This window comes from Trematomus bernacchii, unplaced genomic scaffold (genome assembly GCF_902827165.1).
Source record: "Trematomus bernacchii unplaced genomic scaffold, fTreBer1.1, whole genome shotgun sequence".
Taxonomy (NCBI): domain Eukaryota; kingdom Metazoa; phylum Chordata; class Actinopteri; order Perciformes; family Nototheniidae; genus Trematomus; species Trematomus bernacchii.
The window spans coordinates 5596004-5845482 of record NW_022987739.1 but is presented as its reverse complement, the minus strand read 5'-3'; the positions used below and the strand labels follow the sequence as shown (position 1 = coordinate 5845482).

General features: G+C 40.9%; 4 protein-coding genes across 8 annotated transcripts; 2 read left to right on the top strand and 2 right to left on the bottom strand.

Annotated features, from left to right (window-relative positions):
* Nucleotides 1-8842: 8842 nt before the first annotated feature.
* Nucleotides 8843-70832, bottom strand: si:ch73-63e15.2 (protein strawberry notch homolog 2). 5 transcript variants are annotated; one of them, XM_034146412.1, is made up of 32 exons: nucleotides 70655-70832; nucleotides 58855-59081; nucleotides 57617-57705; nucleotides 49579-49702; nucleotides 32314-32490; nucleotides 30864-30950; nucleotides 30101-30206; nucleotides 29326-29486; nucleotides 29086-29219; nucleotides 28904-28994; nucleotides 28620-28763; nucleotides 28399-28516; nucleotides 28193-28298; nucleotides 27861-28014; nucleotides 27586-27762; nucleotides 27169-27266; nucleotides 26460-26542; nucleotides 25948-26130; nucleotides 25178-25299; nucleotides 24919-25050; nucleotides 22987-23122; nucleotides 21521-21633; nucleotides 19886-19957; nucleotides 19224-19332; nucleotides 19041-19112; nucleotides 18791-18934; nucleotides 18462-18556; nucleotides 16840-16932; nucleotides 16534-16665; nucleotides 15275-15351; nucleotides 14347-14537; nucleotides 8843-13287 (listed from the first exon to the last, which is right to left on the bottom strand). In XM_034146412.1, exons 2-32 carry the CDS (start codon nucleotides 58960-58962, stop codon nucleotides 12002-12004), a joined length of 4914 nt encoding a protein of 1637 aa, XP_034002303.1. In that variant the 5' UTR covers nucleotides 58963-59081; nucleotides 70655-70832; the 3' UTR covers nucleotides 8843-12001. The 5 variants fall into 5 exon arrangements, with proteins under 5 accessions (XP_034002303.1, XP_034002304.1, XP_034002305.1 ...); XM_034146413.1 differs by having other exon boundaries at nucleotides 30864-30947; XM_034146414.1 differs by lacking the exon at nucleotides 30864-30950.
* A 3973-nt stretch (nucleotides 70833-74805) lies between these two features.
* tm6sf2 (transmembrane 6 superfamily member 2) lies at nucleotides 74806-86558 on the top strand. The gene is made up of 10 exons (XM_034147822.1): nucleotides 74806-74885; nucleotides 77108-77211; nucleotides 79904-80001; nucleotides 80131-80234; nucleotides 80759-80841; nucleotides 81220-81344; nucleotides 82353-82454; nucleotides 83201-83293; nucleotides 85544-85663; nucleotides 86307-86558. Exons 1-10 carry the CDS (start codon nucleotides 74806-74808, stop codon nucleotides 86541-86543), a joined length of 1146 nt encoding a protein of 381 aa, XP_034003713.1. The 3' UTR covers nucleotides 86544-86558.
* A 6592-nt stretch (nucleotides 86559-93150) lies between these two features.
* Nucleotides 93151-101785, top strand: hapln4 (hyaluronan and proteoglycan link protein 4). The gene is made up of 7 exons (XM_034147526.1): nucleotides 93151-93249; nucleotides 94572-94704; nucleotides 96619-96808; nucleotides 97148-97320; nucleotides 97500-97615; nucleotides 98181-98367; nucleotides 100528-101785. Exons 1-7 carry the CDS (start codon nucleotides 93247-93249, stop codon nucleotides 100917-100919), a joined length of 1194 nt encoding a protein of 397 aa, XP_034003417.1. The 5' UTR covers nucleotides 93151-93246; the 3' UTR covers nucleotides 100920-101785.
* Nucleotides 101786-114924: 13139 nt separating this feature from the next.
* Nucleotides 114925-249189, bottom strand: ncanb (neurocan b). The gene is made up of 16 exons (XM_034147910.1): nucleotides 248902-249189; nucleotides 218511-218593; nucleotides 206181-206410; nucleotides 205927-206095; nucleotides 201593-201767; nucleotides 199300-199427; nucleotides 195858-196151; nucleotides 193529-194362; nucleotides 187995-189125; nucleotides 171270-171386; nucleotides 148722-148835; nucleotides 134112-134270; nucleotides 131445-131527; nucleotides 130789-130933; nucleotides 121857-122039; nucleotides 114925-120648 (listed from the first exon to the last, which is right to left on the bottom strand). The coding sequence occupies exons 2-16, from the start codon at nucleotides 218581-218583 to the stop codon at nucleotides 120518-120520; spliced, it is 3966 nt and encodes a 1321-aa protein (XP_034003801.1). The 5' UTR covers nucleotides 218584-218593; nucleotides 248902-249189; the 3' UTR covers nucleotides 114925-120517.
* Between the last annotated feature and the right edge of the window lie 290 nt (nucleotides 249190-249479).

Genomic DNA, 249479 nt, shown 5'->3' with positions numbered 1-249479 from the left:
AGTCGGATGGCAACTAACATGTCTTTTCAATATTTTCATTATTGGATGATTATGTGTATCATTTTGTCTATAAAATGTAGATACATAATAAAAAAACGATATCATTTACCAAAGGCTAAGGTGACGTCTTTTTCAGTGGTATGACAAAGAAAAGCAACAGATTCTGACATAAGATAAAAAATGTGCCATACAATCTTTTGATTGTAACATGTTGTAGAGCTCTACTGAATGTAGTTTTATTTGTATTTAATTATTGTCTTGCGATTTTTGAAATGTCAGAAGTCACTCAAATCAAAAACTAATCAAAACGAAACATATTCTCAATTTGAATAAAGTGAGCACATCTTCACCTGTGCATAAGTACAAGCTTAAAACAGCTGTGCAACGGTCAAATGTTGATCGCTCCAGCTCTAGACTAAATATGTGCTCTTAAAGTGACAGACACATTGTGGCTGTTCTACAAACACATCCCTGTAAACAGACCCTGTAAACGGTCACAGTCAAATCGCTTGGCCCTGGAGGCTGAAACTGTAGAGCGTTTGTAGATACTCAAGTGTCCAGTCACATGTGTGTTTGTTTAGGATATTGTGAATATTCTCTTAAGCAGCTGGTTATCTCTATGAAGACACTTTCGTCGTTTTGGTTACTGAAAGCTGTATTTCGAAGCAATAATTTAAACGTGCTGTTTAATCTCAGAGGTTTGAATCATTGTGGGTTGTTCATGCTTTCATCTCACATGGGAGTCGTTAACGTCATCCGAGAGTCACAAATAAAAGGTGCACATTGTTATGAAACCACCTGAGACACCGTCATTGTAACCCCTCCCTCTGTTACATAAATGCTCATCTTCTCTTTGTCTTCTTCTTTGAGCAAATCTCCAGTTTCTGTACAAAAAAGCATTCAGTTTTGACGACATACAAATCATTTACTTACAAACCAAACCACAGATTTTCACTCTGTGCACCAACATGACAACATGCCTCTCGTGTTTATCATTTTTCACATACCAGCACTTTTCAAAGGCAAACTAAAACAAAGTGCGGGGTGGCCTTTGGACAATAATTCATTCATGGCCGGGTTACAGTAAGAGAACGAGTAGAGCCAGCTCCTCTAGTCAGAGACAGAGAGATACTGTCGGGGGTGAAGACAGTTTGGAGCTTGTTCAAACACTTGTGTGGAAAATGCAGGTCAAACACCACGTACAAGACACAACAAGTGTCAACTGTCCTGATAGACTTGAACACATCACCGTAAAGTACAACATTAATGTATTGATCCTGCAAAGATATTGTCAGTAAAATGAAGTCAACCTTCCTTTGTCAAAGAAAATAAAGATAAAGGACTTTGATCACAGCTGTAACATGAGACAGTGATAAAGGCAGAATCCCCTCAAGGGTTAGAAATAAAGACAACGGTGAAAAAGATCCTTAACTAGAGCATCTAGTGAAAGAAAATGAATAACTGTTAATGGCACATGTTAACCCAGGTTGTTCTCACAAAGTAATGAATACAAATAAAATAATACTATACTGATGAAAAGGGGAGGAATGTCAAGTATGTTCACCACAACAATCTCTGCCAGTGGGTGTAACACAGGTGTTCAGTGAGTGACCTGTGAACAGCGGGACGTTTGTTTGCACAAGTTAATCATAAACCTAAAAGTAAAATCCAGGGCAACTGGCTGACATAACTGCCTGTGAATTTTCTCAACCTGACCTGACACTAAAAACTGTGTTTGATAATGTTGTTTCACAGCAGTTACAGCTACAACATGCAGGCCATCGTTAGCAAAGCAATGGATGAACCAATGAGAAACTTTCCTTTTAGAAATACAAGTTGGTAAAAGATTAAAAATAAGTCAGCTCATTTACACCGAGCCTTTGAACCTGGGAACAGCAGCTCATCCAGAGTAAACACGCCAAACCATTAACATAAACCAGAGCTAAATTAATCAAATGTTGAACAAAAAGCAAACATGTCGGTTTAACCACTTCATGCAGTCCCACTGGAGAGGAACTCTTTGCCATGATACTGATATATTGATCACAGCTGAAGGTAACTAAAGAAAATGCAAATTCAATCAAGCTATCAGTCCTAAGTGGAGGTAATTCCCTTAAAATAGGTTGAGATCGTCCAAAAAAATGTTTTTGAACAAAGGAGAGCAATGTCTGTCTGCACTGAAAATCATTTATACAATACTTTGAATCAGACAGTCATAAACTAATTCCTCTGACGACATAGGTATATTGCAAAAGCCCCTAAAAATCTGAAGTTTACCAAAATAATTTAACAAAAATAGTAAGAAAGGCCATTCAGGAAAGTAATGTACTGTTTGCTAAGGGAGCCAGGTTAGAGGCCACAACCTCCTGCATCTTCAACATGTCTGTAATAATTGATGTCCTTTGTTAATGTTTAACAGCTAGGTGTTAGGTATTTCCAGGCAGTGATACACTGTTAGACCATAAATGCTTTGTGTTCTTCCCTCTCCACTTACCACATGATCCTTGAACCTCACTTCCATTTCCCACTGGGTCTTCTAAGCTGAACGAAACACCTGTGGCCTCCGGTGCTCAACAGCCAGCTCTTTATATTCCATATGGCAAAAGCAAAACAATCCCAGATCCCACAGTTCTCCACCTCCACGTTCCTCCTCCTCAGATCAGCTCTGTGAGGATGGTGGCTGCCGTCCAGAGGAAACCTGACCTCCTCCTGCTGAAATTATTTGTAATTGGAGCGGCTGTGGTGTTTCTCTCTCAGCGGGCAGAAAAGAAAGAGACCTGGAGGAGAAACCTCACCTGGAGCGCTCCTCCCCCACCCAACCTTTGCCCACTCTCAGTCACTCTCCAGCGCCCTTCAATAAACGTGGATTCAGGGTGGAGCTGCACTGCAGGCAACCCCCGCCCAACACACAAACCAGACCAGCAGAGTATCTCAAATGTGACCGGTACTGAGGAGAGGAATAAGATCATATACAAGCAAAGTAACTTCAAAGAAATACCAGCAAGAGGCACGTTTGATCAATTATTGACCAACTTAACTGCCAACTCTAAATTGGCTGTTTTCAAACAAATGTTATATTACATTTTTTTGAATTGTCATTCACAATCCACCGCCGAATTTTGCAATGCAAAACTCATCATGTCCCATGCAAATCTGGCCATGTTTGTAGAGCTGCGAGGTGTATTGATTTCCAAGCATTCAATATAATGAATCATGTCAATCCTTATTTGGGGATTTCACAGTCTGATAAGCAAACCCCTAACCCTCTGCAGTATGCACGATGAGGCCCAGCTGACAGATGGGTGGGCCAGTTTAATGCAGATTGCTTTTCTGTCCATTACCTCTCTTTATGTTCACAGACAGGCTTTAATTCCACTAGATACATAAATGGTTGAATTTTTTATAAATTATATGTATTTTCTTTTGTAATTATACATTTATATCATCTTTAGATTCTTAGAAATCATTGAAAATCATATTTAAATCTTAGCATTAAGCTGTTACAAGCAGAGATGTGGTAGTTATATTATAACTAAACTACTGACCTTTAACATTACATCTGAGTAAACAATTTGTCTCAGGAGGACATGAATCAAAATAATTGGATTTTAGCTCAAATGTCATAATAAAAGATATATGGGCTTGACTAAAGCTTGGCCAACAAACATTCATTGTGACCAAGTTTAAAATATATGAAAGAATGATATCACTGCGCCGCTAACTATACGCTGCAATCCGATCAAGTGCAAGAAATTGAATTAGGATACACAACCATGCAAAATAATGGCAAAGACATTAAGAAAGACTTTGCTCCAGTACTATAAATCCACTTACAGGCACCACCAGCAGAGGAGGTGGAGGCCCCGGGGGCAGAGAGCCAAAGTGCTTCAGTAGTTTCATTCTCTGCGTCAGATTCATGATGATAACACTATCTTCTTTCAAAAAAATACACTAAGGTCTACGCATGGTCCTTGTTTTTAAAAAGGTCTTTAAAGTCTCCAAAACAAAAACAATCAAGAGAAAAAGGCAAACAAAAAACAAACCGGGCACTTTAAGTATTCAACTTTAGAAAAAAGCAAATAAAAAAAGCTTCCAACAGATACTTCGTGTATCCAATGATCTGTATCCTCAGTTATTCCCTTTCGGACGGGTTCATAAAGTCACGCAGGTCCACTTGCTCCCACTGTCAGAGGTGTGTGTGTTTCTTGGTTAACTGGCAGTGTTTCCCACAGGGCAGCGGCAGGCTGTTGGCTGTGTTTCAGTCTGCTGGGTGCTATGGTTACGTTGGGGAATGAGAGCACTGGGCTGTTAATAATTGAAGCGGTGTTTGCTACACTACACGTCTGCTTGCCCTGAGTAAAGTTTCCTGGGTTCCTGCACAGGCCCATGCACTGTTTCAGGAGGAGGACATGACAACAGAGGGCTTCAGAGGGATCTCTCATCCATGGGTCAAATCATGGGAGTGCTGCAATCTCTTTTTTTCCTGTTTGATAATCAGTGCCCTGCCTAGGGAAGAGTCACAGTGACTTTTACCTAACAGGAGCAGGAATAAAATGGGAGGAGAAGTTACCTGAAGGGTGTTCGGAAAGTGATATCAAACAGCTTATCAAATCTTAAACCAAAGAATGTCTGACGCAGATTGGTTTCTTTACGATGTTACAGTTTAAAAACAAGTGGGAGAATAACAAAACAGATGCCAGATCCCCGGCTAGAGTTCATCCAAGTGGAACAGTTTACCTCCGGGCTAAATTATTCATAAGTCTCAAGAAAACAGAGCATGACAAGCAACCACTACTGTTACTTGAAACAAACACTTAGCAAAGGTGTGCCCCCCCCCCCCAGTAGGTAAACACTCACTCATTCCTGTGTCACAGGCTCCACTGTGTTCATTTCATTGTAAGGCCACTCCTGTTGGCCTCGCAACATGCAAAGAAATCTACTTGTGTACCTTGTTCCACCAATACTAAATCCAGAATCGCTTTTACGATGATTCATAACTGGAATTCTTCAACAGTGCATCATGCAACAAGCTACTCTGATAGATATTGATGAGTGAGACAGACGTAAAGCCTTCAACATAAAGGGGTTAGCGGTTAATGAGCAATACCAAAGCTTCCTCTTGTAAGTGTAGCGATTGAAGGACAAATACTCCAGAGGTTTGCAGAGCCCACAGACTGGCTGTAATTACACAGTGGGGCTTTGTAGCTCCCACTCACAGTGGAGTTACTCATGGCATGTACTGTCAACAGTGTTTAAGTACTGCAAACACCACAGTTACAGTATAGCTACCTGGATTCACATACAGATGTCCTCACTTGGGTTATGGAGAAATTCACCCAAACACACCAAGGAAAAGTAACTCAAATGCATCTATAACAATCAATCAATGCAAAAAGAATGCCTCAAGGAATACACTTAAAAAAACAGTACAAAGAATGAATGCAAATAGTTATTTAGAGCTAGGTTCGATTAAAAATGTGATCAATTGTAATGTGAAATGTAGTGCAAACCAACTGTGTGACATAAAGGTACCTGAGGGTAAGTAAGTGAGCACGTTGTTTACTATGGCAAATGCTTGTTATGCTAAATAAACATAAATAAAGTAGATAAATAGTCTTTTTTTTTTTATTAGAACAGAGTAATATGTACTATGAGGCTGTTACACTTAGTTAAATGTTGTTATTTTCTGGATAAATTGATTCATTGTTTGGCCTATAAAATGTCAGAAATATTGACAAACGTCTATCCTAGTTTCTCAAAGTCCAAGGTGAGTTTTTAAAAGTCTAGTTGTGTCAGTCCAAAACCCAAATACATTCAGTTGATCATTATATTAAACAGAAAGCAGAAAACCTCCATATATGAAAGGCTAAAAACACAATTTATACCTAGACATCAGTGCCTCTAGTATCAATGAGAAGGTCTACTTTATAGCATTATTAGATATTTTAAGTTCATTTGATTTAATAGGGACATATTCTATATAATGTACATAGACAAACTGAACACAGCCATTAGATACAAGTATCACTGTGGGAAGAGCAGATGCTTATTTGCATACCCATCCCTAGAAGGGCTCTTATTTAAATGGCATAAATGTGATGAAGACATCTACTTAGATTCGCTTGTTCAGCCAAAAGCAGGCGTTTTAATACATTTACAGATTCTGAATTGATAGAGCTTGTTTTCCATGTCACCCACAAAAACACAGGAAATGAAACTAGGGCCTAAAACAGTGGCAAGCCGTACCAGTCTAAATGCTTTGGGTTAATGTTTAATCAGTGCATCAGTAAATGCACTGATTGTAGTGAAGGGAAATGAAGACGCAGATGTTTGGGAATGCAAAGACGAAACTATTGTGAAACTGTGACAGACAGGTAGAAACTTGCATGTGTGGCAGAACCAGTAAAGTGAGGATGAGGAAAGTGGGGCTTGCAGCTGACAGTCACCAACACACACACAAATACACAACAGGACATGTTTCGAAATATCCTGTTAACAATGGGTACATATGATATTCATACTAATATAAGTTGAAAGGCAGTACTCCGTCTTTCACTGAACTCACTATAATCACTACTACCTTGTTTGTTTATGCTTTTTGTTTGTTTACTTGATTGTGTCTCGTTTTTTTGTGTTGCTTAGTCTATTTTTTATTTCAATCCCCTTTCTTATGTCTTGACTTTAAGTAGAATTGTACCTCTATTGTTTATTGTTTGTGTATGTTTGAGGTTATAGCATCATCTCACCATTGTTGATTGAATTATGTCCTTCCTCTTTGTATTTTATTTCCCCTATGCTTCAGAAAAAGGAAATACCCAGTGAATAAGGTGAACCAAGGACAACTCTCACACCGTGATAGCCCAGGTGACACTCAGGCTTATGTCTATAACCAACAATAATTAGGAAGCCATTATGAATTGAGTTCTGTAAATATCAAGTCATAGGCCTGTAACTGCTCAAAGCTAGTCCTGTAGCTAATAGCTACATCGTAAGAGGTGAGATTAAAGCTTGCAAATTTACACAAAATATAATGTTTTCTTTCTTAAATTTGGTTAAGTAAAGCGTTTCTGTTTTTAAAATGTTTCTCTTACACTTCTCCTTCCCCTCGTCAGGCTGCTAACATGTCTGACAGCCACGCTTTATCCGTGTTTGTACAAGGAAACATTTGACAGCAGTGAAGCAAACTCACCTGTACACTTCCGCTCTGAAGGTTAAAACTGTGTGTGTCCGTCCCTCTCACACCACTCGTCGTGATGTTTAAAAAAATAAAATCGAAATCCTCTTAAAAGTTGACTTGCCTCAGGGACTGCTCGGGCAGTTTGAAACTTTCTCCTAAATCTTCCTGAAGACAGGTGAGCAGGAGTGGCGTCCACGGCAGGTGAGTTTCACGACGTCATCACGCAAGTGTAGCGTCACCGACCGGAAGTTGGTCCTCCCCATAAATAAATCCTCCACCCAGTTTTGGTTGAGACTTGAGATAAGCACAGGTGGAAGAAGTGTTTACAACTTTTACTAGTAAAAAGTAGCATTTTTGCTCTATAAAAATACTGTTACAAGTAAAAGTTTTGTCATCAAAACTGTTCTTAAGTAAAATGTTTGTATGTAGTTTAAACTATAATAACACATCAATTTGTTTGTTGAGGTAAGGAGGTAGCTGAAACTGTTAAATAATTGCGGGGTAAAAGTAGCCTACTTTATTTCCCTCCAAGGATGAAGTAGCATAACATGGAAATACTCAAGAACAGTTAAGTAGTATGGCAAATTTGTACTAATGTAAAGTACTTAAATCAATGTTTATACATGTTTGTAACTGTACAATATTTCTAATAGGTGTGTAGCAAGTGTATTGCATGCTCAGATTTTAAGATAAAAGGGGCTATTTCAGTAGTAGAATGAACTATATTTACAATTTAGTAAAATGAAGATAGTTGAGTGTTTTCTGGGGGAACTTCTGCTACCCAGCAGTATATAACTTATAAATTAGCACCACCAATACCAGATTCAACATTAACGTTATGGACACATTACTTCATAAATATTTATAATCCAAGAGAATTATGCAATAGGCCATTCACACACAGTTACACTACTATTGGTCGTTTGTGGTTGTCTGCTGAGTCCAGATGATTGTTGATGGAGTTCTTTACTTTTTTATTTCTGCCCTATTTCATTTAGGTGGTCCAATTCTTTATTTTGATTAAAGCATTCAAATACTTTTAATATTTATTTACAATTCATAAATATTTTTTAAATGGTCTGTAACTATATCCATTCATTTCTTAAAATGGAAACAACTATATGAATTAGTATTGATATAACCAATTGTGGACAGTCAGGTACTACACTTAAAAACTGAAAAATATTATATTCTGTATTGTTATAGGATAAAAACTGTATAGATCCCATGGTAAAATGCACAAATAACCCAGCAGTATATATATTTAAAAAAAATACACTCAGCTGCAACATTATAGTGATGAACACATCAGTAAATCATTAATTATAATTAAATCATGTAACTAATTATTCTAAGGCGGGCAGAATGAGTGCTTTCACTTTATGTATATTTGTATGCAAATACCTTAAATATTAATCATTTAAATAACTTTGAAAACAGGACTTTTAGTTGTACTCTTACTTGTTACAGAGCATTTCTACACTGTGGTTTAATTAATTTTACCGAATTCAAAAAACGTAAGTTCTTTGTCCACCACTGGATGTCCCCCATGTTTCCTCTCCCTAAAAGCGCCCACAGTAAACCTCTTGGATCGAGGACAGAGGATTTATAGTCGGTAGGGAAGAATGGGACAACCCCGATGAACAAAAGACTCCCGAGTTTCAGCAATCTTCAAGTTTTTATTTGTTTACAAAGTTAAGATTGCAATTTCATATAGTCCTTCCTTTAATGAGTAGAAAACCTTTTTAAAGAATTAGTCGAAAGGCACAAATTTTACAATATATACATTTGGATCTAAATTATAAATATATAGAAAACAAAAGCACAACCCAGAATAAAAGTGCTGAACACAGTTTCTTTTTTTACAGAAAAAATAGGCTTTGTTTAAAAATACATACAATCAGTAGCATGTTTTTTGTTTCATTTTTTGTTAGCAATAAATTATTTCGAGAGTGATAAGATGATGTAATATGCAAACGGTGGAGAAACAAGAACAGATGGTTACAGTATACACAGAGCTATCCATCAAAGATCAGGAAAACAACAAGCTTGCAACGCTCAATCATAACCCACAAGAGAACAGTAACTTGATTATGCCATTCTTAGTGCAAAATGATAATAAAACGATAAAAAGGCCTAAAAACACTAATAAACTTGAATAAAAACAACGCTTTTTCTTCCTAAAAACGCGGTCCAAATCCCTCAAATGCATAAAGCTTGATTTTTGTGACTATAAAAACAAAATTGAAGGCAAGTCTTTTGCAGACCGATGTCCGGGAATGTGCCTGATGAGGAATATTAAAAGTTAAATTGTTGCAATGTTGCAAATGAAAAGAAATGAAGCATTATCAAGAATCTGAGAAACTGGGAGTCTGAACCTAGAAATCCGTTTCACGCTGAGGCTTGGACAGATCAATTGCACGTATATAACCAAGATACGAATCGACTCTAAAACCCGTCAGCTTTAACATGAATTAAATGTCCAGCACAGATAAAACTGTCCACAGAAGAAGAAAAAAAAGTTCCTTAAAAAGAAACAGCCGTTGATCTTTGCCCTAAGAAGGCATAAACATTTATAATCACTGACATGTTCACAAGGACAACCAACAAACCCATCACATTAATTCTAAAACATAAATACAGCAAGAGTCACAGCACAGTTAAGAACAGAATAGCACATGAACTGGTTAGTTTCACCGCTGTTAAAAGGGGATATGATATATTTCTGCCAACGCCCGCCGTTACACCTCTTGGTTTCTTCCTGAGATTGATAAAGGTCTGATATCTTAGAGCCAGTAACTTTTCGGGGTGTCTGTGGAATACTTTGGTATCTCTCTGCAAATTGGAGGCCTGACAAAAGGTCTACGAGTTGGAGAAACAATTATTTTCGAGTGAAAGCAAAACTGAAATGAGCAGAAATAAATCCAGACACTGTACAGCAGTACAGAACAGTGCAATCGTATTTGGTTGCAGGTTATAATAGAATTTGTTTTATAGTAATCTTGAAAACTAGAAACTTCCCTGACCAAAAACATTTCCATGACTATTCTAATAAGCAGGATAACATATCTAAAATCTAAATATCCCTTAAATATAAATAACAATAACTTTTCATAATAACGAGGACTAAAACATCATCCCGTGAAAACTTACTATACAAAGGTGGTATGCATTTCAGAATCTGTTTAACTAAAAGACTATGAAGCACAACAGAAATAAAAGATTCATACCATGCAAAGGTAACCACAAAGCTTTGCCTGTTGAGCGTAAACAGTACTTAGGCATTTCTGTTTCACAATAAAATGTAGAATATGGTTTTATTGCTTTTTGATCACTTGAACTTATCCCGGCATTTTGTCATGAACCAACTACAGTGCATCGTTTTCACACAAACATGGCCAGATCTCACAGGTTTTTTAAATATGTACTACCATACACAGAGAACATCACAAGTCTGCACGTTTCAAATGTTTTTATGGTCTTGCTGGCTGAAATGGAAACAGATTTGAATGAGAAATGGATCTCAGATTTTTGCTAAAAACAACATGATTTTCTTTTTCAGACATCAAGACAATAAAAACTTGAAATTCTTTGTCACTGTACTTAAAAACAAAATGTTTGTTGGTAAAAATGACACAAAACAACAACAAAGACTTTCCTGAGAAATTCAAAATCAGATCAAACCAGGAGTCACATCACTAAATGTTATTGTCAGCTTTAAAAAAAAATGGGGGTGATAACATTTTTGGACATTTTTTGTTTATCCATGTTGCTCAATAATAATCCGTGCCGTACTGACGTCGCTGTCGCTCGCATCAACAGGGACAGAAGGACACAGAGAAGAAGATAAGTCCGCCGCTCTATTATTTTAGGAGCAGCTACATACGAGCACACACAGAGAGTAATGGAGGCTTCTTCCTGAAACCCACCACCAGCATAGTGTAACACAAACATCGACTGACGGACTCAGGGGGGGCTAAAAGATAAATACAAATATACCACGTTTAAATTAAAAAAATGAAAAACCAACGCTCAAGAGTACAAATCTATACATTAGGCTACATGGATTTTTAAAGACTGCATTTATAGATTTTTTCCAAAGGCACTGTTTGCAACAGCAGACTGCTCTTCCTCTCCCCTTTTCCTCACACTAGTGTTCATACAAGCAGGGAGGGAAACAAGAGGGAGCATGTGGGAGAAAAAAAGGAAAACTGAGGCATTTCATGGCTTATCAGCTAAAAGATTCCATCTGTTTGCTTTCCCCCTCCATCTTCCAGTTCAATGTATCTTTTGTTTCACTCAAACCAAGCCTTGCATACAGCCTTGTTTTAGTCAAGACAAAACGGCCATGAAGCGAAGTAACAGTAAAGCAAAGTCTAAAGATGTGGTTAAAACCGGTGAAAGGCATTGAGAGCTTCCAGCAACTTCACCAATCATACCTCGTCAAATCAGCAGCGGGAGGTTTATTAAAGATTTCTACACTTCTATGAATGAGCTTTTGTTTGGACAGCTCGTACGATCAATAAAATACAGTTATTACTTTTCACTTCTTTTATACAGCTGCCTTTCACTTTGGTGCAGAAATCTGATATTGATGGAGCCCGCTATGGCCTAAAGCAGGTGAACGCTACAGGTGGGTAAAGGGAAGGGTGAGCCGAGCGCAGGACAGGCAGTGACGTGACTATAGGCCCTGAGGGGGAGGGGAGAGGAGGGGAGGGGGGGGTAGGTCCGAGGAGGCGTTCATAGACAGCAGCAAACAAGACACAATCTGCTTTTAAAAGACAACAAAAGAAGAAGCAAAGTCCAGACGAGCCGTCGCTGTTCTCACTCTAACTCTGGTGGGCGGTACTTAATGACGGACTTGCGATCTGCCGCCTCTTGCAGCATGATGTTCAGAGCCTCGCGGGCGTCCAGGGTGCCGGGGTGTCCGTTGGGTAATGAAAGCGAGTCCGACTGAGGGAGGAGATAGTTTGACGAGAAGCGAGGCGACGAGTTGGAAAACAGAGAGGAGGAGGACGGGGACGGGCTGGAGAAGAGAGAAGACGGGGAGGGGGTGGGGAGGAGGCTGGAGGCGGGGGGGAGGCCGGCCGAGGCGTGAGGAACCAGGTTGTTGGAGGTGGAGGACGCCGAGGAAGAGCAGGAGGAGGTCGAGGAGGAAGGGCTGGCTTTCTGTGTGGGCATCTGGGGAGACAGGGGCAAGTCAAATAAATCTAACAAGTCTTGGTGGTTGCTGGCCAGCAGGTTCTGGCTCCTCTGCTGTAGCTGCTGCTGCTGCTGCTGCTGCTGCTGCTGCTGCTGCTGCTGCTGCTGCTGCTGCTGCTGCTGAATCTGCTGCTGCTGCTGTAAGAGAAGCGGCTGCTGGATCTGTGCAGCCTGCTGCTGAGCATTCGATGCAGTCTGAGAGATCAGAGACTCCAGATTAAAGTCGTCTGTGAATGCAGCGTGGCCTGCCAGACTTTCCAGATTCAGCCCGCCGTCCGTGGTGTCCGGGGAGGTGGCGGGGGAGCCCATAGTCAGATCCAAGATGTCATCCAGGGAATTCTTGGAGGACAAGCTGGGCGGCAGCGGGGTCTGCTGGAGTGAAGCGTTTTTCCTCTGTTGAAAAGGCGGTGCAAAGGACTGGGAGAAGAACTGGGAGAAATTGGAGCGGATGCTGGCCGTGTTGGACGCCTGGTTGGTGGAGGCGGAGGTGTTGGGCCAGCTGTTGTGGGTCCTCTGCTGGGATTGGCCGGGGTTTCTCTGTAAGGACAGCAGGGGGACGTTCTTGGAGGGCAGCTGTAAAGCCGACTTGGCTTGGGCTTGCAGTCTCTGAAGCTGAGAGCCGCTCAAGCTCTGCCTTCGCTGAGCGTTTTCGTTCAGTTTCTGTTTGAGGAGCTGGCTCTGGCTCTGGGCGAGAGTCTGAGCGAGGGACTGGTTGAGCATCGGCTTCTGGTTGAACAGATTGGCCAGGAGGTGTTTGTTGTCCTGCTCCATCTTACGATTGCGGTCCTGAGCCTGCCGCTGCTCCACGGCCTGCTGCTCCCGCTCCTTCCGCCTCCTCTTCACCTCGTCGTCCATCTGCAGCAGCTCCTCTCGCACGCGCGCCACACAGTTCTCCGGGATCTTGATACCTGCGTCAGATGAGAGGACAGTCAAGTCACAGCTTTCAGGGAGGGAAATGCAAAAGTAGTGTTTTTATAGATTAATGCAAGTTAGATTCAAGACTTTAATAATGCCACTAGGAATTTCGCACTTTACAATAACGAAATGTCTATTGTAACATAAAATAGACCCCTTTTTTGTTGCTAGCTTTTAGACTCAGCAGCAAAACATAAGCTATCCTGATCCGCAATCAGATGTTTGGTAAATTATTTAAATAATAGATAATTTGAGAATAATAGAATCATTTTAAATGGCACAGTCAATATTGCATATTTAGGACTTTTGAAAGATTGATTTAAGAAACTATCAAACCAATGACGGCCATATTTTTTGATTCATTAATACATTAATATAATTACTTTTGAAGGATCCATGAGAACCCTGTTAAAGACTCAATTTATTATTTTATTGATAAACACGGCTGTTGACGGCTGTTTTATTTTATGTATCACAGCACATGTATTAAATGCAACAGTAAACAGACTGGTAAGTTTAGCACTGATTATGACATGATATATGATATGTGCTCCAGTTTATGATTCTTAAAATAAATATTTACAATGTTTTTTTCTCCTATAAAACCAATATAAACTCCTATGTATAATATCTGTGTATAATGCACAGAGAAAACAGATCCAACACTGATTCTCTGGTGAGCGTCAACATGCTGTTGGGATTTCATGGATGTTCAATTGTGACATTTTCTGTGTGTCTGGCCTAATGATTTCATAACAGTCATCTTGCGTCAATTTAGTGCAACCAGGAGTCCATAGGGGACAAATATGTGAGTGAGCGACAATTTCATTTCCTCAATGTGTCATAAAGAGGCGTCAGCACTTTGACAGCATCAAAACAACTCACTGTCAGGACATTCAAATCCACATTTAAAACTGTTTCTTCTATTGTGTCAATGTTTACAGAATATCCCTGCTTATATAAAAGGTGGGACCTATTCTAAACACCTCGTAGAAATGTGTGCCATGTTAGGAAAGTGAATATGATTTTTTATAAAGGGGGGTTGTACTGACCGACTTGCTTGTTATGATGTTTGGTTTTTAGACGGACAATCTGCAGGATGCTGGAGCTGGTGATGTCCGACACCACGTCAGAAACACGCTTCCACACACGCAGCAGAGCTCCACACAGCATGTGGTACTGACGAAGCCGCATGCCCTGCAGACACTCTTGACCTTCCTCAATCTTCTTACACTTCCCATTCCTAGGGACAGGACAGGAAAGAAAAAGAATATTATTTTTAAGAAGCACTCACTTTTCTACCATACCACTGTTTCAAGAAAACTGTATGGAAGGATTAGAGACGAGGGTTTAACCCTTAGATGCACGAGTGACTGGACCCTACACTCTTCCATAAGTGGGTCAAAAAGGACCCGTAATTGTGTTTTTATGCCATTTTTGTTAAGAAAAATCACTTGTATAATATTTAGTATTATATTTTGGTTCACACTAGAAATATTTTATATTTAATCTTTCACTATTTATAATTTTTTTTACATTTTGAAAATAAAAACGAAATTCCATAGAAAATGCATGCAGGTCATTTTTGACCCACTTATGGAAGCTTGGGGTAGTAATACAAAAACTACAATTTCTTAAAATGTAAATGTAAAATTTGAATGGCATGATATCCAAAACATGTTTTTTGAGGAATAGCTGGAATATGAAATGATAAAAAAATGTAATTACAAAGATACTTCAAGAAAACCACCTCACCGGGTCAAAAAAGACCCACTTATGCATCTAAGGGTTAGAGTTCATTGTTCATCCGGTGACACGGGCACATGTGCGGGTTATTTCTTCATGACTAGTTCTCAGGTGATCAGCAAATCCTCAGGAATGGCATCTGACCTGTAAGCCACCCTGACTGCATTAGTAGTAGCAGCCTGATTGGATGGATTGAGCCATTAATCCCACGGGACAATGGGGATTGCTGCTTACCAGTTGGCATGGCTGCACTTCTTGAAGGAGAAGTTGAACTGGTTCTCCCAGCTGTCCCTCGCGTCCTCTGAAGTCACCTGGGAGAGAACATTTACAACATTTAAAATCAGCAAAAAAAATCAATTACCCAGCTTTAAAAAATATATGTTAGCCTAAATGGAAACTTAAAGGGAACCTATCATGCAAAATGCACTTTTGTACGTCTTTTATACATGAATATGTGTCCCCGGTGTTCCAGGGAACTCACCAAGTGTCAGAAAACACAACCCTCTCTATTTTCCTCCATACCCAAATCTCTAAAAAAGGGGCTGCAACGGATCTGATAAAAACTGATCCAGATTTGAACACTGTCCTGACGTCAGGACAGTGGCGCTACGGCTATTGGGCCAACTCCACCAATCAGGAGGAGACAGCCACGGCCATTGCCGTTTGAAAGCGCTGGAGACGCTGTAGTACATATGCCAGGCCAGTAGATGGTGCTGTTCTCACTGAATCAGCCCAGAGCTAGAAATTGTCAAATTGAGCAAAATGAGGCATAATCTGTTTGGTATTTTGAAAAAGAAAAAGTATAAATATGCCTTATATAGGTATGGTCCTACACTATATTATTCAAATATAGCATTAGGTCCACTTTAAGTAAAAAGAGGCTTCTTTAACTTCAGACTAAAAGTCATATTGTAGTTTTACCTTGTTTTTGATTATTGTCAAGATGAAAATAACTATTGTGTTTTTGGTTTAGGGGTAAAGAACATTAATAATAACTTTGTTTTTTTATGTATGGAAGAGAAACAGTTACAATATAAATAAACAACATTGGCATGAAGTTCATCCTCTTCATGTATATGTATTTCTAATTGTTACGCCAATCATGTTATTGTTAAGGAGTTTGTGTTACATTCACATATTGTTCTGTTCCAGAGTGCCTTGAATATTTCACAGTTCAGTACTCCTCCATGGCCACCAGGGGGCATCAGACTCCATATTTAAATTACATTTACTCCAAATAGCAAAGGGAACACTTCAAGCTTTTCTTATGTCAATCCTTCCAAAATATTTTTACAAATGTTTTTATTGTTATCTTAAAGAAACTCTGAAGAAAACACAACAAGCTTCAAAAAAAATATGACTTTTAAAATATTTAGATGAAAGAAAAACATTTTCTCTCCTCATTTTGGAGACATTTTACAGTACATAAACCTCCATATAGAGACAAAACTATAATCCTGACAGATTACAAAATCCACAATTTAGTTTATTACCTTTCTGTAGCGCAGCTGCAGGTTGTCCAGGCTCTCGGGGTGCGTCTGCTTGCCGATGTTGGGCTTGTAGACGATGAGGTTCTTGCCTCTTCCCTGCTCAGCTAGCAGCACACATGGGTGGTTCCCTCGCAGCTGTGGAGAGAGCAGAGGTTAAATATTTACTAATGTTTAAGGGACTAATAGCGTTTTCAGTGGACAACCATTGAGTCATCACATGCTAATCGGAGAGGTCTGTATTCAAATAGAGATATAATGCCTTTTATAGTAATCCTCAGGTTCAGTTTGCTTATTATAACATGGACTCACCTTCAGCGACAGGTAGAATCCGTCATCGGGCCCGCTGAGCTTCAGGGACCTGTTGAGGGCCTCGTCCCAGGGCATGCCTCGGTCCACGCTGATCTGCAGGGACACAAGAAATCAGAGACGTAAGCATGTGCTGGGAAAAAGAAAGATGGGGGACCATGCAGCTGCGAAACCACACACTGGAAGGTGAGACAGACTCTTGAATGGAAACACCAAAGCATGTCCTCCAGAAAATATACACAGTCGTGGGATGATGAGACAAATGGGCCCGTGGGCACAGACATTTAAACCCCACCACCTGTCTTATATTGGAGCACGACACGGTCTTTATAGTTGTTGAGTGTCTTTTTATTGTTGTGTGGTGTCCCTGTGTGGTCATTGGGCGTTTCTTTGTAGTCATTCTGCTTCTTATATGGTCGTTTTGTTTCGCTTTGTGGTCATTCTGTGTTCCTTTGTGGTTGTTTAGTGTCTTTTATGGTTGTTTTGTGTCTCTTTGTGGTAAATGCTTCTCAGTGTTTTGTGTTCAGACTTTTGGTAGCCATTTGGTGTCTCTTTGTATTTACATTGTGTCTATTCTTAGTTGTTTTATGTTCTGCTGTTGGCGATAACTGACTTCAGTTGCAGGTGAAGGCCAGAGGAGCCGTGACACTCTTGGCATCTGTGCCTGCAGGCCTGTTCTGTAACTCATTCATGCCAACAGACACTATTCCTCTATACTTGCATAACAGGTCCTAGCTGTGCAGCGTTCTGCTTGGCTACAACTTTGAAATGTCAAAGGCAAGTCAGCCTGCAGCCGAAAGCAGAAGATTTATCGTAATTATCCTGTTCTCATCTGCCACTCGTGTCTACATAGGCCCCCTTTAGCCATGGGCTAATCCTGCATGATAACAGCCTTACTTCTGGCAAAGTGACATCAATCGTCATTTAGTCTAGAGGTATCTTCTCGAGTTACCTCTTGGTCTGCAGGTAATGTGGAACACATTCTTTACCAACTTTCTTTGTATGCAAATCTTTTGTGCACTGTGCAAAAATTGTCAGGATATCTTGAATAAATGTATCCTCATTCATTGGATGTTCCGACTATCAGTGGATATTGCTTTGTTGGCATTTCACGTGAACTTTCATAGTTTTGGTCTGTTGGGAGCCTTCAAGCCCCGCTGGGTTTATTATAAAAGGAGAGAGGAGAAGATTTGCATATTTTTGGGGTCATGTTTATTCATAGAATTAACCTTTTTGTTTGGGATGTGTGATGCCTCAAGATCAGCCTGTTAATGTGCCTCTGCTCCTCACACTGTCTGAAGGGATTGATCCATACCCTCACAGCTTCTCTTCAACATCTAATTTGTTACTATTTACTAAATGTAAGAATTGCTGTTGATTGTAGCTGTTTATTTTAGCAGTTTTACATGATTTGACCAGTTTGCTCCACTCCAATACCGCTACAGGATTATTTAAGAGACAAGACACTAGATCATGTTGAAAATAAAGCAGATTTCAAGGAGTATCTCAAGAGAGTATCTCAAGAGACAATTATGATATTTTGAACATAGGATTTTAGTCTCACAACACATGTTTCACAAAAGCTATCTAACAATGTACTCGACATGAGATGATGAGGTGCTTACCTTATAGAGAACAACCTGTCCATCCTGAGGGTTTCCAACCGTCATGAACGTTTCCTGCTTCTCCTCATAGATCTCATCGTTACCTGGAGCAAGGTCTGCCAGAGAGAAAAGAGAGCAAGCAAACCAAGACGATTACTAACATTAAAAGATCAGGAACGGTCTGACAAATGTATGGTATGCACACAGACAATAGAAGAAAGGAACAGACACTATTGCCCGATTTAACAACCATTAAAAATAACGATGTTAGAATCCACACTGATGGAGGTTAATGTTCTGTAAACAGTGGCACCATGCAAGTGCTTAAACTCCACATTTGACCTCCATACCTAGGATTCCCATGTCATATTTGCCCTCCTTCTTATCCTTCTCGATCAGGTAGTCAAAGTTGTCGGTGAAGTACTGGAAGAGATGGTTCTGCTTGTGGACCTCCAGGCCCAGGATGCGGTTTAAGAACTTTGTGATGCTGCAGTCTGGGATAGAAAAACGCAGAACAATTAATGTGGCTCATTTTTTCATCACAAATAAACAAATAATAGAGTTAAGGAATTGTGTCTGCATGCATCTTGGACACTCTACCTTTCTCAGTATTGATCCCAAAGCGTGGCTCCCTACAAAAGATGCCTACATCCATCATCCCAATCTTCATCTCTGAAAAAAGAAAAAACAAACTAGTTTTAGTGATCAATCACAGTGAACATGCTTGGGAGTTGGTTCTCTGTTTACAGATGCTGACCGTAAACAACACCTCAAATAACTCACCTCTGAAGAACAGGGCTTCACCCCCAGGGTATCCTTTGGGAGGGGGCACCTTGTTCTCTATATGGCCAAGGATTGCTTTGGTGATTTTATCTAGAGCCTTGGTGCCATACTGCAAGAAATAGGGGCATGTAATCAGTATAGGAACATTATCTGAGAACAATCACTTAGGAATTTAGCAACACAAATGAACAGTGAGAAAAATAAATCCTCTTTAAAGGTAGGGTAGGTAAGTTTGAGAAACCGGCTCGAGATCGCGAGAATTAGAAAATACACAACCGGAGAAAATCTGCCACTTCCTTACAGAGCCCCTCCTCCAACACACACGAACGCGCACATGACCAATGAGGGCACGAGATAAGTTTGTGCCCCGATGGAAGGCTGACAGGCAGGTTGGCCATCCAGTTATTTTAGCCGGGCCGGCTAAAATGATTGGTCGTGCTTTTTACAGTACTACGGCTTCCACAGATGACATTTTTTTATGGATTTTTTGTCAAAGCACTTAAGATATTCATTGCTATCGGGATGTTAAGAGCATTCCATGGAATATAACAAAAAGTATATCTCGAGCCGGTTTCTCAAACTTACCTACTCTACCTTTAAAGCTTAAAAAGTTAAAAATAATCATGTTTTCACACTTAAAAAAGTCAGTTACATTCTCTTACCTTGTTCTCAAAATTGTACTTGCTCAGGTCTCTGGATTCTGTGGCTCTTCTGTCTCCGTGGGTTAATGCGCCCTGCAAAGTGGATTAGCACAAGTGGTATTATTAGTATTAGCAGTATTAGGTTTACAGCCTTCAGAGCTTCGTCACATTAATACAGATGGACAAAGTGACGTCGGATAAATCTGTGTTTGCCGTTCATCAATAGAACACAACCCGACTTCACTGCTTAGCATTGGTATGAGAGGATGAGCATTACCTACACGAATGGATAATGTGCAGCCGTTAGAGGATTACTTTGATTACAATGGCTAAGAGCGTGGACTTGTTGCCCTCTCGTTCATAGATCCTGCTCTTTTAATGATAAGAGAAACAGTATTTAACATAATTGAGGAGTGAGGATATTGAATTCAATATTCAGAAGTTGGCAAAGTACAGAAATCCCTTCAAAATAAGATAATAAGAATTTTGAGTTCCCTGGAAATGTTTAACTATGTTTAGCAAATATGTCTGATACAGCTGTTGTTTCCTAGTAATATGTATCTAAAGCAAAGTTAAATTCCAGTCACAGATCCAGGGATTGAACCTTCGATAGTAGTCTCACTTTGAAAAAGGTCACATTTGTATTGCAGGTACATTGACTCTGCATCAAACAGCAGCATTGTGATATAATGGAGAAACATCATTCAAACACAAGTTTATTTTTATGATGGGTATAATTAAAAGCCCAGCCTGCCTTTGTATTATCTTCCATACCCGTAAGATCTTAAGTGAACTGGAAAGGGAGCGGTGAGGGAAAACTTGAAGAAGAAGCAAAGTCAACAGAAGATCAGCAAGCTGCTGGCTCTGCCTACACAGAAAGATGTCTTGAGATACCAAAACAAAGAATATCTGAGCCAAATATGACTTCACTGCTGATCTGGAGTCTGCCCGTTTCTAGGGATCGTCAACAATCCAAGTATAAGCGACTGTGTGTGTGCGCGTGTGCATGTGTGTGTTGTATCGGGTTCAGGCATGCAGAGGACATGTGACCTATGCTTGATGCTGATTTACCGAACAAAGCTGGCAACCGCATGAACGACTTTCTGGAACCCTTCTTGCTGTTTTCCCAAAAGAAGTGTCATGCTGTGTCACTATGGAAATAAATTACTGCTTGCACTGAAATGCATTGATAATTATGGAAAGTAACCCCGAGAGTTATAAATTATTCAGACAAACATTTTAGCTTTTTCTGCTTATTCAGTTTTCCGTTATTGAGCCGGAGAAAGGGGAAGACCCAGAATCCCTTGAGGTTTGTGGAGAAAAGTTGATGTAACTTCAAGTGAACCGCTAATAAAAGAGACTCCATGGAGGAGCCTGGGAATACCCCGTGCCACAGGAAGGGCAAGGAGTGAGGCTGAGAGGGCAACGTTTTGGCAACCCATAACAATCAATAAATACTAACTCTCTCCATTTACAAAAGAAACACTCTTCTCACAATCCAAAGGACAACAAGATGAAAATGATTGTTTTCCCATGAGACAGGTTTCACTCAGTTAACAGGAAAATTACACATAAAAGTAGTACAAATTGTTCAAAATAAAAGGAAATGCAACACACCAACACCCACACATTCACATTTATAAAAGCTCTATTTACCAAGCTCTCTAGTCTCTTCGCCACAATGGAGGCAAAACGTCTCTCCCCGGCCAACTCGGAAATGAGGAAGATGTACTCTGGAGCCGTGACCTGATTGGACCGATGGGTGCGACCTGCAGAGACAAGACAAAAACAATGATAAGACATTATTGATAACATTTCAAGTCACTCCGAGTGCAACATTTTTCAACAGACAGTATCAAAATCCAGACAGACAAAAACAAGTTACAGATTTGATGACAACTTGTTTCTTCCTAAGAAAAGAGGAGTAAGAAAGGGGATCTTGATGACAACATAAGAAGTTTTGCAACATCAGATGAGATCTGTTCTTAAATCGACAGTTTCAGACCCTGAACAGTGCCTTATTCATTAACAACAAGTAACTGGAAGCTGAGAAGATTTCCTTAGAACCTCTATGAGGAAATGAATATAAGTGTAACAATGTGTGTGTGTGTGTGTGTGTGTGTGTGTGTGTGTGTGTGTGTGTGTGTGTGTGTGTGTGTCAACCTGCCAAACAAGAATTAAGATGAGAGTCTGACACTAAGAAAGAAGGCTGCTTACAAACTAATTATTACTAAGCAGTTTTATAATTACGTCAAACTATTTATTTATCCTGTCCTATACGATGGTGTGTGAGTGTGCTTGAGTGAGTATGAGAGAGTATGCTGAGATGCTATTTGACTAGATTATTGCCTTTGCCTGGCAGCAGACTCACACTTAACCATGTAGACTAACAGAAAGAAAACCGCACATTTCGAGGAGTGTTTCAGTGAGACAAAACCGCCTTTGTCCTAATTTGGTAATCCTGTTCTACACATGAGAGTGAGAGATAAACCCAGGCAGGGCTGCACGGAGAGACCCCGTCCTGACACATTTATCTTTTAACGTTCCTGATAGCCTTTGACCCTGAAACGGCTGCTTGTTTCAGGCTTATACACAGCCCAATGTTCAACATGTTACATCTTAAAGTGCAGCGGCAAAGAAATTGCAGCTCATTGATAAAAAAGTAGTAGTGGTAGTAGAGATATATTCAGACCTTGAAAAAAATAAATATGAAAAAAGGGAAAATAAATTGATGATTTTTATTCTGACTGAGCATATTTGTATTGGTAACCTTTTCACAATTTCCTACATAGTAACTTTAATGTATTCCTGTTTACTACCTTATTTAAAAAATGTGCAGATTGAACTAGTCACTATAACAACAATTAAACTATGTTAAATTGAAATTCTTCGCTATACTAAGTCATGCTTACTATGCAAATACTAACTCACATTTAACAAGCAGCAAACACCAGAAACACAGTTAGGCTAGCGCTAGCTTAAGATACCCAAGATTCAGACCACAAAAAAAGACCCTGGCTGGTTTCTGTGGGAAAGAAGGAATGTGTTTTTGTTGTCTTTTATTGCGGTCCATGTTCTCCTGTTCACTTTTGAAAGACTCATTGTTTGATTTCCTGACTCACCGAATTGCTGAATGGCCCTGTCTGCACTCCAAGGAAGCTCTAAGGTCATGTGGACCCTGCGCCGCTGGTTCTTCACTCGCTTGTCCGCCTGCAGGGAAATCCCAGAGCTGGCCGCCTCAGAGATGATGGCCACGTACTGAAGGAAAAGTTAGGATAGTTAGTAAAAAAATCTTATTGCACAATGTTCATAAAGCAGTACCTTCCTTTAACCTGCTAAATAAACCCTGAGCCTGTTTTTCAGGTCTCAGGCTTGAAAATGACATTCCCAGAACAAATGACTATATCTTCACTTCTAAAAGGGGTACATTAATAATATTTGTTCTCAAAGCAATGATAAACCTGTGAGTTGGATGTAGACAAGTCAGAATCAATATAGATTTTTTTTTATTTTAAAGTAAATTCAGATTGAACATAGTAAAAAAAATTAAATGATAGTGTCCGTCTAAAAGAAAAACCTTACTTCTAGTGAAAACCACCCTTGAATGATGGGATAGTAGACTAAAAGCTTTAGGAATCCACACTATAACATATAATAAGTACCCTGTATCAAGATTGATGCAAAACAAGTGAAATTTGACTTTTTTAGAGAGATTAAGAAATAAAAACCCACTTCTGGGGTCATTTGGGTGCATTTTCCATATCTCTGGAACCCATCGGTCGATTTTGATGATTGACATCTCTTTTGAACCGTTAGAGCCAATAGAATCGAGGGGAAGTTCCTAAAACTCCATCTAAACATTACTCATTGGTGAATAGAGTGATGCATAGCCAGAATGCCCAAAACCGGAAGCTGTCATACACTCTCGTAGCTATCATAGCAGCTATATATGAAAACTCAGTTTTTGCCATAAATATGAGGATGGATTATCAGTAATAATTTTAAAGTGACACAGACACATTGGATTAACCTATGGATTAACCTTCAGCAGCGTTTTTATCGTTTTAATACCATTGAACACAACTTTTGATCAGAACAACAGCAAAGGTAAGACTATTTGCCGTTTTTGCTCCGTAAAGCTACGTCGTGTGATTTCTGGGTTTGCTTCCCCTGCCGCGAGTTTTGATCACACAGTGATGAAACTAATACCCCTATAATCTGTGGAATCTCAGCTTGATATCTTGTTTGTGCAGATCCGATAAGTAATAAAGTATTTCTACTGTGAGTTCTGTGCTAAGTGCGTCAGCATTTTTTCGCTCAGGGCTCATTTAGACGCTTCTTGTGAGACTTGTTTCGGTAAAAATGGTTCGTATAGTCAGTTAGCTGAGTTTAGGGGGCATCCGGGCTTAACAGGTTAAAGGTCTCCTATTATACTGTTTTTCATCAATATATTATACACTTTGGATAAAAAAGTGTCTAACAAGTAACATGTAATATTATAGGTCTCAGATATATACAAAACATGTCTCTGAAGTGTTTGCCTCAAAATACCAAACAGATCAGATCATTGCAGCATCCCATAATCCCCTCTGTTTCAGCCCTGTTTCAAAAGTGCTGATTCTCTGTCTGTTACTTTAGATGAAAATAAGGAGCCACTCCCCACGCCCCTCTGAGAGATATTTGGTTAAAAAGAACACAATGGTGCTCTAGGAGGAGATTCAGGTGATAAGGTGGGGGGTGTTATCTTGGTTGGTGATTGGCTAATGGTTACACAAGCCAAAAAACTGTTATGACATCATAAAGTGGTCAAAATCTGATCAGCTCATTTTCAGACAGGTTTTTATATAAATGGATCAGGACAAAAAGAGAGTGAATCTTTTTTCCTGAAACTTTCAGAATCTCTTTACACAGAGGGGACACATATTTATGTACAAAATAAATGAAAAAGTGGATTTTGCATAATAGGTGACCTTTAAGATACAGAATGTTAGCAGCCAAGTCATGAAATGTCACATGCAGGACCTATTTCTCCTTGATTGATTGGGGTTTCTGACCTTCTCTGCACTCATGAAGCGATCTTTCTCCTTGATGTTGATGTGGTCGATGGTCAGACCCTGCTCAGCCCGAGACTCATAGCGGACGCTGCCATCAGGACGCCGCACCACACGACCCTTGCGACCAGTCATCTGCGGGAAAAAAAATTCATCACAATGTCAAGTAAATAAATAATACATTGATTTAAGTGGAGACAGTGACACCATTTAGGCTCATTAGAAACACATAGCGCGGTAGTTTATCGTTCTTTGCTCTTACCTCTGAGACTTGATCTGGTCCTCCAAACTTATCGATGAGCTCGTCCAAGGTATTGAGAGGTAGTTCTTTTCCCAGCACGGATATTTTACTGAGGAGCCCCTGCTTCATCTCCTCTATCCTGGCTGTGAACAGGAAGCAAAGAGGAAATGAACCATGTAACCCTGACCTCCAAAGGTTGTTATTGTGGTTATATTACATTACATGTCACTTGTTAGACACTTTTATCCAAAGCGACTTATATAAATTCAATACTGTGGGCAATTTGGGGTATAGTGTCTTTCACAGGGATACAACGACATGCTGACTCCTTATATACATTTCATTCATGGTTTTACTAAGTTACTACACTGTAAACAAAGGTGCATTCCTCCCGCTGTGTGCAGCTAAAAGGACAGCAAAACGTTTTCTGGCTCAAGTGAGAAGGCTGATGTGAATGGGAAACAATCTACTTAAAAGAAAAAAGACTTGTGGACTTGGCAACGTTTTAGAGTTATTTAAAATCTTATTCTACAAATAGTATAATACTCCTGACATTACTGTAGCCTAACCTTTATCCACAAATGTGCAGAAGAAATGTTTTTTACACAATGAACAAACAAGCAAAAATAAAAACTTTAAGCTAGATTAAGAATCTGAAGGTAAGAACTATTTGACCAAATAGTTGAGTGTCACAATAACAACAGGCTATAGAAGGCAGTTTCTCGGTCTAGACATGCAAGTATTTGATCAACACTGGACACACCTACCTAGAGAAAATAACATCTCCATACCTGTCTGGTGGCTAGTGTGGTTAACAAAAATGACATCATCATTGTCTAGCAGGGAGTCTGGTGAGGAGTTGGAGTCCGTGTCCATGCCATCGGAGTCACTGCTGCTGTCGTCGCTGATGTTGATCACACCCCCGCTGTCCACCGTGTGCTTGGGTACCTTGGGATGGCGACCCCTTGGCTTCCCTGATTGGAGGACACATCATGTTATTAAATGATAAAATTAGTATTACAGCTTAAGATATTTGACTTTTTGTATTCACACTCAATGAGAGGCCAAGAAATAAAAGCATAATGCAAGAAAATTGTGTTTCACAGACAATGAAAGCTGGCAGATGGTAATCAAACAGCCAGAAACACATAAATATATTTATATACAAACAAACAACACTCTGTTAACTGGTCAATTAGACTGCAGGGCAAATGCCTGACATGTCTGCTGAGTTCTGGCTATTCACAAGGTTAAAAAACATATTTTTTCTAATACTATGTAGAGTACAAATGCTGGCACTTACGTTTTCTCTTTGGGCCCGGGGCTTTCTCTCTCCTCTGTTTCTCTGACGGGAAATGTTTTGTTACAAGCGACTGGAATACTCCCCTAAAGGAAAGAGGAAAAGAGAAAAACATTTAATCTGACAGCAAAGCGGACAACACCGGACAGTTGTGACAGTTTGACACCGCATACATTTCTGATCTGGCCTAATTATACTGTCAGTTGTTGACAGGGTGACAAACATGTTGTGTGTGATTTAATATCCTCAAACCTTCAGGCATGTCTGCTTTGAGAGGTTCAGGTCAAACCAGTTCAGAGTGCTCATCACATGTATCCTCCCTCACTTGTTATTCTTGACTGACGTTGTTCGATAATTAAATAGCTGCTCAAATGTTCAGAGATTGTTTGGTTTTATTGAGGATAAATGGTGAGGACTTTAACTGCATTTATGTAACAAAGATGATCTGATGTGCCACCTAAAAGCAACCTTTTTAAAGCCTGAAACTGACTAGTTCTTATATAAAATGTATGTATCGAGGGTGTATTCGCCTCAATATTGGCAAATCACTTTGATGAAGCGACAAAATGAAATGTAAGAAACCCCCAGTTTGCTATCGCTTCCAAACAGACACACAAACACGCTCTTTCAAATAAACAACACTCTTTCAAACAACTTTATAACAACATTAATATTATAGAAACACACAAAGGAAATATTCCTTTTCACTCACTCTGCTGCAGACACAAATCTGTCGAGCTGGCCGTCGTTCTCATCCAGGACTTCTCTGGTGCGAGACTCTCCGGTCGACTGCAGCCCGATAACGATGCACTGTGGGGTTGAGGTGACACAAATACACATCAATAAACAGGTCTGCTGTGTCACTTGAAGTATTGAGGACTCGTTCCTGGCATTAGATGGGACATATTCTAACATCCTTTAAAGCATTCGACTCAGCATGTGTAAAAGGAAGTGTCAAATATGGTTAACAATACTTTAAAACAACTCTTATTTACTAGAAAGAAAACAATATTATTTCTATGAAGTTCTACATTTACAGACATTTATTTCCTGCTTGGACTTTCCATTGAAGAGTCTTCTAGATTATATATACTATATGACTCAGTGTGTGACAGTGTGTTGTGCTGACCTTTCCAGCCAGCAGCTCTTTCTTGGCCAGCTCCACCAGGCAGCGCACCTTGGCTGCAATACAGAGGTATTTGAAGAAGCGCTGGTGAGACGCCCAGAACTGCCCCCACAGAGACTTCCTGCTGACCAGGCCCAGCTCATCCGCTGCACGCATGAACACCTGCAGCGCCTCTGCCCACTGCACACAGATGTGAACCGTCACAATTGTTATTGTTTTATCTAGCAGAAAATACCAAAAGACTACAGATATGGAAGAGACTCGGGCATGATGCTCACCAGTCGGGCAGCTTTGTTATAGACTACTTTGAAGTCACTGTCCAGTCCGATCTCTTCAATGCGGAAAGACACCCCTGAGAAGCTCAGCTGCCTGGCAATGTACATCCCGCTCACTTTCATGTCCATGGCAACGATCTCCATGGCACCGACACCTCTGTTTATGAACAGCATATAAATGTTTCAACACAACAAAATCACGGATCAACCAGCTATAACCACAAACTGATTGCAAGTGATTTGCCAGTTGGCACAGCAATTTGAAGATATATGTCAACATGATTGAAAGGCAGACATAACACATAACACTTTCTGCAACATGTCACCCTACAAACCTTTTCTCGATGGCATGCAGGAAGTCTTCAAATGCTCTGAAGGGCGTGCCCTCACCCCAGATTCCCAGGCGGCTCATATAGATCATGTTCTTTGGCTCAGAGGCACCTGGGGTAGAGATTTAAAAAATATGTATTCTTAAATGCTTGTTCATATTGCATTACACATGCACATGTAAGATTGTGTGATTATTTATGAGTCTGCCTACCTGTGGCACTGGCATACACCACTCTGGCCCGCGGCAGCTTGTTTTGCAGGTCAAGCACTGCCTTGCCCATCTTTGTAGATGTGGCATTCTTGGCTTTGTGGCATTCATCAAAAATGATCTGTAATGGAGAAATGTCAAGGGCATAACAACAAAGACGTAGAATATCGTTTCGTGTTTGAAAACTGTCAGATGTCAGTGAGGTCTTTTGAATGAAAGGATACAACTCCGTCGAAGTCTGGCTTGCACCAGTCCAGGATCTGTTTGATTCTCGTCCGGTGCTGCCCTCCTGCCTGGCTCTCTCCGATCAGCGCAGAGTAAGTTGCAAATAGGACTCCTTCTGAGGTAGCTGTGTCTCCATACTTAATCTAAAATAACAAATCAAATGGATAGCATTTGTGAAATACAGAGCTAATTTACCCTGTTTACAAATACAGCTCGTTTCATTTGCTTGGATGCACGCATCATTTAAACAGTTGCCAAAAACAGATTAACTCATCACACTCACCTTGTTTAAGGCATGCACAGGAAGAAATGATGCATTTATGTCTTTGAGATCTCTCTCTGCATCAAATTTCAGGTCATTGGATATGCTGAACCTGAGGGCAGGAGCAGGAAAGTCATTCATTCAGTCGGGATCTGCTCCATTTATCCACTCTGGGGTCAATCAGAGTTGTAATTCTCTCTTACCATAGTGCTTTCTTCCTTCCCTTATTGTAGTTCTCCAGGATGATTCCTGCCACAGTGCGTCCCTTTCCAACCCCCGCCCCATCTCCGATCAGGAAGCCCGCCCTCTGGTTGTTCTGCAGGATAACTTCGTGTTGCTGAGGGTGCACAAAGAGCAAATATATAAACAAAGATGCATGGGCAATAAAATGTTAGCCATCACAGTTACAGAATGAATAATTGCTACATGCACGTTGTGTGTACCTGGCAGGCGTAGATAATAGCCTCAAGCTGCAGAGCGGACAGCAGGCCCCCGCTGACAGTTGGCTCAGGGATAGACAGAGTGTATGTGATGTCAGGAGGAGGGACACTGGACAGAGTGCTGGTCTCCACCACTATGTCAGGATGAGAAATTCCTATAGTGGCTAGAAAAAGGAAAACAGCAGTTTAAATAGGGGAACAGTTTACAAACATGAACGATACATCCATAATGTGAAAAGTGTCCTGTTTTTGTAAGGGGCCCTATCATGCTTATTTTCAGGTACACATGTTGTGCCTTTACTGGGACATGTCTCCATGCTTTAATGTTCAAAAAGCTCTTTATTGTTCTCATACTGCCTGTGCTGCAGCACCTCTTTTCACCCTCCGTCTGAAAGAGTCTGCTCTGATTGGTTATCTGGCTGGCTGTGTTGTGATTGGTGAACCGCCTAGAGAAGTGTCGGAAATGTACTGCCCCTAGCAAATCAATTCAATGTGTTGGATTGCTAGCCAATAAAAGCAGGAGTATTACACCGTGATGTCACTATGCTACGGAAGTAAATAAAAGGAGTCCAATGGAGACGTTCCCGGCAGTGGGGGAGTGTCTGGGAGAGATGAAACTTTAGGATTTTAGCCTTTGCACACCTCTTTCATTACCTTTATAACAAACTACAGGACATTGTACAAGTGAAAAAAACAAAAAAAGCATAATAGGGCCTCTTTAAGCAGAACACTGTAGATAAATTAAAACTTCATGTTGTAATTCAGTCTAGTAACCTACATTTGGAGGGTTTGTACTCAGCATATGTGTCTACATGTCCCAGTTCATCAGTCTCTTCTTCCTCAGCATCCTCTTCCTCCTCTGGGGGCGGCTGTGTTCTCTGAGGCTGGGCAAACAAATACAAAAGGTGAGTATGTATTTCACGTTAATGAAAACCACATATGGGAGTTATGCTTCTCGTTTCAGCGAGTAAGGAAAGACACAGTAGCTGAAAGATAGAGGCAGGTCAGCTGTTAGTAGAGAGGTTAGCGCAGCACATCTAAAACCCCTTATCAGGGTATGGTAACCAGGGCAACAGTGAAATAACAGATAAAGCTGAAAGGTGCAGAATGAATGAGAGCTTTGAAACATGTTTGTAGCTGCAGATAAAAGAATGCTTTACATATTCAGACAACATCCAGTAATGTTATCTGAGAAGCTGGAAATGCAAAAGGGTCCCATTTTGACAGGTTAATATTACACTGTCTCTTTGTATTGTCACATCAACTATTCAAAAAGACAATGCAGTATATGGAATAATCCATTCTCTAGGTGCATTGGCAGAATGTCCACACTATGCAATATGCAGCAATGCTTTCATCATCTGTGGTAATACAGAGAATACACAATTACACTATAACTCTTAACATGCTAGTAGCTTTATATACTGTCAAAATGTGACCCTCAGAGTTAGACTAGTGGCTTTTTATGTTGATATGAAAAACAATCTAAGCCTTAAACCCAGGTTAATAACAGATCAGATTAGAGGGGTTGGTGTGGCTACCTGGAATCCTCCTAAGGGTGGGGTGCTGATAATAGCATTTATATCATCCAAACTGGCCAAGCCATGAAACCTGCTGGTGCCATTCTGCTGTCAACAATGAAATGAAATGAAGAAACACAAATGAAAACAGAGCACAATGCATAAGAAAAGAGTAACACAAAAAACATGAATAATCCTTGAATATGGAGTGTGTGTGTATATGAATGTGCATAAGTGTATGTGGGCGCTTCATAGATGTCTGATGGAGCAGCACTCAAGAAAATGCAATTTGTTGTCAGGCGGTGAAAAGCCAACGACAACAACAACAAAAGGCAGATAAAGCCGTGTGTGTCTGGGAAACATAATGGATGAAATTAGGGCAGAATGAAAAGGAGAATATAAAAGGCTTTCAGAAGGCAGGAGGAATGAATGAGATCTGATTCATATCAAAAAGATATCCCTGAACCCTCTGAGTCAAAGAGGGCTCAACAGCAACCAAGCAGGGATAGAGAAATAACACTCAACAAAGTCGCTTTCCTCAAATCACTGACTCTAAGATCATGATATACTACACTGAGGGACAATCAATCCAAAACAAAGATGGCTATCATTTCAAGTCTCATACGAGTCTCTGTAGCGGGGGCTAATCTGGTGAACAGTTTCAAAATGTCTGTATAGTGTTTATGTGCCTGAAATCTCAATATAGCTTGGTACAAATGGTAACATTCATTCAATATAGTATAGTATTTACTTTTTGAGAATACTGGATGACTCAAACTTGAGTGTGTGCAATAACTGATCAAAGTAATACCTATTTACAGTCTAGTGACCTAATTCCGAGTCTCATTTTTGTCTATTGATCTGTTTGTGTGTGCAGAATTGTATTGATGCAGTAAGAATAATATTTTACACCTGCTGTTTAATTTTAAGATACTATGTTTCTTCTTCTTGTGTCTAATTTGCTGTGGAGAAGTCCAAATAGAAGTGTAGCACTAACATAAAAGCTAAATAAGGCTGCATTGGTTTAATAGTGTCTTTTTTTGTGTGGTCTAATGGCTAAATAGGTTATTTGAGGATGCAGAGCATTAGCCATGGTTAAAACATACATTAACTGATTATGGCAATTAATTACTTCCCAAGTAGATAATTGATACAAATTGGCTAAAATCGGCAACTAATGTCGATAACAAGCAGAACATCTGTTGTTCAGCGATGGTACCACGTGACTGCTGCACTGTGTGATACAAATATGTATTAAAGCAAACAGTTTTCTATGAAAAGACTGCACTGGTGCCGGGGTTTTGTGATGTGACTGGTGTTGGCCTATTTCGTTTTTTTCAAAAGAATGAACATGAACCCAGCTACACCATAAAAGTCCCACATGAGAGTGAAAGGTTGCAGAGAGCCAGAACAGCACGAATGTTTACAGAGGGTGTTTTGGGTGATGTGTGAGTGGGTGCTGGCTACTGACCTCTAGCTGGCTCTGTGCTGGTGTGGTGGTGGTACTAGTGTTGACGTCCCAGAGGGTGGGCACTGTGTTCAGGTTGTCTGGGCTGATGAAGGGCTGTGCATCAGCATACTCCGACAGCGAGTCAGCCGGAGAGGAGAACAGGGAGTTTGTAGAGAGGTCATCAATGCAGGACAGGTCCTGAAGGCAGAGAGGAAGAGAGAGGATGTTATGTTCAACTTCTAAAGAAAGGGCAACATCTGTAGCAGAGCAGCGAGACATACCGATTTCCTTCCAGCTGTGAAAGAGTTGAATATTGTGAAATGACATGTGGATTGCCAAAACAAAACCACAGCCAGAAACATTTCCAAGTACTCTCATTACCAAGTTTCATGGAGAAAAAAAAGTGAATAAATCCTAAATATATTTCCTAAAGCAGACACAAAACAGCAGAGGACTATTCGGTGCATACCTCAGAAGGGAAAAGTTGGGAGTGAACCACAGACAATAAAGGTGGCCCATTCATTCTGGAGTTCAGCCAACACAGCAATATTTTGGGAGTAACACGAGAAGCCTAAACAAAATCTAATCACACACAGATGTGTGAGGTTGAGCACATAAAATAGAAAGCGAGTGGCGGCCATAATGAAAGTGCTTGTGTCTTCGTCTGTATGTGTGTGTCATTTCAGCCATGGCTGCCTTCCAGACGCCCCTCTATTCATATCCTTTTCCAAACCATTAGCATGCCATGTTCTTTAACTAGCCCCTCACAGGCACCCCTTGGCCCCCTGAGACTTGTAAACATGGATGAGGGGAGATAGGATGTGGAGGCGAGGAGGGGGGAGAGAATATGGAAGACACAACAGGCTGAACAGAGGAGAGAAATGTTTTGGGAAATGGGAACATGGGTCTACATTGTTGTGTATGTGTATTCCTGTGTGTAGTCTTCAGTTTGTGTGCATGTATATTTATACTACATGGGCCATGTGTGAAAGTTCCCACACCCCCTTTTCCAACTACACCCTACAAAGGACCATGAGGCAGCATGAATACTTCCAGAATATAATACTACAGTTTAACTCACTTTTAAGGGACAGTTCCACATTTGAGAAAACTAGCTAACATAAAGAAGAAAAGTGTCATCTTGATTGATAAGTCTGTGCTGCATATATGGAGTTACTACAGGTTAAGTTAGCTTAGTATAAACAGTTGACAGTTAACCAGCAGAGACTCCATGAAAGTAGTGCCAAAAAATAGGCATGTAAAACAGAAAATTGTCTTTGATTTGCAAACGTAAGTCTGCTTCAGTGCCTCCATTTTCAGGGACATATATTGAGACATCTGAGTTGTATTAACATGTACTGGCAAGAGAGCAGATAAGCCTATTTCTCAAAATGTTGAACTGTTCCTTTAAGGCCTGATTGTCTGCGCTACAAACTACTGTGTTATATAATATTTAAAAAAAGAAAATGTGTATTAGATATCTCTGTAACCGTCCTGCACTTAAACATGGTTAAATGGTTTTTCTTACAGAGTAATACTTTCTCACCTAAGAATACTGTACAGCAACAAGCAGTGATAATAAGTGGGTTTGACGCACAACATGGTGTTATGACTGAAGATGACTATTAAACAAAGGGAAAATACATGCTGTGCGAACCCAAAGTAAAACTGTTAGGCAACAGAAATGCACGACACTTTGTGTTGCTGCCACCTCAACAATATGCTGCTTCTGATTAATGAGAGAAGCCGTGCTCACTTGTCATAGCTGCCTGCTAGCTGTTGCTCACAGTTCAGCTGAAAATGTTTCATAGGCATGAGAAGACAAGAAGCAGAGCGCTTATGTTAACATGAGTGAATCATGTGGGAATGGGGCCCAGTGAGGGTGGTAAACAGCAGGAAGACCAACAGAGGCTCAACCCTCACAGATATGTGTATATTTTTGCCCTCTGACGTTAGAGAAACAACTTGCTCACCGTAACGTAGGGATGTTTGTGTCTTGGAAAGAGCTCTTCCAAGGGTACAGCCTGAGCTTATCAGTGTTTACTGGAAGCTATAAGAGAAGGCCTCTTGTTAACTATTTCACTCCGCCTCTCTCTTTCTATTTCTCCCTCTGTGTATGTGTATGTGTATATGTCTGTGTGTGTGTGTGTGTGTGTGTGTGTGTGTGTGTGTGTGTGTGTGTGTGTGTGTGTACTTCCTGAGGGCAAGATCAGACATGAGCTCAGAAAGCAGGCTCTCAGAAATTGTTCTGCACTGTCGACAGCTGAGTGGAACAACTGTCTTTTCTAGGGTGTCAGAGGGGTGTGTTTAGAGAGGGTTCCTGTAAAATATCACTACCACTCCCTAACACATAACCTTACTTTCTACCATACTTCCTTCCTCCATATTCTGTGTTTATTCTATCAGCTGTGTGTCTTGCTATCCCAGGAAAACGGTGTTGTTTCTTTCCAGCAGCAGAATAAATCATAAACAATTGATAAATACATTTAGAAAAATAACTAAAAACTCAGATTTGATATGAAATACAGCTAGATTAAATGTATGGGCTGTCATATATAGCTTCGCTTGTAAATAATGTGTAATTAAATGAATGACTGTAATTATAAGCATCCCTCTGGATTAATTCAAGCTCAAGTTGTAGGTCATTGCTCTGTGTTACGTTTGGATGTAACTTCTGGCTTTCCCACATAATGTACATTTATGTAAGGGCATACTGTGCTGCTGAAGCAGTGTTGTTATTAGAGTCCTGATATGAACGCATAACAGAGAACTGCAGCAGGTTGGTTTATGCTAACCAAGTCGGACCGACCTGAACACCATGCTAATCGAGTTGTTAAGCAGAGCGTAACAGAGGCAGCAGTGTTTGTCCCCTGGCGCTCCGTACCGAGGGCCAGCTCATCTTCTGTTCCTGAGAGAGGGTCCTGCCGAGCAGAGATAAGGCTTGAATTCCAACTGCTCTGATGCTAATCGGGCTCCCTCCGCAGCACACAGCCTCACAGCCGTAGAACTACTTATCCTGACTGTGAATCCAAAATCTGAATGTGTGTATTTTGATTCTTTTCAGGGAATAATATCTGCTTGAATTCTCTACAGCAATTTCTGAGAATAGGTAGGGAAAAAAGGAAATCACAGTATGGGTCCATCTGCACATGTTCAGAGGAGAACATGTGAAAGCCCATGTGAGTGTTATTTGTTCACTCTGCTGTTTGCCTTGCACGTGTTCCTCCTCTCCATTTCCATTTTCTTCTCTGCTATAAATGCTAAACCCAGCAGCATAATCTTCCCTTACGACCATCACAGTAAAGTAGAAACTACGCACAGTTACTGGCATCCTTCTGACTACTGGTGTATCACATGGTGACATTTTAACAACCTTGTATGCCAATTGAAGCGCTGTATAGAAGCATAACACGCATATGCATGTACTGTATGTCACATCATAAAGCCAAAGAGGCAGTAAATTGTATTTGAGTGCCTCGATAATGAAAGTTGTCTGCTTAGAGATGATTAATAGAGGCACAAAGCAATGGAAAAACAGGAGCAAATATTCTCTGTAGAGCGGAGCTGCATAGCGTGATGGTGGTGGTTGAAGGTGGGGGTTATTAACTCTAAGAATCAGAACTGGAAAAATACATTTTTCACACTAACCACCCACAGACAGCTTGGTTTCATCATCCGTTATGGTTGATGTATTTACAGTGTGATGAGTAATCTGTCACACAATAACCCCCTCCTTTAAAAGTAACACACAGTGAATCTGTTATCATGAGGTAAGTGCTACAAATTAAGTCAAAAATCTGTATTAGCAATTACAAAACAGTGAAAGGGCATTTATCTTTAGCTTCAACAGATGCTTTGGTTGAAATGAATAACAGCAACGTGTACAATGACACTGGTTGTGACACCGGTGATAAGCTCTGGCGCTACCATACAAGGAAGTCTGACCGCATTATCTTTTAGTGAGCTTTATAAAACAATACATTTCCATGCTTGTATTTGTCTCTAAATGTTACCAATAAAGGAAAAACAATCAAGTCTCCAATCATAAAACCTTCATCAGACAACATAGTTTAAAATATATGTTTGGTTTATTAGATAATAACCTTTCTTAATCAGAGGTCTGTAAAATAATACGTTCAGCAGCGTGTGTGTCCTGATAGCCTCCACTGTTACAATCATAGCCTCTCAAATCAATTTAGGAAAAGTTGATTACACTCGACAAATGTTCTTTTTATTTATTTTAATTCTGTATGCTAAACTCTTCTGTATTGTAGGTTCAGTCACTGCTTACTCAACGGGAATATATGGACAGCACATGCCTCCTGGGACACACATGGTGCTGCCAGCTGCTCCTTCTCACCAGAAGTTGCTTTGGCATGCTTAGAATGTCGACAACAGTTGACATGTCAACATGACGCTGGTTAAACGACAGGGACTAATTCCTTACCAACTTCCCACCTGTATCTAATTATTTGTGATGCAGTTCATGACCAAGATAAAGACAGGAGATTTATTGAACCATTATGAGAAATAAATCATGTTGTATGCCTTTAGTTTCCTCACTGAGACATATCGCAGTTTATATTTCCCCCTGCTATCAAAAAGCAAATATTAGGTAAAAAGTACTGACTATAGGCCACATCCTGTTAAACTCAATAACCTGCTTTAGGGCAGGGCCAGGGCCGGGCCAGGCCGCGGCCCCAGGCAGGCCAGGCCCTGGGCTTTCCCCTCCTATACACTGGGTGTTTCTCAATCGCGAGTACGCTTGCTTGGTAGCACATGTCTGCCGAGCATCTTGCTTCAGAAGCGAGGCAAGAATACTTCCTGCCATTCGGAAAACAAAGAGTGGAACAGGCTAGCAAGTGTGCAGGTGTGCGTCATATGAGAGGCCCCCGCCTTACATCTTCCGCCACAGATTTGGGGAAATTGGTCCGTGCGCAAAGCATTGTGGGGATTTTAAGACCGCGGAGTCTACTCATGTGCAGCCTCGATATTTCTCCAAACGGAGTACGCCGGGCTCGGTAGATTTCCAAGTATGCTGGAGATTGGAACAGTACTTCGGCGGCACTCGATGACGTAGTATGCTTGAAATAGTGGCTCTGAAGCAGCTTTACTCGCGATTGAGAAACACCCACTGCCAGCTTTTCCAAGGCCAGGAAACAACTCACCCTGTCCTCCCACCTACCCCACACACCCACATAGACAAACACACACCTCAAATAACCTCATGATATGTTTCTGTCAGCTCTTTCTTATTTTCCCTAGTGTTTTAAACTCCATCCCCCTTGTTTCCCACCCCTCTCTGTCCCCTTTCTCCCTGCACGTTCAGCCTCTCCTTTTGTGTTTACTGTAGTTTTGTTTTCCCACAGTATTCTGCAAGACCGGGAAGAGGATCTCTTTAACCCAACACTTATCTGTATCAACATCTTTTTTGGTAGATATTGTCAGTCACATAGATCAATCAGGACAAAAATGGCCTTATGTTAAAAGCACCATTATGCCACTAAGGATGAAGAGAAATGTAAATATGTGCCTTTTGTACAATGCAGTGTGTACTGATATAGGCAAACTAAAATCTAAAAGCAAACATGTTAGAAGTCCAGTGGCGTCTTAGGCGCTGTTTACACGAGGAGAAAACTGCTTGTATCTGCATAGTTTCGCGTGCGTATAGCCCTATTATTTACACGAGGCCGATAGAAACTGACCCCACAAACAATAACGGGTCCCAAGGTGGATAGATTTGCAAACAAAACTCTCTGGGGGGTCAACCGAGTCCGTGTAATCACCTCTATACAAATATTTCCTGAAAAAATAACGATAGCCCCGCCTCTCCCCACCTCTCCTGCTCACTGCTGTAGCAACTATCAAAAATAGCTGTGTTAATTAAACGCACAAGGGGTTCTTGAATGAAATAATATTATAAAAGGCAAACCAGAATTGTTAACGCCCAATATACTCCTTAAACAAAATAAACAGAGTCAGATTTCATGCATTGATCCATTATATTGACAAAGGAGGATCTCACCCGGTGTTTGTAGAGAATATCTCTCTCTTTCTGAGCCGCCCTCTCCACGGAGACGTGCTTCTTGGTCGGGATGCAATATCCACAGATTCAGTTTCTTTCAGTTTCGGGGCTTAAACAGAAGGGTAGCCATGGCAACATTGCAGCGGGGCTGCTCGGTTGCTCTTCTTCGCGGCTTTTGGTGTATTTTGGCGGAAGTTACAGCGCCACTTACAGTCCCAGCATATGTACTACAGCGTTTCCAGCGGCCTCGTTTGAACAGACACGTTAAATGAAACAAATGCATGTGAACGGAAGACTTTTTTGAATACGCATACTGTGCATAAACGCAAACGGTCCCGTTTGAGCGGGGCCTTAGAGCAGCAACTGCTTTCCCAATTGGCCTTTTTATGTCAATGTGCCCTTGTTCTTGACTATAATGTAGGTAGTCAAAATGACAGTGTATCCTAGTGTAACACAGCAAAATAAAGAAATAGAGTAGTATTAAACCACCCACCCCACACTTGATCAGCTGACTAAAACAACCCCCACCCCAGACCCTCCATTCTGGGGTCAGCTGTTAACCTTGTCCATGCAGTCAACAGAACCTGATTGATGTGTGTGTGTGTGTGTGTGTGTGTGTGTGTGTGTGTGTGTGTGTGTGTGTGTGTGTGTGTGTGTGTGTGTGTGTTTTATGTCAGGCTTTAAGTCAGGCTTCAACATAAAGGCCTCCACTGGTACCTCTCTGTCTGGGGTATGTTATGCTAAACTGTATGCATGTCCTTCAACTCTGATATATCTATTAGGCTGTGACTTTAATAGCACTGCTCTAAGCTTTTCTGTTTCCTTATAACATCTTGCAGTCTTGAAACAGACATGACATATTTCCCAAAGCACTTCTTTGATAGATGCGTTTTTGAGTAAACTGGTAGGAATTGCACTTCTTTCAAATTAGGTATTCAATCAATCTGCAATGGTGTTTTGTGAAAAGTATAAAACCTCTTTGTATCCCCAATTCACTCTAGAAGACATGCAGACATAAATCAGGATCAAGAGTCCAATTTGTCCAAAAGCCATTGTGTTTTTACGAGTACACCTGGAATGATTTAAATCTTGTTTTTGACCCTTTAGTCACATAGCCTATAGCCAAAAGACACATTTGAACACTTTTTAAAGTCCATCACAGATAATTAAAAGTCTCAGGTCTAGAGAACGGTCGTCACAGCTTCAGTTGTTTGACTAAGCACAAAGAGCTCCACTCAGGACCCCGCCAAGCCAAAGATGATTTTAAAAGGCCTCTGACAATATTATTTAATACCCAGGTTGACTTTTTTTGACATCTGTGCTGAAATGTTGGTCTAAGAAATAAAAGAGATTAACAATGTTCAATCTATTTACACTTTAATGGTTATAGGGTCAAAAGTAAATGATCATGTCATGTTTGTCTAGCCCACAGACAGCCAAGTCCCGCCTATCCCTGACCGACTATTCAATGCTAATCGAGGTAGCATTGCCCGTCCAGCAACCTCATGACAGGCAAGTCTTCATGTCCTGCCAAGTCTGAGTAAAGTGAGCCATGAACTGTTGCTGCTTACAAACGCCTGGAACTTTCCAGTGTTTTCATATGTTCTGGAAAATAAAAGGATGTCATGTCAATGTTCCCAGCTAGCAGCCGAATGACGGTGCTGGTTCAAAGAACTGTTATTTGTTCATGTGGAAGAGCTTTAAACTTCAACTGAGCCCACTACTAGAAACAAGGCAAACAGGCTCCAATATCCACAATGTGCTGCCAGCAAATAAAACGAAATAAAAGTCTGGCAAATTCAGATTCTTGTTCAAGTACAAAAAGTAGCACAAGATGGTAAATAACAAGAGAACAGAGGAAAGAGAGAGAGAAGCAGTGAGAGAGATTTCATGGGGTGGGTGCTAAGAGGAAGTCAACCACAGAACGGTGCCATGATGAAAAGCCAATAGACCAATAAGAATGAAAAAATATGGTGGGTTTTGGAGAAGAATTGCAATCGTCAATAAAAGGGCACAAAAGTACACAATCTCAATCTACGTGTGTGTATGTGTGATGACCTGCATGAGCTTGCGTGTTCAGTGCAGAGGAAAGTAGGTGTGAGGGGAGTCTTGACGCAAGATGACGTCTGAGTTATGAAGAAATGTCAACATACCACACAACCCTTGCAACAGGGGCTGTCATTTCCTACAGGCACATGGGACATCCCTAAAGAATAACTGAGAATGTTGTACATTCTGAGTGAGGTAATGACATTTTTGATAATTTCTCTAGGGAAACTGTATTATCTCTAGAGGACAAAAACATCTACCTATTAGGACTTGTATTCCTCTAAACCAAGCCCTTTTAATGTCTTGAGTTCATTATCTGATGTTGATATGTGTGTTAATTAGTAGTATACAGCCTGAACTGAAGATTCTCTTTGAAGTCTGAAATGACATTTGACTATATCCTATTGTTATGCTCTAGTGGGAAACCAATACTAAACAACAAGAAGGTTCAAAATTGTCTGAACGTCTAAAGTGTATATTCACAGCTTCTCGTATCACCCCAAATAACCTTGCTCTCTTTTGTCTCGTGTGTATGACACACACCCAGGTTTTCCCACACCTGCGGCCAGTGAACTACTATCACGCTGTGACTCATGACGGTGGGCTTGTTGCCCGTAAATTGCTGGTTTGGTTGTTAGCCAAGCATCTAACTTCTAGCAGGGGATTGTATTTACTTTCATAACCCCAGGCTCATTGGCTGGGACTATTACATCAAGTTCAACTTATCTTCACATTATGACGACTGCATGGTGGCTAGTAGACACGCTTATATTATACAACAGTTAAAACCAATATTTACTAAATGTATTTTCCACTTTTATGGAGAAAATTGGAAAGAGACACTCTGACCAAAATGTACTTAATTTTTTCGAGACCCAACAGTATAGGGACAGAACAAGGGTAGTTTGACGCATAACATAACATAACATAACATAACACCATTCAGCTACAGGTTAGTAGTTTGTTGGTGACACATATTAATACAAACTAGAATGCATTAAATTCTATCTCAAATCAAAGTTAAAAAAGGAAAACAAAAGGCATAAAGGAATGTTAAGTGAAATGCTAGCGTTTTGCCAAGACTACTCACTGGTGCAAAGAAACTGCAATTATTCATTACCAGTAAAACTAGATGATCCGTGAACCTGAAATGTAATATTCGTATCCTACTGCAGCCACCTGACAGATTTACTGCACCTTGTTTCCTGCATGAACTGTTTTAACAGTCGGGAATAATTATCCAGAATACCACCCTGTATTTTCACCTAGCACCCCCATGAATTATTCCACTGTTGCAATTACACATGCAAGATAAGCAAGACGGCAACATGTAATCTCTATTTTGAGCGTAGCAACCTGCATTACTGGCATCCACTCATCATCACTCCATCCCCCATGCTCTCACCCATCCTCACAATCATTTATTCACATCCCATAAACTGCACGCCTAGGTCATGCTTTAAGTTTAACGTATTACAAATAAGTTCCCACCAAGAGGCTTCCGTGCGGCACCCCTCGTTTTTCAAGCCAAAATTCACAAATGTTCAAGTTTGTCTTAAAACAGTGCTCAGGAAATTTGCCCTAAAAAGACTGTAGATCTGGAACAAACCATCTAACTCAGACGGCTGAAGACTCATATAAGCATCTGATCAACTTTGGAATAAATTACCACCCCATCTGTTGGTATCGCTTCAGAAAAGTATGTCTAGATTATTGGTATTAACATGAGAAATAAAACATCTTTCAATGTTCATGTGTGCCTTTTTATGTACAAACTGGGACAAGAGAAGAAAATGGTCTACGGGATAAAGGCAACGTAGCCTGCACAAATGGAAGAAACAATAAAAAAACTGTCCATCTTCAAGTTGCTGTGTACTAGACAAAACACATTGTTCAGGGAAAAACAGACGCCCCCGATTGTGTAATTTCACAGATTTCTGTGAGGAACATAAATGCTGACGTTGTGGGATTAGCCAAACAATTTAATCAGAGATTCAGTGGAAATGGGCAAGACTCACACCAATGAGCACATTGACTGACTAACATTGTGTAGTCTAATATAGGACAAATAGAAGAAAAAAACTGTGCAGTGCTCCTTACAGTGCAATGCAACCGTGGCCATATTTAATAGCCATCAAGTAAACAGACAAAAGTGCTATTTAGCCTGACATGATATCAGGTTCTCACACTTACTGGAAGACAGCAAGGAAGGAGTGAGACAGACAATCGTTTGTCACAGTTCCTGGCTGGGAAGGAGAGCATCAAAGACGTAATGTGTGACTGACTGGCAACTCTGGTGTGCTAGCATGGAAATGTACTGCCTGACTTGATGATGGACAAAAGCAAACTAGGAATAGAGAGCCCAAATCCCAACCATTGATTAGCTTTTTTAGCATACCTCTTGTTCATAAACAGCAGACAAGTAAGTGAAGTTTGCAGAAAAGGAAATGAGGAGAGTATATTTTGTTTCCTGTGACAAGAATTAAGTCTTATTCTTCCGTAAAAATACATCTAATGTAGATTTCTATTGAGCATTTTTCTTAGTCTATGACGTGGCTCAGTCTTTGTCCAGGAAACCCGCCTTTGTAAGCACTGCCGGGAAACAAATTCAAAACCTTTTTTGAAATAGATTTTTATATTGTTTACTGAAGGTGTGTAACCGGCTCCTGACAATTGAATCACGTGATTATCCTTTGTTTTGTCAGACAAATTAAAATGACAATACATAAATAAATAAATAACTTGCCTGCCTTTCTACCATAAGTGTTACGATAATAAGGAAGTATATTATATATTAAAAAAAATCATTCAAGGAAGTTAGAATAAAATAACATAAGTGGGTAGTGAACATTTTACTGGTCAAGTTCATTGATAAGGAGGGGGACAATAAAACTCTTCACACAAGCAAGTTTCGGTTTGACACAAAGACAGACAATGATTATAACAAATAGTTTTCAATAAAATAACAGCAACAACAGACTCGATTCAGCGTAATAAAGATTAAAAAAGAAGCAAACAATACCTTGGGAAGCGGTCGTCCCAGTTGTGAATACAATTTAGTCCAAAGCTGCATGAGAGACATGGGTCCAAATGCTGCAGTATGGTGGGGGTAAACACGCACACACACCCACACACACACACACTCACGCTTCACCTAGAGTCCCTGAAAGCGACAGCCTCTTCCATGTGTTGGTCAAAGTGTTGTTTTCACCTTACAACTGGTGCACTCCCACCACGCAGTTCACTCTCACCCTTTCACAGTTCCTCTCTGGTTCAACACACACATTCCCTCTACAGCAGGTACGCTCACACACACACAAACACAAACCCTGCTCCGCTCACAGACAGGGGGCAAGTCTAACACATGCTTCCTGCTTCAGCGGGACAATCAGGTATTTGCATAGAGGGCTTACTCATAGTGATTGTGGACTAGTTCCTCAGAGCTCTGAAGGTGGTTGGAGAGCGAGCGAGAGAGCAGCAGAGGGGAGGGGGAGAGGTGGGGAGGAGAGGGAGGGAGGAGGGAGGAGCTTTCAGGAAATGATGCTTTTGTTGGTAAGTGACTAGAGTTACTGGCAGTCGGGCCCATTTTACTGTACATGGTGTAACTCAACCGCATTTGTAGTGTAAACAGTATTGCACTGTGGACCTGGCCGTTCCTCACACCCCGCTGCTTACCGCTATGTTTAATGGGCCTGAGCTGCTATTTAATGATTATTATATTTAGAGACAGACTCCCTGCCAGGCTGCCTTTCTTACCTCATACTCTGCTTTTTGTCTTTCTATTTGTCTGAGCTGGCTCTATTTCCTTGTTGCTTTTTTTTAGTAATGATAAATTATTGATATTATGAGCTAGGGTGTAGCAATATACCGGGATTGACGAGAACACTCATATTTGAATGATGAAAAATGATGATAATGTATAATTAAATGTAAATAATTCAGTGCCTCTTGTATCATTTCCTTTTCTATGCATTTTCACTTTGTCTCCCTTCCCAAACGGGGAGAGACACTGATTAGTCTAAGTCGTTTTTGAGACAAAATGATAAATAAACAATGTTAAAGGATTACATTTTTTATTTTCTATAGATAATGTGATGAATACTGTTATCATTAATTAGCAGGTGTAGTTCCCAGGACACTTTTATTCAAAGTTAGCCGGTCAAAACATGCCCCTGTTCTGTTGTGTTAATGAACTTTTAAAGACATTTGGCAACAACATACATAGTTTCCCATCTACGTATTCTAAAAAAACACTTAAGTAAAAAGAAAGCAGCTGAAGTGTTCAACAATGTATTAAAAAGGTCAAGAGCAAGCTACAAATGAGCCTCTTCAAAAGGTCTTTAAGGAGTCAGCCACCACTTCTCTCTGTGCACACAAATACATCCTCATAAATGATAATTCCCGCTTACTGGAACTAGGGATGAATTGTTGAAAAAAGAACATTCTGGGAATCTGATGGCAAATGGGTTATTTTTAAAAATCCAAGATGCTGATCAAAGACAGTGTTGTAACACTTGTTTTTCTGATTGAACCCCAACATTAACTGTTTAAGGGGCATACATCAGGAAATTGTGGCATTTCAAAACAGAAATAATGTGATTTATCTCCTTCATGGATGGCATGGAGGGGTCAATTTGCACACCCAGCTTCCAGGAATATGTGATATCAAGCCAGCGTGGTAAGGTACTGTAATGTCCGTCTCTGCAGGACTGCAGGGGAGCCAGACTCTCAGAGACTGAGTGGCGCCTGTCCGTGGTGTCATCATGCTATGAGTGGGAATCCTCTGAATAATAGGTGTGTGTGTGTGTGTGTGTGTGTGTGTGTGTGTGTGTGTGTGTGTGTGTGTGTGTGTGTGTGTGTGTGTGTGTGTGTGTGTGTGTGTGTGCGTGTACACGGGTAGGGATGAATCATTTATGAGCTTCTTTTGAATACTTTAAAAACACCTCATTGTATCCCAGCCTAAAGAAGGCTGAATCCATGCATGTTTATTAAAAGACAAAACACAAAACCGTTTGCGTACAGACCATTAAACATGCAGCCTCATTGTCACATGCACATACCTAATCAAATACAGGCTAGTTATATGTTCAAGCACCCATGGCTTATTTAAAAATAAGGTGGATCAGGTGGGGCACTCCCAAAAGAAAACAGTGATCCTATCAACCCTTCAAAAATAATATTGACCTTCCTTGTTTAAACTAGGGCATTGAAATTAAAATATTATCCGTTTGAATGTTTCCTTGTTATTTAGCATGGCACGGTTCATATTTGGACTCTGAAGATATATGTAAGTCGGTTTGAACTGTGCTTGTACAAATAAGGATGTACTCATGGATCAGCTGCTAAAGGGTCTGTGGGGTCACAAAGGTTTAAAGTAAATGCATTATTAGAGCGCAACCCTGCGATCAGTGGACCTTATCCAGCATGCCTCAGCCGTTAGCATTTTTCAGGCCAGTTTAAGACTAATTGGAGTTTGCTGTTGAATTTCTCGCACTTTCAAAATACATATACAGTTTGTCAGGGGTATACAATTACAATGTGTTAAAAGCTGAAGACACATTTAGGTTTTGGGTATGACTTCAAATATTGCCAGTGCATTTCTAGATAAAGCAAAACTAAGCTGTAAAAGCAGACTGCAGTTCAGTTCTTCTAAAGGTTGCACTCTGGACATGAGTACAGTATGTGTGTGTAATAGTGAGAGGAACCGCAGAGAGACCGAATGAGAGTATGTAGCGAGAGAATATCACTGTGAATATTCCTAAACGTGCTCAGTGTGTGTACGTACAGTACTCGACGAGTGTACAGTATGTGTGTTAATCTGCATGCTTGCAATGTGCTGTTGACTCTTTGAGGTTAGCCTCATAGAGTGGTGAGTGAATGAGTTCTGTTTTTGGTGTCTTCCAGTAAATCTTGTTAAAACTCTGGTGTTCTGCATAAAGATCAAATACTCCACCATTGACCCAACCATAGACAGGTGTGCACGTGTCACTGCGGCAGATTGTTAAATTCACTTTCAAACCACAGTGATTTACTTTCAGAAGCACAGTCAATGTTTTTCTATGGTATTGGTATCATTTTGTGATGGCTACAGATATGTTTTGTATTAACTCTGGTGGTTAGTGAACCAGCACTGTTAGAGCCATCAGAGTTAATGTTACAAAATATAAAGCAGCTGCCATCTAATGTTTGAGAGACTTACGATTTATGTAGATCAGTAAATATGATGAAGCCTCAATTTGGTTTTGTCAAAGTTTCCACTGTTTATATAACTTCCACTGAGTTGTTTGATTGTGCTTTTTAAGGATGTCATTAGTTTCCAAGTACCTCCCAAGAGACTTAATGCATAAGGGGACTTTCATTGTTTACTTATGCATGAATCACTTGCAATTGAACCACATTATAAAAGAAATTGTAAAATAAGGAAACACAAGTTCCAGTAGAAGTATCTACATGTTCTGGTGAATTAGACAATAATTTACTTGTCTAAATCCAATAAATGTAACTTAAAATGTGAGAGGCCAAATTCATATACAGCATAGTACGGTGCCCATGAAATTATTTTCTCAGCTTGTGATAAAGTGTAATTGACTAATGATCCAGGAAGGAGATCAAGTCTGTAATGTGAGTCTATTAATTGTAAAACAAACAAATATTTAGCTTTACAGATCACAATAAGAGGATATTCCAACCGAGCTCTGGTGAACTGCATAAATAAACTGTTACACTGCGGGAAGTCAAACCAAAAGAGACTTCTCCAACAGCTGTACAGTGACTGAAACAAGCACATGGCTGTGATACACATGGCAGTCACCTGACAAACTAAACTAGGACATCCACTGACTGAGCGTTTTCTGTGCCGTCATGGTTCAGCAGTGTAAAAATCTACTTGCTGATTAAGGACATAGAAAAAAGGGCATGGTCAGCATAGTGTTCTGATGGTCGGAAGGAATGTGGAGGGCGAAAAATGGTCCGAGTGGTGAGGTGGTGGATTAGTCACGATGACCCCGTGACTTACATTTTCTCTGCATGCCTCACATGGTAGGGAGTGTCGAAAACCAGAGAGAACAGCTGAGAAAGCACAACACAAGCAGAAAACCTCTCTCTCTTTCTGAGGCTCAATAACATTCCACGTCGCAACTGCCGGGAACTTGCAGACCATGAATGCACCAATGATGAAAGAGCCCATTTCAATTAAACGTTAAAAAAAAGGCCAACTATAAAGAGATACTTTTCTAAATGTGTACATAAATATAGATCCTTGTAATTACTTGTAAGGAATACAGCTATAGCCAGAGGGGGTAAACAGACAACAGGAAAGCTAGGGAAACCCCATGTGAATCACAAAATCCTTGCCATCACTTGATCAGGATGACACATTACTTTCTTATATAGAAACGTCTCAATTCGTAGTCTTTGAATTCCCCTCGGTTTAAAAACTCAATTCAAACATTTTAATATAACTCCAAGCATTCTTCTTTTTTTCCACAGAACCACTATGCTCATGCAAACACCTGGACACAAACATGAAGTGAAACTTTTAACATTTTAACATTTCAATTCACTGACGCTTTTACCCATAGCGACTAAAAATAAGTTACGTTGTAGTTTCTGGTCTATTTGTGCTTTCCTATAAAACTGTTGCTTTTTCTGCCAACATCAATATATGTGAGATGTGAGAATTTTCTCGTGTGGGTTAATAAGGTATAACAAAACATGCATATAAGCCTTGAAAATGCCAGCAAACCACGAATATTAACTGGAAATATCCAATGCTTTTTCAACTAAAAAGGGACCAATGATGTAAAAATGAGTTAACACTCACTCCCAGGACTTGCCAGTGTTCCTGTGCCAGCCACAATAGAAAATGCGCCTGCAACAATCTCACTTATTTGGCAAAACCTTGATCAAGTTAAATGAATGTAAAACACAGCCATAAGATTTTATAAAACCCTCAGGCTGTTCGACTCTGTAGCCTCCAGAGAGACAAGAAAAAAAGCCTTGAACACAGCAGTTTAAGAAAAACCTATCCCTCTATGCCAATTTTGCTAATATTTAAATGTGTTGGTTTATCTAAGAAATTATATTCTCTTGTGTATTAGAATTTAATTAAATGTATTACATTATTTCACTGCATTTGAAATGCTTTTTTACATGTATTCAATAATAATATAGCAAACTTAAAGAAAAACATAATCAAACAAAAACAATTCTCAAAATTGAACAGGGCCTTCATTGTTGCTCCTGCTTCACTGGGCTGCATTATCTAGCGATGTGTGTAGTCATTTTATTTATAGAAAATACACATATCCCTGGGCTTTGAACACACCTCACCCGGCCCCCTTTTTTTACTGCTTTGCCCTTAATTTGAACCAAGAAAAACCCCGATGGCTGATGCCTATCCTTTGTGAGACATGTTAATCAGAATACTGCATGTCTGCTTTGTAACCCATGACTGCCCTTCTTTAAAACTCATCATGGCATATTTTTTTTATATAGTTGCATAATGGCACTCATCTGCTCAACCCAAGAGGCCTCAGATCAGAAACTCACTGGCCTGTGTTATTACAATGGGATAACTCCTATTCATATGATTGTGGCTATAAGGAATTAGCTGGACGGACACACAAGCAAACTCATAGAAAATGCAAATGACGAATAGTAATCATCTGGCATGGTGAGGTAATTGAAGCCGGCACCTTAACTTCACTGCCTACGTCTGTGCATCCTGAAACAATCGTCATAGTCTTATAGTTGTGTTTTCCCAGTTTAGGAATGAAATGACTCCAATTATTTACTTCAAAACGTTCACACTTTCAACAGATCTCTCTGTGTGGATTCCTGGTTTACCTAACAGTGGTTTCAGAAGACGTAGTGGGAATGCATGGAAGAACGTTAAATTACAGTGTCTTATTAATGACATGCCTCAGCAGGAATGGGGCAGGTACTGCTACGGTCGTCTAGACAACACTAGCCTTTAATCAGGCTGCTCTATGGTACATTAAGCAGAGTTGAATACACTTGAAAGACAGGATGAAAGAAGTGGGCGGGAGGCAAGGTCCTGCCCTCTGATAAAGGGAGTAAGACGGAAGGAAAGAAAAAAAAGAGTACTAGAATGCGTCCAACAGTGTATTCATGTAGGCACTACAATTGGTCAGTGTTACGTTAATTCACATTTAACTGGCTAACATGTAAGAGAGTTATGTGGAACAAACCTGGGGGAAGTCTCCATTCCTAGGAAGGTTGAGGCCGGAAAAGTCGACATCAGGGAATCCCGAGTACATGTCCATCTGCACATCCGGAGTGGTGGTGGTAGTGCTGCTGTCCAAGTGGTATTGCCTGGGGAAGGGGAGGGAAGGAATGATGTTTAGTTTGTTTAGCAGCTACTTCTCCAAGTAAAACTGACACATGCTGTTTTCTTCACTCTTATACAGATACCCTAATGTACACCTTGAACCATGCAATAAACAGCTCCAGTAGAGGAATGAAAGAAGTGTCAGGATCATTTCTGAAGACAGTGGACCAGTACAATAATACTTAAATACGATGATTCAACACTTTGCTTCTACATTACATCATGTTTTCAGCAAGTCCAACTCATTGCAAATATGTACACAACACTTTCATTTTTCCTTTGACAAAAACGGTCTGAAAATGTAATCACGGAATGTGGGACTGAAGCCAGTGAAGTGAAGCAATATGCTCTTGTATCTTATTAAATCCAAGTGTCTAACAATGCAAGTGTTCAAAGCCAAAAACGTAGTTGGTAAAGTAATCGTCAACTGCCAAAGATACATGAGAGATAATGAAAACACATATATCAAGTCAGACAGGCAGAAAGGGTTAGAGATTTAAATAAGGTGAACGACAGAGGGAGGGCGAGAGCAAGCACCTACTGAGTCAATGAATGAAGAACAGATCATACCCGCTTTGAGGATCAAAGGTCCAACTTTCAACAGTACCAACCATCCTCCTCCGAGACAGGTCCATATGCCTTGTATTCCAGATATGGAGGTATTTTCAGTTTCTTACTGAGTTTAAGTCGAGTCAAAACACAACAACCAATTTAGCCAACAGTAGTGGGCACACACTGAAAACGAAAGGAAAAGTAAACCTTTGTTAAGGTGGAACTGTAACCGTGACCTACCACGCTCCTCTGGTCCAATCATGCACCAGGGCTCCGGCTCAGAGGGATTGAGCTCGGCCAAAGCTATTCACAGGATTTGGCTCATGGCCGTCAACAAGAGGACAGAGATCAGTGAGACTGATTGATTTAAGATGATAACCCACCAAGAGGATAAAAGGGCAGACTTGAGCCGGTGTATAGAAGCAGCTCCATTTCAAATCATGTTCAATTAAGACTTTTGGTTGAGTTTGTGCTAGAAAATCTTCATCATCTTTTTTAGATAATCATAAATGCAACTGGGTTGTGGTGTCATAGATATAGATTCTTATATAGGATATTTGAATTGGGTATTTATTTGCTATGCTTCTGTCTTCTATAATGAACCAATGAAATAGGGAAGGAGGCAGATTAACTTTTCAATCATGATGAGTGGTGAACATAAATTAGGGAAAAAAAGAATGAGATCATACAGGTAAAAGTTGGTTTCAGTACTAAGAAAGATCAATCAATCATTCAGCCTGGAAACCCCCTACCTGGAATTTTAGCTAACGATACGTCAGTGGTATTATTAAGGCAGAAGTCTTGGCTAGCCGCAGTACCTGCTCTCCAACAACACAAAGCTGGTTCTGGACCTGTGCCAAACGACCTGGTTGACTTTCTGCTTGCATGTGTAAAGCCATCCTAACATACATACTCTGTAGCTCTTTCTCCATTGTTATTGTTTCAAGTGTATTTCATTTAAGGCTGAAAACATATTAGCCAGGCGTGAAACCTTTATATTTTTTTACATAGTCATTGTTTTTATTAACCTCATTCCTTAAAGGTAGGGTAGGTAAGAATGGAGAAACCAGCTCGAGTGTGCTAGACTTTGAAAGTACATATCCGGAAAAAATCTGCCTCTTCCTTCAGACTTCCTTACAGAGCCCCTCCTCCAACACACACAAACGCACATGACCAATGAGGGCACGAGATACGTTTGTGCACGAGATGGAAGGCTGACAGGCAGGTAGGCCATCCAGTTATTTTACCTGGGCCGGCTCAGATGATTGGTCGTGCTTTTACAGCGCCACGGCTTCCACAGATGACGTTTTTTTAATGTATTTATTGTCAAAGCATTTCATGTATTCATTGCTATCGGGATGTCAAGAGCATTCCATGGAATATAACAAAAAGTGTTTCTGAAGTGAATTACCTACCCCACCTTTAAAGGATAGTCTTCTTTATTTGTTGACAAGTCCACACTGAATCAGCTCTAAATGTACTGTACCTTTCAAACATTATAGACCAGACATAATGGCTGTTCTTCAAAACACACTTAACTAGCATCTAAGAAATATCCTTTAAAACACGCACAATACCTTAACTGCAGAACTTACAATAAGATAAGACACATGGGAAATAAGGAATAAAGGTAGATACTTAGGACTAGAACTATTCAAAGATACATTTAAAAAGTAGTTTAAACAAATACTCCACTTTGTTATTGATTTTGTTGGTTAAAGGTGGGGTAGGTAAGTTTGAGAAACCGGCTCGAGATACACTTTTTGTTATATTCCATGGAATGCTCTTAACATCCCGATAGCAATGAATATCTTAAGTGCTTTGACAAAAAATCCATAAAAAAATGTCATCTGTGGAAGCCGTGGTACTGTAAAAAGCATGACCAATCATTTTAGCCGGCCCGGCTAAAATAACTGGATGGCCTACCTGCCTGTCAGCCTTCCATCGGGGCACAAACTTATCTCGTGCCCTCATTGGTCATGTGCGCGTTCGTGTGTGTTGGAGGAGGGGCTCTGTAAGGAAGTGGCAGATTTTCTCCGGTTGTGTATTTTCAAATTCTAGCGATCTCGAGCCGGTTTCTCAAACTTACCTACCCCACCTTTAAGGAAAAGTGACAATTGCCCTGTTCCTGCAAGGCACAACATGCAGTTAAAAATGTCATGTACTCTGACTTCTAAGAAACTATTCTTCTTACAATTGAAACAAAGAACAACAGTAGTCAATTCAAGACAAATGGTCCATGAAACTCCCTGTGAGAAAGCAGAATCTCCATTGAAGTGATAATAAACAGGATAATGCTCTTGGCCATGGAAAAACATGTGTATCAATATTTAGTCAAATACCCAGAGACCATTCAGCTACAAAGGCACACCCATCAATAAACAAATGCTGAGATTCCTTGGAAGAGCTCTTCCTTACTGCCAAAATAATAATTAATTCTAACTCTCATGCTACCATCAGGGCGCATTGCAATAAGTGAACTTTGACCCAGCTCTGAAAGCACATCAGTTTGGCTGCAGGCTGTATAAAGAGTGAACAGCGGAGAGAAAGCAAGCAGAAGGAAAGGGCAAAGGACAAAGCCTCGGATGTTTCTTCTGCTAATCTATTTCAAATGTAGTCTATAGTGATAAAGGAATATACAGTATTAAGTAACTAAATGTAGTCGATAGTGATAAAGGAACATACAGTATTAAGTAACTAAATGTAGTCTATAGAGATAAAGGAATATACAGTATTAAGTAACTAAATGTAGTCGATAGTGATAAAGGAATATACAGTATTAAGTACCTAATGTAGTCTATAGTGATAAAGGAATATACAGTATTAAGTAACTAAATGTAGTCTATAGAGATAAAGGAATATACAGTATTAAGTACCTAATGTAGTCTATAGTGATAAAGGAATATACAGTATTAAGTAACTAAATGTAGTCTATAGAGATAAAGGAATATACAGTATTAAGTAACTAAATGTAGTCTATAGAGATAAAGGAATATACAGTATTAAGTACCTAATGTAGTCTATAGTGATAAAGGAATATACAGTATTAAGTAACTAAATGTAGTCTATAGAGATAAAGGAATATACAGTATTAAGTAACTAAATGTAGTCTATAGTGATAAAGGAATATACAGTATTAAGTAACTAAATGTAGTCTATAGAGATAAAGGAATATACAGTATTAAGTAACTAAATGTAGTCTATAGAGATAAAGGAATATACAGTATTAAGTACCTAATGTAGTCTATAGAGATAAAGGAATATACAGTATTAAGTACCTAATGTAGTCTATAGTGATAAAGGAATATACAGTATTAAGTAACTAAATGTAGTCTATAGAGATAAAGGAATATACAGTATTAAGTAACTAAATGTAGTCTATAGAGATAAAGGAATATACAGTATTAAGTACCTAATGTAGTCTATAGAGATAAAGGAATATACAGTATTAAGTAACTAAATGTAGTCTATAGTGATAAAGGAATATACAGTATTAAGTAACTAAATGTAGTCTATAGAGATAAAGGAATATACAGTATTAAGTACCTAATGTAGTCGATAGTGATAAAGGAATATACAGTATTAAGTACCTAAATGTAGTCTATAGTGATAAAGGAATATACAGTATTAAGTAACTAATGTAGTCTATAGAGATAAAGGAATATACAGTATTAAGTAACTAAATGTAGTCCTATTTCACAGAGCCATGTTAACCTAAGATGCACACAATATGAACCTTTGTGATTAATAACCTAGAGTTGGTCATAGACGATCAGTGACCAACAAAACATAAAAATAGAAGCGGATTTGTGGCCTGTTTCTTATTTCAATGCTGTAAACAAACACCCAGACTCAGCTGTGTGGAACGACCTAACCATCACAAACTGTCACTGATGTTCGCTAAAATTATTAAAAACCCCAGGCCTTATTTTCCTATTTAAATAGTTTTGCTTTTGTTTGTTTTTTTAAAAAGGCCATATTTGATAGGCCATCGAGGGCCTTTATTAGAGATACAGTGTTTAAAGGGTAAAATAGATGGGGGTGACATTGCCTGAAACGTTCTGAATATGGGCCAACAGCTGCCTGTAACCACCGAGCTATACAGTAGCCCTTAAATTGTTTTAAAATATTGCGATAATAATAACAGAACTGGAAAATTACACAACATTATTTCATAAGACATATAACATATGAAGAAACGGCTCCATTTTATTTTACAGAGCCTTATATGGATTTGCCATCGCCTAATTATGTAACTGTACTGTTGACCGGTTCTGTGCAGATGGGCAGGGGACCGTTTAAGACACTATACTAGTTGTCCTTAAAATCAAGTGTTCTCACCTTGAATGAACCTGTTATTGTTCTGCTAACTCAACATTGACTCACTGTGTCTGGGACATGTTTATCACCAAGCATGAGAATATTGAATGCTTTGCAGGTGAGTGAGCATTCCAGTGAGTGCAATCTAAGCGCTGGCCCATTCACATTTTCTCCTCACTGGTTCAATGTGTCTGATTCACTCCTCTGCTTGTTCTCAATGGCCCTGTGAGAAGAGAACTAGCATATGGGCTTTCAAGTTCAATCAATAAAAGCATGACTCTAATCGTCTTATGATCAGTGCACATAAAAGCATTTCATAGAGCTCGTGCCATGCAGGACTAAGGTGAGGCAAGAGGAGGCGGAGTCTGTGTGAACAGATGACGCTCGGTGCAAACAGGCAAAGTTCATAAACGAGGTTCCCCTGAGGCCAATGCCTTTATTTAGATACGCCTTTCATATCATTTGCCTATATAATTATTGTGTTGCTGAGTTTAACATTCCTCCTGATGCAGCCTTGTGTTGCATAATGACAAGGATCCTTGAATCCTCAGTGTTAGTCAGACAAACTTTAGCAGTAGTCTGTAGATTATAAAAGAACAGACGAGCGTAAAAGGGACAAATGATGAAGGGACCTTGCTGAATATCAGAAATACTGAAGAGAGGCAAAAGCTAGATTGTTCCAACTGACAAAAATGTCTATACCAGTTAAAAAAATGATTGCAAAGCATTTCTCCAGATTAGAATCCTGTTTATTTCTCAAAACATCATGTCCGGTAACTCTGGGCCAAAACATTTACTGACATCGAAAATGCTGAATTAACAACTTTTCAAACCACTTCTTGCTACATGATGGTATTTACAAGACAAGAATGAAGTCATGAGATGATATTTGATCACACATATTTCTTCTTTAAACCACAGGAACATGATTTTGATCCTGATGTTAGTACACTATGAGACAGAGAGTGAGATAAGGGTCTTGTAAAACCAACCTGATGTCAGAAAACTACTGTGAGCGAAATCAAAAACCACAGACCACGCACTCACACATCAACTGCTGCGTGAAATTTCAAAGAAACACTGCACAGACAGCAATAACAAAACACCACTCTGCGAACAAACACTTCCTGAGATGTGTTTGGTATGACACAGGTTTGACGATGACTGAATCTAAGTCATTTAAAAAGCTTTGACTAAAAGCACGAAATGTTGTCTTTAAAAAAAGAAGACTTTGCTACATGTTCATAAACAAACCCACACGCAATCTCAAATGAAATCCAAAATGTCCTGACATTTGCATTGGTTAAAAACAACACTATGCTAATGATGACCATTTTTAAAAACAGTGATAGCTATCATTCTGACATAAGAATAAAAACCTGTTTCACAAATGTGATATATGGTCCATAGTGAGTGCCAAGCTCTAATGCAAACACACCTTCATGAAGATGACCTAGATAAAGCCTGTACATACGAGACTGCTCACACAGTTAATACATGCTCTTCACACGCCAGACACACCAGAACTACATGATAGAAGTTTCAGTTTAACCCCTATTTTTTTACTAGTTGAAATGTTGTCTAAATATTAATAATGTTAAATGGAATTTCAATCCCTTTTAACAAAAGCCAGGGAAGTCAAACCCACATCCAAGCACCCCTTAACTGAATCTGCACAAGAAAAAGTATGTTGACTAATTCAGATAGACGTCTCAGATCCATTATTCCACCACAGTGATTGTCTATTGGACTGTGATTATTGTCAAAACGTATTTGTGCACAGCAATCATGTGGTTGGACGGGTGCCATGGAGACAAGACAAAGTCTGCATGCATCTGCTTCTGCTCTGGTGTGATGTGGTGCTGCTTCTGCTAAATGGCCGGTGTAGTCAAGAAATTGCACAGCCTTTGAATTACACATTCTCTCACGCACACACACTTCATGTGGGAAGAAAGACACAAACATCTCCCATTTAGTGGTGAGGTCATTAAAACACCAGAGCGTCAAGATGTTGAGATTTACCCACCCCCCCCCCTGTGACGCTGACACCGGGCCACCCGCTACAGGAAATGAAGGATGTGTGATAAGGAGACCCTCCCCTATGACGTGAGCGGGTGGTGTAGTGTCAGGTTTAAAGGAGGGCCTGATTGTGTTAGGTTAATTCCGGTGTCTTCAGGAAAGCAATAATAGGACCTTATAATACCTAATAATACAAAATCAATCGACACAAGAAGAGTCTGAATACCTTCAAGGCCCTGTTTTAACACGTCAGTTATTTCATAGGAAGGGTACAACTTTAACCTTTAGGGTAGGCACAGATTTAGGGTGCAACCGCATTTCTTTTCTTGCGAACCGTTGAAATGAATCACTAACCAGAACCACAGCTTCAAATAAACTCAATGAAGCAGCATCACTTACATTTATCATTTCAGTCACTGTCACACAGTAACATTTATATTGGAATATTTTTTTATATAAATACAACTAGGGACTTTTAGATCTTATGGTACTTTTGCAGAACACATACAGCTATAAATGTATGGTATCTGTGTCCTATATAATAATAATAATAACATAGCGCTTTGTATCTTTATGATTCAGACTCTGTGTCCTTTAAAGAAGGTTAGTATTATGCGGAAGTGTGTTTGTTTGCCATGTGGATGTGGCTGTCTCACGCAATAACGCATGAGTCAAATATAAACACTATTAGCTAAATATTCACAAGACGCTCAACACAAACACCACACTCATAACAACTACATGTAACTGTGTAATACTTGAGACTCCAGGGCATTAGGCATTTTTTAGCTCACGTGTGAAACCCTTGAGGTAGGTATTGCCTAATTTCAACAGCTTGCAGCCCTCAATGTGAAAGGCATTGCCTTGTTAGGAAAGACATAAAGTACAGAGCATGTGTGACTTCAAACTCACTGGGTCCTCACTGGTCATGCTATTCAGCTGATAAATATATTATGCCTAGCTCATGATAATACAAGGTATGGGTTTGTGAGTGTGTAGGAACTTACTGGTTTCCAGATTGCATAGGGCAGTGTATGTTGTATCCAGGCTGCTGAGAGTAAGATCCCCAGGAACCAGAGGAGGAATATATTGAACTCTGAAACAGACGAAGGACAAAATCTGTCATGTAAGGAAAAAACACATTGAAATAAAACAGTTAAGATCTTAAGAGCAATAGAGCTGTCTCTCATAATCTTAAAAATAGAGCAGCAGGTTTTTGCTATTTTACTTCAATGTAACTGTATAGGCTTTTAAATAGTCAGTTCAGCCATGTTTTTCCATCTTACTGGTAATGGGTTCTAGATGGTTTCAAAGTCCATTTGGATAATTTATTTGGTAGAGATCACTTACAGTAAAAACTAAAACAGACTTTCTCCAAATGTAATTTGAAAAACTGTGGGCAACAGAACAAACTATTGAACATTCTCCCAAATACTAGGGTGACAGAAGAAATCTCAGAGGGCTTAACCCTTCAAAGTAAAACCAAACCATGTGGACACCTAGAATTTAGGTGATATCCCATGCCCTCCCTCTACATGGAATCTCCCGAAAATTGTTGAGGAGATCTGGTTATTATTACCACAAGTAGGATCACTTCCTTTCTCCCACAAATCTAGATGAATCTCTGCATACTTCAAACATTACATACATTTGAGCTGAGATTAGGGCTGCGCTGCCTATTTGATATTGTTTATCTATTTGTGATTATCGAAATAGTTGCAAATGATTTACCTGCCTATAGGCTAATGAATGAGCTCAGATGTCCCACAGTCAATATTTGAGGTGTAGTGTTTGAGGTAGAGGTACAGCTAGAGTGTGTTTTAACATGATAGATATGAGATAGTGGGGAAAGTGAAAAGAAAAGGGGCAATACGCTGCAGTAGTTTCATTTTGTCAATATATCGTATTGTTAGAACTGATTTATCCAACAGTCCTATGTATAAATGCATTGCTCTATACTTATGCAATGAATACATTCAAGCAGTCTTTTGGGATTGATTCCTAACACTGTTTCAAAAATACCTGACGTTTTTCAACCAATTAATGCTATAACCAATAACAAAAAAAGGTGCATTAAAACCTTCCCAGGAATGTATCTGCTTTCTATAAAATAATTATGAATAAACTTAATACCACTTGCATTCATCATACAGGCACATGGACAGGACTACAAGAAAAAAACAACCCAAGTAAGAAGTAACATGCATCTAGCATCTAAATAAATGTACATAAGCTGTTAGCATACCTCTGTGCTAGGGGAGGCCACAGAGAACAAGTTGCTGTCCAGCTGAGGGCCTTCTGGATGCAGGTAGTTCTCCCCGTCCATGGCCAGCGCTGAGGGGAGGGTGGGCATCAGACCAGATCTTCACACATGACCACCAGCTGACTTAGGCTATGTTCCCTCCGACCACCACCCACGTGCTGGCTGTGTTCCAGATAGTTCTTCTAACAAGGGCAAAGGCTTTCCATGACCTGAGGAGGAGAGCGGATAAGGAGGGATGGAAAGGAGAGGGAGAAAGGGCCAGAGAGACATTAGAAGAGTTGTAGGGAATTTCTTCCAGCAAACATAGTGATAATAAATACAGCATCAACGAGGTGGGACTTAAAAATCATTAATAGAAAGTAGGAAAAACTAACAATATACATTTTTTATTTTTCTTCTTTTAATACATTCCACCTGCAATCCCCTCGTAAAAAACAGGGGGGAGTAAACTACAATTGAAAGAAGATAAAAAGTCAAATTAATTTAATTTAATAGGAGACAATCATTTAGACCTATACACTCTTGAAAAATTGAAATTAACGTATATTAAAAGAAAAAAAGGTGTACATGTTTTATTGTGTTAAATCAAAACTGTTACAATATGAAGGACATGACAAAAATAATTGTTCTTCTCCATCAACACTGCTTCTAGTAGACTACAAAAACTGAATTCAGATCTAAATCATAATATAGTGTGAGCTTATATATATTGATTGACAGCCCTTATTAGATGGTAATCACCCAAGGTTCAACGTTCATCAGAGGACCAATTAATATCCCCGCAGGAGGTCCACGGAGCAAACGGGCTGGGATGCAGAGGAGCAGGCCTTCTCTCGAGTATAGCAACTGATCATTGATGCATACGTCTATTCATATTTCCCATAATATACACTTCATAATTGTGCTGGTAGGTTTTCACTGTTTGCCTAGGACAGTCGTAGATACACAGGAATGGGGGAAGTCATGCAGAAATGAGCCGCAAGTCGGATTTGTGTGTGTGTGTGTGTGTGTGTGTGTGTGTGTGTGTGTGTGTGTGTGTGTGTGTGTGTGTGTGTGTGTGTGTGTGTGTGTGTGCATGCGTGACTGTGTGCATGCGTGACTGTGTGTTTTAGAACTCAAGCTGTTCGTCCCTGATACGATGACAGGTTGGACTGGATAGACCAGACCGTCTGGGCACAGGCCTGTGTGATGCTAACAAGCTCCACACTCTGGGCTCTCTTTCTAATACATACACACATGTTAGAAATCAAACCATATATTAAAATGTGCACAATACTATAACTTGCTAAAGATAGTATTGTTTACATTTAAAATTACAGACTTCTCTCTTGAATCTGTCAGAATGTATTAGGCAAACCAACCCTATAATTGGGAAACTAACCACAATGACCTACTTTCTTCAAATATGGTTAACTCTTGAGTAAAAGAACTGGCAGCTTTGTGCCTCTACTGCTTAATTCAAAGATTTTATGAAAGTGAAAATATAAAATAATGTGCATGAAGTCAGCATTAGCACACTTTCACCGTATGTGCTTTTATAATAGATCTGTTTCCCTGAAAATCAACTACTGATTCTAAATGGATATGCCAAATACATGTATAAAGAGAAAAGACCTCTCATCATTTTGACTTCTGAATCAATCCAATCACCTAGCTCTCCACAATGCATGTCTGTGTAGCGTCAGTAACACTCCTTGTCCCAAACTAATCAGACTGTTACCTTCCGTCCCCCCTCCCTTCCTCCCCCCCAATCTGCGACATAGACCTGACGTGTTCACTGGGGACAAAGCTGAGGTAATAAATCCTAACAGAGTTCATGAGGGTCCAAATAAGAGGGCCTTTGTGTGTCTGAGCGTGTGCGACAGAGAGACCGTACCCAATATATTCACATTGCCAAAACACACAAAGAAAGGCCGTTTTACCCTAAAGCTGCCGGTGTGATACTGTCTGGATAAGGGTATAAGAAAATGTGCAAAGGACCAACAGGCAAACCTTCTAGACAGGATAGATATGGGATCTGATCTGAACGTGTGTGGACAGCTTGCAGCCTCTGAGGTCCAGATGAATGCAGTGGAAAGGAAACAAGGGGCAGTCATGGAGTGTGTGTGTGAAGAGCCTGCGAGGCCCCTTTGGTGTTGCAGAATTGTACTCAATGCAACACCCTTTAAGGAAGCTTAAAGCTTGGATGCATCAAAGCTTCTTAAGCCTCTTGTAAGGTTATCTCGGTCAGAGGTCTTGCTAAATTACTATAACCCTTTTCAGCCCAACATGCACGCCACAGGTGGTGCAGTTCAATGGGCCAATAGTATACAAGCAGTTCACAACCATCCTTGAATTAGGCTTTACCTGGGTGTAAAACATTGTTTTATAATAGGGAAACTAGCTACTCTAAACAAAGACAATACAGAGAATAAGGGTGAAGAGAAACAGAAAGTGTGCATGGAAGTGGGTGATTGAGAGAGAAACTAAACTGAAACTTGATTTTGTTACTTTATCTGATGTAATTATGTGTTATTATATTGCATTACATGGTTCAGGGGTGATGTCTATAAAACTATAGTTAAGTTTCTGAATGATATAATCACAGGTTGCTCTGTGTGTAGGAATACAGTAGTAGTTGTACAAGTATTAATAGTAGTAGTACACATTCTACAGCAGACAGAATAAATTAGTCAGTATTTGTGACAGCTGAAAACACACTAGTTCTCCTGATAAGCCTGAGCAGACAGTCACTGTCATTCCATCCCCACGTCACCCACCACCATGGCAGTTACTGTCTCTTAGCAACAAAAGAATGTCCGTATTCTGCTGTCCCCTGTTAGCCAACCCCCCACTCCTCCAGCCAGCCTCTGAGGATAATCGATACTGATCATGGTCCCACATATCTGCTTCCTGTAAGGCCTCTCATTACCGGAAAACAGCAAACCCCCTACTACTCCTAAACACCATGGAGAGGCAGAGGGAGGTGATGAAGAAAGCTATCAGTGGAGGGAAAGAGGGTTGGAGATATGGGAAAATAAAACACAAGATAAGAACGAAGCATGTCCACTGCAGCACTGGGGACACAAGGAGTTCGTTCATCAAAAAAGCAGCAGATACACAGCTTTTTTTTTTTTTTTTTTAAACCCTGACTAGTTATTTAAAATGTGTCTCTTTTTGCCGATATCTGGATTTATAATGTGTATCAAGACTGTTAAATTAAAGAAAGAAAACTAAGAGAATGGCCATGGTATAAAGATGTACACACACACAACACCTTTGTTATAAAGCAGTAGAGAAAGAGACTATTTTGTAGGGTAATCTGTTAAATCTGTTAATTACTTCAAAGGTTACTGCTGGTTTTTGTACAACCCCCCTCCCATGTGTCTCCCTCAATCTCTCTCCGTGGGTGGCCTGGCGCAAAAGCTCACTGCAGGGAGATTAGGCCATTTCAGGTGCACCGATTGTGAAAATCTGAAAGAAATGAAGCTCAAACACTATGCGATGATCGTGGCAAAATACACTCATTGACCTGTGTGGGCAGAAGGACTGCAAACATGGAGATTTAGTGACGCTAGAGAGCGTATTTCGTGAGAAGTGGCCAGTTGGTTCCCTTCGTCTGTGTGAGTCACTGTGTCCGTCTGTCAGCCAGACAGAGGTTCACAAGCAGCATGCCACTGTCACATCAAAAACACAAGATGTTTGTTTTTATGTTCACAGCAACCAACATGTGCTGCAAGTACATTAGGTGAGAGATAAAATGTGGAGTGTGGCAGGAGGCTTTATGCTGTTGGCCTTTGGTGAGTATCAGTTGTGGCCAGAGCACATGGGGATCATCCAGGGAAGTGTGACTTCCTTAAGCTGCTAAATCACGATTAACGCTCACGAGGAGAACAACCTCCCTGCCTGGCGCGTGTGCCATTTCAATCACAAATGCACACTCGCATGTAGAGTGTTGAAATATAATCAACCCTCCACTCACACAACACAGTGCCAGATGATGGATAAAAGGTGTTTATTTGTACAATATTTTATTATTTTACCCTACGGTAAGGTGAAAAATTCCTAAAACAAAAAGGCAGTGAAGATGTAGTATGACTGTGAGAAAATACACCATTTTGCTAAGGTTTGGACAGAAGGATGGCCATTATCCCACTTTCTTTTGTGTCCCCTCAATTGTTGCTTCATCACCTCTCCCAAGTACTAAATCCTTCTCTAGGTACAGAGATAATCCTTCAACACACATCTGTGAGTTATCTTCATTACTACATGCTCATTGCCTACAGAGGAATCATTTTAGCCACATTTCTCACAGACATCTTAACAAAAGTACTAGTATACATTGGCTGTATGACGTTTGACACTCCACCCACGTGAAACTGAAACCATGTCAAGTCATTATGTCCTGTACGTTACATGTGTGATGTGATTTACATCTAACCTTTTCATTATATAATGACTTTTGGAAGTATTGAAAAAGTTTGGATCAGAAGAGTTGGAAACAATCCTACACAGACACAAATTGTACAAATAGTATTATACTAATAATATTAGTGTAGTCTAATTCTTATCTGCAACTGTACAGTTAGTGCATTGACAACTATCTCATTGTATATTTCACTCTTCTGTTGTATGTGCGTCTGTCTTAATGATGATTCATTTAATCCAATGCATGACACTCACTCATCACCAATCTGAGTCCATCAGCATCACCAGTAATCAGGTTAGAAATGATCAAGCAGCAGCTGCCTGACACCAGAGCAGCGAGGGGGCTGTTAGTTGGTTATGATTGCCTAGAATGGCTGGATTCATTAGCTACCGTGATAAAATATTCATAAAAAGGAACAAGTTACTTCCCAGGGAAACACAGGGCTTCGTCATTCAAAAACAGCCTACATTATTAATTAGCACCTTTGTCAACACCAAAGGCTTATCCCTGCCTCTGTGTGCACATGCACAAACACGCAGAAACACATTAATGACACAGAGTCCTGTCTTAAGCACAAGGATGGGAGGACAGACATTAGCTACCAATCTGTTCCCCTCCCCACATTCACACTCTCCATTCAGCTTTACAGTCATGTCCATGAAGGGCAGCGGACAGCCCAGTGACCTGGCAGGACACTGGATAGAGAAGAATGATCGACTGACTGCGTAACCTAATCTGCTGTCTTATCAAAAGCCGGGAAATGGAAACAATTTTGGTTTTAAGAGCCTGTTGTTATTGCATTTCCACCGTTCAAATATTTATCAAAGAGGCTCTCTGGACTGCGACAGGACAGAGGAACACATCGAACAAATAGAGAGTCCTTTCAATGATTTGGTCTGACTGAAAAGAAGGGCTCAAAGATTTAGATCCTTACAAAGCGATAACGATTAATCTTAATTAGATTCTTATTAACCCACTCTAAGTGGCTGTTCAGCACCAGTTTGCCTTGATGATAAATATCTTTGGGCCCACAAACACCAGCTGAATGAGACATTACATTGATTTGTCCATAAAGGGGGGGACTTAATCCAGCTCTTGTGGCTCAATGGATGCCTTTGTTGTGGTAAAGAAAGAAAGAGTAAAGAAAGGTGAGGCAGAAAAGAGTTTGAGAAAGAAGGCCAAAGCTGGGGCAGTGCAGAGAAGTAGAAACAGATCACACACACTCTGCTTTTGCAATGGCTTAATGACACTCTTTTTGAGGAGTACATCTACTTCTACCACCACCAGCCCCCACCAGAAATAGATCAAAGCATGTGTACATCAGAGAGAGAAGGATCCACTTAGCTGCCTCTTTGCCCCGTTTTCCTCTGACATCTAATTTCCTCAGAATAGAGGGATGATGACACATGCTAGCTGGGTGCAGCTCTCTACCCATTATTGCTCTTGCTCAACTAGTTTGGTGAACAGACAATAGCTTATTTTAAATAAATAAAGTTGAATAGAAAATACTCATTGAATACCATAGGCTGGACAGATTTGAACAATTGATTAGTTAGGGCATGTTATTCATGTGCAGGCTAGTGATTCTAGGTGCATTTTCTCACAGCTAAGTGTTTTTGTTGTTTTGGATTACTTAATGAACAGAAAACAACTCTCATTAAATACAATGTAGCCTTTTTCATTGACTTTCATCCGCCCAGGCACAACACAGCTCCTCCTTTTCCTGATGGTAAAGTATTATTATCCAACTTTATCTCTTGGCATCAGATGCTATAGTCTAATTATCTCGGCCTTTTGATTCTCAAAAAAAGTTTGAACCATCTTTGTCCCCATTTATTTCACCCTCCCACTCTATACTGTTGCCGCCCTTCACTGCCCCATATTCTCTTTGTGACTCCTTCCCCATTTCCATCACTATCCCTCTTTCCTCTTTCTAGTGAGAGCCTGTTGTTTTCCTATTTCCATCACAATCCCTCTCTTGCCTTGTGCTAGCCATGTCTACATTTTCTTTATGTTCATTTTGCTTTCTCCCCTCTCACCCAGCCTGACCCCCAGATGGATTCTGCTGATCGGAGGCATCTGGTTCCTTGACTCTCAACCTCCACCCCCACCCCCACCCTTCTTAGTCGTAGTTAATCAGAGGCAGTCAAAACACCAGGCGAAAGCTATCAGATGCACGTTTCACAAACAATTAACATAGCACAGGGAAGCAAAATGTGCACTGCTGCAATAGAGCGCGGGATAGAAGACAGGGTTTAAACATGCCTGTTGTGATGTTACGAAATATTATGTTGCATAGTACTAAAACAATTGTTTTGCTCTAAGTGCAGCTTATCCTGAAATGGCAACTGGAGCAAACCGGCGGCTCAGAATTGAAATAGCTTGAAGTACTTAAATAAATTAAAAATGACTCAATAAAGGTAAGTATGTGTTGTTGCCAATGTAGAGTAAGTGTTTCAGTTTAGTGAACTTAGCTGTGCTGCTGTTTACATCCAGATAGTACTCTGCTCCACTTCCAATGACCTCCATTCTCTGGGAGCATTCTTTATCTGTCCGTTAGCACCCTTTGCTTTGCTCAAATCATTTAAATTCAGGTCATCTGTCTGGTATCAACTGAGGCTCATACAGGTACAGGTAAAACTACTGTAAGCCAGTGAATTATAAAGATTAGCCAGAAACATGTATTTTCTCAAAAAATGTTACTGGCTTATTTGTGGAAGACAAAACTAAAAGTTACATTTCATCAAATTAAGAAATGCATTGAGTGTATGTGAATGTGTTAACAACATATATAAAATATTTGTTATATTGATATTTTAAGGAACAATAATCACTTAAAGTTAAATGTTTAACTATTAAGTACCCCACTTAGTAACTTGCCCACTAACACTCTTTATTGAAAAGGTTATTTGTTTTGTAAAGAAATTGATATCAGCCAACATAGTTATTGTTTTTTAGTAAAAGGTCATTCTTGACATCACCTCATCTTTTCATACTCTATTTCATTTAATCTTCTCAAAGGTACAATGTCCATAACTGAAGGATGTGACCAAAACAAGGACAAAAATAACTGCTGCTGCCTCACAAAAAAATTACCACACATTCAAATACGATTGGATCAAGATATGTGAGATTAATTGAACTGTTTTTTTAAGGACAAATGTTAGATCAGACAAGTTAATAACGTCGGCTGCCAGCAGTGTAAATACCTATAGGGTAGGACGAGGCAAGTCAAAATGTCTCATTGTTTAAATGAAACTGAAGTGGCTGGGAGGAAAGTCAGTAAAGGCTGTGTTTATCTCTCCCTAACTGACATCTTCAAAATAAATATCCTCAAACCTTGACAGTCTTCTAGTTAACAAGAATGGCAAACATTTACTCATTCTGTATTGTCAAATAACCTTAACCAAACCTCAGGGTGTCCTGTAACAAGTTTGTAAAAAGACATATTGCAATTCACATGGACTAAAAATATAATGAATGCAGTGTCTACAAACTGCTGTTCTGTTATTATAAAGGCACAGAGACCAGAAATTAAAAAATAATTAAAAAGAAAAGAGTTTATTCTCAATAAATATAGCATGCTAGGTCAGTGGTGAGGTGTAAAGTGTCTTATAAGTTGATATTGAACCTCCAGCCAAGCAGGGCGTAAAGTGGCCGGTGATAATATGGCTGTGGTCTGTGTATTACAGCAACTACCTCCACCCACAACTTAACTGTTGTTACAGTAAATTGATTTGTAGTCAAGCAGTGGGCTACAGATAATGCATTGCTTCAAAAAATATATAGTATAAAGTTATGCTCTGACTAGAGGAAGGTGCATGTATCAAATGGACATTTGGAAATAAAAAGTCTGCAGATTGGTGGAGATTTTCTTAAAAGAATTGACCTTATGCAAAATTGAATCAACTTACTGTATTTACAACAATGATGATCTACAGGCAAATAAAATGTTGTTTTGAGATTAATGGTGAAATTTGCAATCAAATTTGCATTCAGAAGATGAGATAATATGATATGATGAAAACTTGCTTAATAGCAAATAACTTCATATAAAACATATGTTCTAACATATTATGCAAATACACCAGTGCTTTCAGTGCAACATTCATCAAAACAATATGGGTCATCAACACTGCTATAAGACCCCCAAAGCAGGCAGGACAGCCATATGTTGGATAACGTTAGTTAATCACAAATCTTTTGATGTTAGATGTGGGAAAAAAGGCCAGTCTATTATGCTACTCCAAACATTTACAGTCCAGATTATGGTTATATGTCAGCCTTAAAAATAATGTTTGTTTTGTACTTCCCTGTTAATCACATGGTGCTGGATATAAATCTAGGCTGATAAGTGAAACAATGACACGCAAGGTATTCAGTAATCTATCAATGTGGACACTAATATTTCTCTCACATTTCCTTCCTGGATGAATCCCATTTTGGAATCATTGTTTGCTTTTCTAAGAAGGATGTTGACACACTTTTTCCACAGAAAAAAGGCAAAGCAGTGAGGAATGCTACAGTGTTGCATGCTATCCTGCATCTCAGTCAACTCGTACAGAGCTCTTATGTGGCTTGGGAGTATTCCACATAGCCTCCAGGTCTGGATACTAGTTGAGACATGGGATACTCAAATAGCCCATTGTAAAGGACCAGTTTGTCTCGTCACAATGTAGAAGTGAACACTTTGGCCACATATTCCCCAACAACAAAGCCTTGTTTTTCTTGCTTTCTTATGACCAAACATCCATGTTATGTTTAATACATGAACTATTATCTAATGAAGGCCAGATTCCGGGAAAGCAGGAACTGAATCAAACGTATTACCTAGCCCCGATTCCCCTCCTCCACTCCACATTTTTCACTCTCACTCTAATCAGCCCACGGGCCATAAATTAGATTTATCACTGGCACCAATTGGATAGGGGAGAAAAAAGGGACTAGCAAAGATGAAGGCAAAGGGAGAATGGAGGCCAAGTCACAAAGAGCAGGGGCCATGAGCCATGGTTGAGCCATGTATCACAGCTGTTTGAGTTCACACCACCAGTCAGTGTTTCAAAAACTAATATCCTAAGAGTATCATATTGACTTGTGATAATTAAACAAAAACCAGATCAATACAATTAAGAATATCCATGAAAATTAACATTTCGGAAAATAATTATGTCTTGAAACATTGTGGACCCATTGGCTAATACTGATTTGAAATACTCCATGTTCTGAGTAGCATCCTCACAATTCCTGTAGGTGTAGTATTAACACATCTGGTGTGTTGTTGTGACCATCAGAGTCCCTGCAGGGCATGCAGCCCTCAAATGTCTGACACAGGAAACTTGGAAAAGCAGGAGCTGTGCAGCACAAACATGCAACTAAACTGTCACACTGTTACAGAAGTAACCTTTAATAGGTCTACAATAAAGGGGCCAGGCAATTGCACATATCCTCAAAATAAACCACAGCACACTGGTTGCCAAAAGTAGCCAGTATTATATGTATGAAATATGTCCACTCACTTGGGAAGTACAATTATTCTGGTTACATCAAAAGACAGAGCAAATAAAAAAGAGCATAGGATACAGCCACCTTTCTGCCTGTATGTTTGTCTCTGAGAACAGCTATCTAATAAGTTTTGGTAGTCTAGATTGTGGACAGGAAAACAGTGAATTGTGTTTGTTAGCCCTTAATTTTGCTAGTCAATCAAAAAGCTGAACAGCCTGTCTGTTGCTATTACAACCTATATTATGAGGGAGACAGAGCTTGTTGCAAGAGGGATTTGACAACAAATGACACCAAGGCTGTTGGCCATGTCCTCGGGGTCAAGAGCATGTAGTAAAAGATGGGAACTTTTTTACTTAACAGTCACTAAAAAGTGTCCATCAGCAAAGGGGGATTTCTAATAATGAAAATTGGGATTTTAATAATTAGAAAAATAGCAAACCACTATGACGAGGCTTGACTAACCTTGGCTACAGGCAACAGGCCCACTGGAAACTGAAGAGTGAGAATTGCATGAAACAAAAAAAACTAGGGGGGACTTCTTTGTGGGAACTGTTTTCATTTCCTCTTGGTCACTCACTCCTCCAGTCTGAGTCAACCCCTAATATGCCAGTTTATGGTTTCAGTCTCACACTAAACAAATAATGTTAGATCAGATATCTCCACCCCTACTAAAACACAAGCTATGAAACAAAAACTGACATGTTTAGCCTAGCGTGTTGACTAAAGTGAGTAAAGTACAGCATTACACCATCTCCTTTATAAACGTTATGATAATACATGCCGGGCACAAACTGGGGCAATATTACCCAACGCTTTGTGAGATCCAACGTTACATTAATCCATCTTACTCAATGTACACTTCGATAATAACGTTAGTAAAACAAGACGTTGCCTTATGTGTAAATTAATAGGCATGAATAAATAACTCTTCCTATTTAACGTTACATTTTTATGAATTAAAGTGCGTGGACTTTGTGAAATGTTTAGCCACCAAAACCGTAAACGAAAAGTGGTTTATAAAGAAGGGTACCGGGGCACACTGGTCTTCGAGCAGCACAAAGAAAGGCAGCCAAGGCTCTTCATTACAGGCTTACTGCCACTGTTAGCTTGGCGATCGGCGAGCGAAACACTTTAGATGATAGAAATAAACCAAACGTTGGATACAACACATTTGTGAATTGCCCACTCCCGTTTTCTTGACACATTATCACAAATGTAGCAATATTTTAGACTAGTTTGATACACTACATACTTAGTGTAGCCAACTGTGCTAGCTAGGTTAGCATAGCTCACAGTCGTTTTCTGACTTTGGGTATGTTCGTTTTGAATGTTACCTCCGTCTGTTATTGGATTAGCCTCACTATCTTAACTAGTTAGTGTGTTGAAGAACATTTAAGATTATTGTATGACATGTCTGTGTAACAAGCACATAGGCAAGCATGTTTCACTTTAAAGTAACGTTATCACGTATTTGTGATGAGCCACATTACTTGGTGGTTACCGATTATCAGAGCAGTAGCTTATTACAAGCTAGCTAACGTTACGTAGTAACTAGCTAGCTTGGAATAAGCTAGTGGTTAGCTACCGGCCTTTCTTGACCGTTGAATCGTAATTGCGAATACCAACAACACGGCGTCTTATTCTGTGCTACAGATAATGCTAACCCAACTTCTCTTGATCTCCACTTTATCCAAGACTACCGATATCGTCGTCTATGATAACGCTAAACTCAGGGGAACCACTGAAGACCGGCGTAACCCGTCGTTAAAAACGTGCGCTCCTAGGAGAGGCTTCCCTGGACGCATCTTGTTGTATAAAGGCAACTGCCGATGTGTCGCCTGCCTTTTCACAATATCCTCGAATTACACTTACCATCAATATGTTTCTTATTCTCAATCCAAACCCCGACCACACGGGATGGTTTTCAACGAAGACTCGCGTCAAAGTAACAGCAAATAGCGATTTTATCCAACTTATTCTTCTTAGTTGTTTTCTCCACTTCCTGATTGAGACGGTGCCATTTTGAATAGCGAGAAAATATTTCCGCCGCTGTCGTCACACGTAGTGCCGCTTGGTGATCGCGAGCCGAGTGTAGCCCGACAGGCCATAAATAGTTCATCTCACACCTGAACCAATGCTTAACATGAGAATACATTCATTACAATTATCGTAAAGAAACTAAGTAGATTTCCTGTAGTACAATTTTGAGGCACTTGTACTATACTAGTATTTCAATGCTGTGCTACTTTGTAGCCTACTTCTTCCGCACTACATAACCCTACATATTTAATAGTACCTATTTAATACCTTTACTTGCTTTGCTGATTTGGATCAATGGTGTGAAATATAATCAACACTTAAATAAGACTTTACACAAGAAAAACCCTGAAGCATAAATAGTTAATATAAAATTAGCTGCACCTTTACCAGCTTTCATAAACACATTATTGCATCAATATTTATAATCAAAACATATGATATATTATTCTAAGATGTGCACATTTTTTCACGACTAAATTGTGGTACTTTAAGACGTATATTTTGATGCTGATCATTTTGTACTTTTAGTTGAGTATTCATTTTTAATGCAGGACTTGTAACAGTATTCTGTCACAACCTCAGGAGCAGTGAGTGACCACACACACCCACACCCAACCACAAACACACACACACACCCCCCCCCCCCACACACACACTTTTTATTTATATACTATTATGTATATATATTTTTATTTGCACGTTGTTGGCATATACAGTATGTTTTGTGTTATGCTGTTGTGCCACATTTGTTGACTTTATGTTTAGTGTTTCTTTTGGTCTTTGTTCTGTTATAACGCCTTGTATTGTATTGTATTCCTATACTCTGGTATTTCTACTTGTACTTGTCCATCTAAGATCTAAGTATTTCTCCCACCTCTGAAAATGATAGCCAATAAGTAAATACATTATCCAATTACTGCCCAATTATTGGCCTTAAACAACGATAAGTCCTAATAATAAGCTTCGGAAATTAATTGTATTAAATAGCCAAACATCAATTTGCCTGGTAAGATCTACAACTTGATGCTGCTTGATGTGACTTGCTTATAAATTGACATATCTAAAATACTAAAATGTTAATCAAACTGCAAAGGAATTTTACAGGCAAAGTGTGTTTGGGTTGGTTTTAAATTGTCCCTATACCCTATCAAATCAAATCAAATCAAGTTTTATTTATATAGCACATTTAAAAGCGATTTTTGGTCGAGCCAAAGTGCTGTACATGTAATAAAAACACATTACTACAATCACAATAAAAGACAATAATTTACAACAGAAATATAAAAAACAAAAACACAGGGAATAGTCAGGTGTCATCTTCTGACAAGAAGGCCAGGGAGAAGAAGTGTGTTTTTAGTGAGGATTTAAAAACCCTCACTCACCCTACATTCGGTGTAAGTTTGTATGACCTCAAACAGTTAAAAAGCTTTAGAAGTTAATTGAGCCAATAACTTCTATTAAAAAATGAAAATTTAGTGAGGCCTATTCAACCAAAATTATTCTAGGAAAGATGTCTATAAATACATGTTAATCCATGAGACGTTACCTATTACTGATATGCCTGTACTTCTTTATAGAGCATGTCATTTCTATGATTGAATTAGAACGTAATTTATTTTACTAATCGTAACTGGGATTGCAAGGTTTAGAATTCCTATTCTCTGTCCCTTTAAGAGGCCATAAGTCTAAATTTAGCCTGAAAATGACTATGAGCCACTAGTAATGATAGTAATAATCAAAGCTAATGAATAACCTAATGAATGTAAAAAGAGCTCATTGTGTAATATCAGAGAGGATTTTGGAGAAGAAACTGATATAAAAAAGCATCTTGCAAAAGTCAAAGTAACGCACGATAGAAGGGAAAAATATATAGAGAGAGCATAAATTGCATTATGTTTAAATTGAGGAAAAATGTAAAAATTGTTATCAAAAAAGCCTTTCTGTATTTTTTTAGTGTTGGATTTTCTCTGCAACTGACACCAAATGTGTTTTGTTACTGTTCTAGGTATTTTCATTCAAGCAAATCACCAGAATTGCTTCCCTGCAGACAGTTATTGTATACAAACCAATCTAATATTAGATGTTAAATAGGATAGATGTTCATCTATGCAGGTCGCTGTCTCATTTTGGCATCCATCTGTTCATTCTACGTTATTGAACCATCGAGCTGGAAGAGTTCCAGTTGTTTCCAGCAAACACACAGTGCCACGGCTTTCCTGGTAAAACAGTCCCCCCCTTTCCCAACATAGGAGGTTGGTGGGAATTAAAGGGCGTGTGCATGTGTGTGTGTGTTGTTTACATTTAAGCTACTGAAATTGTCCTCAAAGATAAAAGATACTGGCAGGGTTGTGCTTTGTCTTCCCTGTCTGATGTTGTTGTTTGGTCTTTTGTCAGACAGGTGGTGGTTGTTGATACAGGATTTAAAGGCAAGCTCCTGGCACATTTAAGTTACACCTTTATTATGCATGTTAGCTAATAATTGAAGACCATTTGAGTTAGGACTAACATTGCGTTTATCTGTTGTAGCGTCACTGTATAAGAATCAGAAGTACCTTTATTTGCCAGGTGTTTGTACACATACAAGAAATATGACTTATCTGTGCTATTATTAATGTACTTACACAGAATAGGAATAGATATTACACATGTATCTGAATTGATTCAACGCAATATCAAGCTGTGATAAACCAATTACCCACATTTTTGGAAACATGTCTGATGTTTCTGAATATTTTAAATCAAATCATTTCTAATTTAACAACCTCAAAATCAATAGGGGGGGGGGTCTTCTCTTTTAGCTTGGATCTGGTGCACCCTACTGGAAACATACTGCAAATACTTGGTTTGGAGTGAACTGGATTTTGAGTTCTTTAAGAAATAACTGAAATATTTAAGTTGCAAAAAGTACCCAAAGCAGAGCCCTTAAACATAGGCTCAATAAAGATTTGCAACCATTGATATTTTTTTGCAGATTGGAGAAATGGCCGCAGGAATAATTCCCACTTCCTGTTTATGTCTTCAATGCACATTTTCTGAAATAGGTCTGTAAAACTGTGTTCCTCAAACAACTACATTCATTCATATGGTTTGCCTATTCAGCATCTGTTCATTGTTATTCTTACGCCAGTTAGTGACTGTAAATAGACATGCACTCTGCATACAGTTGACGTCAACGACCTTCTTTGTGTTTTTAAAACCTTTGCAAAACCTGCAAAAAGTATTTGTTAAGAAATGTAAATCAGTGGTTACTTTTAAGGAACTTAATCTATCTCCATTTATTTTCCTTTTTCGACATACTGATATGCAACCATGTCTTGAAATGGATCAACATTTTTGATATATTTTACGTCACAGTGTCCACAATTTTTGCTGGATTGAAGAGCAGACAATTCAATTCTTATGATCCCTGAAAACTATCACATCCATACTCCTTAAACCATGTAGTATAGCTATATGAGTGAGTGAATCATAAACGGCACACAATCACACATTTCAAAACACACATTAAGTGGATCAGGATCAGGGTGACTTAAAGTGTGTTGCTACATGAAGTGGAATGTAGGCCTCCTCACTAATACGACTTATGTAAATCTCTGACCAAACTAAATTGCTTAACTTTCCCCCAAAAGCTTCTTTGTCTTCACTTCATTATTTTCCCAGCAAAGGCCATGTCTGCCTCAGGCCAGCCGTAATTTGATTAATCCACCGAGAGGGTAGCCAGACGGTAAGAGCCTGCTTCGCTTCTTTTCCATTCTATTCAAAATTGTAGATCTCATTTAAGGATATTATTCCATGACATTCATATTATTTAGTTGTACTTAAAGGATTTATTTCATTTGTTCCAGTTCTCTTTTTGAATATTGGTTTTTAAAATATCAGTGTTACTATAATGAGGATACTGTATTGACGTGAAAACCGATAACTGTGTTTTTCTTTTCTTTTACCAGTGCTGAGGGGTTCTGAAGGGAACAGCTTTTGAAGAGATGGAGACCTTTGTATTTCTATTTTCATTTTCTGCCCTCGGCATTCTCTATGCCATGAACAGCATTCCTGCATTTCAAGAGTAAGTCAAAACACGTATTGATTTATTGAAAAAAAATAGAGAGTGCTGAACGGAGTCAAGAAATGTGTGATATTGAAGAAAAAATGTGGTGCTCTTCATTGATAGTGCAAGTAAACTAAGGTCTTAGCTTACTTTTAATTGAGGCCCACAGTGTGGATTAGCAGTCTGAAAAGCATCCAAGGCATTTTTCATTTGATGTGCTTTAAATTGTTTATTATTACATTTGTGCTACAATTGTTATGGCAAGTTTCTACACTAATTGGTGGAAACTAGTCAATTTTGTCTGTAAAATTATAGCAACAATTGTATACAACCCCAACACCTAAAATCATTGAAATTACATTAATCCAACACAAATATAATCTTTAACAATTATAATACAATTAAAATAATATAAATGTTTATTTTTTAACAGGCAATTCCTCCTGTAAAATTAGATGAAAAGCAGTGTTTTTTTCCACCACTAGAGTACACTATAAGGTCAAGGTATTTCTTTCTGTGTTCAATGGTGACCAGGTCGTAAATCCATGACTATGTTGAGCACTACTAATTCCACGATTTTCAGATTGTATTTTCCAAGTACATTTCTAGTTGTGTAAACTCCTTAAAAGATTAAACTTGGCATTTCTTGGTGGGGCAACAGAAAAGGAAATGTGAATAGAATGTGTGGAGATAATCTGATGTTGGAGATAATTAATTTTCTCAGCTAACTCAATTATTATATTCTTTTCTTATTCAATTATGTTATGTTTTGTCTGTTTATTGGGATTCTGCTCTCATTATATTGTCTTAAGAATTGTGTACTGCCTTATGGGCTGAATAGCCAGTGAAACACACGTTCCACTCTGACACCCTTAAACCTTTTACAGCCAGATATTACTCATTTTTGACAGACCTTTACACTCCTCCTGTGTGAATATCTCTGCTGGCTCTTTTTTGAGTGTGTGGACATTGACAATCAATACATACTGCCCAAGAGTTTGATAAATTGCTCTTGACATACAATATGCCTTGTGCTCTTCCACTCTGCAAACAAACAGTATTGTGTGCATAAATCTTTCTGCACTTTTGAATTGGAGAGGTAGCAAGGAAGCTTCACAGCATTAGTTTTCCTTCTGTGAGCACACATTGTGAGTTTTTCTGAGGCTGTAATGTTGTTTACCCGGAGATACCTTCAGCACATTAATCTTTCCAGTGCGAGAAAACGGTACCTTTGACCAGTAAACATGGAGGGCAGTGCTGAACTAACATGGCCTTAGCTTGCTGCTTCCCACACTTCTGCCTATGATTGATTACACCTTTGTAAAGCTGGGCTTTAAAGCCACTGAAAGGCATACCACCACAGCAGTATGAGAGAGTATTTAAGTTTAACAAAGATAAGTTGTTGTACTGTATACTAACTGTACGACAATGTTCTGTTACTTTCTTTTAGAAAATAAAAATGCAAAACCTCATACAAAGAAAGATAATTGAAGGCAGTTCAAATATTCACTTCAACAAAAAATAAGCATGTAATAACATGACAGAGAGAAATCATTTTGAGGCTTTTTTTAATCAGAAATACCAGCCATTTTGATTCAGAAATTATTTTCTTTAAACACATTATATTTGTAAAACTGATACAAGGCTACTCCTTGTACCAACATCTCAAATAAAAGGAGTTAAGAAAAGTAGATCCAATGTGATCCTGCCATAATAAGATGACAGATAGTTTGACTTTTCTTAATTCTTAATTCTGATTAAGGATTGCTTAAACTTATTATATTTGTAAAACTTCAGATTACAATGAGGCGACACCTGTACTAAAAACAATCTAAGATTACAGGCGTTAAGAAAGAAAGGAGAATAATGTGATGCTGCCATCTCACCAGGAATCTGCAGGCACACAAAGCACCACACCAGCAGTGCCTTTGTTCCCTCTGGGTGCAGTGCATCCCTCACACATATTTCTCCTTACACTTCTGAATTATTTCTCCCTGTGCTGACTCTGGGTGTTGCGTGATTATCATTCTCCCTGACTTCCCATTCATCATCATTTACTAATATAGCACTGCCGAGCACACTGGCACAACTTCCATGTTAGAAACTAATTAGTGAAGAGAATGAAGCAGAAAATCAGAAGCAGATTGGTATCTAAAAATGCAGAGTATCAGCAGTGAGCCTGTGGACAATCTGTACCCTTATGTTTCTTAGATAACAGTTGGATTCCTCTTCTTTCACAGGCCTTATGTGATCTTGGAGATTGGCGTTGCTGTGTTGGTGGTTGTGTTTCTATTCTACTTCCTCATCACGCGTGGCAACCCCCCTAAAGATGTCCTATTCTTTGGTAATTAACACAACTATGTGCATTTCGCAACTCACATGCAATATATTTCCAAATCACTGAGTTTTACAAAGATTATATTGTATGGCTTGTGTTCAATGTGATTTCACCTGATATGTCGAAAGCAGCTTAGGCTCAGAGCAAAGCTTAAACACACTTTTCTGAGTCATGACCGACCCAAACCCCCTTCAAGCTGAGAACATTCACATCTCTTGTACATACTTAACCTATTAATTTTGTCTTTTGAGACTTGAACTTGACCTTGAAGCAAAATCACAGCTTTTGGAAAATGGGTCATACACGAAAAGACTCCACACTTCTGCTCCTGCATAAAACCATTGCTACTACACTATCAACTGACTCTAAATGCCATAAGGGTGTTTGGATTCAGTTGTAATCATATGACAGTTGGCCCCTTGTGCACAGTTTACACACTTTTAATTTAGCTTTTCACAAGTGATTTGTGTCACATTGTTCCTCGTTAAGTTATTGGTCAAATATGTTCTCCATTTCCAGTCATTATTTCCCTGCAAATTCTCCCCTGCAGCTGATACCAGGGGCTAGGCTTGTGGGTAAGAAACAATGTGATATATCGGTAGTTGGTGCCCAGGGCCAGGCTAGAGTTAGGCTGGAGAAACCACAACAATGAGGACAAAGCTGCGGCAGGCTCCTCTCAATGATAGAGAGCCATAATCCCCCTGCTATCTGACCTGTTAGATGTCAGAGATAAACCTTGTTGTCCTGAGGATTACAGAGGCCCTGGTACACAGTAGAGACAAAACGCATGTGTCTGTGTGCAAAGAGTGTGTGAAGGACAGATAGGAAGGATATGATACAGCGATTTTAAGCTGTGGTATCTGCAGCGATATGCTCGTGTCACAACACACTGTGATTCCCTTTATAATGACATTCTGACAAAGATTCCAGGCAGAAAATTATTGCAATGGCTTTTACAGCTGTTTTCTATGAACTGTATATCCAACTGCAAATCACTGATGCAGGCGTGCGATTTTCCACAAATTATGTGCACATTTTTTAGATGCTGTTTCAGTTCAGCTAAAGGGATTGCTAATTCTGATAAATACTTCACAGTGTCTATGTTCAGTTCTTGATGAAGTCAGTGTATGCATATCGGTTGCGCCATAACAGTCCCAACTGTTGTGTACAATTTTTTCCACGGATGAAGGGTCATTTGCCTCATATTGTTTACCCCACATGCTGAGTCTGCCATTGTGAATGTGAATTTTGTAGTTGATTACATCCAGGAAACATTTTCCCAGTCATTAACAATCCAATGAGCATGATTTACCAATGCCCATCTCCTTAATTATAATGTGAAGTTACATTTCATGCTGCACTGCACCCTGATGACTGAGGACTTTTTATGGTCCGAAGCATCCAGACGTCTTCTACGATCATCTGCTGAAAGTCTCCAACATGCTGTAGCCAGTGTTTTGGTGAGCCGACGTATGTTGTAGTCCATTGATTGTTAACCAGTGAGACTGATGCACTTTAAAAAGTCAGCCAATATCCTTCAGGTGCACGATCCTGCCCTCTTGGCACTCAAAATAACCCCCTTGTTACTTCATGTGTAAAGCCCATTTTTAGTGATCCAGTTTTTTTAAAAGAACGTTTGTTATTAGTGATTCATATACAAATAATATGGAAGCTGTTTCAGTTACTTTTCTAGCTCCCAAATCTCCTGAAGAAACCTCACAGGGAATAGAAGTGTTTAGTACACAGTCAATGACAGCCATTGTACTACTGGGGTCAGGGTTTCTTAGCATTTGTAAGACTCACATGCCACTCAGGTGTTTGTGCAGCTCTGCACTTTAAATTATGTCTTGTTGACATGGCCTTTCAGCCCTAACCTTAGGTTGGAAGCAGGGACTCAATATAAATATGCCTCCAGCATACCTTACTGCTCAAGACTTAATTTTCTCCTCCCGCTTTCCCATAAATCACTGACAAGCCAGTTGACGTCAAATGCCTTGAACATAAGAATGTGGAATTAAAAAAGCTGGAAAAGAGTTAAGAGTTTTATAAAGGTTTAGGAGACATGTGGTTTCTAAGCACTCTTACAACACTGTATGTATTTTCCGATTAGGTGGACAAAAGAAATTGAGTAATTTCATGAAACTTTCAAAATCATGGTGGCTTTTGAATGACGTTTGTTCAAAGCTGAAAAGCTGCTTCACATGTCACCGGCAGTGGCTCAGTCAGTAGGGGCTTGGACTGGGAGCTGTAGGGTCGCCGGTTCAAGTCCCCAACCAGACCTAAAATATGGAGTGTGGACTGCTACTTGGAGAGGTCCCAGTTCACCTCCTGCCCTGCCGTGGTGCCCTTGAGCAAGGCACCGGACACCACCCTTCCCCCCTCACTCCCATTGCTCCCCGGGCGCTGTACAATAGCTGCCCACTGCTCCTAGTACTAGGATGTGTTAAATGCAGAGGCCTAATGTCACTGTGTGTGCTGTGTGCTCTGCATGTGTGACCATTTAAAGAGGGTTTCATCCCTCCCAATTCTATTCTATGGTGTCCTGCAAGTTTTGGAGGGTCTGAAGCTAATACTGTTTAGTTGCATTTACACGGACCAACACACACTGAAACAATATGAATTTTAAAATTATGGATTCTTCACATGAATCTATCAGATAGATGTTTTTATTTACCTGTATTGTTCATTGCCTTTGCAGTTTTTGCTGTATTTTCCTTTACTTGTGTCATTGACCTGGTGAGTGCCTTGGAATATGACGGAATTATCTCCGGCTTTATGACATTCTACCAAAAGACAGTAGGTTTCTTATTCTCACCTCTAAAATGCTTTTGTTAATAATACAAAATACCCTGATTTAAAACGGCAGCCATATTTGAACCCACTGTTGGTCATTAACACTCTCTCCACGTACTGTCTGTGTTTCAGGGAGAGCCTTACCTGGGGACACCCTATGCCATCATGATGTGTTATTGGGATGGAATAGTGCACTTTATCATGTATCTGGTGATGATCAGCAGGATGACAGACAGGTGGGTGATGGTCGAGTCACATCAGGTCACATCAAGCTCATTCATCTTGCTGTCCATCACACAATGACTATACAGAAATCTACATTACCCTATCTAGCTGATGAAACAACAACTTAAGAGCTTGTGAAAGCACAGCTGTAACAGAATATTCTAGCACTAAGCCCATAGACTTGACTTGTTTTTTCATATATTAGACTTTCTTAAAGAAATAGAGACAGAGAGACAGAGAGATTCACAAGTTGCCTTAATCATATACAATTCACCAAATGGCCTGAATAAAACATTATTTTCAGGAAACAGGGTCCTCTAGAGTTAGTTAGTCATAAATTGGAATAAGTGGGTTCAAGAGTTCAGGTTGAGTGCTGCCTTGGTTTAGGTACTATCATATGATAAAAGGTTGCCAGTTTTTAACCACTAGGAGAGATTGCACTGTGCTATGTATTACACAGAACATGTATGATAGATGTGTAAGAAGATAACCATTAGAGGCATGTATCGACTGACTGGCATGTATTCCCATCCAGGAAAGGCTACCGATCCCTGGGTTTGATCTGGGCTGGCTCTCTGTGTGCCAACATGAGTGTGTTCATTGCCGGAATAGTGGCAGGTGAGTCACATCTCTTATTCCCCCTCACTTGTCCCGTGATGAAAAGCGTTGATCAAGTGAACATCTGCCCTGTCGTGTACCATCAGTGTCACAGTTCAGCCTGCCAACAGACACGCTCCATGCCTCGCCTGCCGTCACAAGCCACAGAACAAAGCAGGAAGCAGGCGTAAAGCATCTGTTGTTGATTTTTCAAACTTCATACATGAGTGTTGCAAGATCAGACTTGTCTAAAGTCTGCTGTGTTATCATAGACATACTGTACTGTATGCCTTAAGCGCACTGTACAGGTTTCATTTGGATGCTTTAATACAGATTTACACTGTATGTATATGGGTCAGTAAACAATGATAAAAGTCTCTTGCTTTTTCTTTGTGGCAGGTAAATATGGGTCAGAGATCCGTCCAGCTTTCTGGATCAACTTTCTTTTCCTCCTGATGCCTGTGTGGGGAGCCATTACACTATTCACACGGCCCAAGGACAGACCACTAATTGGTGGATACAATGTAAGTCTGATGCATGAATTGTTAGACCTTGGTATGAGAGGTTTAGAGCAGTGGTGTTTGCTGATTGTACTTTAATCAGGGTAACATATAGTGAAGTCCAGTTGAATATGATCCAGACCATGAAAGAAAACAAAGGTCAGCCAATTTGGTCATTTATATTTATGAGCTGCTGTCATTTTAGGTGGTGTAGTCATTGTGAGAATAGGTTACTGTGGTGTACTCAACCGAAATTAACAACCTAACAATGTTAGCAAGTGAAACTACAATGTTCCCAAATGAAAGTTAATACGTTAGCCAGCAGTGGAAGAAGCATTAAAATCCTTTACTTAAAAAAAATTGCATTTTGAAAACCACAATGGGAAAATACTCCAAATGTATGAAAAAGATCATGCAAACCTTAGTAAAAGTGGCCTATGTAACTATTACCAGCAAAATGAACTTAAAGTAGCAAAGATCAAAGTAAATAATTTGTATCAAAATTGCCCCTCAGTCAGGTGGAGACTCAGTCAGAGTTTTACTTGTATATATATCATGTGTTGGTTTAATATTACTGCTGCATTAACGTGTATACAGCTGCCCAAATGAAAGACAACATAAGTTAGCAACCTTCTAGTGAACTCAGTGAATCAGCCAGAGTTAGATATTTCCTAAAAGAGAACACGAGAACATAGCTAAAAAGTGTTGAATGTTGGACTTTTCATCAGATAGACACAAACACGACAAACAACAAATGAAGACTTATGTTATTCTGTAGCTGCTGGATCTGTAAAAACCCAACTGTTGTACCATACCAACTCAAATATTGATGGTATGCCAACACTAAATATGAATTCTAGTTCCCTCAAGTGGCCCAAAAAATGAATAGATTAGTTGCAGGGTTTAAAAACCTGTAGAGACACACATTCCACTCTGTAGAAACACAGGTGTCATTGAAGTGAGATTGAGGGTGTGCTCTGAAGCAACAACCTCCATCTCCATGCTCCACATCGTGTTGTCTTCTCCCCACAGGCCCAGCAGGCTCAGAGCATGAAGCTGATCTGGCGTCCCACAGATCTGATCCTGGTGGTGCTTCTGATCGCCGCCATGGCCTTCACTGCCATCAGAGGCCTGGTGAGTGTACATCACATCCATGTGTACAGAGTACGAGGCTGTGATGGAAGTTTTGAAAGTCATGCAGCGTGTAATCTTGTTCATGCGGATAGGTTTAGGGAGTCGCAAGGATTCAAAATAGTGTGTATTATTGTGTTCTATTAGACGGCTTTGTTGAATACTCCATTCTGTCAATCACGGCATTCTACCTACAGTTGATAATACTCTCATGTCTCTTGAGAGAGTAAGTTAAGCTAGCTCCTGCAGCTCTTAAGCTAAGCTCAGTGCAAAGACTAGAAACGAGGAGAAACAGCAAGAGGGGCTCTGTTGAGACGTACAAATCTGCCTTCCAGCACCTCTAAAGCTCACCAATGAATATGTCATTTGTGGTTTTGCAAAGTGTAAACAAATACATATTGTATTTAAGTAGTGAGTTTAGAGGTGGAGTAAAGCGGATCGTGATGTCTTTGGATACTTCAAGAGGTGTTTCCCCATGTTTCCTAGCTGTAGCTTCACATTTAGTGGACAGATATGTTTTACTCACACAACTATCAGGAAGCATAGTTCCCAAAATGTCAAACTATTAATTTAACCATGTGCAATGTGCCATTCTTTTAACCAATACTGATACTGAAAATACTAGTGTCTATGGGGACCATTATTTTTTATATAATATCAGGCCGAAGGAAACTTGCAGTTTGTGGATTTGTCTGATTAAATTGCATTACTTTGTGTGGTGTTGCTGTTATTTTGTCCACCCTTTGTAGGTGGCTCTGGACTCTCCACTTGAAGCCTGTTTGATTTACGTGAAGCACTATGAACCCTACCTGAAGGATCCAGTGGGCTACCCCAAAGTGATGGTGAGTGATTTTCTTTCTCTCTCCACACTATCTGCAGCAGCACCTGAACGCCCCTCTCCAGCCTGTTTTAAATAACCAGCCACATAATGGACCTCTGCCTGCTGGATATCACTCTGAGTGCGCTGGATGCTTGCCCTTATCTCCTCCACTCTTTCAGCTTGTAGCTGATTACAGAGGCATTTTTCATCATTACAGCAACAATGAGCAAGGGTTGAGAGGCCAGTGAATCTTTGTCTCTCGATTAATTTGAGTAAGATGGATATCAGATTATTACAGTGACTGGCTCTGGGTAAGCTTTCCTTTTATTTCTGTTCTCCTGACCCTCCTCGACTGTGGGTTTTGTTGTGTTTTGTTTGGCGTACACAACCCTGTCAATAGGTTATCCAAAGACCTTGTTGGGGCTGCAGTCCAGTCACAATTGAAAGTCATTGATCAGACAAACGAACCGCATGCTGAGAACTTGATAAGCTAATCCTGCTCCCAAAGCCCCCCATCAGCATCTCACTGGGTGGGAGGAGAGCGTGTGTGCAGCATGTGAAAGTATGTCTCGAGTAGCAGCCTTTGAAAAACGGTGTGTGTGTGTGTGTGTGTGTGTGTGTGTGTGTGTGTGTGTGTGTGTGTGTGTGTGTGTGTGTGTGTGTGTGTGTTTGTTTGTGTGTCTAGCATTCGCTCATTGGTGCTTCTGTGTACGTGTGAAGGAATCAGAAGTTCCGGTTTGTGCAGGGTTGCACTGTTTCTGCATTGACCAACCTCTAAATTCATTGTTGATGATGAACGATATGTGGCAGATTACCGTGGCAGCACTAAAAAGACATTTAAACAAAAGACTGAAGGGCATATATGATTGGCTTTCAGGCCTTGGGCTCAACTCATTAGAATTCATCAAGACCAAGAATGAAAAGAAAGCGTTCAGTGGTATAATTTGAGGGTTAAAGTGGGAAACTGGCTTTCATGCGCCAAATATTTTAAGTTGAAGGTCAAGGCGGTCTCTGTAATGACCGTTGTGTGGGAGTAGTAATTTGTGCTGAGGGTGCAAATTTGTGTTTGAGAGAAGTGGTGAGATACTCCAGCACTGCACTTAAGAACAAGTTTGAGAAAACTGAGACTTTATTTGAGTATTTGAGTAATTTCACATTTCAGTTATCTTATGACTGCGCTTAATGATCGTTTGATGACGTTTTACTCAACATGAGATCAGATAAAAGAGATCAAATGAACTTTTAGATCTACATAATTGGGCCCCTGAACCTCTGAACCATATACATCATAAAAATACATTAAAACATCTTGTAAACTTAAATGATTTAACGCTTTATAGCAAGGGTTTTCAAAGTCTGAGATTGTAAGCCTCCCCTCAGACAAGGCTTGGAAAAATGCACCCTTAGTTCACTTACTTAAATTCAATTCCTAGATGCATTAGATGGTTGTATCATTTATTATCCCATAGTCATCGAGCCAAGACACCGTAATATTGCTGTTAGTGACATTAATCTGACAACACTAAATACATAAAAAAGATAATTACTGGTGGTGCATTTATCAGTGTCTGTATATCACTGTACGAAAAACTCAACAATTCCCCCCAAATCCTGGATCTCAACTCCCTTTCTTACTTTATCACACATTTAAGCTCCTCGGTCTGATCCTCTCGTGTTAACAAATGTAATATTTCTCACTTCCATTCACCGAGCCACCCCTGAAATAGTTATAGGTCCGTCTCACACTTTGAAAACCTCTGCTGTAGAGGCTACAGAGCTGAGAACACATATTTTAAAATTGTACAGAGATTTCTTTAGTGATAGTACTCTTATTGAATACAGAAAGGTTCCAGTGTTCTTCCACACTGGTGGGGCTACTTGTATACGCTGTGAATTATTCTGTGGGTTTGTATTTGCACATTCAAAGCAGCCCTCTTCTGTATTCAGTGAGAGTAGTGCAGTGCAGGCCAGAGGAGAAGGAGGATGTTCTGTATTAATTGTCTGCTGGATTGTTGGTCAGGACCCAACAACAACACAGACTGACAGTGATGGAGAGGAAAGTACTTCTGCACAGTGAAGCACTTTTCACTGGATACAGAATTAGCTTGATTATAGACTATAATATACTCACCTACTGTATTTAATTTGAGTATGTTGTAATATAATGATCAGGGTGATTAAAATGGTGAGGGAAGACACTGGTAAATGTTAATTTTTGCAATAAATTATCGACCGGTCTGGTTCTCACAAGTAATATATCTTGTTTTTTCAGATGCTACACTTGTTCTTCTATGGACTACCTCTGTTGGGTGCCTTTGTTTACGGTCTCCTCAAGCCTGGGTGCACATGGATGTCAGACTGGACTTTGTTTTTAGCAGGAGCCATGATCCAGGTAACACCATGAAGACAACCAGTCAATAAATATAACTGGCTCGGAATACTTTATTTAGGATACAGGTGCTGCATATTGAAGCAGGTTGCGCTGACAGTCTTTTTTTGCATTGCATCAAGTCATTAGGGTAATTGCAGCCTCTGATTAATTAAAGTCAAATTAAAGTAAAGTTTACTTTCATCAATAAGAGTGTCACTTCAATTAAACTCTTTGTAGTGAGCTCATATCCTGCTAATATGACCTGGTCCACATCTTTCCTTTGAAGCATCTTTTTTCTGTAATTAACAAGCTGCTCGTGCTTCCTCTAAAAACCTGACAGGAAGATTGGAGCCATGAACCAACAGGAAGAACTTGATTAAAGCCTGGTTTTAATGTTTATAAAAGGTGGCATATTTTCAGTTTTTAATGAATAGCCAGCTTCTTAAGTCATCCCATGTGTTGGCCTGTATATTTTAACAGCAGACTAATGATAAGGGAATTGAAGTAAATATTTCCCCCCATTTCTCTCCAGGAACTGTGGAAGAAACATTCCATCAGTGTGAATATAAACCAACTAGTGGAGTAATCATTGCAGATAGATAATATTCAGTATAAGTGGATGACAATGCAGTCTAACCTCTGCCTTGTTTGTGTCTCCTTCCAGTGCCAGTGGGCTCACATCGGGGGTTCTCTCCACCCTCGTACTACGGCTCAATTTCGTATCCCAAATGGGGTTTTCTGGTCCGTGCTGGTAGCTAACCTGCTTTATGCAGTCACTCCCATCCTGGTGGCCTTGAGGGTTAGCAATAACCCCTACTTCTTCCTGAAGATCGCTCCGTTTCCTGGGCAGACCGGTTTGCCAAACAGTGAAGAGAAAGATACCAAGATCAAAGACAAATAGTTATTCTTAATCTTATCTGACCTTTGGAGGTAAATACCTGTGTGATTATTCATGGAGAGTTGTTTTATTTCAAATGTCAAAATACAAGATTATTTTGCTCAAAAATATTTGGGTTTTGTTTTTAATTGAATTGCTTGATTATAACACTTTGATTCCTTATGTAATACATTCTGTGAAACAGCTTATTGGTTGCAAATAAGTGAGAAAAAGGAGAGGGAACAGCATTACATCACGTCTGTTATTAAACTCTTACAACCTTGTGCCTCAAGGACTCTGAGAAACAGCAAATAGCTTGTTGATGGGTGAAAACACCATGCTGTTGAGGTTTTACACCGTGTATGTTCGATGGGTCCTTCAGACAGTGGGCAGATTGCCCCATAACAGAAACATCAAGGCCATTGAAAGAATATATATATACAGCAGCGTATGATGAATACAAGTCTAAAAATGTGCACACATAGTACAAGACTAATACAAGTCATATAAAAGCCAATGGCAGGAATTGTATTTCCAAGGTTAGTGCTCAATGTTCTAATATTATATAATAATGCGAGTGTAAATCAGGGGTTTCAGTTTTTACACTCTTTGCAAGTAAATCTGTTATTTTCTAATATATTTAGCACATCCAACCCAACATTGCAACCATTTCCGTTTATGATTTAGACCTTTTTTCAGAGACACTGTTCACAAACGCTAAGTTTCCTTTTTACACTTGTTCCTACACCTCAGCTCTATTCAGTTCCACAATAACACAAGCGAAATGCACATGATTGAGTTTGTACTTTGATGGGCAGTAGATGGGTATACTGTATGATATACAGCCATGAAGGTAACAGAATAAACCACAAAGCCTGAACGACATGAACTTGAGGTGAGCTGAAAAATAATACTGCAAATCATCCTTTGTGTGTTCAACCCAAAAGGAAAGCATGTTTCCTTTGCTGAAGTTTGTAAGCATTCAAAATGAGTAATTGGATGGGAATCTTTCTGTTACCTGCACTGAAATACTTCAACACAAAAGGAAATAACAAGGTCTTTATATTTCAGTGTGTGCAGCTGTAATAGAGAGGAAACCAAAACAGAAGAAGATTGAGCAATAGCAAAAAGTTATATGAAGTCTGGGAAAAAGTACATTACAGATCGAATATGTTTAACAGTAAACACGTAACAATTCATTTAAAAGCTAAACTAGGCTAGGTTAATGACTAATTGATCGTTTTCAATGTATCAATTTATTATAGCATCCTGACTTGGACAGCACTCTGACATGTTTCATCTTCACCATGCATTATTATACTCTTAGTTACTGACTAGTTTTCTTACAAAGTCAAGTTGTTGGCCCTTCACTCTAAGTTTGGATGGTTTGCCATGTTGTTTGGTGCAGAAATTATGAAAACGTGTGTATTGTTTATGTTTTGGATATATTGCAGAATGTCAGCCCACACACGCATGAAATAGAAATGATGGGGGTTTGAGTCTGTAGGAGGGGGACTTGATAAATACACAATATGCTTGTTATTTCTTATCTGGAGCCACTACAGATCATTACTCACAGCTGAGTGGCAACAAGGATATGCCAACATGTGCCACAGAAGGTAAGGTATACTTCAACAGCGGCTCTTGTCAGTCTCTCACTCTGTTGAACACATTGCCGCTGTCTGCTGCCAGCCTATCTCGCTTTAAAAATACAGCTTTATTTTCTCTAAGTGGGAAAATAAGATGTGCCTCTGCCATTCTTCATTCTGTCTGATGGTGTGTGCCTAAATTGTGTTTCATCCATTCACGTTTTACATTCCTTTATCCTGTTTGTTTATTTTCTGCTGAGTGAGGCTGCTTTGTGCTCGCTCTGTGTGGGTGGCCCAGTAAAGGAGGCTGCTGTGGCTCTCATCATTGACTTTCACAAAGACATCAAATGATTGAGGTTTTTGTTTGCTTAAACAAACACATTGAAACGACCAGCAGGCTTTTTGTACTAAGTTTTAGAAGCCATGTATAAATCAAACAGTTTAACTCAACATTTACTGGATAAATCCTCTTAAAGCAATACTCTTGAATGTTTCAACTGAGTGAATGTCTTTTCAAGTCACCATCAATTGCTGAATGAGAAAACACAATGGCGATTGAGCCTATGGCCGACTAATGAAAGGCTTTATTTTTGCAAAACACTGGAACCAAAAACCCACCTGCTAAAACGGCTTATCTGCAATGGTGGTGCAGAAAAGCACACAGAGATCTTTGAACTTCAACCTTTGACTAACGATGTAATATCATCATGTGAATCTTACAGGTTCCTACTGGTACTAAAATGAATAGTGGTTCAAAAAACAAGATAGTAACAATGTGGAATGATTGAGGAAAGGAGAAATAAGTTGCAAGCTTTTTAATAGGCAAAAGGACTGGGTCTCTAAAGGTTATTTGAAACAAAAGGAGAATTTGCTGAAACTGTAGGTGATTGGAGAGTGGTAATGAGTAATAACAGGGTCTTTTTTTAATGTAGTCAAATGATTCACATAGAGATTTTACCCCATAAGTTAAGAGGACATAATGCGGTAGTAGGGGAATTATACTATAAGTACCAGGATGTATTGTGAAGTGTTAACACGTTTTATTTTTAAATGGTTAAAGACAGCAGAGACAATTGTGAATACTGTGAGGACTCTTCCCAGTGTGAAACCTGACAATGACTGACAAAATAAAACAGCAGATTTTCAACAGACAATGTAATGTGATGGGCCGCCAAGCCTTTTCAATTACATGCTAATGCTTTGGATGCATTCTGGTCATTTAAATGAACACACAGTGTTTTCTTGACAGGGATAAAGGAGGTTATTTACACGGTTAGATAACGCTTTATAAAACAGCATTGTAACCATTGTCTCCATCCCTAGCCCATCAATAACAGCAGCCCACTCATAAGTAATTATCCAGCGCACTTCGCTGAGCAATAGGTCAACAGACAGGGAGAGGCAGACTCATCTAATTCACTCTCCCTCAGCAGCTTTTTCATGCTGAAGTGTGCCATTGCCCCTGCTTGCACATGCTAGTAATGCATTCTCCGTGTGTGACAGAGGCTTTAAATCAAATGTGGCCGCTCCGAACAGCTCTTTAAGCCCATGATGGGAGTCACAAGGGGATCTCTGCTGCAGATGTCTGCTCGGCTGTGCAGACGGGCTCCTGAGAGCTGTGGCTCTGAAAAATACAACTAAACAACTCACGCTGCAGTGAAGGGAGAGGTAGCATTTTATCATGAAATGTCTTTTGAATGAATGGTTTTATCACTGCATTACATTGTTTCATTTAAAGTATTAAGGCACTACATGTCATTAAGTCCTGTAGGTCCGGGCTAATAAATGGATAGTATATTTTAATCCATCTAGAAACCAATAGGTAATGTATGAGCTTCTTACATAGTGTAAGTCTAAAGATTAAGGCAGATGCTGTTTGCACCCGGGTGACTAGTGGATAATGGGCGCCGTACATAATGGCAGCCCACTGCTCCTAACACTAGGATGGGTCAAATGCAGAGAAACCGTTTAGTTACTACCTGTACTATGTAATGGCAATAAAGTTGAATCTTCTTCAATCTTCAATGCTAGTAGCACCCGGGGTGTACTGTTAAAAAAGCAATCTTTCAAGCCACTTTTGGGTGATATAGTCTCAAAACGGGTGATTCTGGTTGCTCACCAGTATTTGGCTCATTCTAATCCACATTCCTCTTTCACTGAACAAATGTGGCTGAAAGGCTGGATTAAAAACTGTGAGGGGTCCTAGAAAATTGTCCATTGCTGGATTTGAACCCCGCTCCTCCGCACATGGACCAGGCCCTAGTATATGGGTGTCCAGCTCAACCAAGTGAGTGGTCTTTGTTTGTTTTGTTTATTTAAAAAAACAACAACTGGAATGACAAGGCTCCTGATTTATGATTCAAGATTACATTTTTTTTTACAACATACTTTAATATTGAACTGAGTACAAAAGATGCATCTTGCTTAATACATTTGTTTAATTTGCTTACTTAAGGTTAGCAAAATGCATAGACAACACAAAGGGTGTGGTTGTGGTGGGGGTGTCAAAAGTGGCCATTTTAGCCCATTTTAGGACCCCTGACTCTTCAGCCATGTTTGGTAGCAGGTGGGTGTCATTTAAGTGTAAATGCACCAATCGGCTCTAGTTGTACAGGATTCAAGCTCTATGCAGCCAGTATATTTAATTGTTACACGCAAGGTAAATGCAGCGTTCCTTCAGTAGGCAGTGAACAAATGTTTCACACTGAACAACTTGAAGCTACATTCATTGATTTTTGCCTAACATTACCAGCTCTGCACATCCATGAATCTCCAGGGACAAACTGAACTCTAGCACATCTATACTGGACACTTGTATGCACCAATGCAACAACACTATTGATCCCTACCTTTAGCAATCCTTCTTCTTAATTTTGTTTGGACAACTGGGCTTTTAAATCCTCAAAATCCAGCCTTCTGAATCACTGCTGATGGACATCTCTGCCCTGTGGTTGTTCTCAGTTCAATTTCTGTGCATTTCATTAGACAAAATTATCTCCCTCTGAGGTAACAGGTAATCTTAGAAAAGCCTCAGTGCAACAACAATATTAGAAGGAAGTTGCCTGAAGGGTATTCCTCAACTAATAATAGATTTGCAGGAGGATAATCTTGCTCTGCTCTGAGGTCTCTTAACTGAAGCAACTCTTCTGCAAAAGCCTTGTCTAAATCCAATGAACACACTATACTAACACATCAATTCAACTGTTAAAGTCTTTGGAGGCATCCAGCTGCTGGTTATAGCCTGAAAGCAAGTTGTCAATACCGTTGACCTAGAATTTCTCACTTCGACAAAGCTTTGCCTAATTGTCAACAGTTTCCCTGCTCTTTATTCTGGTCTCATGCTGATAGGTCTGCGATGCTCTATGGGAGAACCCAGGAAGATATCTCAAACTCTGGGAGTCGTTCTCAAAGTGATGCCAAACAGGACTGCAGAAACATCGTTCTACAAGACACTGATAGTCAACTAATCACAGCAGCACAGTATGCAAATAATAAAATCCATCAGAGCAGTTTCATTAAAAGAAGTTCAACACACAGTGCAGCTGTCTCATGCTGTTTAGTGTCCTGTCTCTTCTCATTGTCAGCTGCTATCATCTCAAAGGCCTGTCTTATTTCGCCCTTATTCTCATAAAAGACTCATATAGAGTCTCCACCACATGCCCATATGTTGCTCGAGAGTGTCTTCAAAGTCAGACACAACAGTGATGCTTTGCATTTAGAGCAAAAGCATGTAGGGCTACAGAAACCAATAGTTTGACAGTCTTGCCAAAAATGCAATGAAAAGGCTGCAGGAGCAAAAAGCTTTCTAAATGCTGATTTCACACTGCTGAACATTAACTGATACATTCAAAGTGTTATACTAAAATTGTCACAACCACTGGAGAGGTCTCATCTTCAACTGGGATCATTCCAGCACTCACTATTGCTGGACCCAGTCTTTATTACAAATTCACAGATATCAATGAAGCCACTGAATGTATTGAGTATATTAACCAAATATGGTTCATATGTCTGTTTATTGTTGGAAACCATCTGCTTTTTTGGGCCAAATGAATTGATGCAATAGTGATTATTGCAATAAATGATGATCCTAATTATGTCATCATGAATTATCGCTGTATTACATTTGGTTTTTATTAAACATTGTATTAAGTTGTGAAGGAAGTAATGGCATTTACTGCTTGAGGAAAAGCAACAATACTGAAATATTTAAATATTAATTAATATTAAATATCACAATTAATATCACAAATAAAAGTAGCAACATTTACTTTTTGTCTGGTAAAAGAGACATACAGTAAACAGTGTCTACGTTTCTCTGGTTGTTCTGCTATCTGGGGATAGGATTGTTGTAAAATATTTGGTTAATGTTGGCTCTCAGCAACAAGCTCTCTGGTCAACATAGACACAGAGTGTATGTCTATAGGCTTTTATTGTGAAAGGGAGATCCCAACCTGGAGTCAGTCCAAAAATGTATCCTGAAAGTGAAGCTTATAGGGAGCCAATACATGTAAATGCTGATGGTGCAATACATCAGCCATCACATAGTGCAGTAAACTTTTACGACTGACATTTTTTGTCTTACAATGTCGTACAATTCTTATAATGTATTACAATGGGAACATTTGAGATAAAAAATCTATTCTTTATTACTGTTCCTCATAAAGATGTTTGAATGAATTTGATTTGTGTTGGCATAATGACATAATTCAGTTCTAATCTTCAAACACAAACAGCTTTCATTATTTCAATTTGTGTATGTTCTTCCTGAAAGTTAATGAGGTCTAACTGCATTAACTGCTACGAACTGTGTGACACTCATACCAATAAGTGATACTCTAATGGCTCTAACAACAACAGGAAATACACTCACAAATAAATCAGTGTGAAATCATTGCTGAGTGCTTGCCTTATCCACACAGCCTCACACTGAAATGTGTGCTGCGTCATCGGAGGACTGCGGGACCCACAAACCCCGGTGGTTCCCCTGCAGTGCGAGAGATCAGCGATGGGACAGGGAACAGAGAGAGAGAGAGGGAGGCAGAAGGGTGAGAGCTGCTGCAGAACAACGCTTAGCCCGGCTGAGGAGTAAAACGCCACATCTGCTGCATCCAGACATTCATCCTGTTGTGATAGCCATGGTAAGTTCACTTCTGTGCTCCATTACTACGGTTATGCTCTGCAGTTCTCTGTGCTGCGTGGGAACTGCAGGGATGTTCATTGGACTAACCTTGAGAAAATGATGCAGCAGGGCGGTTAATAGTTTTCAATGTGCATGTAATGTTGCTGCTTTAGTAACCCTGCTTCACTGGGGCCTGTTCAGATGTTACGTACTGCAGCAGTGCTGTTTACATACAAGTCATTATTCTCAGGTGACACTGACAATGCAGAGCAGTGCACACAGCTGCTGTATACCTACTTGACTCCTGTATTGTGCTGTTAGGATAATATTATTTCAGTACAAACTATGTGCGTAAGCATGTGTTGAAAGTTTGTTGCAATGCATCATGGATTTATGCAGTCCCTGAGTCAAAATACACACCAGTCTGCGGCTGTAGTGCTCTGAGCAACCACTGCACACTAATCCATAACCTAGAGAGTGTGTAAAGATAATGAGCTCTTGAGCAGAATAAGCAGCAGTAGCTTTCAGGAGTTTTTCAGCAAGGCGATCCTTCATGGTCACTGCCTGAGGGAGTTTGTTTCCATACTCTGGAGAGAGTTTCAGAATGTGTTGTGGTATTTTTCTGCTTTTCTCTACATTACATATGTACATGTTTTGCTATTTTACTTCTTCAGTATCTGTGAGGATTTCATGTCTGCATATATTCCTTTGTTTTCTATTGGCCCCTACTCTGCAAATCCTGTTTCCCCCTCAAAACTTTCCAAATACTTACTTTTCCCTTCAACTGTCACTTGGCAGAAAAGATAAAAAAGTGCCAAACAAGATACAAGTTTTGCCCATCCGGCGAGGACTATCTCCTCTTTTCATACGGTGACTGTGAGCTACACAGCTGGCAGCTTACAACTGCTCAGTGTAGCAGACTGTGACTTGAAAGCATGACTCTCAAACCAAAAATATTCAAGACACAGTTCGCTAACCTTATTTTCTTGTTTTGAGAGAACTGAACAAATCAATTATCTGCTGCTTTTTGTTTGGCTCACTTTTCTCAATGAACAGCTCAGCTATCTAACTTTTAAACACCTAAAGTTCTCTGTCAGAGTTGCAGCATGACAGAGGCAGGAGACATAGGTGGATTGTTCCCATGTTGCATGGAACATGTGGGGTTATAGTTTATTATTATTCCTTTCCTATAAAGTTTAGTCTTCTGTTTTGGACCCCTAATAAGTCAAGTGATTGTCCTTGGTACTCTTGATTGCTTCCCTGCAACGCTGCTGTCTGGTTTATCAATTTTTCCTTTTAACCTGTGATCACCATTATTCTCTGTTGTGTCCCTTCCGGCAGTTCTTGAAGCGTCTGCGGCCTCTGGCCTTCAGGAAAATGTCCTTTTTGGTTTTCATCCTGACTTCTGCACTCTCTGTGACTTGCCTGCCTGCTGACACAGACAAGGGAAGGAGAAAAGTGGTGCACGTGCTCGGTAAGGAAAATATATTTATTTTGCACCTCTTGCAGCTCACAGCAGCACAGAAAGGAGCTCCTATGCTGCACTGATCTGCATAGCTGTTACATCATGTACCAATAATTAAGGAGGATACACTGTCTGCAGAGGTCAAATTAGTTTTAGAGATGGCACCATGATGCTCATGTTAAGTCTTACCCAGGGTTTAACGATCCTAAGAAAGAAAGAAAGAAAGAAAACCGGCATGATAAAGCCTTAAAAATAATATTTCAAACATTATGCCTGACCCCAATACTATTAAGTCAAGAATATTGAAAGATGGTAATATTATATCACATCTGGCACTACCACCAAGTATCCAGTTGAGGACTGTAATACATTCCTAACATTTACCCACAAAGAATATTGATGACATCAGGGATTAAACTAATCGACTGCATCAGACCTGGCTGTCCCTTTTACTGCAATGTAGAAGTGAATGTACATAGACATTTGTTCTTTTGTTACAAGATATTCTCCAATGATTGAACTCCTCTTCCCGGCCACTATGTAGGCCTGTGCATTATATGTAATCTGTGTATACTTTCCAACTAGTTAGACATGTATATTTTCCTATTAAATGTAGAAGATGCAAGTATGGGGTTATAAAATGGAAAACATGAAGAAAAGTACCACAGAGTAGATGTTCTTTAACTTTACGGAAAAACAAGTTTGACATTGTTTTCAAGCTAGTCTTTAACTGTGTTTATCTGCTTTGTGTCTGGTGCTTTGTGTTTACGGCGTTGTTCAGAGCTTGTTTGCAGTAATTAACGAATGCCTTCTGCTTCTGAGCTGCCAGTTTTACGAAGACAGTTTAACACATGTAGAGTTGCATATTTTCCTATCTTCAGCCACCTTCTTGCACACATGCATTCTTAATACCAGTAGGAGTCGCTAGCAGCGTGATGTTGTTGGTCTTAACATCATTTTTTTGCTTTTGGGAAATAAAGTCTTAAGGTTTTGATTAATCACCACTTTGCTTTCATGGTTGCTGGTGATAAACAACTTTGAAGAGAGCCGAAATCAGTGACATTACTAATTGCCGGTTTGGAAGAAAAATGATTAGTGCCTTTATCTGGTCACAACATAGCAGAAAACCTCTTGCAGCCGCTCATTAAATGTTTACCCTGCACTTGTTGTCTGACACACACACACACACACACACACACACACACACACACACCACACACACACACACACACACCACACACACACACACACACACACACACCACACACACACACACACACACACACACACACACACACACACACACACACACACACACACACACACACACACACACACACACACACACACACACACACACACACACACACACACACACACACGTCTGAGCAAATGTCTGCCAAAAATGCAAACTAGGTCTTGTTATCGCCCATTAGGAGCTGAGGCCTATGGTAACCATTAGTCCCGGGTCATTTTGGCAAATTAGGTTGAGGACAAAATTTGGAGTGGGGTAATCTGATAATAGGTGGAGCAGTAAGCACTGTAGCTTCAAAGCAAGGAGGTTCCAGGTTTGGTTTTTCTGTGGGAAATGCATATTGTGAACGTGTTAGCATTGACTGCACATATTAGTATTGCAATTCAATTCAATAATGCTACATGCAACAATTCAACTGTACATACAACCAACAAGAAACAACACTATCATTCACAAGGGACAATGGACATACTGTACACACTGTAGAAACTATAAACAAATATTAACTTTGATAAGTTGCATTATTCAAAATATAGATTTCTAGCCAATGAAGTAGTTAAGTATCGATGAATAAAGAAAGTAAAAACATTGTAAGAAAGCAGAGAAGTAAGATTAAGGAAAATGTCATTTAACTATATTCCCCTCAAACAGAGTTTATCTTCCCACAGAGGATGACACCGGGGCAGTGATTGTGCAGACAGCTCCGGGTAAAGTGGTGACACACCGCGGCGGCTCCATCACTCTGCCCTGCAGATACCACCATGAGCCGGAGAACACCGACCCCGCTCGCATTCGGATCAAATGGACCAAAGTGACCGATGCTCTGCAGTTTGAGGACGTCTTTGTGGCACTTGGGAGGTTTTCAGTCAATCATTTTGTATATTTTGTTGCAATACATTTTTGTTTTCTCAGTTAAAGAACCCAAGAAATGTTTATTTGATTTAACTGATTTTCAATATATTTACTGCCACATACTATCGTGCCAAACACACCATGACAATGTAATATTTAATTTTCATGAACCCACTGTGTCAATAAAAAAACCATTGCTCTTTTCAGTAGGCGATAAAAGAAGAGTTGCCACATAAAATCAATCTATAGAGAATTTCTCATGTTAGAGTATTTCTCAATATGTTTGCTCACAGCAGTTTTTATGAGGGCAAAATTAATTCATAGATTTCTCTGAAATTCCTCCAGGGAGCAGCGTGTGTTTGGCTCGTACAAAGGCCGAGTGTTTCTGGAGCAGGCAGGACCCGGAGACGCCTCGGTGATCATCCAAAATGTCACACTGGAGGACTATGGACGCTTTGAGTGTGAAGTCACTAACGACATGGAGGACGATACAGGATTTGTCAACCTTGACCTTGAAGGTCAGGAATTAAAGATGCATTGAAAGAGATTTCGTCGAAGCTCTGACATTTCTAATGCTCTACTGGCTCTTGTATAAAATGTTGGCCGGAGAGATAGACCAGTTCACGTGAGATTCAAGTGAAATTCAAACAGTTTACACAAACACACTCAAGAGAAGGTCTGTTTCTGTCACCTGTAGGAGTGGTGTTTCCTTATTACCCCCGAGAGGGGCGCTATAAACTCAACTACCACCAGGGGGAGGATGCCTGCAAACAGCAGGACGCCATTCTGGCCTCTCACTCTCAACTGCACAAGGTGAGTTCATGCATTTCCTGTATTTCACATGCCCTGAATCATGTCGAAATCCCAAACCAATTCTATGGATTAAAATGTATAACACACATTAGAATCACAATTCAGGTTTGTTTTGATATGTTGGTTTTTGGTGCATTATGGTGCAAACATAAACAAAGTAAAATAAATGATAATGTAAAAAAATAGTCAGTATAGAAATAGTACGTATGTGGAAGGATCACAAAGATGTTCATACATTTAATGCTTATGTTAAAGTAATGCATTTTGTCAATGGGAGGAGATACGAGTATGTGTCAAAGACAGAACACATTCATTTACTGTCTACTCTTATACTTAATATTAATAATGCACTACTGGCTACAACCTTCAGTCATACACTACAATAGTAAGTCTAAAATTAGAAATATGCGTGACCAATCCAATAATTTTACCAAAGGCTTTAAAAGAAGAAACCCATATGAAGTCCAGAGTTATGTCAGAAGAGATAAATGAAATTCCTTCTCCTCTTAATAGTGTATTTAATCCTTCAGTATGACCCACTAATGTACATTATCTCCCGCCACAGGCCTGGCTGGAAGGGCTGGACTGGTGTAATGCTGGATGGCTGGAGGACGGCTCAGTGCAGTACCCTATCTCTCATCCCAGAGACCAGTGCGGCCGCAAGGACACCCCCGCTGGCGTCCGTAACTATGGCTACAGGCACAAGGAGGACGAGCGCTATGATGCTTTCTGCTTCACTTCCAAGCTCAATGGTGAGAAACAGAGAGAGAGAGAGAGAGAGAGAGAGAGAGAGAGAGAGAGAGAGAGAGAGAGAGAGAGAGAGAGAGAGAGAGAGAGAGAGATGTATGGTTGGAGGCCATAGTGGTGTTCACAGACATGTCTGTATCTGAAGATCAGAAACACTTTGTAGTCCATCTGCATGATCATACGACTAAATACAAACATTCAACTGAGTACTCAGAATGTCTGCTCATAATTGGAAGAAAACAAGAAACTGGTGGCACTGGATTTGTTGTGGTACTGTATAGGGAGAGGATCCACCATGACTGTTGGCCAGTGGGGAAATTAGGTCCATGCCTGTGATCTTTGCCTGTGATCTTGCCAGCCTCAGGCCATTGGATTTACATCAGGCTGTGTTCCTTCTGCCCATGCTCCGGCCACAGTGTCCTCTGGGTGCCAGCATCTTTCATCTCCAAGTTCTTTGATTTACATCACATCCCCACAGAGAGTCTGCTATAGTGTCTCCGTCACACATCTCCAGGTTTATAAGCTCAAACTTACTTTAGAAAGTCGGAGGCTGGATTCGTTTTTTTCATCATGAAAGTTATCCGTAAACTCGGGGTAGTCGAAACCTCTCAACGTGTATGATGAGAAAAAACTGTAATAAAAGGTTTTACAGCATTATGTGATTATTACTCCTTAACAGTGACAGAGACGCGAGAGCAGACTCTCTGTGGGGGTGTGATGTACATCAGAGATACCAGCAATCAAGGGTAAATATAAGTATTGATTATAAAATAAAGTTATCTTCTCCCTGTCTATCTTTCTTGTAGAGAGATTTTTTTTCGCCGTTGATTTGATTTTTGATTTCTACCTGGGATTAACAAATTATTTGTATTGATTTATTGATAATGAAAGGGACAGTTTGTTATTTTTGGTTATACATATACTAGCTATTTTGCCATCAGTCAGTTTGAGAAGATTGATAGCACACTCAGATCAGTATGCTAAAAAAGCCCACAGCAGGTTAGCTTAGCAACTAGAAGCTATCCCTGTGACCAAGAAAACAACACACAATAAAGAAAGTTGTGCACCGTATGCTTTCTCGTAGAAATGTGCTCAAACCATCCTTATATCCAACTAGATTTGTATTTACCTAACAAACAAGAGAATCCTAGTGATATTTTATTTCTTACTCCACAAGAAAGCAAATAAGTGTATTTCCAAAACTCTGTAACAACTGCTTTAAAACATTGGTTGATTAGTGAAACATAACAGGGTATTTTAAAAATGTGATTTGGACAAAACTTCAATCCTGCCAGCACCTCTTTGAAGTTTAAAAGAGAATTCTAAAAACCAAGAAGTTTTTTTTATTATTTAGACAAAACACAATGCTCTTCAATTAATCATGAACAATGTTGGGATAGTCCGAACTGAAACAAAGAAACAGTGCCATCAATTTTCCTTAGCGTGAAAACGGTAGTATGACAGTAAGCTTAAACGATTGCTCATGGCCTCCCCTGTGTGTTAATTACTGTGGACAGTCTGTTGTGGGGGGGAGGTCTCAGCAGTGGTCACTGTTGCTCCGTCCAGCTGGAAGGTATTTACAGAGCGTCCCCCGGGGAAATATGAGACAATATTCTGCCACTCTAATAGCCAGCAGGAACATAAACAAGCATAAAATCCATAGCTGAGCCAAGCGCAAACCTGAGGATACGAACATGATTTTCTTGTTGTGTCTGTTTGGAGAAACCATCAAACTCTTTGTTCTCGTTTTGGTTCTTTATCTTCTCTTTTCATTCTTAGGAGAATCCTTAGTTTTGATTCAGTTCAGTTGAATCAATTCAGCCAATTCCTTAAAACTGCCGGGCGAAAAAGTGTCCCAAGAGGTGAGATGAAAGCAAAAATGGAAGCGTTTTAAGAGTAATTTTGAGTCAGAGTAGTGCCTTTCGATTTTGAGCCGGTGCCCGGACGGCTTGTTGGAACGATTTCATATTCTGAACACAGACAGGCAGAGAAGCAAGGAGCGCTGAGGATATCTTCCCTCAGGGCTCGGCTTGTCTCTGGGGCTTCACTCTCTCTTTTTTTCCTTTTGCCTTCCTGATCAATGCACTTGCTCTGTTTACATTCACATTTGCAGTTGTTCTTACTGTACAACAAACACCTTCTCCTCTCCCTCTTTATCCCTTCAGGCAAAGTGTACTTTCTCAAACGCTTTAAGAAGGTGAACTATGCAGAGGCGGTGAAGGCTTGCATTCGAGAAGGCTCGGCTGTGGCCAAAGTGGGTCAACTGTACGCTGCGTGGAAGTTCCAGCTCCTGGACCGCTGTGAGGCCGGCTGGCTGGAGGACAGCAGCATCCGTTACCCCATTGTCAACCCTCGCTCTCGCTGTGGAGGATCCCAGCCAGGCGTCCGACACCTGGGCTTCCCTGATAAAAAATTCCGCCTCTACGGGGTCTTCTGTTTCCAAAAGAACAAGGATGAAACAGCAGGTGGTACTGTCATGACAAAAAGCCCCACAGATAGTTTGACAACGAAGAAAAGCAGTAGCAGCATGGCCACAAATGCTACAAGGGGGAATTAAAGTGGAAAGACTGAGAGCAGAAGGAGGAAGCAATTTTAGATTTGACAGCAACAACTGTCGCCTAGCAGGAAACTATCCATCGCTTACAAAGTAAAACACCATCCGACAAGATGCACTCATTTGCAGAAGTGAGGTTATGGCGACGTATTTATTAGGGTGAGTTTCCCTTTGTCTCAAGCCAGTCAATACCCTAAAGGAGTGAGTATTTTAGCACATCTTTCGCTGGATAGCTGTGAGATTTAACGGCAGCTTCATCACTCAGGCACACATCACATCAGAGAATCTGCAATAAATATCCTTGTTTACGATTGTGTGTGTGTGTGGATGATATTTTGGCCTTCGCTTTGGCTGCTGAGCTCCAGTCTGAGCCAGGGTCCCAGTCAGAGTCAAAACACTCATGACGTGCATGGTGAGACAGGATCATCTGCCAGATGGAAATATAATCCTTTTAGTTATAAATTGTAATTGGTCATTTGTAACTTGCCTGTATCTGGGTGCCATGCTTCGTTAGCAAGCGTCTGGCACAGCGCAAGTCATTTTCCTCATTAACTAAGACCAGGCAATCTTATCATCAGAGCTGAACAAGTAGTACATATTGTACTAGCTCTAAAAAATGTGCACTTTAAAATACATAGAGCTTTAATTTATGATAGCATCTTAGCTGAGACTAAAGCGAGCATGTACTGCTTGGCTGACAGTATATGCTGAGGCTGATTAGTCAGAAATATAAAGCTACAATAATTGCTGTTTACCTCACATACTTCTAAGCTACCTGGTCCACAAATTGCACTATAAATGTTTGCAGCAACCTTTATTACTGTGTATGTTTACGACGATGAATAAATGTATGTTCTGGGAAATAAAAAGGTAAAAGTTGTTTTGTTTGTGTGCAGTTATTTAATGAGAACTACCGATGAAAAAATGTAATGAGAGGAGAGATGTAGCAGATGCACTTCCATACGAAGGTACACTAAATGGTGCGATGAGTTTAATGAGTATGGACTGCATTTATACAATGCTTTTATACAGAGCACTAACAGTTTTCGCAGTAATGGCAGGCATGCAAGGCACAGGACTGACCTGATTGGTGTCTCCAACCCTGATTTAGGGTTGCAGAGACACAATACATACCAACAGTCTCTGGAGCAAAGACCATCTCAGTCAGTGTCAGGAGCATCAACACGAGGAGCTTTCCTCCGACTGGAACCAGCTGTACAAAACAAAAACCTTTACCATAAATACTATTTAAATGTCTTCATTACCCCTTAGATAGAATTAGATTTAGTCAAATAATCTGGTCAAGTGCTATAATCATGTCAGATTACCTTTCAAATGTAAAAATGTTTTGCCGTTGGTTTGATTGTTTTCCTTATACAACAATTAATGTAATGCTGTTGTTGTAATACTCATTAGATAGTAAACATTCTAGTTCTTCAACATATAGTGAAAATTAAATACTCACCCTGATTTGGCAGATTCCTGCTTGCTTTTGGTCTCTCAAAGATTTGGTTACCATCTACGTCTCTCTTTTTCCATTTCACAATTGGTTCAGGTGTCTTCACTGGTGCTGCTGCATCCTCATCCCGCTGCTTGGAAATCAAGTTATCAAGACCTTGGAGCTCATTATTGAGTTCTTCTTGTTCTGCATGTTCAATAAGATCATCTAGGCTCTTAAGGACATCTTGGAGCTCATTATTGAGTTCTTCTTGTTCTTCCTGTTCAATAACATAATCTAGGCTCTTAAGGACATCTTGGAGCTCTGAATCACTCATGGTGATGCCCAGAAAGACAAACAGACAGACAGAAACACTCACACAGACAGATAAGACAAAAAAAGGGGTAAGCACAGATAGGGAAAAAGCGAGAGAGGGAGAGTGAGAGAGAGAGATACACAGACAGCAACACAGGTAAGGACAAGGCACACTGAAAAGGACGGTTTGACAAAACAAATATGGCTCTTAAAAGTGCCTTTGGGTGGGTGATTGAATGGCAGATCACAGGGGTATATCAACTTCAAAAGACCTGTGTGGAAAGAAGATAAACAATATTTAGAAAATTTACCTTTTACACTATCTTTTGTGTTCAACCTGGATGTGTAGTTTCATAAATTGTCATTTATTTTTTTATCTTAAATGTATGCATGCCTCTTAATTAAAGTTAAATGTCTGTAAATGTCCCCTCTGTGGGATAAGTAAAGGTAAAGTATGATTATATTTGACAAATAAAAGTAACACTATATTTGAAGGGCTGTGCATAAGATACACATCTGTCATAAACATGTAGGAATAATCATTTGGACTGCTCTTATTGGGTGTCATTCAGTCAATTCACTCAGTTATACCCTATTAAAATGTAAGATTCTACGAGCTAATAGCTAATGAATAATAGCTAATGGCTAGTAGCCGTTAGCTAGCATAGTCCAGTAAGTTGTATTTTAATGTCTTAAAAGGATTCACAAACTCACAAAACGACTACCTTGCTCTTCTTAAGGTGCTTACAATACTTGCTGACTGGACTTAATAACAGTTTTGGTGTATATTTAATGGTTTTCATCGTCTCTGATTATACACAAATTATGAATGAAGCTCTTACCTTATTACTACATTCATCAATGGACTTTAAGTGCAACGCGACACACGCGTTGTTATAGAGTGGCGAAGTCACGCCCATCTACTTCCGGTCCATGGGACCTTATTTCGGAAAAATAATGTATTGAAGTCAATGGAGAGAGAAAAACGTATCTTTCGATCCCGTTTGAATTGTGCGAATTACACATATGATGTTTGTCAATCTTAAAAAATAATTTCCATGTAAAAAAAGTCACAGTTTGTCGTAAAACTGTTGAAATATAAGACTATGAAAAATACGCAACTAGAAAGACTACAAATCCCAGAGTCGCGTAAGTGATGTCACAATTGTTTTCCTCCACTAAGCGATAGCTAAGATCAGCGCCATATAGATAGAATCTATCTATATGGCGCTGGCTAAGATAAGATAACTTTAACAAGATGCCTGTGTGCTTAGTACCAGGTTGTTATCATACCAGCAATGGGTCTTGCTCGTTCTTTTGCTTCCCGTCTGATGAAAGGACCAGGAGTGGCTTGATCAAGTTAGGTACCTAGCTAGTAGCTAGCACGTTAGTTAGCATTACAGCCTTGTCATTTTTATTAGCCTTAACATGAAGTAACATTAAGTAACCCAAAATGTTAAACAGTAAGAGTAGTAGTCATATTTCGTGAACCCTTTGAAGAGTACTGTCACCGGTGTGATCATTCTATAATACACAATTTAAGCTCGGGGGAGAAATGCTAACGCTAACGCTAGCATCGGCGATCGGCGATCTTTTCTACTTCATGCTATCTGCACAAATGGTTGAAATTAAAAAGACCAGGCAGTTCAGAGAGAATCAAAGGAAGGCAGGCAGGCAGCTTTGCAAGACATTCTTCTGGACGTGTTTCATTGTGGTGATAGTGAGGGTAGTCAATCGTTTTGTTGACAAGACAGTAGTGACGGCCATCTTGGTGACGTGTGTTGTTGACCAGAGATGTAGTTCATTGAGCGTTTCACACAAACAAATGTGTTACTTCACAGTTTTACGACACATTTTATTTTTTTTGACTTGCAAAATTATATTTTAAATTGACAAACATCATATGTGTAATTCGTGGCACAATTCAAACGGGATCGAAAGATAATCTTTCTCTCTCCATTGACTTCAATACATATTTTCTCCGAAATAAGGTCCCATGGAGGTCCACCGGAAGGGAAGGGACTTCGCCACTCTATTAAAGAGAGGCGAAGTCCCTCCCCTTCCGGGGAATAGAGTGGTGAAGTCACGCCCATCTACTTCCGCCCCATGGGACCTTATTTCGGAAAAATAATGTATTGAAGTCAATGGAGAGAGAAAACTTATCTTTCGATCCCGTTTGAATTGTGCCATGAATTACACATATGATGTTTGTCAATCTTAAAAAATCATTTCCATGTCAAAAAAGTCACAGTTTGTCGTAAAACTGTTGAAATATAAGACTATGAAAAATACGCAACTAGAAAGACTACAAATCCCAGAGTCGCGTAAGTGATGTCACAATTGTTTTCCTCCACTAAGAGATAGCTAAGATCAGCTGGCTAAGATAAGATAACTTTAACAAGATGCCTATGTGCTTAGTACCAAGTTGTTATCATACCAGCGGGTCTTGCTCGTTCTTTCGCTTCCCGTCTGATGAAAGGACCAGGAGTGTCTGGATCAAGCTAGCTAGTAGCTAGCACGTTAGTTAGCATTACAGCCTTGTCATTTTTATTAGCCTTAACATGAAGTAACATGAAGTAACCCAACATGTTAAACAGTAAGAGTAGTAGTCATATTTCGTGAACCCTTTGAAGAGTACTGTCACACCGGTGTGATCATTATATAATACACAATTTAAGCCCGGGGGAGAAATGCTAACGCTAACGCTAGCGATCTTCTCTACTTCATGCTATCTGCACAAATGGTTGACATTAAACATTAAAAAGACCAGGCAGTTCAGAGAGAATCAAAGGAAGGCAGGCAGGCAGCTTTGCATGACTTTCTTCAGGACGTGTTTCATTGTGGTGATAGTGAGGGTAGTCAATCGTTTTGTAGACAGTAGTGACGGCCATCTTGTGTGTTGTTGTGCGAGACCAGAGATGTAGTTCATTGAGCGTTTCACACAAACAAATGTGTTACTTCACAGTTTTACGACACATTTATTTTTTTTTGACTTGCAAAATTATCTTTTAAATTGACAAACATCATATGTGTAATTCGTGGCACAATTCAAACGGGATCGAAAGATAAACTTTCTCTCTCCATTGACTTCAATACATAATTTTTCCGAAATAAGATCCCATGGAGGTCCACCGGAAGGGGAGGGACTTCGCCACTCTATACGGAGCTCGGGGTCTCCCTGCTCCCTGTGCGCAGATGCAACGCATCATATGACGTCACATGTTTGGCATGCGTCGATTGAAAAAGCTTTATTTAAAACAAAAACAAGGACAATAAACAAAGCAGTCTTCACAACGGCCGGACAAAATACTTTGAGCCGCCCTATAGCCAAAGCCCGAGACACTGTTTAAAGCATAATAAAGACAATATATAGAGAGCATAATGTTTTTAATGCAATGCAGTCTCGCAACGTATGCTTCGCTCGCGATCTCAAGTCGTTTACAACATATGTTTAGGGAGCTATATAGAAGCCTATGACATCCCGGAAAGTTGAAAATGTACGCTAAGGGCCGCCCCCCTTGCGTTGGAAAAAGCCGACACAGGGGACTTGACATAACGTCAACATAGGCCGACCTGGGAGTGAGGATGTGTTGGTGTCTCGCTACCGTAGGAAAGATCAGGCAACGACTCACTGACCTGGATGTTAATGGACAACTCGCTCTGTTGAGCCACAGCTGCCCAGTCAGTCGATCATCTCACTCACATGGTCTGAAAAGTTAATTTAGAGGATACGCAGTCCAGAGCCAGTCATGCTTTCTACATGGACATGAGCTGACACAGAATCGTGAAGTGGAAAGTTTGATCTTTTATAATGCCTTCAGCAAACTTTTTGATAACAAAAGAATATCAAACCTCATCAAATGTTTCAATGTTTTCCTTTCAGCGTAGTTATAGACCCTTGGATGTCCTTGGACAGGCCGAAACCTGCAACACCTAATTAGCGGATATAGCGTTTAGGCTGTGCATGCTAACATTAGCTTATTAGCACTTAAACAAAATACAGCTGAAGGCTGATGGGAATGTCATTAGTTTTGAAGGAATTTGCTTATTAAAGTACCGGACAAAATAACCTGAAGATGATGCTTCCATGGCAACCCAAAAAATAAATGTTGAGACATTTGCATCAAAATAACTAGATGTTATGATGCTGCAAGAGAACATCTCTGAGGATCAGGATACACCGTCTGGAAACCATGAATGTTATCCTGTCTTTTTTTTGTTTTCAGTCTGGACCAAAGTGGTTGAGCGAACGATCGACCAACTTATTGCCATGGAGTAAACTGCTGGAATGGCTAAAAATGATACCCGAGATTCATCATACGTAGTTATATTTTGACTGATTGGTTGGTTTATTTGAGTGTCCTTCACCAATGAGGACCAGCCAATACAGGCTTTCGGGACATTACACAACAACAAGCCGGATTGCCAAAAGACCAGTTGTTAAACAAAGGCCATGGTTCAACAAATTAAGGTAAAAATAAACAGAGATAATGTCAATACTTTCCATAACAAAGAGGCGATAGCATGATGGATGCACTGTTCTCCATCTTAGTTTCTATGAATTTTCCCCCAAAAAACTTGATATAAGGCAAAAATCTTATTTCAATTGTTCCCTTCTGGAGTATATGTGCCTTTCTCTGCCTTGTGTGCTTGAGTGTTTGCCGCTGAGAGAAACCGCTGAGTGGTGAACCCAGCTCCGAGTGGGAGCTTGTTGGTGTTGTGCCAACACAGCAGAACAAACCATGTCATCGTCATAGCAACTGGCAGGTTGTAATCAAAGTCATGTTTATCGCAGGTCCAACATCATGAAGTAATAGCTAGGAGTGACAACATTGACCTGTAGAAAACCCTCAGAAGCCCCATTAGTCTGTGAGGCTGTGTGAATTTAGAGCCACAGCCGCTAAATTAGCAAAGTCCTGCATGATGTACTATGACATCTATCATTTATGGAGGATTATGTATTCCGCATTTCGAAACCGAAGTAATTTAGATGTTTTTGACATGCTCAGGATTGCAATTGTAAGCCATTTAAAATTCACTTTGCATGGCACTGAGCATCAAGCTTCCTCTTATGTAAGAGCGAGGTCATCATGAATAGCAGCCACTTCACATTTTGACTGCCAACACTTTTGCAAACAAAAATGACAAATCGGTGTGCAGTATGCTTCTGTTAAGAAGTATAATAACAGTTATATTAGCTACATACTGTGTGCTCAAAGAAACCACACATTCCACAGATGGTGAGCTCAACAGGCCTTGCACATCTTCATGAAGAAGAACATTAGAGCGGCACTGGCTTTTACAAAAGCTTGTTCACACTCACTTTATTTGATGACAGGAGAAACATTCGGCAGAGAAAAGACAGACGGCTACGAGGATGATGCAATGACGAACTGCAGAAATGTGATTGAACCCTTTGAACTACTTTTGCTCAGAAGATGATAGTGCTGTCTTCATTTCATCAGGCCTGCTCGTTGCCTTTTCTGCCCGAGCATGAAATGAAATTAGGTGACCCTATAACAACAAAGTGCTGCCACACAGTAAACACAAAAGGAAGGGAATGCACTTATGTTCACTTGGTCACATTTATCAGCTTTTAATAGAGGTCAGGGCCTCCAAACAGGCCGAAAGTAAAAACAGAGACTGGGTGTAAAGAGGCCCTATGATGCTTTTTGGGTTTTTCTTTCCTGTAGTATGTTATATCGGTTGTTTTGCATGTACATGGTCTGCAAAGGCTCTTCCACACACTCCCCCCTGCCTGAAACTCCTCCATTGGATTCCTTTGTTTAATTCTGTAACATAATGACATCACTATCTAACAATTGCGGTTCTATTTGCTAGCGCTCCACACAACACATTGTATGTGATAGCTGAGGGGCGGGACATCTCCAAGCGCTTGACAGAGCCGTCTAGCTAACCAATCAGAGCAGACAGAGCTCTGGTTTCAGACAGAGGGTGAAAAGAGGTGCTGCAGCACAGTCAGTAGGAGAAAAATACAAATATGAACCTGAAAATGAACATTATAGGGCCCCTTTAAGGCAAAAAGTTTTACAAGAAGTGAAATGAAACAGGATGGTAGTCAGATACATTGATAAATTGAAATGCACTCACTGTCGCTGCACCTCACAGGTGTTTACACTTGAGCCTGATTAGACCTCTTCTCCACACTGATTGACATCTCCAAGTTTCTCCTGGTGGTTTTTCTTTTACAAATTATACCTTTGCCATCATTTTGGAGCTTTTTCACAGCAGATATCTTTGACTTGTCACAGCAGGGCAATTACAGGTGGAACTAATGGCATTAATTATGACTATTCCCCATTTTATTTTGTCAGATGGCAAATCCACTGAGCAAGTGTGCAGAAAACCAGGATCCTGGACTGCAGCCATCGATATTGTTAGTAGTTGCACCTGTGCTGCTTTGTACAATAAGTCATCAGACAATACGTGAATACACCTGTTTGGGTGTGTAGGGCTTTTCACATTATAAATATATTAGTAATAATACATTTAGCTTGTGCCCTGAATCACTCCCTTGTTTACTCATTCAGTTCAGTACTCAGACGATAACACACCCATTGCATTGAGGAATTGTTCCCAGAAAATAGTGACATTTTGTGGGAATTGTTTTAACACTGCCACTGATTTCTGTGTCCCCACATAAATCACAGCAAAGCTCAACTAAACCTAGTCCTTGATGTTGTGAAACAAGATTTTTAGAAGACACTCATCCTATATTCCCTAAATCCAACATCCCAAAGTGTAGATTCTAACATATAAGGGAAAAAGACCGTAATGCGCACATCTGACTTAACTTTATACAGATCTAAATGAGTTGTCTAAATCAATAAAGACACATATTTGTGAATAAAAGATTAAGAATTGATTTTCTCAACCCCCACAGATTAGTGCTGCTGCAGGTGTTTTTTAAATGAATTGCAGTAACTGGTGAAGGTGACCTACATGCAACACTTCACTCCCTACTTTGTATTAATCAAAGCCCAGTGTTGCAGCCCAGACCTGCATTGTGTGCAAACAGAAGGGATGTGTTAGGAACCACTTTATGTACATTTTAAAAAACACATACCAAGCTTCCAATAGGTTAATTGTATCATGCAGTCATCAATATATAATGTTTTGCACCTGTGTTTCCTTTTTATCTCCATATCAGCACCATCTTGTGGTCTACTTCACAGCCACACTGTGTTACACTCTTCTGGTGCATTTAAAAGTTAATCAAAGAGCATTACACCAAAATAAAATATATAGACTCATCGCAATTACCCAACACTTAGTTAATAAGAAAACGATCAAAAACTAGCTCTTTGTTTGTGCATCTAAAATGCTGAATGCTTCAAAAGCAATTACTCCAAACCCAACTCACTTACTGTGGCTTACCTTTTCTAAGCCGTGAAAATAAATTACAGATGGTTGGTTTTGTGCCTGAAAATGTTTCTATAAGCAAAGCTAGATCCGGAAATCTAATTTTCCAGCTGTGGTCTTGTTATTTCAAAATACATTAACCAAAGGCAGTTTTTAAATAGCCTGGCAGAATTAGGACTATAATAATGTAAACAAAACTAGAGACTTGTTACATCATTGCAAATAATTTATTGATTTATAGCCTATTTATGTTTTCATAAAGAATGACCTAATTTCGTTTCCCGCATTCGTCTCCACAAACGTCTTTACACATGATTAATTTGTTGACAGTGGGAATTGCAGCCTAACATGAGGAGAATGTAACTCTGTGAGATTATCCCCACAGGAATTAACTTTTACTTCCACATCAGACCTCAACACAAACAGAAGCCATATCCATACTGCATTAGCCCATGGGAAATAGCCTCTGAAATTACCCCATCTCAGTAAATGATCTCCCTTAATGCCTTATGCATTCTGTGTGTAATCTAGCCGGAGCATGCTGCTGCTGCTGATACATAGTATACATTGAAAGCATTGAGTTTGTGGAGACGGGTAATTGGCCAAATTGTGAGAGGTTTCCCCCAGAGTGCGGGCCGTATTAAACAGGAAGCAGGGTTGAGATAATTGAAAGTGTTAACCATCTAATGGAGTGCACTGCGGCTAATGAATGAGAGAGTCTGCCCTGTGTTGTATACATGCCTCTAAAGGAAAGTGCTCTTTAGTTTTCACCACAGGCCGGTCTGCGTGTTTCCATCAGCTCGCCTCTCTGGTAGCGAGCTGTCACTATGGTTTACTCACAGGGCTCTTACAACAATCACGGATTTTGGTCGAAAAGAGAATAGTGGGAGGTTAATGAAAGAGTTCAAATCATTTTGTCTGAGAATGAAGCTGTGTGTGTGTGTGTGTCAGGAAGAGATGAAGGAAAGGAAACAGCCTCAGCAGAAACGCAAAGTCACTGCGAAGGACAGATTGAAAGGCAGGCAGGGGGAGCCACACAGAGAATAAGAAGTGTGGAAGAGAGATAGGTGGGAGAAAGGGGTTTGAGGGAATAAAAGGAAGGCAGAAAGATAAGAGGAGAAAGGCAGAAAAAACATCTGGAATGAAGAGTGCTGGCTCAAGGGTATCTGGGCCTGCACCGGCATATGGAAATTGACTGGTCAGTGAGCTATTGTGGTCTGAAGGAGACAGAAAGGAACTGAGTGTCCTGAAGTACACAAACGGCTGAAGCTCATCTCACCTCGGTCACAAAACCCCCTCCCACAACACCTCCCACTCACCTTATGGCCTGCTGTGTGCACTTTTAATTTAATAAGGAACTTGGAGTGACGTCCCTGAGGAAGCTGCAGTAAAGAGGCAAACTTCTGACCTTAAAAACTGTTGAGATATTTCTGTGAGGAAAAAGGTGCCAGTTTAGCCACTATATCACACATCCTCCTGATTTAAAGAGGCCCCCTTACCTGTAGTGTGTTTTATAGAGTGTGCATCTAAATGGTCTGTTACGCGATAGACTAAGGGGTGGGACATCTCTACGCAGTTGACTAATCACAACAGATCCCGCCAGCTAACCAATCAGAGCAGACTGGGCTCTGGTTTCAGACAGAGGGTGAAAATATGTGCTGCAGCACAGGCAGTATGAGAAAAATAAAGAGCCTTTTGAACATTAAAGCATGGAGACATGTCGCAGCAGAGGCACTGAATACAAATATGAACCTGAAAATGAGCATTATTGAGCCCCTTTAAGGCAATATGTGATACAAGAAGTAAAATGAAACAGGACAGCCACTTTATTCTACATCTTCAACACATGTCACAGATACTGAGGTTTTACACCAATAAAGTATCTATAATATACATTTGCTGGCAACTTTGATGATAAAGATACAGTAGTTACCAAATGATTTGGTAACCCCATATAAATAAGAAGACTGAATTATAGCATTTTCCAATATTTCACAAAAGCAAAAACGAAAATAATATACATTTGTTAAGCAATTCCTTCTCCCCTGTCACCCAGCCCACCGCTGAGGGATGTGCTCAGAGCAGATGATTAAAGACATGATCTCCATATTGTCATTGGGGTCATGTAACAAAACCCTGCAGTGTGCCCACAGCTGGCAGAGCAGAACGTGAGGGCGACGCTGTATGAAGGACCTGGCTCAGAGTGATGTTTGTGCTGGCTTTGCTCCTCCAGCCTGACTCATGCGCTCACGCTCACACACACACACACACACACACACACACACACACACACACACACACACACACACACACACACACACACACACACACACACACACACACACACACACACACACACACACACACACACACACACCACACACACACACACACACACACACACACACACACACACACACACACACACACAATGATGACGGTAAAAGAAGCTGTTAGTGGGCCGAGGCGGCGCCATCTGCAGCCGTCATTAGGACGGGCATAAATGCAGATTCATGGCTGGAGCTATTCAACAACCTGGCTGCCATAAAGATGAGGAAGATAAACAGGGTTAAGATGCACATTAATCTGTTTTTGATTTGGATAAGCGGCTTGGTGTGCATGTGTGCAGACAGAATAAAAAACAAGTGCTATTTTGCCTGCAGCCTCTTATGTTTATGTGCGAGATAAAGACAGGAAGTCATTCTGGATGGAAAAGAGGCAGAACGGCTTTGGGGTTAAGTAAGAGACTGTCAGGCGTAAGAAGATGCTAAACCCCTTGTTGCTTTTTCATAATCTTCTTGAACTTTGGCAGTGTCATTAGGAGATAATGCAGGATAATACCAGAGATCCCCATCGATTGGCCATGCTTGCCAGATGAGCCTGATATCGACCCGAGAACAAGGTTATGATGAGCACTCTTTTCATGCGTCTAATTTATCTGCTAATCTCAAAGTTATACAAGAATCAGGACAGATCTGGAGTATTAATAGTATTTAAAGTAGTTTATAAGCCGTTTCATGAGAAAGTTTTGGAAGAAGGATGCTTACGTAAGCTTCATGGACTCTCTACTCCACTCAGAGGGCATGCTGGTCCTCGGAGCCAAACATTTAAGAGCGCAGGCCGTAATGAAATGTTGTTTTGGAGTGCTGCTGCAAGTAAAAAATCCGTAACTTCTGCACGGCAACAGAGGAGAGCTGAAGGTCATCCTCAGATGGGAATTTAAGAGAAGCTCCAGCAGCCTTAATGAGCAGCGTCCTTGAGAATCACCGAGCTGAGCGAAAAACATCACTCAGCCCGCGAGAACAGAAGAAGGAGAGGATGTAAAAGAGATGCTATATTCAGGGTGATTGATTGCAGATGGAAAACAGAACCCGGCACTGTGGCTTCTTCCGGTGTTTCGGAATAATAATGAAATGAGTGAGTCACATTTCAAAGGAGACGAGAGGAACGAGAAAGAGAGGCAAGGAGAGTGTGTGTGTGTGTTAGAGAGAGAGAGAGAGAGAGGAGGTTGTGTTTTACAGCAGACAGAGCTGTGAGGCAATGAAACCATCCATTGATAAGAGACTCTCATATTCAGCTCATCAGAGGAAGTTCATGAGAAGTGAAGGTCTCCGAGGTTAGACAGTACAACAGTAGGCGTATTCACAAACCTGTTTGCTGCCAAAACAGAATCTCTTTCCTCCCCTCTTGTGCCCTCTTCCCTTCTTTCCTCTTACCTTTGATCCCTCTCACTTACTCTCTCCTCTTTCCTATCTGCCTCCTACCAGTGCCACAGAGGGATTTGCCCCAGGCGACCTACCCTGTAGCTGAAACTCTATGCAGCACATTTTAAATATATAAAACAAACCAGGAAATGTGAGCTACATATTATTCATGTTATTGATATCTTGGCTGTAAAAAAATGTTTCCCCTAATCCAAAGAGCTTTGGAAATGCATCTCCTGGACCTGAACACTTGAAGGTCAGATTGTTTTCTGGCTGCAGATTCAGAAGCTTAGAGCGAAACTGTAAGGCGGAGGATCGGATGATAGAAAGAGGAGAGGACACTTTTAAACAAACTTTTAACAAACAACTCAGATATATGTGTGGACTGAGGATTACTGCCCTTGGTGTTTCCTTTCCAACACCTAATCATTTCAAATGGTTGGCCTTCAAGTGGCTCCAGGTTTGAAACTTGGATCGATTTGTTGTATAAGTTAGAAAACTTTCAAGGTTTTTTCTTACAAATAAAGTCACTACACTCATCGTTCATTGCACACTGGTACCTTAGCATTATCTAACTTTTCTACCTAAAAAAACCGATTGTAATTTAAAGTGGACCTATCATGCTATATTTGAATAATATAGTGTAGGACCATACCTATATAAGGCATATTTATACTTTTTTTTTTTTCAAAATACCAAACAGATCATGCATTTTAGCCATGCCTCATTTTGCTCAATTTGACATTTTTTAGCTCTGGGCAGATTCTGTGAGAACAGCACCATCTACAGGCCTGGCATATGTACTACAGCGTCTCCAGCGCTTTCGAACGGCAATGGCCGTGGCTGTCTCCTCCTGATTGGTGGAGTTGGCCCAAAAGCCGTAGCGCCACCGTCCTGACGTCAGGACAGTGTTCAAATCTGGATCAGTTTTTATCAGATCCGTTGCAGCCCCTTTTTTTAGAGATTTGGGTATGGAGGAAAATAGAGAGGGTTGTGTTTTCTGACACTTGGTGAGTTCCCTGGAACACCGGGGACACATATTCATGTATAAAAGACGTACAAAAGTGCATTTTGCATGATAGGTCCCCTTTAAAGGAAGACTTAATGACACACACACTTCTACACATACTGGCTTTACATGAACAGAAATAATCACTCCAACAAAGGGTTACAGATCCAAACAAGGGTTTCTTTAATGATCATTTGTCTTGTAAAGAATATAATACAATGACAGGACTGGAATTCATAAAGAACATACATCAATAAATATGGATAAATACTTGTGGACCACCTTCACACAGCCGTAGACGGGCTCAGTTGCTGTTATATTTGTCTGGGATCACAGTCGACATGAACACACAGGAAGCTACAGAATGTTGTGCGGGGAAAAGAGCCAAAGAAGTGAAATGTCTCTGCTGCGTGAAGCATCATCTCACTTCTGGATGTCCTGCAGTGTGTGTTGAATGTCTTTGTTTTGTCTTACTGATGCAGCGGTTAAAAACAGCAGGGTGTGTGAGCAGAAGGGAGAAACTAGAGGAGGGAGATGCCTCTTTTTGGATCCACTGAGGCTGTATGAATATGGTCCACAGAGGCTATATGCAAAAAACACACCCAGAGTCTAAATGGATTTTCTAAAAAAGGAAAACCTCAGAGTATTTACATCACAGAGGAGAAGGAGTGGGTCATTGATTTCTGCTCTGCGTTTGTCTCTTTCATTTCTCATTCTCTCACTGAAACATCTTCCCATTCATCCATCCCAGCAGAATGCAGAAGGTTTCCCGTCAATGATAAATCGTCTCGGCTCAATTTCAGACAGAGACGATGTCATAGAAACAGCACTAGTACCTGTGCTTTAGATGCTGAACAGTGAAGAGGCGATGTCAACAGGTTGAACATAATTTTGTTTAGTCTGATGGGATGAGGATATTGATGCAAATTAAGCAAAGGCAGCATTAGCAGTCGATGTCTTTTAGAAAACGTCCAGCGGTCAGTCGCCGCTATTGTGCCGTCAATGCCATCGACAGTCTTAATAGAAAGCCAAGACAGACAGCGTAATCACGAAATCAATAGTCTGTCTGTGTGCGACTGAGGACAGCAGCCCTCACCGCTCTTATCAGGTTGTCATTGGCGATGAGAGGAGCATTTGAATGCATCAGGTGTACAGTCACTGACAGTTGTTACAGTTCACGTGGGCAACAGAGATTCTCAAGTTTGATTTAACACTGTTTGCACAAAGGCCCGCACACATACACACAGAAATGTTTCAAAATGAAAGACACAATGTAAGGAATGGGGTCTCTTTGTTCACTCAAACTTCAGATGCATTCGTTAGCATGTTCAGCTAACTAGCTAAGTACAAACCGTTGTAACCTCACCTGACGTTACTTCAAACTGAGGGTTAGAGATTTCGCTAAAACAAAGAAGAACAATTAAAGAAGAAGAAAACCCTGTTCCCGACTGGCATATCCATTGATTTTGGATGCTTTCTCTCTATTCCGCTTTCCTACAATTTTGCATCCCAGCTACCTTAGTTTTACATTTGCCAAACACAAAGCCATTTCTCTTAAACTGAAACAATGTTTAAAAATGCCAATGGTAAAACAAGAAATTGATCTTTTGTCTTGTTTGTCCAAGTCTGTATGCTAAGCAGACAAAGAGTGTGGCGTTATAATTACAGCCACAGGAGCTAAGAGTAACGCCTGTCTGTAAGGCTTATTGTTTCAAAGTATACACACGTTTTCAGTGGTTCATCTTCCACTATTATCAAACAGATATTTTCCCATGAGAGAAACTCAAGTTGGAACTACATTGAAAACAATGAAGGGGACTTAACCATCGATCAATTTCTACTCGCTTGCATTTCATCTATTTAAAGATGTGAATCAGGCAAAGTATCCACACACCGCATCAAGAGCCCCGAGCTTTTTGCAGTGACCTAACAGAGAGCTTTGTCAGGCATTGTCAAATCACCATCACAAAGAAAATCAAGTGATATAAAAAAACACATTCATCACTCAGGTGATTGTGATCTTCTTCTCTCTTCATTTAGATGCCTGGAAGGTACTTGTTATTCACTTCGAGGAGGTCTAATTAGTTTTTTGTTGTTGTTCTCTATTATTTAATTTCATACTGAGGTTTTAAGTCAGAGTTGTATAACCCTCTTCCAGGTTTTTCCTCTCACTATGACATTTTGTATTTGTTGTGTTGTGTTTTTCAGTGAGTTATATTAATATTAATGAACGCTGCAAATACCTGCTGTTGAGACACAAGCGCACCCAAAGTAAATTCTGTCACAATGATGCAACCAGACACACATTTACTAACTCATTTAAACAAGCTGTGCTCCCGTCGGTGCTATCTAGAGGGTAAAACAGTCACACAGTTATCTCCTCTCTGCTGAATACTTGAGCTGTGAGTAAGAGGAATAACCCGTTCACAGTTAGGAGAGGTGGCAGAGCCTGAGAAGAGGCCTGCTGGCTGCAGAGGCGTCCAATGGTTGGCCTGCTGCTCCCCTCAGGCTGCAGAGCCGGGGTTCAGCTGGCAGAAGCCTCCGGTAAGTCACTCATCTTCACAATTAAGACTCACAATTAAAAAGCCCGGTCTCTGTGTATCTGCTGCCCTCAGGGCTTCCACGAGAGAGACCGAGAGGAGAGGAGAGGGGAGCGAGCCAAGGAGATGAAAAGGAGGAAAAGCAAAGACACTTCTGAGCGCGAGGGTCAGTGTGTTTGAAGTTTGAAGAGCAGAAATGAGTGTGTGGAAATGTGTGTTTTTTTTGCATTAATTCAATGAAAAGAGTGTTGGACAGAAGCTGTGAGGAAAAGGTTGGCATTTTTAAGAAAAGCAAGAGAAAGAGAAAACAACATAGCAGTCCCAGAGGATGGGCCAAAAGCAAACAACACAACACACACAGCCCACACACACATTTAGGCTCCTTTGTTGTAGAAGTCAAACTTTTTTAGAGTTTAACAAAAAAAAGAATGCATCATCTGAGGGAAATCCTTTCATAACAACTTATTAAGCATAAATCTGTGGTGTCTTTTTAGAAAGCTCGAAATCTTTGCAGAAGTAGAAGACAAGATATAACAGCAGATTCAACTTCAGTTGCTCACTTAAACATACACAAAGATTATGTTTTTATCTTAGCTTATTAGTTGTCCAATTCTATTCTATTTTCATCTCATTTCCTCATGCTCTCCGGCCACAATTCTGCTTTTCACTCCATAAAGTTTTGGAAAGTTTGAAACGTCACACAGCTGAATCTTTACACAGCAGTAATGACACTGTCTCTTGACATCTGCTCTGATTTGAATAACAGTGAGAGGGGCTTCTGTGTGCCCTTTCATTCAACTACCAGTGCTCCATCCATTTTTCATGACAGATAGAAAAAAAAAGGGGTCCGTTGCAGCCTGACATCTCAGACGACAGACGCTGGACGGCTGTGACAGTTCTCTGGGTCTCCTGTCCGTCACCCTAACCCTTCCCCCGTCACCACAGCTCTGCAGATAATGTAACTTGTTAATTAGGCATGCAGCAGATTAATTAACCTGATACGGAGGTGTAGGTTCACTCTTCTCCGTGAGGAGGAGTGTTGTCATTGCCAAGGTGAGGAGGGACAAACAAAGGCAGGGAATTCATGCGCACAGGGTGGAATCTCTTACCCGATCCTGTTCTCTTTATGAGATACATGAAACGAGGCTGAAAAACACCAACGTTAGTCTTACACCAATAAAGAGCTGGTAAAACTGGATGTAAGTCCTTCTGCTACTTTTCTATTGTAAAAACTCATCGACAGTGAAAAGAATGTGGAGTGGGGAAGATAAATGAAAAGCAGTAAAGTGAGACGAGGAGAAGCTGAAAGGATAAAAGTGCTGGAGTCAGTGTTTGGGACGTAATCCCAGCAGCCTTAACCTCAAGTGCTGGCTTTAAAAAACACCAATTTAACCCGCAGTCAAAAGGGAAAGAGGAGGAGAGCAAGGCGCTTGTTTTATCCGTCTGGATCCTCTCTGAAAAGCAGGACACGCAGAGGAGCGAGCACAGGTGTCGAAACCTTAATCTCTGCCGACCCTCTCTATCATCATCCTCTGGGACCTCAGCCACTGTCAACACGCTCAATCATAAACACGCACGCACGCACGCACGCACGCACGGCTCTAGTGCGCTTATATAAACAATAGATCATATGACAAATTGTAATGTAAAAGGTAATGCTTGTAGCAACTCAATCCCACAGACTGTAGTTCCCCTTAGCTTCATGGAGCGTTTTAGCCTCTTTCGTCCTATTGTTTTGGTTTTGTGGCTCCTAACTTGTTTTGATTCACCGCTCTCATCAGTGTAGTTTCTAGCCAAACAGGGAGCTGTATATATCAATATACATTGTAAATAACTGAATGTCGCTACATGAAGAGACAGAGACAGTTAGCCTGTGTACATGATGTAGCGTTTAGCAGGTACACTCTAAAACATTTCAAACACAATAGAAAAAGCACTAAAACAGGGAAGTATTACCTCACTTAATTTACAGAATCAGTTTTGTTTTAGGATATTTTTTAAGACAGCTAAACACAATAGTTATTTTAAAAGGACATGTGTTTGGGCATGTCATATCTTGTTCTTGACTTATGAGGCGGCTACTGAAATATAACCAGCTCTGTGTCTCTCATGCCGGGCTGGTAGCATCATTTTTTCCTTATCAGACCAAAGACGTGAAACTCTGTCAATGAGTTAGAGGAGCTTTGACCTGCCGCATCGACTTCATTAAGTCACAGCACATGTTCTTAGTGAGACACAAACTATCAGAAAAGGCAAAAGCAAACATAGGATTGCTGAGCTGGGTTGAGACAAACTGACATCAAAGGTTTCAATTAACCCTCGAACATGTCGGGGATGGATGTCTGACACAACAAGAGCTCTGTGAGATCGACACTTCTGAATGCGACTGATGTTTGATGAGACTGAATTGATACGCAATGTGTTTTCCATTTTCCTCTGGGGGTTTAAGCATCTGATCTAAAGTAACTGTCTCACACTGACAAGAAGATACAACGCTAACAATCAAATAATTCAATTACAACTGCCTCTGATTCAAAGAAAATCTATTACATCCGTTTCAGAAGAAGTCGCTTTAAGTCAAGTACAATGTCTTACAAAGAAGGAACCAAAAGCAGCAGAAATAAACACTGAGTATTTGTAAAAAATAACATGTGTTCAACAGACAAAAGGCTCAAAGTCAACAACACGGATGTCTCCCTTGACTCGTCTGATTCTGACACGGCATTTTCAGTGATGTCGTCCCTATTTATAGTTAAAACCATCTCTCCGAAGAATGTTCGGTGTGGATCTCAAAGGTTTTTTCCTTTTTTTCTCAAAAACAGGTCAGCGTAGCCCCGTGTTTCAGGTCGTCGTTGAGCTCGGGAGGGGGGGGAGTGTAACTGGGTCGAGTTGGAGGAAAGGTGGGGAGACGGAAAAGGTAAGACGAGAACAGAGAAAAGAAAGTAAAACGAGTACAAAGGGATTTGATATTGTCCCGGTGACACCTCACAGCATCTCTGCAGGCCTTAGAGCTGACTATGGTACAGGCTGACTCAGAAAGCCAGGGGTGGAGCTGAAGGGGGAGGAAGGGGCAGTGCAGTGTAGGGAGGGGGGCTTTGAGTTTTGAGCTGTAAGATGTAAAGTAGTGTTTGGGGGAATTGGGCAGGAGGAAAAGGACGACAGGCAAACCGCAGTTGGCAGCAGAGGAGAAAGTAGGAAAGCGGGTTTTTGGTTCAGACGTGGGCGTGGTTGTGGCCCTGCTCCCCCCCGTGGTGCCCCCCCTCTCTGTGGCCGTGCTTCTTGTGCTTCCTGCGCTCCCTCCTCCCCTTGTGGTGGTGGCGGCGGTAGCGGTGGGCTCGCCGGGCTGGTGGAGCAAAACAGAGAAAGACAGAAGGGATAAAAGAAAGGGGCGGATTTAGTGAAGAAGTCAGAACGGGAGGAGCACTGATGTAAGAGGGAGATACATCACTGACAAGCTTTCAGACAGATCAGGCGCGGGAAGGTGGAAGCAGGTATGACGAGGGGAAATGGATCAACAACAGGAAGGTCAGAACCGCTTGTTGTTTGCAGAAGGTTTAGCCGCTCACAAAACTCTGACACAATCGGTGTTATCTCACATTCAGTAAACTGGGCGCCTTTAGCGAGAGCGCACTGAGCTAGCCACCCACACAGCCTCAGCTAAGATCGATCCCCGGGTGTTCTGACAAATTAGGTTTCTCTGTCCCTTTCTGGATTTCCCCAACAAAGACAAGTCATCTGCAATGAATGATAACAGTAACTCTGGGCCATGAAAACAACTCCGTCCGGAGATAAAGAGTCCAAAGGAAAATCATTTTGTATCACTTTCAACAGAGGCTACATTATTTCAGTATTTCATCGTTACTGTCACATTGTGAGTGGAGTGAAATGAAACACAAGGCTCCATTTGTTGAATATTTATATATCTCAACCCTTTATATCTCCTCTGAAAGACTTAGAAAAGTGAAGACATTTATTCCCTTTATTCTGTCGAAATGATTGTGGGAATTTATTTTAAGGCACAAAGGAGCTAAGGTGTGTGAAAGTTGCATAATGAAGACTTTTTTTTAGACACTAAGCTAAAATAAGAGGTTGCTTCAAAAATGATTGAACACAAAAACCTGAAGAAAGTATGTCCTGCATTTCCTGCACAAAAGCTCATTTATGATTTGTTTCTATTTTTACCACGCTTCCTTTCTCAGTAGTAGACGGTCACCGGTTGCAAATAATTTGTGTAAAAGTTTGAAAAAAAAGAACCTACCTTAAGCATAAAGCACTTCAAAGAGAACGCTACCACTTCTAAGTAAGGCCAGGGGAAATTCATCCAGTCTGCAACCACATTCATCTTTTTGCAATTATTCATAATGAGGGAAGAAGAGCCTGAATTAGCAAGGTGACAGCAGCTCCCGAAGGCAGTGAACGTAGGAGGTTCGTCTACTCTACCTATGGTGGTGTTTATGCTAACAACTACAAATATAAATGCAAAAAGGACCCGACAAATGGAAATACTGCTCTAAGTGTTGCTGTGTGCCGTCCTGTCGTGTAAAAACGTACATTTTGTGCAGATGATTTTGGGCCGGTCCCACTTCCCGTTGGCGCGGCACTTGGCTGTGGGCACGTGGCGCTGCAGGAAGCCGTCGGCACACTGGTAACGCGCTACTGAGTGGATGTCATAGTGGGAGCGTTTCCGACCAATCAGGAAGGCATTATCCACACTGGGCGGGAGGCCACAAAGCACTGCAAGGGGAGAGGAAGGAAACGTCATAGAATGTTAATCAGATTGTCCACTTGTGTTTATCTTTACGACATCTTGTGTAATCAAATGGAATCTAATTATAATGATTTTCTCCTGGATTCAGCTCAGAGATCAGATTAGATTAAATACGCTTTATTAATCCCAAAAATAAAAGTATGTTATCAATAGAAAGTTGTATATCTATAGAGTATCTTCTGGGTTTACATTATACAAATACACAATATAAAAATATACAGAATAATTGAGAAATCCCTGTAACAGACTAGCCTATTACCAAATCAACTATAAACAGAATATGTATGTTATAAAGTGTGCAAAGTACACCAAATTGAACACAAAGAGGTCATGTTGAAGCACAATATGTACACATTTTCAGGGGTTATGGAAGGGAGGAAAACAAGAGTAACCTTTGGTTAAAATAAATTAAAGAAACTATGGAGCTGGGAGTTTTCTGCTCGCCAGAAGTGAGGTATTGTATAGGCTTATTGCTTTTGGAAGTCAATATTTTCGACCAGTGATCAAAACAGTTAAATGCATTTTCTGCAATCAGTGTGTAATCTTCCTCCTTCTTTTAGGGCGTGCCCATCTCTTGGTAAACCCCTCACACAAACATCACAGAGGGGATTTAGTGTCTGCAGGACAGCGTGTCTGTCTACATCTGTGAGTGAGTGGGCCGCTGTCAGAGTCACTGTCGGACACATGAAGAGCAGAATCAGAGAAATGTTTCACAAGCTGAGAGGAGAGAAGACTGACGGCCGGTGAGAGACTGACAGGGTGGACAAGCCTCGGGGATTCACTCAGACAACTTCACAGATATTGTAAGTCGGAGGGAGCCTGCGGGGGAGGCAGCAGGTGAATGTGTTTCTGTCATCTTTATCAACAGCTAACACCCCGTCATGGGGAAAACTTGTAGGAGGCAAGTTGAGTAGAAAAAACATTTAACACTGCAAGTTTCTTTTGATGTACTTTCCCCCCCCAAGTGCTATAGTTTTAGCACAAATACACCGGAGTCTTCTGCCATATCTACAAGGAGCTCGAGAAAAAAACGAGCGTGTTTATATTTTGGATTTGACTGATGTGTTTGTTTGATGAGCATCCCCAGGTTTATTTTCCTTCTTGTCAAAAATCCTAACTTATCTTGTACTTTACTTTTCTTTCTGAATACATTATGCCAACCTGAATCACCAACGCCTTGCAAAAGCAACAGAGCACTTTGATATTGTTCCAAATATTATTATAAATCATGAAATGTTTTTACTCCAGCAGATATTTTTGACTTATCATAGCAGGGAGCTCTAATCATGTTAACAATGGCTGGCCCTGTTCTACCTATTGCAGTGAAATACAACATTAAACAAGTTATTAGTTACACCTGTGGGGTTGCTGAACATCTGCTGTGAAAAAAGCTTTCACACATATTTCCCCCTGGAAGTATTCAATCTTTGTGTAATTAGAGAGTTTGTATTAGCCTGGGTATCACCTGGTAAAACTGGGCACCAATCAACTGTATGAGCTCCTGCAGAGCTGTTAATTCATTACACCATGGGTTAGAGTTCACATGCCTGTCATTCGTTAGTCCCTTTCTCACATTTGTTTTGGTAAAATAAACATTTAGCAACAAAGAAATTAGCAGCAACAAGTCCAGGTTTCTACGATGGCCGACAGATGCAAACGGATTACAATTTGACGAAATATGCGCAACGTTAACGAAATCCTGCAAATACAAAACGCTTCAACAATCCCAAAACACAAACAGGGACACTAAAAAGTGATGCACACAGCTGGGACTGTTGTGCTTTGGCACATTTGTGTTTTTATATCTGCATTGTTTTTGAAACTGCAGCGTGTTTCTCGTAATGGAAGTGTTTTGGGATCACCTTTGCAGCTGTCGGCCTTGGTAGCTTTTTGTTTGACATACTCTACATTTTATACACAAAATATCACAAGTGTTCACATTGATTATCACTCCTTACTATCTACTACATGTGTATCATCTCTATTTAAATAGTTGGGCCCCATGGCGTCCAATACAAATGTAGATATAGATTACTTTCCAATACAAATGTAGATATAGATTACTTTATTGTCCATTAAAATTACCTTAAAATTCTAATTAGTACACAAAGAGCACAACGTACAGTTTACACAGCATAGCATACAGTACAATTATGGATCTTAAAGTGTAAAAACGACGAAGTGGATTGTTTTTTCACTGGTGTGTAGTCCATTAAAATATCACGACAGAGCATGATACTCTGTAGTATTAAAAATAATAAAATCTTACGTTATTGTACGTTTCCAGGTTGAGCTTCTATCAGAGATGATATCTGGCTAACAGTCAGAAGGAATAAAGGTAGTGGAAATGAGTTTGAGGGAAAAACTTCTCTAATTTGCCGACACCAGAGCATTGAATGTGATTTACACACTTCAGTGCTACAAGCGGTGATAAGAGGACTTAATCAGCAATCAGAAAATGTTTACAAACCCTCTTAATTCCCTTGTCCTTGTCCTAATACCTCTTAAGTTCTTAATAGGAGAAACAATGTCATTAAATCTGATGAAAGTTGTAATGCCACATTTACAGTTGAATGCATTGTGGAAGAAAAGGGGGCGAAAAGCACTTTCCTTCTCACTTGAGACGATCACACACTCCACACAAATGAAAGGCTCAAAGGTAGTTTTCCATTAGCCCTCACCTATACACTGTTGAATGATTTTCTCGCAGCGGGGGCAGGCAAAGTCAGAAGGTATTGAAGTGGGGATATAAGAAAATGTCACTAAACTCAGGGAAAGCAAATGGAGCGGTCCGTTTCATTAGCTCCACTGCAATGGAGTTGTGTCACCTTTAGTGAATACAGCAGTATTTGCATACATGGATGTCAGAAGCTGTCATAAGTTGGGTTTTTATACAGTTTTCAGTCACATTTTTTAGATACATTCAACATGTATATTTTCTACTTTTTTGTTTATTTCTTGTCTTTAAATTTGTATGTGCAATGCCATGTCTTTTTATGCTACTGCAACACAAAAATGTCCTAAATTGGGATCAATAAAGTACTATCTTATCTTATACCCATAAGATCATGGTGGTCTTTCACTCTTTAGAGAAGAGAAAAGAGGACGCTGAAGAGGAGAGGTGACTTACTCGTGCAGAGGAAATAGGAGATGAGATTTTAGAGTTTCTTAATGTATGTATTCATAATGAAAATCTAGAAGAAATGCACTGTACGTTGCTGAATGTATTACTTACAGATGGCAAAGGTGGGTATCTTTTCATGCAGTTCATTTAAGGTGGTGTACAAGCTGAAACTCCTGCATGCAGGTTACATAAGGTGTGTGTTTTCTGTCTGCCTGTGTCTCCGTGGGTGTGTCACTGGGAGTTAGAGGCTGGTTCCTCTCAGCACTCCGCCATGGCCTCAAAGCATCCGGACACCTACTTAGGATTCTGCTACACTGAATCCGAGAGACTTGAAAGTGTGTGAGCATCTCGCTGAAACAGCTCTGGCAGCGAGGCTCACATGGAAACAGTAGATGTGGATAGATTCAGTGTTGTTTATTAAAAAAGAAAACTGCGGGAGATGTTTGTGTGGATGTTTGCTGAAGAGCCACACACAGCCCAGACCACCTGCCAGATCAAAAAGCGGAAAATGGTGATGATATGCGATAGGCCACAGCGTGTGTTTACCACGGGATATTTAACTTGTATCTGCAAACAAACGTAAGAAGTGCAACATTAAATTAAAAAAATATATCAAAGAGAAAAGCACGATTCCTATAAACTTTATTGAAATAACAGAGCAAACTAATAGGCTCCAAAGCCCCAACTTACCTCAAATTAACAAGATTTTTCAATATTTAAAAAAATGTTTTCTTCAATAATTCAAGGTAAATTTGTGTTAATAATGTATCTAGGAGTGACCATTTTCTGTTAAAGTATTTATTTACATATCTTCCTATGTACTGAATTATTAGATTATAAATACTTTATTGTTCCCAAATAGGTGAGTTGTTTTGTCACAGCAGCATTATGCGTTATATACGTCCTATCTGAAGAATGCACAATATAAAATATACAGAAGAAGTTACAATACTCTACAATTGTAGAACCTATCACTAAAAAAGAAAAGCAGAAGATACTATGGACATTATAAAAGTATGCAAATTAGTTTCAGTTCTCTAAATCTCCACAGATAGTGTTTGGTCAGAGATTGCTGTGAGCCAGTGAGCAGTGATAGCAGCTCTGTTGAGGTCGGGGGGAGGAGGGGGGGGGGGGGGGGGGGGGGGGGGGTCGTGGCCTGCATCTCCCTGTGGAGGATGTAACGATCTGTAGCAGCGATGAAAAGGATCCCTGAGGGGAAGACTGCTCAGGTGGGTTTGTTCAAGAGGATCTTTATCTCCTCCTTCCTGTCTGAGACTGGAGAGATTCATCTTCAGCACTGAACATAAATCAACACAAGGGCTTTTATATTACATTGGAATTATACGTGTATATTAGGTTTAATAGAGGTGCAGGAATGAGTCTTACAACCTGGAAATGTCCAACGTTTGGTTTCCTTGTCTCTAAGTCACGTTTATTTGCCACTGCCAATTGCATTTATGCTTCAAAAAACATACAAGTGGTGTTTATATGTGGAGAATATACTGCTGAACAAAACATGTACAAATCATAAACGTGTGCTTGCCAAAGATCTTATTTTCTGCCCTATATAAAGTTAGAATGGAAAAATCCAATTGACTTCTTGTCTAGGGAACCCTTGCAATGCTTACTTCTCGGTTCGCCTACAAAAATACATCATCACTGCACCACTCTATAGGAGTGTTTGTACAGTACACACACATACTCTCCCTCACCTGTGGCGTCCTCACACACAGGGGAACCTGTTTCCCCCCAAATCCCTTCTGAACTACAATGTCAATTGCTTTAAAGGCTGCTGCACTAGCTAAGACTGGTACAGCTCTATGCACACACACACACACACACACACACACACACACACACACACACACACACACACACACACACACACACACACACACACACACACACACACACACACACACACACACACACACACACACACACACACACACACACACACACACACACACACACACACACACACACACACACACACACACACACACACACACACACACACACACACACACACACACACACACACACACACACACACACACACACACACACACACACACACACACACACACACACAACTGGAAGCATTCACAGTAGCTGGTTGAGTAATTCCTATATAAATAAAAATTGGTTTTCCCCCTTACTTTCAAAATACATTTGAGCAATGACAGTTTTACACAACACAATGTCTATCCAACAATGATTACATTACACACCAACGGACACATCAACTGCTAAAGGCAGAGACGACAGCCGATCATCTCCCAGAGCACTGAGCGCAGAGTCTGTCATGCAAAATTTGATTTCCTGTCTCTGTATATAATGACCCATCAAAAATAATGGAACTATTTTGTAATACTTACATGTCCTCTTCTGGGCAAATTCCTTCTCCTCCTCCCTCAAAGAGCTCAGAGGCAGAAGTCTACGTGACTCTCGTTACTTGAATCCAAATGTAAGTGTAGAACTTGCTGTGTGCCTCTTTTCTTCCTTAAATCTTTTGTTCCTCTTTATAATTCTTTATACAATGTGGATTCAGCAATGAAACACTGCTGATTTTCATAGTAAAACACTGTATTCAAAACTACAAAATGTATCGCTCATCAATATAAAAGGTTAAAAGTCACTTCAATGCATAAAGTTTTCATGTATACATGTTGTGAGGTTTCTGTATTCAGAGGGCCTATAGACCTCAGGTTATGTCTTATTGATCTGGATTGTTTTTGTACAAAAGGAGACAAAGTCAGTTTACATTTTCTACATCATTAGCTGGCTAGATAGCTCAAGATAAAGACATCTGAAGAAATCAGAAGCAGGTTTGACAAGGTTTGCTACAATGTGTGAGTAATATTTGAGGCTTGTGAGAGCGAGTTGTGTACATTTTTCATTTCATTTCAAACCTTTATTTATTCAGGTTGTATCCCATTGAGATCATTGACCTCTTTTTCAAGGGAGACCTGCTCAAGTAGGTTCCACATGAAACATTAAAAACATAAACAGAACAACAAAGGGACATCATACAGTAGCATTATAGGGATTACAAATTACATACTATCCACATGCACAGGTACCAACAGCTTCCGATTCAGTAGCATCCAACCGAGCTTTAAAAACATTTAGTGGCACCAGATTGCTCAGTTTCCATTTTAATTGCAGACTATTCCAGGACAGTGGAGCTGCGTATCTAAATGCTATTTTCCCTAAGACAGTCCTAGCAGTTGGCACATTTAATAAAACCACAGCATGCGATCTCAGGCAATAGCCACTTACAATTCGCCGTGAGATCAGGGAGCAGATGTAGGATGGAAGTTTCCCTAACATGGCTTTATATATAAAAATATACCAGTGACTGAGCCTCCGTACAGTTAGTGAAGGCAGACCAGCCCTTGCATACAGGGTACAGTGATGAGTTAATGCTTTACAGTTTGTCACAAATCTCAGTGCACTGTGATACGCAGCATCTAACTTGACCAGGCAATTGGCAGGTGCATTCATATAAATCAGATCACCATAGTCCAGCACAGGTAAAAAGGTCACAGTGACTAGCCTTTTTCTGGCCTCGAGCGAGAAACAGGACTTGTTCCTAGTAAATACTATGTTTCATGAGTCTGGCTGTCTTTCCCTTAGATCTGACCATCGTCTCATCAGATGTCAGTCTCACCTCTTTTCACTTATATGACAAAAACATCTTCACAATCTGCATGACACATCATGCTGGGCGGCTGATTGAGGCGTCCGATAGGCTCACACGGTGCTGTTATCGCCTCATCAGGCTGATGAGCAGCAGACAAACACGTCACATGAGCTTTGAGAAGCAGAGAGAGCGCAGAGAACACTCAGCATGGAGCTCACAAACTCCACTGATAAGACAAGACATTACATGGGGTTACTTAGAGTGAAAGAAGAGGCTGATGGGAGGCGGGGGGAGATGAAAAGATGCTGGTGATTGTAACTGACTGATTAGGGTCAGAGGTGGGCCGGATGCTGGGGACTTGTGACAGTGTTCATCAGAGGTGATGCAACACTGTGTTTGTGAGGGAAATACCTTCCCTTTCATACGAGAAGAGAGGATCAGATGTGTTCGTCGCCTGAGGCTTCAGAAGTACGCTCTTACGCTTGTATCGTCTGAAGACAAACCATCTGTTAAAGCATGAGAAATTTGCCTAAATTAACATAATGACCATCAGTAAAGCCTTTAAGGCTTTTATGTTAAGGGCCATCAAATATAATAATAGAACAGGGACAATGAGGGAAGCAATTTTGTTCATTTCTACAAGTGAGTATAGATTCAACGCTGACGATAAGCCTGAATGACTATAATTTGAGTCTGGTTAGGGGCCTTTGTTACATCCATCTCTCCCTTATTCATTATAACCCATTACTACAGACTTCACCGGGAAAGATTTGATTAAGCTTATTATTACCTGAGCAGGTAGCACCTTGTATGGCAACCACTGCCTGCGCATGAATGTGTGTAAATGTGAATGACGACCGTATTATGTAAATGTTCTTTGATGGGTTGCAAAGACTGACAAAGCGCTAAATAAATGCAGTCCATTTACCATTTAGCCGACCAGAAATCTCATCTGTCATCCATTTTTTCCCAGATCATGATGGCATTATGTTGATGATGCCACATGCGTTTATCAAAGTGAAACTTAGAGCAACATTTTGTGTCAAAGCTTCAGGCAAAGTTGTGTTTTTACGTCCTGCTATTTCTCTAAACCTGCCTGCCTTACGCTTATATTATGTTTGTATTTTTGCCATCGGTCATTAGTCTGACCTATATGCAAATGTGTGTCAAACAGAAGCTGTAATAGGCTCTCAGAGGAGCATCAGGTGACCAACAGGGGACATGAAGCCGAGGTAGCAGCGTATAGAAACTTAACCATCCAATACGTTTGTTCCCTGGTTTTGCTGAGCTAAAGTTTCCTGAGCAGAAAGTACGTTCCGCCTCAAGACGTGCTTCACCTTAGTGAAACAGAACATTTGGCGGAGGAAATGGAGCCGTGATGAGAAGAACATGGAGAACTTTTCAAAGTCGTGCTGCAGGATTATGAGAGATATAAGAAGGGGCGCTGAGCTGGAGAGCAGTAATGAGTGTGAATCTGAAGCATGTGGACTGATTGAAGAGGTATGGTGCTAATCTGTTGCGCTGTGTATAATGGTAAGTATTTTATAGCCAGGGTGTTCAGAAGCCGTCGATGGAACATGTCGTCTCAGAAATAGGCTGCGACACTTGTAATCCCCTTCAGATAAAAACGGCTTTAAGAACATCCTGTCATCTTTTCTCATTATCCATCTCACGACTCCCCTTATAGGATTTCAGACTAAAGAACTGACAGCACAGTGAGGTTATTTCTCCTTTGCCCTTTTTTCTCCGTCTCACTGCCTCTTCTGTCCGATTCCTCGCCGTCTCACTGTTTAAATCCGATGTCTCCTCGCAGCCTTGTTACAGTTTTACATGCTGCTACTCTGCCTCCTCACCTCTCTGTCAGTCATCTTAATCAGCTGTTGAAGTCTCAGCGTACTTCATGCTCCTCTCACCTCTCCCTCCGTCCGCCCGTTGCTCTCACCTGTTCCCTTCTTGCAGACGTAGGGCAGATTGTAATTGCATGGCACGTCGTTCCATTTGCCGTTCTCATGAGCGATCATCACCACGCAGTCTTCTCCTCCAGCAAAGAAGTTGTCCGGCTGGTTCTCACGCCAGTTCTCATATTGCTGCACATACATGCACAAAAAGGAGACAAACATTTAAACAACTATATGTAGTTTTAAAACTTAAACTATTTTTTTCTCAACATCAGATACTCATCTCATGTCTACTTGTTTTATGGCAATAAACTCTTTGTGGAACATGATTTATGTATCACTCCTAAATTCATGGTTACTATATGACCTTGTGATGTTTTTGTATGTAATGATGGAAATCTAGAAAGGAATTAAACAAAAGCATCCTGTGCATACTGAATATGTGATGTCATAGGTAGATAAAGCTGTATTGCAAAATCTTTTTAATGAAATCTCAAGCTATAGGTAACAGTGAAAATGTTTTGTGTGACACAAAGGGAACATAAACTCATGGATTAGTTTCCCTTCAGTTAACTGCTGTTCAGGGTATTTACGGCTGTGTTACTGCGAGCAACTCCAAATGAATATACCTCCAATGGGATCTTAAACACTACTGGGATCATCAGCTGAGCACGAGAAAAAACAACACACAGTTCCTCACCAGATCCATCTTGTCGGTCCACTGAAAGTCGTCCTCCACTGTGCGATCATTTAACCCGATCCATGTGTTGTCATGGCTTAGACCTGAGAAGAAGGTAACAGGAAATGAATACAAAATAAATACATACAGTACACACAATAATACACACAGTACGTCAATATGATGGGTGTTGAGCGCATTGTTTTTATCGATACACCAACTTTTCCATCTTAGCCAGGTCTTTTTTTCTGTAAACAAAACGTGTGGATAGTAAATGGAAATACACTTTTTTAAATTGGAATAGATTGGTGTCCAACCTTTGGACTGCAATGTAGTGCTCCAGGGTACAAAACAAAAGCAAGTAGGTCTGTAAAAAGGGGTTTTAAGTCCCTTTAATGCATTATAAATGTATGTTATAATGTACAGTATGGTGCTCACATCATTCAAGTAGAATAGGTCATCATTATTGGGGTTGAGGTTAAAATACGGGTACAAAAAATAATAGTAAAGACGCCCTGAAATGTAGTTTCTCGTAAGGATAAAGCTCTAAAGATTCTCAAAGACTTCTCTGACATCTTCATGTTATCTTCTTCATGCGTCAAAAAGGTTTTATAGCGCAGCAGAAAATATAATACAACAGTCTCCGAAGGTTCAGCAATATCCCCCCGACTGGTAAGCTGTTCTTTACTATACCTATAAAGCCAATGTAGTGCTCATTAATGTTACATATTGTGCTGCAGGGTTATTCTTTGTGCAACAGGCTCCAAACACACAGTCCTGGAGCTAAACATCAGCAGGGACCCTCGCTTAGCTGAGAGAAGAACAATAATGGAGATTCACAGTTTCTGTCTGTGGTAAACTGGGGATGAGAGACTTTTTGTGTGAAAGAAAAAAATCACTAATGGTGTTTTGGGCTAATCTCATTTGTGTGTTTTGGGGGGTCTGTGTGCACGATTGCATTGGCGCGTGCACATGCTTGCACATATGTAATGGAATTTCAATCATGGCGTATCTGCTTAACATCATTAACAGGCCCATTAATCTTCCTAATGGCTCTGATCCTCTTATTGCAGGGGTGGAGACTTCCATTTTCGAGGCAATTAAACACACTTTTTTGGTAACCGTGCGTGTGTGGAAGAAAGATGGGTGCTAGATAGATGACACTGTCCTGGCATCTGTTCAAAACAGAAGGTGGATTCAATATTACAGGGGACTGGTGCTTGTGATCTGGCCATTTTACAACATGTGGATGAAGAGCACTGCCAGGGGCCAAAAGCTAAGAATAATAAATTAAAGGATTAAGAACAGCATTGAAAATAGGCAAAAAAATCGTATATTGCATTTGGAAATAATTCAGGATAACATGCTTGAAATAGCAGGTCTGTTGATTTCGCTACACATGACAACCATTTAATCAATGAGTCATAAAATCCTTTTTTCTTTTTAATACAAGCGTAGAAAAAATCTTCTTCTGGCATGTGACAATTTCACATCTTTCCCACACAAATCCACCTTAAACTAAATTAAATCAAGCTCTTTTTTTGTCCAATTACTGGTCTTATTTAGCTCAGTTTCAAATGAGGTTGCCTGCACTGTGTGGATTCTTCACCGGTTTCAAGACAAATCGCACCCTAAGAAGGAATATGATAGTATATTAAATGTTCTGTCACAGACAATGTATCAGAGCCTATAGCACCTTTTTATTGCAACAAATGGTGATACACATTTATTTGGTTGAGCAAACTGGGCTCCTGAGGGTGTTCTTCACAGTTTGTCTGCGCAATAAACCTCCTCAAAGGTCGTTTAGAGCAGAACAACACTGACATTTATCACTGGGTTATGGAATACACATAAGGCAAGAGCTGCCATTGCCAAGTTATGATAATAATAATGACGAAAAGTAGATATCACTGATGTGTTGCAGGCAGACAGCTGAAGGAGAGCTGGTTCGATTTGAAAGGATGTGTAAGTGCTATTATTTAAATTGATTGGTGGCTGTAAGAGAAGCCAGATATGTTATAGAGATGTGAAGCAACACAGTCAGACCATTTCAGGATTGTCTATGAGTATATCAGTTACAGAAATGTACTGTGACATAGTCATTACCCAACAGGACAAGCTGTAATTGCCTTGGCTATATGGTGACTTTTCATCCATCATCAACTCAAACAATTTGTATTTGTGTAATAATAAGGTTTTTAGACCAAATAGCTGAAAAAAAAATAACGTTGTTTGAGTTTAGTGCTAGTTTTCACATGTTACAATTGACAATTTGAAGCATGCTAACATGTTAAAATTAAGCTGTTAATCATAATTAACATTATACCTGCTAAACATGAATGTGCTACCATTGTCCTTGTGAGCATGTTGTCATGCTAGCATTAGCATTGTAGCGTTTGCTCACAGATATTGCAGCCGTTCAAAGCTCCTATAACATAGCTTGAGACTCTTTGCATTGATCACTAAAGATTCAATTAGGTGATTTCATTGTTTTGAGAAGATCTTTGTGAAAATCAAGTCTGGGAAACACTCTAACTAGAAATTCCTAGGTAACTCGGAACACTTCTATGACTTTGCAAAACATAAATTGGTCTGACGTCCTGCAGTGTAATGTATTCAGAAGAAAACATGTACACTTTCTGAGCCAATTTAGTTTTCGTTATTGCTTTATCCTTGACCTCCACCCACCTCGGATGAAGTTCTGCTCGGCCAGGCTGTGGACACTAGCCAGGTGTCCGCTGTGCTCCCTGCAGTCCTTCTCAGCGTCCTCCCAGGTGTGTCTCCGGCTGAAGTACCTGTAGCAGTGACCGTGGAACTTCCTCCATGTGTGCTCGCAGCCCTCAGTGTCTGGTGGAAAGGGCAATTTGCAAAAAGAAGGGGGAGGTAAATGAAAAAGACAGCGATTAGACAACGGTAAATCCATCGTAAGAGAAATGTGGGTTTTTTCAAATCGTTAAACACCCACAGAACAACTGCTTTGCACAGGGATGGAGGATTTAGGACTAAGAGGGCAACAACCATTATTCTTTTGTATTTGTTTTTGTATCACCACAGCAGATTCCTAATGTCCTGCAGCATGCAAAATCTATATATTGCCTTTCCCCCTCTTTCTGCTTCTCTCTTCAGCACCATCTTGCTTTTAGTGCCCTCTGTGACACTCCTCCCAGTCTCCATCTCTCTCTTCATCTCTTTGATTTGACTTGGACTTTTAATCCGCAGCAGAGGCAAGCCGGCAGTGAGACAGCTTAGACCAGTGAAAGGGCGTTTTAATCTATTCAAATGACAACAATCCTTAGAAATTGCTTCCAGTGCACAGCTCTCGCTTGGTAATTAAGCCCTGTCACAGTCCTGTCAGCACACACACTCTCCCTCCACCCATCCTCTCCTCCTCCCTTCATCTCTCTCAACTATCGCCCCTAATCTGTCAGGGGGGTTAGCTGTGTGTTATGAGCTGTACATTTTAAATGGGATGTGTGTGTGTGGCTTTCGGTTCAGCGCTGGATTGTGTATGTGTGCATACGTCTGTGTACCTGCAAATGTGGAAATTAATGGTGGATTGGAGGTGGTTCAGGCTTTATCCGTCAGCTAAGCAACCTCCGCTCTCCCCCTCCTCCTCTTGTGCCCCCCTTCCCCTCCCTGCAGTGTGCGGATCAGGGAAAAGGCCTCAGCTTTTCCTCCACCAAATGTGAAGCGACACCAGTAAATTGTGAGGTGCAAATTGGGCCGTATGGGGCCCTGCTTAGTATGCAGAGAGATGCAGAGAGGAGAGGAGTCCATTATGAAAGCCCTTCTACAATGTGATATAAAACAAGGACCTCGAAACCTTCATACTGCATTGAGAAGGTAAGTGCTTTTAAAACCTATACGCTCTGCTCCATTCACCATGTTGTTCAGGGCTGTCTGAGGTACAATGCTGAGAAGTGCAATGACACTCTTTCCCAACATGCAATGCATCGGCTCCCAGCAAATCTGCTTCCTCGGTTCAAGGTCTTGTTGGTTTTATGTTATGTTTTGCAAAACAAACTCAGTCGGACTCGGCATGCAACTTAAAGGGGACCTATCATGCAAAATGCACTTTTGTACGTCTTTTATACATGAATATGTGTCCCCGGTGTTCCAGGGAACTCACCAAGTGTCAGAAAACACAACCCTCTCTATTTTCCCAAATCTCTAAAAAAGGGGCTGCAACGGATCTGATAAAAACTGATCCAGATTTGAACACTGTCCTGACGTCAGGACAGTGGCGCTACGGCTATTGGGCCAACTCCACCAATCAGGAGGAGACAGCCACGGCCATTGCCGTTCTAAAGCGCTGGAGACGATGTAGTACATATGCCAGGCCAGTAGATGGTGCTGTTCTCACTGAATCTGCCCTTGCAAAAACAGATCTAAAAAAAGTGCAAATTGAGCAAAATGAGGCATGGCTAAAATGCATGATCTGTTTGGTATTTTGAAAAAAAAAAAGTATAAATATGCCTTATATAGGTATGGTCCTACACTATATTATTAAAATATAGCATGATAGGTCCACTTTAAATATTTGAACATATATTTATATATTCTTTCTCCCATCTCTTAATATTATCTTGCTCAGAAGATACAGTTAGTGTAAAAGTGATGAACACTGTAACTGAAAGTAATGATGATGAGCGATGTGTAAATAACCTACAGTTTATCCGACATGCAATAGCATGCCAAGATATACTTGACTCTCAGAAGTGTCATGTCTTCTTCATGTCTCATTCAGCTAACATACTGTGAAGCTGAAAGGCTCAAGATCAGACACAGATAAGTGTGTGATCATTCAAACATTCACATGTGCATGTTGGCTGCAGATAGAAAGAGAGCGATGAAGAATAGAGAGAGAAAGGTTATCTGGGAAATATATGGAGGCAAGTCTCTATCAATCATTCCTCCACTGGTCTGTCTGAAATGTGATTATTCAGTCCCATACAGTCCGTCTGGTGGAAACAGAGTCCTATGATGTAAAGAAATGTTCTATTACCACTGTTACATTGATTTATGGGCAGAGTAACTTCAATCAAAGCATCTGAAAACCGTCAAGTAACAAAAGCTTTAGTTGTAGTTTGATCACATAATAAGTTATTCAAATCAAAATGTCACAAACTTAAAAGTGTTTTTATGAAACCAAAGGTTTTGCATGGCTACTTGTTTTAATTTTTTTTTCTACTTAAATCATTTTTTGAATTATACAGGTTAAGCCGGGTGTTAAGTATTGTGGTGGTAAGAAATATGGTAATTTTTCTTTACGACGTGTATTTAAGAAATTCTATGCCCTAAGTAAAAATGTGATTGACAATGCTCGATGACTTCAAAAGAGGCGCCTGGATGTTCACCAAATCAACTAATACTCACTTAATAATTATTTGCATTTCTTTACATATAAAATGAGGTTCATCACAGACATTTTTGGATCATAAATCCATGTCAGTCACTCAGAAATATTAAAAAATGACACTAAGATGCATTCCTGTCATTCTAATCTGAATTTGAGTATTTACAAACAAGATTTAACATACACCATACATATCCATGTCATTTAACATAGACTGAAGTAGTGAGTCATCACCTCAGGGTTTTGCTCCAGTCGTACTACTTTTAGAAAATGCACGGTGGGTTCTCTTAAAGTAACAAGAACGTACATATTTGTTCTTCATGTTAATCAAAATCCAGCATGAAAGGTATGAGCTCTTATGTTCAACCTGCACATGAAAATGATTTAGTTTAATCATTCAATACAGACGTTTAGTGCTTGAGTTCCACTTTGGACTTCAGCTCAGTAATTGAGGAATTGTACAATTGCTACTTCTCCTACTGGATCTATTCATTTCTTCTGAGCAGTTATGCGAGTAGCTCTGACAACGATTATTGTAACTGTGGGTAATTTATCCATTACTTGGTCAGCTCAAGTTTCTCATGGCTGTCTGGGGACTGGATCTGATGACCTCAAAACACGCTAATGACATGAAATCCAATTAGCCACTATAACCTTTCAGCCTCCTCTGGGTGGCTCAGTGGCTTTCTGGTTAGCCCCATTTGTTATTGAAAGATGATCCTGGGATTACGTCCTGTTCAGATTGTGCTTGTGAATATGAGTACAGTGTCTGTCTATAGCGCTTGGGTCGAATCAATCCTTGGTGTCCTTCAAATATTTCCTTTGCTTTGACATGATTGAAACCCCTTTTATACAAGCTAACACGAGTAAACTCTAATGGATGTTTATGACTAGGTTAACATTGGGAATTTATCACAGCTTTACAGGACACTGGCTGCTTCAGAGTCAACATTTTGCAGCCAACATGTTCCCTGTAGCACAGACGGTTTGCTTCTGAGCAGAGAGCAGTAGATTAGCATTCGGTAGAACGATGTAACCACGGTAATCTCTGGTCTTATGAGACCAAAAATCAGACCCTGCTGCTGTGATTTGCTCTGCTGACTGCTAATTTACTCACTCCGTCATCTGACCTGGAAGCTACCTGCTCAAAATGTTTGCCCACATGGCAGATTGTACATTGTATTGGCATTGGGAGTGGGTCCAGTTTGGCTCATGAAGGTGGACGGTGGTTTATTATCTACAGGGACAGGAGAGTCAGGGTAGGTGTTGCTGAGACAAAACAAATTAAATATGCACACCTTCATTCGATCACACCGACTGCTGTGAATATCTGCAATGTAAGGCCAATGCTGACCACAAAAAAGCCCTTACTAATAGCTTAAAACAAGAACTATAAACGACACACATGCAAGCGTGGTGTGATTTCTACTTGGGATTTACATTCATATATAATATAATTTGGTGTAGAAGGAAGACAAAGTACATCAAACGCAGTGAAATGCACGGTGGGAGCACTGAGAGACAGAAAAAGACAGTAAAGGAGTCACGGAAACAGAGACCAAGAGACGCAGAGAGAAAGAAAATCAGAGGAAAAAAGTAAATAGGCATGTTTTCTCCGCCTCAGATCTTCAACCTAGTCTCTGCTGATTTCTTCTCCCACTCGCTGACAGTGAGGCTCAAAGCCCCACATCACATCAACCTCTTCAAATATTTAGACATTACTCAAGTCGTCTTCTCTTTCCTATTTTCCCTCTGTCAGGCAAAGAGAGAGGCAGGGGGTATGTTTCGGCGATTAATATTCCCACAGACTTTAGTGAGCGGCAGTTAGGAAATAAAAGTCTTATACTTCCAGATGACTGATTGGCTCGTTTATCCACATCACCAAGAGACATTTCCACTATTCCTCTTTTTCAGATCCCTGAATGACGAGAATGTGTGTACGTGTGTGTGTGTGTGTGTGTGTGTGTGTGTGTGTGTGTGCCATTCTGCCTCCTCCCTGTGTGAAGGCTGACAGCTCAGTGTGCCATTTGCAAGCATGCAGATGACAGCAGTCGACAGAGAGGAGTGAGAAGTGAGAGAGAGATAAATAACCAGCAACAAAAGGTGACAATTTAAGAAGAATGTAAAAAAACGGACTGTGGAATAATTAATGGTTGTCACAAGTGCAATATTGATTAATGGAACATCTTAATAGTGTGATTCTCACAACTAGGAGTTATGGATGATACAGTAATACAGCTACAAAGCACAACATGAAGGACCAATGCCAGTCCGAAGGCTCATGCTGCATAATGAGTCGATAGATGTGTCTATGCAGATTGATGCTGATGGGGGGGGGGCAGAGGTAAAAGTGAGGGCAGCGCGGGCGAAAGACAACAAGTAGCTTAATACGGACAGTGTTTGATTGGTGTAAGGTGAGGAGAGCACACACACTCGACATATTTGTGTATTTTTGAGATAATACTCTATCAGTGTGCAGCTAATCTAAAGCACACACAAGCGATCACACATTCTCAAAGGCAACGTGTTTAGTTATGAAATCACCAGGAGATCAGCACTAATGTTAAGCTAGCAACTGTTTTATTATATCCTTTTTCCAACCACAATTAGCATGTGCATTGGTTTGTTGGTGTCTTACATTTGGGAAAACCTGCTAAAATATTCTTCTAGCATAAATGTGGTGGCATCACAGAAAACCTTTTTATACTTGACCCGCTGCAGTTATGTAATTTACTGCAGTAGTTTAACCATTAACTCAGCTGACTACATACAGATATATACATTATTCAGTAAAAATTATAAATAAAATAATGCTTTTTTTTTCTGCTGAACTCTTTTCTAGTCATCTGTCTACAACTTATTTTTGTATTGCTTGCTGCATGAAGTCAAGCGACAAAACTAAAACATGTTCCTGTAGTGCAAAGTTCAGGTTCCTCCTAAGCTCCTAAAACGTTCTGTGGTGGAAATAACTGTGAGATGACAGTACATGTAAGCCAGGCTTTATACCTTGGCCATCAGAGTGCTTTTACAGTTTTCTTGGAAATATCAGAAAGCGGTAGAACAGAAGTGAACTGAACCTCCATCAGAAACCTTCATTACTGCACAGCAGAGGAACACTCACTGTTCTCACTGTTCTCTGTTCATCTATTGTAACACCTGCTTCTATGCTTCCTCCCTCTTTTCTACTAATTTCTTTCTTTTCTGCCTGAACTTCCCGCGACTCAGGAGAGAGAATGACAGTTGCTTCAGGGAAATTGTCTAATTAAGCACCTTGAATGAGAATAAAGTACTCCTAACTTGCTGCTAGGAGGAGAGTTGGCAAGTCTTGAACACAAAAGCATAAGGAGTGAGGGAGATGCCTCGCTGTTAGTCAATTTGAATAGTTTTTGCCAGATTTAGGCAAAACTTCAGGGATTTGTTGTGTGTGCATTTGCCTGAGTCAGTGTTTGTGCACCTGAGTTTCTGTCAGTGTTTGTTCTCTCTTCAGGAGACCCCCGTGTGCGAAGTAAACCAAGATGCTCCAGTTCCCTTTTCTTCTCATTCTTGGCACGAATCCTTCTCGACGGGTTATTAGAACGCATTAATCTTCATTAGCATTAATAGCCTCTAAAGACCCAGAGGACGCAAAAATAAATTTTGAGACAAGCTTTCTGCTGAGTCACCAGTTTACACGGTGGCACTACATTCAGAGACAGAAAAGAAAAGCTTAAGAAAGTCTGTGGACTCAAGCTGCCTTCCTCCTGAGCCTCTCTGTCAACTCTGAGAGCCGATACTTGATCACAAAAACACTCACTCTTACAACAATGATATACAAAACAAACAAACCAGTAAACAAAATAACTATAAAACATCACACAGCAGTTTGTAGATGACAAGTTCAGCCAAAGTACTCAGTGTAGTGAGGCTTAACAAGAGTGTAGAGCGTGTAGAGGGGAGATACACTTGGAGTGACATGCCTAATTGACCAATGGGATTCCAACAATAGAGACCTGTGGTCCAGAAGCAATGGCATGATGAGGGCTAAGTGACTGATACCTTTGAATGCTATATAAATCAAATAATACCTGTCTGATTCGATGTTAGCTAGTTTTTCTTATTCTCTTGGCTTTTTTAATAACTGTTTTTAAATGTTTTAAATGTCATTTTATAATGGGTTTCTCCTGCATAAGTTTAGCATTTTCTTGTAAAGCACTTTTAAATGCCGTGTGTTGAAATGTGCTACATGAATAAAGTAGTTTATGTAACACCGTTGGACCCAAGATTGTCAGTATAAAAAAATAATAAAACATTTATGAAGCTGAACAAGAGATATCATCTTTTTTTCATGCCATGGATTCTCTTTCATGTCAAAATCTGCCAACGTTACACATGAACGGTCGCCAGCAGTAAGCCTGGAGATCAGCTATTTGATGCTCCTATCAGCTAATGTATCCTGCAGCTATAGCATGAGCAGCAAGTTAGCGAGGTACGGTTAACTCACTTCTTTCTGACTCCACACCCTAGGATTTCTTTCATTATTACATTTAGCACTCAAGTGACATTACGTAAAGTTATTTATCTGACTTTGCACAGCACACACCGAAGCCTCAAAATACTTCTTTACAGCTATTTACACATTCAGCAGTACTCCCTGACACTTTGATGTGTAAAATCAGAGCTCCTTAGGGACAAATAATGTAGAGATAGAGTCAGGAATTTGAAACACTTGGGTAAACTGTGTGGTTACGGTGAAAAAGAGAATGTTTATGCAGGTCTGTGAGAGCAAGGAAACTCTGTTCCCCTGCAAATTCAGATATGCCCTCATTAAGATGCACTAAGTCACAGGGATATTGAATGTTAACAGGGAAGTTTGCAATATGGAAGTAGTTCCTGTGGATAAGCTTTTTAAATCAGAGGACAGTTAATATGCCTACAAGTTTGCAATGCAGTGCATCATCATATTTACAGCTAGTGACTTTACATAACAAAAACATTACCTTCACTGTAAGAACATGTATATGTGAGAGACAAGGTAGAATATGAGGTCAGATACAAGAGAGCACAATGATGAAGTGACAGAGCGTCTGGAGCTTTCTGAAGCGATTCCCCTCAGCCTGCTCTCCTGCTCATTAGTCTCAGAGTGTCGGCTACAGTTCATTGTCTGCTGGCTGCTTCCAATCTGCAGTTTCTGGTGTTGCTGTTGGCATCAACGTACTCAAAAGCCATCCTATCTGTCTGCCCCAGATTCACCCGCCGTCCTCTTTAGGGGAAGTTTTGCTCTACTTTTCTTTAGGTTTTCTGTAACTCGGTCTTGTTTTGTTTTTCTGTCAAATGACTACTGTGTGCATGCATTTGTATAGTGTGTGTTTGGAAGTGTGTATCCATTGCCAGAAGAATGAGTGAGTGACAGTGCCTGAAACCCTATTTTACACTGGATTATATTGGTTTCAGTGGAAAGTGGCGGTATATAATGGTCTCACTGCACTTTCTAAAGCCTGCAAACATAACAATTTTATTTCTAAGCAAAACTCGCTGATCACTGCACAACCTTATATAGTCACCTTAAAGGTGGGGTATGTCATTTTGGAGAAACCAGCTCGAGTGTGCTAGAATTTGAAAGTACACAACCGGAAAAAATCTGCCTCTTCCTTCAGACTTCCTTACAGAGCCCCTCCTCCAACACACACGAACGCGCACATGACCAATGAGGGCACGAGATAAGTTTGTGCACGAGATGGAAAGCTGACAGGCAGGTAGGCCATCCAGTTATTTTAGCCGGTCATGCTTTTTACAGCGCCACGGCTTCCACAGATTAATTTTTTTTATGTATTTATTGTCAAAGCATTTAATATATTCATTGCTATCGGGATGTTAAGAGCATTCCATGGAATATGACAAAAAGTGTTTCTGAAATAAATGACATACCCCACCTTTAATATAAATGATTTGACAAAACAAAAAAAAAGCGTCTAACAAATGACATGTAATAACTAATGGTAGCAGGGCAGGGAACAGAGTAGGGGGAGAAGAAGAAAAAATAAAGGGCTAGCATGCCTGCGAGATTTGGGTGAACAGCGTAAAACTTGGGATTAATTATCTAGACAATCCCTTTAACACAAGCTTTCTGTATTCAATTTGTAATTATTCGTTTTTTTAAAGGATTATTGTTTCATTTAGCTTTTGTTTATTTTGTAACCAAGAGTCATTAACACTGTAGTTTACTGCTCGGCGTCAAATGTGTTCGACTGCTGAATAAACAGCGAGAACATATTTTGATAATTGATGACGTATTGATTCGGACATTTGCGTTCTCACATACATGTCGTGCGGTTAATGTCTAGATAAGTTCAGGGTCGCAGTGCATGTGTGAAAGGGACTACAGTGTATGCGTAGCTGTCTGTTAGCTGCAAGATGTCAACTTCACAGCTCTAGGAAATGTTTAAGCATCACACAAACATTTCACACACAGTCACAGCAAAACAGCAGATGCGGCCTGCACAGACTACAGGCACACTCACACACAAACAGAAGCAAACACACTCACACACAGAGTGACAAAACCTCCTGCAGTGCACCAGAGATGAGAGGCAAAAAGATGCAAGGAGTGCAGGGAGTGACAGCAGAAAGGTAGGGAGAGAAAAGGAAAGGAAACAACATGAAACAGAGGTGTCTACAGGAGAGGAATGGCAAAGTATCAAATCCGCACTCTTACACATGCACGTTATGCTGGATTTCTCCCTGGAAAGTCTGAGCGAAACGAATTTCCGAGTGAACACAGGATGAAAAGCGAGAGTGCAGGAAAGGAGCTGATGAGAAGAAACCAGCTAATTCTTCCTCTGTCACTTTTCACTTCTATCAGGCTGCGAGAAATGTGGTTTCTGCTTCCACAGATTAGGCAGCGAGTCTAAAAAAAGGCAGGAAGGACTCGACAGTCAGTTTCAGGGCTGGGAGGAGAGGAGAGTTAAACAACTGAAAGATGTCTCTATTGGTCAAATATCCATTCATTACTGATACAGAACTGTTGAAAAAATAACTGCCAAAGGAGGGATTTTTTATTGTTTCCCACAGTTCCCACACATTCTCCCACTGCCTGAAACGGGTCCAAGGGACTCCTTTGTTTACTTCCGTAACATAATTTCATCACTTTGTAACCCTCACGCTTCTATTGGCCAGCGCTCTGAGGCCCCGTCCACACGGAGACGAAAACAAAAACGAACCTTAGTCGTTTTCAAAAAGGTCTTCCGTCGACACGGAAACGGCTCAAGAAACGTGTCCGTCCACACGAAAACGCTCGAAAACGCTGGAGACGCTGTAGTACATATGGCGGGCCTGTAAGTGGTGCTGTACTTCCGCCACAAAATACACCAAAAGCAGCGAATAAGACTTATTATTATTATATTATTATTGTTGCTGATGGTTGTGGTAGAGGAGCTGTACATGTTGCACTAAAATCTGTGTCATGGTCAGTAGCGTCTGGAGCACGAACGCAACCCTGTTATCCGCCATTGTTGTTGTTGGCGAAACGCATCAGCAATGACGCGGGTGACGCGGGGGTGAGCAGGAGAGGTGGGGAGAGGCGGGGCTATGGCGTCATCGTTTTCAGGAAATGATCGTATAGGGCGTACACACGGACAATTCGGGCTCCGAATCCGCGTTTCCGTTTCGGCCTCGTGTGGACGAACCGTCTATACGATAGAGAACGTTAGCGGATTCAACTGATATCGTCTCCGTGTGGACGGGGCCTAAGACATTGTACCTGATAGGCTAAGGGGCGGGACATCTCTTAACGGTTAACCAATCACAACAGAGCCGGCCAGCTAACCAATCAGAGTGAACTGGGCTGCAGCACAAAGTACAATTATGAAACCTAAAATGAGCATAATGGGCCCCTTTAAATATATCACCATCTCAAGGTCTCATGTTTCAAAGTGTCTGACAGAAAAAAACCTGTAACAAATCAGCCTTCTTTACTTGTAAAAATGTCAAACATAAGCCATTTCCTCTTCTCTTTCAGTGCATTAACTGGAGGACTTCAGCCCGTCAAATTACAATTATTGACTCCCTGATGGGATCACCATGGTAACAAACTAGAGGGAGCCAGCAGTGGTCCTGATCAACCCAGCAATCAAGGCTGTTAGCTCACAACGCTAACATCAGAGGGCTGGACCACAGAGCCAGTTCAATGGAGAAACGCTACTAAGTCCGACATAACAGCTTCCAATGTTTTATAGATGCAGACTGGAAACATGCAAAAAGTGACCATTATTGAATTATTGTGGCTGTTATATGTCATGTACTGTAAACAATTTTCTCCTAAGGCACATAATCAAATTGCTGTTGTGCCATCATTTCTATCCTCTATATATTTATTTTACCACTCAAAGCACCTTCAATGCCTATACGTCTTTATTTTAACGTCACAACGGCATTCTCTTAACCTTTGTTTTTTATTTATTTTTTAGACTAACAATGGTTTTGGTGTCCTTTATCTGCATTAAGAGCATTGTAAAAGATAATCTAGCAAATAAAGACCAAGCATAAAAACTCATATCATATGTGTTTTGAAGGAATTATATTGGGTGTAAACAACAGACTGATACAAAAACAAAGTGAACTATTAGTGTATTCTGCTACCTGCAATTTATTGAAGACTTCCTTTGAAGCCAGCATTGGCAAATGGCCAGGGAACATTACAAACATATTCAGTAGTTGAGTAGAACTAAGAAACACCTTGCACATAAAATGAAACAGTTTTCTCGCTCAGATTTTCTGCAGGAACAACTAAAATAATGCCAGCTGCAATGCAAATGATTTGAGTTACTGTAATCACATGGCTTTGTTTGATGGTCTTACTTGCGGACGTGTATGTTTACATCTTTATCCCTCAGGGGAGAATCTATATTACACACACAGTCAGTGAAGGCTGTCCTGGTAGCTAATAGGGCAGAGTGTGCGCCATTAAAGCCATTACCAAAGATGCCCCCTCTCTTTCATCCTTTCTCTCTCACTATTAAATAAAGCAGAAATGGCAAAAAATAAAAAAATAAATAGCCATCGAATCTATTCAGCCTCTAAACACTCTCCACCTCCGGAGAGAGCCGGACCACTTCACTGAGACAGGGACCAATTGGATGACATTTAAATAGATGGAGCCTCGGTGGAACGAATGAGTTCATTTCCAGCGTTCATGTCGCGGTTCAGACCCCCCTCTGGATATCTAACTGAGATCACAACGAACTGGCAGAGCAACGCCTAATGCAAATTGTACTTTTCACAGCTGTTTCCTATATTTCTGCAAGCGTCGAGCAGCGAGAGATAAAGCTATGGGAAAACAGAGAATTCCGATTTACACAATCAGACCTGCTGCTCCCAATCAGGCATTAAGGCAGCGGCGCCACAGGAGAGGAAACGTACCGCAGCTCCAGTGCATGTCAAATCAAAGGCACTCTGGATGGAGATGTACTTATGTACGTGCCTATTTGTGGGTTTGGAAAGGAGAGGAGAGGAGAGGAGGGGAGAATCAGTATATAGGGGTGTGCAATACTCGAGAATGAAAATCCAAACTTGTGAGACACAGCAGATAAAGTATTTAATGATCTGCCTTGATTTAAAGAAGCTGTATATTTATTATAACACGCCGTGAGGCACAGTTGTAAACAGCACAACATAAAAATCCATGTACTGTAAAGTCTCTGTGGCTTTTTCACTTTCTTGTTTGTGTATGATCTACACCACAGGAGGGGCATAAATATTAAAAAAGGAAGCCATGACCCCGGGGAAATTACAAGTAAGACTTACTGAAGTTACATTTCCACGATCAAAAAGGGCAACTACAGTAAGAGTTAACAAGTATGTGGAATACTGTTAGATTAGAGGGCCATTCGAGCTATTTACTTCATTAAAGTTGGTGGACTTTTCCTCTCTTCAACCACTTAATCCTCTTGTGACTTCTCATATTTATCTACCAACCTTTAGTGAGGTCCAGAGAAAGTTGCTAGTGCATTCATATAAACTGAAGGAGATTAAATAAACGAGAAAAAGCACAAGGGTGACATATCACCAGTCGGTAGCTGATGTTTGTGTGTGAATGCCTGTGTATGAATTACTAGAACATACCACACACTAAGGGTTGTGTTGAGGTGCTGAAAGTAGAATTGAAATGATTGATGGTTTGCCAACTACTACAATAAGCCTGCACAAACGAGGCAAAGTGAAAAGTTCATTTGTGGCCTGCCAAACACTACTGTAGTTTCTACAACATTTAGAAGGTCTGTCTGCCGCTTCTCTCTGGCTTAGCTCGGTTTACTCTCTCTTTTATTTCTTCTTTCTCCATCGATTGTTCTGCCCCGAGTCTCTCAGACCACAGAAGAGCCGTAAAAATCTGAGCCAGACACATATAAAGAAAGATATTCAAAGTTACAACTCTTCTGAGAGTCGAGGTCGGAGGTCACGCTAGACCAGTAGAGATACAGTTGCTTTTATATATCTCAGAGCAGATTCCTAAATGTCTATTCCCTGTTCTCTCAACCATCTATTAAACATTTCTCCTTTGCTATTCTCACACTCTCTTTGCCCCTCCGACTTTTCATTCATACATTTTTAATTGTGCTATTTTAATTCTTGTATTTCAAGAGATGTTGCGGTTTTGCATTATTCAGAATTGTTAGTTGGAAAGCAAGCTCCAAACTCACTTGTATTCAATTCCCAAAGTATCCCTTTACACTTATAATATAAATTAATTTGTATATCCTGCAATTCATTTGTATAATTAAAATCTAAAAAGGCCACAAATTATAGTAAAAAAAACAATAATTTGGATACAAATTGGATTGTTAATATACCTTATTTGCTATTGGTTGTTTGTAGATTAGCCATTTCCTCACATAATCTGGCACATACTGTAAAAGGCAGCTCATGTGCACTTCTTCCATATCTCTCCAATCTATTTTTCACATCAAATTGTGCAAAAACTTAAAGGGGACCTATCATGCAAAATGCACTTTTGTACGTCTTTTATACATGAATATGTGTCCCCCGGTGTTCCAGGGAAGTGTCAGAAAACACAACCCTCTCTATTTTCCTCCATACCCAAATCTCTAAAAAAGGGGCTGCAACGGATCTGATAAAAACTGATCCAGATTTGAACACTGTCCTGACGTCAGGACGGTGGCGCTACGGCTATTGGGCCAACTCCACCAATCAGGAGGAGACAGCCACGGCCATTGCCGTTCGAAAGTGCTGGAGACGCTGTAGTACATATGCCAGGCCAGTAGATGGTGCTGTTCTCACAGAATCAGCCCTTGCAAAAACAGAGCTAACATTTTTCAAATTGAGCAAAATGAGGCATGGCTAAAATGCATAATCTGTTTGGTATTTTGAAAAAAAAAAAGTATAAATATGCCTTATATAGGTATGGTCATACACTATATTTTTCAAATATAGCATGATAGGTCCACTTTAAATAATCAACCCTAATGTATACAGCAGCTGTTGGTTTCCCTCATTGATGTAACATGCAGTTTGTGAGCAGCTTCCCTGCTAGCGCCCGTCTCACAGGGGAGTTCCCGTAATGAGAAAAGACACCAGCTGGTCGCAGGTGTCGTGTACAGAAATTGATACATTATTCCAAAGGGCTTCCCTCCTCCTCTTCCTCCTCTTTGTCTACATTCAGATCCTCTTCCTCCCACCTCCACCGCCTACTCCGTCTCCATTAACCCTGTTGTTCTCTCTCTAACTCTGTCTCCACATCTTGCTCTTATAGCATCATCTTTCTCTTAATGTGTCACCTCCTCGTTCTTCTTTAACTGCTCATCACCCTCTTTATCTTCTGCCTGCTACTTCTATTATCACCTTGCTTCTTATCTACACCCATTTTTTCTATTTGCACAGTTGTCTGCTCTCACAAAACACACTCCCCTATGTTGTTATTGATGAGAGAGCAGAGTTTTAATGCAAATTGTTACCTTTCTCACAAGTCGCTCCACCGTAGCTGGGCAGACAAAGACACACAAAGGAGTTGATCTCATCGATGCAGGTTCCTCCATTCTGGCATGGGTTAGACTGGCAGTCATCAATGTCTGGAGGGAGAGAAAAGAGGGGGGAGGGGGGGGGGAGATACGGGTTGAGTCAGGTTGATGCAACACACATTCACACACAGCAAAAGCACTTTCCAACAGGTACTTTACAAACTACCTGCAACAGTTTTTACTGAACCCTGGGAGATCAAACTTCTGGACAGATTAGAGGTGTTTTTGAGAAAGGTATAATTAAAGGGAATTGATTGAACTTCATCAGTGAGAGGTTTGGGATGCACTGAAGCGCATGATGCTAATAGCAATGTGTTGGCAGGACGTGCTGCAGTTTTCTAAACCTGAGCTGAAAGAGCAAATTGACGGAGAGGGGTGGAGGGTAGAAAGACCGAGAGACATGGAGGTTAGAGAGACGTGATCCATCAGTTGGATCTTCTACCAACAACACATTCATGCACAACGAGTTGTGTGCAAACTGTGTGCAAATCCATTGTAATACGTGCATAAGCGACCAAACAATGCAAGCAGACAGATGACGTCTTCAAGCTTCGCAATGACCAAATCAAGTCTCAATGTCTGTGCGCATAATGTACACACTCACACAAACAATCACACACACATATTTTGCAGAGGCGTTGCAGGGGTGAGAGTTCTCATTCAGTTGAAAAATGGTAACTGTATTTCTCGAGCTGATCTGTGCCGAGGGGTAAAATCATTAAAACTGCAGCTGGCATCCCACAATCCTCTGCCATCACAACATCTCGGTGAGTCCCTGGGGCCTTGGCAAGAGGTCATTGGAGCAGAGGTGGAGTGAAACAAGACGGGGGTGGCAGGAGAAGGTCGGAAGTGACGAAAGATGCAGGGAAGGAAATGCTAAAAAAAACACAGAGTGAAGGAGATGTAATGAAAACAAGGGGAGAGGTGATGTAAAGACTTTGGGAAGCTGGCAAGTTTCAGGGTTGGATTACAGGGGCTTTGCAGGCACACAGTTTGGGGCGGAGGAGTCTGTTTGGATAAAACAGTGTGACAGCTCCATTGCTGCTGCTCTGCTTTGGGCTGGCTGATATTAAAAGGCTGGATTTGATGCAGGAGGTACAGACCCAGCCAGAGGAGTCACAACAAGATGGCATTTGTATTGGTTTAGTGTATCGTTGCAAATCCATGTTTAATTCTCTGTCTGACTCATATAAATAGGGAATATAACTACACAGCAGGGGCAGCAATTGAGTCACACACACTTCAAAAATCAGTTTGAAGGCAGATGATCTGACATCTAACAGGGGGCTGAGTTTAGGCTCCAGACTTTTTTACGACAGTCAGTCTGCATTACGAAGTAGAGGCAGAGAGGGTCTGATAAAAGATGCTGTTGGATTGCATTATGGGAATGTAATGATCCAACGTGATTTATCCTAGGGACAAAAATTCAGGATACTCATTTGATTTATTCTAAATCTGTCTCTTTTGAGTCCCTCAACTTTGAAAAAGTTAGATGTCAAATCGCTGGTGACGACCTTTAATCTTGCTGTGATGCGTGACTAAGGGATCTTTGTTAAGGGATCCAAAAGTTTGGAGATGAGTAAATGGTTGTTGACAGTCTGCAACATTAAAGGTGGGGTAGGTAAGTTTGAGAAACCGGCTCGAGATACACTTTTTGTTATATTCCATGGAATGCTCTTAACATCCCGATAGCAATGAATATCTTAAGTGCTTTGACAAAAAATCCATAAAAAAAAGTCATCTGTGGAAGCCGTAATACTGTAAAAAGTACGACCAATCATTTTAGCCGGCCCAGCTAAAGTAACTGGATGGCCTACCTGCCTGTCAGCCTTCCATCTGTGCACAAACTTATCTCGTGCCCTCATTGGTCATGTGCGCGTTCGTGTGTGTTGGAGGAGGGGCTCTGTAAGGAAGTGGCAGATTTTCTCCGGTTGTGTATTTTCAAATTCTAGCGATCTCGAGCCAGTTTCTCAAACTTACCTACCCTACCTTTAATGATAGGAGAATTGCCTAAAGATGAATATTTATAAGAAACTGCAATAGGTGTTCTATGCCAGTCACGTAAGCTGTTGAAATCATATTTTTTTTATTACAGCGTGACATAATGTTATTTTAGATCATTAACGTTTCAATTCACCACTGAGACCCAGCAGTCACCACTAAGTGAAGACATTACTCTACAGGATTATTAGCTAATTGTGACAGTTAACCGCCACAAAACAATTGGCCCCACTCTCTAAAAGGTGCTCTGCAGTGAAGAGAGGCCACGCTCGCTTAATGGTGTTAAATGGTGTGATGTTGAAGTTAAAGGACAAAAAGCTGTATTTTAGTCCAACCAGGCATCAAGTGATAGAAACCCGTCTGGGGTAATTAAACCGCCTGCTGGAGTCCAGGAGTGATGACATAACAAGTAGTTATAGCAGGGAGGGCAGGCATTTTCTTCTATGTTTTTTGTAGAAAATAATGTGTGGAATATAATGTTTAAGTACACAATACATTCAAAACCACATGTGTAGCTTTAAGTATTTCCAGTGCAGATCGAGAATGATATAACCCCAAAATATCCGTAATAAATATGATTATACAGATCCCTGAGTGAACGTTTGAGGAAATATCATTAATATAGCATGTATGATGAACGATAGATGCTGCAAATATCCCCCCCCTCCCTCTACACCAGGAACCAGATGAGCAGGTTGCCAGTACAGCTGTTCAGAAACAACTACAGGGGGTAATATGAGCCAGCATCTGGCCTCATTAAGCACTGCAGCACTATAAGGAGTGGTGGAAGCCCCTGGATTTTAGGAGCACTGGGGTCAATAAAGTACACCTCTGAACATCGGCTATTAGAGGGGCCACAGTGGGCATGTGGACATAATCTGTTATAGCAACCAATATAGTGAAACCATCTGTAGACAGTGGCAGCTGGGGTTCACAGACCTTCATCTCGTCAAATTGAGGAAAATTCAAGCACAAAGGTGGTCAATAAATACCAATCTTATCCTTAATGACCAAACACAAGTAGCTTGATAATAGCTCTTTTTACTCTCAACCAATTAGATGGCTGTCCTCGAAAAACATTATACTGTGGAAACAAGGGATAAACACATGAGGAACTAATAATAGCTTCAGATTTAGTCGCGGTAGGCTTACGGCCCGTCCACACAGCGGCTTTGGAAAAAGCTTGCCGGCGGGCGTGTCTGAAGCTCGACCAACAACAAATCACGTGAATCTCCCGCCCCTGAGACACAAGCAGCGGTTTGATTGGCTAGAGCTTGTACTGGCATATCATTTGATTGGCTGACGCTTCCACCGAAAGCTTCAGAAGCTTCAAAGGTTGAACATTGCTCAACTTTTGAAGCCTGAGATGCCTGGAAAGCTCCGCTCTGCTTCCCACAATGCAGTTTGGCGAAAAGTGAGGCAAAGTGACGTCACCCCATTCAAAGTGAATGGGCAGAAGCGTTGGAAGATTTTTTTAACGCAGCTGTGTGGACGCACCGTTACTGTATACTGTCTTAATGCAGATAGATATACAGATGATGAACACTTAAACTAGATCAGTCAATTGCCTGGGCTGATGCATCTGCAACAACATATATTATCTTATTGCAAACATATTCAAATGATGTGCATGTCAGTATTGAGGTAACAAGAAAATTGCAATACAGATATGCATAAGCAGCTTTTGAGCATATTTGAAACCATGTCTTGATTATAAATTGTGCCTTTCCAGCTGAGAGCTAATACCTGAAAGCTTTAATGATAACAAATGGCTAACTCTTTACATTTCTTGGTCCAAATTTGACAAACTTTAAGGATTAGCATCAGAAATGTTTACTCCTTGTGTGGATGTAGGTCTGAAAACAAAGTTGTTCTGGAATATTGTCATGGAGATGTCGTGATTTGACACAAGCATCAAACTTAAATAAGGATGAAGTTGCAGTAAAAAGTCCTGAGAAAATAAACCATATCCAAGTCAGACATGTTTGAAGATATAAAATAACAGTTTGGCTATTTTACAACATAAAGGTTTACATGTCATAAAGAATGTATATCCAAACATTGCTTATTTCATCAACCACTGAACTTCCAATGTCTCCTACAATAATAAAAAGTCCATTCACAGTGTATGTGCTCTAAAAGGTTTTACATTTCCACATCACACTTTGTTGTTTAACCTCCTTGTAAACTGTTGATGTTAGAGAATCCTGTTCACACATACACATGTACAAATCAGATTGAACCTGAGTACACTCTTCTGCAGGATATGTGTTGATCACTCCACAAACAGTATGCCGCTTATACATCCCAATAAAGTGACATCAAGCTTAACATTTTTGTGTGGAGTAGGAATTCATGTTCATGCTAAATCTACAGTAAATACCTGATGATATTGTTAAAACTGTGTACTATATGGCCGTGACAAAACACTGATTCTTGGTGTCTGTCGGTGTCAACCTCACCTCAACTCAAACAGAGCGAAGAGGGCCAGAGCGCAGCAGGCCTGTCCACTTAAAACCCTCTCAATGTTCAACCCGTCCAACTCGGCTTAATGAAAGAACCATCTAACAGCAGGTGGCAGAGTGTGTGTTTGCGTGACTGTACTTGTGCATTTCTATGTGTGTGTGTGTGTGTGGTTGTGAGTCTCTGGCCCGTTCCCCAGTACAACAAAATCAGGCCTGGGCACAAGGAAAGTCTCAAGAGAGTCGAGGAGAGCTGTGCTCCACTTATCTGCTGGCAGCTAAATGGATGGAGGGATAAACAGGTGCCAGCCACTGTGGTAATTGCTGGGCGCAGCTAAAACACAAGCGACGCTACCATCTTTTCTTTAAGCCAGCATTTTTCATTTCAATCTGTCAGGAGAGGCAGTAAATAAATGTGAGCAGTCGAGGTGACTAACATAATGGCAGAGTTGATACAAACATGAAATTGAGGATTAAATGTGGTTCACTGCTGATTGAAAAATGATGATGTTTTGATGGGAATGTTTGATTGCAGGATAAATATGGAACCAGCTCTAGTTGTTCATCCCCGCCTCTCTGTGTACTTCTGAGAATAGATGATGAGGGTGAGGTCGGAGGAGGGGGAAATTCAGATTGAGAAATACGAGGGAGGATAGTAAGACGGCAGCTAGACAAACGGAGGGTGGTGTCAGTAGACAGAATATCTGGAGGCTTACTGCAGGCATGTGTCGAAACCAGGGAATGAATAATTGAAAGGGGACAGAGAGAAAAAGATGGAGCAAACTACATTTTGGGAGAGAAAAAGCCCTGGGTCAGCCTCAACCCATTTCCATTTTAGGATTATTTGTCAGTTCAATATATCAGTTTAAAACGCCTTTTACCTGCTTAGTCTACCTCAAGATCAACTTCATCACCTTCCCGTCCTCCCTGACTCTCTCGTCCTTCTGTTCCTGGCTTTGCCACCTCTAGAGGCTCTTTTCACAGTGGGATTTATGCTTTCATTTTATGCCCCGGCCTCAGCGTTTGTAAATGCTCAGGCCAAATAAAAAGTAAACAGCTTCTTTAGCCGTTTTATAAATGAGACCTCAACTGCAATCAGCAATTTCATGGCTATGAATCCTTGCGGGTTTAGCCAGGGGGAGAGTCCACTCGGAGGGTAATAACGCCTTGGAGAGAGGAATCCATATTTCAGCCAAGGACCGGCGTGCATTAAAACATGGTATATTATTTTAGTGGTCTAGTAACTCTGCTATAAAAAGAATGGCATGGTTTATACAACCAGAAAAAGGTTAAAATCCCAGACTGTAACTTTCTGCTGGCAATGGGAAACAGATCTTGAAAAGGAGAAACTCTGCCAACAAGACAAAAACAATACCAACTACACATTATAAACAGTCGATTCTATTTTCCTTCCACCAATGAGGAAGTAAATAAATAATGAGGCTTGATCAACCAACAAAAAGCGTCTGATTTGTAAAGATTCAAAAGGCTGACATCAAATATCAGGGCTCTTAGTGAGATTAGAGAATCCTGAGAGGTCTATGGATTCATTAAAACCCCCCTTTAAACACAAACGACAACATAAAAGCACCACTCAAAGGATCTGAAGCCTTTCGGTCATTTCTCACAACACAAATTCCTCGTATTGAGGATTGCAACTGAGTAGAATCAGACTGGTTGAGATTTGAGATTCTGAGCCTTAGGTTGATCAAATGAAGACATTTTCTTTGAAGTTACACCAAGTTAAAGGTGGGGTAAGTAAGTTTGAGAAACCGGCTCGAGATATACTTTTTGTTATATTCCATGGAATGCTCTTAACATCCCGATAGCAATGAATATCTGAAGTGCTTTGACAAAAAATCCATACAAAAATGTCATCTGTGGAAGCCGTAGTACTGTAAAAAGCACGACCAATCATTTTAGCCGGCCAGGCTAAAATAACTGGATGGCCTACCTGCCTGTCAGCCTTCCATCGGGGCACAAACTTATCTCGTGCCCTCATTGGTCATTGGTCATTGGTCATGGCTCTGTAAGGAAGTGGCAGATTTTTTCCAGCTGTGTATTTTCAAATTCTAGTGCACTCGAGCTGGTTTCTTCAAAATTACCTACCCCACCTTTAAATAAACAAATCAATACATTCTGAAAATGTGATTTTCTTTATCGGATTCTACTATGAGTGATGGGGGAACACAAACACTCACTTTTTAGTTAACTTCAAACACTTCAAGAGAGTCATATTAATATATTAAATCATAACAACAGAAAGTGTTTAATATTTGATTGTGGTTAATTTTATTATTCAATGTTGTAGATATAACTGAGGACTTGGGGAACATTAGCCGCTGTTTATGTGGATGTCCAATCAGTTGTAAATGTTGATGACTGAAGATATCATTTGCTCAGTGCGGGCTTTATTGAACAACAAAGTGGAGTTGACAGCTGCAAAAATGTGTTGTTCTTCCTGCTCCCAACACCTTCATCGGATGTGACAGTGGCGTAGTTGGAGGGATTAAAGAACCACCGGCTGTTTCAGCTTGGATTTATCTAGGTAACCAGGGGATGCACATGAGATGCGGCTAAAAAACAGACCTTTTCTAAATGCTTGAATGGCATCCCAAAATGAGTGCAGAGATTGTTGTAGATGAGGATATATTTGACAGTGTTTTGGATATAAATGTGTCTGTTGATTGTGTATATAGGATATACATATTTTATACATATTTGTATACATATCTGTGTATTGTATAATTTTATTTTTGTATTCGGGATTGTTGGAAACGTCATTTCGATCTCTCTGTCTGTACACTTTCTCTGTTGACTTTGACTTTTGACTTTTATACAAGCCAGAGAATACTATAAAAGAGAGGATGTATATATGGCGGACGGGGACCCTCCAGGCGTCAGAAGCTAGAAGCAATGCATTCTGGTACATGTAGGCACTCTTTGAGCAGAAGAACCGGACTTTCTTAATCAAGATGGTACGCGTTGAGGAATGCATGCTACAGTAAACTACATTTACTTGCAACACTGATTGGACAGCCACATAAACAGTGGCAAATTCCCCCGTGAAGTGGTGTTAATGCTGACCTCCAGTGCTATAACATCTCATTTGCTGCAGATATGGAGAAGTTTACTCCAGGATGTGTCAGTACAGACATCTCTGTTGGGCGAGGTTAAACAAGCACCAAAGCACTTTTCTGATTATACCAAAACACCTATAAGTCTTGTAATGAGGACGAAATTCCACATGCGACCATCATTGGTAACTCTGCTTGATGTTGATCTTTAGCAGGTTGTAAGCTTTGTATTTATTGCTATATTCAAAATAATAGTTTTTTTGTGTTTTGATAACAGGAACATGGTGTTACTTAGTTGCACAGTTTACTGAAGACATTCACAGTCTGATATTTGTGTCTTCTTGTCTGTCCTTCAAGGCTTATATAAAATGAATTCTTTCAGACAGACTATTTAAATGCGAACCAGTGAGTTGTGTTGCAAATGTCTCTCCTCCAAACGCTCATAAATATTCACCAACAGCATCAAATAAAAGGATATGTCAAAGTGAGAAGCATTTGAGGTATTTTTTACTTAGCATTTGTTGCCTTTGACACAAAAATAGCAACAATTTCCTCTACAGTCTTAAGATGTTCATTCTGAATGTGATTTCAAGTGATTGTTGTTCCTGTGTTTAGGAGTTGGAGAGAAAGTAAAGAGTCCGGCGGCCCATTTCAAACGCCAAAAATACTACAAACATCCACATCGGAGGTCAAGATTGTAGCCATTTTGCTTGTCAACCTAATGACTGTTTTGTAAGAGTGCTGGGAGCAGAGAAATTCAGTGCCAAGTTTGATTTTTATTCTTAAGAGCCATTCAATATTTGAGGGAAAACTCCCTAAAAGACTGAAAGTATCTGTAAAATGTGTGATTGCAACTTCAAAATGGTAACAACTTTGAAAAAAAGTTATTTCTAGTGAAAAGATAAAGAAGGCAATGGACAAAGAAAACGGTTATAGAGAGAAATAAATGTGTTACAATACAGACAACTGTTTTGATTCATTAGGAGAGCACATGTGTACAGAAACACAAGTAGAAGGTGGACGGTGAGCAAAGGAAAATCTCATTACACGCTGTATATGATTCATCCAAACTTCTGTAGGTGGTAGGCAAAGGCATTTGAAAGCCAGCCAGTTTGTCCTAACAGAGCCGGAAAAGCACAGTTTTCTGTGTAGACTAAATGCCAGGCGTACAGATCAAACTGCAGTCTGATCAATTACACAGAGAACCTTTGAACCAGTAAATGCCACGTGGAGACTTCACATCTGACAGGGTCGTATGGGGGGCATGAAGGGACAACATTAATCCAATAGAAGACGTTTTTTCCATCTGTCACATGGAAGAAAATGGAAATTCATGCAAGAAAAATTCTAATCAGTCAATATGCGCAACACACACTGTAGCAAACACACTGGGTGGCAGTCTGCTCCATTATCAACCGGCAGCAGTGACAGATCTGGTCACTCTTTCTACATTTGCCTAATTGCCTCCAAACCACAGCCGACATTATGTCAAGATAAATTGACAAGGAGTCCTGTAAAATGGACGCTTTGAAATGGAAATGTTTGTCACACAAAGGCTTTTTGCTAAAAGGCTCTTTGTGTTTGTCATCATTCATTGTGCGAGACCCTGGATGATTGACTTCCTTTAGCTAGCTGAGGGGCATTGACATTTCCAAGCCCCTCTACAAAGATGGATACCTTTCTATTGAACCGCCTGCTCGTCCAGACAGCATGCACACTCAATGGAGCGTGTTGTGTTCTGTCAATAACTCTAATGCTGGTGTGCGTAAGGCAGCATTAGCGATTTTTTTAATGGATTTATATGAATATATGTTTATGTTAGGATTGTATGTGTGTGAAGAGTGCAGGAGAGAAAGAGTTTCTTAACCACACTCCACAAATGTTTGTATTATTTGTGCATGTGTGAGTGTGTGTTGGCACAACATGTTTATATTTGCAGAATGGATATCGACAGCTGCAAGCACACATTTAATGTATGCCTGTGAATGTTGAGGCACTACAGAGAGACACTTTTAGGTACAATGACAGATGATAGGTAGGATAAAGAAAAAAAGGAATCACAGGAAAAATAATGTTGGAACAGCCGAGCGCAGGGGGTTTGAGAATAAAGTCTAACAGGTGTTGATTTTAAGCTTTTCACTCTATTAAAAAAATTAAATGAAATACCTTCCATATTTTGTGCATTTCAAATCTTTGGTCGCAACACGTATGCTTTGGAAAGTGACTCACTGAAAAGATATGAAAGAGGGAGGACATGGGTTCCATAATGCCTGCAGGATAACTGTGTGGTTAGTTTAGAATAAGGAGAGGGATATTATATCTTTAGAGTATATAGCGTGTATTACGCCTTACAGAGTGTTGCTGTCCATGTTCCTCTTCATGGCAGAGATACATGAAGATGATGGCAGAATGTGGGTTGAATTCAGTGGCCATACAAAGAACATAATCCTACATAATGATACCATTTCACCATACGCAATGTGATATTTCTGCCTAAGAAATAGCAGAAACTGAATAGCAAACTATGATATGTATTGCAAAATGTTTGCAGAAAAACCTCACCTCGCTTTGAGGTCCATTTAGCAGCTGCTCCGGAGCTTGTGATTATTACATTATATTAGCAGATGGATTTTATGTAGGTGTGAAAGCTTGAACCTTGACGTGGGAGTGTCTTATCATCTGATGTTTCCAAGAACCAGAATACTCTTTCAGTCTTAACTTTTAAGGACAAGACGTACTTGAAGTCTTTAGAGAGGAATATCATTTTAATCCCTGATAGCTGGGAACAGAACTGGTTTCCACAAAAGATACTTAATGCAGTATTCAAAGAATCAACACATAAAGTAAGTGTTATTCTAAAATACAATACATAAAGCATACATCTGTGTTTCTGCTGGCACCTGTGAGTGTGTGTTTATCTGAATGGACAAGTGAGTTGTTTGTGTTTCTCTGTGTGTCTGTATTTAGATATGTGTTTGTCCTAGCAGTATTCAGTAGAGTCTCGGGCCCTCAGCTGTGTTCGGGTGGGGTTTGATTATAAAGGGATCAGGATCCGCGGGGAGGAGAGGAAACAGACACACTACAGAGCAGCTCTGGTACAGCCCAAGGCTCAGTGCAACGCTGATCAACCTATCCAAGGATCCAGCGTCTGGAGGAAAAATCACTCGGGGGTTTGTGGTAAATATTGAGAAAATGCTCCATCTATTCCACTTGCCAACATGTTAGAATGAACAGGGATATATAGTACCTGCGCGCTAGGCCCAGACGCAGTTACATATTCGAGCCCTGACGGTGTTTTGAGAGGCAACAATCCAAATTGTGTCTGGGTTTACCAGATTTCTTTGTGTGTCGAGGGGGAGCAAGCAAAGTGAGCCTTAAACCTGCCTTGTAGACATTTCCAAAATAAATCAGTGATATGACATACTGTACAACAACAGCAAAAGATTTGTCTTAATTCACGTATTGCAACATTGCTATGTGGGTATTCATGCATTGGAGGTGTGTGTGCGCCCAGTTTCAGACAGGTCCCAGCTTTGGTTGACAGCACTACTGCAACACTCATAACAGCCTGGGAAAATGTAATGAGACAAAGTGTCACAACATCTCACATCGCTCTGCTAGCCCTCCGTTCTGACAGTTTGACTCCAATCACTGTGTGTGTGTGTGTGTGTGTGTGTGTGTGTGTGTGTGTGTGTGCGTGTGTGTGTGTGTGTGTGTTTGCTCGTGTATTCACTGGCTCCATATTCAGTGTCTGTTTATATCTTGTGTGGGAAGAGGCCAGGAAAAAGAAGCCATGAGCAGGAGAAGCCAAGCAAGCTGCCACAGAGCCACCAGTATCATACTGCCTCAATCTCTATTTCTGTCTCCTCACAGAAAGGGGACAGAAAGAAACTGGAGATAGTGGAAGAATTACAAATAAAAGGAAATAACGAATACATTTGTAGACGTGCCCTTGCTTTTGAATGCTTTCCCTTTATTTCTCCTCTTCGTGTCTCCAGATATTTCCTCCTTACCTCTCTGCTTTGCACTCCTGAGCCTCTACACCTTCTATTTCCTTTTCCTCCCTCTGGAGATGTGTAAATGGTTGGTTTATCCTCCTTTGCCCCGTGGGTCCCACCAGGCTAATTTCCTTTGAGACAGGAGGGTTTGCAGGTGTCCCTTTAGGGCTCCTGGTGTTAGCAGTAGCACTTCCCTCTGGGCATTACATGGTTTGGCCTGTTCTTTGATAACTGTATCTGCCTGAGACACCCAGGGTGAGATCATTAACACACCTCGACTCAGCTTAAAGGAGCTAGACGTCTCCTAAAAGGGATTGTTAATGCTGCTTTTTAAAATGTCCTTCCTTCACTCTCTATTCCTTTCCACCTGGGTTCTTTCTTCGTGTCCTTTCTCCGTTACCTTTCCACCTTTCCTTAACTTTGACCATTAATCCTTCCATTCTCCCTACTCCATTTCCTTCTTTCTTATCTTTTGGTTCTTACTTCTGTGAGCGTACACACTTAAAAATACAATATCTTCTACTTTTAAAGTAGAGCAGTTCCCCAGAGGGGTGAATGACAGGCTATTCTCTGCCTGCTGTCGCTATTTCTGACATACATAAAGAGGAAATAGTAGAGTGGAATTATCTATTTTTTCCTTAGTGCTGTCAGAATCATTTAATCATTGACAGAGAAATTATATAAGGATGTGTTTCTGAGTTAAAGAAGCTCTGATGTTGAATCTTTATATCTATTTCTGAAAAGAACTGGTTCATGAACCAAACAAACGGCCTCTGGTATATCTAAGGAAAGATTTAGTTTTCTATTTTCTTTTAAGATAATTTGTGTTTGACAGTCAATCATACTCAGGCCTGGTCAAGGGCTTTATCCTTCTAGTCATCTTTTCTGTGTCTCTTTCTCGTTCATGCTTTATTGCATCATTTCTCTTTGTCACATTCTTGTCTCTTTTTTCAGAGTCTCTGTCCGGCACCGGAAAGGAAAAATATGAAATGACTTTGTACTGTTTTGGTATGGGTAGTTCACTTGAGTGTGTACAGTATGTGTACATGCTGTTGTAAATGTATCGACTGTGTACATGTGGTTAGACTTCTTTGAGTGTGGCGCAGTGGATAGAGCCTTGGTATGGGGATCAGGGGGTCACAGGTTCAAACCCCACTGCAGTCAGCATGTCGTTGTGTCCCTGGGCAAGACACTTCACCCCAAATTGCTCCTGTGGGGATTGCCCACAGTATTCAGTATTGAGTATGTATGTCGCTTTGGATAAAAGCGTCTAACAAGTGACATGTAATGTAATGTCCATTCATCCTTTAAGAGCATCATGCAAAAGGAAGAACATTTGGTCAATTTACGTTTCTGAAAGAGGACGTATTAGGCTTTCAAATAAATGGGATGATGTTTATTTGAGGGCTGATTCACTTGATGAAGACCTTTGATTGTTATAGCAATTATTAGACAATAATAGCATTTGTAGACTACAGATAACAAGTTCTGATATAATTATGTTAATTTTTTATTTAAGTGAGTGAGTCAGATACAAGTCAAACTCAAATTGAGTGTTATAATTGAATATTTATGGATAGATCTGCTAATTAAGATTGTTGTAACTGCTGGTAATTCATGTTATAAATGTTTTGACCCTTTTCGTTGAAAGCTCTGCACTGTAGCTGCTCGAGTTAATCTAAGCTAACTTTACATTCTCAGTGCATTTAAGCATCGTTTGAATCTATGTTTGCTAGCGAGCATTTTTCTTCTTCAGTGTCAAATGCAAATGGTTGTTGGCACGTTATCACAAATCAACTGTTGATGTGTGGAATGGGGTGAAAACAACAGCAAGACGTGAGTTGTGTTTGATAGCATGCAGAAAACAAAACATGGACACTTATAAAATAAAATACTGGTCATGCTAGCAGTGGTCCAAAACTCCACAGGATGCCTCTAAAGGGGCACAGGACCATTAGAGCTAGAACATGTGTGTGCATTGTTGCATGTGTTTTTATGCCACTCATGTGAATGTAGCATTATGTGATCCAGATTTATACCAGATGATATTTGTCCCAGTGTGCAGGTGTTAGTGTGTCTGTATGTGTGGTTTGTTGTGTGAGTGTTTCGAGAACACTGATAAGGCCCCCATGTGTAAAACCCTGTTCCCTCTCTTCATGGGAAATCAATTTGCTCTGCTTTCTACGTGGCCAGCCTTTTATATGCTTCACTTGTCACCCAGTGTATACACAGTCATTGCCTCAATCCATCCAGCACGATACACACACACACAGAAACACAGACACACACACACACACACACGGGCTGAGCTAAACCAAACACATATCAGACACACACATGCATATTCATTAACTGCAGCCAATACTTCAGCTGAAGACTCAATTACAAAGAAGAGAAGTAAAGATGAAGCAACTCAAGGTGGCAGGTGTGTGAATGTGTGTGTGTGTGTGGGAGATTGGGAAAACAAAGATGAAACATGTGTGTTAGCGAGAGAGAGAGAGAGGGAAAGATAAAGAGCGAGAGGTGAGTCCTGGCAACTTGGCCAGCAGCTCATTAATCTGCAGGTGTGTTTATACCAACAAGATACTGCATGCAACACACACACACACACACACACACACACACACACACACACACACACACACACACACACACACACACACACACACACACACACACACACACACACACACACACACACACACACCACACACACACACACACACACACACACACACACACACACACACACACACACACACACACACACACACACACACACACACACACACACACACACACACACACACACACACACACACACACACACACACACACACACACCCACCCTGCAGTGCATTCTCATTCAACTCTGCAGGCAGTATGTCCTTTGTTTCTCATTGTCCCCAGGATTTTGGAGAGGAAGGAGTAACCACGCTGATTAAGTACGGGGAAATGATACAGTCCACCCATTTCTTATACAGTGTTGTATAGAGTATAACTACACACTTGTACACAGCTGCAGGTACTTGAGGTTGCATCCATGTGTAGGTTAGCTGAATGTTACATCTTTGTGTTGTGTCTGAATTTGTATATTTCTATGAGTCCATTTGTCTATGTTGACCAGTTTTGACTATGTGGTTGTGTCTATGTATCACAGTTTGAGTTAGATTAAATTATCCTGCTAGTATTGGCAGCATTGCAGTAATGCTGGTGGTATCTTCTGTGGTGGGGGAGGGCACAGCCAATCATAATGTTGATTGAGGAATACGATGGCGTTGATGAATTAATGAGGCATGTGAATACGGGCTGAGCCAGCCAATCATCGCCCTTTAAGAGCTCCTCAGCTGCCGACAAACTGTGACAAACTGCTGGTCATCAATCTCACCAAAGACACATACTCCGCCTCAAAGCAGACCTCTTGCATGGGTTAACAGAGTCACTGCGCTATGTTGTTATATAATCATGTCGTTCTAATTGTTTAGAAAAGCAGAATATTACACAAAAAGTTACACTTAATTAAATATAAAATCTGCAACGTGGTGTTTCTACAAATCTGTGTTTGCATTGCTTAAACAAATGAGATACACCTTTGTTAATTGGGGCATATTTTGTACCATAGAGCTTTGTTGTTTTGTTATTGACAGAATTGTCTGACTAACAGAAAGAAAGTAAATAAGCACATTTTGGGAAAATTAAAAAATAACTATACGTTTATCTACATAACAAACATCTCATGTTTCTACATTTTTAAATTGGAATGAGCTGCTGCAGCTGAACATTTAAATGACTAGCAAAACAAAGTTTACACTTAAGTTAAATATATTCAAGATTATGAGGAGAAGTATTTTTTCACTACACAAACAAGAATATTTATATTGTCACAAAACCTCTGGGTCCCAGGAGGTTTATTACAGAGAAAAGGGAACAGATTATTTGCCAAAATATACCAGAATTGCTATTTCCTGTATTTACCCCCACTGTCTTTGTAGAGTATGTGCTGTTGTACCATATGTGAGCAGGTCTTCATCACATTATTCATCATTCTAAGGCTGCATTCTTTCACCTTGTGTCTAGCATTGAATCTCATATTGCAAATTAAAAGCCAAGAAAGAGCAGTAAAACTCTAGACTGTATTGACGTAAGCACTTGAACTTGGAGGACTTGGAGCCAAACTCATAAATCCATTCCATCATTAATGAAGGACTGAATGTGATGTCCTGTGTGGTGCAGCAAGGCAGCACTGGCCCTTTCCATCCGTCTTTCTCCACATATCCTTGCAACTCACTGCAAATTTATCATCTGCATCTTTTTTACAACTTGTTTGGCTATAAGTCTGTTTATTTGTACATAAATATGTCTAGCTCTCAGCATAGCATTTTCCCTTTCTGCCTAAAACGACATGATTTTGGAGGACAAATGTTCGAAAAGCACCATTATCCTCATCCATAATCTTGTCCTTCTCATTCTATCCCCTTGACCTCATCTCTCCGATCTGTGGACACACTGGTGAGGTGGGTTAGGGGCCAATGATATTAATAGCCGCAACCTCATGAATCTTTCAAGCTCAATCATGTGAGCTGATGTGAGGAGAGGGTCCCAGAGGATGAATTAGTTAATACAGAAGCCCAGCAGGAGCGTTTCTCTTGGCCTCTTCAAACATGAGTAATGCATTAGATCTTCATATGTTCTCGGGTAGATATTGGTTTTATATAAGACTGGCCCAGACAGGTGTGTGTGGGAGGCTGGATCTGTGTGAGAGGAAGAGTCAACACAAAAAAAAAAAGGTTAACGGAGAATATTTTTCGTGCACACCCTTGTGAGCCTATTTGGCAATTCGAGTATGCAGGTGAGTGAGCGTGTGAGCTTGAAAAAGTTTCATTTTATGCATGAGTACAGAGGCATTTCTGTATGAATAATTGTATTGGCCTTTGACAGGAAAATACAGAGCAAGAGGGAGATACAGAGGGAAGGAGGGAGCCGTGGAGAGAAAGTGAGGGAGAGAGGTTAGGGGTTGTGGGTGAGAGAGGAAGTGTGGCAGGAAATGAAATGTGTTATTTAGGAGAAATGCTGGGGGGCTACAGGCTTGTTTTCACCCCAATATCTGCACTGCGGAGCAATTTCACTACAGTGCTGTGCTGTCGGTCTTACCAAACAGGGTGAGGAGGGGGAGAGAGAAGGGCACGGAGATGGACTGAACATGAAAGGAGAATAAAAAAATGATTGAAGCGAGACAAAGAAAATGATAGAGAAAGGAAGACGTGGTCAGAGAAATAAATGCATACATTTTCCTATAAAAAATGTGTATCGCACGAGGAAGGAGAGAGGTGAGAAGTGGGAGAGAGAACTCAGATCTTATCACATGATTGGAAATGAGGCCAGAGAGAGGGGAGGTGCAAAATAATAATAATATAAAAAAGGCATCAGGTGTGCTCCGTGTCGAGCAGAAAATAAACTTGAGGACATTTCTGTGTGCACAGATAGGAGATGTTGCTATTCAATTTATTTGGCTGAAATTGACCTGGGAGTTATTCGAACCACCTGTGAATCTGCCTGAATGTAGTTTGTTACGTTCTGATAGGACAGAGTAGGTGTCTCTGCCTTTTTCAGATGTGTTGTGTTATGCCCACCTGCACTCTACAGTAAGTGTTGTTTATAAAGGCAATACATGTATGAGTAAGAGAACAACATGGAAAAAGAAATGGCAGCTCGGGTAGTTTTATGTCCTCTAACTCAAGATGATAACGACGTAGAAAATGGAGGAGAATCCACACAGGTCCCTGAGGAAGATAGATGGAGAGGACGAGGGACACGCGGTTGAAAGACAGGATGAGAGAGTGCGATAAGAGTAATTTCCTCCTGTGAAGAGGAGCACTTACCACCTTGACCTCACTACGTATTCTGCATTTTTAATAAAAAAAACACGTGTCTCCCAGCTATTTGTTTGGAATCTGTTGCGGATTGCCAAAAAGAAAACGATGCATTAATGTGTCTGTCTCTTCTTGTTGGTTGGTCCAGATGCATTTGAATGTCTCACAGAAAGTGATTTACCTGCCTGCTCACTCCCTCTCTCTCTGCTGAATGACTGATGGGGCTTCAGGTCGTTCTGAAGAACAATCAGCCGTCCAACAGAAATTATTTCCCTAACTTCTGCTCCGCTATGAATCACGGAGATTTGATGACCCGTCTTCAGCGACAGGTTAATGTATTTCCTCCACAACAAACTGCATTTGAACTAAACAAAAATAGCTGCTGCTGTCAACAAGAATGACATTTGATTTTTAAAGATCCACAAAAGAAAACAAGGCCGACAGAATTTAAACATGGCAGCTCATTTAAAATTCTGCTGCAGGCGAAAACCCAGAACCGAGAACAGAGGGCATGTCGGGCAGGATGTTGTGCTCGGGCTTCCTGTAACATTTACAATTGATTCTAAGGTTTTCCTTCTTATAAAAAAAAGGCCTTAATCTTTGGGACTAAGCTCTATTGCTCACTCCTTTGTTTTCACTGTTTGCCTTCAAGAACATTGCGATCATCTGCTTTGGGATTTTTTCAGCAACAGCCGAGCAAAAATCGGAGAAGCAGCCTTTGTCAATGATGTCCCAAAACTATAGAGCACAACACCCTACCTATAGATATCAGAAAAACCAGCTTCCTAAATATTTAAAGAGAAATTGAACTCTATTGACTTCACTATTCAACTAGCTGAGGCTTTTTCTTCTTTTTTTGCACTTTGCTTAGCATTGAAGCTCTGCTGCAATTACTTTTGTTATTTATTATTAATTATTAAGTTATAATCAGAGTTGGGTGTAACGCGTTACAAAGTAACTGTTATCCACTGCTGCAAACACCACGTCAAACCTCAACAAACACCTGCAAAGAACACATGCTAAGGTGAAGCTAATAGCTAAGGACCCCCGAACCCAGAGTGAGGATGTTGTGAGTGCGCCGCCGACGACTCCGAAGCAGCAACAATTACCGGTAACCAAAGCAGAGATGGACAGGCTTGTAGCATCCTTCATAGTAGAGAAAATGTTGCCCATTTACACAGTGGAATCACCATCGCATCGTTCAGAGATATACTGCGCAAAATACAGATAGCAGGAGACAGAGGACAGCCATAGTCAGAGCTATCTGGATCAGTCTTATGCGACTGAACTAAAGAGAACATTTGAAACTTTAGCAGTCTGCGTGATCTGCCTGTAGGGAGGGGTGGGCCGGCCCTGCGAGTAAAGTAACGAGTAAAGTAACAAGTTACTTTATGTAGAGAGCAACGAAGTAGTGTAATATATCACTTTTTTTTAAAGTAATATGTAATATGTAATCTATTACTTTTTTGTAGTAACGACCCCATCTCTGGTTATAATGTACCTGTTTTTATCATTACTATCACGATTTTCATACTGAGAATATTAATGTATTGTTACTTTCATTACCAAGTAGTTTTTCCCATAAATAAATGGCATTATATCCCTCATTTTAAGTTCATTTGGTCTATTTTAATGTAAAACAGTCATTTAAATTATGTAGTGCATGTGTATTTCTCATTCGAGAGTCAGAGATAAATGATACAGTCTATAAAATGCCTTTTTTCTTATGTTTACATGCCATTTGTACTTGTACACTGAACAGTATGATCTGTCTTATTTTGTAGAATACAACATCTGGTGGATTTGTTCAATGATGCATCACAGATAGTAAGTGTGTTGCATACTGTAGCTTGATTGATCTTCAGTACACTTGAAGGCCCAGGACTCCCACACAGGAAGTACATGACGTAACCAAACTCTATGTCCTTATTCAAATGATCACATTGTCAGTCGTCCCATTATAATGAGAGAATACATACCCATACAAATATATATTCCCATGGCAACAGGGCCGACTTTTGCTACTTCCTTTTTTGTTGGTGTAAACAACAAGAATGATCACAGACATTTAGATGTCTTTAGATTTGGTTATTTTATCTCAACATAATGACTAGAAGATAACAACCCCCCCAGAGGTGTTTACATCTCTATTCTGGGCTATACTTTATTCTCTCATATCTGTGAACAAATGTTCATTTCAGCTTCTGGGAAAAGAGAATATAATTCATTATTGTATCTCAGCACATGGCCATCAAACTGACAGGCTGTATAGTGCCTCATTAATCACACATCCTGCAGCACTATCTAGACTTTAACAAACAATTCTGCTGATTAATGATATATCAAAACCTAAAGCTTAGATTTCAAAGAATTGTGTTAGACGTTATTGTCTATGTGTCTTAACTGACATCCCTGAATCAATTTAGATCAGGTAAGGAATACAGATGAAGCAAAGGACTCTTAAGATGAGAATCTAGAGGATCTGTAGAGCCAACACTGAAACGTCCACAGCTTTTCTCCCGCGCTCTCTCTCTTTCCCTCATAAATATTAACCAGAGAACTGCAGTAGAAACACAGGCCATCAATAATGCAGCTCCCTAAAACGCTTCTACCCAAATAATTGCAGCTACAAGCGAAGTCCTGGAGACAGCCTTTTAGGTGTGTTGCATCGGTAGTGCCACTGCCTAATTTCTTACTAAATAACAATTTTATGTGAAGAGCAGAAGCAGAACAGAAGATATTACTTTATTTGCGTCTCTATAGGCTATAACGTGGCTGTGATGTATGCATCTACACTCGTTAGGCACCTAAGGAGAATGAATGTGACCTTCAATAAGATGGGTCAACCATGAATAATGACCAGGAGAAATAGAAGCTGTAGATGTACAATTAAACAAAAATAAATGAAGGCACCGTATCGCACAGCACTGTGTTAAGTTGGTTAAATTGTGGTCAAGCATTTTCTGTAATAAGCAATTAACCTTTTTGTCTATGGCCGTAGAAACATCAGATATGCAGCTGTTAGCAACATAATCAACTTCAACACTTTAGTAACACTGGGAAAGGCAATTAAACACTCCTAGGAGAAAAAGAGCTGGAGGACAGAGACGTAAGCAGAGACGTAAGCACAGAAGTAATGTGTAAATAACAAATATTTTATGAATGTGCTTTCCTCCCGACATTAACGGTGCGTCCACGCGGTTCCATCGCGTTGAAGCTTAGCGGTGGGCGTGTCTGGTGCGCGACCAACGACCAATCATATTCATCTCCCGCCCCCGGACACACAAGCACGCGGTTTGATTGGCTAGAGCTTGTACTGGCATATGATTTGATTGGCTGGCGCTTCCGTCGCCGCTTGAAAAGTTGAACTTTTCTCAACTTTCGAAGTGAGCAACGGAGGCAAAGCGACGCGACGGAACCACAATGCAGTTCGGCAAAGCTTGACGTCACCCCATTCAAAGTGAATGGGAAGCATCTCCGTTGAAGCACGCGACGGAACCGTGTGGACGTTATGTAAGGCTTAAATGTCCTAATTTATTCTCATCGCATTAGGTCTCAATAACAAACCCAAACCACATCGACTGCAGTGATTCATTAGAAACTACATGTGTGTGTAATTGATGCAGTTTACATACATTTGTCACAAGTTATTGATCCCCTGGCAGAATGTTGATTGATCGCCAATGGTTTAAATGCACAGGCACACCTTAATGCTGCATAAAATGTACTATTTGCTAAAATAATTGAAGGTTATTGATAATCAGACCCAGGACAAAATGTCCCATATGACCCCTGACCCCTGATCTATGACCTTTCTCCAAAAGCATTGACCCTTAAAACCTCAGCTTGGCCTTTGTTCTGCCTACACATGAATATGGATCTCGCAGAGTTCGAGAAGTCGGGACTAGCAAAAGGTATAACATTTATTCTGGTCATTTTTATTTCAAGACATCCAGGATATGGAATTCTGATGGTGCATCTGTATAATAACTGTTCACATTTAAAAACAGGAATGGCCTTTGATTTTCTGCAAGGCCTTAGATAGAGCAGATGGAGCTCAGTGCTCAAAACAAGCTTTGGAAAAAAGACAACTGCCGAAGAGAAGCTTTGAAAGCCAAAAATGTGAGACTACATTTCCAATGGTTCCAAATTACACCACAAAAGAGGGTCGCTTGAGCACGTCATCTAATATTTACTTCAATTCAACCCATGGTTCTTTGGCCTGGACAACGAATCAATGTTCCAGACTGAACGCCGTCAACAACAACAACAACAACAACTTTGAACCAACTGCGATGTGTTACAGCTCAATGACACCCTAGGGTTTATGTTGCTGAATTTCTTAAAGTCTCGTAACTAAGAAAGTCACTTTGATATGTTCTGCCAATGCCACATCTACTTTATTTTACAATTTTTCTTCAGCACTTTAATCAGCGGCAACATCCTTCACTGATCCTGATCATGGCTCCTTTGTGGCCAATGTGTCCTTGCGTCTCTTTGCCACACACACACACACACACACACACACACAGACACACGCACACAACAAAAACAGTGCACAGCCATTTTCTGACAGACCCATTCTCCCTTCACACAGCTGAGAGGAAAGATGAGCTGCCAACTACTCCTGGGGCAGAAGGGGAAAACATGCACACACACAGAAACACACACACACACACACACACACACACACACTCACACACTCTCACACACAGCTGAGCACATATAACAAGGATTCAGCAACCTCTGTCACAACTGGCTGACTTGACGCATACGGATATTCCCAGTTCACTTTCAGTCGGGGAGCTTCAACCAAAACCACTGGGCCTGACAGGAAAACTCATCTTGGCTTTGAGAGCATTGAATCCAGAGTTCAGCACAAACAAGGAAAGAAAACCCACAAAGGGAACTAGCTGTTGCTTTATCTAGAATTCACTGCACAGTCGAGTACATCTGGTAAATGTTATGCCAACATATGCATGTCTCGCTTCCCCTTATTCCACAGCGACACAGCATCTGTGTTCAGCTGCTGACCTCTGACCTCTCCCCGCTCAGCCCCGACCCCGCAGTGACTCACCGATCTCGCAGCTCTCTCCAGAGTAGCCCTGAGGACAGTAGCAGCTATAGCCATCCCCCTCCTGCAGGCAGCTCCCTCCATGGAGACACGGGTTGGTCTGGCATGGGTTATTCTCCACTGTAAAGACAGACAGAGTGGGACAAATGTGAATTTATAATTGATTTCGTACGGGGAAAGAGCATTACCAAAGTGCCTCAAATGTTGACAAACTATGACAGGCAGTGAGCCAGCATTATGCTCTTCAATATCCTGACTGAGCTCATCCTCGAACAGAAAAAGAGTAGAATGGGCAGACTGTACGTAGAGACACGTCCGGGACTCGATGACTTTCTAAAAGGTGACAGATTGGATGTTTTTACGTATGTTGTGCCAGTTTATCATGACGGATGCTCGCCAGGCGAAGGACAGGGTGCTGACTCGACAACCTCCAGCCTCTCATCCCAGGTCCCCCGATGAGCCAAGACTCTCATAAACTAGCTAGTCATCACCCAGCCGTGCATACTGGCATGGGCATCTATTTTTATGGCACATAACAGCGTTGCAAAAGAGGTAATAAACATATTTTACGTTGCTGGGCTATAACTCTATGCCTTGGTGGGAAACATTTTGCAGGATGAAGGCGGAGATTGAGGAGATTAAGTCGTAATTATTGCTCTTATATTTTAGGATGGGACGGAGGGAGGAAGAGAATTTGACAAGGACGGTTAGACCGCAGAGCGGACGTCAGGAATTTCTATTCTATGTGCAAAAAGGACTGTAGGGAACTGGCTAGATTAAGTGTCTTTTTATTATCCATCCTGATAGGATTGCAGCCCCTGACACAATCTGCCAGGCCATCTAATACACTGCATCTTCTCCATAATAACACCCAGACTCACTTAATGATGTATGAGCAGAGGTTTGCTTTGAAGAACACAGAGTGCAGTTCCCCTGAAAGTCTGGGAACATTTCTACTTGTACATTGTTTATGCATGTGTGGACATTTGCAATCATATGTGTGTACAATTGTGGATGTCTGTGTGACCCTGACTCATTGCAACGCTGGAGAGAAATACATTGACGTGGGTGTGTGCTCAATTTCCTGTGAGGCTGCCTTTGAAATGACATACTGTAAAAGGGATTCGCTGAATGAGAAAAGTCATTAGAGACAGGCTCTTTTCTAAAATCAACAGCAGAAAGGAGAAAGAAAAACACCCTGTGTGTGATTTGAAAACATCATAGCTTAAAGGGTAATCATGGAGATGGTAAAAAAGTGCTGAGTGGTGAATGACACACAAGATATGTTCAAAGGTTGGGTTTCGAAATGGAAGGTAATGGAGGGGGGGAAATGGAGGAAAGAGGTGAAGGAAAGAAGCTGCTTGAGTCATTATCCATCCATCCGTCCATCCATCCATCCATCCATCCATCTATCAATCCGTCCATCCATCCATCCATCTATCAATCCGTCCATCCATCCATCCATCTGTCCATCCATCCATCCATCCATCTATCAATCCGTCCATCCATCCATCCATCCATCCATCCATCCATCTATCAATCCATCTGTCCATCCATCAAGAGAGTAATTTATCATTTCAATAGCTAACATTTAAAAGTATTTTGCCCAACACTGTAAACAACGATAAATCAAAATGTTAATCTGTTTCCAGCAGTGTAGAAAATATTAAAAAAGACTAATATCGTTGCTTCAGATTGCTTGCTTTGCGTTGTTCTATCATGCTTAAATGATTAGTTTGCTGTTGCTACATGTTAACAACCCAACAATGTGCCATATTCAGTCCATGCATCAAGCAGGCAGGATGAAAGCATGTCACCGACAGCTCCTTCAGTGTGTTTTCATGAGGGAAAATAGGGTAATGTGGGAGTTTATCAGCTGAACCTGAATCTACTTTACTCTGCTGCTGTCAACAGCAACTGTTCAGTTAAGTTATGTGATATGAAAAGCTATTGTGTTGGCCTACGCTCACTCTCGATGACATATATAAAAATGTCAAAATGCAACCATTTTGGAAAATAAGCTTTTCAAGGTGGCTTCACGTTTACACAGAAATGGCTCACAGTACCTTCAATTTCATGCGGTCGCTTTCTCTAATCCACTGTGAAATGTAATGTCTTTGTGACATGAACTCGCGAAATTGCCATCATCAGGTGACATTTAATGGCATTTAAATAGTATATGATTGTGTTTGTGTGTGGCATTTAATACATTATAAGCCTAAAATACAGAATATCATTCTAGAAATTAGGCATGAGTATATGTAATGCAAGCAATGATGTAGGAAAAGGGGGAACTAGATAAAAGGTTAAGCCGATTAACATTACTGCTGTTTCTAAACCAGAAATAGACTACATTTTGATTATTCAGAATTAATTGTCTGAGTTTTAAGTATTTTCTTAAACAATAGATTTAAAAATATGACATAGTTTACGCAAAAAAAGTGGCCCTGATAGTAAAATAAGTCTGAAGTATTCATCCTCTGGGGATACAACATGTTAGGGCCATCCATCAGGTGGACATTAATGTTGAGATAATATTCGCACACTAAGTCTGACATGTGGGTATCTCTGCTTGCAGTTTTGGTTTTACATTTCAGCTCTGCCACAGCACAGGTGGATATGTATCTGCTGCAGTGGTGCACACAGTGTGACTGACAGCTGAGGGCGGGTCATCAAGTCGCCTTAGATAGGGGGGCTTCAGCAGCGAAAAGGCCAAACTTCTTAAGACCACTGCGAGTCAGTCACACCACAGAGGGTAATACTGCAGCTCGGGCTTAATGCTTTATAGTTTGTCGACGTGAAAAATGAGAGTGACATATCTTAAAACATAATCAATAAGCTCCTTAGGATTTAAGTGGATGGCATCACCATCTGATAGGACCATTAGAGCATAGCTAGTGTGTGACAACTGTGTTTACTTGTGTGTGTGGGCATGCATGTGTTTAACGCCATCTAATCCTTTAGGTCTATTTCTATTGGTCCACTTTCTTAACAAAATAAACAATTTATTTATATAAGTTAAACAGTTCCAGTAAATTGCCCTACTAAAGAGATAAAAAGGACTTTTCCTCCAGTAGAATCTGCTAGCGCTGATAAATTGTGGCTGTGCTGTCTGTGGTTATACAGACTGAGAGTGGCGCTGCAGCAGAATAGCACATTGATCCAATCTGCAGACAATTAGTTACGACTTATTACACACAAATGAGACTGTGTTCTTCACCATCTGTCCACAAACATGAGCCTGCAATCTTAGTGGTGTCCTCACATGTACAGTAGACGGAAACGTAATGCATGAATGGATCAAGACACGCTCGAATCAGCCCTGAACATGTAGCACGTAACTTAAAATGAAATGTGAGCGCTTTAGTGTTTAAATATTCACGTCAGGGCTTTAGATGACATTTTGCGTTTTCATAATTAGGAGGGTGCGTGTGTGTGCAAAGATGTGAAACAAAAAATGAATATGCAAGTGAAGAACAGATTAAAAATGCGACAGAGAGGAGGGAGGAAGAACAGAGAGACCCTGGTATTAGGCAGGGAGACAAATTAAAATGTAGTATAGAGTAGCACAAGAAAAATATCAGCTAGGGAGCTATCATACATTTCCTCCTCTCTTAATGCATGCTGCTAGCTTATGATTAATTACACACTGGTCTTAAAATAGGTCTCCTCTTCTATGCAGACTGTGTGTCTTTCTGTGAAAGACAGAAATGAAAAGAGAAAGAGAAGAAGGAGGGAAGAACAGTCTCTGTAGCGCTACAGTTTATTATAGACACAAAAGAGAGATATATTAGGTCTTACAATAGTTCAGCTGTCAGTTCCTTTGCAGGCATATCTATCAAATAGATCATATAAGGTCTTTTCCCCTGACATTGAACAGATACTACAACGTCTCTTCAATCCTGTGCACTATTTCTTAAAATATGTTCCTCCGTGTGACATTTCACAGCTCCATGGGATCAGCTGAAGTTTTCCTAAGCCTCTTTCCTAAGAGATTATCTTAGCCTTTTGCCACATTTGGGAAGATACTCCCTGATGTCAAACTCACACATGCACCCGGGATTTAGAACGGGCAATGAAAGAGGATTGGGGATAAGGAAAATGTTACGAATCCCATGAAGTACCAAGCTGAGTGGTTAGCAAATTCAACATAATGGAAGCCTGCAGAAAAGGTTATGCTGACAGAAACACTGAACTCTGCACAGATAAACGTGTTAAACACACACACGATTGGAGCAAAACTGCACTCGCACACACTTGCATTTACTGTATATACACCTGCTTATCAACCGCCGCGATGCTGTGCTTGGACTCACTGAACCTTGTAATAGCTTTGCCGAGAAAGAGATCATGCAATGGCCTGTTTAAGTGTTCCCCTCCATGAGCGTGATAAGACTTCACCTGTGCCCAGAGCTGCTCCGCTAAAATGTTTCCCTCTAAGGTGCTGAGGCACACAGCACGGTTAGAGCCATATGGATAGCTGTACTAAACTGCAAAGCATGGACTTAATACAGTCCCTGTCATCATCACTTTGACGTAGTGTGAAATATTCATATTGTCACTTGCATGATGACTGCAGTGAACATGTGTTTTATGCGTTGAGCAAGGCATACATAATACATCAGTGTAAGTGGCTCTGTCAATGCTGAATGTCACCTACGCCTGGTCCAACTACACATCTGGGGTAAGCCTAAATTAAAATGTTCTGCAGACAGTTCATAATTATGCATAATCATTATTCATCGTTTTGATGGTGATGTACTCGCGAAAGAAAATACAGAAAACAGCGACATTGCTACAGCAGGGTAGCAGATAGTATTCATGCAAACAGGAAATGATGGCGAGTGTACCAGAGATGTTACGGTAATGTGGCACTGTGTATGGTTAAAGAAATGATGATACAAGTACAACCAGTACCAGTACCCATAAAGTGATAATGCAAAACAATAGGGTATTATTTTAGATTTGATACCTGTCATGCCACTATACTATGCAATGCAGTCTTTACTTCCAACTCCATGCAATACACAGCACTCAACTAAACCACACAACAGCCTGCATTGGTTATAGCTGCTGTGGTTGCGGGTCGATCATGTGACTCATTAAATAGAATAACACTTGAGGTGATGGCTGAAAGTAAAACCCTCTTTTTAGATCTGGGTACAAATCAGATCAAGTGCAGGTATCTTTTTACTGGAGTAGTTTTGATACTCATGGGTTATCTTAGGTGATGCTTGACTCATTACCTTACAGTAACTATCTGATAAGTGACAACCATTGCAACCTGACCTTAATGAGTATGTCTGTCTTCTTGGTCCCAAACGCAATGACTGTTACCGTTCACCGTGTCATCTGCATGACCCGAGTGTCTCAAAGTTTCCATCCCTTCCCAGACAGGAAGGACTGATGCAGACTCACAGGAAGGAATATAATCCATGTATCAACGTGTCCCCTTGACAGACAAGTCACTCACTGCAGATGAGCTACAATTACTGCCATGGCAAGTTGAATACACACCAGGGGAAAATGAAACCTATTTCTGCTGAAATAGAGATAACACCTCTCTCTTGCACTAAGACGCAAACTCCAATGTGGTCTCAGATTACTTCAAAGTGATTGATTTGCGGAGGTGAGCTGCATGAGGGTTGAAATGGAGGGTGAGGAGGTGGCGGAGGAGAGAAGAAGAGACGGAGAGAGAGACACAGAGGTTAGGTTTTGTTGGTGGAGCTGCTCCGGTTGGTGCTGATGATGTCAGCGCCCCAGCAGTCAGTCTGCAGAGTCAGACAATCTAATGTGAGCAGAGCCTGAGCGTCTGCAGTGAGAGCATTACAACAAACTCAGTCCATGAGGTCGGAAAACACATCGGGGAGGTTCAGCGCGCCTCGCCTCCCTGAATCCAGGCATCCACCTCTCTCTTTAACCCACTGTTCCAACTGTCAGTCAAAACAAGCACGACAAAAACCTCTGTTTGGAAATGACAGGACAGAAAAGAACCAAACATGGCCTTTCACACTAAAAAAACAAATAAAGGACAGTCAGGTCATTTGAAGCCATATATGGTTGTTCTGTAAGTCTGTTTTAAGACACTGGTGCTGGCCTGCTGTGCATTGATATGATTCTTACTTCGTGACCTTGGTTAAACCCTACACTCCAGCATATGCACTTCACTCTGCATTGGCCAATCAGTTAGCTACTGTACTACCTCACTGTGGGGGGGACCCAGTTATCGCCTTAAAAAACCCTGTCTCTTTTCTATCTTGGCTCCCGAAATGGCAAAATAAGCTACCCTTATATCAGGAGTGCTGAAAATGTACAACTCTTTAATCTCAGACTAAAAAACCTGCCTGTTTTGACTGCACCTTGGCCATTAGAACTAACACTTATATTGCACTTATTATAAGTGGCTTTGGATGAAAGTGACAGCTAAATGTACTATAATGTACAGTAAGTATAGGTTTTATTTATACGCGGCGGCGTGTGGCACAATGGGTTGTACGTATGTGTTCGACAGGTTCAAACCCCACTGCAGTCAGCATGTCGTTGTGTCCCTGGGCAAGACACTTCACCCCAAATTGCTCCTGTGGGGGTTGTCCACAGTATTGAGTATGTAAGTCCCTTTGGATAAAAGCGTCTAACAAGTGACATGTAATGTAAAAAAATGTAAACATCTACAGTCACAGGCTGTCTTTACCAGTTTAAGCTCTATATTGGCAATGTTTCAGAATGTTTGACAACCTAAGATTTCACGTTTAGCACCTATCCTGACAATAAAAAACGGCTTAATGTTGGTGTTGAACATGTGGTCTTAAAGAAAACTACGGTTCTATTAGTCCAAGAGGTTGCATAGTGTTTGAAGTGTGTTGTTGTAAAGAATAATAAAGTATCACTCCATTGATCTCCTCTCCACAGGGAGATCAGAACACCCGGCTGAGCGTTCCCAGGCTGGCAGAAAGTCAGTGCTCAAGGACAACTGACAACTTAGATACTGAATCTGGGCTTGATCCCAGCTTGACCACTTGAAAGGCTGCAGTCGCCACCCTGCATCCTCTGGGAATGTGTTCCCGTAGAGCGAGGGTTGTGGATGGAGCAGGTGTAGCTGTGTGATTACTGTCCCGAGCCCAGGCTGAGCGGCCTCTGACAAACTAGGATTGATGAGCTCTGCAGAAGAGGGAGCAGCTATTTCTGTCCGTCTGAACATATGCAGCGCCCTGCGTATGGCTGCTTATAGACGCCTTTGTGTATCTGAGAGATGGGAGAGTGAAAACAACACTTGATGTAGACTGCAGTCTGTAAACACTCCATATGTAATCCATTACAGAAGCGCATCTATTATTACTGAGCACGCTGAAAGCTGCTATCAATACTGGATTACTCAAATAACTGAGAGTCGCTTGCCAGTATATTTAACCGTTCCATGTTATTATTTATTCACAAAGAGCTAGGATCAGTTTAATGGTGTAAATCAATCCTACAGGTGTATGTGACATAAGACATGAAAGAAAAAAACCATTTATAATATAGAAAATATAGTTTGTGTTTATATATAAAAACGAACTATATTTTTGTTACACACATGTATTTGTTTTTATATATAAAGACAAACTATTTCAAACTATTTCCAATACTTTTTTTCCGATTTAGAATCCTCAATATGTTGAGTTTCGCCTCTTTTTCACCTCGTATTAAATGTTTGCTTTGCCTCGCCAAGCAAGCTCACACAAATGCGCGAATAAGCGTACGTACACACACACACACACACACTGAAAAAGCATGACACTTGCAATTAGTTACTGTGCCAGAAGCCTGAGACAGCAGAAAGCAGCCGATGCGCTCCCGGTGAGTTCCTCAGAGCGTCACACTGGATCAGCCCGGAGAGGGGGGTAAACTGCCCGCAATTCAATACAACCCAATACAGCGTGCTTGTGCGGTGAGACTTACGCAGAAATTGAGGATCTATTGTTACAGGAGCGACACTTGTGGCGTCTCCATTCGTCCTAAATAAATTGCATTATCTCCGCTGTCAGAGTGGCGAGAAAATAATCCATCCCGGCTTATCATCACAAACACATTCTATCCACCTTTGATTTTTTTTTCCCCCTCTTCTTTTCAATGTCTCTTCACTCTCATATTCAGGGCTTTGTGAAAGGAGAATATTGAATCAACCGTATTCCACTTTAAAAAAAATTATCTAGCAATATTGTATACGTGCACAAGGCAGATAGTAACAATTACTGTCGGTGATGTGTCATGAATTATTCATATTCCGCCTTACATGATTACGGCATACAACATGTATTGTTACTCGTCAAGTGATGCCACAGCGCGTAATGAACAAACACACTCTTGATTAGTATGCATCAAATGAAGTGTGGGATGTGCACACAGATCAAGGCTGAGTTTCTATTTCCAGTACAATTAGACATGTAGATGTGTACTTCACATTTTTATAATGGTGAAAAAAGTGGTGCAAAAAAAAACGAATGGATATGTTCCTGACCTTGAAGTGCACTTTGCCCATCAGTTTGTGTTTTTCATGCCCTGCAAGGCCAGTGAGATGATCAAGTGGGAGATGAGGGGCGCATATAAGAGAGGGATGCAAATGTACACACTGAGGTGTTTGTATGCTGGCTAACATTGGGTCTGAGAGTCACAAAATACAAAATAATCCTGAAAAATAGACATAAACACCTTCATTAGTTACTCTCCAAACACTTTCCAGATAACGAACTAAAAAGTACAACTGTAGAGTGAGTAGGTGGGAACATCTTTTTGTCATCTGCTATCTCACAACAGCAAACTGAAGCCAACCAGATAGACTGCATCTGTTTATCTGCAGCTTGATGAATTGCCATGTCAAAATGCCCTAGGATCAACTGCGGGGACTGTAGCTTTATGACATCATACACAAGCTACGTCAGGCTGCTGAAAAACAAACTGCCTCAATCAGCACAGCGTTCATTCTGGATTTAAATCCAAATGTTTTAAGATTGTTACTTGTTTGCCCTTGGGTGACATGAAAGGCCCTCATCTTATAATGATTAACATTATCACAAAGGGAAAAACACACAGCACAAGGGAAAAAGTCTCCAAGGATTTTTAAACTGCAGATTAAATTGCAATATATTCCAATTACAACTCTGACTGTCTGACTGGTTTGGTTCAATCTCAATAGGATGGTGCAGGAATGAAGCAGTACTGTACATGCACAGAATATTAAGTATCGATCATTATGATTCAGACAAAGACCACGCATCACTATGGCAAAAATCTGACCAGACCTTCAATAACCCCACAAATATAAATGACACCCACGACAGTGCATCATCCGGTTTGGCAACACATCTGTGCCGCGGTGTATTATTTGTGTCTTGTAAGTCTGCAGCTCAAAGAAAACAACACTAGTTCCCTATTAGGAAAAGCTGTTTTGCACACTTCTCTTCTCCCTATTTTGGTGAGTCATTGTCATCATGCCCCCACTGTGATTGGCACAGCTGCTTGAAGAGGGATAAGACCACGGAAAAAACATGACTAACAGAGAAGACAATGATTAATCACCCAACCCTCCTATTTATATTCTACCTTTCTTGCACATATTATCATGCACAAATACAAACAACAAAAACAAGTATATTTTAACACAACTTTCCTGACCTTGAACACATGACCTTACACGTTGTTCAGCGTGTTGCCATTACACAAGAGCCCCAAGTCAGAAAGAAATAAGCCACACACATTGTGAATCTCATACTCATTTTTCCTGCATGTTTGTATTCCACTGTGGTTTCTATCAAGAAGTTGTTCTGACAGCAGAGCAGAGCTATTAAGAGACGCAAGCTGTTGAGGGTTTTTGCCTGGAGACCAGTTTTCAGCTCAACAAAGAAGAACTACTTTACATGACCTCACAGTGCCCCTGCCAGCAGAAACTATGAAAAGAAGCTTGCGAATCCTTGAAGCAACTATAACAAACGCACCCTTTTTATCTTTAGAACTCGCAAATTCTATAATTTACACCTTCATATCCACACATCCCACCACCCTAAAAAAAAAGAACATGCTCTGCTTTTTTCCAGGTCTTTGAATCCTCCCCGCAGGGACAGATCTGCTGGTGTGTCTGACATGCCCTACACGAGGAGACCCCCTCAACCCCTACACCCGCTGTGGGCTGGCTGCTGCATGATGCGTTGTGACTGACGCCAGGAGCCAAAGACCCCTGACTCCGCCTTCAGTGAGGGGGAGTAGACTCAGTCAGGCAATGTGGCAGCTCCAAACCCCAGCTGGGCGCACTCATCCACTCGCTGCCACTCCTCGGTAGCTAGAAAATACCTCAATTTAAAATCACACAATTCACTGTTGACCTTGATGGCAGGCGGCTACGTTTTTTTTGATGAGCGTGTGCATGCATGTGTGACCGGTTGTGTCTGACTGCAATTGGAGAATAAAAATGCAGAAAAATTGCATTTCAGGGACGCTGATGTTTAAATCTTGTCGGGTGAACAGGCATAAAAGCAGTTTCACATTATAAGAAGTATATATATCCAGATCCTTCTTGTTTAGAGGCAGAGAGAATCTGATCTGAAAGCAACATGGCTGTGTATTTCTAGCTTCCATTCTTTGACCTCTAAGAGGACAGATTTGTTTGATACAGACAGAGAAGTGAAATATCCTTTCCATAACAGGAAACAGATTCCTGACGTCTCATCTGATAGCGCCTGAATGCTCCATTGTAACGGTTACCCACACAAACACAAGCAGGTAAGTCTCTCCCACTCTGCAAAGCCACACAATGACTCCACACACAGGATTATATTCCTTCTGACAGCCTCCTGCCAAACTCTCTGTCTCCATCTATCCCTCCCATCATTTCCCAATTGGTGGCACACAGGGGTGATGTTGTTCGTGTCTTTATGAAACTCCATGCACCCTCAGGGGTCCTAAGGCTGTGACTGACAATAAAAGTCAGATAGGAATTCATTGTGGAAGAAGTAAGAAGAACAAAAACCTTCCTCAGTGATTCCCTGTCTGTGTTTTAATGGGGTGACATATGGCTCTGCACAGGACTTCTCTTATCTGGTTTACAGAGGCGGCTTAATGAAAATGACTACAATACAATCAGAGGAGATGAGGACGCCTGAATGCTCCAACAAGCAGTTGATGGTTATATTTGCTGTTTGGCTGAATGTTATACTGTGTAGTTATATTCCTCATTGAGCCTGTGGGTTTGACTGTGTCTTCTCTTAAAGCCAAGAGGAGTAAATATTCACTATGCTGGCAGGTTTGGAAAAAGCTACGATTATTGTAAACTTCCAATCCAAAAATGCAATATTATGGAAAGTAACACGTTAGAGACCAGAAATCCTCTCGGAACAACGCGTTGTTTATATGTGAGCATAAGGCACTGTGCTATCTAAACAAAGACATGATTATTACAAAGCATATGTTGTGCAGAGGGAAACAGAAATTAAAGCTAGCGTTCAAAGTTACTGTGTTGCTGAAGTCAACATGGTACAGTATCAGCCCCCAAGCTTATCTCTAGAGGGCTGGGATGTTAGAAAATATTCATAAAAACTACAATAAAACTTGTTTTGCAGTTCTGCTGTGGATCTGCCACCAGTGACAGTCAAGAGAGTCATTCATCTGCCATAATGGCAGCTATGGGTCATACATACAGAAAATAAAATACAGCTGTCTGTGATGGGGCTCCTATAGAGGCTGAATAATCACCAGGTTTTGTTGTGGCACCAAAGATAATAAACCATTTTTATCATGCCATAAAAATACCTGTTTAAGTCACCTGTTCTGTTTTTTTCAGGCTCACTGCAGAATATTAAACACAAATGTTGATGGTGCATTAGCTTTACAAACATAGCAGTTTGTTTCATTGACTTTGAATATATAAATCAACATTTTCTATTCCCCAGAATGTCAGTGAACACTGATATTTTTCTGCCGTGTTTTGCCTGCTAAAGAGACATTTCCTTACTGAATTATTTAGTCACTATCTTTAACTTCAACAGCTAAAAAACCAACAGCACTTTGCAAAGTGGCAAATATTTCCCTTTCATATCGCAGCTTGCTGTGATGTTCAGCGACCTTTTCAGGCACAGCACTTGACTTGGTCCATGGAGAGACTGGGTATCGTACACTGCTGTGCTCACACGCGTCTGTACACAACTTCTTGAATGCTGAAAACTGCTGTGAGAACAAATTAAACGCGCCAACTTCGACATTAGTGTACAACTTCTTAAAACACATTTACACTTCCTACAGATTAATAACTTGTGTGCAACTCTTTCTCTCATCCATATTCTTTAATTCTCTTCACAATCTTGATCGTCCCTCCTGTCCATGAAGGTTTCTTTCACCCTGGGCTTAAACTACTTTATATTAGCAAAGTTGCTTTGAATATTCAAAACAATCTTTTGTCTCAAAAGGATTGCCTATGTTGTTGCCATGTTAGCTTAGCTTTAAGCTTCTAGCCCAGCAAGATTAGCCTCAGTTTAAGAGAGAGAAGTGATGATAAAATATTCCAGCTCTTCTCTGCCTGTTAGCGCTACTGATAATTCTGCACATGGGAAGGCTGTAGGTATCATGTGGTCTGGTCTACAGTCACTCCCGCCTGCAACAGTTCTTTGATGCCAGCCCTGTTGCCCCAGGGTTAAACAACACACTCCATTTTTAGGGAACTCCATTATCCACAATATGAGATTAGCATCAGCCAGAGTACAATATTTATCAAGGACCAGGGCTTCCAATATAGAGGCTAATCCGGAGGTATTGGTTTTGCCCAGGGAGAAACAGAAAACACAACAATTCAAGCTTTAGCAACATCCAAGTTGGTACAGAAAACGTGAAGATTGAGGTGTGTGAGGTCACAAAGGTTAGTCTATCTAGCACATTTAGTTTCTCCAGTATAATTGGTTTCAAACTTGATATCTCTAACCTGTGAGATCATGATGTTTCGTGTTTTTCTGTGTTTAACTGGCCTTCTTTCTTGAGAAGCCCTGACCTAATGATAATGGACCCCCTTCACCCTACTGAGAAGGGACCACTACTTTACCCAGGAACTTAGACAGGTGATTAGAAGAGTCTGACGTAATTAACATAAAGCAAATTCATTGGATTTATTCTGGTGCCTTTCATTATGAACAATCACTGAATCTCTTCTTACCACAGTGTACTTAAGCTCATTTTCAACACTTAAGATTGCTTCCCTTGGTTGACAGGATACAAAGAGCCTGTGCTCAGTCAGCATGAGTATCGCCATTTCATCCCACACCACGATGAAGCCCAGTGTCCCTTAAGGCTCTTCTTTAACAAATCCCATTCATTTAATATGCAGCAGCCAATAGCACAGGATTATATTCAGCAGGAGTGTTTGATATGGAAAAATGGAGGCATTACACCATGAAAAGAAACTTGGAGACGAGAAGCAGATAGTAGGCTGACAGATTAGGCAGAGGATTTAAGGGAGGTGAGGCTTTTCTAAAAGGTACAGTAGTGACAAGGATCCTGCTGAGGCTGAGGATCGTACAGGGGACGGATACAGTTAGATGGCAATTGACTGCTCTGTGTTGTATCACATTGGAGTTCAAGAGGCTATCAGAACATTATGCCAGCGAGAGTCATAACAATGACCAGAGATGTAATAAAAGACATTAAGTCAAGGAGACGGGGAGCAAAGGAGAGCGAAAAAAAAAAAAAAAAAAAAAAAAAAGCCAGGAAGGGCGAGACACAGAAAAAGAAGGATGGAGAAAATAAAGGATGGGATACACTTGGAGGGAGAGGCAGAAAAATCAATAGACTTCTATATGCAGCATGAGAATGTCTTGCTGCTCCAGACAGCCTATCCAAGGACTCCAACAGCCAACAGACAAACTGAACATCTATCCAGAGACCCATGCTATGCCAACCCAGCCTGTCCCTGTCTCCATTCATCTCCTTCTTTCCCGCCTCCATCCCTGAATACACACACACACACACACACACTTGAGGATGCTGGCTGTTCTCCTCCAAATGTAACACTCTAATTTGGGTGAGCGCTGGCTGCTGTGTTATTGATGTTGCCAGAGGTCTGATCTATCTGGAGCCCGGGACAAGGCTTTAGTCAAGATGCCTCTAACTCAGAGACATCCTGTTCCCTGTTTGCCAGAGTCTCAAACGGGCGCTGGTCATTAAAAGGCCGGACAGACAGCGCGCCGTACCGTTTCCGCCTGCCTTGCTTCGTCACCCTGCGCGGCTGGGTACCCAGTGCTCTGAGGCATTCGGTGTATTTCCACTCCTGTTGGGATTCTCTGCAGTTGAAGCTGCTATTGTAACTTGTTTGTGCTATTCAAACGTGTATAAAAACTGTCTTTAGGATTATACAATATGGAAATGAAGATATGAGTAATTAAAAAACAAATAAAATGAAATGTGTTTACTTTCTGAAAGCGTTCGCAGTGAAGGATTAAGACGTATACTCTGTGTCTTTGTGTGTGTGTATGATGGTGAAGCATGCGGGGTGGATTATCGAGGTTTACTCCTGAGCAAGTTTGGCATGCTGCTGCTTTTTCCCATACATTTAGTTTTATGTGTGTTCGTGCATACATCCAACCATCTGTGTGGGTTTAGCTGGAGGCCAGAGCGATGGGGAATTGGAAAGCTGGATGTGCTGTTATACACCGATGTCTTATCACTCTGATATATGGCCAAATAGGACACATAGGGGCTGAGACTGGCCTGATAACAAACAATGAATGAAGATTGGATGAAGTGTAAAGAAAGGGAGGAGGAAAGGACGGAAGGAAGGAAGGGAAAATGAGGAGGAACAACGTGCTCCCTGGAGGCCCATGGGACTGTGTAGAGTAGTGTGTGATCATTGATTAAAGAGGTTTATGTACTCCCAACTACAGCCTAGTAGAGGACACGCTCACCCCTCTCTCTTTCTCCCCCATCCTTCCTCCCCAGAGCTGTCTATCCTTCTGCCCTTTCCCTCCTCTCTCTCCATCTCTCCACTGTAATGGGGAGAGAACAATTGTTGTAATTTTCCTTGCACTATAACTGACAACTACAAAAGGTCATTCAGAGGGAGGAGTCTGCTTGTAGTCGCTCAGTCCATTCAAATGTCACGAAATACTGATAAACATTCTGTTTTCTTTTAATTTCCTTCTGCAGTAAACATATTACAATTCAGCAAGTGTCACTGGGCTCCAATTACAGTACATAAACCAAATTATTTCTTTCTGAAAGAAATCGGAATAATTCTCTATGTTTACGACATTGAAAGACGATTTTAGTGTCACAGTCGTGCTCCACAGTAAGCGTTGTTTACTTTTTATTGGTTAGTGGCTGTCATTTATACCAAAACCACAGTTTTATGAGAAGATGCCCCTCCTGGTTTTAATGAACGGAAGAAGGTAACATTTCTACCCAAAATGGGGCACTTTTGGTAGAAATTACAAATCAATGGAGGTAACCAAGTGGTGATTCTTCCCAGGAGAAGATCTTTGACACAAATGTGAACGCAGGTAACAGAAAAGGAGTACAGATTTAGAAAAAGTAATTGTGAGTCGTTTTTACAGTGAACATATCAAGCTAACTTCTATTCAACATATTGCAAATTGTTCATTTCCCTTTGACAGAAGCACATTCCTGTCTGAATGTTTAAGGTGTTAACATGGCTCATTACTAGGGGAACAAAAGGCTTCATGTAAGTGCAGCGACTGAATCCCTACTAGCTCTGACCACTCCATGTATTGTCTCATAAATAAACGTTTTACAAATGCACTTTGCTGTGCATGATCCGAGTCAGAAGTTTGTAAATGGATTTTCAAAAAACCTGAAAATACCAGATGCACTGAGCCGAAAATGAAAGAATGACATTAGTTTGGCAGAAACATAAAAGAAATATCCCACTAATTGAAGACTGATACATAAAACATAAGCAAACACATTTTGTTCGTTGATATTACAAACATAGCGTTTGTTATGTTCATTTACTCTGTGGTTTTCTGCCACAGCAGCAGGTCCATTAACTACCAAAAGAAATCAATGTGAGCACACTCAATCAAACAGCACAGACACGGCTTGTACTGTGAACAACAAGTTTGGAGTGCGAGAAGTTGAACCGACCGCGGAAAAAAAGAACAGAGTGAACACGGACAGACTGTAATAATGAGAAAGGAGAAGAGACGGCAGTCAATTACAAGTCCCATCTTGTAGTTTGTGTCTACATTGATTTGATGGCGACTAGGACCTCCGCCTCTCCCCAGTTCACCTAATTGCACCCGCTCTGACCCGCTAATTACTTCACTGGACCCAGTTGGTCTCACGTCAGTGGACTGCCTCTCTGTCTCGAGCCGTCTCTCTAAACCAACGTGGGAGGATGAGAGAAGAGAGAACAAGCCCGGATTAAGAATGCATGATGCGTGTCAGAGTGGGAGAGAGAGGGGACATGTAGAATGAAACAACAAGAGACAGCACACGGTACAAATAAGAGAGGTGTGTATATTTCAGGTGGTTTGCAGAGGCTGTGAACTCAGGTGGAGGATTATTATTGGAGTCAACACACTGATGTTACTGAACTGTATGTCCCCTCAGAACAGAGAGGACGTGAGGGATGATCCTGGCTCTCGCTGAGCTGCATACATAATTCAATAAATCGCTACTGATTAGATAATCACTCATAATCACGAGGATAATGGTGACAGTGAAGCACATTCATCAGGAACACTGGGGAAGCTCACTTACCTGATGGGACGAGTCCGAAGGCCCAGTTGGGTATGAGCATGCCGAAAGGGTTGTTTGTGTCTTTGTTGTCTTTCGTCGTTTTATGGTCCTCTGACTTTGGGGTTTTGAAAGGTGTCCACCGACTTCCCACCACGAAGGACTCAGACACGGCAGACCTGGATTCCATTTGTGTGGCGCCAACGTTAGAGTCAGATGCAAAAGTGGTCAACTGAACGACGCCCGTAGTCGTTTGAGATCCGTCGCCGGTTGCGGGAGTCGCTGAGAGGTTGGGTGTTGTTTTCTCCCGGTCTTCCTGAACCCATGAGATGGATATAGACGACTCCTCGGTGGTGGCGCTCTCTGAGGAGTTTTCTGTGGTGGTTGCTGTGGTGGTAGGGTCCGTCCTCTGCGTGTCTCTGGTTGTCAGAAGCTCCACTGTGGTCACTTCAGAGGTTGTCAGCACCTCCATACGAGCTTCAGGTGTAGATGTCACCACTTCCTTTCCGCTGGTTTCTTCGCTGTTCTTTGTAGATAAAGCAGTGAAACCTGGATTTGAACTGCTTTCTCCTCTTCGAGAAGGAGCAGAGGAGAGGTGGTCGGTGGGCCTGTGGACGTACAGGATCTCTCCCCTGGCCTCCTCTGCTGTGTCTGAAGGTGTGGTGGTGGGCTGTGGCACCAGCTGCCAGTAGGAGAGAGTAGTGTGTTCTGCCACAGTCACAGCCTCAGTCTGGCTGAGTGAAGTCTTGTTGGCTTTCAATCCAAACCCATCAGGAAAGTTGCTCCCCTCACCGCTCCCCTCCATCTCCTTCTCCTCCCCTGATGCCACTCTGGCAGCATTAACATCTTCTCCATCCTGGTCCTTCCCCTGACCAGAATAGTTTTCAGGGATGTCCCGTCGAAGGGAGGTGGGCAGGGTCATCACCTCGACTGGCCCACTCTTTGCTTCCATAGGCTCCCAGGTGGGGCGTTTGCCTAAAAACGGCGCCTTTCCAGGAGGACCTAGTTTAGGGGCACGCATGGATTTGATGGCCCACCGAAAGTGGTTGTTGGGGTCTGAAGAGAAAGCAGGGCCACCTCTGGGACCCTGAGGCCCGGATACCATGACATGTTCAGTGGGTGGTGATCCCTCGTTGGGACCTGTGGCAGTGAATCCTTAAGGGAACAAAGATACAGAATAGATTAATTAAAACAATTCCATTACGGGGGTGGAGAGCACGGGGGTGGGTTTAATTTTATGGATGTGGAATTGGCAATTAAAACTAAAGCCTGGCTTACATGAGCCCCATATTACACTTACAGGGAGATCAGTTTCCAAATAATTAGGTGGGAGCATTGTCTGGTGATGAGTTTCTGTCATGTGAGGGCTATGTCACTGATTTGTTTTTAAACTTATTTTCTATTTTTTTAGACTTTGTAGAAATTGTGTAGAAACTTGGACCACATCCATTGGGTTTGAGTCCCATCTGTTCATAGAGCTTACCGTGAAACAGACAAATAAAGTACTACAGAAAATTAAATGCTTTTCTTTACAACAGCATGTATTCTTGACTAAATAGGCAACAACTACAGTTTACGTTTGTCAAAACACAAGACATCATTGAGTGTTATTTATAGTCATCAACAACTGCTCCTTACTGCAGGGGCTGAACCTGATCCAGTCCAACATCTGATTCCTACAATATTTCCTGTAAAATGTGTCAATCACTTCTGTTATGATCAAATTAAGAACAAATGATACCAGATCAAACTAAATTGATAATAAATCCAAACAATAAAACATTCTTGCAGAAACCTTACTACATGGGAAACTCTACTCTCCAAATTGTCTTTTATATATTAATACAACATTAACCAATAGCAATTTTCTCTAACATGTGCTTTTTGAAGTATGTTGAAGATATACTGTACATATGCAAATAGAGTTAAACCAAATAAATGTTTATTTTCCTTTTATCCTTCCATTTTTTAAAGGCTCAAGACGAACTGCACTTTCCCGTGAACTGAAAGCAGCCATTATAATTCACTGTAAAGTAGATCTCTTAGGCTTCTTTCCTCACCAGTGGAGCGGATCAGTGCGGCTACAAAAGTTCCTGGAGTTTGTAGAGAAAGATGGGAGCCATCCCTCAAACACACTTGTGCACGCACACACACTGACACAAACGCATCAAAAGCTTGGAAGGATGTATTCAAAGTCATTTCACACTTCTGTTCTCTGTCCCTGTTTTCTTATTCCCTGTGGATTCTTTTACCCCAAACCGTCTCCTGCAGGAACACACTTGCCTGTGGTGAGAGAAGCCAAGTGGAAAAACGCAGGAGCACTGGCAACACGATAAGCAAATGACTTTTTCCAAAACAAGCTCCATCTCGACATGTTTATTTAGATGAAGTGGCCCACTGTACCTTATCAGCTTACGGCTTTAAACCAGACACTGTCTACACACCATCAATAATTCATTCAGTCTGCATGTGTGACTCACGGTTGGTTTTTTTCGGGCCACAGTGCGTTCATGTCACCGAGAGGCCCGGCTAGTGTTGCTAACATCATCATCACCGTTTGGCTGTCCTCAGTTCAGTTAATATGTCGGAAAAGTACAGCAATACTGAAGGGCGTGTGCTACACAACCCAGCACAACAAATTACCATGAGAGGGAGAACATACACAAATACGTCCATGCATGAAATATTAAAATGTGCGTCAATTATTCAAGAGGTCCGCTGTTGCCTTATGCCCGAGCGAGGCTTACGAGTCTGAGGTTCATTTCCATAAGAGACGTGTGGAGAGGCGTAATTGTTCTATTAATAATACAAATAGCTAATTACATACTTTTACTACACACACTGCTGAAAGTAAGGATAATTAAACACATTCATTTGGTTTGATCATTCATGTAATGACCCATGTTATAAATAAAATGAAACAATTAGGCAATGGTTTGGATGGTTCGAGCACAGTTAAAGTTCAGATCTGATTCTGTTAATCTGTTGGTGGAAAAGCTACAGCTTTAACTGAAATGCAGCAAAACAAACTTATGATAAACCCTGTTCAGATGGTAATTTTGTGCTTCCGCTTTGAGTGGTTCTGCTGTGTTGATTCCACTTTACTGGAGTAAACAGGCTGAGAAAAATCCCTCGGGTCAGGCAGACATGATATTACATTGAGAGGATTGAGGCTGACAATGAGAGAGACACACAGAGAGAGCTGCCACCAATGGCACCTCATCCCACCTGCACTTACTGTATGGCATCCAATAAAACAAACACTGAGCTGAAGGTATTGCATGGCCATGGGAATAATGTCAGGAGCAGTGTCAGTGCACAGAACTCCCAGTCTTCTCTCACATAAATGCAGTCTCTGCTATTGAAGAAACTGGTTTCATGACAGAAAGTCGACTCTTAAGAGCTTATTCAAATTCTACATGCGCTCTTCGGAGGCAGATCACTCCACTAGGAGACCTACAAAATAAAACCTAATTCAATAAAATGTTCAAAATGTTTTGATTTGCATGGAAGATGATTTAAGTCATCGCTCATGCAGAGCCCTTTTCAAAGTAATTTGATTCAACACTTAAATTCTAATCTCTCTTGGACGGGCTTGTCTGCAGTGCGAAGCTTTGCACCCCCCTCAATCAAAAGAGGCAACATGGCACCATCAGTTACTGAGGAGTGTTGAGATCCAAGGGATAGCCCGAGGTGTGCAATAACCGAGTTTATTCAGCTCACTGATGCTGGTTTAAGAAGAGACATCAGTTGGGTAGCTTTCCATCATGGCAACATTAAAGACAGAAAGACTTATCCTCGCCCCCCCCTTTCCTCCATCTTCCCCCCTCTCCCCTCTTCCTCATCCCCCTCCTGTGATGCTCGTCCTTGCTGTAGTGATCATTACCGCCTACCTTCAGAGAGCCGGGGCCTAATTGGCAGAGACAAAGATGGAGGTGAGAGGGAACGGCGGTGCAGCCCAACCTCCACGTTAATTGGATACGCCTGTGAATAATGCATGTGGAATAAAGCTTGGATTTTCATTTATACCAAGGAGGTTAGTGTTGGATTTCAGGTAGCACAGCAGCATTTATATTAATAAAGCCTGCAATTGGTGAGAAGAGCCTATCACCTTTATTAAATCATTTTGTGGGAGATACTTGTTTTAAGCCTTCCCTATATCTGATGTTTTATTCATTTAAAGAAAAGCTTCCTTCTTTCAACGTGTTGGTAAACTTTATTTGGCTTCTGTTTGGTACATTTCTCCACTTTCAGCCCTAGGATTAGTTTGTCTGTGTTAAGGGCTCCAAAGCGTGACCATTTTGGTGAAGTGCAACAAAAAGACGTTGTTAGATGCACCATTGTGAGTCAAATGTATTGTCTGTTATTGTTTGTGTACATGTGCGTCATTATCCTTTTTTTTCTCCACCTGCATTCTGCGGACATCCACCTCTACTCTGCAGCTGATTGGATCTGGGCCCTGTGCTCCTCTCCTCAATGCAAAGAACCGCTTGACCAATTTCTGTGGCTCAGATACTATGATATTATGCATTGCTTTCATAGCAAGGAGTGCAATCCAAGGCATGGCTGGGATACATTTCGGAGCATCACCATTCCAAAATGAAATGTTAGAAAGCACTATGTCTAAAAAAGTAAGTCCTTGAGCCATTCCTCTAATCTTTAGTCGGACTTTACCCCTGCAGTTACACATTTAAAGAAGTGATCTTGGGTTTGGTGCAAGGCTGGATTCAAGAAGACATGAGAGGTGACCTGGTGACCTTTTCCTTCTTTGGGTGTGTTGCACTGCACTATTCCTGAGGCTAATTCACTCCACTGTAGATGTTTCATAGGGGCTTTCAGGCTCTTCTGCCCACACACATGGAGCAAAAACACAAACAATGAACCCCTTCACTTGTCAGGCGTTCTCCTAGTCCCCAGACCGTTTCTCTCTTTATGTCTGAACACAGACTTCTTAAACTTCCATCCATGTCTATTAACATTGCTTTGTTTAATACATTCTCCACACCTAATACCAATCAATTCTTAAGGAAATAAATAAGCTGTAATTTGTGATGCAGGTCTGCTATTCTGAACATACATTACATATGTGAGCAAACCTTTTATTGCAAATTACATTAATTCAAGTTTAGCATGTCCTCGCTATCACAGCCTGTACTATAAAGAAAGCACTCGATAAACATGAGAATAAGTGAAGAACGGTCTCCACTCCAACAATTTGAATTGCATGTGGTATGATGTGGTATGCCCCTTTTGTTTGTTTGCAATTACTGTTTGATCAAATCTACAGCGGTACTTCAAATTGCCCTGCGGAGGAATACATTATAGCATACTCCAGGGAAAAGAAGAGAGGGTGGAATAGAGAGTATGATACTGTTTAAAAACCACAACATAAACAGATCCTACATTCACCATCGACGTATTAATGCACCAGGCTTCTAATTGATATAAAACAGCTTACATTTACCCTCATTTATAATTCAATTTCATACTCAGTTATGAGTTCAAAAGGTTGAAAGGTGAAACAACAAACACACACAGATAAAATCCATTTTTCATACCGTTACTGCTGCTGGATGGAGGGCTGTTAGAAGACGTGCTGGAGGTTTTTTCTCCGGGCTGGGTAGTGTTGTCATCTTTTTGGACTGCAGGCACTAATGGAACCAGTGGCATCACCTCTTTCTCCTGCTCAGACAGACCTTCCTCTGGAGCCTGTAGTCCACTGGTGGGAGGCCTGGAGGATAAACTCCTGTCCTCCAGAATAGCATTGTCCATGCTGCCCTTGTTTCCACTTGGTCTCGGTCTACTCGGGTTGCTACTGGATGCTTCCCCCTGTGTCTGGTTCTCCCCTTGTTTTTCTTTAAGCACTGAAAGTCTCTTTTCCTCCACCTCCTTACCTGCTGTCAAATACCTAAAGGGCCTTACCAGAGTGTTCATAAACTCAGCCAACACACTGTTACTAGTCTGTGACTGGGGAGTGGACGAAGCTATGGAGGATAACGTTGGGGTGTCAGATGAACCATAATAGCCACCATCTTCTTCTTCATGAGCAGACCCCCCATGGTTCTCCTGGTCTGGAAGGCTCATGGTGCTGCTGCTCTTTGGGCCTTCAGACTCTTCCTGGCTCAGTTGACTCGCCTGTTTTTCATCCCAAACCTCCTCCGGTCTTAAATGGATGACTACGTGCTCTTCAGAGATCTCAGAGGAGTCGTTGTTCCCAGCAATGGAGCTGACTCCTGCGCTGTCCAAGTCAACCAGGCCAGTCCAGGTGGAGGTTTTGGATAAAGAAGCACTACGCTGGGCTTCAGTGACTGGAGAGATGGGCTCTGCTGCTGGGTCGGGTCCCTGGTACAAAGCCTGCGCCTCCACAGCCTGGACCCCCTCTGTGTGGTGGGCTGCAACACACAACAGTGGTAGTTATTCACCTGATGTACTGTATCTGCTCATCTTTACCTCTCACCTCCCTGGCATTGCTTCTCAAACAATATTAAATTCAGAGCATGCTGTACGACGTTCGGCTGATAAAGTTGTACCACATGTGGCTCCGTTTTTTCTTCCATAAAATCCAAACATTTTCAAATGAACAAACATGCATATATTGTGTTCAAAAGATTGTATCGACAATATTATTTGCATGAGCCATATTGATGCTATTAAGCAAAACATATTACCATTTTTATCTACTTTCAGCTTTCTGAAAGACAATTAGTTTTAAATATTAATGTAAATGTGCATAAAGCTTTGGTGCAATGTAGAGGTTCATCGATCAACGTTTTGTTTGGACAAATGCACTGTGGCTCCGCTCTCATGCTGTTATTGTGTATTTAAAATGATTGGGTTATGCAGATGTTTTTGTTCAGTGAAAATGTCATAAGCTGAATTTGTGAGAGATGGAATTGCCACCTTTATTTTCCTGTCTGTGAAAATACAAATGTCAAATATTAACTCTGTAATTTGCTTCAATCAATAGAAGCCAGAAAAGCAAAATCAAGCAAAATCACAGGCGTGATCATCTTCAAAATACCAGGAAGCCACATACTGATGCTTGGGCAGTTCAATGGGTTGGAGACCGCATTGGAGATACATGAAAGCCCATTTGCTCTCATACAGATGCTAACAGATGCTAACAGATGCCCTATTTGTCTGCTTAACTAACTCCAATACTAACCCATCTGTTTCTTCAACAGAGCCAAATCTGTAGTACTAAGAGCGCAGACTCTGCTCAGGATGGGAGGGGTCAGGTTGGTGTTAAAATAGTCTTTCAGGACTTTCTCCCCAGGAGAAACCATCAGTGTCCAGGGCCAACCAGAGTGACCTCAATATGTCATGTGACGCTACGAAACTTTTTCTAAAACTAACCAAGGTTTGTTTTTTGCCTACATTAACTAATCGCAAACATTCTATGTCAACGCAAAAGCCTGCCGCCCCGGAGGAACGATATCACTGTGGAAGAATGCTATAAATAAACAACAACAGTGAACAGAATGAGCCGTGAAGTCGATCCAAGGAGAGGATGAAACTAACTTAGTTCATTCTCAGTTGGCACATGATAAAAGACAAGGTCAGGCACAGAGTCACTGCAAACCCCTGTTGGACTCGTTCACATTCCTGCACTTTGTATCTCTCTCTTCCTCTCTGTCCTCTTTCTGTTGGTTTCCCCCTCTCTCAGGCTTCACTAAACACAACATACAGTACACGCCTTCAAATCCATCAGGGGGGGCTCCAAATGTCAGACAATCTCTTTGCAAGTACTTCATGTGTGACACAAACATGTCGTGCTAATTAAAAACCAGAATGGAAAGCAGGTCCCCAGACCCCTCTGTCGTTGCCATGGCAATTACCACAATGATGGTGCATCATCAATTTTATCAACACAGATTGCAGCGTTACCTCGGTAGCAGTAGGCGTCGTACAGAGCCGTGGTGTCAGGGAAGCCAGTGCGGTCGGGCTTGTTGTAGACGGTCCGCACGCCGGGCTCGTCTCCGCCGCAGTTCTTCCGCGGGACGTTGATGGGGTAGCGGGCGCTGCCGTCAGCGAGCCAGCCGGGGTCACACTGGTCCAGACCGGCCTGCCAGGAGAGGTACAGCTGACCCACGGTGGCCAGCTGGGCTCCCAGGGTGTGGCAGTGGGTGGAGGCTGTGGCCAGACTCAACTTCTCCGTCACAGTGGAGTGGAAGACTTCACCTGGGAGGAGAAGAAGGAGAAGAGAGAAATGTGTTAGTGTGAGACTGGAGGCATTTCAGCCCTCAGACTAACATCCAGTTTTAGTTTTGTGGTTTGTTTAGTTGTAAAACACTATGTAACAACATTCAAGTCTCTAGCTTTTTATATTATGTGTGTGCGCATGATTCAAAGTGTCTTCATAAGTTCCATCCATTTACTTTTCCTCCTTATACAACTTTTCCAATGTAATAAGAGTTGGGAACTTGATGTGCTGAGATAAAAATTGCATTTGCTCAGCATAAGAATGCACTATTGTTCGGGTAAAAATAATTTTAAAAAACCATCAGTTTTTCAATGAATAGACTATATAAAGAGAGTTCTTTGAATTCAAAGCAGTTGCAAAGAAGCATCTAAGAGAAAGGCAAGTAGACTGAAGGAGCAGAAGAAAGAAGAAGCTTAAGGGAAGGGTGGGGTTTGATGTGGATAAAATAGAGATGCAAAAATAAGGCCTGAAAGAGAGAACTCGAGAGGACCACGATGTCTGTGCAGCACACATTCAATTATATGATCAGAAGATCCACTGGCAGCTTGTGTTGAAAAATATATGAGCTGGAGGAGTGGACAGTGGGAATGAGGAGCGGAGAACTGATGAAGCTCGACGTGAGGATCCAGGAGATTTATGCCAAGAGTTAAAAGAAATGTGCGGCTGATGTGTTGAACTGAGATGGGGAGGTAAAGGGTGAAGAAGCGAACAACATGAAAGAGGCAGAAGCATATTATCTGAGAAGAGATGTTTGAGGAGGAAGGCTAGAAGATGACGGAGATATTTATTGGAAGGAGAAAAGTTGCTAATTTATACTCGGTCAACGGCCAGTCATGCATTTGGTTTACATCTATTTAATTGTTATCCCCACATATTTTATCCTTATTAGACATTTGTTTAAAATTGTCATATTTAACGTATTAATTTGTTTGTTATGGCAGATAATTCAGTTACATTTATTTGTGTGCATACTGTATTACTAAAACCCTCTTTTACTACATTAAAAGTCATCTCCTACAGAAAACCAAACCATGCTGAAATATAATGGGATGTAGAGATATGTAAAGTCTGCTGTAAATGGTGTGTATAGGAAAACAGAGCTTTTAAATTAAACTTCTAGTGTTGTTTTCTTTTTACAGAATAAGAGAGAAAACACCTGCTATGTATCATCTCGTAATTTGAGTTTGATTAAAGACAATTACGCGCTGATCGTTTCAATCAGGTTGTTTATCTCACTGAATTAAATTGTGAACTGCTGGATACAAAGTCAACAGGGGGTCATGCAATCTTCTTTGCTCAACATCTCAGTCACATACAGAACATTCATATCTAAAAATGTACCTCTTGAACCCCTAATAACAGTCCTGCTTTTACCACTTCATAAACACATGACACAGATAGACTGGTCCCTGCAGTGTGAGTTATTGGAGTTAAAAAGAACCTGCTGTACTTATGATTGTTCTTTTAAATATTGCAAATATGACAAATCATGTATTTCAGCCCCTCCACTGTTTTTATAAAAGAATATGTATATCTGAAGAGGAGCGAAAGCCAACCAGAAACTTCAGTTGCCTAATAGAATAACCCTAACGGATACATAGCTGAGTGAATGGGACAATACATGGAAAACACAGTCCTTATGTGGACAGTGATTACATTAAATATACATTGTCATCCTCCTTAACCAAAAGCGGGTTTCAATACATAACAAATCAAAATTGTTTAGATTTTGAACATTAAAGGTAGGGTAGGTAAGTTTGAGAAACCGGCTTGAGATACACTTTTTGTTATATTCCATGGAATGCTCTTAACATCCCGATAGCAATGAATATCTTAAGTGCTTTGACAAAATATCCATAAAAAAATGTCATCTGTGGAAGCCGTAGTACTGTAAAAAGTACGACCAGTCATTTTAGCCGGCCCGGCTAAAATAACTGGATGGCCTACCTGCCTGTCAGCCTTCCATCTGTGCACAAACTTATCTCGTGCCCTCATTGGTCATGTGCGCGTTCGTGTGTGTTGGAGGAGGGGCTCTATAAGGAAGTGGCAGATTTTCTCCGGTTGTGTATTTCAAATTCTAGCGATCTCGAGCCGGTTTCTCAAATGTACCTACCCCACCTTTAATAGATCTGATTTTCATAATGGCTGTGCTCACCACGGATTTATAGAGAACTGGATACAGCGTTCGAGGAGGGGGGCCAACAGACTTAGGCTAAAGCTACATGTGAAAGGTAAACCAGTTGGTGATCCATGATGTAGGACACGTGGAAATGAAGGACCAGCACTGTTCCTGATGTAAGAAAATATGCCACCCCTTTACCAATTAGCATACGAGCTAACCTTTGCGTCTTACTTTAAAACAACTGCCTTTGGTGCTGCAAAAGTAAAGTTTAAAGGTCACCTATTATGCAAAATCCACTTGTTCATGTCTTTTATACATCAACATGTGTCCCCTCTTTGTAAAGAGATTCTGAAAGTTTTAGGAAAAAAGATTAGCTCACTTTCTGTCCTGATCCATTTATATAAAAACCTGTCTGAAAATGAGCTGATCAGATGTTGGCCACTTTATGATGTCATAACGATTTTTTGGCTTGTGTAACCATTAGCCAATCACCAACCAAGGTACCCCCCCACCCCCTTATCACCTGAATCTCCTCCTAGAGCACCATTGTGTTCTTTTTAACCAAATATCTCTCAGAGGGGCGTGGGGAGTGGCTCCTTATTTTCATCTAAATTAACAGACAGAGAATCAGCACTTTTGAAACGGGGCTGAAACAGAGGGGATTATGGGATGCTGCAATGCATGATCTGTTTGGTATTTTGAGCAAAGCTTCATAGACAGGTTTTTTATATATCTGAGACCTATAATATATGCCTAAAAAAAGTATAATAGGGGACCTTTAAGGATAACACAACTGACACACTCGTTGCATGTTTTGCCTAAATAAGGTTGTAACATGTTTTCTGGATTCAGTGTTGTCTCTGTCTTACACAAACTCTTCTCTCACGCTGCCCTTTCTCTTCTCTGTGCTAACACAGTTGTGAGTCCTGGTCGCAGCGCTCTCCTGCTTTGTGCACTCCTGCATGACTAAACCCACATTTATGGATGAAGCTCCTGACCCCTACCGTGAAGCTGCTTAGCAAAGCAGTAGACATCAAACAGCTCATCGGGTGACCTATCACCGTAGTTACGGACTCCAGGTGAGTCCTCGCGATCGCCATAGCAACCGGGCCGTGGCGACTGGATGGGATACCTGCAGAGAAATCCAAGTGACGGGGACAGAGAGAGAGAGAGAGAATAATTTAGCTTGGCAAAGAAAGAGCAGCCACACACAAACTTGTCTCCCTGGGGACGAGTCTGTGTTCACACGCATACACAATAAGATAAAAACTGAACGGCACTTTCATCATCTCCTGCTCTAAATACAATGGGTTTAAGTATATCTTCCTCACAGAGATTACCAAAATATTTTACCCCTAAGAAAGAAAAGGAAAAATTTAATATCCTCCTGAAACTGGATGTAATGCCAGAGTGAGTTATACAGTAACATTCATTACTTGTCACAACAACCGCAGGACAACAATTGGAAAGCAATTCAATATATACAGTATCCTGCTTCCTTTAATTATTCTGCCTGCAGTGTGGGTTTCACAGGAAAATTACCCTACCATTTGACTTAAAATCGTTTTGAAATGTGTTTAATACTCTGGCAATTTCAGAATTCCAGTAACGCTACAGATAGAGAGAGAGGGAAAGGTAGGTAGAAGCTGGAAGTCAAGGAGAGGTTAAAATAATCCACCTTCAGTGGCTTGTGGGGCTGAGAAAACAGCGATCTATATTCAGGCTCCAACTGAGCAATTATTCCACAAGAACATTGATTCCGGCAGCACCAGGGCACAGGGAAAGAGGCTGATTAAAAGATTACACCGGGCATACAGGGTCTTATGAAGTATAAGGAACAGACATATACACAGATGCACAAACACACACACACATCGATAACACACACATGCCTGCACATAACCATAAAGCGACCTGTTTTCAGTAAAAACAAAAGAACTAAGTCTTGTAGTTTCTCGGGCCTCAGCCTCTTTCTTTCTGCTTGGTGGCTGATGAAGCGATGCCTGATGTCTGTATTTTCTCCACCGTATTAATTGGACACTTCCCTTTTGGCTGATGTGCAGTCAGAGCCTCCTGGATTTGGACCAATTAGATGACTCCCGAGTGAAAACAATGGGAGCGTAGGACGGAACGAGAGAAAGAAAGAAGGAAGCTGTGCCGCAGGAAGGTTGTGAAAAAAGTGTCAGGAAGACAACAGTCAATCTGCCTGGCGACTGGAGCAACAGAAATTAAAATGTAGAAGTGGAGAGCAGCTCTGACTGATGATGGTGAGGGACTTTACGGACACTGGCAGGCTGAGGCACACGCAGACGCCTGACTGACAGCTCAGAGGGGGCAGATGTAGTTAACTGCATTTACAGTGTGCAAACAAGCAATTAGAGCCAATTATTTTGCACAGCTTTGTGTTTATAGAAAAAGATCAAAATGGCATGCATGCTTTGTTCTCTGTTTTGAGACATATCTTGAGCAGCAGAGTGAATTTATTTTTGTTACAATGTTTGATCATGTGGCGAATTATCCAAAAATATAAGGCTGAAATGGAGATTTTAAAATAGCAGCCTGGTCGAATAAACAAGAGCTGCCAGCAAACCTTGTTACTTTGAGCCTAAGACGGCTAATTGCTATGTCGAGCAGGGTATTCAGATGCAGCTGCATTGTAAGTGATTATCAGGGACTATAGACGTTGGGTTCTGCCCACGGATCGCATCATTTGTTGTTGGCACTAAAGAAAGAAAGGAGTCATTTCACAGCATTTTGAAATTGTAGAGGCCAACATTTCTTCCGGACTTAAAATTGTTTTCAATGACGGCAGTATAGAGACACTGATCTGCATTGCAGTTGTAACCATAGTGACAGTAAAGTTTGTCCTCTCAGTTATTCCAACAAAATGAAGCTTTTAGACCTGACACTGTAGAGGAATGCAAAGTCAGTATATATATTATATTTATTTCCAGTTTTTATACTTTTTTCTCATTTTTCTCATTTTCTTATAACTTAATATTTCATCATTGCGTTTAAGAAGAAAAATACGAACCTTTATTCATCCCCAGTGGTTCACTCAGATGTTATTACACTAAGTACAATACACACACACACACACACAATACAGAACCTATACACAGTAGGTTTAAAAACATTGTTGTCTGGCGTGGCGACCCTTCGTTTCCAAGCTTCTCAAGGTTCCCTACAGACTGCGCCACTGCACCACCAATATGTAAGCACTATATATATTAAAGCAAATTCCTTGTACGTGTCAACTAACATGGCAAATACATCTGATTCTGATTCTGAACTCACCGCACAGTCTGGTCAGACAGCCAGCCTGCATCACAGTTGTCGTATCCGTCAGCAAAGGTAGCCTGCAGCTGGCCTGGTGTTGCGATGACTGCCGAGTTCTCCACGCACACTCTCTTGGCGTCAGCAAAGGACAGGGCGTAGCGGTCATGAGGGGCCCGGTAGTGAAATACAACACCTGTAACAAAGAGATACACAATGTGATAACAAGTAGGGAGGATGCTCCAGAAAAGTATTTGCGAGAATTTATGACCTGCAACCTCTGGGTCCCCGTAATATTTATGAACTACAACCTTGAAGCACTAAAACATGGCGATTGACACGCTCACATGGAGCCTTCCAGACATACACATCATGTACTGACAATGTTCCCTCTCTGTGTAGGAGGAAAAGAAGCATTCAAGGTTCAGCAACCTGTGTACGGGAGTCTCATTTGCATCTGACAGTCGGTCGGCTTATCATTAGAGAAAAGAGATGTTGCCCTTGGATACTGCGTATGAAAAACAGTGCTGATGTTTATTTTTCTGCTTTAATAGCACACACACAATGTCACCCTTCTGCCAGCAAAGCCAGCCACCGCACTCATGATGGGAAGACAAAGAAGGCAAAGATAGAAACAGAGAAACGCTGCATTCAATGACATGTATGTAGTGGATTCATCGCATATTGAACCACAGAGACATTATAAGAAGGTGAGAGGGAGACAGGAATACAAATAAGTGAGGGGAAAAGAAAATCAACTGGGAACAAAGTGAGATACGATTCCTTTAGCTGTGAAAGGGTCATATATTCCACTTAAATGGGAAGGGAATAGCTTTAGAAGTGTCCATCTAACGTTCCCTCACCTCCCACCTTTGCCTGTCATTCACACAGCTGTTCCCCCGAGGAACATCCAGTGACTTGAAAGCCAGAGGCCGTCTGGCTGCTAACACGGATCCTTTATCTTGGCTGGCTTTGTATGGGAGAGTGACAGAGATTCCTGCGAGATGGAGGCCTGCATGGCAATTTGAGCATTAGCACTCCAGGCTTTGGCCGTAAGAAAAGCAAGCAGGGCCATGTGTGTTTGTGACACACACAGCAGAAGACAGTTTCCTCAACGCCAAGAGTCTATCTAGCCATTGTGTTGTCTTGGTCTTATTCTTCTCTTCACAAAAATGTGGAGCATAAATCCTGTGTTTTTTTCCTCGGTTTCTTTTCTCATTTTCCATCCTTTCTCCTTGGAGGCTGCGTCCAAACAGAGATGCTAACTCGCTGGCTAATACGTACACAAGAGATAGACAAATTGGTTTGCTGTCGGCTAGGAAAAACCCAGACCTATTCCACATGAGGGTTGAATGCCCAATACTTCATGCCTCTATTTTTACCCTCTGCATTTTTACACATCCCCACACAGTCTCCAGAGAACAGGAAGGCACTACTTGTGGGTTGGCCCTGTGCTTTATGACTGCATGTTGCCCCATATTATAGCACCGTTGAACAGGTGTCCCTCGGTATATTATTTAGAACACTACACTGCATTATACAGCACAGCAATTACTTTGTTTGAATTCAAAATGTAATTCGAATAATTCTCACGTTTTGTGTGTGAAAGTAGCTAATTATTAACTTTAATGATACTATAGTATTTCTCAATTATTCAAAAGCAGATGAACCTGTTTTTGGACAGATTTGTAGTAACGTTGCCAAAACTCTGATAATGCGGCAGTGTTAGGACATCTGCTGTCAACTATTATGATGCATAGTTTCCTAAAACATGGTCTAACATTAAAGAGCCTACAAAAGGTAACATAAACACTAAGGGCAGACTTAAAATCGGTTCATATTTAAATCTGCATACACAGAGTATGATACGATTTTGTTTAAGTTGTGGTACTAATTACAGGTTTCTCTAAAGTATTAACAACAGTATGAATAGTCACACATGGTTAGGGATCTACACATGTGTATGCAAACTATAGACTGAATATACTGTATTCATGACATGAATGTCTCTGAAACAGTTTAGGTTTCAAAGATATACATTGCTATCTGATGAGGAAGTTGTTCAAACAATTAGAATATGCTTTGCACCATGCCCAGTGCTCATATTCTATCTATTGTCCTCACAGCAGGTAAAAGTGGGCATCCATATCCCACCTAAAACAACGGCTAACGCTATCAATAGCATTACTTTCTAATTGGTCGGGACACAGCCAATTGACCAGTCAATATGTGCCAAGAGAAAGAAAGAAAATGGAGACTAAACAAGGAATGAGTAAGAGCGAGGCAGCAGGGGAGAAATTAAGAAAAAAGATGGCAAGAGAGGAAGGACATCTCATCGAGGCTTAGGCAGGCACGCACAAATTACTCTGAGAAGAGCACTGTGGATTAATATGATATTGATATAGCTGAGCAGCATCAATACCTGCTAATTAATACGTTAAGCACTCAGTAGAATTAGAGTGAGGACGGCTGTGGTCTGCCATGTAGCGTGACTGCCAATTAAGACTAAGCCCTGGAGATGGCTACTCCTCGCCAGCTATGTAATTGGTTTCTCTCTGAAGGAGTGGTTTTCATACGGTGTTAATCGATTGGCTAAGATGGGGAGGATGCACTGGTCTCCCATGCATTGTGACCGGGGTCTTGCCCACTAAATGCAGACTGCTCCTATGGAGAAAGATGAAGTACTCTGCTAGCTTGCAAAAACAGGACAGCATCCTTGTTAATTATAAAGACATTGTGGCCTGTACACACACACACACACACACAGACATTCCCATACACATAAACATGTTTGCATATATTGGATATATAGTGGAAACTATCCTTGTTACTCTCAAAGACGGTAACAGAAAAGGGCTACTTGGCCTATGAGCAGATGTTAGCAACACTAGCATGGGTTTGAAGATGAGGAAGAAAAGTGCACCGTGGATAATGCATCGTGTGATTCCCTGTGGTCATTATGCTAAAAGATTATTATTAAAAATAGTGACCTGGAAAGAATCTGACGAAAGCTCAGCAGCTAATATACCCAGAAAAAAGTAATTATTGTTCTCCTCCAGTGAGCTACCGCGTGCCAGTCTGGTAATTCCACAAACGCCTGTGTCCTGGATACAGATATTACTGTGAATGGTCTATTTAGTTAAGACCAGCGAGAGTCATTCAGAGCGGTCAGAGTAACACTATTTCACAATAGCATACACTGCTGGGTTCCTAGCATTTGGCTTTCAGTGCATGAACAGCACCTGAGTGGCCAAGGTCAATGATGTTTAATGTGTTCGAGTTCCCTCACCTCTCCACATCATCATACATTGTATGCTGACAGTACACAACCCTGGGTGTAATGGCTGTATTAGCCTGACACGAAAAACAGGGTCATTATTATTCATAGTGGTAGACATTGAGAGCTATGGGGGGGCTGTGCTCCGCCAAAGAGAGGAGCGTTGATTTGAGACAATTATTCGTGTGGGTGAAAACATGGACAAAACTAAGAGGGACATAAACTCTGATAATGACTGTGTATATAACCACTCATCACTTGATGATACTATAACATTTGCAGAGAAATGATACTGAATCACAGAAATAATGAGGATTGTAAGGTAATTAGCAGATTCTTGCTTGCTTGCTCTTTCCCTCTAGTTATTCAAATAACAGTTTAGTGGTGAGACTGTCCAGTGTAGATTTAACAGAAAAACACATTATAATATGTTGAAACAAGACCAGCTATGGGTGCCTACTTGCTAAGTAATGATAGAAAGCTGATTACACTTTCATTAACCCAGAAACCATCGGCTCAAATGTTAAAGACTGGACTAGTGATAGCTTTCTCCCCATAGGAATATTTAACATTCTCTCTATTAAAAGGCACATTAAGTCTCCTAAATGTACTTCAAACTTGTAGCTGGGGTTTAATTTTAACAATATAATATATAGTCATGGTTATGCTGGTTTATTTGCAATGCACCTCTCTCCTTTCAGTAAAGTTTAAACCTTTAAATGATTTGGTATTTGGTAATTACCACAAGAGTTATTGAGCGCTGCAAATGTAACGCTTTATAACCTGTAGACGGATTTAATAGTTGTTTTGGCTTCTCTGATTCATGTAGCTAAAGAACACCTGCTGGGAAGTTAGCAAGAGTACTAGCTTGGAGCTAGGGCCCTTGACTACTTATTGCATGTTTCATGAGTTATCCAGGTCCTTGAGGTAGATTTGATATCATAACATTAGGTAGATATCCTGAAGTTTGTTAAATGTGACAAGCTTACAGCTAGGTTTTCTCTATCTTGACATAAACCACTCCATGTGTGACTTCCATTTAAAGCGGCTTCCTTTATCAGAAAGAAAATGTATTTACCTGTGACCTCCAGGGGAACTGTGTCCTGCTCATCGTTGATGCCCACCACGACCTCACAGCGGTACAGGCCCGAGTCGCTGGAGCGCAGCCCTGACAGAACAAGACTGGCATTGTAGCGGTTCTTATTGTAACCAGGCAACATCACACGACCCTGAAAGGCCTTCTTCACCTGCAGGGAGAGAGAGAGGGGAGTAAGAATGAGACCACTTCACACCAAATATTTCCCACATGCCCGCCTTGAGTGTTTACTTTACCTTGACCACATTGTCTTTAGCCACCAGGACCGACTGCTCCTTCTGCAGGCCGTCGGAGCCTCTCTGGCCCCAGACCTTGGTCCACTTGATCCGGGGGGGCTCATGGGATGAACTGGTCCCGGGGCGCAGGGTGAAGAGGCAGGGGAGGAGAACAGTTTTGGACATCTCCTCGCTAATGGTCTGATGGGTCACCTTCCGCATATTCACCATGGTGTCTGCGTCGGTTACGCCTGACAAGAGAAAAAACAGAAGAGTCAATCAATGCCGTCTTGTAAATTAAGCCACTTGACGTTGCTTCTCATTACACCGAGAAGTCGTGAGTTAATTGCTTTTTGTTGGAGAAAACATGCTCTCCTTCAAGGTTCCTTTGTTCTATCCGATCCTCCTGGTTGTGGAGTAAAGGGGACAGAACAGAGGCTCACTGCATGGCGCTCTGCTTATCGGACATTGATCCAACAAACCATTACTGGGCTACCTGAACAGTGGGAGGCAGGGCAGGACCGTGGAGGAGGATATCAAAAGTCCTTTCATAAGCCATATATCAAACCTGGATGTGCATTATGAGATGGATCAATACCAACCCCTTGTTTGCAGCTCAAAGCACCACCACCACCACCATAAAGATATAAATATGACTTTCATCAAAACAACTGATGACAGAGAGAAACGTCGTCATTATAAATACATTCAGAGTGCGGTTTTCGTTTAGAAAAGCTCTGGTATCAGACGTTTCTTTCAGTAAAATATTCCACTGCATTTTCCTTTGTTGTCATTTCTTCCAATTTACACTGACGGATTCACATTATACATTATCATCATCACCTACCCTAATCCTGTGTCACCTTGGCTGAAAAGACAGCGGTGGCTCATTTGCATTAGAGAGAGGGGGGGGGGGGGTAGTGAATTTCCCTCAGTAAAAACAGTGATACAGGTTATCATCTCTGAGCTCGATCTGCTTCAGTGTGCACAGTATGTGAATGAGGTTTACCTGTAAAGCCTGAATCTGATGCTTCTCCAACGCCCTTATCAGTTACTATACCCTTTCTAGTCACTACTGAAAATGCCGGCCAAAAATGTCACTACTTTAAATCAAATATGCCTCAAAGCCCAGCATCAATGCATGGGTCTTCAAACAGCTCACCGCTTTTGAGCCACTTCAGCATTGTGCGATAGCAGCGACTTTCTGTCAGTTAGTGCAAGATTTTGGTCCAGGTTGATATATTTCAGTAACTGTTAGACAGACTACCAGGCAATTTAGTCCAGACACTCTCCAGAGGATGAATCCTACTGACTCTGGCTAGCCCCTGACCGTTTTCTCTTGTGCAAACATTAGGATGACATTTGTGGTTTTGAGTGAAGCAAGACGGGATGAATAGAAGAGGGAAAAGAATGAAAGGGTATAAAGAAGCTCTCCCCAGGTGGGCGGCCCAGTTAAAAGGTGGAGGAAATGTGCCGATTGATTTATTTTCAATTGTGCCAGTTCCCACTGCACAATTTGTGTGTGTGTCCTGCTCGCTTACTGTGTGTTTGAATGCATGTTAAAACGCTACAGGGACCACTCCTCATGTCTGTAATTAAATGGCAATATGTTTCAAGCGGTCAAATACACACTGCAGAATGAGTCACTCAACCTTTCTGTCCTTCATTCATTCATTGCCCCCCCCCCCCTTTCTCTTTCTCCCCTTCCTCCCCTGCAGTACGACCACCTGCCAGCTTTCAGATGAGCATTTCAGTTCTTCATTTATTTTTCATCTGGAAAAAGTGTTTTTATGGTTTATCTTCAGCCTATAGATAAAGCTGCGTTTTTCTTTCAGGATAAGATCTTCCCCTCAGCCATGCATAGAGAAATTCACTTCATGGTTCAGATCAACTTCAAATCATTACCTCATCTGTGATTGCCCATTTTGCCAATGTGTGTGTGGAGTGTGTGTGCACTGGAAAGCTTTTAAATGCAAACAAAATAAAATATATCTTCTGCTAGACCAATGAACGCACATCCTCACACAAAGGCACACAAACGTACATAAGCACAAATACACATCTTTGAAAGCCTCATGTTGTATCCCTAGCTGTATGGTTAACGTGACTTTGAGCACACACAAATGGCAGACGTATGGATTGCTGTCATTGCTCCTGCAGCTGCTATGCCGTTACAGTTGTTAAAGCTAAGGGTTTGAGTGCCTCTACACTGATAGCTTAACATCAGCCCTCCCATCCTATCTTCTCCTCCCAACAGACGCATGGACACACACAAATACCCACACTTCTTCCCCTTGCCCCAGTATCATCATCTTAGACAAGCGCTACTTGTCTAACTCCCCCGACGACTGATCTATGTTGCTCTGCATCGCAGCATCCAAAGGATTTGTGCTCTGAAATGGCCTCTCGTTTCCCACTCGAGGTGATTTCAGCCCGCCAAGTGAGGTGACCTGAAGCAAAATGCATGAGGCTTTCAAAAACTGTGGGAGGAGAGGAGAGGAGAGGAGAGGAGAGGAGAGGAGAGGTGAAGAATAACAAGGAAAGTGATGTGGATTGGAAAAAATTAGTAATCCATTTCCTTTATCCATTTTTGATTCCTTCTGTATAAGAAAAAAGTCATACTAAAGGAATAGTTCTACATTTCTGGATAAAAAACTCTTGGTTGAGGCTGAAATGGAACGTTTTTTTTTGTATCAGTCTCATGTCGGTCCATCAACGATTACATGTCCCTTAACAAAATACACGTAATTGCACCTGTTTAGGTCACTGGTTGTGATTTTAGAAAATAACAGAACAAGGTGAGATGTGTTCACCTATTTCCAGTCTATATGCTATAGGCAAAGCTAAGCTAAGCTAACCGTATGCTAGCTTTAGCGTCATATTTATTAAACAATCATGAGGGTTTTATCAATCTTTTCATCAAATTCTGAGCAAGAAAGTAAATAAGCATATTTCAAGAAAAGTTGAAGTGTTTTCTTAAGTTTACTAAAGGTTACCTGTTAACGAATCAAGGGTCCCTAACACCAGTTGCATAGAATCATTATTTCTAATGAGAACAGTTTATTTGTCACAATTCAGATTTTTTTCTAATTCTAGATCTTGTTGGATTACCATTTTCGGTTTTATGGCACTTCAAATACTTTAGTGCCAACATGTTAAAAAGGACAATTATGTGAGTTACACTTGTTGACACAAACTAGTTATCTAAAGACAGATTGTATCCCACAGACTCTGCAATAGGTACAGGTGTACAGGGAAATGTATTCACTTTTGAAATTGTTTAACTTGATAGCAGTGGCATTGCATTTTTCTCTCACACTCAGAGGAACGCTGCCGGGAAGATAAACAAGCACAATGGACTGCAGCATAACACGGTGGAGGATTGTGAGCGCCGAGCGATGGATGGATGCAAGTGAGGAGAAATGCAAAACAAAACAAAAGGCTCGAAATGTGTGAGTAACCGGGAAATTGAGGTGATGCGATGTGGAAAATAAGTCAAGAGGAGGTGATGGAAAGAGTAAAGATGCACTTTTGTGATTCAGCGGGAGGTGTGTTAAGACTGACGTATTGACACATTCATGCTTACACACACACACACACTCAAAAGAGCACATCTTTTATAAAAAGCTATCTCTTTTTACTCCCCGCTGTCACTCTCTTTGCTTTATCTCCCTCGAGGATGCAGCACTCATTTCTGTTTACCACACACACACACACACACACACACACACACACACACACACACACACACACACACACACACACACACACACACACACAGCACACACACACACACACTACACACACACACACACACACACACACACACACACACACACACACACACACACACACACACACACACACACACACACCACACACACACACACACACACACACACACACACACACACACACACACACACACACACACACACACACACACACAGTACTAGACAAACAAACAAACTGCAATTTCCTAACCACTTTGCCGAGAGCTTGCTATAAACAAAAACAGGCAAATGTATTCTCCGGCTAAGAGGCATCAATAATGTTTAATCTGCTTGGCAGTTTCTTGCAAGGTTCCACCTGGATAAGCACCATTTGGGTAACATTAAGCTGCTTATGTTGCAAATAGAAAGACAGTGCCACAAATGAAAGCAAACAAGCTCCACGATCACAATGGCATTCATATCCTCTATCCCCCTTTCACTCTTTCTGTCCACTTTATTTGGACAAATGTTCGTCGTTGTTCCTTCGCTGGTGTTGCAATTTGCACAACTAAATCAAATGAAATCAATTGGAGATCCCCTTTCGAAAGCCTTTATTATATTATAAAGGAGGCCAGGTGATAAAAAACCAAACTCCTTCTCTGCGGTAATGAATGTAAACTAGCGAGGGCCACAATGCCAGTGCTATATCAAATCTGCATTTAGATGGAAATGTTATCACAAGCTTAACCCCACAGAGGCTGTCTTTTGTTTGGATATCTATCTGTGTTTCATATTGCTTTGTGTCACCCTTTTCTAAAACAGAGATCACCAGGGTGTTGGGTGATTAAAAAGGGGAGGAAATGCTGGAGCTAAACGTCAGTACAAAAGAACAGTGCTAAGAGAAAAAGCGAATATGTGCTCCTTGGATAGTGAAGTCTAAGCCAGACTTATGGGTCCTTTTGTAAATGTTAACAAGCTATCTTTTATTGACCTTGTGCTGTGTCTGTGTCCGGCTGTGTGAGTGTTGAGAAGGGCAGGCTATGAGAGGACACACTTTCAACTCCTGCTATATCCAGTGTCTTTCACATAGAGCCTCGTATCGTCTCTTTTTGTTCTGCTGGTTCACACAGTGGCATCTCCGTGATCATCACGGTTGGCCCATCTGTCTTTGCTTTAAAGGGGCTCTCAAATGATTAAACACAGTCGGAAAGCCTCTGTGGCTGGCACAGAGCTGCACACAGGCACAGGGTGGGCGGTAATGGCATTTTCACTGTAATGGAACACAATTGCAAACATCTTTCCTTGTTCTCTCCCTCGTTTTCATATTCTGTCGCCCTCTTTCCCTTCCCCAGGTGCCCGCGATGGGTTATTCTAATGATAAAGGCCTCTTATTGGTCAATTTGCCCTCATCAGAGCTGTCAAACTGCCAGTCAAGAGCTACCGGGACTGATGGAGTGCATCCTCTCCTGTCGTAGCCACTCCACTCCTGCTGCCTGCACGTCAGCTGATTATGTGTGTGTGTGTGTTTGTGTAGACGTGTGTGTAGGTCATAAATCATGACAGATGAGGTGTCTGACAGAGGCTTGCTGTATTAGCTGATCACTATGTTAAGAAATGACAGCTGATGCAAGACAAACTACACTGCAGGTGGGTTAAGAGGCTTTTGCTATTCAAGAGTTGTTTTTTAATCTAAAGAACGATAGATGCTGTTTGATGAATAAGGGAAATGCAGGGGAAGATGAGTACATTGACTCGAAAGAGATGCTTTAACAGTTCAATCATTTTTGTATAAAAGTTTCCATAAAATAGCTAAGAGAAGGTAACGGTTAAGTTGAGTAGTCTCAAGGTTCAAGGTTCTTTATTGTCAAACTGACATAGCTACAGAGTAATTATGGTGTTGACAATCTTATGTCACAGGCTTCTCCAACAATGCAACATAATAATAATACAGATAGTAAGAGTAATACAAAAAGAAAAATAGTTATAAAATAAAGTGAGTATGTGGAATAGTGCAGTACGAGTCTATATACAAGTTATTGGAATGATATATATTAGATATTAGATATATATTACTGAGTAGCAGATGAATGTTTTGAAGTTGTTTCAGCAGTTCAATTGTTTAACAGTCTCACTGCCCGCGGGAAGCAACTGTCTCCGAATCTTTTTGTTTTTGCCAGGATGCTGCGGTAACGTCTGCCAGACGGCAACAGACAGAACAGTTTGTGGCTGGGGTGATGGGGGAAATTGTGAAACAACTATTAGCAGCTCCTTTATGGTTTAGGTTACATTCGTACAGTATTACAAAAGTAAACAATTAGGCTGTTAGAAGTAACACTTTCATTTAATTTATATTATCAACAACTCATTCATCAGAAACACCACTTTCAAAATGTTGAGAGGTGGAGTTGTTTTAACTTCATATTGGGTATTTTAATCAATACAAATATGTTTTTATTTAACCAGTAGGTATTTTGTGTGTACAATCTGCCATGTCACAAGCAACTACTACCCAAGTAAATGGACCTTGCCATGCTTCTTACTTCTGTCATTAAATGAAATAAGTGTATTTCCCATCCTTCTAACAAGTTAGTAGTCTTGTTCTATCATTCAAGGAAATAGAAGAAAACCCGTTATTTATCCCCGGTACAAACACATTGCATTTTTGTTATAGAGAGGTGTCAGAGCAAAAAGGCTGCCAGTTTTCCGGCACCAGGGAGCCGTTGGATGCTCAGTGCCTCGATCAAGGACATCTCGCTAGTGCCCATGCTCCAAATTCACTCTCTGTATTTATGGTCCAATTGGGACTTGAACCGAAAGCCAAATCCCAATAATCCCGACAGACTGAGCTACTGCCATCCCTGAGGACATATTACAAACCAAAGATTAAAAGAAGTTGCTGTTAAACTACTTTTCCAACAATATTTTGGGGAAATCTCGGAAGCAGTTGAATCATTTGATGCCATCTGATATGAATAAAACATACAAAGAACAACAAGTGTGGGTTTGTTTGTGTTTGGAGCAGAGGGTCTGACAAAATTGCTTGCTTTCTTTATTGTTTTGTTGGGATGGGGAAAATGCCTCCATTAAACAAGACATGGGTGATGCACAAAGACATGGTGGCGGCCGCTTTCAAACTCAGATGTTCTTTTTCATTTAGAACGAGCATGCTGAGACTCCCTTGACCAAGCCCAAGACATAACCATGGCAACGGAGGCACCACAAATTGAAGAAAGGGGGATAAGGCTTCTGATCGGGGAAGAAAACACACACACAATCACACACACACTTTTATATATACGCTTTAGGGGCGGCGTCTTCAAAGAGCAGATCAGAGGCTATACGCACTGTATAATGTAAACTGAATGAGGGGGATAGTTTCCTCCTTCTTTCTCCACTGTGTTTGATCAGTGTTTCCCTGCTGTGGAGACACTTCTGCCCCACAAGCAGTACACACACTGTCAAATATACAAAGATACACACTCTCCTAAATTAGGATACAAAGTTACAGTTGTGCACACCAAGATAGTCCCCACTGAAGTTTTCTGTGACTGTGTGTGTGCCTATGTTTGTCTGACACACTCATGTTGGCTGACTGGGCACAGCAGGTCTTCCAGGCGGACATCACGCAGAGTTTGGAATTGATGCCTTCATGCTGACATTCACTCGCAGAAAATCTTTTCCCCAAAGCCTCCCTTTCACTCCGAGCAGCTCTCTCCTTCTCTAGTGTGCTTTATTTCTCATCTCAATGCATTCTGTTCTTTCCTTGTTTCTTTTCTACCTCTCATCTTCCTCTTTTTCCCAGGGTTCCCTTGCGTACATTTAATAACACTCAAAGACGTTAAAAAATAAAACTATGCATTTATTGACCTGCTTGCACCTGCAGAATCACGCTTCTTATGCTGAGCTAGCTGTAATGTAACATCATGAAGCACTGTAGATGTGGTTTAATGTTGGTTATATTTCCTGTTTATGTACTAGCTGTAGGAATTAGTGCAGGAAAAATGTCAGCCATCTAAATCTCCCCGTAGTTTTTTGCCAAATGAGAATCACTGCGTCAACAACATCTGACGCTTTGGTTGCAAGTTTCAAAACCGAGACATAGGTTTAAGTCGAGCCACTGAATCTCATCACAATGTAAATTCAACTTCGGCAAAAACTATGTTTCTCGAGGCTTTATCAATCTACTTTATAACGGAAATGAATATATAAAAACGTATATATTACTATGAATGTTTGTTTTTTCAGCAAAAGGCTTATACTAAAAACTAATCAACATAAGGGGTCACAGTAACATCTGCGCTTCACCTGGCTCTTTGATGTAGGTGTTTTCCCAATTTCTTTACACTTGCTGCACACTGCAATCATCCCTTTCGACCCAAACTGCCTCCTCTTGTCTCTCCGTCCTCTCTTGATGACAAATACTAGCCATCCCCCTGCAGCTCTTTCTGTCTGAGCTGACTCCTGCACCCGGCCATGTCAGGCTTCACAGGAACTCCCCGCAGGCTGCTGCCGTGACTAATTCTGCAGCGTCTAAAGCATAAAGATACATTTATCTTGTGTGGCACAGAGCCAACATTTTAAAATTCATAAACAGAGATACATGCACAGGAGTGCTTGTAGAAAAGTGCATCACTATCATCAACACACACACACACACACACGAGCAAAAAAACTCATTCCTAATCTGTCCTCCTCCACCTCATCCCACCCTCTTTCCAATCTGTGGGCTGTCAAGCAAAGTGTCACAGGGTGAGCATTAGTGCCAACCCTCCCTGTAGTCCTTTACCTCCCATTGACTATATCTAGAGTCACTCAGCCGAGAAACACAAAATGAAGGAATGGAGAGAACGGCAGCAAGAACAGGAGACGTTAATGCCCTCAAAAACTCTCCTGAAGCAGAGGCAGGGAGGGTCTATTTACATGACATATCCCCTCTCAGAGGCACATGTGAGTGTGTTATTAGGCTCCTCAGAGATGCTGTGTGTGTGTGTGGGGGAGCTATAGTCATCACTGCTCAGAAGCTGGCTGCATAAAATACCTGGCAGATGTAACCTGAGGGTTTCCGCATACAGACACAAAACACACAGAAAGAGAGAGAGGTTGGCTCCATTTTCATCATCACTTCGCCTGAGAATCTGAGCCCTGAGTCACTGAAAGACCCCGGTGCCAGGTCTGTTACCTCTACACGAGGCAGAAACAAGACAATACAGAGAGGAGCAGACGGTCAGGGAGGCCACAAAGAACACAGAGCAAGCTGTCCAACAAACACACAAACACAGGCGTATACCCACAGATGAAAAAGCAGAAGAATAGGAGGAGAGTAGAAAGGGCTAAATAAGATTCAGGGATGTGAATTCTTGTATTGCACATTTCCCTACTGGGTTTTGTCAAATAGACCAAAAAAACTACCAAATAGAAATATAGGGAGGCTGTTGAGCGACACATACAGATTACCAAAGTTTCTGTGTAAGTCAATGTATGACCCTATAGTCTTAACCCCTCTCTTTTAATGAAGCCCCTTACATATTCCCCAGTACTGTCCTTCTCTCAGCTAAATGGTGGGTTTACAAAGGTCAGTAAAATGATTGTCCAAACAGATGCAGAATGTCACATCTCTCCCCAGAGCTTGGATAACTTGCTGAAATATAATGACAGGATTAAGATCCTAAAGTCCAGCTTATCAGCCTAATCAAAGAGATTTTTAATGAGCACTGCAAAATATACATTAGAAATAATATTTTACGAAATTGAAAATGTATTTCCGTGGCTAAGAGGATGAATGTTAGCCTTGGGAGATCTCAGATTAGTTATTTGTCTTTATACTCGTGTTTTCAACTATTTTTGGAAGTGCTGTTGGGGTAATTACGAGATAAGTAGAGGAATAAATGGGCTGGTGGATAATCTGTGAAGGTCTGACAAGTTGTAAGATATGAACACTGTTACAGAGAGAAACGGAAAGAAATGACGAACCGACGGACTAAGGAATTGTCAACGCGACTGAGAAGATCTAACAAGTTATTCTCACAACACTACTAGCTACTGCTGTGGGCTAGGCTGGCTAGGTGTTGCATTCATTCTGCTAAACTGGCTTTCACTCACTCAGGAATATAGTTTTGTTCCCCTCTATTGGAGCATGTCGTGTTGGCAAGTGTTACATATAATATTGCCAATGAGAAAGACAGAATCTGGCATGAGGAATGTTTACAGAAGTGTGGTAATTGCAGTGTTAGAAGAAGATCCTTTACTTTAGTAAGTACCACAATTAAATAGTAAAAATACTTATTACAAGTAAAAGACCTGCATTTTATATCCTACTAGAAATACTAGTATTATCCGCTCATTTAGCAGACACATTGCCGCTGTGTCTAATGTATCTATTTGATATACAGTTAGAAAGTTGACTGCAGTGGTTCCCAAAATAGGGATCATGCCTTTGGACTTTTATTCTGTAATGTTTATTAGAGCTCTTTGCCTCAAACAGTTATTTAAATGAAACCATTTGAGAGGTTCAGTGGGGAGATATCTTTGGTATGTTATCTTGTTGTATCATAAGTTTCTGATGTAATGTTTTTATATGAAAAGTAGTAACTTCACCTGGCAAATTAATGTTGTGGATTAAAATGTACAATATTTCCTGAAATTGGCACAATATGGCAATACTGAAGTTCAAGTTCATACAAAATGTACACAAGTGTAGTGATTCAGTAGATACTTCACAGTTTGTTGTCAATATTGTAATGAAAAAGACATGAGCGTTGGAACATACTGTACAGCAAGATCAGGATCTTTCTCACAACATCATCAACACTAATACAAAGGTGCAGGGAAAGGTGTTAGGAGGGTAAATCTACAGCAGCAACACTTCAATGTGAGATAAAAAAAAGTGTTTTCAGGTCTCATTAAAACACCTTGTTACCACGGCAACATTGTACTTCATCTGGCGACTGTTGCTGAAGCAGTTTTGACCTCTAAAGAGCATACCAAACTTACAAATGAATACATGAGACTTGAATTATTCGGCGTGAATACAACAGTTTGATTACGTTTTCACAAGATATTATAAAAAAGGTGGATTACGACTTACTGTTGGGCCTCCAGAAGATTATTTGGCTTTTGCTTATCTTTAATTGGAAAGACATCCATGATTACCTTTATCACACATCACTCTGCCTCTCATACAGTCCCTCTGCTTCCCTACATGCTCCACAACCAGATTTTCAGGCAGATATATCCATCCCAGTTTAATTACACCGCGGACATCAATTATCACATTCTGTGCATTGAAGAGGGTGTGTGACAGAAGGTGGATAAAAACTCAGTGTTAACCTCAAGAGGATGTTTTGAAAGAGAGCAACATTATGATCTGCTTTCAAATGCATAATTAAGTTTCACATAGATTTCCATTTGATTTGTAGCAGTACTTATTATAACTATGAATCATGTGGCTTATTGGCCAAATACAGAATCCGATATATGAGGCACTAGAGCGGTGCAGTGATGACGTAATATTGTAGGCCGACGCCAAAAGTTAGCATCTTATTGTTGAAAAAAAGATCTGTGGTGAAAACACCTTTATGATACTTACATGTTTTGTTCAGCAGGATAATCACCACATTATAACAACACTTTTATGATTTGTTAAGTGTAATTGCAATTGCCTGAAGTGAAACACTAATGTTGGGCTATAAACAAACTGCATAACGTTTGAATGGCTGTGCATCAGCACCGCTAACCTAAACAATTAGTGTTTGTGTAATTTAGTAACTTGTAAGCACCAGCTGTTTTTATGACACATAGAAGCGTCGGATATTCCTGAAAGGGGTATTTACTGAAATGTTTTTAGTCGTAAAACAAATTGGAAAATTCTTTAAAACTGTGTTAACCAAAGACCTTCTTTTAGGGATTTGACCCACACAGGTTCAAAGTACTGTTGACTTTGACATTGGGGGAACTGGTAACTCATTCCTGCACCACTCTTTAAAGGTCCCCTATTATACTGTTTTTCATCAATATATTTTAGGTCTCAGATATATACAAAACATGTCTCTGAAGTGTTTGGCTCGAAATACTAAACAGATCATGCATTGTAGCATCCCATAAACCCCTCTGTTTCAGCCCTGTTTCAAAAGTGCTGATTCTCTGTCTGTTACTTTAGATGAAAATAAGGAGCCACTCCCCACGCGCCTCAGAGAGATATTTGGTCAAGAAGAACACAATGGTGCTCTAGGAGGGAATTCAGGTGATAAGATGGGGGGGGTTACCTTGGTTGGTGATTGGCTAATGGTTACACAAGCCAAAAAATCGTTATGACATCATAAAGTGGCCAAAATCTGATCAGCTCATTTTCAGACAGGTTTTTTATATAAATGGATCAGGACAAAAAGTGAGTGAATCTTTTTTCCTGAAACTCTCAGAATCTCTTTATACAGAGAGGACACATGTTTCTGTACAAAGACATGAAAAAGTGGATTTTGCATAATAGGTGACCTTTAAAACCAGAAAGTGTTAATAGGCTCCTTTGCGACAGAGAGATTGGTGAAAGAAGTGTCGGGGACTCGGTGCAGATGATTATACAGAGTTATGAACTGCACACAGTCAGTCAGGTGACAGGACTGCCTACATTTTGATGAGGACTCACCACAGCCCACAGTTTGAAGCAGAAGGAGGGCCAGCAGGGGCTGCAGTCCACACCCAGGCAGAGCGCCCTGCATCCTGCTGCACCTGGAGACAGAGAAGAAGAGAGGGAGGGAGCGTGAGTACACGAATGGAAGTGAAAGCAACACATTGCCCTTGTGAGGCTCGTCTGACACACACAGCAGGCTCAGATGAGTCACCAGTTGCAATTCCATTTCATACGATTTTTTTTTTTTCTCAAAGAGAGCCTTAGGATAGCGGGCAGTCGATTCATTTTTCAGTTTAATTTACCGTTTCATAATGTGGGAGTGATAAAGTCCTCTGGAGCGCTTTGAGACTCTAGCTGTGATTAAAGGCTTGTAATGGCTATACAAATATTCTTCACTTAATGTGACCATTGTGTTTGATCTTTTTCAAGTAGAATAAAGACAGTTTCTCTTTACTTTACAGACAAATACCATCCCTAATGAAACGTAATAAAGGATTCATTCGTAATGTCTGTACCACTTATTTCCTCTCAGGATCACAAGGTTAAAGCTATCCCAGCATGCACCTGAGAGAAGGCCGAGTCAAACAGACCGGCAACTAGACTGGCAACTTTCCCAGTGTTTCATAGACGCAGATGTTCACTTTATACCCTTGCTGTCCAAAACCACCTGGCTCACATGTCTTTTTCAGATCTACACTCACATGGAGCCCTTCGTGTTACAACACTGAGCCACTATCTTCAAAGATAACATTTGATAAAAAAAGTTTAAAGCATCTTCACTAAGGTACCGTCATTGTAAAAGTTAGATTTTGTGTAACAGAGCTCCCGCCAGTGTTTGAGACAAAATATCTGGAAGGAAAATCCAATAAAAGGTTTGCTTTTTAAATAAAAGCTTGTTTGTTGATATGCGGTGTGGGATTAACAGAGAAAACCAACTCAGCTGTGTGGCGAAAAAACAAGATTGTTTTTGGCAAAAACAACGGCACAACAGAGAAACTTACTGATGCATTTCCTCCATAGAAACAGCCCGATAAAGGCATGAGAGCCAAATCTAACATGATGGACTTCTGAATTCCCTTGTTGCACACAGCATGCTGAAAACTCTGCCAAGCAGATACAAATATCAAAGCTGTCATATTAAAACATAGAAAAATCTCTATTTGAGAGCCAGGTTGACAGGAGCCGTCTATGGTATGTCTGCATAGATTTGATTTTCTTGGTCTTACACACCCACCTTGTTTTCCCTTTAATTCCCCAAAGAAAGTGACTTGTTTTGACGCGGAGCAAAAACAAATAGATCTTGAAGTGACTATCTCAGTGTAAATCATGGGGCTGAATATTTCTTAGCCATAATGTATTCAGTGTACTTTTTTTTAATCTGTCTAGGGGTTTGGCTGCTGGTAGTGGAGATGCTGGACACAGATAGCCAGTGTCAGTGACAGCAGTGTTGGTCACTCTGATTCAATCTCAAAGGTAGCCAAGGACAAAAACACTAACCCTGTACCAGACACCTCTGATGTGTCACGGCTGAATGGAAGTGCGTGTGCGTGTGCGTATGTGTGCCGATTTTCATTTTTTGTGCAGATAAAAGTCCCATAACTTCACATTAAGTCCCTTTAGGGGTTTAATATAAACTACAACTGGTTACTTAAATGTAAGTATTGTACTTCAATATAGGGCAATTATTGCTATAATGGACCATTTAGGAGGAGATTGATTTTATGTTTGTCTATTGTCCACGATTTTTCTTTATTTCTTTCTGTTAAGAAGATGGTGTGTGTAGAGGCACTGAGGGTGACATATTGGCCTCTTTGGTGTGACCTTTGTTTGCTACGAAAAAGGTTGCTTTATTAACAGCAGTCTTCACACCTCAAAGAAGCACTTTTGGCCTTACTGGTGCAAGTTTTGTTCTAAGCCTTACATACGTTTTGGTTTAGTAGTGTGTTTTCCTACTTTTAACTGACACTTACATTTTTTATTTACCACAACAAGTGAGGCTCTTAACTGCCAACTAAGATTACTCTGACAAAGACTAAAGAGGACATCATTCAAGTATAAAAGCAGAATTCTGGTAAACTGGCAAGAGTTTCTCATCATGGTGAAATGTACAGAAAACATTGGCTACCTCAAAGGTATGAAAACACAGTCTACATTTAAAGCCATGTGTACAGTTTACTATGGAAAACCGTTGGAATTATTTGGTTTACTCAAGTTCCTGTTGAAGTTTCTATAATTGTCATAACAGGGTTATTTCATGACTAAGTTCAATCTGTAAAACTTTGTAACTGTAGTCTTTCTAATTTGTTGCTTTGTGGCAGGGAATACATTATCATGGGGGTAGTCCTAATTAGTGTCAAGATGCAAAACAAGCTTAATATTACATTTGATAGTGTGTTTTTTTTGTTGCCAATATAAGGTTAAATGTTGTACTACCACTATGATACATTTCCATATATATTAGAATGTGTTAATACCAACTGCATAGCTTCTCTCTCTTTAGGTCATCAATAGCAGATACTCAAGGGTCAGAGTCGTGTTTACTGTGATCTTGCTTTTATACTTCTCCATTAAATTTTCGACTCAACATCATCTTTATAGCACTTTATAGTGAATTGAAAATGCAACAATATAATAAGCTTTTACTGTTTTTTCTTACCTTACTCTATTCTCCCATTATCTATTTTAATTTTTCTAGCAAGTTAGCAGTTATTTCAGCAAGTCTTGCCACTTATCTTTCCTAACACCCCTTTTTTCCTGATTTAATATATAAGGTTATCATTCAATAACTTGTGGAATCAGTTACAAGAATTCTAGGACAAAGTTTTAAAGTGTGTGAAGTTTACAGTATGTCATGTGACAGGCAACATGCTGTGAGTGTCCTTTCAACACATCCGCTCACTTACGTCAGACCTGACATACAAACCCACAGAGAGCCTAAGTGCAGCTGCTGACACAGTAGCCTCTACAGTACGGATGGGCTTTGGCATCCGCTGGACACTGTCCCTGAACAGCGATTGTCCAATCATAGCATAGCAACCGTAACTAAGCACGGCAGGCCTGTCAAGCTTTGATTTTGCTGAAGCAGTGTGCATGGTGCTGTAAAAGGAGCAATACTTGTCATTTTCACAGTTTATATTTGTATGTAACACTTGGATGCTATTTTATAAACAAACTCCAAAGCCACACCTGTGTGACACCTCCGACTGAGAGTCAGGAGGAGCTCTCCTGCTGTTTGTGCGATATCAGCCGGAATTATCTAGCAAGATCTCACCATGTCAGCTCAGTACACTGTTCCCTATCCAGCCTGTGTCACAGGAATGTGTCAGACAGACAGATAGACGGCTATAGACAGACAGGCAGCCTAAAAGACAGATATGTAAGCTTAAAAGAATGTACAAAGCCAAGCAGATGCATTTTTAAGTCAAAGACCTTTACACAGCCTATATCAGCGTTTTATGGTAAAATCTGGTCCAACCCATCTGTCATCTCATCCTTATCTCACCTTTTACCTCATTCTGTCGGTCTGTATTTGGAAAAATGACGCTGACAATCTGAATCTGCCAACTTCTGTACCCATGACTCCAATTTCTTATGTTTGTTCTTTCCTTTCCTTTCCTTTGCTTCTCTCAAATTGCCCCGTCACTCTTGCCTCACTGTGGTGCATTATTAAGAGGGATCATTAATCACTCCGGCTGCCCCGCCTGTCACTCCATCAGAGCACACGGCTGTTCCTGATGCACATGCACACATTTGATACACACAATAGTGCCGGTTCCACAGGGGGAGTTAGTCCCATCAATGTATGTGTATAAGGCCCTTAGAGTGAGAAATGAGGGTAGCCTTGGAGTGACAAAAGGCTGTTTTCCTTCGAGGAGGATATAACCAAGGTTTCAGGACCTGTCACACCGTGTTATACATAAATGGCTTTAGCGGCTCACATTTTCTGCACTAACAGTTGGTCATGTGTTTGCACCTGTCTTACAGCATGCATCATTGGTGGGTGGTTTCTTGTGTAGCTTGGGAGTAACTATACAGAATAAAAGCGACAGCTTAATGGTTGAGCATATTCAATATTATAAAACTTGTATGAGGTGGAGCAGCAGGACACCATTGCACACAAAAGGAAGAACAGAAAAGGACATGCTATGAAAGAGATAGTACAGATGAGTCATTGATAACTCACTGAACTACTAAAATACAGTCAAATACAGAGAAAAGAATACGGACTGGGGATACAGAAGAAATATAGAGAGAGGAAAGGTGAACACAGAGGTGGCGAGTGAACGAATGATGGAGGTAAACAAGTGGTGGGATGTTGACAGGAAGCAGGAATAAAGACAGGAGGAAGTAAGACAAAGAGAGTGTGAATTTTCTTTTGACAATAGTCAGAGAGACGGGAAGAAGTACAGGGAAAACCAAAGCTTATTTCCGCCCCAACTCAAATGCCAAGCCTGAGTGGGTGAGGGTGGAATCTTAAGCAACCATACATTTCCCTTGATGCTTTGCTAGGCCTGCCGCTGTATGTATACGAATGGGAGCTTGTAGTCCCATGTGAAGGGATATGGCACAGATCCCAACAAAAACAAGAAATCATCAGATTCAGAGACCACCATATGTGTGAGCTAGGGACAGTTTCATCCCACACAAACTCACACATTCAGGAAATAACATTTTGCTCCCTGCCTGAGAGGCTGAAGAAGATGCAGGTTATGAGGGAGGAGAACTTGCAATCGCTCTGCATTATAATGAAGTCTGCGATATGATGGAAATTGAATATGCAATGTACAAAATACCTATGGGAATGCAAATGTGCTTGTGCACTTGCAGTGTGAATTAAGTGTGAATGACATGGGCAGATGCTCCTGTGAGCGTTGAGCACACGCATGCATGCACATGGTATAGACTCATTAGTGCATACATCTGTGCAGACATCTCAACTCAAAACACACTCCAATGCTTTGATGATTTGTACTTAAGTGCTTTTATTTCATAGGATTTTGGTTTTATTTGTATATTATTTCCCCTTTGTTATATTTCAATTGAAGCATTTTATTTAAGTCAAAGCACTTGGTAATTGTTATTTGGAAAGGTACAATACAAATGCAGATTATTATTATTAACACTCTACTATGCATGAATGAGAAGCTACTCGTGCTCACTTGAAAAGGTGCAGTTAATCAGGAGTTGTGCAAAGACGGATGGAGAGATGAGAGAAAGGAAGGAGAGAGGAAGGAATAAAAGCGAGGATGAGACTGTTCTCGCTCCAGCGTTATCGCCATGGAGCTGAAAAGTGCTGTCAATTACTGTGAAGTGTTTCGCTGCACAGTCTGCGCCCAAACCCACACATAGTGCATTTATTAAGTGCTTGTGTTGGTTCAGATGCTTTTTGCTTTATGTCTCCAATTCGAATACACATGATGGTCCACATGGCAAAGGGAAAGAGAGAAAGAGAGAGAAGGAGAAACCAGCTGCTGACCAGCTCCACCACACAAAGGTGGGGTGACATTGCTGAACACCCTGATGTTGCAGAGTGGGAATAAGCTTCAGGGCTGCCCAGAACTATATAGAAACCCATTACTTACAGCTGAAAGCCACCCAGGTCTCTCTCATTCATACAGCGCTCCCGCCCACCAGCCAGCAGCCAGCTCCCTGTATAATGGTCGGCTGGAAGCAGAGCATCACCTCTTCTTTTCTGTGAAACATATTACCTAGCTCTCTGTGGCCAGAAAGAGTGAGCTCATCCTGAATGACATGTGAATAAAAAAGGCATAAGGAAAGAGAATGATACGGAGTGAAATATTCTCCACTGAGAAAAGAAAAGGGGAAAAAAGTAAAGGGATGGAGAGAATGAGGGGCGGAGAGAGAGATTCCTCTGAAAAATGAGGTTACAGAAAGCTTTTTACGTGCAGGAAAGGATGGCCAGGCAATTTCCAAATGTCTGAGACTTCTCATTTGCCGGGCTGCAAAGCCACTTTATACGGTGGCAAATGTTAAACTTGTTCTGGGCACATCAAGGTCCCCTTGGCCGACTGCATGTCGTCCCCGGGAATATAAATGTGGCTTGAGATGAGGGTACAGGAATAAAATTGTTTCGACCCCTCGTACACAAGAATTTAAAAAGTCAGAGTGGGGATATCTTTAAGGTTCACACTGACAAAAGGCTGTCTTATTCCGCGCATATGTTTATGGAGATTTGGATGAAGGTAACATTTGAGAAAGATTCACTGTTCAGTCTCAGTGCTGCATGCTTTTGACTTGATAAATGTTAGAGCGTGCAATCATTGGTTTAAAAAGCGACAAATGCTCAATACAGGTTCCCAAAGTCCAAGGTAACGTGTTCAGATTGTTTTCATTTCAACCCAATATTCCAAACCTGACAAATAAAAAAAAAATTAAATAGAAAAATCGTCAAATTCTTTCAATATTGTTTGTCATTTTTAACATTAAAACATGTTGTCAATTTCCTATCGGTCCACTACTCAATTAAAAAGAGTGAACTCATCTGTGACCTCCACAATTCAACATTTAAAAACCTTTGTTTCAATGACTAAAAATGCTGTGTTTGCACTCCTGCGTTCCAATTCAATTAAAGTTTCTGTAAAAAATCATGTAAATGAACAATAAATGGTATAAAGACAGAATCCTGTAAACAGAGACTACAACACATACTGTAATTGGCAAAACTCAGCTCACCCGTAAAAGGTGCGCTGATGCAATTACAAGGGGCGTGACAACTGGAAGATATAATGGTACGGTCTGTATTGTGGTTTGTCCTAATCAATATTTTTCACACATAGCAAGACCACACACAGGCCATAAGTCACACAACGCAGCATGAAGACATTACATGATGATCTCCTCTGTGACCGCCCCTGGCCACTCAACACAAGACCCCTCACATCACCACACACACTCCAACATAAACCATTTACAGATGTACACATTTGTGGTGAAAGGATGCTATCCATTTTTTTACAGGAGGTCTGGGTGCAGGACATATTTTCTGGGATAGCTGCCAGGTTTTTCCTCTCTTCATTTCCCTCTCACTCTTATTCTCTCTTCTCTCCATTGTTTCTTTTCTCTGCTCCAGTCTGTTTGAATCTCTGCATTTCCACTCTCTCCCTTTGCTTTACTGTCTGGCAGGATCCAGGGACGTATAGGGTACCGTAAATCCTTGCTGCGAGGACTCCTCCGTTAATCAAAGTCGGTGGTGCGGGGACATTGAATCATGCAGGGGCAAAGGCCTGGGAGCCGGTCAGTAAAGCGTCACTATCAGCCCCGCACCAGATCCCCCATCAGAATAAATAGAGTGGCAGCCTATAGATCAGCGGGATCGTACCATATGTGTAGTGTCACAAGTGTAATCGAGCTTGGCTCTTGACCTGCAAAGCACACAGGCGTGTTGTTTTTGTAGCAGTACAGAGAGGGTCGAGGGATAAGTCAATACTACAGTTCATTGTCTCTCAGTGGTACTCATCACATCATACTTATCACATGCTTAACACCATTTGCTAAGTGGTAAAAAGTGCAGAGTACAGCTAAGGCTTTTTCTTTTTTGCTGAGCGTACTGAACATATGTGGGAAATGCAATGGTAATCTATCTAATAATTGTTACATCCTTTAACAACATTTTTTAATCCATCATATAGGTGAGATATTTTATTTCAAGGTGGTGGATTGGCAAAACTCATTGCCATCTCTAGAGCCATGATGGATTCAAGAACTAGAGCAAAAAGTGTAACTATTTATCACAGCCAGCTCTGCTCTGTATGTGAAGTCACAAGGCCATGTAATAAGAACATCATGCATGGGTTAAAGAAAGGAATTTCTTCCTTTCCCATTCCTGCAAACGCCCTCAAACTACCCCCTTCATCACTCCATTCTGAGACACCAAACTAATTAACAAAGAGATGAGAGCTACCTGTCTTTCAGAGAACTCATCCAATCTACCCTTTTGTTTTCCCCAATTAGGTTAAGAGGCAGCCTGAATGACGAGTGAGGATGGACTGGAGGGTCAAAAAATTGAGATGGACAGTACTGTACGTAGAAAACTAGAGAGATATGCATTTATACTGTCGATACCTACAGAAAAGTATTCTGTGTGTGTGTGCGTGTGCGTGTGCGTGTGCCTGTGCGTGTGCGTGTGTGTGTGCGTGTGTCTGTTTTGTATTTCTGTTTCCTCTCCTGTCCAAAATCCCTGTTCCAATCTGTTCCAAATTCAATCCATATTGCTCATTAAATCATCTCAAAAATCACTACACACTGAGAAGCATATGTGGCCTCAATGTGCTTGATACACACACACACAAAGAAAATGACAACAAAAGTCTATTGGCAGAGTAAAACTGCTGCTTTGATGTGCAGTTAAAGTGATTGCCAGATACAGACATACATTTATCGCACCTTGGACGACACACACACACAAACTACAGACACACGTGGACATGAAGTGACAAGGATGCAGGCAGCCAGATGGTGTGTTTACTTAGCCTCATCCATCACTGCGGCCACCTGAGAAGCAGCTTCTGACCAATTAGGACCCAGACAAGACCGGACTGTGTCCACATTCAGTGAAACATAGCCACAGCCAGACTGAGAGCTAACAACTCTACACTCTGCCTCCAACAACCCAGCACAAGATGGTGAGACAGTTAAAATAAGTCATGATTGATTAAACAATTGCAGGATAAATTACAACTAAAACAATCCTCATCAAAAGGTTTAAAACTACACTGAGGGTCTGCTGCATTGCTGTCAGCTTACAAGCTGCGTTCATGCTAAAAGCTAACGATAGCATGCTTACATACTACATAATGAGATTGATAACATGCAATGACAATAAAGTTGAATCTAATCTAATATTTAGAAGATTTGATGTTAACGATCTTTGATAATTGTTTTAACCTGATAGTGTCAGATGAAATGTTAGGACTTCACCAGAATGGTTACATTTCATCCCGTGGTGGGAATAATATTTCTGTAATATTTAATATCCATTCAATCCATTTGTTGAGACCTTTAGTTTGGACAAAAATAAAGGACCAACAACCCACTTTTACCATCCCTAGTGCACAGCTCAAAGTACGGCTGAAAATACCCTTTGGTAAAACAATCACATTAATTTAAACAGAGAGAAAAGTAAAGACAGTTAAAGGTAGGGTAGGTAAGTTTGAGAAACCGGCTCGAGATACACTTGTTATATTCCATGGAATGCTCTTAACATCCCGATAGCAATGAATATCTTAAGTGCTTTGACAAAAAATCCATACAAAAATGTCATCTGTGGAAGCCGTAATACTGTAAAAAGTACGACCAATCATTTTAGCCGGCCCGGCTAAAATAACTGGATGGCCTACCTGCCTGTCAGCCTTCCATCTGTGCACAAACTTATCTCGTGCCCTCATTGGTCATGTGCGCGTTCGTGTGTGTTGGAGGAGGGGCTCTATAAGCTCTGCTTATTATTTGTTTAGAATACTACTATTCAACAACTATTGGCTTCACCATAGTCAGATGTGACTGGATTTCAAGGCTGGAAAGGAAGATAGGAGATGTTTCTTAGTTTATAAATAAGCTAAGGAGTAGAGTTCTGATTTAACAGGTAGAGACAGACAAAGAGAAAGAGGAGTGACGGTGAGATGCCTCAGCTCCGACAGAAAGTACCAGCTTGTGGATATGAGGGAATGGAAAGGAACTGCAATTTGGGGAGGGTGAAATGTTAGAAAAACTGATGAGAGAGAAAGACAAGATGAGCACAATGAATAAATTAGGAGGAAATTGTAGTTGGAGGGCCGGAGAAAAGAAAAAAACACATTTTGACAGAGGAGTAAGAATATAGAGCATGGAGTAGAAAGACACTGGGCTGTGATAACTGCGAGAATGAAAGAGGAAGAAAATGAAAGGCTCAAAAGCAACAACGAAAAGAAACACTGGGGGGAAGGCAAGCACGACAATAGTGGCAGCAGCTTCAGTTTGTTCTGTGCTTAATAAATAATCACACTTAGAATGGCTAATGAGTCATGAATGTCTGCAGATGTTTTTAGTATCGTGTTAGGAGCGGCAAAGCAGAGAGTGTGCTGCTGAAGTGTAAATAAGGAGGGGGAGGAAGGTGTGAGACGCTGTGAGTGTAGCCATAGGGCATGCAGAGAAGAGGAACGACTGTGGAGAGAGTTAACACAACTCGGGGAAAAAGAAGATAAAAGATTTTGAGGAGGGGGGAAGAGTGAGGATTCTGGCTATTTCCAGCTTTATTGCTAAGAGAGGCTTAGTCCGAGCAAGATTCCTTGGTAAGATTGAGACAGACTGGGATCCCCTAGGTATATCGATTCTTAGGTACACTCATTTGGGAGAATAAGAATAAATGAGACCTGCCCAGGGCCAAGGTTTATTTACTTATTCACCTGGTGCCTGCTCTGGCCGTGGCCCTATCCATCTGAGAATAAAGGGCTACCTGCTGGGGCCAAGCAGCTCTCAATGTACAGGCAAGGCAACTCATTTGTGTGGAGAGAAAGGGGGAGAGATACTAAGCATGAAGCAGGCCATCTACACTGTGCACACGCACCAGGAATGAAGAGGAGGCAGCCAACACAAATTGACATTTCACAGAGGGGCGTAGTTGCATTTGATGTGCACTTGATTGTTAGTTTTAGGCTGTTTTTGCAATTTCATTATGAGTCAGTCAGACTGCTACCAGAGGGATCAATCTGAAACAGGCTATGTGCTTTACTCCCTACCGCATGTTTAGTCTTAAATAGTTTGAGGTTTTTAATCAACAATGAGGATATCCAGAGGCTTCTTCTCACTTTGACATCTTGTGACACTTTGACACTTTGAAAGACTATTACTTGACTAGGAAAAGTGAGGTATTTGTGTTTTTTATGCTTTGGTTTTTCAATGGATTAACTGATTTGACATAACATGTAAATTGGTGCGATTTACTGATGCTGCAACACAGTCTCACGGCATTTCGTGTTATAGTCACAAAATTAATCTATTGATTTGTGTTCACCAACACGATTTCGCAATTTTTTTCGTGTCACACAGAACGATTTTAAAAGCAATGTAAATTATAACAAATTAGAAGGAAAAACAGATTTCAGTATTCTGACACAGAACGATTTTAGAAGCAATGTATTTCTATTGGTAGTATGTTTCGTGCCTGCACCAAATAATAACAAATTAGGACAAAAAGATGACAAAAAATACAGATTTCAGTATTCTGAGGCCCTGAGCCCCATTTCTTTTCCTCACGGACGGCAAAAAAACTCCGACATTATACAATTTAAAATAAAAGGGATAGGGTTAGGCTTAGGGTAAGATATTGAGTAAGAAAATGTTTTTATGAACCACACAGCTTCTGGTATTCCAAGACCCGACCGGACAAAAAGACGTGGTGCAGGCACGAAACATACTACCAATAGAAATACATTGCTTTTAAAATCGTTCTGTGTGACACGAAAAAAATGCGAAAATCGTGTTGGTGAACACGAATCAATAGATTAAATTAATTTCGTGACTATAACACGAAATGCCGTGAGACTGGGTTGGATGCTGGTAGCTAATTTCCCACGTTTCATTCTTTATGCTAAACTAAGGTTACCGGCTTAATTAATGTATAAAAACATCAAAGTGGTTTCAATCACCACCTTCATCTCTCCGCCATTTCAGAAAATGTTGAACTATTGCTTTCAGCCTCTGGTGACTTAAGGCAAATCAACCAAAAAGCCCCAAATAGTGTCTTAACTCATCTCTAATGAAGGTTTTCCTTCAATAATATTCTTGCTATCTCTCAGCCCTCCTGATCCTCCCCTTGTCGCCGCCCCAATCTTGTAAGCTGCACAGACTTCCTGATAATTGGATTTAAACAGACAGTTCAAACAGCGGCATAACATGATTAGCGACAAACCTCAGAATCAATCTCAGGCATGGCGATCATCTCTCTCTGGCCTGGCAGGTCTCAATGGGGGTGCGACGGGGAAATGCATCATATTGGTTTAACACAGTTTTAAGCTTTTTGTGCGCCTGCGTGAGTGCAAAGGTGTGACTAAGGTTTGACGTGAGAAGTGACTGCCCGTTGTCGTGTTCAATGTGTGACTCGGAAAGTACATTTCCATGAATCTGCATTTAAGTTTGGGTGCACTAAAGTGAATGAAATGCATGTTTGCTTTGTGATCTGGACACAAATGCGTGTGTGTGTGTGTGTGTGTGTGTTGGCAGTGATGAGACGAGCTGCTCATGACTGAACCAGATGTAGTAGGGCATTGATACTCCCCTTCCCCCATCCCTTGAGACGGTAACAAAGAGGCCAGACTACATCAGGCAAGCCTTTGATCCGCCCAGCTCTATCGTGGTTCCTATCAGTAATTCACAACCCTCCAATCTCATGGAGGCTACCTGCATGAAGTCTCCATGTGCTCTGATATAAGGCCTTCGTATTTCATGTAGACAACATGCAGTGGTTCCGAAACAACTGCCTTTTTGTCCATGTTGTGAAGGAAATGTGGAGCATTGACGATGATGAGATATATGATGATATACTAGAGGTGTTTATTTCCAAGACAAATGAATCACCATCCATCCTCAAGCACAGCCATTCCCAGTCCTTAATCATGGCCTGCAGTGAGCTCCTTTATCTAAAATGTGAGTCTTTTTGCCAAAAACTCAAATCTTTGTGAAAACAACACATTTATCATCACTGTCTACAACTTTCTATCTCCTTTACCTCGTCTCCCAGAGAACGCCAGCCAGTGCCAGTCTTAAGTCTTATCAGTTTTTGGCACACAGCGTTGAATGTCTATGTTATGTGACTATGTTCGGGAGAGAAAAACTTGACCCTGTGATAAATGCGCCCCAAGACCTTTTTAATGATTCCTAACATCAAATATCAAAAGTTGCAGATGTCTAATGTTTGAATATTTCAATTAAAGTACATTGATAGATAGGAATTAGCTCAACAATTACTTAACCCTCCTGTTGTGTTCGTTTTCCCCCCCTTACTTTGGTGTTCGCGGTCAAATTTGACCGGTCCTGTTTTAACTGCTATTACATTAACACAAAAAACATTAATCATCACCAAATTTCATTTAACACCCTTTCAAACTGTAAATATTGTACCAGACTACTGGTATACATGAACAACTGCAGTAAATATACAAAGAATAGACACTGAACATGTATTGCATGTGCCAGGTGTGATCCATGTGGGGGGATGGGCACATAAGAGCGGGAAATGTATCAAATTGTTCTGTGTGTGTGTGTTTGTGTGTGTTTGTGTGTGCCAGGTGTGATTCACATGGGGGGATGGGCACATAAGGGGGGGAAAACACATCTAGTGTGTGTGTGTGTGTGTGTGTGTGTGTGTGTGTGTGTGTGTGTGTGTGTGTGGGGGGGGGTGTGTGTGTGTGGGGGGGGTGTGTGTGTTTTATCTGATCCGGATGGTTACTAAAAAAATGTCCCGAAGACAACAGGAGGGTTAAAGGGGCCCCATGATGCACATGTTCAGGTTCATATTTGTATTTTGTGCCTCCACTGTGACATGTTTACACACTTTAATGTTCAAAAAGCTCTTTATTGGTCTCCTACTGCCTGTGCTGCAGCACCTCTTTTCACCCTCTGTCTGAAACCAGAGCCCACTCTGCTCTGATTGGTCATCCAATAGAAGCGCAAGTGTTACATAGTAATATCACTATGTTACAAAAGTAAACAAAGGAGTCCAATCACGGCATTTCAAGCAGAGTGGGAGAGAAAATCTCTCTCGAGGGAACTTTGGGATTTTAGCCTTTGCAAACCATTTACATGCACAAAACCATATAACACACTAAAGAAAATAGTAAAAACCCATACAATAGTGCCCCTTAAAGGGCTCCTACTACATGCAACATCTTAAGGGTTTTGGGCAAAGCAGACCCCCGTATCCGCACAACTTCCCATGTGGCCTTATCGACTGAGTTAATGTATTGAAACAAATTACTACCTGCAGCTTTAAAACTTGTCCAGGGAAAATTAGAGATAGCCATAAAGTGCTTATTCATCTCCACGGAATCAGCCTTCAGAAGTAAAGGCAGGGAGTAAATGCAGGAGCTCCATCCTGAATTTAAAGTGATAAAGTGATTTAGTTTCTACTGCTGCTTTATTGGAACCAAATTAACCTGCTTTACAGTGGAGAACGGTGTTAGCCGCCTGCAAATTTGATCACATTTATTATATTTCGTCTTGCTTTGGAGAATACAAAGGGAGACTTTATCATTTCACTCTGGGAGTTGACTAAATGAGAATGATTTCACCTTCGCAGAGCTAAACCCATTCACACAGGCAAGCTGTTTCTTCTTGATGAGTCAACAGTGTGTTTTCCCAACAAAACTTCACACCATATGACAAACATACACACACTCAGATAGAAGTGCACATCTGCTGGGTTCCTCAGTTATAACAATTAAAACCAAACAAATAAAAAAGAAACCTGGCTGTGTATATTGTAAATTATAGTCACTCATTTTTAATTCAGCCTTATTACAAGCCACCATTCATACAAAAATGAAGCTTGTTCTTCTAATCGTGTTTGATAGAAGCTTAATGGACCCGATTGTTGTTGAACAGTATTGTTGTTGGAGTGTAAAGCTATTAGCCTGTCATACATCAAGCCCTCAGTGTCATGTGTAATGGCTAAGTGTTTTGAACCAACTGGCTCATGGCGGCATGAATCTTCCTGAAGGCTGGTGATTATTAATGACAGTGGCAGCGCGGAGCAACCACCTTCAATCACACTGCAGGTAAATCCTGGAAGAAACACGGAGGCAGAGAAGGGCCCTTTAATTCCTTTTTGGCCGGGAATTAATCAGCCACGTTTCAAATTTCTCACACCACCGATGTTAATGCCTTTCCTGTGTGATACTCTAAATAAGAGATTAGACGGCACATATGCACACGCACACGCACACACACCATTGAACTGATGATAAACGAGGACGCAGCCGCTCATTTGAATATCAGAGAGAAAGAGTGCTAGCGTGCCAACATAACCTCCTCCAGCCTGTACAGTAATTACTCTGGAACACAAGAGGAACACACGCTTTATGTAGCATCAGAGGAGGCAGGTTTGAAGATAAATAGAGCTGAAAGGTGAAGTAGCTCTAGGAGCATTGTGACGGAAAGACAGGTAGGAGAGCAGAACACAGAAGCAAGGAAGAGAGGATGGAAAGTTGACAAAAGAAGGAACAGAAGAAAAGTTAACAACATTGGGGCTGATTTAGAGGAGAGCCAGTGAGCTCAAAACATCACCATCTTTCTCTTCACCCAATTGTACACAATAGCCGTAGTTGAAAAGCCGCCATTTCTCTGGATGACGCTCTACAGATTGGGTAGTTTAGGTATCTGTAAAAATGTACAGAAATGTCTCTCTTTCATAATCATGTTTCTGGCTTTATTTGTTTTATTCTTTATTCCTGCCTTCTAGTGTACATCTCTTGTGAAGTATTTAAAGGGTTAGTGTACTGTCTGTCCAGTTTGCATCACTCAACATCCCCTTTGAATAAGTAAACAACAAAATAGGTTGTGTGTTGTTGCCTTCAAATATGTATCTGTATTTGGGGTTGCCATTCAGACGCTGTATGCCGCACTATCCACCTCCTCCTTTTGGGGTGCCGAAGCTTTACTATGCTACTTGTCCCTTTGCTTGGAAAATCAATCAATTGGCTGACCATAGGTGGTAACTTGTCAAGAATGTCAAAAAAGGTGATGTGAAGAATGTGAACAAACTGCAAAGATATGGTTTTCTGGTGAGAACAGTCTTTGTTCATAATAAATCATACTGTAAAGACATTTGGCATCCTGTGTCTCTCTACAGAAAGCTTTTAAAAGAGGATCTTTCAAGTATGCCATTTGTTTTACAAAGACTTTTCTTCCAATCCAGGCTGTTTACTTGAAATTGGACCTACAGAAATAATATGACAAACTATATTGATGATTGTATGAGTGAAACAAAAATGCATTTCCATCAGCATCATTGTGAAATTATTTGCAGATTACAATACCCATTACCTCCCATCATGACACGTTATATACGGTTATTAATTGTATGTGGATCTACTAGTTTCTGCTTTTTTTTTCTCTTTACCTTCCTATTTCCACATTTCACTCCTTTTCTCTCTCCTCAACCCGTCTTTATCTCTCTCTCTCCTATTTCCGGCCAATCCCCAGCTCTCTGTGGGAGCACTGATGAGAGTCTTTGCAGACGTAGAGCCAGTGAAGGTCTCACTCCAGGGGCCAGCCATCACACACACACACACACACACACACACACACACACACACACACACACACACACACACACACACACACACACACACACACACACACACACACACACACACACACACACACACACACACACACACACACACACACACACACACACACACACACACACACACACACACACACACACACACACACACACACACACACACACACACACACACACACACACACACACACACACACACACACACACACACACACACACACACACACACACACACACACACACACACACACTATAGTGAGAATGGACTGTATGATAAACACATCTAACCGTCTTACAGTAGTCTTACTTTTAGCTTATCAATAATAAATTGAACAGTTTTAGGCTGAAGCCCCACGAGGACGAAACGGGTTGTATCCACATAGTTTCTCTTGCGTATAGCCCTTTCATTCACACAAGGCCGTAACAAAACGATAGAAACGGACCCCGCAAACGATAACGGGTCCCAAGGTGGATAGATCTGCAAACGGAGCGCTCTGGGGGGTCAAACGGCTCCTCTCTACGATCATTTTCTGATAACGATGAAATAGCCCCGCCTCCCTCTCCCCCTGTCTCCCTCTCCCCCCGTCTCCCTCTCCCCACGTCTCCCTCTCCCCACGTCTCCTGCTCAGATATCAGCTGCTGGGCTGTAAACTTTAACGGACATGTTGACCGGCGAAAAAAAATGTTAACGGAAACTCTGCCACACGGTTCCGTCGTCCCTTGGAAGAGGCGGAGAGGTGGGTGTTTTTCATCTGCTGGTGGACTAACCGGAGAGATATACAGCAGGAGAACACGCCGTCCACCGCGGAGAATAAACAGAAGGGCAACCATGGCAACCATGCTCCGGGGTCTTCTTCGCTGCTTTTGGTGGAGGAAGTTACAGCGCCACGTACAGGCTCGGCATATGTACTGCAGCTTTTCCAGCGGTTGGAGCTAAACGGAGCTGTCTCGTGTGAACAGACACTTTCCGGTGTCTATTGCGTGTGGACGGAAGCCTTTTTTGCGATTGCGTTTGCGTTTTACCGTATGCGTCCTCGTGGGGCCGCAGCCTTAAACAAGAGTTGATAGCTTTCTGCCTCCCTCCTCTCTCCCTGCTGCTCACTCTTCTCTTTGCGACTCTGCAGGTGACAGCTCTCGCTTCCAACTCAACACTTAATGACTAAATTGGAGCGATTAATTACCCTGATCGGTGATGTTAACCTCCACCTCTGCCACCTGGTCTCTTGCCGATGCAAACAAAGCTGCTGATGAATACCGTAGCCTTGCCCCTGCTTGCCATTTATTCTTAAAACAGCAGCAGTGTTAAAAGGCACTGTTTACCCTAACATAATGACAACTACTTTGAATAACACAAATGGGAAGACATAATGTAAACAAAGGGAGGAAGTTCAGATTAGCCTTGAGTAAGAGATAAAACAGAGAGATATGCATGATTGAATAGATGTGGATCAAACTTGAATTTTACAGGCTACAATAACCTCTCCTCGTCTCTCCTCTCCACTGACCTCACTCCTGGCTCATCGCCCTTCATCTCGCATGCACCTGCAGCACTTTGTCAGGCTGCTTTGGCTAATTACACATCTCATCACAACCACATACAGCCAGAGGCTCTCAGCAGTCCTCATGCATTACTACTGTAGTGGGACTTTACAGGCACGATCTGAGTCTGACGGAGGAGTCACGCGTCGAATAAGAGGTCCCAGTGCAACAACTGAGGCAAATTACAGACATGGACTGTAATTACCTCCAGGAAAAACAACCCACTTCTCATATTTCACAGCCAATGATGGGTTTAATATCGGGATGATATTTGTGAATGTTTATCAGTGCAGCCTGCTCTCTCCATCGGCTCATACCTGGTAACCTACTGTTGCCCATCAAGCGCTGATGGATGCTGTCCTGTCAGCGCAGCCAACTGTTCAAGCAATGGCTGCCTCTCTTCCCTCCATGCCCTCTCTCTCCCCAGATGCAGCACTGGCAGCCCAGGGACACATTTTGATTTTACGAGCTGCTTCGCACATGTTGAATTGATTTTTGTTAGGCTGACGTTGTAAAATATCTACTTTGGACTGGTTAAACATCTTGAAAAGACCAAACAGCAAGTTTAACACCCTTTGAATTTGCATTTAAGGCACGTTCTCTCTTTTCTTTCCTCTGCTTTGACTGTTCTGACCCAACAGTTGGTGGATAAATGAATTGGCTGGAAGAAAAGAGGATCTCAAAGGCAAAGCCCAAAGGAGTGAAGGATGCATTGACGAAAATAATCACAGACACATATTTTTCAGCCTGTGGTGTGGGTAATGTGTTCCTGATAGCAGTTCAATCTCAGTCTGCAGACTCTCGACGCATAATAAGTAACATCTAACAGAAAGAGGCAGGAAGCAGTTTGGAAAAATATCAAAGTGTCACAAAGTTGAGAGACACAAATTAAAGTAGGTGACAATAATTGCTATGTCAACAAGACTGTGCGATTTATTAAAAAGGTAATTCAACATTTTGGCAAATACACTTTTTTAGCTTGTATTTCTGAGTCAGATGAGGAAGTTGATGTTGTATCCATCCATTAAATACAAAAAAATAACTTTATACTGTCTATTCAAGGAGCAGAGAGAGCATTCCTTTTATTACAAATCTTGTTTCTATTCCTAATTTCACCTGCTTTCCAGTTCATGCCAACTCAAAACCTGCTACTCCAAATATTCTGTGCGGCTCTCATCTCCCTGAATACAACTTGCGGGCAACTTATTTTTTCTTTCTTTCAAATTCTATCTAATTTTTAATATTAAAAAAGATGTTGCAGATATGGGTCGGTCATTTTGTTTCTGAGAATATGTTTCCCCCTAGCCACTGTGACAGCTACAAGACCCAATACCTGCTATCACCTGACAAGAGAGGAAGAGGAGGCACAGTTCCTGCATGTGGGGCAAGGGAAATACTACTCTCTGAGGAATACACACAGAGGGAAAATGGTGTGGCCGGTGGTGCGAAGTGTTCTGGTGCAGTGTGTCCGCACAAAATAATACAGCTAGATGTCTTGACACATGTGAGATGGCATCAGTGTGTTTGAAAGTGTGGGAGGAAAGACATGAGATTGGGAGTTATGGATATTTTTCCAGTGCTATTTTTACAACCCATTTTCACTGAGTTATTTATAAGAAATGAAAGCTTTTGTTTACAATGTCTTGTTACTGTTTTGTTGCAGACTCCCCACTGTGGTGTGAAAGAGACTTAAACGAAGAAACAAGAAGCATTAAGACAAAAGCTTGGAACACAAGTTTCCCATGTTAATGCTTAGAGCTCCTCATGTGCTCATTTTCTCCGTATGTTTTGTATAATTAGTGACAATGAACAAAAAAAGCCAGGCTGCTCCGATATAATGAGTCACAGGAGAAGGTAGCTGCACACCGAGGCTAAATCCAGACCAAGAGAGATTTAAATATTACCTGAGGAAATATCACAGCATCACAAAAGCCACAAAGCACTGAAGTGTGAACAGTCTTAAGAATTCTCTTAAAGGTCACCTATCATGCTATTTTTAGGCAATAGCATAGGTCTCAGATATATACAAATATATAAAAAACATGTCTATGAAGTGTTTTGCTCAAAATACCAAACAGATCACCCATTCTAGCCATGCCTCATATCCCTCTATTTCACTTCCTGTTTCAAAAGTGCTGATTTGGGGTATAAAGCTTTAAAAAAAAGCTTTAAAAAAGGAGGGGGCTGAGCTCATGCGGGACCCGGCAGCTACTGTCTAAACTAAATACTGCTGTGATGAAACGCCATATCATGGGTTATCAAGGATTATTTCTGAAACAGTATGGAGCTCAAAGGCTTTCTCTCTTGCCGGTTATACCACAAGGTGAGTTCCTTTTTATTTCCTGCTTCTTCACACACATGCTCTCCAGTACAGGTTAGCTCTGAGTGTTAGCGATGCTAATGTAAACACCGACCATATTACGTCCAAAACAGTCGGACATTGTTTCTGATAGCAACTTTCTGATAGGCCCGTGGGTCCACATTTCCGATATTACGTCATATCGGACGTAAATCTGGATCAGCTCCGTTGTACCCCCGTTTTTTAGAGATTTGGGTACGGAGGAAAAGAGAGAGGGTTTTATTTTCTGACGCTCCGTGAGTTCCCTGACACACCGGGGACACATCTTTATGTATAAAAGACATCAAAAAGTGCATTTTGCATGATAGGTCCCCTTAAACTACAACCTCATCAAAGAGGAGACCATGAACTCCATGAATGAATCCAAAATCATCGTATTTCAGCCTCTCAAGTTACGTAGTTCTTCTCATTAAGATGCCTCCTTTTTGAAGAAGAAAGCATCGGCAAAGTGATTTCAAGTCATCAAACAGTGTTTACAGAGAGGGGAAAAATAAACGCATGCCACACAGAGACTGAGCCGAGTGATGGGGGGGGGGGTGGTTAAGTAAATGATCAGCCAGAAGGTCTAATTGAAAGGAACGGAAGAGGGAGAGAACTATGGAGCTATGGATGAATGGATGAGTGGAGGGTTGATGTAGCATGGAGGAGTAAAAAAATACAAAACATCTGTTAACTGAGGGAGACCTGCAGACACAACAAAGAGATCTTTTGAATGACACAAAACAAAGAAGTGAGAAAGGTTAATTGTAGGTAGACGCAAGACCAGGCTAAGCCGTGAGTAGATTTCTCCAAAAGCCCAGTTGTTTTTGTAGTTTTGTATTTTCCTTATAAAAGTGTATGTGGAAATGCATTTGAAATCCAGAGTTATTGGAGACCTTTGTTGCATGTCATCCCTTTGTCAGATTTCCATATAAAGGCTTACATTGAAAACAAAAAACAAACAACCAAATCAGTGACAGATTCATAAAGTCTCTCACTAATGAGTATTTATCCCATTGCCATTGGTCTAAACTCCTCGGTTAACTGGAACAGATATATATAATACAATGGATAAACCTATAACACTGCAGCCACTTTGATTTTCCACTTTATTCTAATCTTTCACAGCAAACACACATTGTATGTTACTTCATTATTACTAAGTCAGACTATGCCACATAGCCTTTTAATGTCCATACAATAGATACTGAGCCATTTCACCCAAAACTAAAGTCAGGTTATTGTCAAAGTAATTCTGACTCATTTTCTTAGAAGTAAATGTTGAAATAGTTCACTGATAAACTGAAAATGTTGAACTGCTGGTGTTGATGCGTGTGCCATATTCAAGGCAACTCATACAATTACAGTCAGACTGACTGAGAAAGCCTTCTAAGGATTGAAAGAAAAGATTGTAATACTTAAGCTCGCTGATAGTCAGTTTCCTAAAGCAATTATGCAGCATATGCACTTTCAATTAATGTTAGTTCGGAATGTAATTATTTCACTGAAATTCTTTGCTTTTGATAACTCTTCTTTATAATGTGTACATCTTTGTTGAACCCTCCATACATGCACAAAGGTTTTAATTATCCATTACCGTTTTACAAAAAGAGGATAATTAGACGAAATATTCACCTGATGGATTACTCATCTCTTAGTGGACTTTCATCATCTAGAGCAGTGAAACTAGTGGCTGTTGGGATAGTTGGAATCCATCTACATACGTATAGACAGCTTTGGGAGATGTCTGGCACTAAGCTAAAGCATACATGATTGGTGGGTAATGGGCTGACACATTCAGAGCTGCTGGCCCTTTAAAGAGCTGAGGTTTGAGCCACATCAACAGAGCCCCCTTTCCCCAGCGAAGCCACCCTTGTTGACCTTCTGAAAGGTACCGCTCTGCCAAAGAAAAGCAAACACCTCATTTATCTTGCAGCCAATGCAAAGAGCAGATGCCACAGGAGGCCCGGGGTGCTGCTGGCAGTATGATCCGCGGATGTGACAAGATGAGCAGCCTGAGCTCCTGGCTTTAGGAAAAGACAAAAGCCACTTGGACATACACCGCTGCTGGATGGTACGCAGGTGGGCAGTGTAAATAAAGCTCAGCTCGGACATAAACACCAGCCTGGGCAGGGGACCAACAACACGGAGAGAACAGGAGCACATCCATCTTGAAACCGTAGTTTATAAATGAATCAAATCACAATCTTGAGAATTCATTTACATCGCTAATTTCAGTCTGCTTTTAAAAAAGCGCTAATAATCCTGAGCATCCTCTTCAACCGCAGCAGTGTAATCGAGGGAGAAAGAGCAGCCAATTAAGGTTGTTTGTAGTAATAAGAAACGACAAATGCGGTGATTGCTGCGCTGTGAGGGGATGGGCTGTCCTGTCTGAGATCCTGATTCAAAATAAACAGCGCAATCAAGGAGCGTGATTGCAGAATTGGCCTCTCTAAAGTGAAATGACCTTGATGCGTTCAGAGAGATGCATAGGAGGAGGAGGAGGAAGGAGACAGAAGAGGGAAGAAAGAATGGGTGCTGTTTTTTTTTATGACACATACACCAATTCATGACAGTGAAGAGAATCTTTAGCAATGATCTACTGTGAATCTCAAATGGCCACTTTAAATCCACTCCAAATGGCTCTCCTGCCACCTCAGCACTGAGTGCATTGAGTCTGCACCCAAACTCTGTACCCATAGGTTCTAAAGTAGCAAAGTGAAGGTGGGCGGTCTGAAGAAATGTTTTCCTAATAAATCACCAGGGAGCATTTAAAAACAGTGTGCATTGCGGCGGGGAGTATTTCTTTCTCCATTCCCTCTGAGAACACCTGAAGCACACACAGCTTGACTGCTAATGGCTCCGTGCTAAATCACATCACGCGCCGTGGAGCTGACACGCTATTTGGACCATCTAGCAATTCTTGTGTATAGTATAGTATAGTAAAACACACACCACACACACACACACACACACACACACACACACACACACACACACACACACACACACACACACACACACACACACACACACACACACACACACACACACACACACACACACACACACACACACACACACACACACACACACACACACACACACCACACACACACACACACACACCACACACACACACACACACACACACACACACACACACACACACACACACACACACACACACACACACACACACACACACACACACACGTGTAATAACACCCATTCCAAGGCTTCAGACAGCTTTGACCCTTTTGGAAAGGGAGGCAGCTAATGGCTGCACGCACATGCCTCCTCCACGGTGGTTTGACATGGAGGGAAGGGGAGAGGAGAGGAGATGACCTCGGCTTGGTGTGTTTCCCTCTGATCCCCCTTCTGTCAAAACAATAAAGGTCACGCTAAGACGAGGCCCAATTAGGGTCTGGTCTCAAACGCCTGAGGTGCCTGCAGTCCTGCAAGCCCTCAAAAGCCTTGTGTTTTTCTGTGTGTGTGTGTGTTTTATGAGTCATGCGGACAGTTTGTGCATGACACAATCACAAGTCATAAAGAAGAAGTAAGCATAGAAAGGCTTTGTACTACAATTACGCCTTGAAAAAGCTTTTTTCTGCTGCTCTTCAATTAAGCCGAATGGACACTGCTAGAATGGGCAGGTACAAACCGATAAGAATAGTCAGGGATAACCATCATTATCTATAATGAACGCAGTGCAGCTACAGTAACCCCCAACACTCTGACAGCAGTAGTCAGTGATCAACAGCTAAGCCAGTAGTCCAGTGCAGAGACTGATCTATCACAGACAGCAGTCCCCAATCAATCCCAGCTCAGAGCTGGACACTTGGGGATAGCAATGCTCGCAGACAAGGCTCTCTATCACACAAATACACAGACACAGACACAGACAGACACACACACACGCCAAGTCTAAGGCAACCACAGTCACTAGAGGTGCCCTGACAACAGTTCTTAGAGCAGTTGCCAAATGTATCAAAGAGGTACACCGGAGGGCACCAGCACCACACACCAAGGGTAATTATCAGGAGGGACAGAAAGACAGATAGACAGACAACCTCATTTATTGAAGCCAAGAGAATGGGGGCAGAGAAAGGACGCAAGGGGACGCAGTTCATCTCGTTATGAAGGGTCCAGGGAGCTGAACGTGGGATTAAGAAAGCACACATCAGTTTAATAGGAGACGTCTGCACTTTACATTGTATTACAAAACAAAATGAAAAACAGTCATGCAAAACAAAGACAGTTGACCGATATCATTCTTGACTCTTGATTGAGTGACTGCGGCAATGTCTCTTCGTTTTCTGCATTTTCCACAACTTCTTTCTGGTCTATTAATTTTGCGCCTTGACACTTAATTACAAAACAGAACTGGTAAACATCCCAACAATTCATTTTGAATTAGCCAGAGCAGAACGGAGAATCTACTCTAAACCACTGAGGGGAATGGTGTGGGGAGCTTCTGCCACAAAAGGGTAATTGTCTAACAGTCTGGTACATTCAAATCTGTAACCTCCATATTCAGTCGGGCTATTGGCTGACGGGGTGACTGACTTGGTTTTCTTGTGATTTGAAAAGCAAACAGTTGCTTATATTTCTTTGTTGACAAAACGCAGTGAAAGCAATTTGAATGGAAATTACACCTTAAAATGCAATGTCTTGTGAACAAAGCAAGATAAACTGGCAAAATAAATTCCCTTGCTACTAAAAGTTGTTGGTCCATTGATAAAGTCCTTGAGCAAAGTCTCCACCCGTTATTGCTCACACATACACACCTGCGCCCTAGTCTACTACCATCGACTTTAATGCCTCAGAGCTTTGAAGGCGGCACGCTTCACAGCTCCATGTAAAAACCACTTTGGCCAAGCATTGGCAATCTTATTACTGACTGCAAAATGACTAGCGACTCTACTGGCAAGACATCTGACCCGCTAAGAGTCTTACAAATTCCGTATTAAAATCAATTGGATGGTGTCCCTAAGGCTGTGCGGAGGAGATGAAGTGAAATTGCGATGTGAAATCAAAGAATTGGCAACAAAAGAACTGAGTAACACACAATACTTTCACTTCAGCCTATTAAAGAGTGGAGACGGATCCATAAGTACAGACAGTGCTTACTGTACATATGAAGACAGATCTCACGTTGGCTGTTTCACCCTCTCTATAAGCTTACTGGCTCAACCTCTTCAGCTCAGCACATCTTTGGATCTCTCTGGTCCACTCTCACAACACACATGTGCACACTCAAACACTCATTAACTCACACACAACCGCCCATAACTGCACAGGGTCAAACCCTTTGAAGGAGAATATTTGCTGATATCTGTCGGGTGGCTAGACCGGCATGGACCACAAAACCATAAAAGGCTGAGTTTCCACACAATTGACCCAATCCACTGAGGGCTGCAGGTTGACCAGTTGCTGATGCTTTCTTTGTCAAACTGTGTCTGTATCTCGGTCTGTGTCTCTTCAGTTTAAATCTCAAGAGATGGCTTTTTCACCAAAGCGCTTCACTCTTTGATGTTTTTAGACATCCATGGGCTAGATTCTTGGGATGGCAATGTTAAACTGGAACCAGTCTATCACTTTGGACTGGACTGAAATGTTTTAATAGCATTTAGATGGATTTCCATTCAAGTTTGTATTCACATTCTTGGTTCCCAGAGGATTAATCCCAATGTCTTTAGTGAACTCCTGATTTTCCTCCAGCGTAATACTTGGTTTTTCCGCGAAAACGACAACTATTGGATGTGTCTGCCTTATGAGTATGTTTGAAGCGGCAATATCATGAAAACAATATTGAGTGATGTGAAAACATCAAAAGGCAGTATTACCACAAAAATAAAAACCTTTAATAAACAAGGGATTCACAGCAATGCGCCTACAGGGAGACAGGATTAAAGAGACCTGTTTTTTCTGGTTTGTATATGGAATAAAAAGCAGAGGTGATTTTTTTCCTATCAACAAAACACACCAACAACAAACCTTTTGAAGCCACAATATTTTACAGAAATTATGCACTGAGGCATTTTGCGCTTAATGCTCTTTTGGCATTCAGTATTTGTTTGAATAACACAAAGGAGGGAAAGTCACATTATGTGTTACTTTGTGTGACCAAAATGATTAACCAATATCAACAGCAACAGAAGTCAAATACTGCACTCACTCAGTGCTCAAACCCTGTACACAAACAAAGTCATCACACAAAATATAAAGTGCATGGATAAGCCCAACCTGGGTGCAAGGGTTCTGAAGGAAATTCATTATACAACTTTTATATTCTCTCCCATAAATCCATGTGATTGGTTTCTGCAACCCCAGAGCTAGATCTCTGATTAGCGAGGAGAGCTTTATAAGTATCACACTGGTGCCTCGGCTTCATGAAAAGCCCTGCTGAGTTGAATCCAAGCAGGCGGAGTGAGGTAGAGGAAGACAGACAGAAATCACTCTCAGTAACAATGGCTTACCTTTCTCTTCTTCTATCCACTTGTGTAGCTCCAGCTCCTATTTTTCTTAGATTCCGGGGATTCCTTTGTACCATAATAAATACAAATTGAACACAAAATGTGCTTCTCCTTTGGGAAATGCGACACACTAGACTGGAAAACATTGGCCATCTGTAGGCTTCTCAAGCACTCCCTGTATCCAGTTCATCAGAATGTGACAGAGAGAGCCTGTACAACAATGATGCCAACATTAGATACTTGATATCCATGAGGGATGCATCTTTGAGTACCTCACTGTGTGTGAGGATGTGCCCTGTTGAGTTTTTGTTCACGAGATATGAAAAAACAACGAGGTAAAAATCAGGCGAATGCTTTAAGAGCTGTTTTTTTCATGAGGATCAACTCTAGCATAGGAAAACACAGGCATAATGTTGAAACAAACAGATTTCTAGTGTTTGCTTCTACGTCATGGTGATTTAAGAGGTGGATAAATGAGACGCAACCCAATTCAGATGTACTGACAAGCCACCTGATTTGAACAAAGGAAGGAAGCATCGCACCCAACCAGAGAGACAATGGAAAGGCCAGGACAGGAAAGGTAACTGAAAGAAAATCCACCCTTAACACCCACTCCTCCAATCACTGGAAAATACTCAACTATGCCCCTGTCATTAATTCAGCAGACAAAAACTGTTACCAGATGTCGTTATTTATTTATAGTATTTAATAGGGGAAAATGCTTCCTTTGAATAATACATTTTGTGGGAGAGGGGTGTAGATCTGGGTTTGGGCAAGACAGGGGGGGTCATTGATGAATATTCAAGAGGTGCGTCTGGAGGGACTGTGGTAAACTACCTTTTTCTCTGCCTCTGTGCCTCCTGGGCTTTGTCTGCTCTGCCACTGGCCCAGCTGTGCTGCTCATTTGCTTGGCTCTGGGAGCGGTGGCTAGTTCAATATGGCAAATGCCAGACTATTATATTATTAGCCAAGGCAAAGCTAACCGCGGCTCATTTAGGATCGGCTCCATCTGCTCGCCAGTGTCAGGACGCAGAGCTGTCGATCAAGCAGATTGACGTCCTTTGGTGAGCAAAGGGGCAGCCTTCATTAAGCCGAGGAAAAAGACCCTGAGAATGGGAGAATGGAGATGCCAAGTGAAACGCTGCCTAAAAGATGAAATATGGGCTGACAGGATCCGTGGACCTACCAAAAGTTGAAAGCACAGACTTTCTCGATCATTAATACAGACAGAATTGAAAGTGTGTGTAGGATGCTGTGAGTGTTTTCACTGCTTAATTGGATCAGGGTTATCTGCGTCTGTAAATTAGTCTCTCTGCAGGAATCTTCAGAATCCCTCCCAGTCTTTCCATCACTACAGCCAAAATAACTTCATCCATTTGTAACATATAAAGTGAGAAGACGGCACTGAACTCCCAGTTAAATCGCAAAAACAGAAATGTTTCTTTTCTACTTTAGAATTAGGAGTATTAAAGCCATTAGCCAAAAAGCAGCCACGACTCATAGCAGAAGCTTCCAACAATGGGATTTGTAGCTGGAGGCCCTCACCAGTCAAACAGCATAACTGGAGCCCAGAGATCCTCTGTACTGATACGGTGCAGTTGCTTGGCTGCTCTCCCTTGTTTCATCTCAAGCCAGGGTGGCTTTGTCTGTTTTAGGCATAGCAGAAGTTTCATTGTAGGAATATTAATGTCTTACATTTGTGAAATATCCTATTCCTCATTCACTTGCCTGGACACTACTCAAGTGCAAAATTGAAATCTTGTCCATTCACGTCTTCCGCTACAAGTGTCTGCACTAAGCTGAGCGCAGCCAAGCAGAAAAGGCACATTATTGAAATATGTGACAACGCGTCCTTGTGCAAAGAGCAGATCATTCTGTAAAATTCTCCCTTTCCTTCTTTTATTTTTTCTCCTGAGATGTGATGACAGGTTTCTAATCTGCTGCTGGCCCTGACCAGTTGGAGTAGAGCCCCTGAGAAGCAGGGAACTTCTCTCTAAAAGGCATATTGTTCATCCATTGTAATGCCTCATCATCACACAGATTATGTGAAAATGGGGGTAGTGAAGTGGCAATACCACAGAAAGATATACCTCTTCTGAGAACAATGATGTTAACAGTAGAGACTGCGATTCGGTGCAAGAGTGATAAAGTCGGGCAGAGCGAGACGAGAGAAAGAAACAGACAGATGAGAGGGGAGAGACAGAAAGACAAACATAGAGACCTTGTACAATATGCATGAGAGTGCAAGAGGCAGAAAGAAGCGAAAGCCAGCAGAACAACTTAAAAACCAGTAAAATCTGAAGCCACATCCAATTAACTGAGCTTTATTTACCAACACAATTCAGGAGCAACAAAGGTGACCAGCAGCTATCTCTCACACATGCACACACACACGCACAAAATAAATACACATGGCTGCTCAACCAGTGAGGAGGCAACGTTTTATCCATAGTCATTAATGGGCAAAAATAAAGCTGGATGTTTTCTGATCTCTTCTGCAACAGAAGCTTCTGATCCATCAGCCAGCCTTTCTGCAAGTTCTGGTTCACTGTGCCAACACTAAGGTCAAATGGAGGATCACATGTGTGGGGCGATGGGAGGGATAAACTATCAGAGAACAGGAGTGTGGGATCAATTCCACCAAAGACAGTTTGTAGATATTAGAATGTGTGTGTTTCACCCATTTGTTCGCAAATACCAGACAAATACATAGAAGAAAAGGCTATCAGTGTGCACAAGAGGGAGCGGGAGAGACTAGTAACCATTGCAAAAACTGCTTGGTTGAATCTCTGCTTAATTTCCCAGGGGGTCATGAGCAACTCCGCTCCTACCCTACGCTGCCATCCTCTATTTGACAACATGCCATCGCTCGGAAATATGAAGACAAGCAGACGAAAGGCAAAGTCCAAAGTTGTTTTCTTTTCCCCTCTCCCCAAAATCAATCATTGCAATGGCCTGACCTCCTCCACATTAATCAAGTAGCCTAGAGATGCTAGTTCCCTTAAACAAAAATAATGGAGGGACCCATTTAAGTGTTAGTGCCATCCAAGATAAAGCTTGGGTTGCCCTCTCTGGTTCACTGACAGCCCTGCGCTGCCTATCGACTCTCAGCCAAGCCAACAGCTCCCTCTGTCCCTATCTGCCTCACCTGAAGGCTTACAGCAGGAAGACAGGGGTTTGCTACAACAGGATGGTCATACAAGTCTGGACCCTACAGTGACCTTGTTAGACTACAACGTTTTTGTTTTTTTAGATGCTCATCATAACTGGCTTCCCAACAAAGAAGAAAAGAGGGAATCGTGCTTCAACCTGCTATATGTATTGCTTGTTAAAGGTTGCAGCATAACTGGACAGTCATTGTTATTTACATAACAAAATGATATATTGGGGAAAAAAGATGAAAAAAAAGTGTCTTCCATCAAATCTAATATATTAAATTGAATGTCCAACATGGCAAAACGGTAAATCTCTCTGAAAACGAGCCTCATACGAAATATAAAGTGATTACAGGAATAAATGACCCATACTCTTAAGCTACACACTCGAGTCTCTAAAGTGCACTTGTAATTCTGATAATAGCCATGGGCTATATCTTTGTCTTAGTATTCACAAGCTCATTTCCAATTCATCAACATAAGCTGTTAACACCATATATTCCTTTGGTTTATGGGAGTTCCTCAACGCTCAATTGATTAAATATGCTAATTATGTCGTCAAAATGCCGAAAAGCAGCTTTTCAAAACTCGCCTTCACCTTTTTAGACGAGGTCCGGTCCACAGGAATGTAGAGCGATGCAGCAGCCTGACAGGAGCGTCGGTCTGATACGGTGCAGGTGCTATAGCGCCACAGATACGGAGAGCTGAACCATCCAACGACGCGTAAAAAGCACTTCAAGTGCGGCAGAAAACGAAGCAGATTCGCAAAACTGATCGGGTGTCACGGGGTCTCTTGTGCATGCAGGGTATGAATGTCTCGAACAGTGTCCGCGTTTCTTTCGGAGAGGAGCCGCGATGAGTGCAGAGCGCGAAGTGGTGCTCACCTCTCCAGCAGCTGAGCGCTACTGAACAAAAGAGTCCTCCGCAGGCTCTCTATTCAAATAGCAGGAGAGGGACGGAGGGGGGAAGGAGGACCGGAGGGAGGAGGAGGAGGAGGAGGAAGAGGAGGGTGCTTTTTAGGTTGACGTAAAGACCCGAAGTTCCTGCATCCGTCAAATCGCAAAACTTAATTAAAAAGCGCCTCTTATAACTACATGTATGCAGTCTATGTGAGGAGGACCCGCTGATGTGTCATTGTTTGTTCAGTGTGATAAATGATCTGATGCGGGACACAAC

What these genes read in the sequence shown, in the direction of transcription:
- si:ch73-63e15.2 (XM_034146412.1), bottom strand. Translation starts at nt 58,962, where the DNA reads ATGCCCACCCTCCCCTCAGCGCTGGCCATGGACGGGGAGAACTACCTG. An exon ending in AGCCAGACTTCGACGGAGTT is followed by an intron (nt 28,517 to 28,619) that starts GTATCCTTTCAT and finishes TCTCCATTACAG; the next exon opens with ATCATTTTTGATGAATGCCA. An exon ending in CGAAGAGACTAGAGAGCTTG is followed by an intron (nt 19,958 to 21,520) that starts GTAAATAGAGCT and finishes TCCACTTTGCAG; the next exon opens with GGCGCATTAACCCACGGAGA.
- tm6sf2 (XM_034147822.1), top strand. Translation starts at nt 74,806, where the DNA reads ATGGAGACCTTTGTATTTCTATTTTCATTTTCTGCCCTCGGCATTCTC. An exon ending in TAAAGATGTCCTATTCTTTG is followed by an intron (nt 77,212 to 79,903) that starts GTAATTAACACA and finishes TTGCCTTTGCAG; the next exon opens with TTTTTGCTGTATTTTCCTTT. An exon ending in TGACATTCTACCAAAAGACA is followed by an intron (nt 80,002 to 80,130) that starts GTAGGTTTCTTA and finishes TCTGTGTTTCAG; the next exon opens with GGAGAGCCTTACCTGGGGAC.
- hapln4 (XM_034147526.1), top strand. An exon ending in AAAAGTGGTGCACGTGCTCG is followed by an intron (nt 94,705 to 96,618) that starts GTAAGGAAAATA and finishes ATCTTCCCACAG; the next exon opens with AGGATGACACCGGGGCAGTG. An exon ending in TGTCAACCTTGACCTTGAAG is followed by an intron (nt 97,321 to 97,499) that starts GTCAGGAATTAA and finishes TGTCACCTGTAG; the next exon opens with GAGTGGTGTTTCCTTATTAC.
- ncanb (XM_034147910.1), bottom strand. Translation starts at nt 218,583, where the DNA reads ATGCAGGGCGCTCTGCCTGGGTGTGGACTGCAGCCCCTGCTGGCCCTC. An exon ending in AGTTCCCCTGGAGGTCACAG is followed by an intron (nt 201,768 to 205,926) that starts GTAAATACATTT and finishes TCTTTGTTACAG; the next exon opens with GTGTTGTATTTCACTACCGG. An exon ending in TGGAGCGACTTGTGAGAAAG is followed by an intron (nt 134,271 to 148,721) that starts GTAACAATTTGC and finishes CCTTTCCACCAG; the next exon opens with ACACTGAGGGCTGCGAGCAC.